The 264,954-nt window shown below is 40.7% G+C and overlaps 3 protein-coding genes and 2 non-coding genes across 9 annotated transcripts; 3 read left to right on the top strand and 2 right to left on the bottom strand.

Moving 5' to 3' along the window:
- Positions 1-70,404: 70,404 nt before the first annotated feature.
- FBXO34 (F-box protein 34) lies at positions 70,405-146,579 on the top strand. Of its 4 annotated transcripts, XM_055437384.1 has the most exons (4): positions 70,416-70,553; positions 116,090-116,174; positions 116,363-116,481; positions 143,577-146,579. In XM_055437384.1, the coding sequence occupies exon 4, from the start codon at positions 143,587-143,589 to the stop codon at positions 145,726-145,728; it is 2,142 nt and encodes a 713-aa protein (XP_055293359.1). In that variant the 5' UTR covers positions 70,416-70,553; positions 116,090-116,174; positions 116,363-116,481; positions 143,577-143,586; the 3' UTR covers positions 145,729-146,579. The 4 variants fall into 4 exon arrangements, with proteins under 4 accessions (XP_055293355.1, XP_055293359.1, XP_055293356.1 ...); XM_055437381.1 differs by lacking the exon at positions 116,363-116,481; XM_055437380.1 differs by lacking the exons at positions 116,090-116,174; positions 116,363-116,481 and having other exon boundaries at positions 70,405-70,553.
- Positions 146,580-146,954: 375 nt separating this feature from the next.
- ATG14 (autophagy related 14) lies at positions 146,955-191,146 on the bottom strand. Of its 2 annotated transcripts, XM_088839578.1 has the most exons (11): positions 190,872-191,104; positions 178,546-178,608; positions 177,163-177,205; positions 174,717-174,798; positions 169,803-170,040; positions 166,720-166,949; positions 164,976-165,093; positions 163,457-163,547; positions 163,289-163,374; positions 156,307-156,403; positions 146,955-147,465 (listed from the first exon to the last, which is right to left on the bottom strand). In XM_088839578.1, exons 1-11 carry the CDS (start codon positions 191,090-191,092, stop codon positions 147,439-147,441), a joined length of 1,296 nt encoding a protein of 431 aa, XP_088695704.1. In that variant the 5' UTR covers positions 191,093-191,104; the 3' UTR covers positions 146,955-147,438. The 2 variants fall into 2 exon arrangements, with proteins under 2 accessions (XP_088695704.1, XP_055293363.2); XM_055437388.2 differs by lacking the exon at positions 146,955-147,465 and having other exon boundaries at positions 153,842-156,403; positions 190,872-191,146.
- Positions 191,147-193,966: 2,820 nt separating this feature from the next.
- TBPL2 (TATA-box binding protein like 2) lies at positions 193,967-222,829 on the bottom strand. Its single transcript, XM_055436929.2, has 7 exons — positions 222,764-222,829; positions 219,287-219,744; positions 218,324-218,411; positions 215,949-216,040; positions 212,677-212,844; positions 204,642-204,736; positions 193,967-194,043 (listed from the first exon to the last, which is right to left on the bottom strand). Exons 1-7 carry the CDS (start codon positions 222,812-222,814, stop codon positions 193,967-193,969), a joined length of 1,029 nt encoding a protein of 342 aa, XP_055292904.2. The 5' UTR covers positions 222,815-222,829.
- TRNAS-GCU (transfer RNA serine (anticodon GCU)) lies at positions 221,076-221,157 on the top strand. The gene has a single exon. It is a non-coding gene; the product is annotated as a tRNA-Ser (tRNA).
- Positions 222,830-258,640: 35,811 nt separating the features above from the next.
- LOC129563622 (small nucleolar RNA SNORA62/SNORA6 family) lies at positions 258,641-258,789 on the top strand. The gene has a single exon (XR_008687366.2). It is a non-coding gene; the product is annotated as a small nucleolar RNA SNORA62/SNORA6 family (small nucleolar RNA).
- Positions 258,790-264,954: the final 6,165 nt, after the last annotated feature.

The raw sequence follows: 264,954 nt of genomic DNA, 5'->3' as shown, positions 1-264,954 counted from the left end.
AACTAAAGTCTGTTAACTGAAGTCCATATTTTATTCAGAATTCCTTAGTTTTTATCCACTGGGCTTTTTGTGTTCCAAGATACCGTATTACATTTGGTCATCATGTTGCATTAGACTTCTTAGACTGTAGTCTAAGAAGCTTCTCAGATTTTCTCCTTATTTTTGGTAACCTTGACAATCTTGAGGAGTACTGGTCACGTATTTTGTAGAAAGACCCTTAATAGGAATTTATCTGACTTTTTCCTATACTTAGACTGGGATTATGGCTTTGGGAAAAATACCATAGAGGTGAAGTACCTTTCACATCATATCACATCAAGTATGTAATATCTACCTGACTTATTACTGTTAATGTTAACCTTGATTATTTAGTTGAGGTAGTGCTTGTCAGATTTCTCCAATGTAAAATTACTCTCTTTCCCCCTTTCCCTATTATACTCCTTGGAAAGAAGTGTGAGCAGACCACACTTAAAGACCGGGAAGTTATACTTCTTGAGTACAAACTATGAACGTAAACTGTTTGAAACTATTCTACATGGGAAATTTGTCTCTTCTCCCTGATTATTTGTTTAGGTAGAACTTGTGGTCTTTTATGTTATACTTTGGGTTGTATGCTAATACTACCTTATTTTGTTGCTCACATCGTTATAATTTCAGCCATTGGCAGCCTTTTGAGTTTGTTCCTCCTTCACTTGGAACATGTCCCCGTCGTTGAGGGTTTTTGTCTGTTTGTCTGTTTTTGTTTGGTTTGGTATTGCTTTACTTTCTGACTCTACAAGATGCCCTATGCATGTGTACTCAGTCACTCAGTCATGTCTGACTGTGCAACTCTTGTGGACGGTAGCCCATCAGGTTCTTCTATCCATGGGATTTTCCAGGCAAGAATACTAGAGTGGGTTGCTATTTCCTTCTCCAGGGGATCTTCCTGACCCAGGGATTGAACCTGGGTCTCTTGCATTGGCAGGCAGATTCTTTACCACTGAGTCAACTGGGAAGCCCACAAGATGTTCCACGTACATCTTGTATTTTCCTTGCCCGCTGCTGGAATCAACCATTTCTCTAAGGAACACTGTTTCCTCTGACTGGAGCATTGTACTAGAAACCAAGATCTGGGCAATAGGTATACTCTTTGCTACTAGGGAGTTTCTCAGGTAATAGAATGAAGGAATATACCTGCCTAGACTAACATATGTATATACATATCTATAAGTATTTCTACATGTAAACATCTGTATATATTAAGCTAATCATGAGTTCATGCTGATGTCTCCAACTCTAATCCATTACCACATGGATCATTCTAGCCTCCTCCCCTTGCTTATCTGTACCCTCCCACCCTTACAGTAGAAAACCTGGCTCTGTTGGTTGCCTTTGCATTTTCTTAGCATCACTGGTGAGTAAAGGGTTTAAATTTGATGAAGTCTAATTTAAAGATTTTTTCTTTTATCTTTAACGCTTTGTTTCCTCTCTGAGAACTGTTTGCCTAACACAAAGTCATAAAGTTTTCTCCTATGTTTTCTTTTCGAAACTTTGTAGTTTTAGCTCTGATACTTAGATCTGTGATTCATCTTAAACTAATTTGTATGTGGCATCTCCAGTCTTTTCTCACTTTTTTAATACATTATCCTATATCACATATAAATAAAATTCGTATGTATGGCTGTTTGTGGAAAATTTCCCCAAAATTTTTCCCCAAAAAGCCTTGGGTCATATTTTGGAGTTAAGTAAAACTGAAACATTTTAGTACATTATGACATATAAAGCAAAACACTACCACCACCACCACTACGTATACTATGTCATGCAAAAACTAACCAGTAGAAAGCTGGTACATTGTTAAGAATGGAGAAGATCATGGTGGACTGATAAAAGATTCTGTTCACCAAACTAGAGCCGCGTTGAGACACGCATAAAAAAAGCGAAAGCGTTAGTCACTCAGTCTTGTCCAACTCTTTGTGAACCCATGGACTGTAGCCTCTGTCCATGAGATTCTCCAGGCAAGAATACTGGAGTGAGTTGCCATTGCTTTCTCCAGGGGAGCTTCCTGACCCAGGGGTCGAACCCAGGTCTCCTGCATTGGAGACGGATTCTTTACTGTCCAAAATCAACCAAGTTAAAACTTAATTTTTTTAAAAAATTAAAATAGATAAAACTCTAGCAAAACTAATTCAAAAAGAAAAATATTATCATGAATGAGGATACACATTATCTATTACTGTGTAACAAATTGTCCTTAAATATGTAGCATACAATGACAACCATATTACTTGTTCTTGATTCCATGGATTCGGAATTCCAGCAGATATCCATGGGAAAGTTCATCTTTGCTTCATGTCTGTGGTTACAGCTGTGATAGCTTGGTTAGGTGCTGGCAAGGATGGATAGAGTCTCTCTTTTCTTTCTCTCATACTCTCCTAATAGAGCAAGAGGCTTCAAGATGGTCTTGCCTACCTTTGTGGGGTCTTGGTGCTGACCATCAGCTGGAGCCACTCTTTCCACATTGTTATTCTCTTATTCTCCAGCACATTCTTCATCTGGTCTCTTTCTCCGGCAGACAGTTTTGGACTTCTGTACATGGCAGCTGAATTCCTTCTCAGCAAATGTAGAAGACCTATTAATATCTAGGTTTTGAAGTCCAAGAATGTCACTTCTACCTTATTCTACTGGTCAAAGCAAAGTCACAAGGCCAGCCCAGATTCAAGGAGGTTCAATCTTATGGGAAGGGTAGCAAAGTCACGTTCAAAGGAGAGTGGAAACAGGGAGGAACAATTCATTGGGAGCCAGTTTTAGCATTCTCCAGGAAACCATAATTACAGATAAAGTTCTAACAAGACAAGAAGAGAATACCATTAAGACCAATATGCCAATTTTCAGAACTTAGATCAATGAATAAATTCAATAGAAAGCTTAAATATTCCTATAATCAGTTAAAGAAGTGAAAACTGTGGTTACATATGTTCCCATAAAGAAAACAGCAGGCCAAAATGGTTTTACAGATAAGTTCCATCTAATAGATTCCTCCTCCAACTCAGTTCATGGTAAATTCAATAAAAGGAAGAAAGCTTGCATAAAAAATGCCATTTTCCTTACTAAAAATAAAATCAAGAACCTACAATTTTCCTACTGTAAGTGGTGGCAGTAACTAAATTTCTCTGAAATATACCAACTTTTTAGGATCTTTAGCCCACATGATCAGTCCATTGATTACTTGTAACTGAAATAAGTCTGGTTTATGATCAAACAGAACTTTATTTTAAATGCCAGGGTATTATGAAGGAAAATGCCTGTCATACTGTATTTCTTAAAACATTTTCTGTTGCATAGAACCAAGGGTAGCATAGAGTTCATAGTCTCCAGTGGTCTGAAGAAGCAGCCCAAAGTGGTCCATCTCATTCTAAAATTGTCAAATTCTCATATTTTTCCTTAAAAATCATCTTGATGCATTTCCCCCCTAATTTGTGAAGTCTATATGGAACAAAGGTCCGTCTAGTCAAGGCTATGGTTTTTCCAGTGGTCAGGTATGGATGTGAGAGTTGGACTGTGAAGAAAGCTGATCGCCGAAGAATTGATGCTTTTGAACTGTGGTGCTGGAGAAGACTCTTGAGAGTCCCTTGGACTACAAGGAGATCCAACCAGTCCGTTCTAAAGGAGATCAATCCTGGGTGTTCATTGGAAGGACTGATGCTAAAGCTGAAACTCCAATACTTTGGCCACCTCATGTGACGAGTTGACTCACTGGAAAAGACTCTGATACTGGGAGGGATTGGGGGCGGGGGGAGACGGGGACGACAGAGAATGAGATGGCTGGATGGCATCACCGACTCAATGGACTTGAGTTTGAGTGAACTCTGGGAGTTAGTGATGGACAGGGAGGCCTGGCATGCTGTGATTCATGGGGTCGCAAGGAGTCGGACACGACTGAGCGACTGAACTGAACTGATATGTAATTTATTTAGTATTTTATCCTCAAAATTCTTCAGCAAAGATAGATGCTCCAGGAAGAAGCCCCATAATTTTCTTGTGATTAGGTGTTTCCTAGTGTGCAAAGAACAGGAGGTAATCTGATTTGCTGCAGACATGGCAAACATTTGCAGCAGACCCAAGGGAATCCAGAAATAAAGGGATCTTGCATAATTTTTCCCTCTTTGCCTTCTTGTCTCCCTTTGTATCCGGGGCATATCTTTTAAGCCCACCACCCAGCGTGGCTGCTTCTATAGTTCTAGATAAGACTTGGGTACTTTTCTAGAGAAGGCCTGCACAGTTTTAGTTTCCTGGTAAAAGAGCCATTTCTTCCTGGGGTATGTAAGATGACTCATTCAGAAGGCCATCTAAATGGAGATGTGGCTTTACTCTTTCAACAGCAACAGGATAATCATATTTTCAGGCAACATAACAACCTCAATACTTAAGAAAAATGTACATATGTAATCAGGGAGAGGGGCTCAGGTGTGTAATATCATCTCATTTCATTATAGTAAAATGGAAAATTCCTGGCCAAGAGTAAAGCTGGATTTCAGTCTTAAACCATACCAGGATTTCATGCCTTTACTGCCAATGGCCTGGGTTCAATCCCTGGTTGGGGAACTAAGATTTCCACATGCAATGCGGCATGGCCAAAAAAAAAGCATAGGACAATGATTGCAAATCTTGGACATGTTCATGTTTATTTTGGGGAAATGGTGGCTAAAATCATTAGTTCTCCCACATGCAAACCACGGGAATAATATCTATCTACATACATACTTGACAGCGTTGTGTTAAGGATGAAATGAAAATAATCCATGTGAAAATGTTCCCAAAACTCTAAAGTCTGTATTCATAAAACCTAATGTCATTGTTAAAGTATTTTTAATTGCGAAAAGAAGGAAAGGATGTTTACAAGTGGCAGTCAATTTATGCTATTTTTTGAAAATTACTTATTAGGCTTTTCTGATAGAGGTCTTTGGAAAATATGTTTCCTAACAGTTATTGTCTGGGGGTAATTGTTCCTTTTAACAAGTTCAAAAATCATGCCGATAGTTTCAACAAATACAATAGGAATGGAAGAAGATAATGAACCTCTGGAACAAAAGAAATTATTGGACTTCTATGGAATTTTATTTATCCATGTAATATTTAGGCACTTCTAGGTTAAACTACATAATAGAATTAGCCAAGGCAGCAAGTTCTCTTAGCTGAGATTTTTGCCATCAGAAGGACACATTCTTCCCAGTTTCAGAAACACTTTTAAGTCAGTAAGTACAAGTCTGCAAAATTCTTGTCCTTTCTATAAACTTAAACTTTGCAACACTTATGATACATTCAACATAAAATAATGTTGACCTAAATTCAGAATGGTATCTTAGTGCTGAAAATTAATGAATAAGCAGTAATTGTAGAAACCCTAAAATAAAAAAACTGTGAAGAGGTTGTGGAAAAGAGTCACAGTCCCACTTAAAAATATATCAAAATTCTATTAGTATGTATTCTAGGGTAAATGAATATGTGTAGAAGAAGGAATGCTGCAAATAAATTGGTAGTTTTCTATGTGGCAGGGAAATTAGGCCAAGATCATATTTAAAACAATGAATTCAGGTGTGTGGATGGAGAATTATTTTTAACTGGTGACACTGTAAATTAATATAATTTGGGCAAAAAGCATTTTGGCAGTATGTACCAAGAGCCACAAAATCTTCAGAGCCTTTTTGACCCTAAAATGTCACATCTGATGGTTTACCACAAAATCATGCCTAAAAACATTCACCAGTTCTCTGAAAATGAAAAATCAGAAGCTATTTAAATGTCAACAATAGAGGAATGTGGTAGTTAAGAGTCAAATATACATGATGGCTTATTATGCAATCACTAAAAAATGTAACTGTGAAAGCCAAGCAACCACATAGAAAAATGCAGAGGGTAATTCCCTGGTGGTCCAATGGTTAAGATTTTGTGCTTTCACTGCCAAGGGCCTGGGTTCAATCCCTGGCTGGGGAACTAAGATCCCACGTGCAGTGGGGCAGGGCCAAAAAAAAGCATAGGACAATGATTTCAAACCTTAAGCATGTTCAATAATTATTTGGAGACCTGGGGATTATTAGATCTCAGTATGTTTATATAATTTGAAAAGTGGGGCATTTACTTTTCTATTCCAGTTTCATATAGCAGCTTTTAGTATACTTGAAGATGATAAAGCGTTGTGGGACAGTGGGATAGAACCCACAATTAACCAAATTGTAGTGTTAATTTGTATTTATTCACTTAACTATTTTTTAAATTAGTTATAGAACCTAACTTAGATAACTAGTTATCTAATATTTAATTCTTTCTGCGGAATTTGATTCAACATTCATCAAGCCCTAAGTACTATTTAAGCATAACAATAAACTAGATGAATAAGATACAGTTCTTATCCTCAAATAGTTTCTCTAATGGTGAATTTAAGCCCTCTTCCAAATGGTGAATTTGTAGACTAATACCTTGTATTAAACCCGGAGAAGCTTTGGTGACCCCATACAGTTTTAATCAACTTTTTAATCTAAACAATCACTTAATCAGCTAACCAGCACCTGCTTATTGAATGCCTTCTATTAATGACTAAAGTAAAATTACTGAAATTTTAATGAACACTAATAATTTCTGAATGTTGTACTATTTTCAGTTTTTTAAATGATATTAGTTTTTTTTGTTTTTTTTTTACTTTTAAATGAGTACAGTCTCAGTTGGATACTGATGAATTGTGCCCTCCATAAGAACCTCCATTCATCTAAGAAGAGGATTCTGCTTCTATCTGGAGCAATAATCTTATCAATGAGGCTTTAAAAAATACTCATATAAGGAAAAAAACTGAAATGGGAAAGTACTATCAAAGTAATATGTTTTGAAAGAAAGCAGAATACAAGTTATAATATTGTTTTAATCCAGTTTTAGAAAGTAAAAATATTTATATCTAATTATAATAATTGCTAATAGTTAATACGATCTTGCTTCCCTGGTAGCTCAGCTGGTAACAAATCTACCTGCAATGCAGGAAACCCCTGTTTGATTCCTGGATTGGGAAGATCTGCTGGAGAAGGGATAAGCTACCCACTCCAGTATTCTTGGGCTTCCCTGGTGGCTCTGGTAAAGAATCCACCTATAATGCGGAAGCACTGGGTTCAATCCCTGGGTTGGGAAGATCCCCTGGAGAAGGGAACAGTTACCCACTCCAATATTCTGGTCCGGAGAATTCCATGGACTATATGGTCCATTCACAAAGAGAAAGACACGACTGAGTAACTTTCACTTTCTTTCTTTTGTGCCAGACACTGTCCTGAAAGTGCTTTACCCATTTAATCCTCACAAAAACGTAATAAAGTAGTTAAGGTTAGGAAACTGAGATACAGAGAGTGTAAATAATTTGCCTTAAGCAACCTCCTCCAGATCACACATAGAAAGTAAGCAAAAAACATTTGAAGGAAATAGAAAAATTTTACTAATTCTTAGGTCTGCTGCTGCTGCTGCTGCTAAGTCACTTCAGTCGTGTCCGACTCTGTGTGACCCCATAGACAGAAGCCCACCAGGCTCCGCCATCCCTGGGATTCTCCAGGCAAGAACACTGGAGTGGGTTGCCATTTCCTTCTCCAATGTGTGAAAGTGAAAAGTGAAAGTGAAGTCACTCAGTCGTGTCCAGAATAGATAATTTTCATTTTCTTCTTCGGTTATGTATTTTCCTATTTTTTTATGCAACGAACCTAAATTGTTTTGTAATCATAAGTGTTTAAAAATAAAATCTTCAAGTTTTAGAATCCATACAATTGCTCAAAATATAGTAAGTGGAGTGCTAAAAGTCAATATATTTCAATGAGCATGCAAAGAGCATTAGCATTGACTACTTGATGACTTTTTCTCATAGCTTGAATGGGGAAATGAATTTACTCAGGAAGTGCATAGACAAAATCAGAATGTTTCTTTCAGTGAGTGTAAAAAACCTTAGGATTACAATTGGACCCTATTTCATGGATATACCCTAGTATACGCTATTTAAATTTTTCACAAAACTTCTCCAGAATGAATCTAATGTGTACATATCAATCCAATTCTGATCTAAAGAAAGACCATTGCAGAATCAGCAGGACTGCTGTATGGTAGCTGGTTTTTTACTTTAAGTCCCCACTATTAAGAACCACTGCTAGCCCATATCTAAAGGAATAGCACTTCTTTGTGTCTGTGTGTGTTTTATTTTTAATTGGAGGATAATTGCTTTACAATATTGTGTTGGTTTCTGCCATACATCAATATGAATAAGTCATATGCATACATATGTCCCCTCCCTCTTGAACTTCCCTCCCAACTCCCACTCCTCTAGGTTGTCACAGAGCACTGGGTTTGAGCTCCCAGCATCATACAGCAAATTCCCATTGGTTATTCTGTTTTATGTATGGTAAGGTATATGGTTTGGAGAAGGAAATGGCAACCCACTCCAGTATTGCCTAGAGAATCCCGCGGACAGAGGTGCCTGGAGGGCTGCTGTCCATCGGGTTGCACAGAGTCGGACACGACTGAAGCGGCTTAGCATGCATGCATGCTTTGGAGAAGGAAATGGCAACCCACTCCAGTGTTCTTGGCTGGAGAATCCCAGGGACCGGGGAGCCTGGTGGGCTGCCGTCTATGGGGCCACACGGAGTCGAACACGACTGAAGCGACTTAGCAGCAGCAGCAGCAAGGTACATGTTTCCGTGCTACTCTCCTAATTCACCCCACCCTCTCCTTCCCCCACTGTGTCCACAAGTCTGTTCTCTAAGTCTGTGTTTCCCCTGGGGATACGACTCCTTAATGTCTTGACTGTCTATATATTTGAATCCACATCTCTCTGACTTCAGTGTTTATGCTCTTTCTGGAATACCAGGCTGCCTCTCAAAATATCGTACCATACAGTTTCTCTTTGGCTTCTTCTTCTTTTTTTAATATTTAGCTTTATTTATTTATTTGGCTGCACTGGGTCTTAGGGTTTCCCTGGTGGCTCAGTGGTAAATAATCTGCCTGCAATGCAGAGCTGCAAGAGAGTAAGCTTGATACCTGGGTTGGGAAAATCCCCTGGAGGAGGGCATGGCAACCCACTCCAGTATTCTTGCCTGGAGAATCCCATGGACAGAGGAGCCTGGCAGGCTACAGTCCACAGCATCACAAAAGAGTCAGACATGACTTAGCGACTAAACAGCAACAAAATTTCAATGAAAATCTAAAATCAAAATTGAGATCTGGGAATACCAGACCACCTGACCTGTCTCTTGAGAAACCTGTATGCAGATCAGGAAGCAACAGTTAGAACTGGACATGGAACAACAGACTGGTTCCAAATAGGAAAAGGAGTATGTCAAGGCTGTATATTGTCACCCTGCTTATTTAACTTCTATGCAGAGTACATCATGAGGAACGCTGGGCTGGAAGAAGCACAAGCTGGAATCAAGATTGCTGGGAGAAATATCAATAACCTCAGATATGCAGATGATACTACCCTTATGGCAGAAAGTGAAGAGGAACTCAAAAGCCTCTTGATGAAAGTGAAAGAGGAGAGTGAAAAGGTTGGCTTGAAGCTCAACATTCAGAAAACAAAGATCATGGCATCTGGTCCCATCACTTCATGGGAAATAGATGGAAAAACAGTGGAAATAGTGTCAGACTTTATTTTTGGGGGCTCCAAAATCACTGCAGATGCTGATTGCAGCCATGAAATTTAAAGACGCTTACTCCTTGGAAGGAAAGTTATGACCAACCTTGATAGTATATTAAAAAGCAGAGACATTACTTTGCCAACAAAGGTCCGTCTAGTCAAGGCTATGGTTTTTCCCGTGGTCATGTATGGATGTGAGAGTTGGACTATGAAGAAAGCTGATCGCCGAAGAATTGATGCTTTTGGACTGTGGTGTTGGAGAAGACTCTTGAGAGTCCCTTGGACTGCAAGGAGATCAAACCAGTCCATTCTAAAGGAGATCAGTCCTGGGTGTTCATTGGAAGGACTGATGCTAAAGTTGAAACTCCAATACTTTGGCCACCTCATGCGATGAGTTGACTCACTGGAAAAGACTCTGATGCTAGGAAAGGTTGGGGGCGGGAGGAGAAGGGGACGACAGAGAATGAGACAGCTGGATGGCATCACCGACTCTGTGGACATGAGTTTGGGTGAACTCCGGGAGTTGGTGATGGACAGGGAGGCCTGGCGTGCTGTGATTCATGGGGTCGCGGAGAGTCGGACACGACTGAGCGACTGAACTGAACTGACTGATACTGGATTAAAAACAGAAAGTAAGGTGTCTAACATTTTTTATATTGATTCTGTTTTGAAATAATATTTGAGGTAAATTGTGGATCCATTGAGTTAAAATATATTACTAAACTTAATTTCACCTGTTTCTTTTTATTTATTATTTTCTTTCAGGGAAGAGCTTTATTGCTTCCAGGATGACTGCTTCAGCCTGGGTGAGGTCCTTGAGCCTCACTTTCTTGTGGTCCAGGCTAAAGGCAGAAACCAAGGACCTCGTAGTCTCATTGCTAAAACCAGAGCAGCTGCCAAATTGGTCACTCCACACCTGGGGCACAATCCTAGGGGTCAGCTGCAGGGGGGAAGGGGGTAGGGGGGGAATTCCCATCAGGCTGGTCCAGGCCTCTCTTCCCCAGCTCTGAAGTTTTTTCCGCTTAAGCCCAGGTGCATCTTGTTGGCATAAAGGCTGACTCCAGGTTTCGCTCTGGAACAGCCAGGGGCTGCTGAATGGGAGAATCCCATCTGCTCCTCAAGAAAGGCCAAACAGTGCCATGAGCTGGAGGAGGCTGGCCTGAGATCCTGCCCACCTCCCTGTAGCCCTGAAGCAGGACACTGGCTAGTCCTGGCACTCCCACTCTACAGGCAGCCCACTGGTACCATTGCCTGAGGGGCCCTTTAGTGGGTCTCCCTCTGAGGGCCAGTGGACCAAACTTAAGTCTCCAACCTTACTGAAAAATATTTAAAGTATCCCTTCCTTACCCCCATGGTCAGAGGAGCCTGACAGGCTACAGTCCATAGGGTTGCAAAAGTCCGACAAGACTATGCTCCTGAGCACGAGCCAGACCCTCTCCCACCTGAAATTCACAAAATAATAATACACTGAAGGCTGGAGAAATGATTCTGGCAGCAGCTATGCTGCCTAATGGCCACCTCCTGCATGCTGGGCCCTCTGGGCATGGCCCATGGCTTCATGGCCCTCTGGTTTCAAGGACCCAGGCTGAGAGGCCAACTGTTGGTCTGTGAGGCTGGCCACAGAGCGGGCACAGCTCTGCTTGTCCCATCAAGGCCTTGCCACTCACCGGTTTCTTTTTAATGTGGGTATTAGAAATATTTAAATGGTGTATGTGGCTCATATCACATTTCTATTGGAAAATGCTGTCATAGTTTATGAGAAACTTTGCCATTTTAAATATCAAAGAGAATGGAATGTCTCACTCCCTGTGAGTTACTTTGACACAGGGAAGCAACCTCAATTTCCAACCCAGAGCTTCAGAAAAGAGGTTTGTAAATGGCAGTTTCCAAAGAAACAGGTGATCAGACTAGAATATTCCTAACAGAATTTTGAAAAATGTGTCCAGCTGGAGGAGGCCAAGGCCATGTAGACAGTGTTTTTCCCCAGGCGATACAGCTCCTTTCCTTTGGAATGATCAACTGCTTTTTAACCAGCATCCAAAACAAAGACCACTTTTAATTATAATACTGAGAAATAAAATGCAAGACACGTTGCTATCAAAAATAAGTAGGACCGACAAAATTAGCATTCAGTTCAGTTCAGTTCAGTCGCTCAGTGGTGTCCGACTCTTAGCGACCCCATGAACCACAGCACGCCAGGCCTCCCTGTCCATCACCAACTCCCGGAGTTCACTCAAACTCATGTCCATCGATCGGTGATGCCATCCAGCCACCTCATTCTCTGTTTTCCCCTTCTCCTCCTACCCCCAATCCCTCCCAGCATCAGAGTCTTTTCCAGTGAGTCAACTCGTCGCATGAGGTGGCCAAAGTATTGGAGCTTCAGCTTTAGCATCAGTCCTTCCAATGAACACCCAGGATTGATCTCCTCTAGAATGGACTGGTTGGATCTCCTTGCAGTCCAAGGGACTCTCAAGAGTCTTCTCCAGCACCACAGTTCAAAAGCATCAATTCTTCGGCGATCAGCCTTCCTCACAGTCCAAATCTCACATCCATACATGACCATGGGAAAAACCATAGCCTTGACTAGACGGACCTTGGTTGGCAAGGTAATGTCCCTGCTCTTTAATATGCTATCTAGGCTGGTCATAACTTTCCTTCCAAGGAGTAAGCGTCTTTTAATTTCATGGCTGCAATCAGCATCTGCAGTGATTTTGGAGCCCAGAAAAATAAAGTCTGACACGGTTTCCACTGTTTCCCCATCTATTTCCCATGAAGTGATGGGACCAGATGCCATGATCTTTGTTTTCTGAATGTTGAGCTTCAAGCCAACCTTTTCACTCTCCTCTTTCACTTTCATCAAGAGGCTTTTGAGTTCCTCTTCACTTTCTGCCATAAGGGTGGTGTCATCTGCATATCTGAGGTTATTGATAATTCTCCCGGCAATCTTGATTCCAGTTTGTGCTTCTTCCAGCCCAGCGTTCCTCATGATGTACTCTGCATATAAATTAAATAAGCAGGGTGACAATACAACCTTGACGTACTCCTTTTCCTATTTGGAACCAGTCTGTTGTTCCATGTCCAGTTCTAACTGTTGCTTCCTGACCTGCATACAGGTTTCTCAAGAGGCCGGTCAGGTGGTCTGGTATTCCCATCTCTTTCAGAATTTTCCACAGTTTATTGTGATCCACACAGTCAAAGGCCTTGGCATAGTCAATGAAGCAGAAATAGATGTTTTTCTGGAACTCTCTTGCTTTCTCCATAATCCAGCGGATGTTGACAATTTGATCTCTGGTTCCTCTGTCTTTTCTAAAACCTGCTTGAACATCTGGAAGTTCATGATTCACATATTGCTGAAGCCTGGCTTGGAGAATTTTGAGCATGACTTTACTAGTGTGTGAAATGAGTGCAATTGTGCGGTAGTTTGAGCATTCTTTGGCATTGCCTTTCTTTGGGAGTTGGTCGCAACTATAAATTGGCAAAGTCTTTCTGGAAAACAAGCATAAGAGATGTTTCCCAATCAGTCTTACTTGTTTAAGTGTGGGTAATATGCTGTCGTGTGTGACTCTTTGCAGCCCCATGGACTGGGGCCTGGAAGGTTCTTCTGCCCATGGAATTTTCCAAGCAAGAATACTGGAGTGGGATGCCATTTCCTACTCCAGGGGATCTTCCCAACCCAGGGATCCAACTCACATCTCTTGTATCTCCTGCGTTGGCAGGTGGATTCTTTATACTGGCACCACTTGGGTAGCCTGTAAGGGTGGGTAAAATTTCACTTCATTCTTTACACTGTAAGTCATTGCTTTGGATCTGTGTTTTCTGCCAGATGCCATTTTGAAATAAAAAAAAAAAACCTCATTCAAACTTTTCTTATTCTAATTATTGCTGCTTTTTTTCCATGAATCATTAAAATTTATTGATAATTCTTTACTCAGAAACTGTCTGAGAAAACGTAACAGAAATGCACTTAATAGGTTGATTGAAAATTTTATATATAGATGCTTTATATGAAGTGACAAATATTTCATTTTTTATGGTGCTGTGAACTCATAAAATATGATTAAAAGCATTTTTAAAATAAGCTCTGTAGAATTTAAGCACACATCTCCATAATCATATCTGAAAATATGCAAATACAGAGCTGACAGATTGCAAAGATTTCAAATTTCATTGACAAAATCTGAAAGGAAATGCAAAATTGTGTGCACTTTTCTTGTATTTTTGTACAATAAATAATAGCTTTAAAATTCGTGCAAATAGCTGAATCTATGTCCCTGAGGATCTGATTAAATGTTCACGTTTTTAGTTATTTAAAATAACACATCCTTCTTAAAAAGAAAATGGTTTAATTAATTGCTGTGTAACTTATTATGTTTTATACACTACAAGTCATTCTATTCTTATTAGCTATTTAAGCTAGTTTGTTTCCTGTTGTAAATAATCCTTTAGTTAGCACCTTTTGGTCACATTTTTTCCATATCACAAAATTGTTTCTTTATTTCCTAGTTTTTATAATGTGAGAGGAGAGTGGTATAATTTTTAAAAGCCATTATTTTTTAAATGGAAAGAAGTAAAAATACCTGTAATAGTGCAAAATATATACATTGACCCCACCCCCACCCCCACCTGTCACTCCCAGCACTGCCATCTCCCTCTGCGTGTGACCCCTTTCAGTGTATTCAAATTCCTGGTCACTTCTTAGGAGAGCATCTCAGATAGGGAATTCCTGAGTAATAAAGGATCAGATAACATAGAAATGATAGAAACAGTAACAATGTCACATGTTGAATCTTAAAAAATCAAACTAGTGAATATGGCAAAAAAGAAGCAGACTCAGAGATACTGAGAACAAACTAGTGGTTACCTTTGTGGGGGAAGGGGAAACATAAGGGTGGGGGTGCGCAAGAGACAAACAATAGGGTGTAAGATAGATTCAAGCATAGAGCATGGGGAGTGTAGCCAGAATTTTGTAATAACTGTAAATGGAAAGTAATCCTTAAAATTGTCTAAAATTATTTTTAATTTTTAAAGAAATTCAAGAAACAGTAAAGGAAACTATTGGTGGCCAAACAGAAAATTCACATACTGCATATATACAACATATATTCATATATAATACATATATGCAGGGCTTCCCTGGTGGCTCAGTGGTAAAATATCTGCCTGCCAAGCAGGCGTCTTGAGTTCGATCCCTGGGTCGGGAAGATCCCCTGGAGAAGGAAATGACAATCCACTCCAGTATTCTTGTCTGGAAAATTCCATGGACAGAGGAGTCTGGTGGGCTATAGTCCATGGGATTGCAAAAGAGTAGGACACAACTTAGTGACTAAACAACAAGTTGTCCATGGAGTTTTCCAGACAAGAATACTGGAGTGGGTTGTCATTTCCTTCTCCAGGGGATCTTCCCGTCCCAGGGATCGAACTCAAGACGCCTGCTTAGCAGGCAGATATTTTACCACTGAGCCACCAGGGAAGCCCTGCAATGGGGAAATGCTTGCAATTAATATGTCAGATGAAAATCTGGTATCTAAGAGAACTGATAATACGTTCTTTGGACAATAGCATCCAGTAGATAAGTAAGAATTTTATAGAGAAGAAAAATGAGAGCTAGACATGAAGGAACATGCCCTGTGACATCTGTGCCGAGTCTATGTGCTTAACAACTATCATATCTTATACTTTCTTTTATTCAGGAATTATGTGTATTTGTTATATGAAGTTTAGATTTCATGACTAAATATATCATGTGATTTATATTGATAGAGAATGTATCTACGAGCTGCGATTTAACAGAGTGCTCTAACATCGTTTTACTGGATCAGAGGATGTAATCATTTTTGTGACTGCGATCATGAAAATGAGCGATCTGAATGATGTCCTCCTTTGAAAGACTGCATGTTCCTTCCCATTGCTTGGTAAATAGTAACTGTTGTTATTTTGTGTTAGTGTTTCCCTCTAATTGTTTTTCAAGTGTTTCTTTTGGGGTAAATTATTTGTTTATCTGTATAAAGCTAAGAAGATTTGTTTTGCAGTGTGGCTATTTTAGCATGTGTTCATAATATGGGAAGGAATTTAATCGTGAATTTTTAGAGTAAAGTCCTAGTACCCAAGTTATATTTTAGTGTGTGAGTTCTTTATTAAATTTATCTCATAAATATTAATCAGGTGGTATGTTTAACATAGTCTTATTTACTTATTATTAGTTAATCTAATTTTTTAGAGAAGAATTGCATTACATAAAATTAAAATTAAAAGCTTAAAATGAAAATAAAGAAGTCTCCCTCCTCTTTCCAACTATCACTTCTCCTCAGCCCCTAATCTGATTTTCAGAAATCACCTCTGTTAACAGTCTCTGCTTTATATTTCTTCAAATTTTACAGAATCTATTGATATTCTACTATGAAAGGTTAAGAATTTATCATGACCTAGCTACTTTTTTATCTCTGGATTTTATTGCTTATTTTTTTATATTTTTATTTTCAAATGGCTGTCTTATTTACTTTAAGTTACATATTTAAATATTTACATCTTGATTTATCAAATTTAGTATGGCTTGGGTACCCGCAATGAAAAATGAGGCTAATACCCTCCTTTCTACTTTTATCTACCTCTTAGTTTTTCTTAGTTGTATTCATATATGTCTGAATAATTCTATTTTCCCTTTCCCATTTCTCCATTCAAACAAGTAACAGGCTCTGAATTTTATCACTTCACAGGAGGTATAAGACAGAGAGAGAAGCAGAATTAGCCTGTAAAATTTGTCCTGGCTTTTGTTAATTCCACAGGCTTACGCTCACTGAAGAGTTTAGGATCTGAGGTGGGCAGCATGCTGACCTGGAGAAGCGGGAGATGGGAGAGGCTTCTCCCCCCTCCAAGAGGGGTGGGTGGTGGTGATAAGCTGTGTGAGACTCAAACCTGCTCCGTGGTGGAGTGTTGAGAAGTAGGAAGGCTCAGACGAGGTAGCAGTGTCAGGTATCTGGGGAAGGGAGGACACTAGTACAGGATCCCAACCTCCGCCAAGAATCCCATGCCACACATGGGACCTCAAAGGAGCAGAGACCTGCTGCATAGGAAACAATCACTTACTGAGGCTCTCAGTCACCTGGACGTACAGATGACTAATGACTGGAGGGTCCCCCTTCTCTCTGCTGCTTTGGTAGCTGTGTACTTTGATGGGACCCAGGAGGTCAGAGAAACCCTAAGAATATCTGTTTACCTTTCCCATCAATCAGAACTTATGGGGGAGGTGGGAAGAGAAAGGGAGTATTTTCAAGACGTAAAAATTATTAAAGTATAGAGAATAAAGTGATATTGCTTACATACTTGAATGTGTTGCCTGAGATTTATCCCCTGCCACATAATTTTTAAATTGTCATGATTTATGACATATATTTGTACCTCTGTGGTATAATCATTAACTCTTCCATGCTTTGGGCATTGTTTGATACCTCAAAGTGAAAACTAATAGATAGCACAAATGCTGATAAGCATTATTCATAGTGAGCCAAATATTGTGCCTGGGCTAATTTAGAAGGAAATTGAGTCTTGTGACATTAAAAGTGTGCTGCTTAAGTCTTCGCTTAAGTTTTTCTGTTTCTGCTTAGCTGCCACCATGTTGTACAGCCTGATCCCTTGGATTTCTATTTTTGTGCTGAAGTGCTTCTTCAAGTAATTTTTTTTCATGTATAGAATATGAATGGTAAATTTTGAATTCCCAGATATCTTTATTTTGCCCTCATGCTTATTTAATAAAGTTAAACTTAATAAAATCTTCCCTTAGATCTTGGAAGGCATTATTTACATTTTGTCCAGCCAGAGATTAAGGGAAGTGAGTTAGCTTCTCTATTTCTTGTGTGTTTCTGTTTCTCCTTGCATCATCTATGATTTTTGCTTTATGAATATTGATACTATGTTCTTTTGTGCATAGATTGTATATCTCCATTGTAAATTTCCCCTTCAATGCTTTTTTTGGCCCAAATTCTGAAGTTACTACAAATCTGGCTTTGACTTTTCTCTGAGGCCCCCAAAATCTCACCAGAAAGCATCTTTCATGAATTGCCCTGATGGTTGCTTCACAGACAGTTCCTTTCTTAGAATTTGCTGATGCTGAGTCTCTTAGAACCTTGCTTGCTTTTGGTGTCCTAAGATACAATTAATTCCCTTTTGATTTCTTTCACAAAATTCAAAACCATTTGCTTTCTATTTTCCAGGTTGTCCTCAAATTTTCTGGTACACTGATGATCCTCTAATCATTTTTTTACTGATATAGTTTTATGTTTTAAAAAATATCTGTCATGGAAAAAATATCTGTCTTGAGATTCCCATGGCAGGTGGATGGGTATGGGGTTAATCATGTGTCACAGTCTACACCTTGACCTGGAATCTTTCCTAGAGATTCTTGATAAGCACCACATTTGTAAGAATAAAACATTGTTCATTGTCTATCCACTTTCCTCTTCCCTCCTTTATTCTTCAACATGCATTACATATGTACACAAAATCATTTATCATCTGTATACTTTTCCTTAGTATTCATTAAAATTCTCATTGTTTGAGTTCTTTGATTTCCCCACAAATGTAAAGTATTAGAAAATGTGAAATACTGGAAAGAACTATTTTAATGAGGTACCACTAGTGAGCTTTCAAATTTTCAGCATGCATTTTAAGACATGTTGCTGTTATATAGCCATTATATAATGCATAATTCCAAGGGGAATTATAGAATCTATAGTCAGAATCAGTTCAGTTCAGTTCAGTTCAGTCGCTCAGTCGTGTCCAACTCTTTGCGACCTCATGAATCACAGCACGCCAGGCCTCCCTGTCCATCACCAACTCCCGGAGTTCATTCAAACTCATGTCCATCGAGTCGGTGATGCCATCCAGCCATCTCATTCTCTGTTGTCCCCGTCTCCTCCCGCCCCCAATCCCTCCCAGCATCAGAGTCTTTTCCAGTGAGTCAACTCGTCGCATCAGATGGCCAAAGTATTGGAGTTTCAGCTTTAGCATCAGTCCTTCCAATGAACACCCAGGATTGATCTCCTTTAGAATGGACCTTGCAGTCCAAGGGACTCTCAAGAGTCTTTTCCAGCACCACAGTTCAAAAGCATCGATTCTTCGGCGATCAGCCTTCTTCACAGTCCAACTCTCACATCCATACATGACCACTGGAAAAATCATAGCCTTGACTAGACAGACCTTTGTTGACAAAGTAATGTCTCTGCTTTTTAATATGCTATCTAGGTTGGTCATAACTTTCCTTCCAAGGAGTAAGCATCTTTTAATTTCATGGCTGCAATCAGCATCTGCAGTGATTTTGGAGCCCCCCAAAATAAAGTCTGACACTGTTTCCACTGTTTCCCCATCTATTTCCCATGAAGTGATGGGACCAGATGCCGTGATCTTAGTTTTCTGAATGTTGAGCTTCAAGCCAACCTTTACACTCTCCTCTTTCACTTTCATCAAGAGGCTTTTGAGTTCCTCTTCACTTTCTGCCATAAGGGTGGTGTCATCTGCATATCTGAGGTTATTGATATTTCTCCCAGCAATCTTGATTCCAGCTTGTGCTTCTTCCAGCCCAGCGTTCCTCATGATGTACTCTGCATAGAAGTTAAATAAGCAGGGTGACAATATACAACCTTGACGTACTCCTTTTCCTATTTGGAACCAGTCTGTTGTTCCATGTCCAGTTCTAACTGTTGCTTCCTGACCTGCATACAGGTTTCTCAAGAGACAGGTCAGGTGGTCTGGTATTCCTATCTCTTTCAGAATTTCCCACAGTTTATTGTGATCCACACAGTCAAAGGCTTTGGCATAGTCAATGAAGCAGAAATAGATGTTTTTCTGGAACTCTCTTGCTTTCTGCATGATCCAGCGGATGTTGGCAATTTGATCTCTGGTGCCTCTGCCTTTTCTAAAACCTGCTTGAACATCTGGAAGTTCACAGTTCACATATTGCTGAAGCCTGGCTTGGAGAATTTTGAGCATGACTTTACTAGCGTGTGAGATGAGTGCAATTGTGCGACAGTTTGAGCATTCTTTGGCATTGCCTATCTTTGGGATTAGAATGAAGACTGACCTTTTCCAGTCCTGTGGCCACTGTTGAGTTTTCCAAATTTGCTGGAATATTGAGTGCAGCACTTTGACAGCATCAAAATTGAAGAAAGTAGGGAAAACCACTAGACCACTCAGCCAGAATATAGTATAGTAATTTTTAAAAAAATGAATAAGTTCAAAGGTTTGAGTAAATTACTTGTATATAATTTTATTCTTATACTTTCTGTACATTATCAGTTCTAAGGAACTTAACAACTAGCAGCTGATAGTATTTGCAATAACTCATTTTTTCTTTATAGGCTAAATACACAAGGGTTTCCCAGGTGGTGCAGTGGTAAAGAATCTGCCTGCCAGTGCAGGAGATGGGTTTGATCCCTGGGTCAGGAAGATCCCCTGGAGTAGGAAATGGCAACCCACTCCAGTATTCTTGCCTGGAAAACTCCATGGACAGTAGAACCTGGCAAGCTACAGACCATGGGGTCACAAAGAGTCGGACACAAATACACAAGCAGAAAGTTATATATTCAATTTAATTATAAATATATGTGATGTCATTATCTACCTCATCTTAAATCCTCATTTTGGAAGGTAAATTCTTTTTCTTCTTTAATAGGAGCATTAGTTCACCTTCTTTGTTAGCTGCATCAGAATCTATATTATCATTTTTCATTTTGGAAATTAATAGTTGGAGTCCTTCTTCAAAGGATCAGTTGCACTACAGCAGACTTACCATGTGGTGGCACCCAAAAGCCCAGAAATCAGCATCACACAGACGTATCAGGCCTGAACCTAAAAATTGAGGCAGACAACTATCTTGTAGGTAGCAACAAGAAACAGAGCTGTGAAATAGTCATATTAAAAGATGTTAAAAATGTTCTGTAGCTTTATCAGAATTGTGGTTACACAAGTATGTACATATGTAAAAATTCATCAAGCTATATATCTAAGATTTGTGCATTTTACTATATGTATACTATACCTCTCTCCCCTCTCAGGTTTTGGCTCTGCCCTCCTTCCCTGGTGGCTTAGAGGTTAAAGTGTCTGCCTGGAATGCGGGAGACCCAGGTTCGATCTGTGGGTCGGGAAGATCCCCTGGAGAAGGAAATGGCAACCCACTCCAGTACTCTTGCCTGGAGAATCCCATGGAGGGAGGAGCCTGGTAGACTACAGTCCATGGGGTCACAAAGAGTCGGACACGACTGAGCGACTGCACTTTCTTTCTTTATACTATACCTTGGACTTCCTAGGTGGCACTAGTGATAAAGATCCTACCTGCCAATGCAGGAGACGTTACAGTCCTGGGTTCAATCCCTTGGTTGAGAAGATCCCCTGGAGGAGGGCATGGCAACCCACTCTAGTATTCTTGCCTGGAGAATCCCATAGACAGAGAAACCTGGCAGGCTACAGTCCATAGGGTTGCAAAAAGTTGGACACGACTGAAGCAATTTAGCATGCATGCATGCTACACCTTGATTAAAAGTTTTAAGTAATAATAAATGAAAAACATTTTATATAAACCACCTTAAAGTTTTCCCTATTACTGAACACAACAACAAAAAGTTTCAGAGGAAATGCTATGTAATAACAATTTCCCTAAACAGTATGAAACTAATAATACTTATATTTTGACTTATTGCAATAAATTTAAAACATTATGAAACTTACAACATTCAATTCAGTTCAGTAGCTCAGTCGTGTCCAACTCTTTGCGACCCCATGAACCGCAGTATGCCAGGCCTCCCTGTCCAACACCAACGCCCAGAGCCTACCCAAACTCATGTCCACTGAGTCGGTGATGCCATCTAACTATCTCATCCTCTGTCATTCTCTTCTCCTCCTGCCCTCAATCTTTCCCAGCATCAAGGTCTTTTCAAATGAGTCAGCTCTTCGCATCAGGTGGCCAAGGTATTGGAGTTTCAGCTTCAACATCAGTCCTTCCAATGAACACCCAGGACTGATCTCCGTTAGGATGGACTGGTTGGATCTCCTTGCAGTCCAAGGGACTCTCAAGAGTCTTCTCCAATACCACAGTTCAAAAGCATCAGTTCTTCAGTGCTCAGCTTTCTTTATAGTTCAACTATAAAGTTTATAGTCACATCCATACATGACCACGGGAAAAACCATAGCCTTGACTAGACAGACCTTTGCTGGCAAAGTAATGTCTCTGCTTTTCAATATGCTGTCTAGGTTGGTCATAACTTTCCTTCCAAGGAGTAAGTGTCTTTTAATTTGCTGGCTATAATCACCATCTGCAGTGATTTTGGAGCCCCCTAAAATAAAGTTTCTCACTGTTTCCCCATCTATTTGCCATGAAGTGATGGGACCAGATGCCATGATCTTAATTTTCTGAATGTGGAGCTTTAGCCAACTTTTCACTCTCCTCTTTCATTTTCATCAAGAAGCTCTTTAATTCTTCTTCACTTTCTGCCGTAAGGGTGGTGTCATCTGCATATCTGAGGTTATTGATATTTCTCCCGGCAATCTTGATTCCAGCTTGTGCTTCTTCCAACCCAGCGTTCCTCATGATGTACTCTGCATTGAAGTTAAATAAGCAGGGTGACAATATACAACCTTGACGTACTCCTTTTCCTATTTGGAACCAGTCTGTTGTTCCATGTCCAGTTCTAACTGTTGCTTCCTGACCTGCATACAGGTTTCTCAAGAGGCAGGTCAGGTGGTCTGGTATTCCCATCTCTTTCAGAATTTTCCATAGTTTATTGTGATCCACACAGTCAAAGGCTTTGGCATAGTCAATAAAGCAGAAATAGATGTTTTTCTGGAATTCTCTTGCTTTTTTGATAATCTAGCCTATGTTGGCAGTTTGATCTCTGGTTCCTCTGCCTTTTCTAAAACCAGCTGGAACATCTGGAAGTTCACGGTTCACATATTGCTGAAGCCTGGCTTGGAGAATTTTGAGCATTCCTTTACTAGTGTATGAGATGAGTGCAATTGTGCAATAGTTTGAGCATTCTTTGGCATTGCCTTTCTTTGGGATTGGAATGAAAACTGACCTTTTCCAGTCCTGGGGCCACTGCTGAGTTTTCCTAATTTGCTGGCATATTGAGTGCAGCACTTTCACAGCATCATCTTTTAGGATTTGAAATAGCTCAACTGGAATTCCATCACCTCCACTAGCTTTGTTTGTAGTGATGCTTCCTAAGGCCCACTTGACTTTGCATTCCAGCTTGTCTGGTTCTAGGTGAATGATCACACCACTGTGATTAACTGGGTCATGAAGATCTTTTTTGTACAGTTCTTCTGTGTATTCTTGCCACCTTTTCTTAATATCTTCTGCTTCTGTCAGGTCCATACCATTTCTGTTCTTTATTGAGCCCACCTTTGCATTAAAAACTGTCAATTGCACTTAAAACTGGATCATCCACAGCCTAGCAATACAGTGGATGGAAAAATCATGGATATACTCACATATTGGAACGCTATTCAGAAAGGCGAATTAGGGAAGCACAGCTAAATGCATCAACATGGAAAACTCACAACACAAAGTTAGGTGAACAAAACAAGTCACAAAGATCACTTAATATATAAACTTCTATATAAAGTTCAAAAATAGTCAAAATAAGCTATATTGTTTATGTATGCATGCATAGGTAGGTAAACCTAAAGAAGAACCAGCATGATTATAAAATTCAGGATAGTGGTTACTCCTTGAGGGGTGAGAGGAGGATGCCATCTGCAGAGAAGAACACAGACAACTTCAAAGATCTTGGCATCATTCTGCTATATTTCTTTACCTGGGTAGAGGTTCCACAGAGGTTTGCTTTACATTTTCTCTTAAAGTGTAAAAGAGATATAAAGTAAAAATCCCCAAACCAAGTATTTTATAGTTAAGAAAGCTCAGGGGTTTATCCTCTGGCAAACTGAAAGTATTCACAAACACTTGACATTATATGTAGGGTTGGCAGATTTAGCAAATAAAAATAAGAAACTATAGCAAATAGTTATAGGGACGCTGGCTGGTGGCTCAGTGGTAAAGAAGCTACCTGCTGATGCAGGAGTGCAGGAGACACAGGTTCGATCCCTGGGTCAGGAAAATCCCCTGGAGGAGGAAATGGCAACCCACTCCAGTATTCTTGCCTGGAGAATCCCATGGACAGAAGAGCCTGGTGGGCTACAGTCCATGGGGTCACAAAGAGTTGGACAGAGCTGGGTGACTGAGCATGCAGTATACGTAGTAAACAACAATCCGGAAGCTCAAGGTGAATTTCTAGCTGTTGTCTAATTGCTAAGTGGTGTCTGACTCTTGTGTGACCCAGTGGCCTGTACTCCACCATTCTCCTCTGTCCATGGGATTTCCCAGGCAAGAATACTGGAGTGGGTTGCCATTTTCATCTCCAGGCATCAAACCCTCATCCCCTGCATTGGCAGGCAGATTCTTTACCACTGAGCCACCTGGGAAGCTCTGAATTTTTAGTAAACATCGACTAATTTTTTACGATGAGTATATCCCCATGTAATATTTGATCCCACGCAGTATTTGAAACACACTCATGTTTAAAGGCAGAAGGCTAATGGCAGCCCACTACAGTACTCTTGCCTGGAAAATCCCATGGACGGAGGAGCCTGGTAGACTGCAGTCCATGGGATTGCAAAGAGTCAGACATGACTGAGCAACTTCACTTTCACTTTTTACTTTCATGCATTGGAGAAGGAAATGGCAACCCACTCCAGTATTCTTGCCTGGAGAATCCCAGGGATGGGGGAGCCTGGCGGGCTGCCACCTATGGGGTTGCACAGAGTCGGACACAACTAAAGCGACTTAGCAGCAGTAGCAGCATGTTTAAAAATAATTCATTGTTTATCTGAAATTCACATATTATTGAGCATCCTATACTTAATCTGGCAACACTAATTATGTGGTGGCAACACCAATTACATGGCAAGTTACATAGGCAGTTCTCAGTGGCTTACTGAGTGTACCCAGAGGAGGATCAAAGAAAAGGAAAGAGGAGGAAAAAAAGTCTTAAAATAAATTAGCCTGATTCTAAACCCCTATGTGGAAAACAGAGTGATGGATTTGCTGAGTTTAACCATTATTGGAATAGTTCAGAAATAATGAATTGACATAAGCTATTGAATGATTTCTACCAGCGAAAAGCAATACCAGCAGCTATTTAAAAGGGCCATCAGTATTTCTGCTAAAAATTGCCTATCTCTCACTGCATCATCCTCTCTTCTGATGATTTTGGTTAAAGATATCATGGAAGATAACCTCGTTGATGCTCCTTCTGTGACTAAAGTTTTTCTAACTCATAGACTATGACTAGTAAGAGTGTGAAATTGCAAGGGAAGTTGTTTTGTTTTTATTCTACAAATATTCTCTGACAGCTCATCATGTGCCAGGAACTCATCTGAGAGCCAAAGGACAGGATAATGAATGACACAGAAAGTGTCTTCCTGCAAAGCTCAGAGTCTAGGCCCTAAAGGACTGTAAGCTGATGATAGATAGACAGACAGAGAGATGGATGGATAGATAGATAATTATGTGCACTAGGGAAAACATTATCTAGCAATAGTAGATATCTGCTGTTTGCTGGCCAGCATTCCTCTTTCTTTTGGGAAATCACCAAACCCAATTCCATGTATTCGAATTGACTCCAAGCCCATGACCACATGCTTTCAAATTGTAGTGTTGGAGAAAACTCTTAAGAGTCCCATGGACTGCAAGATCAAACCAGTCAATCCTAAAAGAAATCACCCTTGAATTGGCAGGACTGATGCTGAAGCTCCAATACTTTGGTCAGGTGATGCAAGGAGTCAACTCATTGGAGAAGACCCTGATACTGAGAAAGATTGTGGGCAGGAGAAGTAGGGCACAGCAGAGGAAGAGATGGTTAGATAGCATCACTGACTGGATTCTGGGAGACAGCGGAGGACAGAAGAGCTTGGCGTGCTGCAGTCCAGGGGGTTGCAAAGAATTAGACGTGACTTAGTGAAAAAAACAACCACCATGACCACAATTGATGATGACTGATTCAAGGATGGGAAATAATCTAATCAGAATGAATGGACCCCTGAAACACATTAGTAGAGGCTTCTCAGAAAACTAAGATCACAGCTTTCGGTCCCATCACTTCATGGCAAATAGATGGGGAAACAGTGGAAACAGTGGCTGACTTTATTTTTCTGGGTTCCAAAATCACTGCAGATGGTGATTGCAGCCAGGAAATTAAAAGATGCTTACTCCTTGGAAGGAAAGTTATGACCAACCTAGATAGCATATTAAAAAGCAGAGACATTACTTTGTCAACAAAGGTCTGTCTAGTCAAGGCTATGGTTTTTCCTGTGGTCATGTATGGATGTGAGAGTTGGACTGTGAAGAAAGCTGAGCGCCAAAGAATTGATGCTTTTGAACTGTGGTGCTGGAGAAGACTCTCGAGAGTCCCTTGGACTGCAAGGAGGTCCAACCAGTCCATCCTAAAGGAGATCAGTCCTGGGTGTTCATTGGAAGGACTGATGTTGAAACTGAAACTCCAATACTTTGGCCACCTGATGCAAAGATCTGACTCATTGGAAAAGACCCTGATGCTGGGAAAGATTGAGGGCAGGAGGAGAAGGGGATGACAGAGGATGAGATGGTTGGATGGCATCACCGACTCGATGGATATGGGTTTGGGTAGACTCTGGGAGTTGGTGATGGACAAGGAGGCCTGGTGTGCTGCGGTTCATGGGGTTGCAAAAAGCTGGACATGACTGAGTGACTGAACTGAACTGAGAGGCTTCTGGGAAAAGTGAAGCATTCCCTCTTGCCTTTGGTTCCCGCCACTATGTTGCTAGTTTGAGGGAAGCCATCAGACCATCAAGACTGTCAGGTATACGCCCCACGAAGGCATCAATTACATATGCAAAAGATAAAGTCAACTCCCAGAAAATATCCAAGTGATACTGGAGCCGTGATTCAAAATGAACTGAAACTCCTCACAGACGTTTTAGTTAAATTGAGCCAATACATTTCTTTCTTTTTTCTTTTTCCGCCGCTCTATGCATCTGTGGGATCTTCGTTTCCTGAGTAGGAATAGAACCCAGGCCCACAGCATTGAAATCTTGAGGCTTAAGCACAAGACCACCAGGAATTCTCTCAATTCATTCATTTTTAAGGACAATTTGAGTTTTGGTTTTCTATCATTTGTAGCAATAGAGTCCTAACTGATACGATAAAAGTCTAAGAGGAAATAAAAGATTTCTCTCCTATTCCCCAACCTCATTTTATCCCCTGAAGATAATCACTGTTACATTTCTTTCAGACATTTGTTTACTTTTCATGTAAATAGGATTGTGTTCCACCATTTGCTTGTTTTAATCTTATGTTGTATTGGGGATATCTTCATTTGTTGATGCAGAATAATCTATAAATATATAATCATCAATTTAATGTCTTCCACTGATAGAAATTAATTTTTCCTCAGTTTTGCCTTGATAAGTAATACCTTTATACTTATGTCTTTGTGCATTTATGCAACTATAAAAAATTCTAGAAATGGAAATCTTCTTTCAAAGGGAGTGTACATTACAAAATTTGCCCTCCAGTATGATTACACCGATTCATAGTCTTCTCAAAAAGAGTTTCTACTCACCATTGCTAACACTGTGTTTTTTGAAACTTCAGTAAATTTACCAAGATGACAATGAAAATCAGTATTGTTTTCTTGATATACATTTATTTAATGCATGTATAAAACATACAACACACATGGAGAGACCCACGTATATACTTAAACTATTTTATAAATTCACCATTTTCCTATAAATTTCCCATTTGTGTCCTTTGCCAATTTTTCTCTTGGGTTTTGTGTCTTCCTCACTGATCTGTCTTTATAAATTAAGAAACTAGACCCTTTTCTCACACATGGTTTGAATATATTTTTCCAAGTTTATTTGTCCTTCAGCATTTCTTCCTTCCTTTCTTTCTTAAGTATAACATTTCAAACATACAGAAAACATGAGAGAATTATATAATGAGAACTTATATGCTCACCATTTAGCTTTAAAATGTTATCATTCTGCAGTTTTGCTTCACTTTTAAAAACAAAAAGAATAAAATGTCACAGATACATCAAAGCTGTATTCTCACTGATCCTGTTCCTCTCCACCCCTCCCCAGAGGTAATCATCACCTTGAAGGTGATATGCATGTATTTTTGAAGACGCTTTATATACTTGAAAACCCTCTCTTGTGCACCACAATTTTAAATATTTTCCTATGTCATTCAGAAAAAAAAAGAGGGCAGGGGGAAGGATAGCAATAACAAACTGTCAACAGTTGTTCTTAAGTTAGTCACGTCAGGGATCTTCAGTATATTTTCTAAGATTAATTTCACATTATTGCAACAGCAGGGTTTGCAAAGGGCTTCTCAGGTGGCTCAGTAGTAAAGAATCTGCCTGACAATGCAGGAGACAAGGGTTCTATCCCTGGATGGGGAAGATCCCCTGGAGGAGGAAATGGCAACCCACTCCGGTTTTCTTGCCTGGAGAAGTCGTTGGACAGAGGAGCCTTGTGGACTACAGGCCATGGGGTCACAAAGAGTTGGACATGACTGAGTGACTAAGCAGGCACGCAAGACTTGCAAAGTTCCCATGAGAAACCTTTTACAAATATGCCAGGCTTCTGGTTAATGTTGCTGATAAAGAACAGCAAAGAATCTACCCATCAAACTTGTCTCAAAATGAGGTTATGATTGGATATATTTATATAATTCTATTATTTATTTTGACCTCATGAGAGGTCATTTTTCAAATGGCCATAGTACTCTTCTTGACCACTTTGAAGCATATGTTAATTGGGGTAAAATCCTACTATATAAATGGTAATGGTTATGGAGGCTGGAGTGTTTAGACTCACTTGGATATTTGAAGACACTTCATAAATAGAGTAATGAAACCAATGTATTCATGTCTGAACATTTTTGCAGAAAGAATTAAAAGACAGTTTAAAAAAATCTTTGAATAATCTCTAGTCTTTCGAAAATATTCTGAAACTTCTATCTAATTGGTTATTTTTAAAACAACCCGTGGGGAGTTCCCTGGTGGTCCAGGGGTTAGGATGCTGCACTTCTACTGCCAGGACCAGTTTTGATTCCTGGTCTGGAAAATATGATCCCACAAGCACAGGCAAAAATAAACAAATAAATAAGCCCAAATTATGCTTAGCATAAACAAGGGAGACACCTGTGATTTTGACAAGCATCTTAAACATCATACTTCTATACTTTTAATTTTTCACAGATCTCTTTTAAATATATATATATAGTTTTATAAAATTGTAAAAAGTTCATATAAATTGCACATACTGTGCATATCCTTCTGCAGCTCATTGTGGTTTTCAGGATGACTTCAAAATTTGTCCATGTTGATACGTGTATTAATAGATTGAGTTGATTCATTTTATCTATTCAATAGTATTCTATTTGTGAGTTTTATTTTCTATCTTAAAATTAATAAACATTTAGATTCTTCTTTTTTCTTCTAGTAAAAACAGTGCTGTATTGAATATATCTTCTTGTGCACATGTCTGAGAATTTCTCTAGTTCATCTGACTTCAAGTGAAACTGCTGCTTTGTGAGTTCCACACCCCTGCAGAACTCCTCCTCCTCCTAAGTCACTTCAGTCATGTCCGACTCTTAGCGACCCCATGGACTGCAGCCTACCAGGCTCCTCCATCCATGGGATTCTCCAGGCAAGAGTACTAGAGTGGGCTGCCATTGCCTTCTCCGCCCTGCAGAACTAGACACTGTCAAACTCTTCTTCCGAATGGTTGTATCATACAACTTCTATTTTCCTTGGCAGTAAATGAAGATTCCTATTTACCCATATCCTTTCTGTCTCTGGTATTTTTATTTTGGAGTTGTATAATTTTAATAGAAGTGTATTTTATCAAGCTACTGTCTTGTGACTTATAGCTTCTGTGTCTATGTATGAGTTGTCATGTTTAGAGGGTAGTTTTTGTCTGCTGGTCTTCCCTGGTGGCTCAAATGGTAAAGAATTCACCTGCAATGCAGGACACCTGAGCTTGATCCCTGGGTCAGCAAGAACCCCTGGAGAAGGGAATGGGTAGGCTTTCTTTTTTAAATTAATTTATTTTTAATTGAAGGATAATTGCTTTACAATATTGTGTTGTTTTCCACCATATATCAACATGAATCAGGCATAGGCATACATATGTCCCCTCCCTCTTGAACTTCCTTCGCACTTCCCACCCCATCCCACCGCTCTAGGTTGTCACAGAGCACCTGATTTGAACTCCTTGCTTTATACAGCAAATTCACATTAGCTATCTATTTTACACATGGTAATACATATGTTCAAATGCTACTCTGTCTTTTCGTTTCACCCTCTCCTTCCCCCACTGTGTCCCCAAATCTGTTCTCAATGTCTGTATCTCCTTCGCTGTCCTGCAAATAGATTTATCCATACCATCTTTCTAAATTCCATAAGTATGTGTTAGTGTACCATATTTTTCTATTACTGACTTACTTCACTCTGTATAATAGGCTCTAGGTTCATCCATCTCATTAGAATTGATTCAAATGCATTCCTTTTTATGGCTGAGTAATATTCAGTTGTATACATGTACCACAACTTCTTTTTCTATTCATCTGTCGATGGCCATCCAGGTTGCTTCCATGTCCTAGCTATTGCAGATAGTGCTGCAGTGAACTTTGGGATACATGTGTCTTTTTCAATTGTGGTTTCCTTTGGGTATATGCCCAGTAATGGGATTACTGGGTCATTTGGTAGTTTTGTTTCTAGTTTTTTAGGGAATCTCCACACTGTTCTCCATAAAGGCTGAAGCAATTTACATCGCCATCAACAGTGCAAGAGGGTTCCCTTCTCTCCACACCTTCTCCAGAATGTATTATTTCTAGATTTTTTTGATGATGGCTGTTCTGTGTGAGTTGATACTTCACTGTAGGTGTGGTTTGCATTTCTCTAATAATGAGCAATGTTGAACATCTTTCCATATGCTTATTAGCCATGTTTGTCCTCTTTGGAGAAATATCTATTTAGGTCTTCTGCCCATTTTTTGATTAGGTTGTTCTTTTTTCTGGTACTGAGCTGGATGAGCTGCTTGAGTATTTTGGAGATTAATCTTTGTCAGTTGTTTCATTTGCTATTATTTTTTCCCATTCTAAGAGTTGTCTTTTCACCTTGTTTATTGTTTCCTTTTCTGTGCAAAAGTTTTTAAGTTTAATTAGGTCCCATTTGTTTATTTTTGTTCTTATTTCCATTACTCTAGGAGGTGGGTCATAGAGCATCTTGCTGTGATTTATGTCAAAGAATGTACTGCCTATGTCTTTCTCTAAGAGCTTATAGTTTCTGGCCTAACATTTAAGTCTTTAATGGAGACCCGGGTTCGATCCCTGGGTCAGGAAGATCCCCTGGAGAAGGAAATGGTAACCCACTCCAGTATACTTGCCTGGAGAATCCTATGGACGGAGAAGCCTGGTAGGCTACAGTCCACGGGGTCGCATAGAGTCGGACACGACTGAGCGACGGAACGGAACGGAACGGAATATATTTTGGGTTTAATTTTGTGTATGATGTTAGGTGGTATTCTAGTTTCATTCTTTTACATGTAGCTGTTCAGCTTTCCCAGCAACACTTATTGAAGAGGCAGACTTTTGTCTATTATATATTCTTGCCTTCTTTGTCAAAGATAAGGTGCTCATAGGTGCATGAGTTTATCTCTGGGCTTTCTATCTTGTTCCATTGGTCTATATTTCTGTTTTTGTGCCAGTACCATATGTCTTCTGTCTTTTTGTGGGTTTTTTAGTCATGTTTAGTTTTTGTAGCTATTGCAGCTAACTTTCAAATATACCTTTGCTGTTTTTCATTTTGGTTTATATGATGAAATTAAAAAAGAATAGTGCTAATGGTCCAGAAATTTGGTAACCCTGCATCATGATTCTTTCCAGACTGTACAATTCCTTGCCTGACAAATATTAAAGGGATAACAGTAAAATTAAATTAAATTCAGAGAACTGTGGTTTGAAAACTCTGCTAAACATGATACATAATAACTGGACATTTTTCACAGAAAGGTTTTTGCTCACTGCATAGAACCGGCTAATCTAATGCAGTATTAATAACTGTATCAGGTCCATGGTTAATAGCTAATCTGTAGGGTTCCATAACTGATGTTTCTTTCCCCATCTTCCTCATCCTAATTTTTCTGAGTAGTGTTCACTTTCTCTTCCTTTTCAGGTCAGTCATAAGGTTTCAGGAAAGTTCTAGATGTCACAAAGTTCAGTTTAAAATTTTTTGCAGTGTAAGCAGCAGCAAGCTCATTCAAGGCACTAAACTTTCTTATACCATCCCAGCTAAAAATAAACTGAGACTCCAAACCTGTGGGATAACCAGATGTGACAAGTGCTGAGCTGTCCTGTATAAATGAGCGACAAATCAAGAGTTAACAAGGACTATACAGCAGATGTCGTAAATCAGGAACAGCTTTTTGACACAAACTGATGACATTTTTACTTCCAGCGTTCAGTTCAGTTCAGTCGCTCTTCTCGCATAATCAGAGGCATTTTCTTATTTTACATGCTCAATCTTTTTTTATGAAACATTGTTTCATAACAATATAAAATCTAACAACACTTTATCACATTATCACTAGGGGCGGGGGACTGGTGAGGTTGCTTTCTTTCACTATTTGCTGCTGCTGTCTTGCCTGGAGAATCCCAGGGACGGGGGAGCCTGGTGGGCTTCCGTCTATGGGGTCACACAGGGTCAGACACGACTGAAGTGACTTAGCAGCTGCTAAGTCACTTCAGTCGTGTCCGACTCTTCGCGAACCCATGGACCGCAGCCTAATGTTCCTAAATGAAGGATTTTTGCCTCAAGATGTTCATTCCTCCAAATTATGCATGAAGTTTTCTTTGAAGAGGGTCTTAACTACTTTATAAAAGTTGAAATCTTGCACAAGGAAAATCATTTTGCTTTTTACTATTTCATGGTTTTTAGAAGGTGGCAAAGTCTTTAAGCCCATCTGTCCAGACATGGGTTTTTTTGTTTTTGCTTTTTTAGTGAGAGTTGAAAGAAAACAAATCTTCACTCAGAACACATGGAAAGACATCCCTCGTTTACAGTCTTCTCAGACCCTTTCAGTAAGACATTCAGAATCCTATCCCTTAGACAGCAGATTGGAGGGCACTCTTGGTTACAATTTGTATTGCAACTTCTCCTGCTTAAGTAGTATTTGTTGTGTCCGACTTTTTGCATCTCCATGGACTGCAGCATGTTGGTCTTCCCTGTCCTTTACTATCTCCCAGAGTTTGCTCAAACTCATGTCCATTGAGTCAGTAATGCCATCCAACCATCTTATCCTTTGTCACCCCCTTCTCCACCCATCCTCAATCTTTCCCAACATCAGGGTGTTTTCAATGAGTCGGCTCTTTGCATCAGGTGGCCAAAGTATTGGAGCATCAGTCCTTGCTATGTCAGGTCCCACATCAGGAATTATGTATTATCTTTTGAATATTTAAATCTTGGAACTCACTCTTCCGTAAATCTATGCTTGTCATTTCATTTTCCTTCTGTCTGATTCCTGACCTTCTGTCAACTTCAGCTCTCAGGTGAAAAGGGGAGACTCATATGTATTAATGTATTTAATGCCTTAAATTGCTTTTACTGTCATCTTCAATGATATATATAGAAAAAATTAATAGGTCCTATCTTTCACATTGGGAACTTATAAATTAATCCTGCTTGGTAGTATGCATCTCTCTGTGCTCACTAATAAACTCATAGCAGCTGATGGTTGGTATTAATCTCTTTCTAATTAGAGAAGCACATGCTCACATATCATTCTGAATGAGAGCAGTGGCGTTTAATTTGTTTCTCTGATCCTGCTCACTTTATCGTCCATTAATCAATACATGATGATTATATATCTTGTCATAGAGAGTATGGGGTGGTAGAATAACATGGGGTTTGGAGGAGATTGCTTGGAGTTGAGTGCAGGCCTCTGATTTAGCTGTGTGACCTCAGGCAATTTGTCTGATCTCTCTGAGCCTTAGATTCTTCATCAGTTAAGCAAAGTCATTTCAGTTATTTTATAAGACAGTCATGATGGTTAGAGGAGATAAAACAAGGGAATAACTCAAAAACCTTTAAAATTTTTTGATTATTGAAAATTTCTTGCATATTCTAAGACTGAGAGAAGAAGTTCATACCCTGATGTACCCATCACCCTGCTTCAGCACTCAGGCATTCATGCTCAGTGATGTTCATCTATGCTCCGTTCAGTGCCACCCTCTTTCCCCAATATTATACAACAAATTCCAGATATTGTATTTCCATCCTTACATATTTATCTTTTTTAAAAAAGGATAACTATAAAACCATTATCATATTTTTAAATTTAACAAATATCCAGTCATTGTGCATTTCCCCAATTATATCATTTCTCTACAATTATTTTGTTTGACTTAGGATCTAAATAAGGGCTCCATAGCATTTGGATGGCCTGTCTTTAATCTACAATTGTTCCACAATCATTCTTTAATCTACAACTGTTCAATGTGGTAGCCCCTAGCCATATGTGACTGTTTAAATTTGAACATAAATTAATTAAAATTAAATAAAATTAAAAATTCCATTCCTCTGTAGCAATCACCACATTTCATGTGCCAAATAGCTATATGGATGTATGTGTGTGTGTTAGTCAGTCAAGTCTGACTCTTTGAAATCCCATGGACTGTAGCCCACCAGTTTCCCTGTCCATGGAATTCTCCAGGCAAGAACACTGGAGTAGGTTGTCATTTCCATCTCCAGGGGATCTTCCCAACCCAGGGATGGAACCAGGTCTCCGAAATTGCAGGATGTTCTTTACCATCTGAGCCACCAGTGCAGATATAGAACTTCTCCATCATTGTATAAGTATTACGGGACAGAGTTGATCTATAAGTCTCTCTTTCCTCTCTATTCTATGACTGTAAGGAAATCAAACCAGTCCATCCTAAAGGAAATCAGTCCTGAATATTCATTGGAAGGACTGAGGCTGAAGCTGAAGTTCTAATACTTTGGCCACCTGATGCGAAGAACTGACTCATTGGAAAAGACCCTGATGGGGGTAAAGATTGAGGGCAGGAGGAGAAGGGGACGACAGAGGATGAGATGGTTGGATGGCATTACCAATTCAATGGACGTGAGTTTGAACAAGCTCTGGGAGATGTTGATGGATGGGGAAGCCTGGCATGCTGCAGTCCACAGGGATGCAAAGAGTCAGACATGACTGAGTGACTGAACTTAACTGAACTGAATATAATTGTTGGAAGAAAACAAATCATTAGTCTTATAGAATTTCCTATATTCTGGATTTTTCTGATTGAATTCCCTTGGTGTCCTTTAACATAGTCCTTTGTCCTTGGTTTATAATTGGTGATTAGAGGTAGAAAGGAAAATCTGTTCCCCTGTTTTGTAAGCTCATGTACCACCATGTAACCTTAAGCACACAACCTGACCTATGTAAATGTTAGTTTCCTCATTTATAAAATGAGAATAATAACAGTACCTATATCATGCGTGTGTGTGTGCTCAGTCACTTCAGTTGTGTCTGGCTCTTTGTGACCCTGTAGACTGTAGCCTGCCAGGCTCCTTTGTCCATGGGATTCTCCAGGCAAGAATACTGGAGTGGGTTGCCATACCCTCCTCCAGGGGATCTCCCTGACCTCGGGATGGAATCTGCGACTCCTGCATCTTCCCCACTGAGCCACCTGGGAAGCCTATTAATAGAAAGTACTCAACCTGGTACATGGCGCACAGTGTGGATTAAGTATATGTTAGTTATTACTTGCTTTATTATACTGATTATTAGGCAATGATTCTCAAATCCCAGTCTATATGGATTGGTTGCATTGAAATCCTCTACACAGGACTTTAAAGAAAAGTTTTCTAGAGATTCTCATTCAGTAGATTGGAACATGGTCCTCCCAAATCTGTATTTTGTAATAAGTTCTCGATGATACTGATGCAGTTATGGGTTTAGAAACTGATGACTCTATGATATGTCAGCTTGACTACTCGGAACTACAATCTCCAGAATTTCTTTTCTAGTATGCTTCCCATTAAGGTGGATGACAGATTTCTTGCAAGAGTCAGAGGAGGAAAGGGAAGAAGCAGCTATTTTGCAGCATAAATACACCTTCTCCCAGTTATTCAATCAAATGTAACTTAGGTGCTATTGTGAAAAGATTTTGCAATTGTAATTAAAATCCCTAGTTAGTTGACTATGAATTAATGCAGAATGAGATTATCCTGAGTAGCCCTGATTTAGTCAATTGGAATACTTTTAAAAGAGAGCTTAATCCAGGCCCAGTTAGTTTCACTGGTGAATTTTATGAAACATTTAAAGAAGAATTAATGCCAATGCTTTGCAAACACTTCTAAAATATAGAAGAGGAGGAAATACTTCCCAATTTACTCTATGAGGTCATTATTACCTTGTTAAAACCGAAAACATCGCAAGAGAACAAAATTAGAGAGCAATATCTCACAGGAATAGAGACATAAAAATCCCCAGCAAAATACTAGCAAACTGCATCCAGGAATATGTAAAAAGAAGTATATACCATAATCAAGAGATTTATCCCAGAAATGCAAAGTTGGTTTAATACCTGAAGTGAATTAATGTAATATACTTTACCAGTAGAATAAAGGACAAAACCATATAATTGTTTCACTAGATATAGAAAAAGCATTGGATAAAATTCAATGCCCCTTCCTGTTAAAAGCATTCAATAGGGTGGGGGTGGGAGAGAGGTTAAAGAGGGAGGGAACATATGTATACCTCTGGCTGGTTCATGTTGACCTATGACAGAAACCAACACGATATTGTAAAGCAATTATCCTTCAATTAAAAATAAATAATTTTTTCTTTAAAAAAAATCAACAAACCAGGAATAGAAAGGAACTTCCTCAACCTAGTAAAGAACATCTACAAAAAACTCTCTTGGGAGTCCACACCTTCTTTTGTTCTTCTATTCCAAAAACTTTACTCACACCTGATTTTATACAGAGGCCAGGGATAGTCTAATGTCTGGACCTGGGTGAGACTGTCTTATAAGAGAGACTGTGAGATTCAGTTTTAAGAAGTTTATTTGCCTATGGATAGATGCCATATTATCCACCCTAGTCTTTATTAATAATAAAAGTGACAGTTAAACTCATCCCAGCCACTAATGCCTTGGACTCTATATTATTCCTCAATTGGCTCAGAATTAAGACAGGGAAGAGGGGATGGTAGCCTTTGGTCATTTTAAAGACCCCAGCATGACACAGTAGAAGGGATAATTTACAGACAAGTTTTAGACATGCACAATAGTAATCCCCAAAGTAATGACTAGGATCTTAGACTGTCTTTTAGAAACTGGAAAGGATCCCAGAGATCATCTAGCAGCTAGATTCTAACCCTCAGGGGTTAAGTAATGTGTAAAGACTACCCGGCCATCTAGTGACATATCACAACTAGAATTCAAAATTTTCGTTCAGCCCACTATACTTTCCACCACACCCTGCTGCTTCCTTAGTATGCTGAGATAAAAAAATAGCACGTTAGCTATTTGTTATCATCTTATCTGCTTCCCTGAAGATCAGAATTTTGTCAAGAAGGAATAAATGCGCTTAACTTAAATAACTTTCCGTTAGTAATAGGGCTTATCAGAGGTAGCACTGGAAATGAAAAATAGTACTCTAATTTTAGTTCAAGGCTGTACTCATGAGATCATTTTTTTTTCTCTGTCAAAATGCCAAACTGAAATAAATAGGAGAGTAGACCAGCATGGAAATACAGCAACTGCAGCAGAGTCTGTGGCTGATACATTAATTCAACTGACGATCTTTGGTTCCTTTTCTAGTATGATGTCAGGGTATGTTGTGGTGCTAAAATTTCCTCCTGTAAGAATAGAAGGAAATAAGTAGAACGGGGTGTTACAGCTTAACTCCAAAGCCTGTGATCTTAATTAACTATGATATGTACTGCCTTCTCAGAGGCATAAGGTGCAATGGCAAATGTTTAGACAATAAAATGAAGGTTAAGGCGAATATCTAGAAACGTTAATTTAAATGTTATTCATAAGAGGACTTAGCACTTGGTTATGACAGATTTCTTTAAATAATCATCCCTGTGAATTTATTGGTGGAAGCAACAGTTATGTGAAAGAAGCACGTTAGATCACGGAGATGACACCAGATCTGTCCATCAGGCCAGAACTCTAGATTTTCTACAAAATCCACCAATAAATTTGATTTTCTACAAAATAGATCTTTAATCCTGTTTGCCATGTTGAAAAATTATTCACTCTTTCATATGTAGCTTTGAGCATCTATTGAGTGTCAGGCACTGTTTCAGGCACTGGGAAAAGAGTTATAAAGAGAACCAAGTCCCTGATCTCATTGAGAACAGGGTACTATGAAACAATAAATATAATAAAATTCTTTATTTGCTGTTATTAGAGATAGGCATTAATCTATTTAACAAAGTTGCAATATTTGTGTCCTTAGAGAAGAAAAGAAAATAAACTGTGGTAAAATAAGTTTGGGAAACAATGCAACTATAGTTTCTTCTTAATACTTCAAATTACACACTGGTTTATTAAAACCCCTAAGATATTAGACAATAAAGGAAACCCTTTAGCTCCATTTTTCCTGACTTATTTGACCATTTAAGCTTTTTTATTTGGGGAGAGGAAGGATAGCACTCATTAACCTTCTGTGAAATATACCTTCCAAGGAAACCAATTTTAGAAAGTACTGAACCATAAGAACTCTTTGTATAGTTTTTGTTTTTATATATGTTCTATGATTCTTTTTTAAAAATTATAGTTTATTTACAATAGTGTATCAGTTTCAGATGCAGAGTAAAATCATGCAGTTATATATATATTTTTTCCAGATTATTTTCCATTATAGGTTATTATAAGATGTTGAATGTAGTCCCCCGTGCTATACAGTAAATCCTTATTGCTTATCTATTTTATGTATAATATTAGTTTGTAGGTTTTCTGATTCTATATCAGTTTTAGTTTTATTTTATATGGTTAAGTTTTGGAAGACAAAAATGGACCTGCACTAGCTCATATGCATAGTAATAATCAATTATATTACAACAAAATCTATTGGACTTACTTTTTTTCTTACCTTTTCCAGGTTGGTTTAGCTCTATAAATCACTATAACTTTTAAAAAGTAGAGCTTAGTGACTAATTTTAAGATAAACACCTTTTAGCCACCATCCAGGTCAAGAAATAGAACTTCTCTGGTCATCTCAGAAATCCCTTCCTGTGCCACTTGCAATTCACAGTCCCTTCTCTTCCTCCAAAATAACCATTATTCTGACTTTCATAGTGATCTCTTTCTTGCATTTCCAAAAAATATTTATTTATTTGGCTGTGCTGGGTCTTAGTTGCAGCACTTAGGATCTTCGATCTTCACTGGGGCATGCATGATCTTTCATTGCCCCCTGCATTGGGAGTGTGGAGTCTTAGCCACTGGACCACCAGGGAAGTCCCTTTCTTGCATTCCTTTACACAATAGTCTAGTTTTTCTCATTTAAAAAGAAAAAAAACCCACCTTGTTATATCCTTTTAATCTCTTTTAATCTATGGGTTCTCCCTCTATCCTTTCTTTTCCTTAATATTTTGTCTGTTATAAACTCAGTCTGTTTGACATATAATGTATGCTCAATCACTAAGTCATGTCTGACTCTTTGTGACCCTGTGGACTGTAGCCCACCAGGCTCCTCTGTCTATGGGATTCTCTGGGCAAGAATACTGGAGCAGGTTGCCATTTCCTCCTTCAGGAGATCTTCCCGACCCAGGGACTGAACCAGCAGCTCCTATGTCTATTGCTTTGGCAGGCGAGTTCTTTACCACTAGCACCACCTGGGAAACCCCACTCAATGTTTAGAGTCATTAATTTGTTGAGAGTTGCAAAAAAAAAAATGATTTATTTTTAAAAATTTTATTTTTTAATTGGAATATATTTACAATGTTGTGTTAGTTTCTACTATATAACAAAGTGAATCAGTTATAGGTATATACATATCCCCTCCCTCCCCATCCCATCCCCATCCCACCCCTCTAGGTCATCACAGAACACTGAGCTGAGCTCCCTGTGCTATATAGCAGATTGTCTAAAGGCTTGTCTTTCTTTAGTGCTTGGAAATAATCTTCTAATATTTATTTCATTCCATCCATTCTTTATCTTTTTGGAATTCCATAAGATGAATGTTGAACTCCTTGTATTAATCCTCCGTGTAGTCAAAAGGATGATATTCTAGTTCTACAATTTTTCTTTCATGTATTAGATACATGATTGTATCATGAGATGCTTTCCTTCATCTATTGATACTATTTGGTTATCCAATGGAACAGTTTTTCCAGAAAAAGGTGGGATAAATGTTTGAGTTTTCCCTTTTACCTCCTCAGTTTTTGGTACAATGAATTGATTCTCTATTATGTTTTTAAATTTTCAATGAGATTTTTAAAATATTATAATGAACCTAAACATATTTACTGTGTGGATCACAATAAACTGTGGAAAATTCTGAAAGAGATGGGAATCCCAGACCACCTGACCTGCCTCTTGAGAAACCTGTATGCAGGCCAGGAAGCAACAGTTAGAACTGGACATGGAACAACAGACTGGTTCCAAATAGGAAAAGGAGTATGTCAAGGCTGTATATTGTCACCTTGCTTATTTAACTTGTATGCAGAGTACATCATGAGAAATGCTGGGCTGGAAGAAACACAAGCTGGAATCAAGATTGCTGGGAGAAATATCAATAACCTCAGATATGCAGATGACACCACCCTTATGGTAGAAAGTGAAGAGGAACTAAAAAGGCTCTTGATGAAAGTGAAAGAGGAGAGTGAAAAGGTTGGCTTGAAGCTCAACATTCAGAAAACTAAGATCATGGCATCTGGTCCCATCACTTCATGGGAAATAGGTGGGGAAACAGTGGAAACAGTGTCAGATTTTATTTTTTTGGGCTCCAAAATCACTGCAGATGATGATTGCAGCCATGAAATTAAAAGACGCTTACTCCTTGGAAGGAAAGTTATGACCAACCTAGATAGTATATTAAAGAGCAGAGACATTACTTTGCCAACCAAGGTCTATCTAGTCAAGACTATGGTTTTTCCTGTGGTTATGTATGGATGTGAAAGTTGGACTGTGAAGAAAGCTGAGCGCCGAAGAATTGATGCTTTTGAACTGTGGTGTTGGATAAGACTCTTGTGAGTCCCTTGGACAGCAAGGAGATCCAACCGGTCCATCCTAAAGGAAATCAGTGCTGAATATTCATTGGAAGGACTGATGTTGAAGCTGAAACTCCAAGACTTTGGCCACTTGATGAAAAGAACTTACTCACTGGAAAAGACCCTGATGTTGGGAAAGATTGAAGGCAGGAAGAGGAGGGGATGACAGAGGATGAGATGGTTGGATGGCAAAACCAACCCAATGGACATGAATTTGAGTAAACTCTGGGAGTTGGTGATGGAAAGGGAGGCCTGGTGTGCTGCAGTCCATGGGGTCACAGAGTCGGACACGACTGAGCAATTGAACTGAACTGAACATAATACCAGCAACAGTTCCAGAATAATAATACTAGTTGTCTCAGAATACCACTAGTAATACTGCTTTAATATTACTAATATTATCATCAATTACTAAAAAAAAAAATAGAATAGCTATTAATATCTAACCTGACAGTGGAGCTTCTTTCTGTGTTTATGTAATGTTTAAAAAACTTGACTGCTTTGTGGGATTTCCTGACCCTGTTCTGCTCAACCACCATTTTTTATCTGGATCTTTTTACTTCATCATCATTGTCACTATCCTGATCAATTTTTATTCCAAAGCCAGAGGTTTCTCCTCAGAGCTATGTCCTGGAAGGGAGGTTTTGTTGGTCAGCACTGAGAATTCATATGGGTGAGACTGTTGCCACCCTTTCAGGTCTTACCAGGACTTCATTCCACTCATCTGTTATTGGAATGGATAAAAGCAGTTTCAGTTGCTTTTCTCAGATTTCATTTTCCAGCAAAATATCTGTTTCTTTGGGATTGTCCAGTTCTATGGTCCATCAAATATCTGACCGATTCCCTTTATTCTCTTGTATAGACTCTAACATTGTGGTCTTGTGTTTTAGGTGATTTGGCCCCACCTGCTTATAATTTGTATTTTGTGGAAATACCTTATTATCTTGTTTTGTTGTAAACATTATCCATGGGTTTTTAATTTTGCTTTACAATTTCTCTGTTTATTTTAGGGTTTTAAGAAGATTCAAAAACTATGCTGTTACTTCCAAGAAGCCCAATATAACTTTCCATGAACTGAAATTTAAATATTTTTATATTACACATTTTGCTTTTTCAAAATAACTTCTCTAAAATCATTTCAACCTTACGGAAAATTGTTAAGACCAGAACAAAAAATTTTAGTTTGCCCTTTACCCAGATTCTCTAGTCAGCTGTTAATATTTTTCCAGTTTGTCTTATTCTCTTTTATTTCTCTCTCTCAATTATTTTGTGTGTATAGTAAATCCAGTAAAAATCAATCATTTAAAACTGATACAAAACTACCATCCACTCCATGGCCTGCATTCAAAAGTAGTAATGTACCTACAGGTCCCTCCTAATCCCAGATCCCTTCTAATACATGATCCTGTGTTGTACCCAGTTTTATATGCCTTTAGACTCCTTCTTCGGAGAAGGCAGTGGCAAGCCACTCCAGTACTCTTGCCTAGAAAATCGCATGAACAGAGGAGCCTGGTAGGTTGCAGTCCATGGGGTCGCGACTAGTTGGACACGACTGAGCAACTTCACTTTCACTTTTCACTTTCACACATTGGAGAAGGAAATGGCAACCCACTCCAGTGTTCTTGCCTGGAGAATCCCAGGGACGGCGGAGCCTGCTGGGCTGCCGTCTATGGGGTCACACAGAGTCGGACACGACTGAAGCGACTTAGCAGCAGCAGCAGCAGCAGCAGCAGACTCCTTCTTGGAGGATTTCCTCAGTTTTTCCATGTCTTTCATGACATCAACTTATTAAAAGAGAATAGGCCAGTTATTTTATAGAACATCTCTCAATTTGAATTTGCCTTTTACTTATGATTGGATTCAGATTATTCATCGTTTTAGAGAAGTACCACAGGCATGATGCTATGTTCTTCTCAATGCATTATCAGGAGGCAAATGAACACATGTTAATTTGTCCCATTTTTAATAGTGTTGGCTATTATCCTTTCATTAAGACAATGTCTGCCAAATTTTTCACTGTAATATTAACATCTTGTACTTGTTAATTAATATGTTATTAAGCAGTTTTTTATGGAGAGCTATTATGTAAATATCCTGGGTTTTAATGGTCATTGTTGGTTCTTCCCTAAACAAGTGATTACTATAATGACTGTCAAATGGTGATATTCTAATTCCACCATTCCTTCTATATTCATTATTTTGCACTGTTCTACTATAAAAATAAAGCTTCTATTCATTCCCATTTATTTATCTATATATATCGGGATAGACCCAGGGTTCCTATTTTATCCAATAAGTCATAATCTGTTTCTAGCATCATTCATTTTAATTTTAAATCATCCCAGATTTAGTTAATGGAAACTCTGCAGTTTGTCTCTTTTCTAACAACTCCTCATCATTTTTGAGTACTTCCTTATTTTTATGCTCCGCAAGATGTTCCAGGAACATATTGTACTTTTCCTGTCCCAGCCCCGAATTCAACCATTTCTTCAAGGAGTTTTGGATCATTTTAGTGGAGAATGATATTCAGAAGCTACACTTTGGCTACTAGACGTGCTCATTACTTCTAGAGGATCACTTCTTCCAGGCCTAGTTTTCTTCCTTTCCACACTGAGAAGTCTAGCTCCCACTAGTTCGGTCTACTAACCATCTTGTATGCCATCAATCTCCTGACCTAATAGCAGACTGACACATCACCCTCCACTGTGGCCACTGTGTAATAGAAATGAGCCTCTCCCAACAGGCCAGCCCCACGGCTCTTCCCACTATAACTTGTAAATTACATTAAACAAAGCAAATGAGATACTTTTTCTCAACTCATTCCTATTCTGTATGCAAAAGAGAGAATATGTGAAACTTGGGACTCTACTTATATCATTTATTATAATTTGAAAAACTCATTTTATTGTAGAAATTAATGTCATAAACACTGTGACTCAAATTTTCTTGTCTGAAGTTTCTCATTTTGTGCTTTTTATGGCATGGTGAGAATATTTGCTCAACTGCTTTCTAGGTATACATCAAACAAGCTGATAGATGAGACTTGACCAGCAGGAAACAAATACAGTGAAAATTTTTTAAAAATTCAGTTAGTCACGAAATTCACTTCTCGAATTGAAAAACTGATCTTAAAGAAGCTAACACAGGGACTTATGCAGCAGTTCAGTGGTTAAGACTCTGCAGGGGCCATATGTTCTATCTCTGGTCAGGGAAACAAGGATCCTGCATGCCCTGTTTCATGGCCAAAAGGAAAAAAAAAGCTAATGCAAATTTAATTAAATAAATGTATTCCTAAATAGAAACAATGCTATTGTAGGCTTTGTCATGTTGCTGCTGCTGCTGCGTCGCTTCAGTCGTGTCCGACTCTGTGTGGTCATAAGTAATAGTTATTGTTTGCAGACAAAAACTTTTATCTGCATGAGCATTATTGCTTCAGTTCAGTTCAGTTCAGTCGCTCAGTCGTGTCTGACTCTTTGTGACTCCATGAACCACAGCACGCCAGGCCTCCCTGTCCATCACCAACTCCTGGAGTCCACCCAAACCCATGTCCATTGAGTTGGTGATGCTATCCAACCATCTCATCCTCTGTCGTCCCCTTCTCCTCCTGCCAATCTTCCCAGCATCAGGGTCTTTTCAAATGAGTCAGCGTTGCATCAGGTGGCCAAAGTCTTGGAGTTTCAGTTTCAACATCAGTCCTTCCAATGAACACCCAGGACTGATCTCCTTTAGAATGGACTGGTTGGATCTCCTTGCAGTCCAAGGGACTCTCAAGAGTCTTCTCCAACATCACAGTTCAAAAGCATCAATTCTTCGGTGCTCAGCTTTCTTTATAGTCCAACTCTCACATCCATACATGACCACTGGAAAAACCATAGCCTTGACTAGACGGATCTTTGTGTTACAAAGCCCTTAAAAACTATTATCTCAATTTTTTCCTAGCTCTGTAGAGTAGATAATATTATCTCCATTTTACAGATATGATCACAGGCTTTTAGACGTTATACAACCTATTAAGGGTTGCCCAACTATTCTGTTCCGTTCAGTCGCTCAGTCGTGTCCGACTCTTTGTGACCCCGTGGACTGTAGCCTACCAGGCTTCTCCGTCCATGGGATTCTCCAGGCAAGAATACTGGAGTGGGTTACCATTTCCTTCTCCAGGGGATCTTCCTGACCCAGGGATCGAACCCGGGTCTCCCTCATTGGAGGCAGACGCTTTAACCTCTGAGCCACCAGGGAAGCCCTTTAGGTGGTAAAAATGGGATGTAAACTCGTTTTCACTATTTCATTCCTCTGACTTGGGAGGAATGACTGTTTCATTCCTCTGAATTGGGATTTTTCTCTCATCTCACTCCTGTCCTGTTTGCCAGATTACAAATAGATAACTAACTTTCCCAAGTAGTTTACTAATTAGCCTGAGATCATTGAGTCAACCCTAGCAGACCTCATTTTTTTGGAGGGGCAGAGGGTGTTTGTCCCCAGTATTAATTTACCCCTCATTCTACAGTAATAGAATGGTTAGCCAGGAAAATGGTTATCTAGAATAAAGGTCATTTCCTAGCCTAGTTGGCACATGGTAGTGGTCTGGAAAATTCCCTAAGTTTAGTCCCTAAGTTTAGTCCCTAAGTTGTGCCTGACTCTTGTGACCCCTTGGACTGTAGCCTGACAGGCTCCTCTGTCCTTGGGACCAGACAAGAATACTGGAGTGGATTGCCATTTTCTCCTTCAGGGGATCTTCCCCACCCATGTCTCCTGCACTGCAGGTGGATTCTTTACCACTGAGCCACCAAGGGAACCCAGCTGGCAGGTAGGTATAGTCATGTGATTAAGGTAGCCATGTGTGACAGCTTCTAGAAACCTTCCTTCAGATGTGCCCCTTTGCCCGTTTTTATTTGTTACTTCCTCTATGCTGCTGCCTGAGGCAGAGATCTTCCCTGGGATAATGAGGATAAAGCCTATACCCTAGGAATGTCATTAGGATGGTGAGCTAAAGGGAGACTTCTGGGTCCCAAGGACATTATGGAGCAGAGCTGCTGTACTAAGCTTGTGCTACAAAGTTCCAGACTTTTAGTTGGGAGAGAGAGAAATTCTACCTTGTTTAAGCCAATGATACTTGCCCAATCCTATCCAAATTTAGTATCCATCTGTGGACTCCTAGTTGTCTTCCTACCATTCATTTAAGCCTTCTGACATTAGGAACCTTCCCGGCAGTTGAGCAAGATTGACCATACACCTCATACCCAGAGAGATCATGACTGATTCCCTGTCAATCTGTGTTATTTCAATGTGCAGTGGTAAGTGTGATCGGTTCAGTGATGATCACCTAAGTCAATCAATTTATGCCTTTCCCCTAGCCCCAGTGGCTGGTTCAGGCATGACACAAATAGTGTGATTTTTGGCTGGTGGTGGTTTAGTTGCTAAGCTGTGTCTGACTTTTGTGACCCCTGGGCTGTAGCCTGCCAGGCTCCTCTGTCCATGGAATTTTCCAGACAAGAATACTGGAGTGGGTTGCCATTTCCTTTTCCAGAGGATCTTCCCAATCCAAGGATGGGACCCGCATCTCCTCCATTGCAGGCCAAAGTTTTTACTGCTGAGCTACCAGGGGAGAAGGATGTAATCTTAGATGTAAACACAGAAATAGGTAGATTTTGCTAAACCAGGGTGAGGATATAGCTGGCTTGTGGACGAAAGTAAACCACGAGAAATGAAGGAAAATGGTATTTTCCTTCAGTTTGCACCAACCTAAAGCCTGCCCTAAAGGAGATCAATCTGCCTAAAGGAGATTCTAAAGGAGATTAATCCTGGGTGTTCACTGGAAGGACTGATGCTAAAGCTGAAACTCCAATACTTTGGCCACCTCATGCATTGAGTTGACTCACTGGAAAAGAGTCTGATGCTAGGAAGAATTGGGGGTGGGAGGAGACGGGGACGACAGAGAATGAGATGGCTGGATGGCATCACCGACTCAATGGACATGAGTTTGACTGAACTCCGGGAGTTGGTGATGGACCGGGAGGCCTGGCGTGCTGTGATTCATGGGGTCGCAAAGAGTCGGACACGACTGAGCGACTGAAATGAACTGAACTGAAAGCCTGCCCAACTAGTGGTCTTTTGTGGAAAGTGAACCAACAAGCTTTCAGTTATATTATGTTAGTTAAGCCAATTTGAATTGGATTTCCTGTTATCTGCCTCCAAAGACATCTTAACTAATATACCTTCCAATGTCTTCGGATTATATCCTATCCAATTATGTAAATCAACACTTCCAGGGAAGTATTTTTGACTGAAAGTCCTAATTTAACAAAACTTGTTCATATTGTTGACCTTGTTGCTCTATTTTCAAAACCTGGAAGAAAAAAAAATCTTGAGGGATCCTTCTGCAAAGGCTGAGATGTCTATGTTACAATTCAAATGTATCCTTTCTGGAATCATTCCTTGATTTTGTTGTTGTTGTTGTTTTTGCTTTTGTGGGGTTTGCGTTTTGTTTGGCCACAACCTGCAGCACGCAGGATCTTAGTTTCCCGACCAGGGATGGAACCTGTGCCCCTGCAGTGGAAGAGTGGAGTCTTAACCATTGGACCACCTGGGAAGTTCCATCCATGTTTTTCTTATGCGATTTCATTTCTCCACCTTTTTCTCTGTCCATTTTTCATATTGTTTCGTACTGACTCCTTTAATTTATTTTCTGTTCTAACTCCCTAAAGATCAGCACGTCCTACTATTTAGCCCTGGGCCCCTAATTTAATATGAAGCCTTTCTCAGAGGTGCTGCTTACTTTTATGATTTCATTTCTTCAGTTGTATCTTTTTGTTTCATGCCTCTATTTCCACCTCTACTGGGAGTCATGGAGATACTTAAATGCAATATATCTAAAACTTGATTAAATTTTCATCTAAAACTAGCTCTAAGAGGGTTTTCTGTTTTTGCCTCCTTACCATCATACTGACTCTCAATTCCACAATTTGTCGTCTTTATGTTCTACTTTCCCCTTTCTACCTCCTGTACCCTCTAACCAGGTTTCCCTGGTAACTCAGTGGTAAAGAATCAATCTGCAATGCAGGAGATATAAGTTCGATCCCTGGGCTGGAAAGATCCCCTGGAGAAGGAAATGGCAACCCACTCCAGTGTTCTGGCCTGGGAAATCCCAAGGACAGAGGAGCCTGGAGGGTTATAGTCCATGGGGTCCCAAGAGTCGGACACAACTTATTGACTAAACTACCACTACCTCATAACCAAAGTGTAGTTTCTTCCTCTGTGATGTTTCAAGGATCACTACCTGGCACAGACCTTTATAACCTCACATCTGGATAACTATACTTATTTTCTAACTGGTCATCCTGTTTCTATACCTCCAATCTATTTTATATGTGACTTCTGAAATACTATCTCTTGCTAAGAAGCTTTAAAGACTCCTTAAAGCCTTTATCCTGGCATTTAAGGCCTCCCAAATTGGTACTTGCTTACATCAAACAACAATGTGTGGTGTACTAATTTCTTCCCAACCGCCACATTTATATCTTCTTTGCTCACATCCTTCTTTACTCTCTGAAATGCCTTTCTTATCAGTTGTTTAATGTTGTTTCTCCCTTAAAGGTAAGCTCAAGTTCTGCTTCCTCAAAGAAATAGTTTTTAGGGTGGTAGGATAGAGGTCCCTCTCCAGTTCTTCTCTTTCTCTCCCTGAGTTATATACATGTCAGGCTAGCCTTATAGAAGACATCCAGCCCTTTAGTAAACCTTCTAGCAAGTGCAGGAAACATCTACAGGATTTTTAACCATATCCATGGATGATCTGATTATTTGACAGATATCACAACCTGAGTGCAGTCCACTAAGTTCTCTTTTTTCTTTCTCCATCTTGAGCCTCCAGGGTTGGAAACCCCAAGGGACTTGACTAGGTCAAAAAACTGACATTTGGCACAGATGCAATGGGTTCCTGAAGTCAGGGAAAGGGAGCATGAAAAACAAAAACTTTGTAGCTTATAGGAGAGGAGGCTTCTCTGATAAGGAGGTCAGGGAGGGGAGAGGTTGAGGTCTGTGTCCCATAAAAGAATCTGGGGAGTAGAAACTGATATAAGAAAACAGAGGAGTCACTCCTTTATCTCCAGTGCTTTTATTAAAGGATATTTTGCACATTCTTTCTATCTGTGTGAACTTGACCTGTCTCCAAATGGTAAGACTACTTGGGAACAAGTACAGTACTATCTCCTCCTTTCTAGAATATGAATATAATGTCGCAGTCAGCATGCTGGCTGGAAAGAAATGGCACATTCAGCAGGTTAAGCCAAAGAGTTTAAGCAAGAACTGTTGTCAGAGGTGTGAGCAGATTTAAGGGACACAACAACGTACTGCTCCCAGGGATTAGCAACAGCTGAGAGCTGTTACCACCATAGGTCTGGAAAGGCAAGGGAAATGAGCAGTATTACTAGAGACCCAGGGAGCTGGAGCCACGGAGAGAGACCAGTTGCGGCCAGAAAGTAACATGACCTCTGCGAGAACCCCACAGTGTTGTGGACAGTATGCTCTCGTATCTTCTTCCCTCCCTCCCACTGTTAGGAGCAGTGCTTCTGTTGGCAATTCCCGGGGGAAAGCCACAGGCTAAGGGAGGACAGGGCAGGCAGTCCTTGGAGGTCATCCTTCCAAGGCACAGAAAGCAGGGCAGAGAAGAGCTGATAATGAATCTGTGGTGAGAGGACCAACCTAGAACACTGGAGTTGGAAGAGCGATTGCCTTCTATTCTGAATCCCAGAGCACTTATAGCTTACACCCTCAGTTCAATTTTCAATAAACATCTCCCGAGAACTTGCCATAAATAGCAGATGCTTTGGGATGAAATTAACCTGACATGGGTCCCTTAGGAGTTCAAATCTAATGGGCAACCACTGGGACACTTGGAATTTGCTCTACCTTGGAGGGGAGGGGTTCGGAAGACTGCACATTTCAGATTGCAGGAGCAGAGAGATGTGTTCAGAGATGTTTTCTCTTGGGATGTGATTATGTCAGGCTCCATTTAGAATTAGAACGTTAGCTCGGATATTGTGGCTAATCACGTAATACCACAATGGCTTCTGCAAAAATCACCTCTGATGCTGGTGGCGTGGCTCTCTGTTCCCTGCTCTTCTCTCGTTCTCATAACCTCACTTTTCTCTGTTTGCTAACTGCTCACCTCTTTGTATGTCTTACACAGATTCCCTGAGACAGGGTTATGTTGTATCATGGTGTACCTATTAGAGTCCTATAAACCACTTCAAAGAGCAAATATTTCCCTTATGTTTAGTCTTTAGATGAACCGTTATGTCCCGAATAGCCGGGTCACATGACCCAATATGACAACTGTAAGCAGCATCTGTAATTCATGGCTGCCCCAAACCTTCTGATCATTCTCTTTGCATAACCACAGTTCTTCACAGTAGAAATCCTGCCTTCTCAGTGTGGAGCCATTTTCCTTTCCCAGCTTTCCTCCCTGTTAGGGTGCAGACGTGGTATAAATTCTGCTAAGCAGACTCGAAGCTTTGTTTCAGAACGGAGTTCTATGGCAAAGAGGGAGAGTGCAGGGTACGCACTTTGCCGCTGCAGATCCTAGCAGTGGTGGTTCTGCAGCTGCTGAAGTGATCTGTAGAAACAAAGGGCGAGGTGGGCAACCACAGCTGCTCTCACTGAACATCCCAGTTCCAAACAGTTTCCCTGAGCATGAAGACTTGTGGAAAGAAAACACCATCAAAACAGTTGTTGCTATCTCACAGCCAGAGGAAACATCTTAAAATGCAAAGAGTCCTTCTGCCTTTGCCGTTGCCAAGGGAAGATGTGACTGGGCTTTTCTGCCATTCTAGGAGGAAGATGAGGAACAGTTAGAGTAGAGCCCAGTGCACGGCAGGGTCCAGTCTGCATCAGCTTATTCCCAGCTGACTTGGAGATACATTGAGCTAGTTTAGCCCAATGCACCCTCCCTCTGATGACCCCAAGGCACGTGAGCACATCTAGCCAAGGTCAGCAGCGCTGCCCAGGTCAGCACAGGTCAACTCATCCCCAGGTAACCTTGAGACATATATCGAGGTCAGCTGGGGTTATCAGACCTATTCATCCCTGCCCAGTTAAAATTGGCCGGTTCCCAGCTGACCCACAGATTCAACAAGACTGAACTACTCATTGAGCTGGACCATGCCTATGTCCCCCAGGACTCAAGGAGTAGGCTCTGCATTGAGGAGATGCTCATATGGCCCAATACTCCTGCCCCTGAGAGGAGCAACCATTCAGCTCCCTAAAGCCCCTGAAATGCTCACTGTGAACTAGTAGCACCTGAGTGCCTTCTGTGTTGAGAGTCATTTTACTGCTCTGTGCAGGAATAGTTTGAAAATCATGCTGTTTTTGATCCCAGTTGGACCACACAGTTTCAAAATGTGAACACTTTGAAAACACCTCTTGCTTCTTCCTTAGTTTTTTTTTTTTCTAAATATTTGTATATTTATTTGGCTGCGTCAGGTCTTAGTTGCTACATGCAGGATCTTTGTTCTTTGTTGATGGATCTTTAGTTACGGCTGGAGAACTCTTACTTACAGCATGTGGGATCTAGTTCTCTGACCAGGGATCAAACCCAGGCCCCTGCATTGGGAGCACAGAGTCTTAACCCCTGCATCACCAGGAAAGTCCCTCCCCTAGTTTTTAAAGATAAAGTTAGTGAAGTAAGTTGAAATTCTGCAACTGCTTCAGCACTTCTCCTTACTTGTATTCAAAGGCCAGTCAGACACAAGCCAAGGAAGGGATCTGAGAATAGGGTGAGCTTTGTGGGCAGGATAAGGCCTCCAGGACCTCAGAATGAAATATTTACTCAAAAAAGGGAGAGCCATTGGCCAGTGTTTTACTGATTCTTCTTCCCCACCTCCATCAAGATCTGTGCCTGTTTCTAGTCACTAGTTTGGCTTTGGACCAAGTGATCTGGCGCGTTCTCTGCCATTTGAGGTAGCCGGCAGGGTCCCGGGAACGTGATGCTCTGTGTCACACGGGTCCTGGAGACATTGTACCAGGTGATGACAGCACAGGTAGGGGAATACAGACCTGGCCCAGATTATCTTGGATTTCTGTGGGAAATGATGTACTTATATCTCTAGTCATAGTTTTAATTATCATATGCTACTCTATATGAGACAGAAAGAACTGGCCACTGGAGTCTATGCCCTTCTGGAGAAAGACATCTAGTTTTTGACAAGTTTAACTTCATTCAAAAAGAATTTAGAAAAGGCTACATGCTATATGAGTCCAACCACATGACATTCTAGAAAAGGCAAAAGTACAGACACAATAAAAAGATCAGTGGTTGCCAGGGGTTGTGAAGCTAAAAGGGATGAATAGGTAGGAACACAGAGGAATTTTAGGTCTGTGAAACTATTCTCTATGAGACTATAATGAGGGATACCATTTGTCAAAGCCAAAAGAATGTACAACACTAAGAGTGAAATGTAAACTATGGACTCTCGGTGATAATAATTTGTCTGAGTAGGTTCATCAGTTGTAAAAAATGGACCACTTCTGTGGGGGATGGTGATAAAGGAGGGGTATGTATACCCATGTGTGAAAGAGAACAGGGGTGTATGGTAACTTTCTGTACCTTCTGCTCAACATTGCTGTGAACCTACTCTAAAAAATAAAATTTATTAATTAAAAAAGTGATCTGAAATTTACAGGAAAGTTAAAAGTACAGTACAGATAACATTTTATCTTAAACCATTTGGGAGTATTGGAGTAGGAAACTCCAGTTTCTACTCCAGTATTCTTGCCTGAAAAATTCCATGGACAGAGGAGCCTGGTGGGCTACAGTCCATGGGGTTGCAAGAGTCGGACACAACTGAGTGACTTTCAATTTGGGAGTAAGTTGCCAACCTGATGCCCCATTACCCCCAAATAGTTCAGAGGTTTGAGTAGGACATTCTATTTCATGGTCTCAATACAATCATCAAAATCAGAAAATGAACCATTCTAAAGGAGATCAATCCTGGGTGTTCATTGGAAGGACTGATACTAAAGCTGAAACTCCAATACTTTGGCCACCTCATGCGACAAGTTGACTCACTGGAAAAGAGTCTGATGCTGGGAAGGACTGGGGGCAGGAGGAGACAGGGACGACAGAGAATGAGATGGCTGGATGGCATCACTGACTCGATGGACATGAGTTTGAGTGAACTCCAGGAGTTGGTGATGGACAGGGAGGCCTGGCATGCTGTGATTCATGGGGTCGCAAAGAGTTGGACACGACTGAGCGACTGAACTGAACTGAACTGAATACTAACTAATCCTGAGACCCCATTGAATTTTACCAAATGTCCCAGTAGTATCTTTTAATGCAAAATAAAGCATCCAATTCGGGGCGGGGGGAAGAATTTAGAAGCCTTGAATCAACTTTAATGGATGCCACACTTGAGGAAAAATGATCAGAAATATAAAAGCTGGAAGTCATTAATAAAGAGCCGGAAATTTTCAACACATTTTATGAGCTTAAAGAATTGAGAAAAGGACTGAAAGAGAGAAATGTAAACGCTTAAAAGAAGTTGAGCTGATGATTGACATTATAAGAGAGATTCAGTCTTTAGAATATGCATCAAAACATAAAGTTTAAAGTAACTGCAACCAAAACAACCTTCAATATACACAGCAAGAGTAAGAATCAATTTCAGAAGCGTTGAAAGATGCTTTGATGAAAGCATAGAATAGAAAGGAAGAATGACAGACTGATACAACAGAAGGAAAAAAAAGATGAGGAAATGCTAAAGTGCACATGGAGCTAGGCTCTGGCAAGCATGTGCTAATGATGAGCCACCGGGCTTCTGTTCTTAAAGACAACGTATGTTGTGGGCACTTGGAATTGGATATGAGGAATGCTTTAGAAAATGTTCAGCTCCTAGAAGATGAATAAAAGAAATTTTGAAGAAATGGATTGATGTGAGTTAAATGCTTATTTAAAGCTTTTTGAAGAAAAAAAAAACCAAATGTACACAAAATTAATGAAAGAAGGTAAGTTAATTGATGCACTTAAAGATCACATTAAAAGAGGACTTCCCTGGTGATCCAATGGTAAAGAATCCACCTGCCAATGCAGGGGACACAGGTTCAATCCCTGGTCCGGGAAGATTCCACATGCCTCAGGGCAGCTAAGCCCATGTGCCACAACTACTGAAGCTCGTGCCTAGAGCCTGTGCTCCGAATCAAGAGAAACCACCGCTGAGAAGGCCTCACAAGGCAACTAGAGAATGCCCTCATGCATCAGTGAAGACCCAGTGCAGCCATAAATAAATAAATACATTTTTAAAAGAGCACATTAAAAGTTGGTAAATGTATAACTGCCTTAAAGTTAGGAGGAAAAAAAAAGCAGGGAAAGGGTGAGGCTGATGGTCTGACTGAGACTCCAAGTTCTTCCTGAGTTGCATCAAGAAGAAGAAATGAATTTTCACCAAATAACCAATTTAAAGAGAATTTACCCTTTGAAGATAGAGAATCTTTCCAAAGCAGATGTGAAGATGAGCCAAGAATGTGAAGGGCTGAACACCTATGAAATAGAAGCCAAAGTTCTTTCAGAAAAATTCAAAAGAACTGCTGGCTATTATCAATGCTAGTTTATTTTCCACTTAAGAAAGGCTTGTATAATGGGTTGAGAGCTCTGTTGGCTGAGAGAAACTTTGATAATTTAAGAAGAGAAAATGCATGCTATAAGATGTTTGGGAAAAGATCTGTATGTTCCCAATCTTCCAAATAGGATATTTGGCAGAGACTCAAGTGGGTCCAGGTCCTTTATGGACCAAATACCACCCTCATGGGGTTGTTACCGAACACAAGTTCATGTGCCTGATGAACAGTGAAGCTAAACAGAAACACTGGAGTTTGCAACAGAGAAATGTTTATTGCGGGGCCAATCAAGGAAAACAAGTGGCTTGTGCTCAAAAACCCTGAACTCCTTCATGGTTGTCGAGGAATTTTTAATAGGTAAAATTTGGGGTGAGGGCTGCAGGGCGTGTAGAGGGCTGCACTCTCTTGTGACTGGTTCGTGGTGAGGTAACAACAGGGTGGTGTTCCAGAAATCGAGCGCTCAGCCTTAAGTTACCACCCTCCTCCTGGGTGGGGGCCTTAGTTCCCCAGAAGAACTCAGAGATATTGCTCTGTATTTTCCTTGTGGAGGAACCAGGACTCTGCCCCAAGGTTGCACTGTTTCCTGACTCCTCCTCCCTTGTTTCTGCGTTCCCTCCCTTTCCTGATTAGCAGCTGTTTGAATCTGCCCTTTGGAACTCAGGGAAAGTCCAGGAGGCTGAAGGAAGCCTATTTCCTACAAAAAAGAAACAAACAAGGAGAGAGAGGGGAGGGAAGTGAACACAGAAAGGATTTTTACTTGGGAGGGTCCCACAGGGTCGAGCTTCGTTTCAGGTTCAGGATCCCAGAAAAGGGATCCATCCATCAGGCCAAGTTCATCTTGAAATAGATCCTCTTCCAGAAGCAACACAGAGCTTTCCCTCTTTTCCTGGTGCTCCTTACAGTGACAGATGCTTAGGATTTTTTTGGTTTACCTTACCACTGAACTGTAAGACACTGACCCAGGCAGTTCCTCTCTCATCCTCCTGTCAGGAGTTAGATGTTGCAGAAGGGACAGAATGCAATTTCTGAAAATTAGGTCCCCCTTCCTCTTCATCCCTTGGGGCTTCCCTGGTAGCTCAGCTGGTAAAAAATCTGCCTGCAATGCAGGAGACCCTGGTTCAATTCCTGGGTTGGGAAGATCACCCGGAGAAGGGATAGGCTACCCACTCCAGTATTCTAGGGCTTCCTTGGTGGCCCAGGTGGTAAAGAACCTGACTGCAATGCGGGAGACCTGGGTTCAATTACTAGGTTGGGAAGATCCCCTGGAGGAGGGCAAGGCAACCCACTCCAGTATTCTTGCCTGGAGAATTCCCATGGAGAGAGGAGCCTGGTGGGCTACAGTCCATGGGTTCGCTGAGTCGGACATGACTGAGTGACTAAGCACACACACACAGGTCCTTCTTCCCTTACTCTGGAAAGTAAGGATGAAGCTCCCCAGGAATCCTTCCCACCTTCTCTGGGGAAGGTCCGACTCAGCACATTCTTCACTGGCAACAAGAAAGGACTGCACACCAAGGCTCAGTCTCTAACCACACAGCTGGAAAACAAAGTGTATCATTTTCCAAGGTGATCCCTTGTCAATGAGTCTACTTTTGAAGATCCAAGACCACAGGTAACTTTTGTTCTCTCTGCTAAGCTAAATTATATTTTTTCTTTTAGTTTTATTGCTACGAAGTGTTTATATCGGCTACCCTGGTGGCTCAGATGGTCTGGGTTTGATCCCTGGGTTGGGAAGATCCCCTGGAGGAGGGCATGGCAAGCCACTCCAGTATTCTTGCCTGGAGAATCCCATGGACGTAGGAGCCTTGTGGGCTGTGGTCCACAGGGTTGCACAGAGTCAGACACAACTGAGCGACTAAGCACACAAGTGATTATACAGTGGCTCAAATGGAAGCTTGATAATATTATAAATTCTTAGAATAGTGTTTTCCAGTGGTTTGTTGTTGTTCTTTGTTGTTCAGTCTCTCAGTCATGTCCGTCTCTTTGTGACCCCATGGACTGCAGCGTGCCAGGCTTCCCTGTCCTTCACCATCTTCTGGAGTTTGTTCAAATTCATGTCCATAATGTTTTACAATGATAGGTTTTTAAATTGCAAATCTTAAAAATTAATTGCTTTCATTTTATAATATTTGTGGGTAGAATAATTACAATATTTTTGTTTTTGTTAACAAGTTCATTAAAATAATTTGAAAACAAGTTTTTGTCTTTAACATAATTTTGTATTTTTTTTCTCTTCTTTTTCTTAGCTATGCTGGGTCTTTGTTGTGATATATGGGCATCTCATTGTGGTGACTTCTCTTGTTGCAGGGCACAGGCTCTAGGTGCTCGGGCTTCGATAGTTGCTGCAAGTGGGCTCCGTAGTCATGGCTCTCGGGCACTAAAGCACAGGTTCAATAGTTGTGGTGCACAAGTTATTTGCCCCATGGCATGTGTAATCTTCTTGAACCAGGGATCGAACCTGTGTCTCCTGCATTGGCAGGTGGATTTTTAACCACTGGACCACCAGGGAAGTCCTCTCTTGGTTTTACTATTTAACTGATTATACAATTACTGAAATAGAAAATTAATAGGACTATGATTCTTAGATTTTCTAAATCTATACTAAATGAATATGCATCTTATTAGTAAAATGTTTTCATTTTATTTGATTTCTAGATATTTCATCATATTTTTGTATTATTTAACAAACAACTTTTTTTTTTTTTTTGTATTTTTGGTCTCTCTTACAAAGGGGTTTTGACTTTTCTTGCATTTAGTTTCTCTGATATAGTTGTTATATATTTGCTCAGAAATGAGCTTGATAGGATATAATTCACAGGATAGTGTTTTTAAATGTAATTTACTTAAAAATGACTTTCATAAGTAAATGGTTTCCTTTTCGTCCATTTCTGGTTGGTATAAGGACAACATTTAACTTCTCTTTAACAAGTCTTCCTTCCATAACATGAATTGTTGTAGTAATCTCACATGAGATGTCTCATAACCAAAGGCACTTGAAATTCATAGTTTATGCCCATATACCAAAGACTAAATTTACTCTAGTTGTGAGACTGTCTGAATAATTATTGCAAAAATGACCTAATTTCAAATAATTATTAATAAAGTGGAAAAAGAATTCTCTTTATAAGACTGACATTTTAAAATAACTTTTGGTTTAGAAAAGAGTGGAATGAGAAAAAGCTCATGAAATGGTAGATGAGTCTTGGTTTAACATGTTAGTTTGTCCTCATAGTCTTCAAATTGAGGAAATAAACTCTGACTTGTCTCTGTGCTATCGTTTTCTCACCCTTGACTGTAACTTCATCATCAGAAGCCCCTCAAGGTCATTGCTAGAGCTAGCACTCAGGAGCATGTGAGGGCCGATTATGCCCACTGTTCCTAATTCCACATTGTATCTCCGAAACTATGTAACCCAGTTTAGGACTTGAACCCATGGTCTTTTAACTAAGATCACACACCTGGATTCAGGAATTAATTAAGCTCAGATTCTTGCTATCTCATCAGAGAAAGAATTCAGTGAGAAACAAAGTGATAGGTAAAATGTGGATGTATTTAGAAACACATTCCATAGATAGAATGTGGGCCATTTCAGAAGGTGAGAGGCCTGGAAATGTGGCATGATTAGTTTTTATGGGTTAGGTAATTTCATAGGCTGATGAGTGGGAGGATTATTCCAACTATTTTGGGGGAAGGGGCAGAGATTTCCAGGAACTGGGCCACTGCCCACCTTTTGATCTTTGATGGTGGGCCTTGGAACTGTTATGGCACTGCTGTGTGTATCACTTAGCTTGCTGATGTGTTAGAATGAGCATATACTGAGGCTCAAGGTCTGGTGGAAATCAACTTGTCCACCATCTTGGACCTATTTGGTTCTAACCAGTTTTCGTCATATTCTACGGCTATGTCATACCCACTTCCCTCCTGTTTCATCTTCACATTAGTAGCTTAAAACTGGTCAAGGTGGGAGTATTTAGGCTCACATTGTATGAATCAGGGCTCCCTGGAATAACCCTCCCCCACCCCCAAGAACCCGTTTACTAGCGAATCCCTGGCACCATGGGAGAAATTCTTAACCTTACTGTGCATCAGAATCACAAATGCCGCAGCTTCCCCTCCCAGAGATTCTGATTCAGTTGGTCTGGGTGGCGCCTTGGCATCCTACTCTTCAGAAACTCCCTGGGTGATTCTAATGAGTAGCCAAGGTTCAGAATAGCTGCCTATAAATACTTTCAACCAGCCTTTGATCTGTTTATTGTGCAAGAGACCTTTGGATGTTTCCTTAATACTTCTTTACGGAAAAATAAATCTACTTTATCAAGTTCTGAGTTCTCATCTCCTGGGACCTCTCTCCTGAGTCAAGTAGACGCAGTATGTGAGAAGATTGTAGAATGCCTTGCACAGAGTTACTGGCTTTTCTCAGCTGGAAATCCCTCCTGAGGATGTTTGGGTGTTACTAGCTCTCTTTCCCATCAGCTCTCTAACACCAGAGTGTGGTTAACTTTATGTAGCATGTTACTTTTGATGTAAGTCCCTGGAACTAAGTCATTTTCAATAAACAGGACCTTTGTCTTTTTTCATAAGAATTTTAAATCTTTCAGATTTAAAGTAAAAGGCTTTAATGATGAATCAGGTTTTTGTTGTTGTTGTTGTTTAGAGCTGAGGTCTCATTAGCCCTAACACTATGTTTGAAATTTATTTTGCGTGAAGAATAGAGGTCAAGGGTTTGGACACTTGGTGGGGTGACCATAGACAGTGCCTTTGCCACAGCTCCATAAAGACTCGTAACAGAATTCTGTGGGTGTCTCCTTATGTGTGTCTCAGGTCCCTCTGCCCTCCACGGTGTTTAGTCATTGAATGATGCTGCTTTGTCATAGTTTAGTCATGTATTTGTGTGCTTTGTGTACAGTTCTGGGGGTTATGGAACCAGCCAGAAAAGAAGCTGATAGGAGGATGATATAGGGATGAGAAGAGAACTTTGATACTGTCTCACTGTCAATTCTATGTGTGCTTTTTTTTTTCACTTAAAAGTTTTTTTAAATTGCAAGATAATTGCTTTACAATGTTATGTTGGTTTCTGCCATACGTCAACATGAATCAGCTACAGGTATGCATATGTCCCCTCCCTCCTGAACCTCCCCCCACCGCTGTGTTTTTCTTTTTCCATGTTTTTTGTTTTTAACAGCATTACGGAGGCATTTGCTCCTAGAGTTCAAATTCCAGGTGGCTTATAAATGCCTGAGTTTTGTCATTGTCTTCTCACTGGAAAAATTGAGCAGTAATGCCAGGGTAAGTAAAGACAGAAATCTTAACTTCACTTTCTCCACTTAACAAAGAAGTATCATTTTTATACGTTAAGACTTCTGCATGTTTCACAAACAGTGTCATAAATACATTGGTATAAGAGGAGAAAAGAAGAATGAACTGAAGCTTTTTTGCTTTCATCACTATTACCTATAGGCAGTAAGTTAAACGGTTTTTTTCTCAAGGATATTCTTCGCATCACAACCTCTTCTAAAATTTTCAAGTGAAAAGTTTCCATTTACTTGTTACATTTATGAAATACATCTAAGATGCCAAAAAAAATCTGAATAATTTTACAAATACTTCTGTAGTCACCATTTTTATTTATTTTCTTTTATTGGCTGCACTGAAGGGCATGTGAGATTTTAGTTCCCCTACCAGGGATGGAACCTAAGCCCCCCACACTGGAAATGCAGAGTGTTAACCATTGGACCAACAGAGAAGTCCCTCACCATTTGATTTTTAAAAAGATTAGCTATGAACCCGGAGAAGGCAATGGCAACCCACTCCAGTGTTCTTCCAATGGAGAATCCCAGGGACGGAGGAGCCTGGTGGGCTGCTGTCTATGGGGTTGCACAGAGTCGGACATGACTGAAGTGACTTAGCAGCAGCAGCAGCTGTGAACCACCCATATTTAGCTCAGGTATTTTTTCTTAAATAAATAGACTATTCTATTATGATTGAAATCCTTCTTTGTGTCTCTTTCTAACATTTTCTTCTCTCCTTCTCCTCAGAAATGATTATGATTCTGAAGTTGTTTTGGGCCCTTCTCATCTATATCTTTATACTTTTATTGCAGTTATAGCTGTCCACAAATAATAGTTAGCATTGTTGTGTGTGTTTCATTTGCATGTTTTTAAGATTTGTGTAAATGGTAATATATAATGTGTATCCATTTGCAACTTGCTTTTATCTCTGATATAGTCTATGGGGTCTCAAAGAGTCGGACATGACTGAACCAATTTCACACTTAAACTTTTTATCACTGAACCAAGTGTTTTCTGAGAATCACCACATTGATACACATAGATCTAAATTATTGAATTCTAACACTGTTTCTTATTCCATTATATGAAGATACTCCCATGTAGTAGTCATCTATCCCCTATTTATGATCCTTTTTTTTCATACCTATGAGTAGAGACAAATTATATATGCATAAAAATAGTTTACTTTTTCTTAAGTATTGGAAAACAGCTTTCTTTTTCTTCATCCTCCCATTCCTCCTCTTCCTTTTTCATTAGATACTAGGTAGTCCTGCTCTGGTTTTAAAGTTGACGGGCAGTTTTGTAAGAATGACAGGGGATAAAAGGGAAGGGAGAGCTTGACTGGAATAAGATTTAAAATTGGCAGGCTCAGTTACTGCCTAAATGAATATTAAATTGTGCTTGAAAACAATTAAGAAAACACTTATCACAAGCTCATTAAAATTTTTAATAATTTTATTATTTAATATGAATAAGTTAGAAGATGCAAATAATTCATCTTTGACAATAACGTACAAATTATAGTCCAATACAGAATAAAACTCAACATTAATTTAATGCATCAGGCTCTCTGAAGGGAGCATGTAAATCATTTTACCTTTGAGAAGACACTGGACACTGGGGGAAAATGTGAGCCTTTTCAAAAGACAACAAGCAGCACTCTGATCAAAAAGACAAGTTGACCACTTAGGAAAGGATCACAAAGCTATGACCATTGGAGAGGGTCATGCTGTTTAACTTTGGGGAGCTTCCCTGATGGCTCAGCGGTAAAAGAATAATCCTGCAGTGCAGGAGACATGAGTTTGATCCTCGGGTCGGGAAGATCCCCTGGAGAAGGAAATGGCAACCCGCTCAAGTATTCTTGCCTGGGAAATCCCATGGACAGAAGGGCCTGAGGGGCTCCAGTCCGTGGGGTCTACAGAGTCCAAAGTGACTCAGCATCTAAAAACAACAACAACATGCTCTTTAATTTATTTCCATTTATGTAAAATTGACAAGTTTGGCAGTTTACATATCATTGCATTTAATGGAAAGATATTTTTACCTCTGAATATTTTTTGAATATTTTGATATAGTCAATAAAATTCTCTTAGCTGTTTCATTCATTCACTGATTCAACAGATCAGTTTTTGTCTTTAAAGAGCTCACAGAGGAGAAGGGAAGCTCCAAACATAATAAAGCACATTGAAATGTTTTAAGTGGAGTAGCACAGTGGAACAAAGTACCATGAGATCATAGATCGGGAGAGTGACTAATTTTGTTTAGGGATTCAGGGAATGAGTCATAAGAGTCGTGATATTGTAGTAGGTGAATAACATGCTTGTATGAACCACAGTACTTGCATCTTCTCTGGGCACCTGGATTGTAAGAGCAATCTCAAAAAGGTAAAAAATGAACACCAATTTTATTCATTTTATGCCTCTTAAAGGAAGAGTGGCTTAACTGATTATTTTGGAGCTTGAAAAACAATTTTTTTTCCTGTAATGTTCCAACAGGGCTTTTATCATCAGAGCACAACTTCCTCCACAAAGCAGGAAAGTAAGAATCAGATGTGCCAACGTACAGAATAACACATATGTAGAAATATATTTCGGAGAAGGCAATGGCAAGCCACTCCAGTACTCTTGCCTGGAGAATCCCATGGATGGAGGAGCCTGGTAGGCTGCAGTCCATGGGGTCGCTAAGGGTCAGACACGACTGAGCAACTTCCCTTTCACTTTTCACTTTCACACATTGGAGAAGGAAATGGCAACCCACTCCAGTGTTCTTGCCTGGAGAATCCCAGGGACGGGGGAGCCTGGTGGGCTTCCATCTATGGGGTCACACAGAGTCGGACACGACTGAAGTGACTTAGCAGCAGCAGCAGCAGCAGCAGAAATATATTTAGGATATTTTGGAGAAGTAGTTAATGAACTTAAGAACAAGATTCTTACCACAACTATTAAGCACACATTGATTTATTCAGAGAGTAGAGCCCTTAGAGTTTTGCCAGTGCTGGAAATACAAGAAAGATAATGCATGCAGTCATGCACAAGTAGCCCCTGAGTAGCAGGGAATGAGGAAATCACAGGGAAAGAGAGAGGATTCAAACCTACACTCAGTATGTAGAGACTCGCATGGTATCAGGTAGGGACTAACGGAAGTCTTCTCAACTAGCGGTGATTATAAAAGTTGGGTCATTAGGTAAGAAAATCGGGAAATATAGGAGCTATAGTGGGGGCAGAGGCTGGAGAAGTGCAGCAGTAATCAGAGGAACAGATGGCAAAGCCACAGGAGCAATGAATGGAGCCTTAAGGAGCATATTATCTGAGTGTGAGAATAAAGGCTCTGAGATAAGAAAACCAGAGGGAGCAGTCAGGTGCCCCTACTCTTTCACACGGCCATTATGCTACTCTGAAGGCACGCTTTGGCTTTGTTGAGAGGAGGGGCATCTAAAGAACCTAGGGATTGAACCTGGGTCTCCTGCATCGCAGGCAGATTCTTTACCGTCTGAGCCACCAGGATAGCTCAAAGAAAGGACAAAACAAGCTCTAATACATATATGTGTTGTTGGCCACATGTGTCTTACTGAAGGTATGTAAAACATTACACATAGCCCAGCAGTTTTAAGAAGCAGCGAGGATGGAGGTGTGAAAAAATGATGGGATTCTCTGATAGAGTAACGGTAAATTCTAATACAGTAGAGGGATGGGTCCACACCTTCTGAATGGGTGTGTTCAGAAGAGGCCAACCACCATATACTTTTCCAAGGAAAATATCTAGTTCATTAATGTAATATTAGTATATTACTCATTGATCAAACTAATGATTGAGCAAGGAAATGCTGGTAACTGAGCTCTGTACTTTTTGCAAAGTATCTTTGGTATTTCAAAGTAAGACTTGGCACTAAGAGCACAGTTATGCCTGGTGGAAAATGTCAGCAAATCCTAAATTTGCAGAATATGTTGGTGGCATTTTTTTAAAAGAGCTCACTTTTTGAGCAAAATCAATGCCCTAGACCATTTTAGCAAGCTGATGTAACTAGGTTACTTTAGCCAGGCAGTCTTTCCTTTGCTACAGCAGGTGCCTGTGAATTTGGTGTGCTAAAGCTGAGGAAGAAAAAGGACAGGCTGGCTAGTTTTGTGCTAATGCCGCAGGCTCCCCCAAACTAAATGTCAGTGATTTGAAAATATCATTTTCTTAAAGATTTCAAAGTGTCACGAGTTCCTACTCATTTATTTAAAGAACACAAACATGCACTCACAGACAGATTCTTTTCCCACCGGTTTTATCAACTTCTAGTGTCATTAGTTTAGGATTGTTCCAGAAGCATAGCAAAACAAAATTATTTTATTATCATACTATAGTAGCGCTTGCCCCCAAAGAAGTAGGTTTGTGTCCCTCCCCCACCACCGGTTTATTTCCTATACAACAATCTCCCATCCACGAATATAAGTGTGTGTGTGTGTACATGCTAAGTTGCTTCAGTAATGTCCGACTCCTTGTGACACTATGGACTGTAGTCCACCAGGCTCCCCTGTGCATGGAATTCTCTGGGCAAAAATACTGGCGTGGGCTGCTATGCCCTCCTCCAGGGGCTCTTCCCAACCCAGGGATCAAACCCAGGTCACTGGCATTGCAGGAGGATTCTTTACCATCTGAGCAACCAGGGAAGCTCCCCTGTGTTTGTGTGTGTGTGTATGTATATATACATGTACACACACATATTTAGTATGGCACAGCATACACATATATGTACTAGGATGTTTTTAGCTATTTTCAAAATTTTTAGTCCTATAGTGTCTTAAATAGTAATACAATTTATTACTTTATATAAAAAGAAGCCTCAAGGATTATTTTAATCAGAAGTTCAATGATGGCATCAAGGATGCAAGAGCCTTCCATCTTTCTGCCTTGCCCTTCTCTCATGTTGCCTGCAGCTAACATCTCTCATGATTCCACAGTGGCAGTCGCACTGCCAGGCACCACACACAGGCACAGTATCTAGCAGCAGAGGACAAACTTTGTCTTCTGATGTTTTTTTCTCTCTCTTTTCTTGTTCTTAAGTACAATTTTATTTACGAAAGTAATGCATTTCAGCAGAAAATAATGTCCTTTTACTAAAGGTAAGAAAAACCTTTTCTGGATATATCTCGGGCTTCCCAGGTGCGTTAGTGGTAAAGAACCCAACTGCCGATGCAGGAGACATAGAGACTTGGGTTCCATTCCTGGGTCGGGAAGATCCCCTGGAGAAAGGCATGGCAACCCACTCCAGGATTCTTGCCTGGAGAATCCCAGGGGCAGATGGAGCCTGGTGGGAAAAGCCTTTTTCAGATATATCTCAGTAAACTTCCCTTTGCGTTTTATTAGGTAGATTTGCATCACATACCCATGCCTCAACCAATCCCCGACAAAGAGTTTGGGACCACTAATGTGATGACTGCTGCAGTGTTTCTCACCTTTGGCTTTGGGGAGGGATAATTCTTTGCATTGGCAGTGCTGAACTGTTGTAAGCTGTTGAGTAGCATCCCTGGACTCTCCTGTTAGATGCCAAAAGCAATTCTCTCCAAGCTGTGGCAATCAGAAATATCTTCAGACATTGTTGAATGTCCCCTGGGGGACAAAATCAATCCCCCCACTGAGAACCATTGGCTTAGGTCAGTCATTGTTCATCCCATGGGTCTGGGCCCATCTCCCCTGAAACACACAGAGAGTGCCTAAGCCCAGGATTCTGTTAGCAAGGAAGAAAAGGGAAATTGCTATTTCATAGACAGCCAATGGACAGTGACTCCTCCCTTCCCCTATCATTTTTTTTTCTTGCTATTTTTCAACAGACAGATCAGAGCCTTATCAAAAATATGAAAGATATAAGAATGAGTTACCTGGTATTACCCGATGAATGCTAGTTCCTGTCTAAATGCCAGGTGGGTAGTATTAATATAAATATCCTTATGTTTATATTATTATAAAGCAATATATAATTAATATATTAATTAATAATATATTATATATATGATATACTTATTTATCTGATATATTTATCTGATTGATAAATCAGAAAATTTGGTCAAAGGTAATTGGTATGGAAGCACGAAAAACATGACTGGTTGGTTGGGTTTTACAAGATGTTCCTACTTTTGGTCATTTTCTGGTACTAAGACCTAAGTTTTGATTTTATTCAGGTTCTACTTCTACTGTACTAGACCTACTCTTATTACTTTGGCCACCTCATATGAAGAGTTGACTCACTGGAAAAGACTCTGATGCTGGGAGGGATTGGGGGCAGGAGGAGAAGGGGACGACAGAGAATGAGATGGCTGGATGGCACCGACTTGATGGACATGAGTTTGAATGAACTGCAGGAGTTGGTGATGGACAGGGAGGCCTGGCGTGCTGTGATTCATGGGGTCGCAAAGAGCTGGACTTGACTGAGCGACTGAACTGAACTGAACTGAACTGATACATTGATGATGAACTTATGCATCCTGGATTAACTTGTTTGGTGTGAGTAGATATGAATATTTTAAATAATTTGACAGATATGTATTGGGTACCCATTATTGTCAGGCATGGATTCTGTGAAGGAAAGTGGCAAGGCTGAAACACTGCACAGAGAGAGAAAGCTCTGAGGAGGTAACATTTCAGCCAAGACAGGGTCAGAATGGAGAGAAATGGAGGAAGGGGAAATGCTATGGGTCTTTGTGTTATTGTAGAAGCTGTCATCTGAATGTTGCTGAAAGGTCAAAGGGCACTTAACAATGGGCTTGTTTAAGGACAATAACTTGGAGGGAGGGAGACCTGAGACCTTGATTCGATTTTGCCTTGGCATTTCCCTAGAAGAGGTTGTTGTCTTTTACTTCCCTTTTTAAGTGTGCAGGTTACCATAAAGCAAGTTGATCTAAGGGATTTTTTTTGGAGAAGTTAAATTTATTTTCAAAATTATAAGACTCTGATGCTGGGAAAGATTGAAAGCAGGAGGAGAAGGGGACAACAGAGGACGAGATGGTTGGACAGCATCACTGACTTAATGGACATGAGTTTGAGCAAGTTCCAGGAGATGGTCAAGGACAGGGAAGCCTGGCGTGCTGCAGTTCATGGGGTTGCAAAGAATTGAACATGACTTAGCAACAGAACAACAAGAATAAATTACAAGATATACTCGTCTTTCTTGGCAGTTTGCTGCCCTGGTCCTTCTGCTTCCCTTTAGTTGCTCTTCTGTTTATCATGAATGAGGTTCTTTCTACCGGCTGAGTGGCCTCTGCTGTCTCCCATCACCATCACCATGCTTCATCTGTGCACACCCTGGGCAGAAGCTCAGTGCTTCACACATGCTCCAATGACTTCATTCAACGAGAGGTTAACTGCATGCCTTAACCTGTGTAAACTTTAAATTTTGGAAAGCACTTTCACTTTTCTCACTTGTTTGAGCTTCATGGTAATACAGTGAACTAGGAAAGGAAAATCATAATCACACCTAGGAAGCTAGTTTTACAGTAAAGAGGGGCCTAGAGACAAGGTCCAGTGGAGCCTGCCTTTTGGTTTCCTCTGTCCTAAATGGAAGTAGTAGTTTGGGTTAAGAGTTTGGGGTTGTGGAGGACATCAGAACGTGTTTTTCTTTTGAAGTAGGAGTGAGCTATTGAGGAGCCGTGATAGGTTCTTAGTTTTTAATCTGAGTGGAGAGTCTGAGTCTATACAAACAAATCCATTGAACTGGGTCTTAATGTGACGTTTGCTTGCTGGTTTGAGATGACTAAGTTCTAATCATTGATGAAATAAGCGAAGTAATATATCAATACTTTATAATATTTAGACCATCTCAGCTGCTGTGCCCCTGAAGTCCCTTAATCTGTTCTTCTGTCAGCACTGCTTCAATCCCACAACCCCACTGTGTCACACTGGTACCCAAGCAGGCCAGGGAACTCCCTCCCAGGTGTCAGGCATTGCACTGGCTCTACTGGCTTTTTTCAAAGTTTATTCCTGTTGTACAGATGGAGAAACAGAATCAAAGAACTACTTGTCTCAAGTGGTTTCACTGCCTGCTACTCTGACTGTTTTCTTAGAATGCTGCTGCTGCTGCTAAGTCACTTCAGTCGTGTCCGACTCTGTGTGACCCCATAGACGGAAGCCCACCAGGCTCCCCCGTCCCTGGGATTCTCCAGGCAAGAACACTGGAGTGGGTTGCCATTTCCTTCTCCAATGTGTGAAAGTGAAAAGTGAAAGTGAAGTCGCTCAGTCGTGTCCGACCCTCAGCGACCCCATGGATAGTGCTGATTCAAAGTGTGTTCCACTAGGCAGCTTTAGAGTCAGTCTCTGACAAGAGCAGAAATGAGAGGAAGAGTTTCAGAAACTTTACTAGCAATTTGACAGAGTAACTTTATGTGTGCTGAGTTTAATAATCAAGAATTTGGGCTGTTTTAAACAACAATTTCACATTTCTAGAAGTTTTAGTCAGTTATACTATATTTTACAAAATAGTTCACAATCCATTAAATATTAAAAAAATCCCTGCACGACTGGTTCTCAATCAGAGACAGTTTGAAAACCACTGCATTAGACCAGACAGTCTTTAATCAGACTCTTACAGTGAAGATGTACTGGCCACATGGAAACCAGTGTCATTTAATTTTGATATTTGCATTTTTTGCAGTTTCAGTGTCTTTAACCCATCTGCAATTTCCAGTGAGTGATATGGTAAGAGTTCTGGGGTCCTTGCTCAGTTTGACTCTAATAATGAGGCAGGAGATAGATGGGCCCCAGGCTGAACAGTCTCTCCTCTGAGGACAGAAACTCCAAAACAGTAGGAACTCCATAAAAGCAGGATAATGGAGGAGTCCAGGGCCTTTCCAGATAGAAGACGTGTGCATGCTAGGTTGCTTCAGTCGTGTCTGACTCTGTGCATCCCTGTGGACTGTAGCCTGCCAGGCTCCTCTGACCATGGGATTCTCCAGGAAAGAACACTGGAGTGGGTTGCCATGCGCTGCTCCAGGGGATCTTCCCAAGCCAGGGATCGAACCTGCTGTCTTACACCTGCATTGGCAGGGGGGGTTCTTTACCACTAGTGACACCGGTAAGAGACCACATATTCCTCATTTTCAGAGTTAAGGAAAACTCCCTGCCTATATCCATGCTCAGAAAAGGCTCCTTGGAGGTCAAAAGAGAGGGGGCATCACCTCATAGTTAGTGATGTCAGCTGCCCATAAATCTCTTGGCTAGAATTCATCACGGCTAAAAGATACACGCACAGATGGGAGGACCCTGAGAAATATCAACTACAGACTCAGAAACAGGGAAAGCAAGATGATTGGTCAAAGGAAACCTGGAAGTAATGACCCATAAAAGTGACTGCAAACTACCATGAGGGTGCGACTTTTAAAAGTGGCAATACTCTTTCACCTAGAAATTCCATTTCTGGGTATTTATCTTAAAAAATTTACATTCATGAAAATGTCCTATGGTTTCCTTATAATGTCATAAAGAAAATAAGTCTGAGAATGAAGGATTTGGTAAATTTTGTATGTTCACTTAATATAATTTTACACAGCTTCTGAAGTGTTTATGAAGCTTATGTAGAACTAGGAAAAAATAAACGCAAAAACAAAAACAAAAAAGCACCCCAAACCAACAAGGATCCAAAATTGTGTGTACACTATGAGTACAACATTGTAAAATATGCATGAGAAAATGTCTAAAGGAAAATAAGCCGAATGCTGAGTGCCTATGTTAGGGTGAAGGAGTTTTTTTCTTTTATTGTCCTCATGCTTTATGATGTGGTCAAAATTATTTTTACAGTGAACACAATTATCAGTTTAAAGGCTGAGTATAAAATAGTCTTCACTGGCACTCTGATTTGAAAATATTAAATAAAGTACCCAAAACCTCTTTTGTAGTCATCATTTACAATCCCTTCCTCTTCTAAAGATCACATTTTGAGACTGTCAACCTCATTGCTGGGAGGTCTTACTGCCATTGAGGAGGGCATGACAACCCACTCCAGTATTCTTTCCTGGGATTCCCATGGACAGAGGAGCTTTGCAGGCTACAGTCCATGGGGTCACAAGAGTCAGACACGACTGAAGCGACTTAGCATGCACGCACGCATTCCTGCCTTTGTCTAGAAAGAAACATAACGGACATTCCCAATCCCTTCATTTTACAAATAAGAACTCTGAAGCCCAGCTTCCCCAGATAGAAGCAGAACCAAAATCTGAACCCAAGTCTACTAGGTTATCTACCAGTAATTTAACACTATTTACATAGTTTCACCCATATCCACCCACGAGTGTTAGTAGACTTGCCGTTGCTACTGACTGTTGAACCCTGGCTTATTACCATTCTGGCTAGCTTGAGGGGTTGAGTCCTTTCTCTACAGGTCGTGCTCGAGCTTTCACTCTTCACCACGTGGGGGCCAGAAGAAGCCTCACCAGGTTACCTCCCTGTTTTAAGTCCCCGACTCTGAATCCCCAGCGCCCGAAGTGCCGCAGAACCCCGGCAGGGGGCGCTGTGACCCTGACTCCGCGGCCCCTCCCCTGGCCAACCGTCGATTGGGCCGGCGCGTGACGTCACGCCGTTTTAGCCAAACAAATGGGTTTCGGGGCGAGCGTTGGGCTCCGCCGCGCCGCGCTGGGCGCTCGGTCTGTCTCAGCGGTGGGGAGTGAGCCAGGCCTCCCGCCGCCGCCGCCGTATAGGGGTGTGCAGCCCCTGGCCAGGCCGCGGCCGGGGCAGGCGCGCAGGTGGGTCCGGGCCGGGGTGGGGCGTGGCGCGAGAGCAGCGCGGTCGGGGTCCGGCGGCGGCCACCGTGGCCGCTCCCCGCCCCCCGCGCCGCCCGCCTGCGCTCTCGGGGCGCCGGGCGGGTGGGGGCGGGGGTGCCGCCCGCCGGTCCGAGGCTCGGTCCGGGGCAGGGGCGCGGTGGCCTGCAGCGTGTCCGGGGACGGCCTCCGCCTGCACACGGGCCGGGCGCTGAGCGCCCCCGCGGGGCTCGGAGGGTCAGGCGGGCAGGCGGGCGGGAACGGCGTCCCGGGTCTGGGGTGAAGCCGAGGAGATCCGGGATAGGCCCTGAGGAGTTTCGGGATCGTCTCTCCCACCCCCGGGACTGGCGGCCGGTGAGGAAGTCGGGCCCTGGCTGGGGGTTGTTTTGCCCGGTCGCGCCCGCCAGGGCTCGGCCGCTCCGTCCTTCCCTGCCCCAGCGCAGGTGAGCTGGCTGGCGCCTGTCCTTAACCTTCTGTGGGGACCGGGCGGGACGGCGGCTCGGAGGCGCCTCTGGGCTGGTGCAGGTCGACTGCGGTGCCGCCCCGGTCCGCGATGAAGTCACAGTGTTTGGGTCCGCGTGTCTGTGACGTCAGGGGTTACGGGGCGATGATCTATAATGTCACTGCAGGCCCCGGTGGGAACCCTGGCGCGCCGAAGGGCCGGGAGGACCGGGAGGGGAAGGAAAAGAAGTTCAAGCTTCTGTCAACGCCCGGGGTCCCAGAGAATCTGAATCGAAAGTTGTTCGATATCAGCATTTTACAGTTTTAATGTAGTAGTTGGCAAGTTCTTTAACTTCATTTCGAACAAGCATTGTTACACAGTTCAATATAAGACCCATTTGATTGAGGAAAATCTCAATCAGGAGGATTTTTTTTTTTTTTGGTGGGGGTGGATGCTGGGTGTTTGATGTAAATGCTTTTCAGAGAGCTTAACTCGTAGTTTGATGGCTTGTGATCGGAATTGCTGAAAAAGAACCAATTTGAGTGCTGATGATTTCCTTACTCTTTCTTGATAGACGATTTTGAAATAATTTATCTGCGCATTTGCTTTTTTGTGGTTAAGAGAGTGGCTTTTAAGTCAACCTTTTCTTTTGTAAAAAGGAAAAGAGGAGGTCTGAATTAATCCAATATTATTGTTAAATAATAATTAACTGGGGATTTAATTTATCCGGGTTGTCCCTACCCATGGATAATTGAGGGTTTCCTGCGGTTATAGCTCACCAAAAAGGCTTTTTTCTTGTTTTCCTACTAAGACTGGCTGTAACAGTAAAATAATATATACCAGGAACTGCTTGCCTGGACAAGTAACTAAAATTTTGTCTGTAGTGCTTGCAAATATGAAACTACAGAATTTTTAAAAATGCCTTGTCTGTAAATACTGCTTTTCTTCTGAAGCTTTCCAAAGAGATCAGGCTAGAAGAGGAGCTAGACCTGACGTTACTAGCTTCAAGTATTGCAGCATTTCAGTACTTTTGCTCATCATTTCTTCCTCTCTATAAAACCATTTAAATAGGATCTAGTTTGAGAGGTAGATGGCTAAAACTGAAGCATAATTGCAATTTAGTGTCTTCAGCTGGAAGCTCCCATGGGAGTCCTCAGTCCCTCCCCATTGACCTTGACTTATTAGGGGTTTTCTGTTGTTGATACTTCCTTATTTGCTCTTTAAAGGTGATTGAAAAGGTATTGTGTCTCTAGATTTTCATCAACATGCTGGTGAAAGTTATGCTGTGTTTCTTTGTTTACACAGAAAATGAAAGCAGAAATTTAACCTTGTTAATTACTATTAGATTGGACTGGAAGTTTACAAAACAAGACGTTCTTGTAAATCTCATTTTAATACTCACCATACTTTGGGCATTCTACAGCATTGTGTGTCCTATTTTAAAATTACGATATACATATTTTAAAACAGTAGGAATTGTGTGGTGACAGTGTTAAGGGTCTGAAGACATAATTTGATTTTTTGGATCCTCAAGACTGATAAGTACCAAATTAACAATGAAATTGCTAATTTCGAGGGTGTTAATCAGGCTACTCTTTAAAATGAAAGGATCATGACAACATATTTTGTAATGGAGTTGAAGGAGGTACAAAAAGAACACTTTAAAGTATCTTTTCCAATGAGCCTTTCTAGGGGAGGCCACGTGGATGTGTGTAAATTAAATGTACTAGTGTGCATGGGAAGGGGTGAAAGTCAAACTGTGTGTAAGTTGAAAGGCACATAAATGATGATAATAAAATAGCTTCTCCTTGGCAGTGCATTCCCTCCCCACCCATTGTGTTTAGCAGTTTAATGATTTTTTTAAAATGGAAAATGAGTTGATAGGTGGTGAATAAAGGTCTGTATGTATTCTGATATGACTGAGAGACAATGAAAAGTATAAAAAAAACAGCTTTGAATAGTTGTATAACTAAACCAGCCATAACACATAAACATAGTTTGTTTCTACTTTGGGCAAGTTATTTTTCACCCAGGCCTTGCAGTTTTGGGACTAGGAAGCAGCTTTTACTTCTTATAAATGGAAATTTATTTGCGATCAGTATTATTTTGTTATTTTATCCAGTTGCTGTATTTAGGGGACTAAGTTAGCCAATCATTAGTGATACAGCATCTTTCTGACCGATAAAAGCAAATATAAACAATAAAAGTACTAGAAATTCTTTAGGATATGTTTATTGGATCAATTATTCTATTAACACATAGAATTAAAATTCTTATACATATTTTTTACTTTTTTTCTAATTTATGCTTAGCCAGTTTAATTTGTGCAGTTTTGATACTCTAGTAACCCTTAATCTTATTTTCATATCTGTTGGGGAGAGAACATACTAATGGTTAGAGACATCATTCAGTGTTATCTTCCAAAATTTGCAGCTGTTTAGAACCAGACACTTGAGAGAAGCTACTATGGTAGAATGAATGCCTTCCTTGTTAGGTCATGTGTGACAAAGGCAAAATTCAGCAAGTGCATAATCTGCAGTCCTTTGGAAGCAACAATAACAAAAAAAGAGCAAATGAACTCCAAATGCATTTAGGTCATTGGAAATGGAATTCCTGTCAGTTCTTACCCATGCATAATTTATCTTCCCCCACTTTAGTTCATGTTTGTGGTACTTTGAAGCTGGTGAACGGACTGTATTATCTGGGGAAAGCATTAATGATTTAAACGTAGGTGTTTCTTAAAGTCAGTTGAAGGAGTTTGTCACCCTTTCGTTTCTAGGTCCATCTTCTAGTTCGCTTTCCACAGAAGAGGCTCCAGATCTTCCCTTTTGAAATGTTCAGCTCTGGAAACTTAGCACAAACATTTTTCAACCCTCAACACAATGTAGATTTAAATGTGACGAGTTGACTCACTGGAAAAGACTCTGATGCTTGGAAGGTTTGGGGGCGGGAGGAGAAGGGGACGACAGAGAATGAGATGGCTGGATGGCTTCACTGACTCGATGGACATGAGTTTGAGTGAACTCCGGGAGTTTGTGATGGACAGGGAGGCCTGGCCTGGGGGTCACAAAGAGTCGGACACGACTGAGCAACTGAACTGAAGCTCTATTTATGTATCATGTTGTTATCAAGCATGGGTTTTACTCATACAGCAAGCATTTTTGGGTACTCTCTGCCAGGTCCTCAGCCAGGGGCTGGGTGACCTTTGTTTTAACATTCTGTTGGTGTGGAGGGCCATGAGTCTGAAGGGCAAGAATTGGACCAAGAGGATGAACCATTTATGTTACGCAGATTGGTCACACGTTTAGTCTAAAGGTGAGTCAAGGAGGTATTAGAAACTCAGGTAAAAAGAATGAAAAAATTATTTTTTCCCAAGACAGACAAAGGGGTTAGGCTCCACAGACTTGGATTGTTCTAGAATGAAGGGAGCTTAGTGAGTGTACATTTTCTTTCAGGCAACAAGTATTCAAGACCAGAACTAGCCTGTGTAGTCAGTCTAAGACTAGAGAAAGAGCCAGAGAGAAGAGGAATAATCCAGACATCCCTCTAGAGGAATGCATATACCTTCTTTTTCTTCTTAAGATCAGTCCTACTTCTGAAATAATGTGAGCCTCTCACAACCTCATTTCCACTCTGCTTTTTTCCCCCTATCATTTTATATCGAAAATTTCAATCACAGAAAAGTTTCAAGAATTGTTTATACATTGAATACCTAAATACCCACAACCTAGATTTTGTAATTCTTATTTTGCTATATTTACTTTATCTGTCTATCCATTCTGACTTCTCTGTCAGTGTATTTTATCAACCCATCTTATGTTTGGTTGTATTTCAGAGTAAGTATACTTTACCCTTTACTTGAGCATTCCTATCATGAACTGTCTATTTTATAAATAAACAAGTAGTTTAACTTGTCCCTTAGTTTGAACACGTTCATACATCTCTTTAATCCATAACCCTGTGAAGATATAGAACATCACCATCCTTACAGAAAGTTTCTTTGTGCACCTTCCAAGTCAATTTAGTTAAAATTTTAATCTCCTGCAATCTTAACTCCAACCTTCTGAAACTACCTGTTGAAAGGGCCTATTTGTTAGAAGTGAATGTGGCATTATGCTGGGGGTTCAGAATATAAAGAAATGAAGAACACATCCCCTGCTTTATTTAAGCTTATAATTTAGTTTGGATTTTAGTTTGGTGCCTGATAAATAAATGTTCCATGAATTCAGAGGAGGCAACTACGACTGCTGTGAAAGCTCTTTAGGTGTGGGTCTTGGATTGGACTTTTATTTTAGGACCTAAAAAAGATTTTTTTTTTTTCTGAAAGAAGACTGAATAAAAGTTGTGATGTTAAAAAAAAAGAAAGACTTCCTTGGTGGTCCAGTGGTTAAGAATCTGCCTACTAATGCTTTTAAACTGTGGTGCTGGAGAAGACTCTTGAGAGTCCCTTATACTGCAAGGAGATCCAACCAGTCCATTCTAGAGGAGATCAATCCTGGATGTTCATTGGAGGGACTGATGCTAAAGCTGAAACTGCAATACTTTGGCCACCTCATGCGACGAGTTGACTCACTGGAAAAGACTCTGATGCTGGGAAAGGTTGGGGGCGGGAGGAGAAGGGGACGACAGAGAATGAGATGGCTGGATGGCATCACTGACTCTGTGGACATGAGGTTGAGTGTACTCCGGGAGTTGGTGATGGATAGGGAGGCCTGGCGTGCTGTGATTCATGGGGTCGCGGAGAGTCGGACACGACTGAGCGACTGAACTGAACTGAACTAATGCATGGGTTCAGTTGCTGGTCCAAGAAGATTGCATATGCGCAGCAACTAAGCCCCAACTACTGAAGCCTGTGCACCTAGAACCTGTGCTCTGTAACAAGAGACGCCACTGCAATGAGAAGCCACATGCAGCAGTGAAGATCCAGGACAGCCATAAATAAAGAAAACAAAGAAAAATATATGGTATAAAAGAACTGTAGCAGACAAGGGTCCCAATTTTGGAGAGAGTTTGAGCATTATTTTTTTATACAGGATAATCTTTGAGAAAGGAAGTAATATGAAGAATGGATCTTAACCCAGTTGTCATCTTTGGTGTTTAGTTGAACAGAAGGCATCTTCACATTTTTTGAATTCTCTCCTCTTTTGGTTCTTGTCTTTTATTTCTCCTAATTTATCAGCTTTGCTGGCAATTCTTTCTCTTCCAGATCCAAACTATCTAAACCTCTTTTTTAAAAAATTGAAGTATAGTTGCTGTACAATATTATGTAATTTATAATGTGTACAGTTATATGCAGTAGTGTACAATATAATGATTGAATCACAGTTTTTTTTGGGTGGGGGCCATGCTGCACAACATGTGGGGTCTTAGTTCCCTGGCCAGGGAGTGAACGCTCTCCTCTTGGATTAGGAGTGTGGTGTCTTAACCACTGGACTGCCAGGGAAGTCCTACAATTTTTAAAGGTTATACACCACTTATAGTTATTTTAAAATATTGACTATACTTGCTGTGTTATATAATATATCCTTGTAGCTTGTTTTTTACCTAATAGTTTGTACCTCATACTTCTCTACCCCTGTGTATCCTCCTCACCCTCCGCAACTGCAGACCACTAGTTTGTTCTCTAGATCTGTGAGTCTGTCTGAAGCTCTGTTGTTAACTCTTTATTGTGTTCCTTGTAATCTGGCCAGTAGCCTTTTAGGCTTTTCAATTATAATGCTTTCTAGGTCAAGCCTATATCTTTATCCATAAGCTGTTAACTCTTGATAGGTTTCTAACTGCTAATAGGATGGTGCTTTTTTTTTTTGTCTGTGTTGGATCTTAGTTGTACATGCAGGATCTTTGTTGTGGCACATGGGCTTAGTTGTTCCATGGCATGCAGGATCTTAGTTCCCTGACCAGGACTCAAACCCATATCCCTTGCATTGCAAGGTGAATTTTTAACCACTGGACCACCAGGAAAGTCCCAAGATGGTGCTTTTTTTTTTTTTTTTAAATATCCCTGTTTACTTGGTACTTATTTTACAAGAATCCGTAGCAAGAGTATCTGCTGTAAGTAGTTGTAGCAAATGGGATTTATTAAGAAAGAGGTAAACATTGAGTAGGGTAGTGAACAGATTAGACTGAGTTTCTTCCCCACAAGGACATTATAGAACTTGCCTGAGAAGGGGCTACTGCCATTATGGGCTGTGTTGTTGAATCAGAAAGCTGATTCATACATGGCAGAAGTTTTAACTTCTTTGGGCAAGAATATCATTACATGTTACTTTTCACTCTCTGTATCTTAAGTGATCTGCTTTGCCACACTTTGGTCTTAGGTGAAACCTTTGCTTCAAGGGCATCTGAAAAATGTAGTTTTTAGCTGTCCAGCCTCTGTAAAACAGGACGACCATGTGAGAATAGATCAAAGTGAGTATCGAGTGAGTCTACATCAGGAAGCTTCCACAAGCCTCTTATCCTCATCCATCAGAGGGCAGACAGAATGAAAACCACAATCACAGAAAACTAACCAAACTGATCACATGAATCACAGGCTTGTCTAGCTCAATGAAACTATGACCCATGCCATGTAGGGCCACCCAGGAAATACAGGTCATGGTGGAGAGTTCTGACAAAACGTGGTCCACTGGAGAAGGGAATGGCAAACTACTTCAGTATTCTTTCCTTGAGAACCCCATGAACAGTATGAAAAGGCAAAAAGATATGACACCAAGATGAACTCTCCAGGTTGGTAGGTGCCCAGTATGCTGCAGGAAAAGCATAGAGAAATAACTCCAGAAAGAATGAAGAGATGGAGCCAAAGCGAAAACAGTTGTGGATGTGACTGGTGATAGAAGTAAAGTCCAATGCAGTAAAGAACAATATTGCATAGGAAACTGTAATGTTAGGTCCATGAATCAAGGTAAATCAGAAGTGGTCAAACAGGAGATGACAAGAATGAACATCAACATTTTAGGAATCAGTGAACTAAAATGGAGCGGAATGGATAAATTCACATGACCATTATATCTACTACTGCGGGCAACAATCCCTTAGAAGAAATGGAGTAGCCCTCATAGTCAGCAGAGTCCAAAATGCAGTACTTGGGTGCAGGCTCAAAAACGACAGAATGATTTCTGTTTCCAAGGCAAACCATTCAATATCACAGTAATCCAAGTCTCTGCCCCAACCACTAATGCTGAAGAACCTGAAGTTGAATGGTCTGTGATGACCTATAAGACCTTCTAGAACTAACACCAAAAAAGGATGTCCTTTTCATCATAGGGAGCTGAAATGTAAAAGTAGGAAGTCAAGAGATACCTGGAGTAACCTAGGCAAATTTGGCCTTCAAGTACACAATGAAGCAAGGCAAAGGCTAATAGAGTTTTGCCAAGAGAACGCACTGGTCATAGCAAACACCCTCTTCCAACAACGCAAGAGAAGACTCTACATATGGACACCACCAGATGGTCAACACCAAAATCAGATTGATTATATTCATTGCAGTCAAAGATGGAGAAGCTGTATATAGTCAGCAAAAACAAGACTGGGAGCTGACTGTGGCTCAGATCATGAACTTCTTATTGCCAAATACAGACTTAAGTTGAATAAAGTAGGGAAAACCACTAGACCGTTCAGATATGACCTAAGTCAAATCCCTTATGATTATACGGTGAAAGTGAGAAATAGATTTAAGGGACTAGATCTGATAGAGTGCTTGATGAACTATGGATGGAGGTTCGTGACATTGTACAGGAGGCAGTGATCAAGACCATCCCCAAGAAAAGGAAATGCAAAAAAAGCAAAATGGCTGTCTGAGGAGGCCTTACAAATAGCTGTGAAAAGAAGAGAAGCGAAAAGCAAAGGAGAAAAGGAAAGATATACCCTTTTGAATGCAGAGTTCCAAAGAATAGCCTTCCTCAGTGATCAATGCAAAGAAATAGAGGAAAACAACAGAATGGGAAAGACTGGAGATCTCGTCAAGAAAATTAGAGATACCAAGGGAACATTTCATGCAAAGATGGGCTCAATAAAGGACAGAAATGGTATGGACCTAACAGAAGCAGAAGATATTAAGAAGAGGTGGCAAGAATACACAGAAGAACTGTACAAAAAAGATTATCACTACCCAGATAGTCATGATGGTGTGATCACTCACCTAGAGCCAGACATCCTGGAATGTGAAGTCAAGTGGGCCTTAGGAAGCATCACTACAAACAAAGCTAGTGGAGGTGATGGAATTTCAGTTGAGCTATTTCAAATCCTAAAAGATGATGCTGTGAAAGTACTGCACTGAATATGGCAGCAAATTTGGAAAACTCAGCAGTGGCCACAGGACTGGAAAAGGTCAGTTTTCATTCCAATTCCAAAGAAAGGCAATGCCAAAGAAAGCTCAAACTACCGCACAATTGCACTCATCTCACATGCTAGTAAAGTCATGCTCAAAATTCTCCAAGCCAGGCTTCAGCAATATGTGAACCGTGAACTTGCAGATGTTCAAACTGGTTTTAGAAAAGGCAGAGGAACCAGAGATCAAATTGCCAACATCCACTGGATCATCAAAAAAAATAATGTATATTAAATAATTAATAACATAAAAATTGCCTATCTGAAGCTCTGAAATCACTCTTGGAACTACTGTAGGAAATTGATTAGCTGGAGTTTCTGAAGATGATTTTGAGTTTCGTGAGGAAGTCTCAAAGGACACATTTGCTCTATTGTCCAGGAATCAGGAGAGACAAACCTGTTTCCTAAGTAGGGCAAGAGATTTTTATTTCAAGTTCAGTCATCAGAATTATTCTCTGGAGGTTCTTGGTACTTTCTACGTACCACGTCAGCCCTTGGGGATACGTTTCTGTGGTTCAGGCTGCCTTCTAGTAGAAGATCTATACTTTAATCACGGTAGTCTAGCTTATTTGGGATGCTATAAAGACTTGAAAATGGATCCTGAAAATAAATGCGTAGAAAATCTATTGATTTATACTTTAGGAATCATATCTTTCATTTGACATTTTCTTTGCCTATGTTTTATGAAACGGTCCATGGTTATTGTGATAAAATAGTTAAATACCACCATTTTTAACTTGTGGGATTTCAAGTCCTATGTATTTGTTCATTTACTTTAAAAAAGGGAGCATGTTTTATATGCCAGGCATCATGTACAGAGCATTAGTTAACTTCTGTCACATTTTCTCTCAGCATAATTTACAGACCTATATATTCTTTGGCAAGTATCAGTCTTAAATTTAAGAATTTATCCTTTTGTCTTTTGTGTTTTTTTAAATATCTTTTTATTTATTTGGCCGTACCAGGTCTTAGTTGCAGCATGAGGGATCTTTGATCTTCATTGCAGAATGTGGGATCTTTAGTTGCAGCATGTGAACTCTTCATTGGGGCATGTAGGATCTAGTTCTGTGACCAGGGATCAAACCGGGGCCCCCTGCATTGGGAGCATGGAGTCTTAACCACTGGACTACCAGGGAAGTCCCTATCCTTATGTCTTTTTATTGTTTATCTTAACATCTTGTGGATTTTCCCCTTTATGGCAAATATCATTAATAAAATTGATTATTAAAAGTCCCAAGTAAATACTAACTTTTCTGGGAAATTCACATTTTTGTATAAGTAGGAGGGTGTGTGTGTGTGTGTGCTCGGTTGTGTCCGACTCTTTGCGACCCCGTGGACTGTAGCCCGCTAGGCTCCTTTGTCCATGGAATTTTCCAGGCAAGAATACTGTTAGTTCAGTTCAGTCGTGTCCGACTCTTTGCGACCCCATGAATCACAGCACGCCAGGCCTCCCTGTCCATCACCTACTCCCGGAGTTCACTCAAACTCATGTCCATCAAGTCGGTGATGCCATCCAGTCATCTCATTTTCTGTCGTCCCCTTCTCCTCCTGCCCCCAGTCCCTTGCAGCATCAGAGTCTTTTCCAGTGAGTCAGCTCTTCACATGAGGTGGCCAAAGTATTGGAGTTTCAGCTTTAGTTTCAGTCCTTCCAATGAATACCCAGGACTGATCTCCTTTAGAATGGACTGGTTGGATTTCCTTGCAGTCCAAGGGACTCTCAAGAGTCTTCTCCAACACCACAGTTCACAAGCATCAGTTCTTCGGTGCTCAGCTTTCTTCACAGTCCAACTCTCACATCCATACATGACCACGGGAAAAACCATAGCCTTGACTAGATGGACCTTTGTTGGCAAAGTAATGTCTCTGCTTTTTCATATGCTGTCTAGGTTGGTCATAACTTTCCTTCCAAGGAGTAAGCGTCTTTTAATTTCATGGCTGCAATCAACTTCCACAGTGATTTTGGAGCCCCCCAAAATAAAGTCTGACACTGTTTCCACATCTGTTTCCCATGTAAATTGCTATTTCTTACTCCAGGGGATCTTCCTGACCCAGGGATTGAACCCACATCTCTTGCATTGGCAGGCAGATTCTTTACCCCTGAGCCACCAGGGAATCCCATTTATTTATTTATTTTTGGCTGCACTGGGTCTTCATTGCTGTGTTCTGGCCTTTTCTAACTGTGGTGTGTGGGAGCCACTCTTCCATGTGGTTCGCAGGCTTCTCATTTTGGTGGCTTCTGTTGTTGCAAAGCACAGGCTCTAGGCTCTTGGGCTTCGGTAGTTACAGCACTTGGGCTCAGTAGTTGTGGTATACCAGCTTAGTTCCTCTGTTGCATGGGAAATCTTCCTGAACCAGGACCAGGGATCCAGCTCTTGTTTCCTGCATTGGCAAGCAGATTCTAATCCACTGCACCACCAGGAAAGTCCAGGATTTGCACTTTTATTTTAAAAAAGTAGGGCATAAGGTTAAAGTGTACTACTTTTTTTTTTCTTGGTCTTCTGTTTTTTCTTGCGTACATTCCTTAATATGTAGAAGCATATTTCAACTAATCTTAGAATGTCCTTTAATGTAATTGGGGAAAATAATCAATAAATACATTTCTTTTGGTTCCTTTTACATATTTCCTGTGGGTCTCTTAACTTTCTAACCTTTTACTCTCCAGTTGTTAAGTGGGCTTAGATAAATTATATAAAGTATGTTCTGAAAAAAAAAAATTCTCCTGAAGTAATTTTTTGTAGAGTGTTTGTAAAATGTGTTTTCAACTCTATAAATACAAGCTTTTGGTTGTGGCTTGAGGGAAATAAAATTCGTAGTATTTTCCTTTTCAACCAAATGGTATTATGTGTTGTACTTACTTTTGAAGTAGTAAATCCAGTAGCATAAAAGATACTTAATGCATGTTTTCCCATACCACTTGATGAGGTCTTAGAGGTCAGAGACCTCTTAGCTAGTGCATGGCATATAGCACGTTGTACTTGGTAGATCACGTTTTTTCTGTAATCGGAGTGGATCTTGAGAAAGTGTTAGAAAAATTATTAGACTCCCAGTAGCAATATTTTGGCCTGCTGCAGTCAGGGAGAGATTATAATATCATTGTTCTTACTTTTGAAATTTTTCACTCTACAGGTGAAGAAACTTAAGGGGCCAATATTTGTGCTTTAAAGAATAGAGACTGAGATACTTTTCATTGTAGGTAGTATCATCCCACTTTATCTGGAGGATAAATATTTATAGATCTCTGCTTTCTTTCTTTCTTCCCCTTCCTTCTTTCCTTTCTGAAAGAAGTGAAGACCCAATAGACTAAATAATAGAGGAAAAAAGTATATCTTAACACTTAAAGCGAAAAGCAAAGGAGAAAAAAGAAAGATATAAACATCTGAATGCAGAGTTCCAAAGAATAGCAAGGAGAGAGAAGAAAGCCTTCCTCAGTGATCAATGCAAAGAAATAGAGGAAAACAACAGAATAGGAAAACCAAGAGATCTCTTCAAGAAAATTAGAGATTCCAAGGGAACATTTCATGCAAAGATGGACTCAATAAAGGACAGAAATGGTATGGACCTAACAGAAGCAGAAGATATTAAGAAGAGGTGGCAAGAATACACAGAAGAACTGTACAAAAAAGATCTTCACGACCAAGATAGTCACGATAACGTGATCACTGACCTAGAGCCAGACATCTTGGAATGTGAAGTCAAGTGGGCCTTAGAGAGCATCACTACGAACAAAGCTAGTGGAGGTGATGGAATTCCAGTTGAGCTATTTCAAATCTTGAAAGATGATGCTGTGAAGTGCTGCACTCAATATGCCAGCAAATTGGGAAAACTCAGCAGTGGCCCCAGGACTGGAAAAGGTCAGTCTTCATTCCGATCCCAAAGAAAGGGAATGCCAAAGAATGCTCAAACTACCGCACAATTGCACTCATCTCCCACGCTAGTAAAGTCATGCTCAAAATTCTCCAAGCCAGGCTTCAGCAATATGTGAACTGTGAACTCCCAGATGTTCAAGCAGGTTTTAGAAAAGGCAGAGGCACCAGAGATCAAATTGCCAACATCCGCTGGATCATGGAGAAAGCAAGAGAGTTCCAGAAAAACATCTATTTCTGCTTCATTGACTATGCCAAAGCCTTTGACTGTGTGGATCACAGTAAACTGTGGAACATTCTGAAAGCGATGGGAATCCCAGACCACCTGACCTGCCTCTTGAGAAACCTGTATGCAGGTCAGGAAGCAACAGTCAGAACTGGACATGGAACAACAGACTGGTTCCAAATAGGAAAAGGAGTGCGTCAAGGCTGTATATTGTCACCTTGCTTATTTAACTTATATGCAGAGTACATCATGAGGAACGCTGGGCTGGAAGAAGCACAGGCTGGAATCAAGATTGCTGGGAGAAATATCAATAACCTCAGATATGCAGATGACACCACCCTTATGGCAGAGAGTGAAGAGGAACTAAAAAGCCTCTTGATGAAAGTGAAAGAGGAGAGTGAAAAGGTTGGCTTGAAGCTCAACATTCAGAAAACGAAGATCATGGCATCTGGCCCCATCGCTTCATGGGAAATAGATGGAAAAACAGTGGAAACTGTGTCAGACTTTATTTTTTGGTGCTCCAAAATCACTGCAGATGCTGATTGCAGCCATGAAATTAAAAGACGCTTGCTCCTTGGAAGGAAAGTTATGACCAACCTTGATAATATATTAAAAAGCAGAGACATTACTTTGCCAACAAAGGTCTGTCTAGTCAAGGCTATGGTTTTTCCCGTGGTCATGTATGGATGTGAGAGTTGGACTGTGAAGAAAGCTGATTGCCAAAGAATTGATGCTTTTGAACTGTGGTGCTGGAGAAGACTCTTGAGAGTCCCTTGGACTGCAAGGAGATCCAACCAGTCCATTCTAAGGGAGATCGATCCTGGGTGTTCATTGGAAGGACTGATGCTAAAGCTGAAACTGCAATACTTTGGCCACCTCATGCGACGAGTTGACTCACTGGAAAAGACTCTGATGCTGGGAAGGGTTGGGAGCGGGAGGAGAAGGGGACGACCGAGAATGAGATGGCTGGATGGCATCACCGACTCTGTGGACATGAGTTTGAGTGAACTCCGGGAGTTGGTGATGGACAGGGAGGCCTGGTGTGCTGTGATTCATGGGGTCGCGGAGAGTCGGACACGACTGAGCGACTGAACTGAACTGAACTAACACTTTAAAGATGTTTGTAGTGAACCTTCGGCCCCTTGCTGAGGCCTTCATAGTTTAGGATAGAAAGTGGTGCATGTCATGTTCTTTCCTGTGTCCTTAGCTAAACATTTGTTGAATGAATTTATATATGCTTAGTTGCTCAATCGTGTCTGACTCTTTGTGACCCTTTGAACTGTAGCCTGCCAGACTTGTCTGTTCAGGGGATTTTCCTGGCAAGAATACTGGAATAGGTTGCCTTTTGCGCCTCCAGGGGGTCGTCTGTTCCAGGGATCGAACCCACATCTCTTGAGTTTCCTGCATTGCAGGCGGATTCTTTACCACTGAGTCATATATATATTTTGCTGGCACAGATTTTTTTTTTTTGGAGAACATGATAAGAGACATTTTTGCTTATTTGTTAGGTAATGGTGGTGCAGGCAAGTGCTTGTCTTAGCCTGTCCCATGTGCCTAGATAAATTTTCATTTCTTATTCCCTCACCTCTTTCAAATCTCTTCTTAAACAGCACCTTCTCAAGGAAGCCTACTCTGATCACCCTGTCTAAAATGGCAATTGCCACTTTCTTCCTGCACTTCCAAGTTGCCTTACACTAGTCAGTTTTCTCTCATAATTATTACCTCCTTGAAACATATATTGTGAACACTACTTATTGTGATTATTGTTTTTCTTACTACCAAAGTGTAAATTCCTTGAGGGCTTTGATAATTTGTTCACTTTATTCTCAGAGCTTCAAAGATGCTTATTTAACAAATGCTTGTTGAATGAATGAAGGTTGGAAAGAATGTACCATGGTAAAATTAGCTATAAAATAATTTACATTAAAATTTATATTTAAAAGTACCTCCATTGTTTAAGAAGTTTTGTTTTTGTTGATCTTTGTGTTCTATAATGTGTGCGTGTGTGCTCGGTCATATCTGACTCTTTACAACCCCGTGGACTGTAGCCCGCCAGATTCCTGTGTCTGTGGAATTTTCCAGGCAAGAATGCTGGAGTGGGCAGCCATTTCTGTCTCCAAGGGATCTTCTCGACCCAGGGATTGAACCTGTGTCTCCTGTGTTGGCAGGCAGATACTGTAGACTAGCGCCACCTGGGAAGCCCAAGGCAAACAAATGTGCAAAATTTAAGGATTCTTCTCTTCGTGGAAAAGGGACTGAGTTTGGCTTGCTGAAATGCGTTGCCTCCTTCATGCCTGTAGCATCTTTTTGGTGAAGTTGCTTTTCATAACCTTCACTGGTGGTTTAATTAATAGGAAAGAATCTCAGAGTGTGTTTCACTGTGTGCAGATGGAGCATCTCTTTCCTACTGGACATGGCTTTCCATGAAATAAGGCATGACAATATTAATAACTGTCTTCTTTTTTCCTTCTTTTTCTTTTGACTTGGTCTTATGCTAAAGCTTTTATGTGTATTTAAAAAAAATCTTTGTAACAATTCTATGAAGAAAGTATTCCTGTCTCTTTTTTGCAGAAAACTGAGTCTTAGAGGTTTAACAACTTGTCTCAGTAGAATGTAGGAGCTGGATTTCAAACCCATGCAGTCTGACTTTAGAGGAACTTCACTACACAGTAAGCCACCTTAGTGAAGAGCAGCTAGATATGAAAAAGAAATCAGCAATGCTGCAGTGAAACTAACTTCACATAGCTCCTTCATTTGCCCCAGCTTCTCAAAAGTTAAGTAGTTTGGATGAAACCAGTGTGATTGAAGCACTTGTATGTTGTTGTTGCAGAGTCAGACTCGACGTAGTGACTAAACAACAATTTAAAGTGCGTTTTAAATGAAACCAGAGCTGGCTCCTAATCAGATCCTCTATTACTTAGACTTATAGTTTAGCCCAAGAACAATTTAGCTCATCTCGCGAGCAGAATTTGTATATGCCCTTTCTTCATCGTCCCTAAAAATTAGGTTCAGCGGAGCTGTATAAGAAGTATAATTTGGTGGAGAAGTAGACAGAGAGTAGGCTTTGCTATTCTGGATTTTTAAGAAAAAAGTTATACTAAATGGAACTAGTCATCCCCTACCAACTATACAAAATAATTCCAAATTATTTTTAATTGTTTTAATTTCAGTTTTTGGTTAGAAAATTCTGATTCTTTAATGTGAATTACTTTTTGACCATTAATTAGCTGTTTCTCTATTTTCTTCCTTGTAAGATGACATATTTTATTCTCTTCACCATAAAAGTATTAATTTAAATTTCACTTTTAAAACACTGGTGATTTAAGGGGTAACCTAGAATCTTATTATTGCAGGAAATCATGTTTAAGGATACATTTATATGCTGAAGCTAGTAATATGCTTTCCTAGAAGTTGTAAGACACTGTTGTGTACGTCACTAGTAGACTCAAAAACAAAAAAATTCTCCAAAGCAAGACCTGACATACTTATTTTTGGAGATACATTGAGACTGTTTTCTGGCTTGAGATGATCATTGGTGAGAGACTTTCCCTTTTAGATTTCTACAACTGTGAGGAGAAAGTCATGCTTAATTAGTACTTTTCTTGATGCTCCCATCCAATTTTAGTGGAATGAATACTAAAAAGAGGTTTTTCCTTTAATTAATTTTTACCAAAATATAAATTGCTTTACAATTAATATAATAAATATAAATTGCTTTACAGTGTTGTATTAGTTCCTGATGTGCAGCAAAGTGAATAAGCTGTACGTATCCCTGCGTCCTCTCTTCTAGATTTCCTTCCCATTTAGGTGACCACGGATCACTGAGTAGAGTTCCCTGTGCTGTACAGTAGGTTCTTATTAGTTATCTGTTTTATACATACTTGTGTATATATGTGAACCCCAGTCTCTCAGTTCATCCCATCCTCTTGAAGGGAGTTTTTTCTTGTACACTTCTTTTTTTCCCCCTTTAAAGGAGCCCAGAAAGGCTTCTTTTTTGAATGCATGTTCATGGTGGGTGGAAAATGTAATAGTTCAAACAGTTTATTATGAAAGCAGTAAAATCCCCTAGTCCTCTGCCTTCCCAATCCCCTCCCACCCCCCAGGGAACCACTTCAGTTCCTTCTTTATTTGATTCTTCTAGTGATAATCCCCATATTAATGTGCTTATGCTTCCATTTCTAGATTTGTCAATTTTAAGCATTGTCTACAGTGATGGTCAAGATTTAGCTCTCATTTATGACCTGTCCAGAATTACCAAGGATCTGAGGGTTTACTCTACTTGAAGCTAACAAATTAGCCTGTCACAGTTTTGTGGATGCTGGTGGAAATATAGACTGTTATGGCTGGAGGCAGAGTCAGAGATGAAGTACAGTTTATCACTTGTAGCCTTAGCAGCAGCTAGGGTATCAACATTCATTTGTGCCTGTATCCCGAGCTGCACTTCGCACAGGACACTGCAGAGAGGGCCAATGCTGTTCACATAATGGATTTTGTTACTGGAGAAAACTCTGATTTTAAGGATTTCAAATATTTTGTAATGGGCAGTAAGCATGCTTGCTCTTTGCTCCAGAGGGAGACAGTAGTATACTGAAGACAGAGCTTCTGTCTTCCAAGCTTGTTCACTATATGAACATCCTTGAGGATATATATAGTCCAGAACAAAGAGCAGACAGTGCCTCGCTTGCAAGACACAGAAAACCATGAAGAATTATTTTCCGACACCACTACCCTGTTCCCCACCTTCTTTTTAATTATATATCATTAGTTTTAGTTTTCTGCTCACCTTAGTAAATACTGTATATTTTTATTTTGCTAACAGTAGTTGGTGTCTTTTGACTTCCTGCTTTGAAAGAGGAGTATTTTGGTTAGAGATCCCTATTAGTGTTAGAAAACTAGTTCAGTTAGAGCCTAAGTAAGAAAGGAAGTAGAGAGTTCAGGGAGATCGAATAGGATTGGGTCCAGGTGCTTGAATGTTACTTAGAAGAATTAGTCTCTCCCTGTATCCCTTTGCTTTCCTCCTTTGGCTTTATTTTTGGTGCTCTCCTTTACCTCTCTCTCTCACCAGTACTGATTCTCGGCTCTGTGTTTATTTCTGAACAAGTTGCTATGGCAAGGTGGGGAGACTAGATTAGAGTAGCTTGAGCCTGGTCCCATGCCCAGATGGAGATGTATGTTGGGGGTGGAGAGAAGGTAGTTCTGCAGAGATAAAATGGATGCCGTAACCTCTCCATATCAGAGTTCTCAGTTGTACTTTTTTTTTTTTTTTGACAAGGGTTTTGTTAATTTTTATAACTGACCTTAATATTTTTCATTTTCTTAAAGATAGAATGAATTTCTGGTATCTCCCTTTTTCATAGTATCCATCTCTTGATGTCCTGTATCCTTCTGCTCCAGATTTATATAGTCCTCTTTCTTGGTGTATTGCCTTGTTTTGCTGGGATGCATACTAAGGTAAGATGTGTGGGAGGTAAATTTTGAGTACTTCCTTCTCTGAAAATGTTTTTATTTTATTCTTAACATGGAATGTTAGTGTGGCAGAGAGTAGAATTGTAGGTTGAACATAGTTTTCTGTCAGTGCTTCAAAGGCATTGATTCATTCTTTGCTAGTATTCTTCATTATTGAAAAGAAGTCTTAGGACAGTTTTATTATTATTATTTTTTAATTGAAGTGTGGTTGATTTACAATGTTGGGTTAATTTCTGCTGTACAGCAAAGTGATTCACTTATCCTATGTGTACATTCTTTTTCATATTTGTTTCCACTGTAGTTTGTCACAGAATATTAAATATAGTTCCCAGTGCTGTACAGTAGGACCTTGTTGTTTGACCATTCTATAAATAATAGTTTGCATCTGCTAATCCCAGACTCCCAACCTGTCCCCCCTCCCCTGCCCTTGGCAGCCACAAGTCTGTTCTCTGTATCTGTGAGTTGGTGTTTGTTTCATAGATAAGTTCATTTGTTTCATATTTTATATCCATATATAGTGATATCATATGGCATTTGTCTTTTTTTAATTTAATTTTAATTTTTTATTGGAATATAGTTGATTTACAGTGTTGTATTAGTTCAGGTGTACAACAAAGTGATTAGTTACACATATACACATATGCATTCTTTTTCAGATTCTTTTCCTATATAGGTTATTACAGAATATTTAGTAAAGTTCCCTGTTATATAAAGTAAGTCCTTGTTGGTTATCTGTCTTATATATAGTAGTGTGTGTATGTTAATCCCAAACTCCTAATTTATCTCTCTTCTAGCCTTTCCTCTTTGGTAACCGTAAGTAGTTGTGTTTTTTTTTTTTTAACGTCTGTGAGTCTGTCCCTATTGTGTAAGTAAGTTCATTTGTATTTTTTTATGTTCCACATATCAGTGATATTAGATGGTATTTATCTATTTCTGACTGACTTCACTTCCTGTGATAATCTCAGGTCCATCCATGTTGCTGTAAATGACATTATGTCATTCTTTTTAGTGGCTGAGTAGTCTTTCACTGTATCACCACGTCTTCTTTACCCATTCCTCTGTCAGTGGACATTTAGCTTGTTTCCATGTCTTGGCTATTAGTGCTGCTAACGTTGGGGTTCATGTATCTTTTTGAATTATAGTTTTGTCTAGGTATGCCCAGGAGTGGAATTGCTGGATCATATGGCACTTCTATTTTTAGTTTTTTCAAGGAACCTCCATACTATTTTTCATAGTGGCTGGACCAGTTTACATTATCACCAACAGTGTAAGGGGGTTTCCTTTTCTCCACACCTTCTCCAGCATGTTACTTGTAGACTTTTTATTTTTTTTTTTTTAATTTTTATTTTTATTGGAGGCTAATTATTTTACAATATTATATTGGTTGGTTTTGTCATACATTGACATGAATCCGCCCCGGGTGTACATGAGTTCCCTCTCCTGAACCCCCCTCCCACCTCCCTCCTCCCCTTATCCTCCCTCTGGGTCATCCCCGCATACCAGCCCCGAGCATCCTGTAACATGCATCGACCCTGAACTGGCGATTCGTTTCACACATGATAATATATATGTTTCAATGTCATTCTCCCAAACCATCCCACCCTCACCCTCTCCCACAGAGTCCCAAAGACTGTTCTATACATCTGTGTCTCTTTTGCTGTCTCGTATACAGGGTTATCATTTCCATCTTTCTAAATTCCATATATATGCGTTAGTATATTGTATTCGTATTTTTCTTTATGGCTTACTTCACTCTGTATAATAGGCTCTAGTTTCATCCACCTCATTAGAACTGGTTCAAATGTATTCTTTTTAATAGCTGAGTAATACTCCATTGTGTATATGTACCAAAGCTTTCTTATCCATTCGTCTGCAGATGGACATCTAGGTTGCTTCCATGTCCTGGCTATTATAAACAGTGCTGCAATGAACATTGGACTACATGTGTCTCTTTCAATTCTGGTTTCCTCGGTGTGTATGCCCAGGAGTGCGATTGCTGGATCATATGGCAGTTTTGCTGGAAGATTTCTGATTACAGCCTCTAGTTCCGTGCTTGTGATGGGTCTGTTCAGATTTTCTGTTTCTTCCTGGTTCAGTTTTGGAAAGGTGTACTTTTCTAGGAATTTGTCCATTTCTTCCAGGTTATTCATTTTATTGCCATATAATTGCTGCTGCTGCTGCTAAGTCACTTCAATCCTGTCTGACTCTGTGTGACCCATCATCCCTGGGATTCTCCAGGCAAGAACACTGGAGTGGGTTGCCATTTCCTTCTCCATAGACTTTTTAATGATGGCCGTTCTAACCCATGTGAGGTGGTGCCTCATTGTAATTTTGATTTGCATTTCTCTAGTAATTAGTTGTGATGAGCATCTTTTCATGTGCTTGTTGGCCATCTGTAAGTTTTCTTTGGAGAAATGTCTGTTTAGGTCTTCTGTCCTTTTTTTTTTTTTTTGATTGGGTGGTTTGTTTTTTTGTTATTGAATTGTGTATATTTTGGAAGTTAAGCCTTTGTCAGTTGCATTATTTGCAGATATTTTCTCTGCAAATATGGTAGGTTGTCTTTTTGTTTTATTTATGGTTTCCTTTGCTGTAAAAAAGCTTGTAAGTTTCACTGGGTCCCATTTGTTTAATTTTGGTTTTATTTGTATTGCTGTGGGAGGCCAGTTTGATTCTTGTTCCTTTGCATATGAGCTACCTTTTCTCTGAAAACGTTTATTGTCTTTTTTTGTCTTTGTTGCCTGAAATTTCCTAAAGATTTTGATGGCGTGGGTCTTTATTCATTTGAGCACTGAGTGGGCCTTATTAATTGGAAGACTTTATAAATCTTTTAGTTAATTAAATCTTTTAGTTGTAGAACATTTATATTTCTCTGAAAATGTCCTCTCTTCAATTTTTTTTTTTTCCTTTTCATTCTGTAATTTCTGTTCCTTAAATGCTGACCTCCTGGACTGATGCTGGGTATCCTTTGGTTATTTCTTGTCTGTTTCCTGTTTCTGTCTACTTTCTAGGTTTTGCCTCCACAGTATAAAACCTTATATTACCTTTTTTAAAAAATGTGTTTTCAAGAGTCTTTTCTTGTCCTTTTTTGCCTTTTCACAGCTTCCTTTCTTGATTTATGATTGCACCGTCTTTCTGAGGATCTCAGAGAGCTTTTAACAAGTTCTGTTTTATGAATTGGTTATTTCTTTGTCACATTTCTTTAACTTTTTGTTTCCTTATCTCTTTCATGTTACAGATGTTTGATTCTGATTTAACCAATCAAATGAAAGAATGAAACGATATAAAACTGATTGGCATCCCTTTACCTCGACGGGATCTGTTGACTAGTGAGCTTTGCAGTAGAGTGCGCGGATGAGGGGCCTTATTACCTTTGGTCAGTGGTGCTAGTGCCTATAATAGCTGCTGTTAATTCTTTCCACACTGTTTAACGAAAGGTCTGCCCGGATGTTTTAGTTTTGTTATTTTATTTTATTTTGTTTTTTAAAATGTAAAATCTCAAAGGTAACTGGAATTGTGAAGAGAGTCAATGATCTAGGGTCTGGAAATGTTCATGTAGTCATCTTTCTTGTGTTTCAGAGTGAGAAGTTTTAGGGTATGAATTCTATAGCAGAGAGTAGCCCAGATACTGGAGCCAGACTGGATTCAAGCCTCGTCCTGCCATTTACTTAACAAGTTACTTAACCTTTCAGTGCCCCACTTTCCTCATCTGTAATTTTTGGACATTGATAGCACCTACCTAATAAGGTTGTACTTAGAGGACTTAGTTAAAAATGCGTATTAAATAGTGGCATTCAGTAAAATATCAAAGTATTCATTTTCCTTTTCTCCCTACCCATAATAACAATTACGTGATTTAAATATGGTGGTGATTGCCTGCAGCAGAAGTTTTGGTGGAATTAGGTAATTTTTGAATTTTCTCTTTAGAACCTTGAAGAACAGTTGGTATCATTACTTCAAGGATTGGAATGTGTATGTGCAAATGTTTACATAAAAGTCTTTCAAAGTTCCTCCTGTTTCCCCTAAAAAAGGATCTCACTCAAGATAACTTGATAAAAGTAGTTTTGGAGCAGAGCCAGAGAACTCAGAATGAAAGAATACCATTTTCACGCCCAGAAACGCTGTGTCCTGTCAGAATTGTATGTGCTCAGGGTATTAGGGAAGCTTTGCTTCTATACAAAACACTCACTGACAATCCTAAATCTTGAACTTGAGAAATTTTTGAAAGTTCTTTATAAATGGATTTCTAGGGCAAAAACTGGCAGGAGAAAATCATTCTTGAAATAATTTTTTTTTTTTTTTTTGCTTTGGCTGTTGCCTCCAATATGGTAGAACACTGTGACTTTCTTTACCATAATCTGCTGTGTATAAAATTCAGGTGAGTTGAGTGAGTAAAACCCTTGTGTAGTGGTTCTTGCTCCCTCCCCCCAAATCTTGACCCTTATCTGAATTAGGGTTTTAGTTTGGATTATTTATCTTGTTTTTTCCCCTTCTCTCACATAGTGGAGGAAGTTCTTAGAATCTATTATTTTTACTGTTGATATTATTATAATGTTATTTACATCTTAAGATGGAAATACACGCTACCATATAGTCCATAAGCCCCTATATATGTACCGGTTAGTTTCAACATTTTGTCATGCTTGTTTATTCTTGTCCTTGACCCAATTAAAAAAAAATTTAAAGCAAATTCTAGACATATCATTTTTTTAGCTGTAAAGACATCAATATTTTGTCTTTTAAAAAGGCAATTTCCCCATAACCACAATACCATTATATAATCTAACAAAATTAATAGATTGGTCTGACCCCTAGCTTCTGAGTTTTAATCTCCATCTTAGTATCATCAGATTCCTTTATGGCATCTAAAACCCACATATATTCAAGTTATATGTGGTATCATTTTTAAATGATTTGGTTTTCTTCATTTCTTTATTTATATCTTGCAAATATTTGACTTTCTAACTTGTTAAGGACGGAGAAGGCAATGGCAAGCCACTCCAGTACTCTTGCCTAGAAAATCCCATGGACAGAGGAGCCTGGTCGGCTGCAGTCCACGGGGTCGCTACGAGTCAGACATGACTGAGCGACTTCACTTTCACTTTTCATTTTCACATATTGGAGAAGGAAATGGCAACCCACTCCAGTGTTCTTGCCTGGAGACTCCCAGGGACGGGGGAGCCTGGTGGGCTGCCGTCTATGGGGTCACACAGAGTCGGACATGACTGAAGTGACTTAGCAGCAGCAACTTGTTATGGAAGATTTTAATCACATAAAAGTAGATGCAGTGCATTAATAAACTCCCATGTACCTGTCACAGCTTTGTATTCGTGCTCAGTCACTAAGTTGTGTCTGACTCTTTGTGATCCCATGAACTGTATAGCGCACCGGGCTCCTCTCTGTCCATGGCATTTCTCAGGCAGGAATACTGGAGTGGGTTGCCATTTTCTACTCTGGGGATCTTCTTGACCCAGAGATGGAATTCAAGACTCCTGTGTCTCCTGGACTGGCAGGTGGATTCTTTACCACTGTGTCAAATCATTCCCAGTTTTGTTTCATTTATTACCCTCTTTCTTCATCCTCCTGGATTATTTTTAAGTAAATCCCAAGTATCAGTTGGAGTCTAGGGTATCTTTAAAAGATAAGGACTCAAAAAACGTGTATATATATATATATATATCACCCCCTTAAATTGCTTAATATCATCAAATGTCCATGTTCAAAGGACTATGACACCTATCTCAGATGTCATAGTTTGAATCAGTATCCATATAAAGTTCCTAATTTGCAATTGGTTGGTAATGACCTTTCCCTTTTAATCTACTGCTCTCATTTTATCTCTGCCTTGTGAATCTGTTTATTAAAGAAATCAGATTTATTTTATGGCTTTTAGAGTTTCTTGGTCTGGATTTTAATGACTATATCCCTGTGGCTTAGTTTAATTAACATGTTATGTCCTCTGTATCTCCTGTAAATTGGCGATTGAATCTGGAGGCCTACTTATACAATATGTAATACATACACATAGTAAACATTTTAAATGATACAAAAGGGTATATATTGGAAAGTCAGTCATTTTTTCACACTGTCCCTTTCAGTGTCTTCCTCAGAAGCAGTCATTGTGTTTAGAATGAAATGTTTTTATTAAGCTCTTGTATATCGCCAGTAAACATTCTCAATATCCTAGTAATTCTGAAGATACAAAGATTACTAATTTGTACGTTTTAGAATTTTATTAAAATATAAAGGTGGCATGGAAATACAAGAATTATTCTTAATTTTTTAAAACTTTGAACAGAGTTACAGATTTTGCCATTTGTTATAAACTGGTTTATGTAATTTAACCAGAACCATGACAAAGTTGGTATTGTGTGAATTCTGAGGCACTTTCGACATGTTGTAGGAGTGATGTGGACTTTCTTGAGTTTTACACATTCACAAGTGAATGGTCTGTGTCTCATGCCTTTGTTGGTTTTCTGTGAGCTGTAGTTTCTGGGAAGTGAGCAGCTCTCATTCCTGTAACTCTTGTAACCCAGTCATTCGTGTGCCTCCTTCATGAGGATCCAGTGCGGCTGTGGTGCTGTTATCCCTCTGATAGGAACTCTAACTCAGTGTAAAGCCCCAAACATCTGTTACTTACTTTTATTTTATATTGTATTGTATTATATTTTATTTATAGTGTTGTGTTTGTTTCAGGGTATAGCAAAGTGATACAGTCATACATATATATATATACATATATATGAATTAACAAAAGCAGTTCCCATCTTTTGATGGGGAGCTCGTGGTTTATAATATAAATGGCATTATTTTGAGAGAGGGATAACTTAGGTAAGGCATTGGGTTTTTTTTTTCTTTTTGCAGCTTGAGAATTTTAAAAATAAAAAAATAAAAATTTTTTATTGTAGTTGATTTACAGTGTTGTATTTCTGGTTTACAGCATAGTGATTCAGTTATATATTTGTATTTCTTTTTCATATTCTTTCCAATATAGGTTATTACAAGGTATTGAATATAGATTATTGTGTTATACAGTAGTAACTGATTGTTTCTCTGTTTTATATATAGTGGTTTGTATCTGCTAATTCCTAACTCCTAATTTATCCTTCTCTCCTCCTTTGTCTCTTTGGTAACCATAAGTTTGTTTTCTATGTCTGAATCTGTTTCTGTTTTGGAAGTAGTTTCTTTTGTCTTTCTCTGTCTGACTTACTTCATTTAGTATGGTAATCTTGGGTCTATCCATGTTGCTACAAATGGCATTGTTTCATTTTTCATGGCTGAGTCGTAGTCCATTTGTGATTGGGTACCACATCTTTATCCACCTGTTACTTCCATGTCTTGGCTATTGTATATAGTGCTGCTTTGAACATTGGGGTGTGTTTATCCTTTTGAATTATAATTTTCTCCAGAAACATGTCAAGCAGTAGCATTGGTAACTTTTTTTTTAAGAAACCTTCATACTGTTCTCCATATTGGCTATATAAATTTACATTCCCACAAACAGTGTCGAAGGGTTCCCTTTTCTCCACACCCTCACCAACATTTATTGTTTGTGGACTTTTTACTTTTGGCTATTCTGATTGGTGTGAGGTGATACTTCTTTGTAGTTTTGATTTGCATTTCTCTAGTAATTAGTGATGTTGAACATCTTTTCATGTGCTTGTTGGCCATCTGCAGATCTTTGGAGAAATGTCTGTTTGGGTCTTTGCCCCTTTTTTTTAAAACTACCTTTTTTGTTTGTTTTTTTTAAAAATGTGCTTATTTCTGGCTGCACTGGGTCTTTGTTATTGTGCAAAGTCTTTCTCTAGTTGCAGCAAGCAGAGGCTACTCTCTAGTTGCAGCGTCTGGACTTCTCATTTTGGTGACTTCTTTTGTTTTGGAGCCCGGGCTCTAATGTGCAAGGGCTCAGTAGTTGTGGTGCGTGGGCCTATTTGCTCCGTGCCTTGTGGAATCCTCCTGGACCGCGGATGGAACCTGTGTCCCCTACATTGGCAGGCAGATTAATAACCACTGGACCACAAGGGAAGTCCTCTGCCCATATTTTGATTGGGTTTTTTTTTTTTTAACTGAGTGGTATGGAGAGTCGGACACGACTGAGCGACTGAACTGAACTGAACTGATGAGCTGTTTATATATTTTGGAAACTAAGCTCTTTTTGGTCACATCATTTTCAGATATTTTCTCCAGATCTTTAAGTTACCTTTTTCTTTTGTTTATGGTTTTTTTTTTGATGTGCAAAAGCTTGTAAGTTGTTTTTTTTCTTAAGGATTTTTTTTGTGTGTGTATACTGTGGTGGTATTTGCATGCACATTTTATTTTTTAAATATATAGCTTTATTCTGATGCATTTGTAACACAAATGTACTACTCATTTGTTCAGCTAAAGCAAACAACAATTAAAAATAACCTGTACTCTTCAGTTCAGTTCAGTCGTTCAGTCGTGTCCGACTCTTTGCGACCCCATGAATCACAGCACGCCAGGCCTCCCTGTCCATCACCAACTCCCGGAGTTCACTCAAACTCATGTCCACAGAGTCGGTGATGCCATCCAGCCATCTCTTTCTCTGTCGTTCCCTTCTCCTCCAGCCCCCAGTCCCTCCCAGCATCAGAGTCTTTTCCAGTGCGTCAACTCTTTGCATGAGGTGGCCAAAGTATTGGAGTTTCAGCTTTAGCATCAGTCCTTCCAATGAACACCTAGGATTGATCTCCTTTAGAATGGACTGGTTGCATCTCCTTGCAGTCCAAGGGACTCTCAAGAGTCTTCTCCAGCACCACAGTTCAAAAGCATCAATTCTTTGGCAATCAACTTTCTTCATAGTCCAACTCTCACATCCATACATGACCACGGGAAAAACCATAGCCTTGACTAGACGGACCTTTGTTGGCAAAGTAATGTCTCTGCTTTTTAATATACTATCTAGGTTGGTCATAACTTTCCTTCCAAGGAGTAAGCGTCTTTTAATTTCATGGCTGCAATCCATATCCGCAGTGATTTTGGAGCCCCAAAAAATAAAGTCTGACACTGTTTCCACTATTTCCCCATCTATTTCCCATGAAGTGATGGGACCAGATGCCATGATCTTTGTTTTCTGAATGTTGAGCTTCAAGCCAACCTTTTCACACTCCTCTTTCACTTTCATCAAGAGACTTTTGAGTTCCTCTTCACTCTCTGCCATAAGGGTGGTGTCATCTGCATATCTGAGGTTATTGATATTTCTCCTGGCAATCTTGATTCCAGCTTGTGCTTCTTCCAGCCCAACGTTCCTCGTGATGTACTCTGCATATAAGTTAAATAAGCAGGGTGACAATATACAACCTTGACGTACTCCTTTTCCTATTTGGAACCAGTCTGTTGTTCCATGTCCAGTTCTAAGTGTTGCTTCCTGACCTGCATACAGGTTTCTCAAGAGGCAGGTCAGGTGGTCTGGTATTCCCATCTCTTTCAGAATGTTCCACAGTTTATTGTGATCCACACAGTCAAAGGTTTTGGCATAGTCTTAGTGAAGCAGAAATAGATGTTTTTCTGGAACTCTATTGCTTTCTGCATGATCCAGCGGATGTTGGCAATTTGATCTCTGGTTCCTCTGCCTTTTCTAAAACCTGCTTGAACATCTGGGAGTTCACGGTTCACATATTGCTGAAGCCTGGCTTGGAGAATTTTGAGCATGACTTTACTAGCATGTGAGATGAGTGCAATTGTGTTAGGTTGGGGCAAAAGTAATTTCAGTTTTCCCTTGTTGAACTTTGCCATTTATATTGTAATACATTTTAAATAAATGTGGTTATGTTATACATCTTTTAATGTACATTTCTTGCTTTATGTTTTTTGCAAATGAATTATTACTTGCTGTTTATTTTACATGTATTTTAGACTATGGAAATGATGTTTGGCAAAAAGCAAATTTGAGTGGTTTCTTCTTTGAGTTTCAAAATGGGTCATAAAGTTGTGGAGACAGTTTGGAACATTAACAACACGTTTGGCCCAGGAACTGCTAATGAATGTACAGTGCAGTAGTCATTTAAGAAGTTTTGCAAAGGAGACAAGAGCCTTAAAGATGAGGAAAGCAGTGGCCGGCCATTGGAAGTTGACAGTGACCAACTGAGAGCATCATGGAAGCTGATCCACTTATCATGGAAGCTGATCCACTTATAACTATACAAGAAGTTGCCCAAGAATTCAGTGTTGATCATTCTATGGTCATTTGGCACTTGAAGCAAATTGGAAAGGTGAAAAAGTTTGAAAAGTGGGTGCCTCCTGAGCTGACTGCAAATCAAAAAAATATCATTTTGGAGTGTTGTCTTCTCTTACTCCGCCCAACAGCAGTGAACCATTTCTTGACCGGATTGTGATCTGCAACAAAAAGTGGATTTTATATTACAACCAGCAATGATCAGCTCAGTGGTCTTGAACCTAAAAAAGGTCACGGTCACTGTTTGGTGGTCTGCTGTTGGTCTGATCCACTTCAACTTTCTGAATCCCGGCAAAACCATTACATCTGAGAAGTATGCTCAGCAAATCAGTGAGATGCACCGAAAACTTCATGCCTGCAGCTGGCATTGGTCAACAGAAAGGGCCCAATTCTTCTCTGTGACAGTGTCTGTACATTGCACAACCAATGCTTCAAAAGTTGAATGGATTGGTTTACGAAGTTTTTCCTCCCACCAACTGACTACCACTTCTTTAAGCATCTTGACAACTTTTTGCAGGGAAAATGTTTCCACAACCATCTGGATGCAGAAAATGCTTTCCAAGAGTTCACTGAATTTTGAAGCATGGATTTTTTTTTTTGCTATGGGAATAAACAAACATTTCTCATTGGCAAAAATGTGTTGATTGTAATGGTTCCTATTTTGATTAATAAGGATGTGTTTGAGCCTAGTTATAATGAATTAAAATTCAAGATCTGAAATTGCTATTACTTTTGCATCAACCTGATATCATGGCTTTGAGCTACCATACTGTACGCCTAAACTTCCAAGTTTACCTCCTTGGTCCAGTTCTTCTGAGGACCAGGTCCACATATCGAGCTATTATTTGTTTTGACTTTGATGTCTCATAGACATAGGGACTATCATCCATGCAGATATTCAAGTTAGAAACCCAGTCCTGATCTACTTTCTTACACAAATACTAAAATAAAACATTTCTTTACAAGTTCTAACCACATTCTACTTACTGGTTTATACACATAAATGATATGGTGATAATGATATAATGAGTAAATACCTCCTCAGTTGTGTGAAACAGATATCTTTCAGGAAGTCTTAATTCTCAGAGCCACTAATAATCAATAAACCTGTCTTGCTGAGTGTGATTCCAGAGTTTAAAAAGTGTTAGACAAAACAAGGTCTCTAAACCCAAGTTAAGTACTTCACCTAGTGCTCAACCAAAGAAACTTGTGTATAAATGTATAATGTATCTGCTTACTGTACATGATTGAATATACAAAACTGTGTTGTAATTAACTGATAGGCAGTTTCCAGGAAAGAGTGGGTAGTGAAGTGTTAGAGTATGGGGGACTTTGGGGCCAGAATGCTTTTGTTCACTTCATAATAGCACCACTAGCTGTGACCTTGGGCAGATTACTTTCCTTCACCATGTCTCAGTTTCCTCATCTGTAAAATGATGATAATAACTGCCCATACCTCAAAGGGTTATTAGGATTAAATATAATAATTAAGGGTTTGGGGACTTCCCTGGTGATCCAGTGGCTAAGACTCCACACTCCCAAAGCAGGGGGCTCAGGTTTGATCCTTGGTCAGGGAACTGGATCCCATGTACTGCAACTAAAACCCAGTAGTATCCAGGTCTTCACTAAACTCTCCTGATTCTCCAGATTAGATGAAGGTTCCTTTTATATGTTTCTTAATACCCATTTTTAAAAAAGTAACAGCTTCATTGAAACATAATTCACATACCATGCAGTTACCCTGTATAAAGTGTACAGTTCAGAGCTATTCACAGTTATGTGATCACAATTAAAATAAGTTTTAGAACACTTGATTCAGGTCATGAGAATACTACCTACTGTCATAAAGATACCAGAAAGAATCCCTATACTCATTAACAGTCACATACATTTCCCCCATCCCTCCAGTGACTATTAATAACAACCACTAAATCTACCTTCTGTCTTCCTAGATTTGCTTATTCTGTATATTTCATATAAATGGAATCGTACTTTATGTGATCTTTTATGTCTGACTTCTTTCACTTAGCATAATGTTTTCAAGGTTTATCCATGTAACACATATCAGCACTTCATTCCTTTTTATGGCTGAATAGTATTTCAGCATATGGATATACACTGTTCATCAATTGATGGACATTTAGGTTGTTTTCATTTTTTGGCTGTTATGAATAATGCTGTTGGGAACATCCATGTACAAGTTTTGTGTAGAGTATGTATTCATTTCTCTAGAGACCAAAAGTAGGAGTGGAATTGCTGAATCATATGGTAACTCTTTAGTCTTTTGAAGAATTGCCAAACTGTTCTCCATAGCTACCACATATTTTACATTTCCAACACCAGTGTATGACAGTTCCAGCTTAGCCATATTCTTTCCAACAAGAATTGCCTCTTTTAGATTTTAACCATCCTGAGTGTGTGTGAAATCGATCTCATTGTGGGTTTGATTTGAGGTTTTCTGGTAGCTAATGGTGTTGAGCATCTTTTCATGTCTTTATTGCCATTAGTATATCTTCTTTGGGGAATTTTATATTAATATCCTTTTTTAGAAAAAATATTTATTTATTTGGCTGTGCTGGGTCTTAATTGTGGCATGGAGAATCTTTAGGGGCAGTAGGTGGGATCTAGTTCTTGATCAGGGATCAAACCTGGGCCCCTTGCGTTGGGAGTGCATTCTTAGCCACTGGAGCTCTAGGCAAATCTCCCTTCCATATTTTTAATCTCTTTGTATTGTTTGTATTACTTTGTATTATTATTGAGTTACAAGAGTTCACTATATTCTATATACAAATCCTTTATCAGAAATATTAATTGCGCATATTTTATCCCATTCTGGGAGGCTGTATTTTTCACTTTCTTGGTAGTTAAAAAGTTTTAAATTTTGCTGGAGTCTCTCTTTTCTTCTGTTGTTTGTACCTTTGGTGTCATACCTAAGAAACTATTCCTTAATCCCAGGTCATGAAGATTTAAGAGTTTTATAGTTTTAGTTCTTGTATGTTTGTTTTATAACTGTTTTCCTGCCTTCCATGTTAGAATTTCAGCACCATAGGAGGGCTTAGATGATACTTATCCAATTAATTTGTTGTTTGGGCTTCATTTAAGTCTTGGAAAATACTAAGTGTTCAATAATGGTTTTTAGTTATTTTGGAAAGACTTAAGTATGCAGGTCAGGAAGCAACAGTCAGAACTGTACATGGAACAACAGACTGGTTCCAAATAGGGAAAGGAGTACATCAAGGCTGTATATTGTCACCTTGCTTATTTAACTTCTATGCAGAGTACATCATGAGGAATGCTGGGCTGGAAGAAGCATAAGCTGGAATCAAGATTGCTGGGAGAAATATCAATAACCTCAGATATGCAGATGACACCGCCCTTATGGCAGAAAGTGAAGAGGAACTCAAAAGCCTCTTGATGAAAGTGAAAGAGGAGAGTGAAAAGGTTGGCTTGAAGCTCAACATTCAGAAAACAAAGATCATGGCATCTGGTCCCATCACTTCATGGGAAATAGATGGAAAAACAGTGGAAACAGTGTCAGACTTTATTTTTTTGGGCTCCAAAATCACTGCAGATGCTGATTGCAGCCATGAAATTAAAAGACACTTACTTCTTGGAAGGAAAGTTATGACCAACATAGATAGCATATTAAAAAGCAGAGACGTTACTTTGCCAACAAAGGTCCGTCTAGTCAAGGCTATGGTTTTTCCTGTGGTCATGTATGGATGTGAGAGTTGGACTGTGAAGAAAGCTGATCGCCGAAGAATTGATGCTTTTGAACTGTGGTGCTGGAGAAGACTCTTGAGAGTCCCTTGGACTGCAAGGAGATCCAACCAGTCCATTCTAAAGGAGATCAATCCTGGGTGTTCATTGGAAGGACTGATGCTAAAGCTGAAACTCCAATACTTTGGCCACCTCATGTGACGAGTTGACTCACTGGAAAAGACTCTGATGCTGGGAAGGGTTGGGGGTGGGAGGAGAAGGGGACGACCGAGAATGAGATGGCTGGATGGCATCACCGACTCTGTGGATGTGAGCTTGAGTGAACTCTGGGAGTTGGTGATGGACAGGGAGGCCTGGCGTGCTGTGATTCATGGGGTCGCGGAGAGTCAGACACAACTGAGCGACTGAACTGAACTGTGTTCTGTTCAGTTAGGCTGTTTTTTCTTTTGACCTTTAATAGGTTTCAAATACTGGGTCAACCAAAAAGTTCATTTGGATTTTTCTATAAGATGTTACAGAAGAACCCAAATGAAATTATTGGCCAACCCAGTACATAAAACAGATTGAAATTTTTATTTCCTTATTTTGCTTTAAAAATAATTTATTACTTATAATAAGTAATTTAGAAAAGATTTACTGCATTATACTTGCTTTAGACAGTTTTTTGGAATTCCCACAGATGTGAAATGTATCTTTGTTTTGCCTTTTGCAGTACTTTGGGTAAGTGCTAAACTTTTGCATCATTCTCATCAAGTTTACCAGATAAATTTAAAAGTATGGCCTCAGTCTTAATATGCCAGCAAATTTGGAAAACTCAGCAGTGGCCACAGGACTGAAAAAGGTCAGTTTTTATTCCAATCCCAAAGAAAGGTAATGCCAAAGAATGTTTGGCACTACTGAACAGTTGTGCTCATTTCACATGCAAGCAAGGTAATGCTCAAAATCCTTCAAACTTAGCTTAATGGTACGTGAACTGAGAACTTCCAGATGTACCAGGTGGATTTAGAAAAGGCAGAGGAACCAGAGATCAAATTGCCAATCCTTGTTGACTCAGAAAAAGCAAGGAAATTCCAGAAAAACATCTACTTCTGCTTTATTGACTACTGAAGCCTTTGTGTGGATCATAACGAACTGTGGAAAATTCTTAAAGAGATGGGAATACCAGACCACCTGACCTGTCTTCTGTATGCAGGACAAGAAGCAACAGTTAGAACTGGACATGGAACAACGAGACCAGTCCAGGACTAGAAAAGGAGTACGTCAAGGCTGTATATTGTCACCCTCCTTTTCTAACTTATATGCGGAGTGCATCATGTGAAATGCCAGGCTGGATGACTCACAGGCTGGAATCAAGATTGCATGGAGAAATATCAACAACCTCAGATACTCAGATGACACCACTCTTTTGGCAGAAAGTGAAGAAGAACTAAAGAGCCTGTTGATGAAAGGGAAAGAGGAGAGTGAAAAAGTTGACTTAAAACTCAGCATTCAAAAAACTAAGATCATGGCAACCAGTACCATCACTTCATGGCAAATAGATGGGGAAAGAGTTAGAAACTTTATTTTCTTGGGCTCCGAAATCACTGCAGATGGTGACCGCAACCATGAAATTAAAAGATGCTTGCTCCTTGGAAGAAAAACTATGACCAACCTAGACAGCATATTGAAAAGCAGACATTACTTTGCTGACAAAGGTCCGTCTAGTCAAAGCTATGGTTTTTCCAGCAGTCATGCATGGATGTTGAGAGTTGGACTGTGAAGAAAGCTGAGCGCCAAAGAATTGATGCTTTTGAACTGTGGTGTTGGAGAAGACTCTTGAGAGTCCGTTGGACTGCAGGAGATCAAACCAGTCAATCCTAAAGGACATCAGTTCTGAATATTCATTGGAAGGACTTATGGTGAAGCTGAAACTCCAATACTTTGGCCACTTGATGGTAAGAACTGACTCTTTGGAAAATACCCTGATGGTGGGAAAGATTTAAGGCGGGAGGAGAAGGGGATGACAGAGAATGAGATTGTTGGATGGCATCACCAACTGGATGAACATGAGTTGGAGCAAGCTCCAGGAGTTGGTGATGGACAGGGAATCCTGGTGTACTACAGTCCATGGGGTTGCAAAGAGTCATACGTAACTGAGTGATTGAACTGAACTGAATGGCAGAAGAGCAACTAAAGAGCCTCTTGATGAGGGTGAAAGAGGAGAGTGAAAAAGTTGGCTTAAAACTCAACATTCAAAAAACTAAGATCGTGTCATCCTGTTCCATCACTTCGTGGCAAATATATGGAGAAACAATGGAAACAATGACGGATTTTATTTTCTTGGGCTCCAAAATCACTGCAGATGGTGACTGCAGCCATGAAATGAAAAGACGCTTGCTTCTTGGAAGAAAAGCTATGACAAACCTAGACAGCGTATTACAAAGTAGAAACATCACTTTGCTGACAAAGATCTGTCTAGTCAAAGCTATGGTTTTTACAGTAGTCATGTGTGGATGTTAGAGTTTGATCATAAAGAAGGATGAGCACCGAAGAATTGATGCTTTTGAACTATGGTGTTGGAGAAGACTCTTGAGAGTCCCTTGGACTGCAGGGAGATCCATCCAGTCCATCCTAAAGGAAATCAGTCCTGAATATTCATTAGAAGGACTGATGCTGAAGCTGAAGCTCCAGTACTTTGAGCACCTGATGTGAAGAGCTAACTCAATGGAAAAATCCCTGATGCTGGGAAAGATTGAGGGCAGGAAGAGAAGCGGGCAACAGAGGATGAGATGGTTGAATTTCATCACCAACTCAATGGACATCAGTTTGAGCAAAGCCTGGGAGATGGTGAAGGACAGGGAAGGCTGGTGTGCTGCAGTCCATGGGGTCGCAAAGAATTGGCCACGACTTAACGACTCAGTAACAGCAGTCTTAATGATAAATGATTTTGCCCAAAGTCACTGTAAATAGCCTATAATTTATGTGGTCAACCTATTTTTTATTTTAATTTTCATTTATTTTCTTTTTTGACCATGCAGTGTGGCATGTGGAATCTTAGTTTCCAGACCTGAACCACTGGAAGTCTCCAACATATTTTTAATTTATTTATTTTTGTCTGTGCTGGATCTTCTTTCCTGCGTGAAATTTCCTCTGGTTGCAGCGAGCAGGGGCTACTGGCTAGTTGCGGTGCGCAGTCATTGAGGTGCCTTCCCTTGTTGTGGAGCACAGGCTCTAGAGCACAGGGCTTCAGTAGTTGCGGTTCCTGGCCTCTAGCAGGCTCAATAGTTGTGGTGCACGGGCTCAGTTGCTTTGCAGCGTGTGGGATCCTCCCCGATCAGAGGTTGAATTTGTGTCTCCAGCATTGACAGATGGATTCCCCACCACTGAGCTGCCAGGGAAGCCCCCCAGCCTATTTTTATTTTAATAATTTTTCTAGGTTTGGAGCTCTGTGTAAACCTGGTTTTCAAAATGCATATTTTAAAAAGATTTATTAAAATTTTGAATTTTTATCTACCTTGCAAGTTTCGGCAGAAATTTTCATAAATGGTTCCTTTTCTTAGAGCAAAATAGGGCAGTAGATACCATACCTACGGAGAAGCTGCCCAGGAAGAGCTTAAACTCTTGAGGGATTCTTTTAAAAATAGCGTATCTGAGAAGACACTCCTCTTTCAGTTTGGTTTGAGCAATAGATTTCTCTTGTACTAGCTGTTGACCTAATGTTTAAGTTCTAATTAATGCATTAAAATTATATCTAAAAACATCTTTTGTAAATATGAGTATTAAATGAAAGCTATTAAAATTGTTGTATAAAAGTTTTCACTGAATCAGTTTGGTAGTGAAATTTCTCCTGAGACTTGAATTTTGTCCTTCGTTTTTCTGTTTTAGTACTAATAGTACTATGTCTCTGTATAAGGCTGTGTTCATGTAATTATAGTCCTATAATTGTTTAAGCTCTTACTTTGTCCCTTTTCTGATTTTTGCCTTGAAACCAGTTAACAGAGCATTAACTAATGTAATTAATTTAGACTGAATACAATTGATTAAAATATTGACATGCCACAGTGACGAATAAAGTGCATTTTAAACCTGTGTAATCCCAGGGACGGGGGAGCCTGGTGGGCTTCCGTCTGTGGGGTCACACAGAGTTGGACACGACTGAAGTGACTTAGCAGCAGCAGTCTAGTAATAAAGAATAACTAGTTGTTTTATCAAATAAACTTTACATTCTTGCTGAAAGGCCTACTTAAATATGTGTTCATGTATATAAGACATAGTTCTCCTCTTCCTAGTTGTTTAAAAAGCAATTCTTTTATTCTCTGAAAGTGAACCATACAATTATGCGATTACTAAACTTTCAGAAACAATTGCTTAGGGATTTCCCTGGTGGTCCAGTGGTTAAGAACCTGCCTGCCAATGCAGGGGACTAGGGTTCGATCCCTGGTCAGGGAACTAAGTTCCCACATGCCATGGGACACCCAAGTCCATCTGTAGAAACTACTGAGCCTGTGTGCCACAACTAGAGAAACTAGTTGCTTAATGTTTTAAACTTCATTATAATTAGGAAACCAGAGCCAGGAAACCCAGTGGGAGAATAATTTGTTTCCTGAGGAATAGAGCAGTAGAATAACTGCAACAAACAAAGCATTAGGTTTTATTGTTACTTCTTGTCTTCGTTCAGTTTTCACTTTCATTAAATGTTTATAAAACACCTGATTTTCTTTAGAGTTATTAGTGTCTATATTTAAAGGTTTCCACGTGTGTGTGTTATATATATATATATATATGTATGTATGTATATAAAGTTTTTGGCTGTTCTGGGTCTTTATTGGTACGCAGGCTTTTTCTCTAGTTGGAATGAGTGGGGGCTACTCTCTAGTTGCGGTGTGTGGGCTGCTCAGTGTGGTGGCTTCTCTTGTTGCAGAGCACAGGTTCTAGTCACACTGGCTTCATTAGTTGGGGCAAGTGGACTCAGTAGTTGCAATCCCGGGACTCTAGAGCACAGGTTCAGTAATTGTGGTGCATGGGCTTAGTTGCTTCATGGCATGTGGAATCTTCCCAGATCAGGGTTCAAACCCATTATCTCCTGCATTGACAGGCAGATTCTTTACCACTGAGCCACCAGGGAAGAAACACCTGTGCTTATATTTTAAGTTTATATATTATACAAGGAAATAATAAGCATCTTTGTGCTTAAAAACAGGCTGTGTTTAGGTCTCAGTAAATGAAATCTTTCTTGACTAGTGTTTTTCAAATATTGTAATAAATTTTTTGTGTGTAAAGGAGGAAGGGAATTTAGCATTGGCATTAGGATCATTTTTTCCCATATCCTATTAGCTAATTCCAAGATTGTTTAATATAGTATCCACCCATTTCATTTGGCTGCAACCTTTGCTTTTATGAAAGTAAGACTGATTGTTCTGAATTGCTCTGTGTATGTGCTTTGGCACAGCATGAAGGTACCCTTAATAACATTGCCATTGTCTTGAAAACGGCTTGCAGTTATGACTACAAATAAGAGGGTGTGACAGGAGGGCATGACAGATAATGATTCTTTTTTCCATCCTTAGTTTAACATATCTGCTTTAGATTATGATCCTTTTGTGTCCCCAGGACTACCTACTGTATTTTCTGTATATTGTTCCTAGTCAACTAAAATGTTTGCAAATAACTTTGATTTGTCTACAGTCAGCCACTGAATTCTTTTTGTGGAGGCAGGCAAGACAGAATATGCGGGAAGAACTTGAGCAGCCTTGCCTTTATTGGCATTTTTACCCCCACTTGCATACTTAAATATGTGCTTAAATTATTTTGTGTGACTATTGTCTTCCAAATGTTTGTTTGCTTTTTTCTGGTTTAGAAGTTTGGGGATGGCCTTTAGTTTTAATTCCCTTCCTTTTTCAATGCACAGTAATACTGTGTTTAATATGTAATTAATTTTTTTTGACAAGGAGTTTTGATGGGAAAAAAATTGCTGGCTATTTGATTGGCTTTGTTTTAGATTACTGAGATTCTGCACTGAAGTAAGGATATTACTTGTACTATACTTTATCGTATTTTAAATAATCTTACCAAGTAATATGGAAGAGAAAGTGAATATCCATAATGCAGAAATCAGAAAAGTTTCCTTACTGTGTTATGAGGTTATCTTTGCATCTTATATTCTTCATGGACTGACATTTAATTATGGTTGTCTTGTATGTATGGTTGTTAGCATTTATTCTTACTACTAATTGAGAAATGGAGGATCAGATAAAACCAAGCATTTCTCATAGAATTACAGGCACATAGCTTGTAATAGTCTGACTCCAAAGCCAGTACTTTTTGTTCTAAACACATTTTCTGCTTGAAGTGTCTTAGTTTTAGGGTCAGTTTGTCCTTTGGGAGATCCATTTGATAACATATTTAATGTAGTAAATAAATTAGAATTTGAGGATATTCGACGAATTGACTCACTGGAAAAGACTCTGATGCTGGGAAAGGTTGGGGGTGGGAGGAAAAGGGGGCGACAGAGAATGAGATGGCTGGATGGCATCACCGACTCTGTGGACATAAGTTTGAGTGAACTCCGGGAGTTGGTGATGGACAGGGAGGCCTGGGGTGCTGTGATTCATGGGGTCGCGGAGAGTCGGACACGACTGAGCGACTGAACTGAACTGAAGGTATACTAAGGAATAAGAATAATTTGCCTTTGAATTCTCATGGAATTAGTTGATAATTAGCCTTCCCTTTAAAGGTACTGCTGTAGTATTTTAACATGGATTATTAAATTTGGTTTTCACATTAAAGTTCTTCCAAAGTTGGATTATTATCTTTATTTTACAGATGATGTAACTGAGATGCAAGTTTGAAGCAAGTTCTGAGTAGGCCTAGATGTGAGATTCAGGTCTTCAGAAGAAAACAGTGGTTTACTTTTAAATATAACTCAGTGATTTGGAATGAATGTACTTCAGGCAATCAGTGTCATCAGTTCTTTCTTAATTCCCTTACCTTTAAAATGAAGAGGTTGAACCAAGTGATCTCTAAGTACCTCTTGAAATGCTCCAGATGAGTACACTTTAAAAGCCTTAAGGATCCGTGAGTTTGAATGAGAAAAATGTTAGTTACTTGTTTTCACTAATCTCTGACTGAAATGTACCTACAAACCACAGCAAGTTAGCAATCCCTGTGACTGTCATCAATTGACATCATATTTTTATATCACATTGTAGTTGTTATAGATACCTTGAAAGTATCATTTATGTTGGTTATAATTTGGAAATTATGGTAGTTAATAGACTTGTTAGTGCTTGTTATATGTTTAAAAAGAAATATATTGAATATTATATGAATTTTAAATATTTTGATAACTATATAATAGGTTTTCTCAGTATATGTATTTTTGCTTTAAAAAATATTCCAGTTTATAGTCTTTGCATACTGCCAAAGGAGTTGATAGCACAAAAAAGTTACATACCCCTGAGTTATGTGTTCTCTGCCTTCACTGCAAAATGGCCCATGTTGATTTTGGTTGATGTGAAAGAGCTTTTGGACATTGCTTTTTTAGGGGTTTGTGTATGGATGGGGGAATCATCTCTGCATTGCTCTTTCACGTTTCCAGAATGATGAACTATGCTTATGTAACTTTCCACAAATACTAAGTAAGCTAGATAGCAGCAAAATGATGATGATGGAAGTAAATTCATGATCATCTTTAGTTTGTATATCTTTTTTTGCAAGAATTAGGTTTCTAAGTAGTTGTTCCATTTGAAGGATATAGGAAAAGACCTCTTACTTTAGGTTATCTGCTGTTGATTTTCCAAGCCAGAAGCGCTAGCTTGCCAAGAACAAAAGTTACCCACACAACACATGTACTGCACAAAATATTTTTGAAATAGGAGATCAGTTGGAAGGCAGTATTACCTTAAAAACATAAGGGCATTTGCTGCTGAGTTTTGTGTTGAGTGTGGGTTGTGATTTTTTCCCCCCTTTTTTCTTTTGTGCTTGCTTGACTCTTAGTAATTTACATATTAATTGGTTATTAAGAACGTAATGGTAAATTCTTCATATTAGTAAGAACTAGGATTACACAAAACTCAATAGCTTAAATGGAACACAGAGACTGCTTGAGTTCTGTCCTGTGGTGAGTCTGTTATTCCATTTGTAATACATTTATCTTTAGATTGGGTAGGGTGGGATTTGCATTCCCGAAGTTACACTAGTTTCCAGATTCTTATCAGTCCGTATTAGGAGTGACTGTTTTTAATAGTGATAATGAGGCAGCTATTCCCAGGAGGAGATTTAGTCACTGGCAGAATTGTCAGAACCCTGAAATATTTTGGGAAAACCTATTGTGGAAAAAGCAAGCTGTTTCAAAAACAAAACATGACAGAAAAAGCTGCTTTGGAGGGGAGGGTTAGATGGGGATGGATGAAGGTGGCAAGAAACCAAATGAACTTTACTAAGGCTGTAAGCTACCTAGAAGCCGGAAGAGATTAGTATTATTTACCTAAAGCACTCTAGTGTGAACATGAAGTTTTGAGTGTTCTAAGATTAAGTTGGTTAACAGCCACTCATCTGAAGGTATGTTCTTTGTGTGTACTGGCAGAGTTTAATTTGACTTTGACAAAGAGATTCTTCTGGCAGCAGCTTGATTTTGATGACAGTTTGAGAAAAATTTGTTTGTTTTTTTAATGTCAAAGACATATTTTACTGGCTTTAGAGGTATGTGTGTAAGGAGTGTTCATAATCCTACAGGCCGCATTACCATGCTAGGGTTTACTAATTAATAATGAGGACAAAATAGTCTTTGCCATGATTAGGCAAAATAGAGATGAGAAATGTAAATAAACTATGACTTCAGGTATGTCTGTCCCACCTCAATTTTAAGTGCAAAAGGAGTCTTTTGCGATTAGGATTTCTTCACAGCCGCCTGCCTACCACTGTTTTGTTGTTGTTCAGTCGCTCAATTGTGTCCAACTCTGTGACCCCATGAACTACAGAATGCTAGGTTTCCCTGTCCTTCGCCACCTCCCAGAGCTTGCTCAAACTCATGTGCATTGAGTCAGTGATGCCATCCAACCATCTTGTCCTCTGTCGTCCTCTTCTCCTGCTAACATAACATAACAAGCTGTAAAACCTTGTTTCGTTTTCCTTAAATCCAGAAATGATTCTATACCAAGTCCAGACAAATCTGATCACTCTTAAAGGAATAAGTGAAAACATGTGTAGCTGCTTTGACTGGACTACTTCTGTCTACAGATTTGCTCAGTTCTCTGTGGTAAGCAGATTCCTCCTTAAATATCCTGTGCTGACCATGGCTGCCATCATCGGGAGGTGCACACAGGATGTGACAGCATCTACTTATCTGAACTGTGTTTTGTAAACTGACTGTATAATAACTTTACTGGTTAGTTAAGGTCAACCTGACAGCTATATAAAGAAAGATTAAAAATAAATATTAAATGCTATCAGTTGTATTTAAATAATATGTTGTATATTGTAATTTCTATGTACGGAAATCTTTTAGTGTCTTGGGTAATAAAGATATGAAAAAAATTGAATTTGTTGCCGCTTAAAGGCACATTCTAGAGTTTGTTGTGTTTTTTATTTGAATTTCTCACAGGGTTAAGTGGAAAGTCTTTTTGTAGTGTTTTGACAGAATTGTAGGCTTGCAGAGGGAAACCCTTTGTGAGATAGTGAGTCATTTGGTATAAATTGCTGTGGTAACTCTGTGAAGGATAACTGCCACCTTTTCCTGAGTTGGGCCAGGTTGGGTACCATCTCATATAGGAATATCCCTAAATAACAATTGGAGTTGCAGATGACTTGGAATATCAGACAGTAGTTAAGATGATTCAGTTCAGTTGCTCAGTCGTGTCCGACTCTCCGCGACCCCATGAATCACAGCACGCCAGGCCTCCCTGTCCATCACCAACTCCCGGAGTTCACTCAAACTCATGTCCACAGAGTCGGTGATGCCATCCAGCCATCTCATTCTCTGTCGTCCCCTTCTCCTCCCGCCCCCAACCTTTCCTAGCATCAGAGTCTTATTACTGTTTATTATATGAGTAATCAGTTGTAGAAAAACGGAAAATACAACAAATGCAAGGAGAGCAGTTTCTTACTGGGAAAGCTTGTAATCGGAAAAAAGAGTCATGGACTTAATCAAGCTGAACTTGGTGCTAGTTTTTCTCATGTTTCTGTTTTGTACTTTTTCTATCAGTGTGTTAAATGTGCATAGTTTAATGATTCAAAAGCTCTATAAGACTTGTTTTCAAAAGCAGCAGTCCTCCCACTTGATCCCCCACTTCTCCTTCCCTAGAGGCAAATGCTTTAATTTCTTATAGCTGATTCTTACCTCTGTGTTCTTGGAGGAGAGTAAAAATTCTTTTTCTTACTATCCTCCTAGGTTCTATAGCTAGGATCCTGTTAATGGACTGATGAGACATACTAACAAAGGAAAAGCATACAAATTTATTTATTGATAATATAGATTTTGTGTGATGAGTCTTCATAAGGAAATGAAAACCTGAAGAAGTGGTTAGGCCTGAGCTTTTTTTTTTTTTTTTTAATGTGTGTATGTAGTTATTTGTGGACTTCCCTGGTAGTTCAGACAATAAAGAACCTGCCTGCAATGCGGGAGACCCAGGTTTGAGCCCTAGGTCAGTCATATTCCCTGGAGAAAGAAATGATAACTCACTCCAGTATTCTTGTTTGGAAAATTCCATGAATAAAGTCATGCGAGTTCTAGAGCACAGGCTTAGTAGTTGTGGCACAGGGGCCTTGTTGCTCCTTGGCATGTGGGATCTTCCCAGAACAGGGATCAACCCTTGTCCCCCACATTGGCAAGTGGGTTCTTAAGCACTGGACTACCAGGGAAATCCAGGCCTGAGCATTTTGATACTGAGTTTGAAAGAGTAGAAAGTCATGGAAGAATGTAATAGGGCAAAATAATATGAGCTAAGGTGAGAGTCCCTTGGACTGCAAGGAGAGCTAACCAGTCCGTTCTAAAGGAGATCAGTCCTGGGTGTTCACTGGAAGGACTGATGCTAAAGCTGAAACTCCAGTACTTTGGCCACCTCATGCGAAGAGTTGACTCACTGGAAAAGACTCTGATGCTGGGAGGGATTGGGGGCAGGAGGAGAAGGGAACAACAGAGAATGAGATGGCTGGATGGCATCACCGACTCGATGGACATGAGTTTTTGAGTGAACTCCGGGACTTGGTGATGGACAGGGAGGCCTGGCGTGCTGTGATTCATGGGGTCGCAAAGAGTCGGACATGACTGAGCGACTGCACTGAACTGAAGGTTAATAAACGGGAAGCTTAACAAGGCCAGTTACTTTGAATTTCTCTTTGTCTATTCATCTTCAGAAATAAGGATCCTCCCTTCCTCCAGGTATAGGGAAGGCCTTTCTCACATGAGGGTCTTAGGACCTGCTTCAGAGTCCAGAGAGGTCAGATAGTCCTTCTTGCACCTGTCATTTCTCAAATTTCTTCAGCTTAAAATACTTACTATGCCAAGGCACTGTATTTTGGTGTAGCATGTTCTGAACCTTGTCATTCTTAATAGCATTCTTATATTCTGATTTCTTGATTTCTCAATTTCAGGTATTATCTTTATTTCCCATTATGGCAGATGAAGATTTAGTTCTTTTTCCACATCTCCAGGTACCTTTTTTCTTTTCCCATCTTGGTATAGGTGTTCATAACTGCTTAGATCAGTGTTCAGTGTTTACACAGTTAAGAGTGAATGCGCTATTCACAGTTAAGCCATTTAACAAGCTGTGAACACTTTTACTTTTCTATACAGTTTTGATTTTCTGTGGAATTTCTGTTTTTCTTTGTTGTTGCTTACTTTTATATTAATGCCTTTTATAGTTCAGATTGCAACTTGCCCAGATTTCCTTTAGGAAATTCCAACACTTAAGGTGTTCTATTAGCTTCTCATATTCCTGAAGATATGGTCCCATATTGACTGGTTGCCCATTGTTTTTATGTGTACCTCTTATCCTGGGTCTTCCCTTCACCAGCATCTTAGGGTTACTCTTTTCCTCTTTGTGTTGAGTTCTAGTTTTCTAGATCTCATATCTTCTTGTGTCTTACTTTGTCAGAATGTATTCTCCAATAGCTGCCTGAGAACGGGAGGGTTTGATTTTTAATCAGCTTGGAGACTTTGAATGACTGAACTCATCTTACTCTGTCCATACTTTCAATTGATTGTTTGGCTGGGTATAGAATTCTAGCTTGCAAATTTTCAAGGCATGACTTCATTGTTTTATAGTTTCCTCCAAGTTTACTGCATTGTTCTTGAAGCCAAAGTCATTAAGTTCCTAATTATTTATGTGATCAGTTCTTTTGTTTCTCAGTGTTTAAAATTGCACAATAATATACCTTAGTGTGGGTTTGGTTCCATTCATTCTGCTGAGCATTTGATGAATCCTTTCATTCATGGAACTGTTTTGTTGATGTGTGTTAGTTGCTCAGTTGTGTCCGACTCCTTGTGACTCCCATGGACTGAAGCCTGCCAGGTGCCTGTCTGTGAAATTCTCTAGGCACGAATACTGGAGTAGGTTGCTGTTCCCTTCTCCAGGAGATCTTCCTGACCCAGGGATTGAACCCAGGTCTCGAACCCAGGTCTCCTGCATCACAGGCACATTCTTGATGACTTCTCCCTTTTTCCTTTTTATCTCCTTTTGAACTCTTATTATTCAGATATTGGACCTGCTGGACTCATCTTCCAGAATTCTCATGCTATTCTATTGAGTTTTTCATTTCAGCTCTTAGATTTTAAATTAGCAAGGAAGTATGCTTGTGATCACTTTCTGATTCTCTTTTTTGTTCTTTTATTTTTTTAAAATACTGTTCTTGCTTCATGTTTATATTATTTTGTGCTGTATTTCTGAAAATATTAATGGTGTCTCTCTCTCTCCAGAATTTTCTTCTGCCTGTAGAGTCTCTGTCAGTACTAGCTACATAATTTCCAGGGCTGAGTACAGAGTTAAAATATGGGGCCCCTTGTTTAACATTATTAAAGAATTCTAAGACAGCAACAGCAGAGCATCAAATCTAACATGGAGTTCTTCAAAGTACAGAGTGCTGTATGACTGCCCAGGTCTCTCAGCTTGCTTTTTCTATTTCCATTTCTATTTTTTATACTAGAATGTCTAATGACTCTTGGCTGTTTCCTGATATTTAAGAGTTGGCTCCTAAGAAGCTGACTGGAAGCTCTGAACATGCAAGTAGGACTTATCAATTGTGAGCTTTGAAGTAGGATGATCTGGCTGGTCAAATATGTTTGGGAACTTGTCAATATTTTTATATTTTTCCTTGTAGACTAATTGCTGGGCAAATTCCCCAGAGACGTCTCTTCTAATCACTGCCTGGAAGTGAAGACCTGGCTGTCAGTCTTTTGAGAAAGGTATTGACAAAGGGGTCTGGGGTTAGTAGGCAGTACTAGCACGTCAGAGACAGTTGTTTTTAGGAACTTTGTGAGTGAGTTGCTACATACAACAATTATTAAAGATTATACAGACTTATTAAATGTTCTATTAAAATTAATAAATACTAAAAGCTCACTACTCTGTGTTTATTGTATTACATTTTTAGTCATGGATGCTCTTGAGTGTATGTCCATCTGTCTACAGAGTGGGAACACCATGTTGTCATAGGCATCTCTTCTGAATTCTGCACTCGGTGACACTGTTTGGTTGCTTGAAGCAGCTATGGTAAGCAGCAGATACTACAAATAACTACCCTTGTTCCCCACACTTCCTCTGCTCGCCAGACCCCAGCCAGTTGTTAGACATTTGTTTGTCAACACACTGGGGACTGGAATCTAGTACATATGTTAGCTTAAACTGTCTTTACCTTACCTAGTGATCTCCAGTCCATGTAAACCTCTGTTTATTTATAAACCTCCTTAGATTACCTTCAGTGTTGCATGGGTGAAGGAAAGGCATTTATCTGCCTGCCTGAGAGAGTGGAAGGGTATCTGAGAATTGCATTTCAGAAAGATTTTCTGTCAATTCTTCCCATTTATCCCCACTGGCCCTTTTGGAGGCCTATTCCTTGATGCTTACCTTAGGATTCAGTTTTCTTGGGTCTTTGGGTCCTTTACCTCTTAACCATTTATTTTCCAGTTTTCAAAAATTTGTGGCTGTAATCTTCAGTCCTCTTCATCTCTGTAGGGTTTTATATTTGAAAAAAAGAAAAGGAATCCTTTGGTGTTCTGGGAAGGATCAGTGAATAGCTATGTGTTTAGTCCATCATCCTTACCCAGAAGTCTGGCATCTAATTCTTGGGGGAAAAAAAAAGATTAGGTAAGTAGACTCAACAATTTAAGGGCGTTCTCAGTAGGTTTAGTCAGCCTCCTGATTTGCAGGTCATGCATAAATGCAGTCAGGAAAAGATTCTACTGATTCTGGAATGTTTTTCATTTCCAAAAAGAAGTAACCATCTGGAAGTAGATGTTAGCTTTTCATATGGATGTGTGGGGACATACAGAAATACAGGGCAGTTTTAGGTCATATAGTTTGTTATTACAGAGAATTGGAACCATAGTACCTAATTGTCCTAGATTCTGTAGCCATTCCAGTTGCCCATCAAGTGGCTGGATCTGGCGACCTGGTCACCTTATCTACTCTGTGGCAAACGTTTATTGCTCCCTCATGTAGTGAGTCTTCCAATTTTATGACTTTGTCTCCATCCTTAACTTCTGCTCAAATTCAGTGTCCTCCTCTCCCCATTAGATTTGATGTGTTTGGGTTGGTTAGACTCTCATTACTATTAATTTTACATCAGGCCACCTCGGTCCACTAAGTTCTCCTTTGTCTGTTTATTGATGGTTACCTTTTGGATAAGGCAAGAGTTGAAAGATGTTCGGATACCACTGTAGCAGCTAAAGTGAAAGAAATTGTTTGTAATCTCTCAGAAGGGAGTTGTGGGCCTCTCAGACACTTCCTCTTGGATTCAAGGAATGCAGCTACTTACATATATTAAAAAACTTTTTGTGGCTCAGGGCAGTGACAGTTGTGGCTAAAAGGAACAGATATCTGACGGGATGTAAAAGGAATAAATATTTGACGCTCTGCATGTGAAATTAGATGTCTAGGCGAGCCTTTTTCAAAGCTGTGAAGAAGGTTATAGCAATATCCAGTTGTTAAATACTTCTACTAAAAGGGCTCTGGTAAGTGCTGCTTATTGCCCCCTTTTTCAGTCTTCAGTTTTTTCTCCTTCCCTCGTTGTCTTTTGTGTTTTTAATTAGAGGATTTCCCTCCTCTTTTTATGGATAGAGGTCAGTCACTTTGTATGTGCTGTTGACTGGGGTTTTTTTTTTGTCGTTGTTATTTGTTGTTGTTCAGTCACCAGGTCTGACTCTGCGACCGCATGAGCTGCAGCACACCAGGCTTTCCTGTCCTTCACTGTCTCCCTGAATTTGTTCAGACTCGTGTCCATTGAGTCAGTGATGCCATCCAACCATCTCATCCTCTGTTGTCCCCTTCTCCTCTTGGCAAAGGAGTTTTTGTTTTTTAAAATCCATTGTAATTTCTGGTGATCTGTCTGGGAAGAAATGCTGCTCTTTCTCAGGATGGCTTGGGGATTAGGCCAGGTTCTTTTCATATGATTGTATGTTCTTTACAGAGAGTCTGAGGCTTCTCTGATGGCTCAGCGTTAAAGACTCTGCCTATGCAGAAGACCGGGTTCGATCCCTGGATTGGAAAGATGGGGAGAAGGAAATGGCAACCCAGTCCGGTATTCTTGCCTGAAAAATCCCATGGACAGAGGAGCCTCGCAGGCTACAGTCCAAAGGGTTGGAAAGAGTTGGACATGACTGAGTATGCACCACCAAGAGTCTGAAAAGATTTTTTTCTGGGGTTTGAACTTTATTCTTATTAAAAAGTCTTTCACAAGTGTAACGTAAATCATCTTGAGGGACTTGCCTTGTCCAGTGGTTAAGAATCCACCTTCTAATGCAGGGGGTGCAGGTTCAATTCCTGGTTGGAAACTAAGATTCCACATGTAGCAGAGCAATTAAGACCACGTGACGCAGTTAGAAAAGCCCGAGCAATGCAGTGAAGACCAAGCGTGGCCAAAATAAAACAATAAATATAAAGTTAAGGTAAAAACCATCTTGACTATCATATTTCAACAGGCATCTTCTGTGAAAACAATAAAATACTGTGAAATTGGAACTGCCTTGGAGTATCTAGGTCTTAACTGTCATGCTTGCCATAATCACTTCCTCAGAAACTGACATGCATTTTGCTTGGCATTGCCCACAGCATGCATTTGAAATAGGAATTATAAAAATGGGGGACCTTGTTGGCATGGTTTGGGGAGAACTGTGGTAGCATTATGGTACCTTTAAGAAAAGCTCGTTCAGGCAGTTGACTTTGTCAAGGTGATGGTGATTGCCTGCTTAACCAGCAGCCTCGGAGGAGTTTGTTTCCTCGGCCCCAAATGATTAAGCAGTTAGCTCTCAGGTAGTGGTATAACTTGGAGCTGCTGCCACACCTCTCGTGTTTTTCACATACCCTAAGCTAAATGGTGGGACTTTTCCAATGGCTCAGCGATAAAGAAACTGCCAGTGCAGGAGATGCGTTTCCATCCCTGAGTTGGGAAGATCCCCTGGAGGAGGAAATGGCTATCCACTCCAATATTCTCACGTGAAAAATCCCATGGACAGAGGAGCCTGGCGGGCTACAGTCCAAAGGGTCACAGAGCGACTGAGCATGCAAGATGAGTGGTAGGATTAATTGTTTGTCAGTTATCAGCAGGGTTTTTTGTTTTTTTTTGTGCTTCCCTTCATTTGATGGACACTTTTTAAAAATGTATTTTAAGATGAGAAAGTTTAAAACAGTTTTTATGTATAGTCATGGTCTTTTGTTAAAACTGGCTTGCTGTTGCAATAGCAGATGGGTGTGATAAAATGGGAACATGTCAACTGTAAAAGAAACCAATGCAGATTAAATCACAATTAAAAATATCTCTAATATGAGTCACTAAAATGTTTTTCCTTTGGGTTAACTCTTAATATTGTGTCCTCTTTTTTCCAAGGAATGAAAAAAAAAGATGCGGAGAAAATGACCAGGGGTGGCTTTGAAATTTCTTTATTCAAAGATTTTTAGAACATGGACTTTATCAAGTCAGAGAATCTTGGAAACAAGACAGTTACTTGTAAGAACAGGCTGATATGGGCTTTTTGCTTTTTCGAGTTGTCAAAAATGGATTATATTATCAGGAATATCTGGTCCTCTTGTAATATAAGGAGTATCAGAAGAATATTATCCACAGATGCCTTTCAAATGGTGCCTTACATCCCTTACACCAGTGCCCAAAGTATAATATACCTAGCATACTTGATCTTTTGCTGAGACAACTTGCAACATTTCTAACTGGTCCCAATGCTTAGCTCAGTACCGAGCCCCAATAGGTGTTTAGCATTTGTTGAATAGAGAAATGAATCATTACGTGTCATATTTCCAAACTGGTGCTTTTCATAGCCATTCTTTGTAAAGCTGCTCCAGGGATTTGTCAGAAAAACTAATCCAACCATGCTATGCTGCTGCTGCTGCTAAGTCGCCTCAGTCGTGTCCGACTCTGTGCGACCCCAGAGACGGCAGCCCACCAGGCTCCCCTGTCCCTGGGATTCTCCAGGCATACTTCCCTTTAAAAAAAATCCTTTGGTGACCCTCATCTACTTGAAGTTTTGCCTTTCAGACTTTCCTTCTAAAATTATTTTGACATTATAAAATTAGCATTCTGTGGTCAGAAATTCAAATAACATTGAAAATAGATGTGAAAAAATACATGTCCCTAACTCACCTTCCAAAACATCCAGTTTGCTGGGCATTATATACCTTTCTATATGTTTTGCAGACTGTAGTCTTTTCATTTTTGTTTTACACCATCATGCTAAAATAGTGACACTTCGTCCCTCCCCCACTGGCCAGGGTGAACTGTGTAATGTCATGGAAATTAACTTTTTGTGTGTATATACTCCCACTCTTTTGCTTATCTTTAGGTGTCTTTGCCCCAACTAGATACTTAAAATTTGTATTTTGTCAGGTATTTCAGTGTTTCGTGTCTTTTGCTTAGGTAAGGAATTATTTCCCACTAAGACTTTAAAATCATTTCTCATAGCTTACAGTATTAAATTTTGCGGTTTATTCAGTCTGGCACTTTTATGTTTTTATGGTGTAGTAGGCATCTACCTTTTTACTCAGATATTTGGTTTTCTCAGTTTATTCAGACATTCTGCTTTTCCACTCACTTTGCGTCTTTAATCATTTAGATTGCTGTTTTCTTGAACTCCTTACGTGTTTCTGCTCTGCTTCCATACTGTTTTGGTTACTGTAGTCTTAGCATAATTTTTTTAAAAGAGTTTTATGTTTTTCCCACCTCAGATCTTACTGCTATTCTTTTTCATCTACTTTTTAAATGTAGATAAGAATCACATACCATGAGATTCACCTTTTTAAAAGAATAATTTTCATTTTGGCTGTACCGTGTGGCATGCAGGATCTTAGCTCTCCAACCAGGAATGGAACCTGCAGTTTCTTGAGTGGAAGCAGAGATTATTAACCGCTGGACCACTAAGGAAGTCCCAGACTTTTCTTTAGTTGCAGTGCGTGGGGGCTACTCTCTAGTTATGGTGCACTGGTTTCTCATTGCAGTGGCTTCTCTTGTTATGGAGCACAGGCTCTAGGATGTGTGGGTTTCAGTAGCTGCGGCACAGGCTCTGCAATTGCTGCATGTGGGCTCAGTAGTTGTAGCTTCCAGGCTCTGGGCACAGGCTCAACAGTTGTGGTGCACAGGCTTAGTTGGGGCTCCCCTGGTGGCTCAGATGGTAAAGAATCTGCCTGCAATGCGGGAGACCTGGGTTTGACCCTTGAATCAGGAAGATCCCCTGGAGGAGGGCCTAGAGAATCCCATGGACAGAGGAACCTGGTAGGCTATAAGTTCATAGGGTCGCAAAGAGTCAAGACATGGCTGAAGCGATTTGGCACTCCCACACACACAGGCTCTGCGGCTTGTGGGATCTTCCCAGATCAGGGATTGAACCCGTGTCAATTATTAAATAATAATCCATTATTTCTTTATATTATGATTTATCTGTTCATCCACTGGTGGAAATCTGGGTTGTTTTCCCCTTTGGCTATTCAAGTGTAGTGCTGCTAAAAACTTGTGCACAGTATTTTTCTAAGTACTTCTTTTGGGCACATGCTTAGGAGTTGAATCGCTGGGTCATGTAGTAATTTAAAAAAAAATTTTTTTGTTGTTTTTAATTTTGATCTTTTATATAGTAAGTTTTGGTACTATTAAACCAAATAGTTTTTGATTGTTTAATTTGAAAGCGCCGTAACATGTAGTGTGCAAATAATGACAGATTTTTGTCTTTTCCTTCAATGTTTCAATCTTTTTTTTTTTTGGTAATATGATGGCTGGCATCGTAATTCTTGATTCTGAGAGGGAATATTTTTAATGTTTTGCTAGTGTGTATGCTATTTTCTGTAAATTTCTGGTAGATTCCTTTTATTAAGATAAACTCTTACTCTATCCCTAGTTTGCTAAGAACTTTTTTTAGAATCAGGAATAGGTGCTGGAATATTATTTTCTTTTAAGAATTTATTAAGATGTGGCATTTCTCCTTTAAACTGTTAATGTTTTGGAAGATTGGGCTTGGTACTATACTACTGGTGCTTTGGTTGATTCTTGGTTACTTCAGTGGGTTTTTCTTCCCATTCAGACCAGTCTGAAAACCAATCTGAGAACCTCTGTTCTGGATATTTCTGTAGTGCCAAGTTCAGTGATGGTGTAGAGCTATACATGTTAACATACACTCTAGCATGCTGGGAAGGATTGAAGGCAAGAGGCAAAGGGGGCAACAGAGGAAAAGATGGTTGGATGGCATCATCAACCCAACAGACATGAGTTTGAGCAAACTCCAGGAGATAGGGAAGGACAGGGAAGCCTGTCATGCTGCAGTCTGTGGGGTCGCAAAGAGTCGGACACAACTTAGCGACTGAACAACAGCAGATGTTTATTTTCTTCAGTCCTCTTATTCCCTTCATTTTTTCCTGTAAATTAAACAATTTAAAATCTTGTTATTCAGAGTTAAGAAGCATACTCCTTTACGTGTTTATAAATATACTCCATAATTGCCTCTGCTGCTCCTCCTACCTCATTCTTGATTAAAAAAACAAAGCTTCAGAATACTTTGAATTTTCATTTGGAAATTATATCTGTTTCTAGGGCTCTCATTACCCTAGTAACAAGGAGCCAACTCCATTACTTTTCAAAAGGACCTAAAAACAATCCAAATACCTTTTCATAGATGAGACTGCAGGCCTGCTCACGGTGTGTCTAAACATTCTCAGCATGCACAAAATACAACTGAGGTAGTTTGCAAAGGAGAAGAAGTAAAATCTAAAATCTGGAGTTGAGAGTCTCTATCACATTATGAAGACTTCCAAACAAATCCTGGTGGGCTCAACTTGCTGCCTGAGGATGATCAAGTAGCTTCCTATTAATAAGGCTCATTAATATGATTACCACACTCCACCCTGTAGTCCACATTGAAGATGACTTGTAGAGAAGGTCTAGGGTACTAGAAAATCAAAGGAGGTGAAGGTTAGAAGTGATATTTACTTATTTACTTGATGCACCACGTAGTATGCAGGATCTTAGTTCCTTGACTAGAGATCAAATTTGCTACCCCTTTAGTGGGAGCTGAGTCTTAACCACTCGGCCACCAGGGTTAATCACAAAAAAGTGATTTTTAAATTTGGGCCAAATTGTGTAGGTGGGGGCCACAGGTAATCTTTGGTATAAACATGTTGTGGTTAGATTTTGAAGTGCCTTGTCTTAGATCTTTCTGTGAGACAACGTTGTTTGGGGCCTATGTCTTTAGAGATTTTCTTTAACAGTTGGTTTAAAGCTAAGATCTGAGGAGAAGGTTGGTGGGAAGAAAAAAATAGATCATGAATTGAGATTTGTCACCTGAAACATCTACCCTGATTTTATCTAATCTTTTAGCTTATGAGTAGAATTACAGAGCTTAGGAAAATCAAAGTATAATTCATTTTAGACTAGCCAAATAATTTTCTGTATGGATAATGATGACCCCTCAAAAGCATAAGTTTAATTGTTATATCAGGATAAAAGGAAAGTTTGAGATGCTTTTTAGATATCCAAGTAGAGATTTCAAATAGTCAGTTTACAAATCTGGAGTCCTGCAGAAAGGTTGGGGGCTAGCCACTTTGTGCAGTGTGTTGGTTAATTTATTAACCGTTACCCCTGGGGGGTGTGGGGAGTCTAGACTGTTAGTTCCCAAACTGTTTGCGGAGCCCTGAGGCATCATAGCTAACTTGGGCAGAACATTTCAAATTTCCAGGAAAACAGTACAGATGGTGCATGTGTTTTTTAGAAGCTTTAAAAAAGATGTTTGAGTTCTGTGCGTGTGTGTGCCCTATGCTGCTGGCATCAACCGAGAGCAGTTTTTGTATGTGCACCTATTGTTTTCTTGCAGAAGGAAATGGCATCCCACTCCAGTGTTCTTGCTTAGAGAATCCTGTGGACAGAGGGGGAGCCTGGTGGGCTGCCGTCTATGTGGTCACGCAGAGTCGGACAGGACTGAAGCGACTTACCGTACATGCATGCATTGGAGAAGGAAATGGCAACCCACTCCAGTATTCTTGCCTGGAGAATCCCAGAGATGGAGGAGCCTCTGTGGGGTTGCACAGAGTCGGACATGACTGAAGTGACTTAGCAGCAGCAGCAGCTGTTGTTTCTTACAGAAGAAATCCTACATAAGCAAACATGAAATTTACGTCTTCCTCAAATCGTTCCCCAGTGTATCAGTATACCGTACAGCAGAACTGATTGTACTTAGAAGTTCCTGGAGAATGGGGTAGAGCATCTACCCTGAAAGACAGAGAACCACTGCCTGGAAGACCAGGAGAGGACTGGTGGAGAATTGCATAAAATGTCTTTAAAAAGCAATTTATTTTAAAAAGTCTTGCATATTTTGCATTCTTTCTCCAATTATATTATCCCATTCTTAAACCTTAAAAATTATTCAAATTAATTCCATGGAATAATAACATTTGTGGCAAGAATGAATGGTTAAGTACGCTCTTCTCTTTCAAGTGAGTATATTCTCCAGCTTTGAGGTATAATGATTCAGAAAGTTAGGGAGAGTTGAAAACTCTTGGATGCCATCTGACATCTTTAGAAGAACCATGATTTAGCAAAAGAGCAGTTAGATTTAGAACCGTCAGTGGAATTAGTTGAAACTCAGAAGAGTAGGAACACCTAGTAAGTTAAAATCAATTTAGGTAATCAAGTGAAGAAAGTATGTAATAAGTGGAAGTTGATTAGGCCTTAAGGAGGAGATTAAAAACAAAATTTTAAGCTATGTTTATTCTGCCTTTAGGAGAGAGAAGGGTGAGAGATGAGGCCGAATCTTCCTATATTGAATGAGTTCTTGAGAGGGTGGTAATACTGATTATCACTTAATCAGCTTAAACTGAATTCTTCCTTAGATTCTTCTTCTTTCTTCACTCTTTCATACATAACCCAAACCTCCTGGTTTAATACTAGAAAGGGGACAGTATGAATGGAGGACTTAGGTATTCCAGTTTCTGAAATCTTATGCCTGAATAGGGCTTCCCTGGTGGCTCAGAGGTTAAAGCGTCTGCCTGAAATGGGAGACCCGGGTTCGATCCCTGGGTTGGGAAGATCCCCTGGAGGAGGAAATGGCAACCCACTCCAGTATCCTTGCCTGGAGAATCGCATGGAGGGAGGAGCCTGGTAGGCTACAGTCCATGGGGTCGCAAAGAGTAGGACACGACTGAGCGACTTCACTTTTTTTATGCCTGATATATCATTAGTGCAAGATGCATATACCTCTCGCTTCCATTTCCCTCCATGTTTACCTTTATGAATCATATGTGTTTTATTCATGTCTCCCACCTTGAACACAGGTTTGATGAGAATGAGGATTTTTGTACTTGCCCAGTGTTATACCCGCAACTTCTGAAAGATTTCCTGGTACATTCTCAATACATGATCAATAATAGTGAATTATTGAAAGATCTGTTCTATAACTTAGCTTTCAAACTGTAAGATTTGAATAGAAGGAGAAATAATTACCCTTTGAAAAATAATTGTATTTATTTTTGGCTGTGCTGGGTCTTTGTTGTTTTGCATGGGCTTTCTCTAATTGCAGCAAGCGGGGGCTTCTCTTCCTTGAGGTGCGTGGGATTCTTATGGTGGTGGCTTCTTTTGGTGCAGAGCAAAGGCTGTAGGGTGCTCCAGCTTCAGTAATTTCAGCTCCCAGAGCGAGGCTTTGTAGTTGTGGCACATGGGCTTAGTTGCTTCTTGGCATGGGAATCTTCCTGCATCAGGGATCAAACCTGTGTCCCCTGCATTGGTAGGTGGATTCTTATCCACTGGGCTGCCAGGGAAGCCCAGAATAATTACTTGAACATTCAAATTAGAGACTAGAAATGGTTCTATACTTGTGAAATGGAAGAAAATTCACCAAAGGTGAAATTTTTAGGTTTAGGATTGGTGAAAATCCTCAAAGTTAAGGGGCCCTCTCTCTTTATGCCCCTCTAGAAAGTAACAGTTTGAGTGCATCACCATTGTTGCCCATCTGGATGAGGATGGGCCAGCCTTTTTTGTAGTTTTAATCAAATCACTGTGGTATATACTTACAAATATATTCATAGTTTTTTCTGTGCTCCTGTCATCCTCTTTTTCACTGTATAACTTCTGGTCTTGGGAGCAGTATCTTGTAATTTTGAAGAACGTCCGAATACCATCCAAAGGAAGAAATTTATTGAGGGCCCTTCAGTATGAGTAGAATTGAAATTTTTTTTACATTATAATGTAATTAAATATATATGAACAAAACTAGTAAACTTTGTATGCTTCTCAATTTATACAACTATCAAGAGAAGATAGGTGCATGATGTATACAATACTTCAGTATTTTTTTTTCTATATTTAATAAATGGTACAAAGCACAATGCTGTAAACATTAACAGTTAAAATATCACCAAATGAAAAAAATACTATAGAATACACAGTTGCAAAAAGCTGCATTAAGTTATTTTACAACTGCCTCAAGCTGCAAAAAGAAAAAAAAATACTTCAGTATTGTTTTGATGTTACTTTGAATAAAATTTGGAAACTGACATATGCAATACAAATGCTGACATTCAGTCTGCAGATTCTTTTGTGTTTGTCAGGTTCTAAAGATACCGTGGTACTTTTTCTCCATTTGAACTGCTGCTGAAACCTCTGTTAACATTATTTGGCTTTCGTTTTGAATAAGAGTTTCAAACATATTGGAGCATATCTGTAGGTATTAAATAATTATTTTCCAAGCGAATTCAGGAGCTGAAGAATATTCTATTTAATCATGCATTAGTGTTTTAGTATTTTTCTCACATAAACATTCCGCTCAGTCAAAGTAAGAATTAGAGTGAATGTTACTCTCCATGAGGACATTCAGTGTTGTGTGCAACACTGAATAGAGGGTTGTTTTTTTTTTTTAAGAAAAAGTGTTGACTTTTTATTTATTACCTCTGTGCCAGGTGTTCGTTGCTGCATGCAGGCTTTCTCTAGTGGCTGCTCTTCGTTGTGGTGCGAGGGCTTCTCATTGCGGTGGCTTCTCTTGCTGCAGAGCACGGGCTCTCGGTGTGTAGGCTTAGTTGGCTCTCAGCACGTGGAATCTTCCCACACCAGCAATCAAACCCATGTCCTCTGCATTGGCAGGCCGATTACTAAGTGCTGGACCACCAGGGAGGTCCTGAATAGACAGATTTTAAAGTGTCTACTCTCTTCCCTTGTAGCTGAGTTGGTAAAGAGTCTGGCTGCAATGCAGGAGACCCAGGTTCGATCCCTGGGTCAAGAAGATCCCCTAGAGAAGGAAATGGCAACCCACTCCAGTATTCTTGCCTGGAGAATCCCGTGGACAGAGGAGCTTGGCAGGCTGCAATCCATGGGGTTGCAAGAGTTGCACACAATTTAGCCACTAAACCACCACCACCAAAGTTTCTACTTATATTCGAACCTGGGCTTAGCACTATCACCTCTCCCAGGAGATGCATGTTAGCTTTTGGTTTGCCCCTGGGAAATTTTTAGTTCTTTGCTAATCATTGTAGATGTTTTGGATACAGAGCTTTTTTAGGTTGTCTTGAAACTGGGAGGAAAGTGTTTAATACAAGATGGGACTGAATGTCAGTTCCTGAAGTAAAACATATTGAAGGATGTTTTCATAAAGACAACTTGGTTGGCCTCTTTATTTATTTAAATCTTTTATAACTTAAGATACGATATTTAAAATTTTTATCGTTTCAGAAGATGTTGACCTCTGAAGTAATGCCTGCATCACTACTGTGATCTTGAGCAGGTTCAGTTTCTGGGCTTCTATCTCCTTTTCGGCACAGTGGTTGCAGGCTGTGAACTACAAAGACACGTAGGAATATGGAGTTTGTGGTGACATGAGGACCTCAAGGGGATGGGTGGGCATGCGGAGATTGGGGAGAAAGAAGGAGCAGCACAAAGGCCCCAACATGCAAATAAGCTGAGGAACAGAAGGAGGGCTAAGTGAGATGTTTATGAAAGTGCTTTGTAGACACAAAACGCTCCTTGCAGCTCAGGTGCTGTTATGTTTAGGAAAGATGTTTGTTTTCTTTTTCCAGTGGACTGGTTTGTTAGCTATAGGGCCATCTTACCTAGCGAGTAGGATCCTGCTTTGAGGATGGAAAGCAAGAATTATACCCATGAATCACAAATTCTAGCAGTTTGTGAATTAGGATTACTGTTATGTTATTGTACTAATAATCTTGTATATAAGATTGGGCAGTTGGACAGAGGAATAAGCTTGTTAATAAAAATTTAGGGGAGAGAGTTTTGTTTAGCTTTGCTGTTTGGTGTCTATAGTTTTGCATCTATTTAACCCAGCACTGAAATCTGATCAGGTTTTCCTTTGTGGTTTCCTTTGTTAATAATTGAAATACCTCAAGGTTCTGGGTGTGAACTCTGCATACTTTATATAACTAATTTAGAACCAGGGAAGTTAGGGCTTTCTATTGAAGTAATTAAAGCGTTATGGTGTTTTTTAGTGTAAGTTATATATATTTCTGTGTAAGTTATGTATATATATTATATACATAATATATATATTTATATATATACTGTATACATAATGTATATTACATATATTACATAATATATGTAATATACATATATAATATAAACATAATATATATAATATTGTATATATTTTATATACATAATATATATTATATACATAACTTACACAGAAATAACCAAAACATTATAATAGGACATGGTTTATGCTTTTATATACCTTAAAGATGGAAATTTTAAAAATTTCTTTGTGTCCTCTTTCTAGTTTGGATGTGCAGGAGCCTGTTTATCATCAGTTTTGTTAACACTGATGTTTGTTTGTTTTATCTATATGTAAACATGACCTTAGACAGCTGTGTTTAATATCCTAAAGAATCATGTGGAGACTTCACAGTGTTTCTTATTGAAACTTAGAATCTATATATTTTAGTATTTAAAGGATGTGGTTGGGGCTTTGAAAATGAGAAGGAGGTTGCCTAACTCATAGCCGAATGCCTGCATATCTAGATTGTTATGTTCTGGAGGTTCTTAGTAACACAGAAGTTTTTATTGTAGCTAAAGTGAGGGTACGTGGAAATGTGTGTTTGTGCATGGCTGGTGAGCAGGATTTTCTTCAAAAGCTGATACTGCATACGAATGTTTTAGGTAACTAGAGTGCTGGAAAAGTGCTGCCGCTCAAGCCCAACTACTTTTTTGTTTTGCAGAAAACTGACCATGGGCTGGAGAGCCTCTGAGTCTCCACCTCACACACCTCCCATCTCTGAGAGAGCAGGGTGCTAGATCAGGAAATGATGGGTGGAGCTGCTTAGTTGCATCAACTTCCCGGGCTGCCCAAGCATTGATTAGTCAGACACTCCTAATGTTCTAGTTAAGAGGTTATGCTGATTGGCTGGCTTCTTTTAAGTCCTCAGACTTGACATTCATGCTTGTGAAAATGCTTGCCATATGCAGGGCACTTTGCTGCATGCTCTATAAGAGATACAGAAAGGAGTAAGATTATTCTTACCTTTCAGGAGCTTACAGTGTAGCAGCGGAGCTGAAGACAAGGTAGACATGCTAAGTGTCCCAAGAGAGTATTCTGAGAATTCAAACAAGGCTTATAGTAACCATTGATGGGCAGGGGTGGAGCTGTGGATGAGACCGAGGCAGGGAGGGACCCCCGATTTCAGTAGTTCCTATGGATAAAAAGTGATAAAGATATTGACAAGTGGGGAAGAACAGTCAGATGGCTACTGTGAAGGTGAAGGCAAAAGGAGGAGGAGGAACCAAAGCAGCAGCTATTTAATCATAAGCCCTGAGATTTCCCCAAAATTCTGTCCAAAATTGTTTTTGTGGGTATTCTGGCATTTTTCTGGGGCAAAGAACTCAGACCTTTTCTCAGATTCTGAAAAGGTTCCAAGAAATTTGAGAACCACTGTGCTAAGTTTTCAACCGTAGATGACTGAGATGTTGAGGCTTTGTAGAGAAACAAGATCATGTGGCACAACTTTTCTTGTGGGAGGTAAGGTGGAATTTGGGGCTTATTTCTGAGATTACGAAATAGTCCCCTGAGTGGGGAGGTTGCATGTCAAACTGGGTGTCCCACCTAGCAAGTTAGATGCATCCATTAATGATCTTGTACAACCCCGAAGGGCAGGTGTTTTCATTCAAAGGAGTTCCGTAACGTTATTTCCTCCTGTATTTGGAGTCCAGATTGATGACGATGTGGGAGACGAGGATGCTATTGTAGAATAATTCTGGTGTTTTTCTTGGAATTCCTTTGTGTAAAGTGATCTGTACTTGACCCACTGAGGGATTTATAAAATTTCAGACAGGGGTATACTCTTAAGGAGTTGATGGCTTTTTGTTCAGCTTGGATCTGTGTATGTTCAGTTATCTTTGGGTCTTTGATTGTTTCCTGGGCAAGAGAAACATTTCTATTAAAATGAACCTAAAGTGACTGTGGTCTGTGACAGTTGTAAACATACTGTACTTGTAATTAGGAACCTCTGTACAGACCATTTAGTGACTTGTAGACAAATCATTTGATTGTTTTACTAGTTGTTATATAAATATATGTGTATATACACATACATGGCCTCATATAAAATATTATGAAGCACATTTTAAAAATGACCCAGCAGGAATTCCCTGGCAGTCTAGTGGTTAGGGCTTCTGTAGAGGGCACAGGTTTGATCCCTGGTCAGAGAACTGAGATCCTCATGTGCCACGTGGCAAAGCCCCCCAAAAAATGACCTTGCACTTAGTATTTGTTACATTTAGTTGGTCAGCTTCCACATTTGTGAAGTGGGAATAATAAATAATAATAGTAATTTTATGTATCCCATAAAATTGTCCTGAAGATGAAATTAATACATATACATACATAATCAAACTCCATAGTGTACAGCTTAAGTACTCAGTAAATATCAATGGTTACATTATTAATAATATTAATATTTTAATATTAATACTATAATTTTTCCTTTCCCCATGAGTGAATGTGGGGGGGTGACTGTTGTTAGAAAAGAATTTCAATAAGATATCTTTAAATAGCAAAATTTCATATGTATTTATTTAAATATTTATGTATATGTATTTATTTACATGTTTTTTTAAAGTTGAGAAAGTTAGGAGCATTTTTTGCAAGGCAGATTCAGGTATTCAGCTGCACATTTAGGTTACAGAATGAGGGACTGAAAGCCATATTTGAGAAATGAGTTGATTGGTCTTGACCACTGTTGTGTTTCAGTTCTTTTTTATTTGACCGCCTGTGTGTTTGTCTCCCTTTTCTTATCTTTTTTTGTGCCTTCTGGTTTATTTCCTGTTCAGTTTTCAGTAAAGGGTGTGAAGAACTTCTGTTGGTTGGTGCCCTGCGTCTGAACCAGGAAGGAGTACTGCATCAAACAGGCTGGGGCTTATCCAGGACAGACTTAACAATAATCCCTGCAGAGCTCCCTAACCAGGGAACCTGTCTCCCTCTAAATCAGAGGGTTTGCAATTCAAACTGTGTGTGCATAATGGACATTTCTGGACTCATCCATCCATCGTTTTCAGATGCTTCCATTTATTTATTTCTCCTTTTAAAAAACCAGTAATTCTGAGAAAATTTAGTTAGGTAACAAATACAGAGATGGTTGGATGGCATCACCGACTCAATGGACATGAATTTGAGTAAGCTCCGGGAGATAGTGATGGACAGGGAAGCCTGGCGTGCTGCAGTCTACGGGGTTGCAAAGAGTCAGACATGACTGAGTGACTGAACTGAACAAATACAGAAATAATAGAATGATAAACCCCACTTTGCTATTGCTCAGCTTCAATAATTTGTCATCTAATTGCCAATCTTGCTTGAGCTGTACTCTGAACCACTTCTCCACCTATTTTTTTTGATGTGGACCATTTTAAAAGTCTTTATTGAATTTATTATAATATTGCTTCTGTGTTTGTGTTTTTTTTTTTTTTTTGGCTCTGCACCTCCTGCATTGGAAGTCAAAGACTTAACCAGCAGACCACCAGGGAATTCCTTCTCCCATGTTGTTTTGAAAACGTACCATTTAAGGTTAAAAGATTTTGGGATGTATATCTAAGGGATGAGACTTAAAATTACATACATGCACACATATATATTAATTTTTTCTGTCTCCTGTATTTCCTCTGAGACTAGCGCTAAAGAATTGGCCAGAATAGAACTGAATTTTTTTTAAGTGTTTTTTTTTCCCCCATCAGGAGTATGTAATGTCCAGTTGTGTTTCGGTTTCGTGATGTTAGCACCTACTGATGATCAGTGCCTCGATCAATAACATTTGGAAAATGGTGATATCTATCATTCCTTCTGTTTATTTTGAATCAAAACCTGTCAGGAAATAAAATTTTACTTAACGCATTTAACAAATTAAGTATTTTATTTTGAATTAATATTCTCTTTCTCTGACTTTGTAGCAGTGATTAAAATATAGTACATGATATGGTGTTGAGATGTTCTATATGCTGTGTAGGGTAGCTGATTACTTCAGGATGATTTCAGACCCACCTAGTTCATCCAGTTATGAAATTGTCTTAGCTTGCTTACTGGTGGTTATTTCCTAGCAAGAAATAATTACTGGGGATAAATATGCCTTGTAATTAGTGTGTACTTGCCTACTTGTATATTATTAATTGCTGTTTTAAAGTCTTATTTGCTTATGTAAGTCATTTCTTTTAATGATCTTATGCAATTAATTAAAAAATATCTAGGCAAAAAATATGATTGGTTAAAAATCATTTCTGGGTCAAAAATATGTCTGCTTATTGTAGTTAACTGTGGGATTACTTACTGAAGACCTTGGTTTCAAAATTGTGCATTTTTTTGGGTAAAATTGTAGAAGGAAGGCTTGGAAGGTGATCTGAGTTTGTTGAGTTATGTAGTTTACAGTAAGTCCTATTTCTTAACCTGCATTTTTACATTTGAGTATTATTCACTGGGTTGTGGGGCCCACTTTATACCTTCCAGATATTCCTATTAATATGTATTATATGAGTATTTTTATTTGTTTATGGAAATAATTTGTTTAGAAAAACCCAATCACGTCTTTCGTATTTCATTTAAAGCAAGAAGCTGAAACTGGTGAACTGGAGAGTGATTGATCTAAGGCCTAGTGGTCTGAGCAGCTCACAAAGAAGTTCATGAAAGTATCTGTGGTGGGGTTAATAGGAGAGATTTTCTTCAGTGAGTCTAAAAGTGACCTGATAACTAATACATTAGATAACTAATGCATTTCCTCTAATACATTCTTACTGACTTTCTTCTTTACTCTCTTCACATCTTGTCAAGCTCAGTACTCCTCAGGTGAGCCGAATTCCCTTTCTAATCATAGCTGATAAGTGTGATTGAATTTATTCTTCATATATATCTGCAGTGGGAAAAAAATCTGATTTTTTCAATAGTATTCCAGATGGATCTTTAGTAAGTTAATTTTTAGGTAACTCTTTAGAAAATAAAGTATAATAAATCGTTTTAACAAATAGCAGTTGTTTTCTGAGACACTTGCCACACATTCTTCTTGCCACTCGTACCTTGTTGAATCCAACAGGCTATAGCCATCCAGTTGAGGTGCTTGTGCAGTAGGGATGGATGTTACATTCTCACTCTGGTTTCCAGATTCAGGCTGTATAATGTAGAATACATCATTCAAATTCAACGAACATTTTTTGAGTAAAATTGTAGGGCAATAGTGGTATACCAGGTAGACAAGGGTCCCTGTCCTTGGGAGCTTACATCTTAGTGAAATTATATCCAGAGAGTTCCCTAGGTTGAATTCTATATAAACTTATCCTTTGCCCAGTTGTCTGAATAGGTCCAAAGCTGCTTTCTGAGGAAGGTCAAAGAAAGTACCTTTGCACAGAGAGTAGCCAGGTTTAAAAATTTCACAGCACAATGTTATTTTTGCTGGCTGACTTTGGTATATAGAAAATAATGGAGCTTCTTTCACTAAACAAGACCTGCTAGTGATTTCTGCCTATCGCTGTTTTCTCTTTTTAAGATTTTCTGCTGAATTGCAGTAGGTTTTCTTGGTTTTGTGTGTGCTCAGTCGCTTCAGTCATATCCAACTCTTTGTGACCCTGTGGACTGTAGCCCATCAGGCTTCTCTGTCCATGGGATTCTCCAGGCAAGAATACTGGAGTGGGTTCGCATGCCCTTCTCCAGGGAATCTTCCCAACCCAGGGATCGAAACAGTGGCTCCTGCATTGCAGGTGGATTCTTTACTGCTGAGCCACTGGGGTAAGATTTTGTGCTGGACTGCCATAGGTGTTTTCTTAGTTTGCTGCCGCTGCTGCTAAGTCACTTCAGTCTGTGCGACCCCATAGATGGCAGCCCACCAGGCTCCTCCGTCCCTGGGTTTCTCCAGGCAGGAACACTGGAGTGGGTTACTATTTCCTTCTCCAGTGCATGAAAGTGAAAAGTGAAAGTGAAGTCGCTCAGTCATGTCCGACTCTTCGCAACTCCATGGACTGCGGCCTACCAGGCTCCTCCATCCATGGGATTTTCCAGGCAAGAGTACTGGAGTTTCTTAGTTTAGATTTTCTGTAATAATATTTTTTTCTCTTCTCCCCTCTGCCCACCTTTAGTGTTGGCTAGTAGGATTAAAAGTTACTCTGATACTGTTTGGTTGATCATTAGCTACTTCCAGGCCTTTGGAAGGTACCTAAATGTAAACATGATTACTTTGTGTACTCAAAGAAAAGTTTTATATGAGATGTATTATACAACTACATAAAACCCAGTATGTGATTTTTGTTGTAACATAACAATTTGGTCTCCTCAGTGCCTAACGATTGGCTTTCTGTAGTGTAGATTTCTGACGTTTCCCCTTGGAAAAATACTCATTTTTCACTTCAGTATTTAAACCAGCTATGCTAAGCTCCAATAACAGCCCCAAAGCAACTTTCTCTGTTTTCATTGATCATAAACTTCATTTCTTTACACGTGGTAATTCTTAAACATTGACCACCCAGTGAAGACTGCTACTGCAGTCTTGATTCAACAAATTATACAGGGATGTGGTAGAAGAATTACTGAACAGCTGGGCAGGACTGAGATTTAGGCTTCTTTCTTTGATAAACACTGTAGGTCAAGTAGTCCCCTCTCTGCTTCCACCTCCACCCAGGATTGCTGACAAGAATCTTACATTTGTCTTCATTGATAATGGAAGCAAACTATTTTGCTTCATGCTTTAGTATTTGTTATCCTGAATTTTTACCTTTTCCCTCCTTCCTGAGGGATAAATCATTTTTAAATTTAGTGGTTTAGTGTATAGAAATAGATAACTAATAAGGACCTACTATATAACACAGGAATCTCTTCTTAATACTCTGTAATGACCTTTATGGGAAAAGAACCTAAAAAAAAAAAGAGGTATACTTTGCTGTACAGTAGAACTGAAGCAACATTGTAGACCAGCTGTACTTTAATAAAAATTAAAAATTAAATTTACTTGTTTATAACAGTGTTAATGGGCCAACTTGTGCCCAGTGGGCTGTTAGGTTGCTTGGCTCAAGATTGAGGCTCAAGATGGAGTGGTATGAGTACACTGGCAGACAAGCACAGTGTGGGTGCTGCATTTACACTTGAGAATTAGTTGTTGTTCTGATTTATTTTCCTATGAAATGTTATTTGGCACCTACTGGGTTTTTAGACTGTTCATGACTGGCCTTAGACTCTCTTATTCCCTAAAGAAGATGACATCCTTATGTCCAAGTTACATTTTAATCAAATAGGACATATTAAAGCTCTGATTATTTCTTTGAATATACTGCATATGCAAATGATGTAAAAATTGCTATTGCCTTAAAATTATAAATTAACATAAAATATGTATGGAAGAATTATTGGTTTCAAAGTTTTAAAAAAGCACCAGCACATTCAAAGAAGTAACAATTTTCTGTGTAAAAGAATAGAAGTCTTTGTTTTCTGTGAGAAATATTGGAAATAGGAAAAATAAGTATAATATTAAAAGATAATAAAGGATTTTTCCATTAAATTATACACTAGTAACCATCCAGTCCTTCCAAGAGAAGTTCAAAGTTCCCATGAAATGACTTCAGACAGTATTACTTTTAAAAAAGGAGTGAACACTCTCCTGAAGAAAAGCCAGTCCCAAATATTTGGGAGCTCAATTTGAGAAATATGGCCTTTCTGGCTTAGAGTTTGTTCTGTTTTGTTGTTAAGATACACTGAGAGTTGGATGCATTCTGTCAATGCTTAGAGGTTAATGGGAGTCTTTTTTTATGTCTCTGCCTGTATTCACACCCTCCTGGTCTTGGCATTTTTTTCTGCTTTAATAGCCATAGAAGCAGTTCTACATACTTGTAGATTAGTGTGGCTTCTTATGACACATCTGCTTAAATCATCACAATTCTGAGTAGAAGTTTTATGTGGCACTTAAGAAAAACTGATCCCAATTTGAAAGATAGAAGCTTTTTGAATAGATGCTGTCAGATTATTTAATTTTGTGTCATAATTGAACCTAGGATTTAAATTTTTTACTTTTGTAGCAAATAAAATATAGATCCAAGAGACTTATCTAATTCTGATCTTAATTCTACTACTATCTATCTGTGGGGCTTCAAAAGTCATTTTAGTACTTTGCTGAAGCTGCTGATCCTTTCTGTAATGGTCCAGTGAAGAAGGCCATCATAAGATGTTCTCTGGAAGCATTTACATTTTTAAAGAAACAGTGATTTATTTACTCTACTTTTTTTTCATCCTCTAAAGGAAAACATACTTTTTTATTCCTCTAGTCTTTTGTAAATAAAGAGTAGCTCCTATTATACTGATAAATGACTCCTCTTTGGAATTAGCATTCCTGAAACTTTAATAAGTAGAAAGAAACAGGAAACGCCTTATCTTCCAACCTGTTTAGGTAGGCAAGCCCACAGACTAAGAGCAACTAGTTAGAAAACAGGCCTTTGATGTCAGGCTTCCTTTTAACACTAAGCCTGTTAGCACTAAGGGAGATCTTGTTCTTTTCCTCACTTTACTCCCTTATTGCCATTTGATTTCCTCATTGATCAAGTTCGCTTCTCTGTAGACTAGAGTTAGTGTGATTCTTCAGACTCTAACATTTGTCTACGCGTCCCCCGCCCCGCCCCGCCCAAGCGAAGTTAAATTCTCTTCCATGGCTTCATTTTCAGATTGTACAGTATGTTTGGGTTAGAGTTTTTTCCAGCTTTTTGGAGCTGAAATCAGAAATAGAATTGATAAAGAATGCTGGAATTACTTGAAAGCAAGATTTTGGCCTTTACTGGAGGAGGAAAGTTGTTCAAGTTTTAATTGATTCATTGTTATATCTCACTTTATTCCTGGAAAGGACTTAAGGTAACAGTTGTGTACAAAGATCATTTACAGCCAGACTTCATGAGAGAGTTGCAGACATGCACTTTTTCACCTGCCATTCACTCCATGAATTTCTGACTCTCCTCTGTTCATCTGCTGCAGTTCCTCACAGCAAAGCACCAGGGGATCTCCATCACTAACTGGACTCTTTTTTTTTTTCCCTGCTGCACAGCTTGGCTTGTTGGATCTTAGTTTCTTGACCAGGGATTGAACCCCAGCCCTCAGAAGTGAGAACACAGAGTCGTAGCCACTGGACAGCCAGGGAAGTCCCCTGGAAAGAATTCTTTACATGGCCTTACTGTAGGGTGTGTGATTGCTCTTTACTTTTATGTGCATTTTTTCTGATTATAATAGTAAGATATGCAGTATATACTCGTGTAAATTCTGCAAAAAGACATCATAATCTCTGTCCAGAAAACTTTATCCTCGTTGAATTTCTGTCGCAACTGTCTTGTTCCTTTCCTCTTGTTTCTCTCGGCCAGACCTGGATGCAGCATTTCTTAAAACTGAACTTACCTCTTCCCCTGCTCCATACCACCAGCTCACCTGCTTTTGTCGCTGTCTCACTGAAAGGTGCCACTCTATCAGGTTGCTATGGCATCTGGTCCCATCACTTCATGGGAAATAGATGGAAAAACAGTGGAAACAGTGTCAGACTTTATTTTTTTGGGCTCCAAAATCACTGCAGATGCTGATTGCAGCCATGAAATTAAAAGATGCTTGCTCCTTGGAAGGAAAGTTATGACCAACCTTGATAGTATATTAAAAAGCAGAGACATTACTTTGCCAACCAAGGTCCGTCTAGTCAAGGCAATGGTTTTTCCCGTGGTCATGTATGGATGTGAGAGTTGGACTGTGAAGAAAGCTGATCACCGAAGAATCGATGCTTTTGAACTGTGGTGTTGGAGAAGACTCTTGAGAGTCCCTTGGACTGCAAGGAGATCCAACCAGTCCATTCTAAAGGAGATTGATCCTGGGTGTTCATTGGAAGGACTGATGCTAAAGCTGAAACTCCAATACTTTGGCCACCTCATGCGACGAGTTGACTCACTGGAAGAGACTCTGATGCTGGGAAAGGTTGGGGGCGGGAGGAGAAGGGGACGACGGAGAATGAGATGGCTGGATGGCATCACCGATTCTGTGGACATGAGTTTGAGTGAACTCCGGGAGTTGGTGATGGACAGGGAGGCCTGGCGTGCTGTGATTCATGGGGTCGCGGAGAGTCGGACACGACTGAGTGACTGAACTGAACTGAACTGATAGCCATGAGGAGCCATCCTTGATTCCCTCCCTCAACCCCCATTTATAATCAGTCGCTAAATCGTGCCTATTTTTTGTTTCTAATCCATTTACTTCTGTCTCTTCACCTTAACTGGGATGCTGATTATTTCTCACCTGCCTCAGTTTCCCTAAAAGCATCATCTAACTTTTGTACTCCTAGGACTTTATCTTCCTTCACGGCTTTTCTGACCCGTTTCTACCCTCGAGACTAAACTTGGTGCTGATGGTCCCTCCTTTCACACACTCCTTCCTTCTCTGTCTTCTCCGTCCACCTTCTTCCCTCACGGACTCTCACAGCACCTGCACTATCCCTTATAACACATACCGCACTCTATATTGTAATTACCTATTTGATTTTACTGTTTCCTTAAACCCGGGTTCGATCGTTCGATCCCTGGGTCAGGAAGATCCCCTGGAGAAGGAAATGGCAACCCACTCCAGTATTCTTGCCTGGAGAATCCCATGGACAGAGGAGCCCGGCAGGCCCCAGTCAGTGGGGTTGCAAGAGTTAGACATGACTTGGTGACTAAACCAACCAAGGGTAGTAACTGTGTCTTATTCATAATTGCACCACTAAATTCCAGCCCAGAGTGTTTATTAATAAATTTTTGATAATAAATGGATAGAAAGAAATGGGTGGCAGTTAGTATGAAAAAAGTTTGAAGCTGTTTCATTAGTTTTATGGCTCTGCTTACCTTAAAATTTGTATCTTAGGTGATAAGTTTGGCTTTAATCTACGTGGTCCTGTGTTAATGGTCTGTGAACAAGCTTCCAAAGTTTGAATTATGAAAGGGTAAGGCAGGAGTGGGCTCCATGACCTTGCATCTCACTGATGCAAGGGGTTAGGCTTTTAGCTAACAGCATTATAGAGAGAAAATATGGCAGATGAAACTAGGACAGTTGCACAAGGGATGAACAAGAAGAGGAAGCCATTTTTAGTGACTTGGCAATTGGACGGGGGGAGGAATTGAAGTGATTTCAACTTTTCTGGCGTGGTTGACTAGGTACTTGGTGCCGTCATTAAGCAGTCATTTTGATTTTTGAGATTCTTTTTGACATCCAGGTGAGTATGTCTGTTAGGTGTGTCATAGCATATGAAGCTTGGGAGAGCATACCACTGGAGCGTCATGAGTCTGTGGTCATTAAAACTGTGAGGTCACTTAAATATATAGCTAAGAGTAATAATGGTCTAGAGAAAGAACTCTTGAGGAATCCATCAGTGTTTAAAGGCTGGAGAAGAAAAGCAGAGAGCTGGGAAAGCAGTGCAGAGAAACTGAGGAGTTGCACTTGGACAGAAATTTGGCAAGAAAACTGCCATTGACTTTTGTGTGTGTGTGTTCAAGAGAATAAAAAGTAAGAAGATGGGTCTGTCTTGAAGAGAAGATGGTTCAGTGTGGACTGAGTGGTGTTGGGCAGTTCTACCTCATGCCTGTCAGTAGCCCAGCCCCCCAGCCCAAACCAGAACCCCACTGACACTCTTAGATCTAACACATGACTGACCTTTAAATTATCTTTCAAATTAAATACAAGGTTAAAAACAGATTCTTGGCCCAGTCCCAGAAATTCTGATTCAACGGGCACAGGGATCTTCATTTTTTTCAAGGACATTTCTGAGCATCTAACAAGCACTCATGTGTGGGTAGGTGCTATAGGCCACATTTTATTTAATTGCAAGGCATCAGGAGTTTATTGTGGTGGACTTTTAAAATACAGTTGTGTGACCATGGAAATCTGACTGGAGCTTTCTGCAGTGCCTGTCTGTATTTAAGAGAGTGAGATGGGGTTGGGGGTGGGCAAAGTGCCACTGTCTGATGTAATCTCTTAGAGATGTAAAATTTTTATTTTACTGATTTTTGCAGTAGATGCCCTCTATCATCCTTGTGCTTCAAAACTGATTTCAACCCAAACTCTCAATTTTTGCAAGTTTCTGTGAGTCTTGCTAGCATTTTACTGTCTCAGGGCCTTCAAGCCCAGCAAAGGAAGGGCAAGCGGTTAATACCTCAGCCATCCTTCAACCAGTGGAGGACTCCAGCCTGTGCCTAAAGGTTCTGGTTCCTTCAGGGGTCCCACAGAATCCATTTACTCTCCAGCAGTCACCCTGTTTGCATCGAATGACCTTACTGGCTTTTTTCCTTCACTGTTGGACCTTTCCTCACTCCTGTTCGGTGGGATCATCTCCTACTTTAATCCTACTAAAACCTTGTCTATTAGTAATGTGTTAGTTGAGCTGACTTTGCAGGTTAATATACACAAACAAAAGCCTTCTGTAATCACATTAGTTTCTTCCAAATGTCGCTATCAATAATAGCACCTAAAATACTGTGTGGGGGAGGAAGGCGAAGAGAACATAAGGTGCAGTCAGTGCAGAATGGCACACACATTGCTGAAGTTTAAATTTATTCACAGGCATTCTGTAATGAGATCATTATGTGTGAATTAATTGGGTTTTTCAACACCTCAGTTTCTTACATTTTACATGGAAGGTATTGAAGAGATATGAAAAACCAGAAAATTGTTAACACAGAGAGAGGGCACTAGGAATATAAGAGAGGCCTCTTATATTCATTTATTTTATTCATATATATCTTTATCTTCTTCTTGAGGAATTCTGGGTAACTCCTTGTAAAACTTATTTATAGAATATAATGATTCTGTATTCTATAAAATATAAAGCTGTTAAAAATGCTTCAGTGCACACAAGGAGGTGATCTCAACAGATGTAGGCTGTAATTGCCAAAATTCAGAAACAAATCAATCTGATCTATTTCAGGGGTATCTTTACTTTGTGTGCCTTAAAAGTAAGGTTTTTCTTTACCTAGCTGGAAGATATTCATATCCATATTTCTTCTTTTAGCTGAGTCTGGACTCTAGGAATTAAATTTGAAATGAAAGGTAAATTTGTTCTGGATAATCACTTTCATTCTTGATGGATAAAACTGCTATCTGAAAGCAATCACTGTGAAGGCTGCCACAGTGCAGGCCCTGCGTAACTGTTAAGGAGCAAATGAGAAAGGGATGTGATGGACTGCCCCAAGTGTATGTCTTAGACTGTATCCCTAGGAACAAGAGTGGGTTCAGAGCCCACATGCTTAGACCTGTGAAAGCCCTTGCCTCACTCCTACCAATCTGACTGCAGGTGTTCATTTTGGGCTGTAGGTTTATTTTATGGGAGACCAGACATCCCAACAAGACTTGTTTTTCTCAGCCCAAGGTGTTCTGTGTAGCAGTGGGATATCTTGACATACAAACTAACAAAAATTATTAAATAATCTAGTATACCAGTTCAGTTCAGTTGCTCAGTTGTGTCCGACTCTTTGCGACTCCATGGACTGCAGCACCCCAGGCTTCCCTGTCCATCACCAGTTCCCGGAGCTTACTCAAACTCATGTCCATTGAATCGGTGATGCCATCCAACCATGTCATCCCCTTCTCCTCCCGCCTTTAATCTTTCCCAGCATCAGGGTCTTTTCAAATGAGTTATTTCTTCGCATCAGGTGGCCAAAGTATTGGAGTTTCAGCCTCAGCATCAGTCCTTCCAATGAATATTCAGGACTGATTTCCTTTAGGATGGAGTGGTTGGATCTCCTTGAAGTTGAAGGGACTCTCAAGAGTCTTCTCCAACAGCACAGTTCAAAAGCATCAATTCTTTGGCACTCAACTTTCTTTAGAGTCCAGTTCTCACATCCATACGTGACTACTGGAAAACCCATAGCTTTGACTAGACTAGTATCCCAATCCCCCAGTTAACATTTCAACTCAGACCTGGAGAGGAAGTGACTTACCCAAGGTAAAATCACCCTGTCTAGCTAATTAGTGATATGACAAGGACTAGAACATGTATCTCTGAATGTAATCATCTTTGTAATTTATAAAATGGTTCCCATCTCCACCCCTGGCCAGGGAACAAAACAGGAACTTTTTTCCTGAACCAGTGAATTAATGAAGATTGTGGACTTTGTATTTTATTTGCAGAGAATTTGACAGTTAAGAGCTTATACAGATAGATTGTTAGTTATAGATGTCTAAAATATTCAACAGGTAAGAATAGATTAGAAAGCAATATAACAATTCTGATAGACTATTTTGCAATCAATAAAATGCTAGTTATGGTGACTTGGAAAAGCATTACTATACCAGGGATTTTGGATGGATTTCTTTTATACTATTTTTTCTTCTATACTGTGTCTTATACTGGTACTTAAGTATCTTTAGTAAGTTCAAATTTCTTACTAATTTTATGTATAGAATGTTAATTAATGCCGGTCTGAAATTCCTTTAGTCACTCAGTCTGAAATTTATTTTCCAGCATGTAAACCATGGAAAGTAGTTGTTTTTGCTTTTGTTATTCTTGATTTGTATATGAAAAACTAGTGGAAATGAGAATTGGAAGAGATTTAGTGAACTGAAAGATAATGTTTCTATTACTTGCTAGAACCATGTGAGTATAAGTTTTTTTTTAAAAAGCTTTTCTAAAAATAAAATCAGACTCTTAATCAAATGTGTATTTCCTTCTTGTAGAACCTCTGTTATGCACCTTAAGCCATACTGGAAACTCCAGAAGAAAGGGCAACCTCTGGAAATCGACACAGAAACTCAGAGAACTCCTATGAGCCACCAGTGGGCTATCAGCGATGAAAAATGCAAAGGTAGCTATATGAAATCAAGTGTCTTTCCTTCAGCCTCTCTTGGTAAAGCATCATCTCGAAAGCCTTTTGGAATCCTTTCTCCAAATGTTCTGTGCAGTATGAGTGGGAAGAGTCCTGAAGAGAGCAGCTTGAATGTTAAAACCAAGAAGAATGCACCGTTGGCAACGATCCACCAGGGTGAAGAAGGGGAAGGGCCGCTCGATATCTGGGCTGTTGTGAAGCCGGGAAACACCAAGGAAAAGATAGCATTCTTTGCAGCCCACCAGTGCAGTAATAGAATAGGATCTATGAAAATAAAGAGCTCCTGGGATATTGATGGGAGAGCTACGAAAAGAAGGAAAAAATCAGGGGATCTTAAAAAAGCCAAGATACAGTTAGAAAGGATGAAGGAGGTCAACAGTAGATGCTACCAGCCTGAGCCTTTTGCATGTGGCATCGAGCATTGTTCTGTGCATTACGTGAGTGATGGCGGGGATGGCATGTATGCCGGGAGGCCTCTTTCGGTCATACAGATGGTTGCCTTCCTTGAGCAAAGAGCCAGCGCTCTGCTAGCCAATTGTGCAAAAAACTGCACTAACTCACCTGCTGTGGTGCGGTTTTCTGGGCAATCCAGAGGTGCACCCCCCGCCCCTGAGCCTTTGCCCGCCCCAGGAGCATGTGAAGAACCTGCAGAAAGGCGAAATCCTGAGGTTGGTGAACCACAGAGCGAGCCCGTCCGTGTCCTCGACATGGTAGCCAGGCTGGAGTCCGAGTGCCTGAAGCGGCAGAGCCAGCGGGAGCCTGGGAGCCTCTCGAGGAATAACAGCTTTCGCCGCAATGTGGGCCGCGTGCTGCTTGTGAATGGCACCCAGGCTGAGGAAAGCAAAGCAGACAAAGGCACCTTGGAGGTTCCTGACACTCAGGTGAAAACTGTGGGGTCAGTATCTGTGGGCTGCAGCCCCTTAAGAGCTGACCGTTGTTCTCCTCAGGGGGACCAGGCCTGGGACGGCGCGCCTCGAGGCTGTCCCTCGTTGCCGGCAGGCATGAGTCTGCACACAGACAGTGCAGAATTAGAGCCAGATCAGCAGACTGCTATGAAAAGCAGCAACAGGCACGATGTGGAGATGACAGAGGAACTTGTTGGGCCACCTTTTCCTCCTCTCACCTGTCCCCAAGCCATTGAATTGTCCACAGATGCTGTTGATGGCATTCGTGAAGAGCTTGTGCCACTTGCTAACCAAAATCCTGATCAGCGCAAAAAAGAATCTTTGTGCATTAGTATCACTGTGTCCAAGATAGAGAAAGACCAGCCTTCCAGTTCAGAGTCCTATGAAGACCCACTTCCAGGGATGTTGTTTTTTTTGCCGTCTGGTCAGCACCAGTCAGGCCATTCCCAGTCAAATGAAAGCACAACAGAAGAGTCTTCCGAGGCCAGTCAGCTTGAAGAGGCTGCTGAAGGTGACAGTTCATCTGAGGAAAAAAGTGTCTCGGTTGATTCATTTGTCCCACTGGCCTCTCCGGTGGAAAGTACATTACCAATGCTTGAGGCATCCAGCTGGAAGAAGCAGGTGTCACATGACTTTCTGGAGACCAGGTTTAAAATCCAACAGCTTTTGGAGCCTCAGCAGTATATGGCTTTTCTGCCCCACCACATCATGGTGAAAATCTTCAGGTTACTTCCTACTAAGAGTTTAGTGGCTCTTAAATGTACCTGCTGCTATTTCAAGTTTATCATTGAATATTACAATATCAGGCCAGCAGATTCTCGCTGGGTTCGGGATCCACGCTACAGAGAGGATCCGTGCAAGCAGTGCAAGAAAAAATACGTGAAAGGGGATGTGTCCCTGTGCCGGTGGCACCCCAAGCCCTATTGCCAGGCACTGCCCTACGGGCCGGGATACTGGATGTGTTGCCACCGGTCTCAGAAGGGCTTCCCTGGCTGTAAGCTGGGGCTCCATGACAATCACTGGGTCCCCGCGTGCCATAGCTTTAACCGGGCAATCCATAAGAAAGCAAAGGGGACGGAAACTGAAGAGGAGTACTGAAGTGTATGTGCGAGGCAACAGGCCGATTTAAAAACCGCAAACCGCCACCTAGATGCACCATTTCAGCAAGTATCCCTCTCAGAGCCGCCACGCCAGGAGAGTCTCTGCTACTCCATCAGGACCGCCACTGCTCAGGCAGCTTCAGTCTCTGAATTTAGGATCTGTATAAGAAAACTGGTCTTGTCATTTTACAGTGGTGCCTCACGTTTGATTCAGGGTTGTATCCCACGGTTTGACTCACCTGGCTGTGAATAACTATGCCTGTTTTCCCAAATCAAATCCTTGTGGACGAAGAGTTGCCACCATCAAGAACGTTCAGCAGAGTTCATCACAGACTATGCAGGCAATCCCCGAAAAGGGGTTCTGGGAATGTTTGGAGCACTGGCTGGCCCCGTATTTGAAATAAGTGAATAGTGTCCTATGAAAAGAAAAGCAGTACTCTTGGATGAAAAGTATGCTTATAAAGGAAAAGTCAGGCACCTTACTTAGACCTTGTATGCTTGATCTGTGAGGTTGATGTTGTGATTGGAGATGGATTTCATGCCCTGTGGTGTTTACAGTGTATATAATGGTTGTGTTTTCCTAGGGCTATGAAAGTGCACATTAAACCCGAGCGCCTTTACTTTAGATGAGTGCTTTTGGCCCCTCTGTAAATAACAACATTAAAATCCAGTTGTAAATAGTGGACGCAGACTGAACATAATCACCACAATGCAGCTAGGATAGTGTTGCAGCTACAATCGTGTGGGTTGTTTTGGGTTTTTTTGGGTTGGGGGGTCTCATCTCAAATTTGTACATCCTGTATAAAATATGAATGTTTCCCAAATAAACTATGAATGTTTTCTGTATAATATATGAATGTTTCTGAGAAGAAACTCTAAATAGTTAAAGAGGTTAACCTGTTGAAAGGATACCAAATAATGGTTTAACTGGACAACCCTAAAAGTTAGCATAGAGAACAATCCTTTGTTATATTTTAGTGATTCACCAAGAATGAGAGAATATATAGTCAGATTATAACATTTTTGTCTATTTGATTCTTTCTGTCTGGTTACAAATTTTTTTTTAACTTCAATAAAAACATGCATCTTAAGTGGAACCTGAGTTTTGCAGATTTGTTTTCTTTTTTGAGGTAACATTAGAGATACTGTAAACTGAGTCCTAAGAATTTTTTTTAAAAATTGAGTTGTTGGGAGAGGGAGAGAGATTCTCTTCTACCACTGGAAAGAGGCCATTTTCACTTAACAGTATGAGCTGACATTTTTACAAACCTTTAACACTTATTTTGCATTTGTCTGCCCAGGACTGTCTTTATTTCCTATTGGATGAGGCATTATTATCTATGCATGATGAATTAATTGTTTAGAAGTCAGTGAAGATATTTTCAGACCTGTGTTCATGTAATGCTTGGTGGGGCTGGAAAGTATCTGGCCCCAGAAAGCTGCTGTGGAGGACCTGCAAGCTAGGTTGGCTTGAATTGAGTAGTCACCAACAATCAGCTCCCGGCTGTCAGCAAGCACTGGTGAGTGTTCCGGGGGCGGGGCCGATGGCAATGATGAACGGAGACTGCGCGGGTCCCACAGAAGGATGTGAAGGTGGAGTAAAGCTTTGGCCAGGACTGCCAAGCAGAGTGGGGCGAGGCTGGAGTCGAGGGAGCCAGGTTCACCTGTGGTGGAGGTGGTGTGGCCACTGAGCGGCTTCTTTCTGCCCTTACCCTGAGGCAGTAGCTGCTCCTCCCTGAAAAGGGGAAACTAAAACTAGGAAGTGTGTCTGGGTGCTGAACAAGCAGGCACATCATGATACCCTCGGGTGGACCAGACGAGGCTGTGGAGGCTGACTCCCGCCCTCAGGCTGCTCGTGTCCTTCCTGGTGACTCTCCCCAGCCGACGTAAGGGCGAACGCTTTCCATCCCCAAGGCTGAAGTTTCCAGTACTTGTGTCCTCCCCTGTGGTTTGCTCTAAAGCAGCCGTCTCAGCGTACCTCCCTGATGTGATAGGTTTGTTTTACTCCTGATTCAGGAGTAAAGGAGATGTGTACTCGCAGGACCTCATACAGCTTGGTGTGCGGAAAGTGCCTAGTGTGTGTCAGCTTTCACTGTTATTGGCACTTGGTTCTGCATGTGCCCAGGGTGCTTCTCCCAGGTCAGCCATCCTGGATCTGGTTTTCATGTGGGACACAAAGCTGTGTGAGGGCCTGGACTGACAAAGGCGGTCCAACCCCATCTTGGCATGCAATTCTTCGGGTCCTCAGAAATCACTGATGACCCCTTTTGAACCCGATGCAAGACCCACTTCCCAGGGGTGTCTGTGTGAATGAAAAGAGAACTCTGGTAGGTGGTGTCAGAGGGTGCCTCCTCCCTGGTCTTCGTTTCTGGACAAGTGTAGCTTTTCCCCTTAGGAGAAAGATGCTGTGCTTCAGGGCCCCCTAGTGCCAAGCTGGGGAAACCAGTTCACTTCCAACTTCTGCAGCACTGCCTGCCTGACTGTAGAATCCTAGACTCACAGAAAGGAAATAATGTGGGCACGAGGACCCTAGGCTCACGCCAACTCCGCCCCCGTGTGGACCCAAATAAAACTTACCCCTTCAGGTTTTGCTCAGAGGGTCTGAAATACTTGGCCTAAGAGTGAAGTAAGCCAGAAAGAAGAACATCAATACCGTATATTAACGCATATATATGGAATTTAGAAAAATGGTAACCTGAACCCTGTATAAGAGACTGCAAAAGAGACATAGGCATTTAGAACAGTCTTTGGGACTCTGTGGGAGAGGGTGAAGGTGGAATGATTGGGGAGAATCGAATTGTAGCATGTATATTATCATAAGTTTCCAGTCCAGGTTCCAGGCATAAATTTTCCTCTGTTCAAAAAAAAAAAAAAAAAGAATTTAATAACTGCATTAAAAAAAAAAAAATGAAATACTTGGCCTAGCAGCTCTCTCCCAGCCCTCACCTCACCGTTTGAAAGAAAATCCAGAAAGCAAAGGGCAAAAGGGCCAAGGTTAAACATTTTTTTCAGGCCTTGTCAAAATGACTCTGGCATTAATATGGCCACGTAGAAGGCTCATCCACAATTGAGCATGTTCCCTGCCCTAACACTGACAACTCTGTGCACCAGGAGGCATCTCCTTGGCAGACCCCACCCTGTCCTGCCCAGCTGGTTTGCCTGGTAGTAAGTACCTCTCTACTGCCTCTTGTGTGTCTGAACCTTGCTCTGCCACTCCACTCGGGGCTCATGGAGGGCAGCTTGGCCATGCCGTCCCTCGGTGCCTCACACCCAGTACATACACATGCCATAAAAACGTTTATACCTCTACCTCTTCAGTCGTCATGTTGATGTGAGGGTGCTGCCCGGTTCTGACTGTGCTGTACTGTAACTCTAACTAGTATGAGAAACATGAAGAGGGATGAAGGGATCTGGGAGGATCTTTTCCTCTGGCCACAGCTGGTCCCAGGGAACTTTCCTGGTTAGGGTCGCTTCCGTAGCAGCCCTTGCAGTCTTGCTGGGTGACTGTCAGCTGTGTTTGGTATGATCTGGGCTTTGCTATGTTTTCCCTGGCAGCAGGTTCCTTTGGGCTTCCCGACTGCAGAAAGCTGCGAGTTGATAGTTAAGCTTGATCTCGGAGTTCCCTTCCTGGACTCTGTCCAACCACCCTTCTAACTCGGACTTGTTAGGGCCTCCCTGCCAACCTTTATGAACTGGCCTCAGATTTTTTTATTATGTGGGTCTTCGTGCACATTTTTCTTTTTTCCCTGAGCTTTAATAGCCTCTATTCCTTCTTTACTCAGCAGACTGGCTATTCTTCCTCTCCTACCTCCCATAGCCTACTTCAAAAAGACTAAAGCCTGTCTGTGCCAAAACCCTGCTGTACCATAGACTGCACCAATAACCAGAGCTGGCATTACCTAGCCCTTACTGTCAGGTACTGTGCTGTGTTTACATAAAGGTGTTCTCTGCCATGCACAGCAACTGGCACTCAGGGAATCTGACAGTTTCTGTCTCAGGTGTTGCTTTGGTTTTAGACAAGCTAGTGCTGCAGTCTCTGTGACTGGCGAAAGGACCTTCATGGGAAATGTGCAGTCCCTTCTATGACATGCATCTAAGTGTGTGGCCATAGCTGGTGTCTGCATAACCTCATGGGAAGAGCAAACATCACTGTGGTTATGAACCCTTGGGGGACTTCCAGTGTATATACATCTAACTGGTTTAAGCAAAACCCAGTTAGGCAGCAACACCTAAGCTAGGTGGTTTGCTTGATCTGGTATTATTCAGTGTCTCAGATAGTAAAGAATCTGCCTGCAATGTAGGAGACCTGGGTTTGATCCCTGGGGTGGGAAGATCCCCTGGAGAAGGGAATGGCAACCCACTCCAGTCTTGCCTACAGAATTCCACGGACAGAAAAGCCTGGCAGGCTATAGTCCCTGGGGTCGCAAAAAGTCACACATGGCTGAGTGACTTAACACATACATAATTTTAAAGGAGCAGAGCCACTAAAATTGGCAGTTGGGAAGGGAGTGGGAGCAGAGAGATGCGCATCTCCTCTGCTACAACAACCCTGGTGAGACATGGTGCTCCTCTGACTGAAACGCAAAGTGAAACCTTCCCCTCTCAAAGGCCCCTCATCTCCTCTTCACTTAGTAGAGAACAGACCTCAGAACAAACTAGTTTTGGGACCCGTTGTCTCAAATTCTTTTTGGATTAAGATTCTTTTGAGGCTATAAAAGTTTAAAATTAGAAACTTCTACTTAAATGTTTTGCTTTTCTCTTTGGAATGACAAAACCCAGCAGGGATTAGGTTCAGAAGTCAGCATTTATGGAGAAAATGGCATACAGCTGAAATGAAGTCCTGCACGTCCATCTCCCACCAGTGGAGAAGGATACATACCAGGCACAGTGGTGGGAAATGTGCAAGTCCTGTAAGAGGACTTGTGCTTGCTGAGTGATGAGCAGATCACGTCTCCTAATTAATTCGGGCAGAATCACTTGTGCTATTTTAATTATTTCCCTCCTTTACATCCACCGTCCCTACCACCCCCATCAGAGAATAAAACTGCTTTACTAACTGGTATTTTTAGATGTCTATTAAGTAGTATGAAGAGGTTGATGGAAGATTCAAAACCAGATTCAAAATCGATTATTTGCCAGTCAGTAAAATGCAGAGCACAGCTGTATCTGTTAGCGCCCTACCCATTAGAAGGGGAAACGGCCCATCTGTGTGTAACTGCATGCGTGCAGCCCAGTGGGAAGGCAGGGATGGGACAGGACTCTCTTCTGGGACAGAGCCATTGACGACCTCTGCTCTTCCTCACCAAGCCTCCTGTATGGGTAGCCAGGCACGATTCTGCTGCAGGGTGTGTGGCCTGTCATGAACAATTTTCCTTCCACCCCAGCCTGGATTGATTCTTCTAAGCAGAGACAGTGCTCTGGCTGCCCTGGCATCTAAGCTGGGATCTCTCACACCATCTTTTCCCAGGTCAGTAGTCTCCCTTCAGGCTTCCAATGTGTGCTCCACTGAGGCTCTTTATTGCATACCTTCTCAACAGGACTGTGGACACACCCCAGAAAAGAGTGAATTCAGGGAGGCTTTAAGTGTAGACAAAGGGGTAAGCCCTCCCCAGTTTTTGTGGCCCAGGGCAAGAATACTAATGAACCCTCCTACAGCCTCCCACCCACCGCTGTTTAATATTTTTCATGCTAATTAGATGAAATAGTTATTTGGGGGTATCCTGAATTAAACTATATTATACATTTTACCTATTTCTTCTTACCTTTTTAATGAGACTGCCGGAAAGTTTAGAATCACATATGTGGGCTACAATAAATATTACACTGGACAGCACTGCTATAGGTGAGTGTTTCTAAAACATTAATGCACATATGTTTTGGGCACTAAAGGTCTTGGTCAAAAGCTTTCCAGGCCTCAGCAGACTTCCTCTCCAAGGCCATCAGTGCAGCAGAACTTCCAACCTAAGCCAGTGCCAGTATCCCTAAGCCAGGAAACATGTGCACCATTAGGGTGCAAGTCCAGGGTGCTAGACATGGTCCTTCCTACTCTGACGGCAACTATTGCTGAATACATTACTGATGCAGAAGATACGCCGTTTCTATCATTATTAATCACGCTCTGGTTGGGAGATGTGTCTCTCCCATCTACTGCCTTCCAAGCCACTTGCCCGTTACTAAAATCAAGAGCCATCTACCTGCTTATGCTCTACAAATGTCTTCCTGATAATGTTCTAAATTTAGGGAAATAAGTTGCTGGGAAGGGCGGGAGAGCCCTTTCCTCAAAATCCAGGTGTCTTCTGAAGTCATAAAGTAAATGCTAAAAAGCCATGCCCAAGTTGGGGGAGATGGTGAACAAGCTGATATGGACCTGGAGGTAATAATGTGCCCTCATGACTGAGCTGCTTCCACTCTACTGACTCCCACACACTTTTCAGCTTACCTAGTGCTGTCAGATACCTCCTGCCTATTTCTCACTTTTTAAAGGGACCATTTGAATTCTCCATCAGGTTTTCTCCCCACCAGACTATTACCTTATTCCATTCTACAAAAACACAATAAAAAAGTCACTGATGCGGCTTTTGCTGTTTTACCATCCCTTTTCTTCTAGAAAAGATGGTCCCACTGGTCCTTTTTGGTTAAAAAAAAACAAAACACTTCATCTTTGGAACTCTAAGCAGACGGTGAACCCTTTTCCTGGGGGTACTTTCTCACCAGATCCTTGGAATGGGGTGCCACTGGTGGCCTTCTCTTGAGTATTTCATAGCTGGGGTTCAGATAACTGGCCCAAAAGTTGGTTTCAAATTTCCTAGTGCATGCTGTTGAAGCAATTTTCAAATGACCTCCCAACCACGAGGGACAAATTTATCCTTAGTTCTTTCCATCTGCTTCTACCCGATTCCTGCATCAATCATGATCTAACCCTGAGGGCTGGGAATCTGTGTGTACCCATTAGATGGGAGCATGTTTTTAACTTATCCAGGGAGGTGGAAGGACTGACATGGAAGCATATGCCCTATTCAGGACTCCTTCCATTTCCCTGCCTGTTCTGCTGCTGCTGGCCGGCCTCTTCCTGCAGGTAAAAAGAGTAGGATGACCACGGCAACAGTGCTTCAGCATTTGCCTGAGCTGCTCTTGCTGTTTCACAGTCATCACTCTGGCATCCCCATCCACCTTGCACATGGCCCCTCCCCACAGTAATCTAACCTTAAAGGCACAGATGACCCACCTGGAGAGACAACATAGTTATTAAAGCAGAACAAAACAGAGGGCAAGGATTCTTCTGCTCTCGTGACAGATCGCCTCTAACACTTCCCTTTCTCCTATTCTGAAGAAATCTTAGGCAGATTCCATATGGGCAACCCAGAGGCCCCATCCATCCCTCCCTCCCTCCTTAAAGGGCTGTTGCAAAATACCAAAAGTCACTGTTGGTGATCCGCATCAAATGATAGCTACCAAACAAAAATGCATCTTCAGATCAAGTATGCAACCAATTTTCAAGATGGGCCATTACTGTAATACCACTAATACTTTTTTAAAAAGTATTAACAGGCATTTTTCATCACGTGGCAAAAAATTCTTAAAAAAAAAAAAAACAACCCTATAGTTTGTATAAAATACTCCAGAGTTAGATCTTATTTTTGCTACCCTCAATTTATTATCAGTAGGAATGAGTAATCAGAGCTTGAAGAAGACATACATATTTGCAAAGTACTGTTAAAAGATTTATTGCAATAATACAATAAAAGTTTAGAAAACATTTATTTGTATGACTCAAACTGGTTTGGAAGTCGCAGAGCAGTGGGGAATCCCTGCAATGTGACGCCTCGAGGAGATTCTTTTAACAGCATGCCACCAGACGTTCTTCCCCATATTATCAATGCACAACTCCTTACATGAATTCTGTCCACTTCACAATGTTGACATTGTTCTCCCCCTGAACTTACAGATGTGCAAAACTTTTCTTCCTTACACCCCATTACAAAAACAGTCTTTAACAGACCATTTAAAGCAGCCTATGTGGTGCCTGTAAGTTTTTCTAGTATTACCTTGTTTCAACAAATCATTTTACTATGGAAAACATGACCAAGTTCTATGGCTTTTTTTGTTTGGAAAAAAAAAAAAAATACCAGCTTCAATTTTTTAAAAAGCTGTTTACAAATGGTTCTGGCACCTCCATGAGAGATTTTAATGAGCAGCAAAGAGAGTAGAAAAAACAAACAGTGGTTGAAATGTATATTTAAGAATATATACAGGGTGGATCCAGTGCAAAATAATGAAAACCAAAATATCTCAGCAGTGTTAAGTCAGTATGTTGGTGTTCAAAACCATTAAAGGTTTGATCATTTAACCCTAAGTAAAGTGCCTCTATTTGATATTAACAACAACAAAACATACCCTATCAATCCCTACATTTCCCATATCCATGTAAGTTTTGTTGAATTACTCTAGTTTGTGATATCTTCTTCATAAGATTACTTGAGAAGAACCGTGACTGCTGTGCATTTTTTCAGCTAAAGTTGTTTTCTACCCCCAAGCCCCAAATCCCAGTGTTCTAAGACTAAGCTCTTTGAGGGTCTGAATGCCTAGACAACTCTCATCTCCTGGGATTTTAAGTTCATCTGGTATTTGTTCAAGTCTACCGCAGCCACCCTCTTATGAATTACTCTACAGACATAGATGGGGCGATGCAACCCAGCAATCACGAAGGCCAGCACTTAAAACCCATGTTGGCTGTAATAAGAACCCACAAGGGGAAAAGCCTGTTTCCTCCCTCAGTGGAAAATTCATAAAGTCAGGGAACTCAGGATTCCTGGGTAAGAATAAACATTCTTTGCAATTCTACCCCAAACTCTACCAAACACTAAGTATACCAAATAGCAAGAGCTATATATAGCACCTCAGATTTGGAGGCAAAGTATCAACTATAATAATTACAACGAGAAAAGAAGCTAGGGCGGGACAAACCTCCGAGTGATTTATGAAGTACCATCATGCCAGTCACACTAACAAGATATGGTGATAATGCCTGCTAGGAATTTTTCATAGGATTTCATTTGTAGTTGTTACATAGGATTTTCTTTTGTAGTTATTAAAAATAAAAAACTACTTACATATTTGTACATAATGCCTCTCCACGGTTTTCTTATGAGATTGTCACTAAGAGAAGGACAAGACACATTAGCTGAAAATGATCTCTTGGTGAGAGAAAATTCTTTCCATCAGAGCTTTCCCAGGATAGAGAAGAGCAGTATTAGCTATAATGAAGTGCTCTGCATTTCAGAGCAAAGGTAGTGTCCTTAGAGCAACAAAGACCTAGGAAACAAACAAGCAGGGTGTTTTCCCTGGAGAAACCTGCTACTTACTAAAGCCCTTAGAAAGAAACCAGACAGCAGAAGAATGACCAGAGGCCACTTCAGTGGCTTTTAACCTGTGCCCAGGCAGGCATTTGGCTTCCATAAGGAAACAACCTTAATGACTTACTTTTTACCCACAGAAAATAGTTCAATTTCAAAATGCACACGGTGTGGGTGGTAGGAATTCAGTCTAGGTAAGAATGAACTTAATTTCCCTCAAAACACAAGAAAACAGTTCTTAAATCTCTAGGACAGTATTGCAGCCAGCATTTCTTCTCTTCATGGATATAGGTCCTGAAGAAAAAAAGACCTTGGTTTCTTTGGTGTGTGGGAGAAAGAAAACAGGAATGTCTAACGGGCCACAATGGAGCAGCACAAGTGAAATCACTTTCAAACTACCTCTCTCCCTCCAAAAACTAAAACAAGACTTTAAAAACCCACCCTTTTAAAACGAAACAAAACTTCTTGACCTAAAAACCGAACATGACCAAATTATAAAGAAACCACGTGTTTCAAATTGCCTGCTGATTCTCTGTACAAAAAATTAATGGCATAAAAACGAACTCATATTAAACAGTTTTCAAGTCCTAATCATGAAGAATCACTTCCCTGTGACTCAATCTCTGAAACAAAGTGTTTAGCAACAGTCTTAGCATCACAAGGGACCAATATGTCAGCCATGTCTGTGGGGTCCATGGCCCGTCCTCAGTGGGAGCTCCCTGCATTTCTGCCTCAACAGAAGTGACCAAACAGGGCCTTCCTCCACAGCACTGGTCTGGGAGAAGGACCTGTGACCCCTCTGTTCTGTTAATTATCATAAGCATGTCAGTCACCACCTCTGCCCAGTTGACCAAGAGAAATGCTAGACTCCTGCTTTAAAAAAAAAAAAAACAACAACCCCAACAGCTTAACTTCTTTTTGTTCCAGGCACTATCTTAGCTAAACACATGTTTACTAGAGAGTGGAAGAAGCGCTTTCTCCAGGCTGTAGTGGCGCCTCTTGGTCACTGCCCGTTAACGGTGTCCAGTGTAAGCTTTAAACCAGGAGGTGACTGAGGCCGCAGCCGACGAGATCATCCCACCAGCACTGCTGCTCGCGATGGGCGGGGACGCCTGGCTGCTCTGGCTCTGGGAGACTTCCACCGGCTGGGAAGGGATGTCGCAGAACCGGGGGCTTGGCAGGTTCTCCCAGTCCGTGCCCAGGTCAGTTTCCTCATCACTTACGTGCTCATCTCCACTCTCATCTGATTCTCCAGCAACTCCAGGATCCACAAATTCCATGGACTCCTCCAGGTCTGCTCGCACTTCAAAGGGTCCTGATCTGTGGGCAGACAATGAGACAAGCGCCACTCTCACGACTGAAGACCTGATGGGACACAGGGGACCAGAGCCATCGCTGCACCCTCTGCTGGCCTAGAACTGAGTGCTTCTTTACCTAAATAAGGGGCTTCCCAGGTGGCTCAGTGGTAAGCACTGTGTCTGCAGACTTGGGTTCAATTCCTGGGTCAGGAAGATCCCCTGGAGTAGGAAATGGCAACCCACTCCAGTATTCTTGCTTGGAAAATTCCATGGACAGAGGAGTCCAGCAGGCTGCAGTCGCAAAAAGTTGGACATGACTGAGCATGCATCCAGTTACCTAAATAATGATGGCCATCCAAGTAATGAATAAAACCACCACATGACACCTTCCCTCAACTCGACCTACTTGTGAAGACCCTGAATGGAAAAAGCCCATCCACTGAGACCAGGCAAGCTTGTTCAACATGTGATTCCCTATTTCAGACAACTGCTGTATCTACGCATTCCAATGAGAGAATATCAGCTGAGGTATACGCTGGTAGATTTGTGGAACAACAGAATGTACAGGTGTTCTCTGCCTTATGTAAGACCCCAGTTACTAAACTCCTAACACTCACAGGGGCTAAATGACAGAGTTACATGCATGTTAACAACACTTCCTTGGATTTATGTCAACAGCAAGCTCTTGCACACATTTTAAGATTATCATTACATAATTTTCTAGGGACACATTTATAGCATTGAACGAGATACAACTATTCATAATATATTCATCTGGAATAGTACGTATTTCTGTACTGTGTTTCAAGAGAAAGCTATTTTTATTTCCCAAAGGTCCCCAATGACATCATCACCTCCAAACCAGGCCTCATCGCCTGTGATGGTTCCTCAGTGCCACTGTGGAACCCGTGTCAACAGGTTCCACAAAGCCCCTGCTCCTTCTCCTTGCCCTCTTCCCAGCTCCTGCCTCGGGGGAGCCAGGCTGCGTTTCCTTCAGGTGGACAGTCACCCTGCCTACTGCCCTTCTGGGGGATTTCCCTGCAGCCAGCTACAGGATTGGACCAGTCACCCAGCAGCCCTTTTCTATCCCCTGTGGTCCCCAAGATAAGGACCAAGGCCTTGTTCACTGAAAAATTTCACTGATAGTGATTTAGGGGAAAATGACAGACATTAGCAAAAGTAATGGAGACATAAGAAAAAAGAATTGTAGAGCCCGTCATTTTACTTCATGGTCCAAAACTCTCTGCACCCTTTTGAATGCTAACACTAACCTCGAGGGTACCTCAACAGACCTGTACCTTCTGACTCACTTTTTTCAGGGTCAGGCAACCTTCATTCTTTCAAGACAACCGTGGATCCCAGCTAGAACACGCAACAGTAATAGCTAACATTTCTGTTCAGGTCTGGGGGCCTTACAAGTATGAATTAAATTGGAAGAGGCACTGCAGGGCTCCCCCTCGGTCTGCAGTGAAATTTACTTTTCAAAGAGCCACTCAGACCAGGGGTGCCCACGGTGACCAGGCCTCCGTCCTGCCCAGTAGCCCTCACCGTGCAAGAGGTAAAGGGAGGACCGGGGCCTCTCCCCAGCATCTCTCAACCTCTGAGCCGCCACGCCAGCGCCTGCGCTCAGTCTCTTTCCGCTTCCTGGAAAGGCTCTCCTTACAGCTGTCTCGTCCCCCTTCTCTCTTTTTTTGGAGAGGTCTACCCCAAAGATGTTTTTGCAGATTCTTCTCCTCCCAGCTCCACTCACAAATACCCTCCAGCCTGCCAGAGCTCTCCAACTGAGGTCTGCTAAACTCTCACGCTCGTCTTCTCTGATGTCTGAGCCCACTAGGCTCAAAATACAAGCCAGCAGGGACTCTCCCCCTCCTGCCTCATGCTCCTGCCTGCTATAAGCAAATAAGCCCCCCTTTCCACCCTCACTGGTCCCCCCAGCTCCGGTCCTCTCTGCACCCCACCCCACCTCCTGGTCAGGGTCCCGTCTCCGCTCAACCTCCCTTCACCCTCCTCGCTTACTGAAGGAGGAGCTACTAGCCCGCTCCTCTTCCCATGGCAGCTGCCCACCAAGAACACAATTTAAGTGCCTCTGCCACTAAGAGGGATTGAGCCTTAGTCCCTGTTTTCCTGAACACAAAAGTCTTGGATTCTGTTCTGTCCAGGAACCTCATCATCTACTGCGCCCCCAGGCCCCTTATCATCTCCCAACGCCCCCAGGACCCTTCACAGACCCTGGCCAGCTCCCCACAGCAGTCACTTCCTTCCAGCCAGCCCAAGAGGCACAACCTGTTTTCTATTCCTTTCTGATGCTGCCAGATCTACCCTTGGGGTCCTTCTTGGCATGAGACTGCCATCATCCACGGACCTCCTCTTTAAGGAAAAGAGGCAGGAGCGACGCAAGGTGAGGAAAATGACACTTCCTCCAGGGAGAGCTCCCTGCTGGAAGCCACCTGGACTCCAGTTTTCTGCTCGGAATTCCACAAAGCAGAGTCCAGCTGGCCTGAAGAAGGTGCCGAATTAAGTACTTCTAATGAAAAATAAGCCATTAAGATGATTCCCAAAGTGACAAGTCAGAACAATTTTAGTTCCGACGAGTAACCTACATCTCCGAGAACCTGCAAAAGCAGAAGACATTTCTCCACTCAACTGCTCTCCCATCACTTCTAGCTTAGAGATGATCTGCCCAGCACACCCCAAGCCACACACACATCAACACAGAATTAAGTCTTTTCACTTAATGTCTTTGGGAATAAAGATTATAAAATCATTCCTTTAATTTTCAGTTTAGCTGAATAACTGACATCCTTTTATTCAAGACTCTGAAGTTAAGAGTACTCATTTTTCATGATCCTGAAGGCAGTTAACTCTTTATCGACTAAGGGAACAATTTTTTGGCTTTTAGGAAGTCTCTTGCAAAATATTTCAAAATTATTATCTGATAGAATATACGACCTCAAGAGTGAACCCTAAAGTAAGCTATAAACTTTGGATAAAAATGATGTGTTAAATATGGTAAAGGCTGGATCAGATAGGAAAAAAAACCAACCAAACAACAAAATCCAGGGGGAAATTCTGATGAGGATAACTGCATGGTCTCAAAATGTCTCCTAAATGTCTGCTTATTAGTTGTAAGGAAGGAAAAAAATAGAGGAAGTGTAAAGAGGAGAAGCTGGAGAGCATCTTGACTAGGTGATCAAATTAACATCACCAGTGAGGGACAGATGGCCACAGTGGGCCTTGGATGTGACAGCCAGAAGATATTCACCTAGGTGGCATTCCAGCCTGCAATGTACACCTGATCCACATTTCAAGGAAACAGCAAACTCAGAATAAAAGATCTATTTAAAAACAAACAGACGGTAATGTCGTGAAAACAAAGTAGACTGTGGTAACCATTCCAGATTTAAAGGGTAAAGAGATAACAGCAACTGAACACAACATCCAACTCAAGACTGGATCCTGTACTCAGGGGCGGTGCTATCGAGGACATTACCTGGTCCAGACAAAACGTGCATCTGGGCACTAGAGAACCGGATCTATTAGATCTGTTGATGTTGATAACTGTATTGTGGTTAAAAGCAAGAAAATGGCCCTATTTTTAAGAAATACATATTGAAGTACTTAAGGGGTAACAGCCATGATGCATGTAACTTATCCTCATAGAGGTCAGGAAAGAAAAGTTTTTGTGCATGTATGTACGTATTTACGAAGATAAGAGACACAAACTGCACAGATGAGAAAGCAAACATGGTAAAATACAGACAAAGGCGAATCTGGGTAAAGGGTCTAAGTGTTTTTGTCCTATTTTTATTTTATTGCTATTTTTCTGTAAATTTATTTCAAAGAAGAAGTTTATTTGGGGCTCAGGATGGGATCCTCAGTTCAGCTAGTCTTAATGGAAGCTGGCAGAACCCAGGTTCTTGCACCAACCTCTCTGAAGTCTTAATTCCAACTGAGGCAGGTGTGAAGGGGGACCTGACTCGTGAAGCTCACTTCCCACCCTTCTGGTTCACAGACACGAATTCAACAGCCTGGCTGTGCGTGTGTACTCCTGTCAGACCGAGCCCTCAAAATGGAGGGCAGCCCAAAGAAAACTTCATGCCCACCAAGGCAATCTGCCCTAAAAGAAAGGTGTTTCTTCTCCAGCAACACTGGGTATCATCAAGCCTTTCCATTTTTGTCAAACTTATGGCTGAAAACTACTGACAGAAAGCTATTTAGAATAGTGATGCTTTATTGATTGAGGCTGAAGATTTTTTCATTTGAACACTACTTGTACTTCTGTGTGAAATTCCCGCCTAAATCCTTTGTTTATTTTTCCATCAGGTTTGTCTGTCTTTTACTGATTTGAAAGATTTAAGTCTAGATTTTAATCTGCTGCCTATTACAAAGGTCACAAAACACACCAGCTGCTCGTCTTTAACTTTGTTTATGGTGTCTTTTACCAGAGATCTAGTTTTGACACAGTCAAATGTGTAACCCCTTTCCTTTATGGTTTCTGGGTTTTGTACGTTGCATGCAAATTCCCTCCCCACAGTGTCTTTCCTCCTAGTTCCTTTATAGGTTTTGTTTTTTTTTTAATAAAGTAGTAAGGTCTTTTATATCATCTGGAATTTATTTTTACATGTGGAATGCAGTATGATTTCAACTTTTCCCCCACAGAAATACCCAACTGGCCCACCACCACTGAGCTGCTATTGTTATCCGATTCAACATGCCACCCTATCGTTTACGATGTTCCTACACATGCACACACGCGCACCTGTTTCTGGACTCTGTTCTCTTCCTCTAAGTGCTCCACCTATCTGCATGCTGAGAGCAGGGAATAAAGGTTTTAATTACCTTCATACTACGTTTTAAAGGTGCCAAGCCCATCCCTTGTTCTTCTTTCAAAATTTCCTTTCAGACTGTGTTTCTAGCTGAACTTTGGAAATCAACTTAAGTTCCATGAAATATCTGTTGAAATTTCTGATCAGATTTCCTTTTGGGCAGAAATGGCATTCTTACCATACTGAGCCTTCCCATCCCAGAAAACACTAAGGGCCTTCACAGCCTTGGGCTTACTTATTCAGTTCAATACCTCATACAGTGCCTGGCAGACATTCCGGAAATACATGCTGAATCATTTTTTAAGTGTCATATTTTCTTTATATAGGTTAGCAAGTATTTGGTAAGGATTATTCTTAGATAATTTATATTTTTTGTTGCCACAATAGAAAGGACCTTTTATCGGTTACATTTTCTAACTAGTTGCTGTTGGCATATAAGAAAGCAATTGCTCTTTGTATGGTGAACTTGTATCTAGCCACCACTGAATAATCAATTCCAGTGGTTTCTTAGTTCTCCTGGATAACCAGTTTGATAATCATACCATCTACATTGTCACCTTCTTCCCAATATAAACACACCTTCTTTGTAAAAATGTTTTGCCTTGAGGAGTAACATAGCAGTGATAGTAGGCATTCTTGGACTTTTCTGACTATAAGGGAAAGACTCTATTAAATATTACCTAAGTAACATGTCAGTAAATACACTAGTTTTTGATGTAGGTTTGTAGTAAATATCCTTTATTAATAACCTATTTTTAAATTTTTAATAATTTTCCTTTAATTATTAATGAGAACTGAATTTTATTCAGTGCCTTTTTATCATCTATCACGTCAATCTTACACAGGTCAAGCAGTTGGCCCACTGTCCATATATGTTGGCTCAATAAATATTAGCTGTTATTATCAGAGATAAATTTCCTCATGTGGAATCCTTTACAAATAATGTACAGAGAAGACAGCAGCAAACTCACAAAAATAGGCATCAACCACTAAAAACGGGATGGCTACCTTAACAGGTTCCTGTGGCCTGTGAATTAATGCATGTGATTTGGGGTGAGGCAAATAACCTCCCTATAAAATGATGTCGAATTCTAGGTGTAGGTGCAATTCCCTGGAGAGATTTCATAGCTTTCTCCAGAAGGCGCTATGTTCCAGAAAAGTGAAGCCCTGTTTTAGGTGGGGGGAGAGGTGAGAAGACACACAAGACAAGGTTAAGAGCAGATGACCAAGATTAGGCTCACTGGTCAGTGGAGGGGGTCTCCCCTAGAGCCGTGGTTCTAGTATTGAAGAAAATGAATGATGGGGGAGGGAGTCCTCAAAGAACTTTCCCACCTTTTATTTTCCTTTGTTCTCTTTCAAAAATTCAAATACGTTAACCAAGTCATATCTGCAGAAATATACAGACCAACTTCTCAGAGCAAGGGAAAAAGATAAGCATCCAGAAAACGGGTGCTGGATGGTCCCAAAGATAAGTCTCATCTATGTTGTGCTTCTGTGGGCTTAGAGACTAGAAAGATCCCACAGACCAGCCTGATTGGTCATTTTGGTGAACTGATTCCTCTTCTTAGGATAATGGGGTTTCAAACTAGTTCATTTCATAAACTTTCTAATACCCTTTATCTCCAACAAATGGCGGCCAGATGGACTCAGTGACAAAAAGAAAACAGGGAAGGATTATTATGATGCGAAAGAATGAACAGGCACAAAAGAAAATGTGTAAGAATCGGGGGAGACACTAGGCCGAGCTAAGGAAGAAACAGATGTGGATTCAAAGAAACAGCCTCTGGTCTTCAGAGACAGAACAAGAAGTCCCCACTCCAGGAACATATGGCTTCTATTCTGCTGTAGGTGTTAAAAATGGTTGCCATTTATTTCCTCTTAGAAAAGCTTATGTAAGGACCACAAGGGATCAAACACAACTAACCCTTGTTTCCTTCTGGACAGGACTGTGTTATCTTTGTCCCATCTAGAGTTTGGGGCTGGGGATCAGGCCCCTGCACCCTGCTCACAGGTACAGCAACTTTACTTGCAAGTCATCACAGTAACACCACTTAGAAAAAAGCAACAAACACCCTTCTTACCTGCCTAAGTGTTCAGAGTTCGGACTGACCAGGTACATTAGATTCCTGAGTGTATGCAGTGGCTGTAACTGATCTAAATTTACATGCTAGAAAAAGTGGAAAAAAAAAAGATTAATATTTTCAACCATGTAACAAATTAAAATTGAGCTCACAGCATATTTTCCATACCTGGGAAAAGCACAGGTAAAGAATATTTGCATTCAGTTTCTTCACTGCTCGAGTAAATTTCTGTCTGCTGAGATTTTCTCCACAAAATTCACTGCAAAACAAATGGACAATGTGTAAAGTCGTGATTCCTGAAGAAATTCTGGTAAAATATTCATTTTAAAAAGTATGCTTTTCACTACAGTTAGCACAAGACACACCCCAAGTCCTTTGCCTCATAATAAACTGCACTTATCAGAAACTTTCTAGGAATGAGCTACTGCTCTCCCGGAGAGCAACTTCACTGCATCCAGAAATTACACATGCATGTACCCTGTGACCAAGCAGCCCTACTTCTGAAAACATACTCTGCACAAGTATCTGCACACTAATGGACTAACGAATGGACAGGATTATTCTCTGAGGTATGAACAGGGGACACAGCAGATGGGTAAGATTTTGGCACATTTGTACAAAGGAAAACTCTGCAACTATCCACATTAGGCGGAGGGACGGCTAAAGCCAACAGTGGCTGTACAAGGTCCCCACGGGATCCGCAGACTTGGGTCCCCACTGCCTCATTCTCTCCCTCTCCCCGGGCTCTACACCTGCCCTTCTCCTTGCCCAGGGATCCCCGTGGCCTGCTCCCAGCCTCTGCCAGGTTCCCACAGGACCCACACCCACCCTCTCAGATGTGGTAAACCCTTCCTTGCCCCGCATTCCCGCTTTCTCCTGCTCTAATGTCCTCTCCAACCCTCATCACCATCTGACACCACGTTCATTTACTATGTGTCTCTCTGTTAAAATTAAGTACCAAATGGGCAGAGGTTATATTTTCATCACCAGCATACCCCTCCAGCACCTAGAACAGTGCCGAGCACATAGCACGTGCTCAAAAAATCTTCATAAATAAAAACAAATTTAAAAAGCAAGGCATAAAACACCTTAGTTTAGCGCAATACCTTTTGTGCTTAAAGGGCGGTGGTGGGGATGGGGGTAATAACATACATTACATTTACTTGAAATGCAAGGATAACCGGTGGGAGGTAGGAAGGTCTTAGGAACTGGGTGGACTATAAACCTTTACAATTAAATTAAAAAGTGTTACAATTTACTCAGTTCTTACACATAAGCATGCCCTCTGCATATCCTGGTTTTCCCTTAAATTTAATCTTTTCGAATGAGAGAATTCTGTGGTCTTTTCAAACACGTCACATGCAATTGTAAGATAATGACACAAATTTGCACATTGGGCTTATCTAGTATTTCATGGTCAGATCTTTTCTCTCTAGAAAATCCTTAGATTCTTTTTTTTTTCTTTCCTGGCCATACATGAGACATACGGGATCTGACCAGGAATCTAATCCATGCCCCCTGCAGTGGAAGTGCAGTCTTAACCACTGGACCACCTGGAAAGTCCCAATAATACTTACATTCTTTTCCTTCCCCAACTCCCCTCCCATTGTTTTAATTAGAATAAAGAACACAATAGGAACATGAGAGAGCCATGATAAACATGACATCACTGCTTTCAATTACTTGCCTGTTGCACAGCTTTTTGGGAAGATTTATGTCGAGTATATGAGACAAAATGTTGACCAGCTGAGTCGCGTAGCACAATGCAGCGCTGATCGTGTAAGCAGGGTTATTATGCTCCATGTCTATAAAGTAGATAAACAATAGCCATACACAAAAAAACTTCAATTTCAACAAAAACATTAATGAATCTAAATTTCTGGGATGTGTGGTTTTATCAATACATTACTGACGGCTAAGCTTTACTCTTTACTAATAAAAGGTCCATGGCCAGACATTAATATTTCATTATTTATAATTTTTGATGAGTGGAATATAACCTAAGCAAATGGGCCTAACCAGACCCCACATAAATGAAGTCTGAACTGCTTGGATAATGCATTATTTATGCAATTAATGGCCAACTTAAAAGTCACCTCCTCAGAGAGGCCTCCCCTGACTGGAGCCTGGTAGGCTGCAGTCCATGGGGTTGCTACTAGTCGGACACGACTGAGCAACTTCACTTTCACTTTTCACTTTGACGCATTGGAGAAGGAAATGGCAACCCACTCCAGTGTTCTTGCCTGGAGAATCCCAGGGATGGCGGAGCCTGGTGGGCTGCCGTCTATGGGGTCGCACAGAGTCGGACACGACTGAAGCGACTTAGCAGCAGCAGGAGCTGTAGCCCCACCCCATGAAGGTGCTGGTTCTGCCCACAGCCAACACTCAGTGTGTGATGCCTTTGACCATTAGTTGCTTACTTTCCTCTGCACAGAGAAGCAAAGGGCTACACCTGCCTTGGTGATATCACTTTGTATCACCAGCAGCGTGCATGACAGAAAGCACTCATTAAATACTTTCTGGATAACTAAATGCATCATCTTTCTCCACCAAAGAGAACCTAGTGGCATTTTAAAGGGTTTTTCTACTGACGTATTTCAATCTCCACTTCAGTTCAGTTCAGTCGCTCAGTCGTGTCCGACTCTCCGCGACCCCATGAATCACAGCACGCCAGGCCTCCCTGTCCATCACCAACTCCCGGAGTTCACTCAAACTTATGTCCACAGAGTTGGTGATGCCATCCAGCCATCTCATTCTCTGTCGTCCCCTTCTCCTCCCGCCCCCAACCTTTCCTAGCATCAGAGTCTTATTACTAATCTCCACTTAGGATTGGTAAAAAAAAAAAAAAAAAAAAAGTTATTTACAAAGTTAGTAGCTATAAAAATGGGACCCAACAGGTTAAATACACTTTTTTAAATAGTGAGATCTTTTTATATAAGTAACATTTGACCCCAGAAGGTGAAATATCTAAAAAAAGATTAACACGTTTTCAGTCCATTCATCGATTCAGAAAATGTGGCATAGCTACACAAATGAATATTATTCAGTCATAAAAGGAATGAAATGTATATGCCACAATGTGGATGAACTTTGAAAACCACACACTAAGTGAAAAAAGCCTGCCACAAAAGGCCACATGCTGTAAGATCCCATTTCTGTGAAACAAACAGAAAGCATCCACAGAGGCAGAAGGCAGGACAGTGGGTGCCAAGAGCTGGGAAGTGGAGGGGATGGGAGTGACCGATTCGAGCCCCAAGTTTTTGTCTGGGATGAGAAAAGTGCTTTTGATCTTGACAAAGGTGATGGCTGCACAACACTGTGAATGTACTAAGTCCTGCTTGCTGACTCTATAACTGTTCATTTTGTACAGAAATTTTACCTCAATTAAAAAAAATTTTATAAAAGTTTTTGAACACTATCTTGCTTCTCACCAGGCCCCTGCGTGGTTTTCTTCTCTTCCACCCAGTTGTAGTAGGCCGAGTAGTCCCCGTTGTTGGGAAGGCTAATCCAAGGCCCCGTGATGCTAATGCTGGTGTCCCCGTTGTGGTCATCACAGACCCATCGCCCAGAGAGGTAAGTCGTCCTCCGCGCTTCAGCGAGCTTGCTCACAGTGCTGGAGGTCATGGCGCTGTCACTCTCTGAAGACACGTCTGCGGGATCTCTACAAACCAAAGATCATGCGGAGGTAAAGGTGCTGGATTTTAAACAGTGTGCAGTTACTTGGCAGGTACATGGAACACGGGGATGATGCATGAAAGGACAGGGATTTAATTGGAAAATACAGAGATAAGCAAGACCTTCCAGAGGTGAAGGACAAAGCAGCTGTGGCAGAGAAGCGCATAGTATGTGGGCATGATGGCACCATGAACAAGGGCATCAAGTGTTAGGTTCTCAAATTATGTGATCTCAAGACCCCCTCATGTGCTTAAAACATTCTGAGGGCTCCAAAGAGCTTTTGTGTATGTGTGTTAGATCTATTAATATTTACTGTATTAAAATCTGAGAAATTTTTAAATTATTAACTCACTCAAAAATAATAAACCCCTTTACATAAATTTTTTAAAAAATAAATAAATAAAATATTCCATTAAAAAAAAAACCCTTTACACCTAAGTAGCATGTTTTTATGAATGAAAAACTATATTTTTCAAAACAGGAAAATTAGCAAAGAGTGACATTATTTTCTGACTAGCTGAGCTGCAAAGCACAGCACAGCACTGATCATGACTTTTGAAAATCTCTTTAAAACCCAAGTCTTTCTGCTGTTCTTTCAAGGGGAGAAAGTGTCCCACAGGAAAAAAAAAAACTAGTTTCACCAGCAACTCACTCAAGGCCCTTTCCTTCAGCCCCTGGTAGCTTTCAGCATGCAGCAAACATGCTTTCTACAGACTTCCCACCACACTGCACAGCAGTCTAAGGATGGGCATGCAGCGGTCAAGACTTAATTTAAATAAAATGAATAATTTCTACTGCTTCATCAATAGCGTTCTTGACGTGTAACTGCCTGGCTTTTTGCACTGCAAAGCAATCCAACGACTATTACCACTGTTTGGTGTCACTGCCTTGAAACCTGTCAAGGCAACAGAGGTTTTCCAACCACGGCATTTTGAGACACCAGTACAAATGTCAACAGAGTGCAAAGGGAAAATAAAGTGACAGTATTATTATGAAAACGGTTTTGACTCCACAGATGCTCTGAAAAGGCCTCAGTGACCCAGAGAGGTTCAGACCACACTTGGAATGCTGCGGGCCTACAGTGTGGAAGTGGAATGAGAAGGCCCGGCAGGCACCGTGCAGGTGGCGAGAGAGCGCAGGGTGTCCGGGGAGCAGAGAGGCCAGCATGGGTGTGTGCGGGAGGCACAAGCGAAGTGCCGGAAAAGGGTGCTGAAAGCAGAGGCGGGAGATGCCCAGACAAGCCAGGGCCCGCTGTGCGGCTCTGGGTTTAGAATCCGCGCCCTGGGCCTCTGGCTCTCACTTCCTCTGCCTCACGTAAACCCACTCCTCCTGGCGGCCCTGCACAGGACAGGGCAGCACAGGACACTGTGGCCAGTTCTACGCTGTCCCTCTACTTGCTCCTTCCTCCACTCAAGGCAGGCTGAGAAGAAATGTGAAGGAACAAGGTATCTTATCATAGGGATAACTTCAACACTGCTAGCTTAAAAAAAAAAAAAGAATGACAAATAGCAATTTACACTAACATAAAAGATTTAAACAGCACAAGTATGGAAGAGAAAGCTTTTCTCTGTGAGTCTTAGTATCCTAAAATCTGGAACGGCATCCTAGTCTTTTTGACCATGTGTTCTAACACGGGTATTTTGGCTCATACGTAATTACAAAAATCTAGAATGTAATTTGGCATAACGCTTCTGTTTGTCAGCTTTCCCCCCCCTCAAAGGCCTGGCCACCTGTCTTTACACCAATTTTTGGAAAAATCTGACTTTTCCCCACTGATTCAAAATACCACCTCAGGGTCTATTTCTGAGCCCTGAATTCTTCTTTATTTTGAATCTGCTTTTTTATCTCTGTATTTGCTAACCATCACTAGTGACAAATGACTTGTTAAGTGTCAGAGAGTAGGCTGTCAAGTCAGAAGCACAATCAGACCTTCAGGCTTTGAGGAAGCTCACTCTGGCAACAGGTAAAAGGACAGACTGAAGTGGAGGCGGTGAATTCTAAGTCCTAAGGAGCAAGAGTAAACTGACTGTCCAGCGCTAGGAAAAGGTGCCAGAAAGTGAAGACAACTGGAAGAGAAGGAAAACCCTCAAGGGCAAGAGCCTGATGGTTAATCAGAAAACAAATGAAACTCCTCAGTGGAAGTTTCCAAATCTGTGTGATCACCAGCATCACCTGGGGAAGGTTAATAAATAAAGCATTCCAAGATGGACAGGGAGGCTGGAGCTCAGTCCTCTGGGACCTGTTTTCTCCTGAAGTTCCTGAGTGATTCTGATGGTCAGCCAGCTGAGAATCCCCATCCTGTTCATCCCACTGGCTCCTGAGGGCGTCTAAGCACTATGGCCTGAGACTCAACCTAGCTGATCCTGAGCTAGACGGGAGGGTTACCAGGAAAAGCTGGAGCCAGCATGTCTCGCCCACCAAGTAAGAGACCCAGGGCTTTTTCTTCCATCTTAGTTCATGATTTCTCTGTGAAGTAGGCGTTTATTATCCCATCTCACGAACAAGGAAATAAGGCTTGAAGGCGCAAGAACTTGCCTAACAGCATGTGACTAATGAGCAGCCTGACTGGCCCTGCAGCCACATCAGATGGTTCCGGATGAAGCGTGTGAGCCCAGCCCTCCTCTGAAAGCTCGAAAAATCCATAAGCCTGGGCTTCACCTCTCCCAGGGCCACCACCCCAACTCTGTGCAGTGTTTACTGTTTGCTAAAGCAGATAAGACTTAAGTTTCATCACCAGTAAAACCCAGAATGAGGCCCAATAAATGTGCTGACGTGCTTGAAAGACACTTGATCTTTGGAAATTGGGTTTCCCTAGAAGTGGAAGACTCGCTTACTGTACCTCGCACCAGTCTTTACTTCCTCGATGGGAAAAATGACAGACGTGAGCTCTAATATGTGAGACCGCCGAAGATCTGCCAGACGCTCATAATGACTTCTTAAGTCCGTGTTTTTTTTCTCTACCAGGTCACCAAGTTTGCGATTATGCCTCTGGATCTTCTCCTTCTTTTCCTGGTGCCGTTGTGCTCGAGTATAAAGTTTCTGATTCTTTTCCTTGGTTTTGAGGAGGCCTTCAGCATCTAAAATAAACAAGCCACACCTAACAATCAGCTCTGGAAACAGTTCCTGGGTACTGCATACTACCACTCCCTCATCATGGCTTCAAAGCATTAAGTGTCTTCCTGAATTATGTCTAAATCGAAAGCAAAACCTCAATGACATTAATGAGATGATGTTCACCAAGTATGGAGACCAAGAGTTTAGTTCAAGGAGGTATTACACACAGAGCAAAGGGGACCACCACTAAAATGACTCTGAGTCTCCATTTGTAATCAACATTAGTAAGCATCACTCAAGACTATCACGTTCAAGTTAGGGAAGCTGGACTGTGTTTGAAGTTTAGCATACAAAGCACCTGACTTTCTTAAAGTCAACACTGAGGAATAGGCATGTTGGGCAGAAAAAATATCTAAGTTTGAAAAACTCACTGGAAACCTGATTTTCCTTAGGAAACTACTGAGTGTGCATTGGGCTCCATTCAGAGAATCCAAGGACACCCTCACGGCCGGCGGTCATGCAAGAAAGACACAGACCACCACTCTGAAAAGTCACAGTGGGGAGCAGCACCCCCAGCAGGGTGGTAGTACCCACCATACACTAGCATTTTAACCACTGCAAGGGCCACCAGAGCCTGGCCACACAACCGAGAAATCAGACACTCATCCTGCCCAATATGTGTCCTTTTCATGAAGGTCCTAGGGCTTCCCAGGTGACACAGTGGTAAAAGTATCCCTGCCAATGCAGGAGATGTAAGAGATGTGGGTTCGATCCCAAGGTTGGGAAGATCCCCTGGAGGGGGAAATGTCAACCCACTACAGTATCCTTGTCTGGAGAATCCCATGGACAGAGGAGCTGGCAGGCTACAGTCCATGGGGTCGCAAAGAGTCAGACAAGACTGAGGACGCATGAAACTGAACCTATGTTATTTCACTGCAGGCATAAAGCTTCTTTTATATACACACACACGCACAAATACACATATATTTCTTTTCTTCTCTGATTCATCTCTTCACCATTCCTGATCAATATAAATGTCCCAAAGGTTAAGTGTCCTTTCACACACTTTCTAGTAAGTTCAATCATTTTCATGATCTCTACTGAGTTCTTTCAGTTCAGTTCAGTTGCTCAATCGTGTCCGATTCTTTGTGACCCCATGAATCACAGCACGCCAGGCCTCCCTGTCCATCACCAACTCCCGGAGTTCACTCAAACTCATGTCCTTCGAGTTGGTGATGCCATCCAGCCATCTCTTTCTCTGTCGTCCCCTTCTCCTCTCTATCAATATCGAGCCATGGCCTGAGCCATATGGTAGTTAGATTTTTTAAACGACATTTTCCAATGTAATACCAGGACCCTTTGAAGGTGACAGGATTCACAGACACCCAACCGGCACTAGTGCACTCAGGTTAAGTCACTCTTCTCTCCGTGTCATATTCCCTGTCTGTAATCTACTCTTGCTATTTTGGCAAATAACAGATCAACTCAACTCTGAAATTTCAAATACAATTCAATTTCCCTATCTATGCCATATTATCATGCAATCAAAACATGTTAAATCAAAAGATTCTGGAGAAATATTCATCAGGAGCTACAGTTTATAATTGGTATTTTAACAATAAGATTCTGTGAGCAAACTCTTAATCTAATCTATAAACTTGAGCTTCTGGAATCCATTAACTGCCTTGAAATTGTTTGCAAAATTTTCTGAGTCTAGTGTAGATGGTGGCAAATAGCTTATGAACCTGGCAGGTCATCAGAGTAGAACCATGGATCCGGCCCAAACCTTTACCAAACAAAACAAGTACAGAGATAGAGAGCCAATTTAGAAAAAAACATATTTTGACGTGGCTATGTGATATTACCTTGGCATCCAAGTGTGCAATCACTTTTTCAGTAACTAACTTAATTGTATTTTACAGAAGTACTGATGTTGGTTTATGACACATTGGAAATGAAAGAGAAAAAAATGGTCTTTTACTACAGACAGGTTATGAACCATTGACCCCAGTCCCCATAAATGAGATTTTCATTTTCTAAGTTCAAGGCAGGGCCCAGATTCTCTCTAGATTTTAAAAATGGTTTTCAGGTGACACCACTCATCTGCTAGGGATGGAAATCACAGCTGTAGAGTCCACTGGTGGAGAACCATGTCTCTTGTTAATATTTTCCATGGTTGTTGCTTTTCAGTGTTTTCATTTTCTAAGTTCAAGGTAGGGCCCAGATTCTCTCTCGATTTTAAAGATGGTTTCCAGGTGACACCACTCATCTGCTAGGGATGGAAATCACAGCTGTAGAGTCCACTGGTGGAGAACCATGTCTCTTGTTAATGTTTTCCATGGCTGTTGCTTTTCAGTATTTTGGGGCTTTGTTGCTGTTGTTCAGTCACTAAGTTGTGTCCAACTCTTCTCCACCCTATGACCTGCAGCATGCCAGGCTCCTCGGTCCTCCACTATCTCCCGGAGTCTGTTCAAATTCATGTCCATCAAATCAGTGATGCTACCTAATCATCTCATCCTCCACCGCCCCCTTCGCCTTTTTCCTTCAATCTTTCCCAGCATTAGGGTCTTTTCCAATGAGCCAGCTCTTTGCATCGGGTGGTCAAAGTACTGGAGTTTCAGCTTCAGCATCAGTCCTTCTAATGAATATTCAGGGTTGACTTCCTTTAGGATTAACTGGTTTGATCTTGCAGTCCAAGAGACTCTCAAGAGTCTTCTCTGGCACCACAATTTGAAAGCATCAATTCTTTGGCGCTCAGCTTTATGACCCAACTTTCACATCTGTATATTACTACTGGGAAAACCATAGCTTTGACTAGATGGACCTTTAGCAACAAAGTGATGTCTCCGCTTTTTAATATGCTGTCTAGGTTTGGCATAGCCCTTCTTCCAAGAAACAAGCATCTTTTAATTTCATGGCTGCAGACACCACCTGCAGTGATTCTGGAGCCGAAAAAAATTAAGTCTGACACTGTTCTACTTTTTCCCTGTCTATTTGCCATGAAGTTATGGGACCAGATGCCATGATGTTAGTTTTCTGAATGTTGAGTCTTAAGACAGCTTTTTCACTTTCCTCTTTCATTCTCATCAAGAGGCTCTTTAGTTTCTCTTCACTTTCTGCCATAAGGGTGGCATCATCTGCATATCTGAGACTGTTGGTATTTTTCCTGGCAATCTTGATTCCAGCTTGTGATTCATCTAGCCTGGCATTTCGCATGGTATACTCTGCATAGAAGTTAAATAAGCAGAGAGACAGTGTACAGCCTTGTCATATTCATTCCACAAGTTTGAATCAGTCAGTTGTACCATGTCCAGTTCTAACTGTTGCTTCTTGACCCGCATACAAGTTTCTCAGGAGACAAAATGGTCTGGTATTCCCATCTCTTTAAGAATTTCCAACAGTTTGTTGTGACCCACACAGTCAAAGGCTTTAGCATAGTCAATGAAGGAGAAGTAGATGTTTTTCCATAGACAGAGGAGCCTGGCAGGCTACAGTCCACAGGGTTACAAAGAGACACAACTTAGTGACTAAACTAAAAGGATAATTGGGATAGGAGCCTATTAACAGGAGCTGATCAAAGTTTTAAACTTATTCATCAGAGACACGCACAAACTCAGTCAATTCAGCAGTTTCAGGAGGTTCACAGGTGCCTGGTGGCAAATGCCTACTGTGAACATCCAGGGAGGGGAAAGTGGGTCAGCCCATGGTAAGTAATGAGTCCCTATACTGCTGCTGACCCAGAGCCTTTGGAAAGTACAAGCCAAACTCGGCACAGGAGGGGCTGGCTGTAGTTCTGAGACCTCTTCACCAGGCTGCCCTGTTTCTCCAGGTTATTAATCCTGTGAAACTCCATGCAAGCACTTTATTAGGACAAGTTTTTCAAAGGCAGCTTTTATACCATTACCTACCACTATAAAATACTTGCTTCTGAAAGCAATAAGTAGACAAGAAAGGGACTTACAAGGTATGATAGCAATCCATTTTAAACTTTAAACAATGATCCTCAAAAATACATGAACTACTTCTTTTTCTTTTTTTCTAAAATTTATCTTTGGCCTTGCCACATGACATGTGGGATCTTAGTTCCCTGACCAGGGACTGAACCCCCACCCTCTACACTGGAACCTCAGTGTCTTAACCACTGGACCACCAGGGACGTCCCAGCACGCACTATGTCTAAGGACACAGGATTTCTAAGAGGAGTCTCTTCAAATCTGGCAACTACCTGTGATAAAATATGAAGTGACACAAATGTAATGCAAAATTAATACAAATTAAAATATGTATAAGGCTCACTGATGAAGAAAAAGTCAGTATTTGCTTCTGGTGTGAACTAATAATTATACCTGATTACCAAGACTGACTCTGAGTTTCCTATCAGCTAAGGGAAATGGGACACATACAGTACTGAACTTTTGAAGCTGAGATAAGTAGTTTGTAAAGGTCATTACATCTGCACGTGTGTTTATGTATATACGCACACATTTGTCATATATATAACATAGATACATGTTTTATATACATGTATTTGAAATATATATCTATAAATTCCTTATACAAATGTTTTACAAAGAGTCAAAGGCAACCAGTTAACTGTTCCAGGCTGCTATTGCCCCTTTTCTTTCCCTAGTTGATCAATCCCGTGAAATTACACATGGGTCCTTTATCAGGGCTGGAGAGAGGTGGGAAAATTACTTACTTTTCTTCATCTCTTCATTTCCTTTACATATAGTTTGTTTCAGCTGTTCAATCCTCATCTTGCAGGACATTATTTTCCATCTCTTAAAAAAGGTATGAAACAAATATCACAAATATTGGTCTCTTACAATTAATATGATTATCTACCAAGGACACTACTTATCCTGAGGTGTATCTTACAAAATGCAATGAAGAAAAGTCCAGTATAATTATATTTATTACAACTTTTGTAACTAATGGATTACAAAAAAGAAAAAAATTTTCTGGTTCAGTAGAGAAGCTGCTAGGAAATTAGGAGAGAAATGAGAAATTCACATAGTTCTTTTCTGTGTTATTAAGTACAGAGAAAAATGTTGACGCATATTATCTTAACCTGTCCCATCCAATACAGAGCTACTGGTCCTATGTGGCTATCTGAAAGTCAATGCTGCTACTGCTAAGTCACTTCAGTTGTGTCCGACTCTTGTGTGACCCCATAGACGGAAGCCCACCAGGCTCCCCCATCCCTGGGATTCTCCAGGCAAGAACACTGGAGTGGGTTGCCATTTCCTTCTCCAATGAGAAAGTCAATGAGATTATGTAAAATTTAAAAAGAAAATCTGGTTTTTACTCCCACTCCCCACATGTCAGGTGGTACGTGTCAACACCGCCTATGGCTAATGCCTACCATATCGGGCAGTGTAGACAGAACATTGGTATCATCAGAGAGTTCCATGGACGCACTGCTCTAAAGTCTCAGTGCTGGTTACTGAGGAGACTACCAGCTGCACCATCTCACTAATACAATAAGCAAATATTACTTCCAGAGTAATAAAAAACTGCAACAGAGCAGAATTCATTTTTTTTTTTAAGTGTATAACTCATGTAAGATTTCTGGAAAAGCCCTGAAAAAAATGTATGAAACATGAAACTGCCTTTTTCCATTACCAAGATTTAGGTACAGCTTCCCCAAAGAGAATAAAGGATAAGTAAAAATCTGACATACTAGTTGGCTTTTAGAAAGTATGATTTATCTATTCCATGATGTCTCCATAAATGGGGACATCCGAAAGCTTACAACATTCAAATGTTTATAATGTTTAACACTTGTCTAAGTAGTGTGATGGTACAAGATACAGAATACATTACAGGACTGTTCAGTGGGGAAAATGCTCCCCTCTCCAAAGCAGTGTGAGAGACATCTGAGCAGATTCACAGGAACTGTGATCAATTTAGGAATAAACTGGCAATGAGATGTTTTCACTTTTAAAAGATATTAGTCTTTAAGAACCAATATTTAAGTTTTTGATAGAAAAACTAGAAAACTTAGAAACTTACAAAAACTGGGATGAGATTCTTTATAAATAGTCTAAGTTTTTCCATACAACATAATTTGTTTATAGAACATTCAGACCATAAGCAGAATTCACTTATATCACATCTCTAAGTATTAAAAAATGATGAATGATGCTTATTATAAAAAAAGCGAGCATCACAGAAGAGAAGAACGAGATTGTTAGCCTGACTCCTTCCCACTATTCAGGGGTAACTGTGTATCTTTTCAGACTTTCAAGAGCATATATATTTAAAACACATACACAAATGGAATCATACTTTACCTGAGCCTACTATTTGAGTTTTTTCATTAAAAAAATAAACCCTGGATATCATTCCATACCAGTGCATACAGACTGACCACATACTTTTTAACAGCTACGCAGTATCATCTGTTTGATGAATATTTAATTATATATTAATTTTACTAAGAACAATGCAATCAGAATCTTTACCTGTAAATCTCCATATTCATGTGCACTTTCTTAGGAGGAAAATTGCTGGATGTATATATACCACATATGCATTACAAAAGCAACAAACTACCTCCAAGCTGTCCCTCAAACAAATATGCCAATATGCACTTCCACCAACAGTGAATAGAAGTGTAATCAATCAAACTCCTTATTTTCATATGGTGTAATCATTTTGTCCCAGTTTATATTCATTTTGCCAGGGTCTTCAACAGATGTAATTTTTAAACGTTTATGTAGTGTATCAAATGTTTCACTTTATGGCTTATAAAGGTCTGCTCACCTTCAGATTATATAAACACTCTCCCATATTTTCTTTTAATATTTTAGCTTATTTTTCAATTAATCCATCTAGAAAGAGTATGTTCATGATGAGTAATTTTTTTAAAAAAAAGAGCATCTAACTGTTCTTGTATATTTCTGTCAGCATCAGACCTCATAATTATTCATTATGGTAGCTCCATAATGAACTGCCAATACCTTGTTTTTGGTAGCTAAATGAAATATGTGAAAAGCATGCACTAGAAATATATTCACAGAGAACTGCCAAAAAATGATCACAAATAAATTTAAGTTCAAAATCATTTCTTAAGTTCTGCCAATTTAAAAACATGTAACTTCAAGTGTAAAGAATATTATTTAAATACTTCTTGTTCTTACCAATTGATCTGTCATCCATTTTCCTTCCATAGCTTTTAATACTCTGTATGGAGATGAGATAAAGGAAATAAGCTCTTAAAATAATAAAATTGATAAAGCTCAAAAATGCAAAATCAACAACTTTTTAAAATAAGGTCTTAGAAAACTCTGAATATACCAAAGTGGGGTATAAGTGTTTAAAAATGTTTTCCAAATCCTCTACTTTCTGCAATTTTTCCCTCACCTGCTTCCTTTTGCACTTTTAGTATGGCTCAGAGCCTTTCTGTAAATACAGTAAACTTCCATAACAGCCACCGCCTTTGCTCTCCATCATAATCAATAATTTCCATCAGTTGTAAGTAATAACGAGACCCTGATGTTGGAAAAGATTGAAGGCAAGAGGAGAAGGGGGTGACAGAGGATGAAATGGTCGGATGGCATCACCGGCTCAACGGACATGAGTTTGAGCAAACTCTGGGAGATAATTAGGGCAGAGAAGCCTGGTGAGCTGTAGTCTATGGGGTCACAAACAGCTGAACACAACTTAGCGATCCAACAACAACATAAGATAATTCATGATCCAAAATGCTATTGTCAGTTCCTCTACTTTAAAATGGCACAAGTCAGTGTAGGCTAAAATTTGTTCTATAGAATGAAGTGTTCTATAGGGAAAAAGTTAAGTTTCTATGATGGAGTAAGTCAGAGAAATGACTGAGTAAAATAAATCCAAACAGGTTTCTCTAATGCACGGTATCTCTGAAGAGTTAATCCGCTCATAAATGTGTTAAACTTGTCTGGGGTATGGATAGAGAACACTGACTGGACCAATTTGGGACAAAAGGTTCTACAGGACAATTTCCAAATCCAGAGGATAAGAGATTTGTCAGGGGTGCTTGTTAATACTCAGATTCCTGGGCCTCCCCTCAGACCTACAGAATCAGAATATCTGATGATTGATTCCAAGAATTTACATTTGTAACCAGAGCACCACGTTAATTTAATCTTATGTACATGATCTGCAGACCACACTTCGCAAAACCTTCATACAGAAGAATAAAGACAAAGAGAAGCAATAATGTCCTACATGAGCCACCACCACTAGTATAATACGCTTTCTGGACCCATTTACCAGGGTCAGCTCTCCATTCAGTGGTCATGGTCAGATTCACCCATTCAGCCACTGTGCCTGCTATTAACCAGGCACCATGTTTGATCCCACTGTTTTCGAGAAACCCGACAATCTCTTATTTTGGTTTCTCCCAGATACAGTGCTCTTCACAGGTTGAGATCTGTATCCTAAATTCACTAAATCAGCAACCCACATAGCTGCGGACCAGAGCACTGAAATAAACCATGTGGTGACCAGATAACCCCCACAAATTAGACAGCAAAGTGAAAACTCACTCTTTTTGAAATTCTTCTTGCTTGCTCTTTAGCTGGCTTAACCTTTCCTTCTTGTCTATAAACCTGTAAGAAAAAAATGCAGCGTTTTACTTAAATGTTCATTTTTTTTTTTTGGTCAAATGAGATTATGCAAATTCCTGAGAGCCAATCATTTCTGCAGACTCATCCGGAAATGTCATTGTCCGAACATATCTTCTCGATGGGATACACGCGGCTGCCTACCATTTTACTTAAAACTAGGTTCATATTCTCAGTTTTAAAACTCTTTCATGGATTTATAAACTGTGTCTATAGGTTTCTTCATGCCTAGGTTAAATTATCTTCTGAAAGAGGCAAATCAGAGCACTACAGTGAGTCTGAATCCAAGGAAACTGAGGCTACTGAACCCTGCTCTCATCTATAGATTGGTGCTTCAGTTCAGTCGCTCAGTCGTGTCTGACTCTGTGACCCCATGGACTGCAGCACGCCAGGCCTCCCTGTCTGTCACTAACTCTCGGAGTTTACTCAAACTCATGTCCACTTAGTCTGTGATGCCATCCAACCATCTTATCCTCTGTCATCCCCTTCTCCTCCCACCTTTAATCCTTCCCAGCATCAGGGTCTTTTCAAATGAGTCAGTTCTTCACATCAGGTGGCCAGACTGTTGGAGTTTCAGCTTCAGCATCAGTCCTTCCAACGAATATTCAGGACTGATTTCCTTTAGGATTGACTGGTTGGATCTCCTTGCTGTCCAAGGGACTCTCAAGAATCTTCTCCAACACCACAGTTCAAAAGCATCAATTGTTTGGTGCTCAGCTTTCTTTATAGTCCAACTCTCACATTCATACATGACTACTGGAAAAACCATAGCTTTGACTAGACAGACCTTTGTTGGCAAAGTAATGTCCAATTTTTTCTCATTAAATTTATTGCTAGTCATTAGTGGCTAGGCAAGTCACTATCATTAATAAAGTTACCAAAAGGAAAGAATATCACATCACAGATCATTTTTTATATTTGTCAGTATTCTACCCTTATTCTTATTTTCTTCCTGCTACCTTATTAGGGATTTAGTTTGCTTTTTTTTATTTTTTGGAGTGTAAGGTAGAAACTTCAATCATCAAATTTAAGCCTCTCCTTAAGAGGCTTACAAATCTCCACCAAAGTATTGCTTAAGCTAAACCCTTAACATTTTTGAAAAGCTGTATTTTATCATTCAGTTTGAAATTTCTAATTTTCCATAAAATACCCTCTGATCAAGAATTTATCTACAAGTGTATCACTCAATTTCCAGATATACCAGCTTTTTAGGTAACTTACTGTTATTTTTCTACTTTAACTCTGACATGGTCCCAGAATACATGAGATTTCACTCTTATGATTCGAGACTGTCTTATGGCCTTGCATAAGATGCACTTCGCCTCAGTGAAAGTTCCATGTGCACTTGAAAGAAAGTATATTTTATAGTTCCTGGGTACAGAGTTCTATAAGCATCAACCAGCTGAAGGTGGCAAGCAGTGATATTCACGTTTTCAAGATCTGTGCTGTTCAACACGGCAGCCATCAGGCATATGTGGCTACTGAGTACCTAAAATGTGACCATAATGGCCCTAAAATTCTCTTCCTTAAAATAGTAAAATAATCTCTTCCTTAAAGTAAGAAAATTTAAAAATGCATGAGTAATATCATGCAACAGAGTGGCTCAAATTAGGAAAGGAGTACGTCAAAGTTGTACAGTCACCCTGCTTATTTAACTTATATGCAAAGTACACCATGCGAAATGCCCAACTGGATGAAGCACAAGCTAGAATCAAGATTGCTGGGAGAAATATCAATAACCTCAGATATGCAGATGACACCACCCTTACGGCAGAAAATGAAAAAGAATTAAAGATGAAAGTGAAAGAGGAGACTGAAAAAGTTGGCTTAAAACTCAGCATTCAAAAAACTAAGATCATGGCATCTGGTCCCATCATTTCATGGCAAATAGATGGGGCAACAATGGAAACACTGACAGACTTCATTTTGCGGGGCTCCAAAATCACTGCAGATGGTGACTGCAGTCATGAAATTAAAAGATGCTTGCTCCCTGGAAGAAAAGCTATTACCAACCTGGACAGCATATTAAAAAGCAGAGACATTACTATGCCGACAAAGGTCCATCTAATCAAAGCTATGGTTTCTCCAGTAGTCATGTGTGGATGTAAGAGCTGGACCATAAAGAAAGCTGCTGCTGCTGCTGCTAAGTCACTTCAGTCGTGTCCGACTCTGTGTGACCCCATAGACGGAAGCCCACCGGGCTCCCCCGTCCCTGGGATTCTCCAGGCAAGAACAATGGAGTGGGTTGCCATTTCCCTCTTCAATGTGTGAAAGTGAAAAGTGAAAGTGAAGTCACTCAGTCGTGTCCGACCCTTAGTGACCCCACAGACGGCAGCCTACCAGGCTACTCCATCCATGGGATTTTCTAGGCAAGAGTACTGGAGTGGCTTGCCATTGCCTTCTCCGAAAGCTGAGTGCCAAAGAATTGATGTTTTTGACCTGTGGTGTTGGAGAAGACTCTTGAGAGTCCCTTGGGCTGCACGGAGACCAAACCAGTCAATTCTAAAGGAATCAGTCCTGAATATTTATTGGAAGGACTGATTCTGAAGCTGAAGCTCCAATACTTTGGCCACCTGATACGAAGAACTGACTCATTCGAAAAGACCCTGACGTTGAGAAAGACTGAAGGTAGGAGGAGAAGGGGACAACAGAGGATGAGATGGCTGGATGGCATTACCGACTTAATGGACATCAGTTTGAGCAAGCTACAGGAGTTGGTGAAGGACAAGGAAGCCTGGCGTGCTGCAGTCCACGGGTTCACAAAGAGTCGGACATGACCGAGCGACTGAAATGAACTGAATATCATGCAATGATTTTGAATTGAGCTAACAGTGGCTTATTGACTACTTTCAAAGAAATAAAGGTAATGTTACTCGCCATGGTAACATGGTATGGAGCCCCGAATTAGGCTTTTGGCTATCTCCTGATTTCCCAGTCTAAATGAAAACAAGTCAACAGAACCGTAACATAAAACCAGAACCATAACAGCCCTAAAAATCTCTTCCTTAAACTAATCCAGACACAGAAGTCTAACACACAATTTTTATAATCCCACATCTGAAATATCCCCAGATATCTACTTCTAAATGGAAGGGATAAAATGCCCTAATTTTGACTCTGCCACTTCATAGTCACTGAAGATGTACCACATATATTAAACAAGAAAGCAAATCAGACAATATTATATGTGACGGAATTATATACTTAAGTGGCTAAATTAAAATTAAATTAAAAATTCACTGTCTCAGTGACACTCTCACATTTCAACAGCTACACATGGCTGGAGGCCACTTTACTGGATGCACAGATGTGGAGCATCTTGCACAGAGTTCTACTGGGTAGTACCTGCAATGGCCAGTGAGATGGTAACTACAGGAACCAGTAGAAAACTCAGAAACCAATGTAGAATGTGGACAAATTCATGGGTTCACCAAATAATTTATCAGGCTTTTACTATGTGCCTGCAACTTACTACAGAGCATTTTACAGAATGTTAAGAAATCTAATTATTCATTTTTTGTATCTGGCTGTGTACTAGACATGGTACTTGTTATATGCTTCCATTTCCTTATAATGAATATGACAAAACAAATGTGGTATTTACTTCTCCCTTACTGAGGTAACGTGCGATTCATGCTCTTGATAATCTGAAAGGAGATGACTAACTCACAAGATTCATCAACCGGTGTAAACAAAGAACTGACATGAAGGAGAAAATCCTGCTTTCAAAGGCTATAAAAGTGCTCCTTTCAGATCTGTTGTAAAGATGCCACTTTGCACTAAAACAAATTGGGATGATGACACTGTCCAGCTTTATATCAGGCTGGTCAGTTCTCCTGGGTTGTTAGAAACAAACCCAAACTTAAAACATAAAAATACAGATGACAGCAGGAATAACAAACAGGAGATGGCAATTCCCCCTGTACCAAACACTTCATGAGTAATGTCATTCTCCATGAAGGAAATGAAAAAATAGGTAGTGTGAACAGAGCATAAGAGCAGATGGTATCAAGGAATGTGCCTGGTCAGCAAGCCAACTGCTCACCAGCACCTCATCCAATCTCTGCATTTTCCAATCCAGGACTCATGGAGACAGATTAGGGAAGGAAAAAAAACAAAGAAAAAAGGAAAAGGGGGAAAGGCATATTTTTATTTTATACAGTTTTTCAAGTTGGGTTTATTACATAAAATGTTTTGTATCTTTTTCCACGTCAGAACATAAAGACGTGTCTCATTATAGAATTGCACTGAATGGACATCATATAACTTTATTCACAGAAACTCCTACTGATGAACACTGCCCTTGCTTCCAAATTTTCACTACTATCAATAATGTTAGAAATGAATATCCTGGTGCACAAATCTTTTACACTTTTAGGTTTCGCTACAAGAAATTCTTACAAATAAACTGCCAGGTCAAATATTTACATGCAAACTTCTGGCAGTTATCTTTAAATTTCTTCTGAAATAATTTCATATGATATTTACAACCCTACCACCCCATTCTCATTCTCTCTCAGCACTGCACATTTTATTCTTTACTAACCTGACTGGCTTCCCACTCCCTTCCTTCAAAGATACTTTGTGAAAGTGAAAGTCGCTCAGTCGTATCCGACTCTTTGCAACCCCATGGACTATACAGTCCGTGGAATTCTCCAGGCCAGAATACTGGAGGGGGCAGCCTTTCCCTTCTCCAGGCTTTACAATTCATTTATTTGCCTTTCTTCATTATGTCTCGTTGGCTACTTTTCACTTGTTATTCTATGTCCTTTGTTCACTTTTCTATAGTTTTTTTTAAAGGGTTATTGGAAAATTAGCTATTTTCCTTTCATACATCTTGAAATTCTTTCTCAACTTGCTTAGTGACTACTTATGGTTCTGCTCTACAAAATTTCCAAAATTTTGTGCAGATACATTTATTCATTTTTTTGTTGCTGCTGAATAGCTCTATAGTTTTGTATTGTTTTCTGAAAGGAATCTGCCAGTGAACCTGTACCATGCATCAGGGCTTTTAAACACTTTTTTAATATATTTTCTTTCCCAATTTAAAAATGTCTTTTGTGTTATTTACCAAATTTTTCAGACTTGTATTTGCTTTTCTCCCCCCAAAATAGGATTCCCTTCAGTTCTGTTCAGTTCAGTCGCTCAGTCGTGTCCGACTCTCCGCGACCCCATGAATCACAGCACGCCAGGCCTCCCTTCGACTTTAAACTGTGCCCCTGTGATAGAGACTGGTGAGAACCAGGAGCAGGTGGTCACACACAGTCTGGTGCTATCAATCCAAGAGACAATACACAACCCAACTCAGGTTCTGGAGTCACGTCTGCCTGAGCTGCCACTTGAGGACGGGTTAGAGGTGGCCCTGCTAAGGGAAGGAAGGCATTACAGGCAGAGGAGATTCTGTTTCACAAGGTAAGAGGTTAATCTGTCCTTCCCCAGAGAACTTCGCCACACCAGTGGGACAGCAGGGTGACGAGGATCAGCTACAAATGTGACCCACATCACTCCACACCACGCCATGGCCACAGATCGTGCTGGGTGAGTGAGCGGATCTGGCCACAAGCAGGACCGGTCACCTAAGTCTGTCTCATGGGACCAGAAAAGCAGCACCCAGACATGCACTCTATCAGGAATCCTATTAATTCTGTGCTAGATGATCAATAACACCGACTACACCCTACTGAGCACTTACTTAGTGCCTTTCATAAAATAACTCTCAACCTTCCATCTGCCTGCCCAGCCCTTTCCCTCATCCAAAGTGGTTTACATTCACTTTGTGCCTAGGGTTACGGCGACAGAAAAGTAAAAGAAACACTACTCCTATATTTTAAGAAAGGCAAACAGAACAATCCCACAAAACTTTCAAATATGCAATTGAGGACCTTAAGAATTAGTCAACGCTTATATTCCTTGGGTTTCTTAAATCTGAAAGGAGAAAATAAGCACTGACAGCTTTCAAATTAGTGGGGGGGCGGATTTCCCCTAGCTCCAATTTGGACACAGGTTTGGTGAAGAGTTGATGATTCTGGCTCTAGAAATAAGGCAGCGAGACTTATCGGGTAAGAAAGAACACAGATTTCTTGGAGAAGAGCACAGCAATCTCTATTATACAACCAGAAATGGTAAAAGAACTCAGTACTTCTTGAACTAGGATACTATTAATAACACAGCAAAAATTACTGCCTTCACATTTTTCATCCCTTAAGTTCTTTTAGGCATTCAAGGGTATGACGTTTATGGACAAACGCAATATGAAAAAACATATTCCTTATCAGAATAGTTCTTCTACCTTATGTTAGAGTATTTAAAGTATGAGAAAATACGTAACTTCAACAAAGCGGGTTTCATCAATTGTAAATACTACAGTACCACACGGTCTGAAGTTGATTCAATCTGTGGATGCAGAGCAACCGCAGATAAAAAGAGGGCTGACTATAAATTATAGGCGAATTAACCCCTGTTGTTCAAGGGTTCCATTCTGTTCCGTTCCGTCGCTCAGTCATGTCCGACTCTTTGCGACCCCGTGGACTGTAAAACATACTCCACTGGCAGGAATGAAGGTTAAGTCATTAATAGAAAGTACAAACAGAGCATTGTTTAGTTTCCTCACTTGTAAAATGAAAATAATGATTATCCTACTCGATTATAGGGATTAAATAAGATAAATGTGAAAGCATCAGGTACAGGCACTTAACACGCAATACAGGCTAGTTTCCCTTTTCTTCATCACAATGAGTGATTTAGAACTTAATCCTACTAATGTATTAAGTTGAATACATACATATGTATGTATGTATGTATTTCAGATCTGGAGGTCAATGTAAGAATTAGCATAGCCCAGCAGTAAGTAAGGTACAACTACTCTGAGCTCCTCATCTTAAAAACAGGTTAATAACTCGTGGTTTTGTTAGCAGGGAACAAATGAGATAATACTTGTGAAATCCTTCTACAAATTCTGAAAGGTACACATAATGGTTAAGAGTAGCCAGTGATACTGATTGAAACAAGAATCATACTTTCTTAGGAGATCCACATGTATTGTTGTAAATACAATTAATTAGCTGCAAGGGATGGGGGCTGTGACCCTTCCTGAAAGAGATAACCAAAGATGAGCAGGTTGATAAACTCTTGTCTCAAGATGGGGAGTCCAGGTACCTATGGAGCTTTTATTCTGCTAAGTGGGGCACACAGATGTGGGTCCAGAACCAAATCCTCATGAAAACAAACTTTTATAAGCTAAGGACTGACAACCAAAAAGATACTGGAGGGGAACAGAAATGTCTCAAGAGTAGTTTTTAGGATCCATCTTCCTCTCAAAATCTTCAGTAACGTCTAAATTTTCTTGCTTGTCCTCTATCCCACTTCTTAATTTGTCCGGTGCCCATATTTCTGTTTCGTGGTAAAAATGTAGTCTTACATGCCCAAAACTCATCAGTGAAAGGAGTGCTGTATCATTCCTGATGCTGTGTACATATGAAAGCAATATCCATCTGCTCATAAAATGCCTTTCTTTTTGATCCACACTTTAAAATAACTGGTTTCTAAACCGGCATGTAGATGTTCCTGGGTATCCTCAGATTATCCCCCCTGTCTCATTCTTGCACCCTAGCATAAACTCGTAAGCAATTTTTTCCAGGTTTGAGTGGAAAGAGTATTTCAAATTGTCAGTTATCTACTGGGTAACAGTGTTATTTCTAGTATCAGATATTTAATCCAGAAAACTACGTTCCTGTTAAAAGACCTGCAATTTTAAAATGTTCTCTGGTACAAAGAGAGATGGTTTTGAGAGTACTGCTTAAAATCATTCCTCTTCATCTCTTAAGGAAGCAAACAAGTCAAAGACAGACACAAAAGCAGAGATGTGGGTACTGTCTCAGGACTGGGCCAAGGTGGGAGATGAGGAAAGGATAGTGCTGATGAGGGTACCAAGGCTATAAGGAAGTGTCCCACTGAACAAGAACCAAAAATAAAAACCAAAAGCAGCAAGTTCAAGTATTTTTCAATCAATCTAACTGCCAAACTCATACTGTCCACAAAACTACATAAAGATGCATGTTCCCTTCTTAGAAGTCAAAAGAATTATTAGGAGACACATTTATTCTTTAATATTGAATTTTCCTTGAACTGCTAAACCATTAGAACCTGTATATTCAGCTAGTCTATTAATGAAACCTGAAAAAAATCTACATTTATAGGAACTTTGATATGTACATCACATTCAAGACCCATGCAGGCACAGCTAACCTGTTTGACTTACTGAAAAGAACCAGGGGTTAAACAAGGGTATTTAAATCATGCTGAAGCTTCCATAATTTATTTCCAAGTGGTTTCCCACAGTCAGTGAGGAGTTTTCTCATAAAGTAAGAGGGGGAACAGGGTCTGAAAGTAAAGCACAGAATACAAATTTTTTCACAAGTACTGAAGACCAGAGAATATCTCACAATCAACCTTTGGCCCAAGATATTTAAGGCTTATTAGTCAGTGTAAATCCTCGAGAGTAGAAACCTGCCTTTCTCTTATCTGCTGGAATATTTCACGCCAATAACTGTACCCAATGAGCTCAGTAAAACTGATCTGGCCATCAGGACAGGGTCCTGGGTCTCAAGAGATTCTTGCACCCTACTACATGCTGGACACTGGTCAGGGAATGAAGGAAAACAAACAAGCAAGCTCCTCTTCTTTAGAGATACACACTTTAGAAAAGGGGATGAATGAAAGTGAAGTGAAGCTGTCTGTTATCCTTAAACCTTAACTTTCTTTTTCATTTCTAAATTCTGAACAATCCTGGTATTTTTCATTTTTCTGCTTCGTCATAAAAAGAAATCCACTGTAATACATCCCTCTCCTGAAAATTCGTACTTCAGTTTCTAAAATGGTCTTTTCCTTCAACAATCTGCTTATTACGTTCCTCCCCAGTGCTGCACTAACCACCAGGATGGGACTGAACAAGAGCAGAATTCACTCCTGTGTGGAACTACTGATACATTCTGGATGCAGTTACCTTCTGCAGACAAGTGACACCACTTATCATGCTCAACACCATGAAAGAATTGAGTACTGTGACAGAAATGGAGGGTGAGGTGGAAGTGGGGACCTACCTTAGTGAAGGTCAGGCAAAGTCTCGCTGAGGAGGGTCATTTAAGTTGAGACATGAAAGGCAAAATGCCAATCAGGAGAACAGTGTTCCAGGCAGAGGGAATAGTAAGGAAAAAGGCCCATGGGTGGAAGAGTTCCATGTGTTTGAGGATGTGAGAGAAAGCCCAATTACTGAGCTGTGAACATGAGGGAATGTGGTGAGCGTTTACTTTTTGAGTGCTTAATACATGTTAGACATCATGTTAAGTAATTCAGTGCACGCTCTTATGTAATTACTACCAGAAACCTATGAAACTTCAAAATCACATAGCAAGTGGTGGAGCTTGGATTCAATTCAATGCAGCTTGAATCCAAAGATCACATTTTAAACTCAACCTTACAGCCAAAATTAGAAGGTAGGCAGTAGCCAGATCACATAGGGCTTAATAAGCACAGTAAAAAGTTTGAATTTTATTTTCTATAAAGTGAAAGATATAAAGATATAAAGAGATTATCTGATTTACATTTCTACTGTGGCTGTTGTGTGAAGGGCAGAGGATGGCTAGGGAGGAGCTGCACATGTAAAAGAAGAAAACAAACTATTGGCCAGGAAAGAAATGATAGCGGTCTGGACTAGAAGTAGACAGATTCAAGATCTACTCTGAAGCAGATCAAATTATACCTATCAATGATTTGGATATGTGGAATAAGAAAAAAAGGAAAAAGCTAGGACAACTTCCAGGTTTCTGGTTTAAGTAACAAACGGGTCATGATGTATAATAATGAACTGGTTCAGGATCAGACTAAGTTTGGGAAGGAAGGGTAGATTGATCCACTCATTCAACGAATTTTTATTAAGCTTCTACTATGAGGATATAGCAGAGTACAAAACTGTCTTGTTTTCACAGAGCTAACATCACTCGAGTGAGAGGCAGTTACAAATTAATATGTAAACTATAACATGGTGATAGGTACTATAGAAAACAAGAAATCAGGTTGAGTGGGGAAGAAAGTCACTATTTTAATTGAATGAATGGTCAGAGTTTCTCTGTAAGGAACAGAGGCCTACGGATTCAAAGAAAGTAGTCTGGAAGCCTAGAAGAAAGGAGTTCCTGGCAGTTTGAGTAAGACTGAGGCAGGAGTGTTCTCAGTATGTCTGAGTACTGGCAAGGAGGCCATGATGTTTTGCAGAGTAGCTAAGAGAAAAATAATAGAACTGGGGAACAAACAATATAGGACTTCGGATAAAAACTTTGGCTTTTTTTTTTTTAAACTTTGGGTAAAACAGGACACCCCTGGAAGATGTGAACAGAGGAATGGAAGGATGGTATTAATCTGCCTGTAATATGAGAAATTACACTATGAAGGAGAAAAGGCAGAAGCAGAGACTCAACAGGCAATAATCCTCCCGTGGACCAGACCAGGAGGTAGTGAAAGGGCTGGGATTAGGATAGGTTTTGAATGGCAGATGGGATTTGTTGATGGGATAAGATACGGGAGCATTAAGAGAGGAGTCAAGGAAGACTGGAAGACTTTTTTTGCCTGTTCCAAAGAATTAGGTCATCATTTACTGGGTTGGGATGTGCATGAGAAGAATAGATTTATTATGGGTAATCATGAATTCAGTTTGCCATATGAAGATGGAGATTCTCACTACAAATTTAAATACAAACAGAGCAGGCAGCTGTTTTCTCAATTTAACAAAGGCCTAGGTTAGAGAAACAAGTCTGGCAGTCTTCAACCTATAGATGATATTTAAATTATAGGAATGGATCTAGGAAAAAGTATATAGAGAAGAGGATCCATAACTGAACACTTGAAAGACATTTCCATCTCATACGTAGTATTTTTATAATAAAACAACTGCTTTAATTCTTAAAGCTATTATTACATCAGCAGTTTCTGAATTCAACTACCATAAACAATGATGAACTAAAAGATTATATCATACAAATCTTCTCAAAAGAAAAAGTAATGAACTCCATTCATGATCAGAAGACTATCAGAAACTCAAAAACACTTTCAAATACAGATGTTACATAATCCAGTGGTTAAGTGCAAGGCATATGGGTTCAGGCTGCCTGAAATTTAATTCTGGTCCCTACCCTTATTATTTGTGTGACCCAGGGCAAGAAACTGTGCAGTAAATTAGGGATAATAACTTATTGGGTTGTTGTTAAGGCATTAATATCTGAACTTTTGCACTAAAAAAAATTAGCTGGCTTACTGTCACTAAGTTATTGAAACAAAAGTTGGGACTGAGAAAACTTGCAGCTAACCACACTAATTTTACAATTATTTAACCAAGGACTTGCTAAGTCGGTCAGACTCTTTTGTGACCCCATGGACTGTACCCCGCCAGGCTCCTCTGTCCATGGATTATCCAGGGAAGAATACTGGATTGAGTTGCCATTTCCTTCTCCAGGGCATCTTCCCCACCCAGGGGCTGAACTCGGGATCCTGCATTGGCAGGTGTATTCTTTACCACTGAGCTACCTGGAAAGCCCAGGACTTGTAGGCCTCTGTTTACATTTCAAAACAAGGCCAAAACATGTTCTTAAATTCAATTCTCTTAACTAAGGGCTTGCAACTCCCACTTTGCATTTTTAAAACAGAGGAAACACATCCTCAAACTCCTTAACATTCAAACAATCTTTGCAAAGGGGAGAAACCAGCTAGACTAGTTCACACGTTAGAGTAAGTATGTCTGATAACAAGATCAATCTGTGACACAAACTACCAGGGCCTGAATCCCTCTTAACCAGTTATTTGATTATCTTCTGGCCCCTTCTCTAGAAAATGAATGTTCTTTTGAAAATAAGGATTAAACCAAGCTTTTGCTTGAGAGAGTAACAAAGTACCGAGAATCCAACTCTATGGCAATAACAGGAAAAGACCTCTCCACAGGCACCACCTATTCCTTTTCCCTAGTACCAGAAGCACCGTGAGGTCAGATTCCTCTAGATGGGTTAGGAGGAAACTGCGACCTCTCCTCTTCGGGCCTCCATTCCCGTCCCCGTCCCCTGGGAGCAAAGCACCGGCGCAAAGGAGCTACCCTCGCTACCTCCTCCTCTTTTCGTTGGGCTCCACGGCCCAGACTCGGCTCCAGGCTCCAGCCTCCGAGCCTGTGGAGATACCCAGAGAAGACAATAGCGCAGTGGCGGCTGCCGTACCTTTCGCGGTCGCGGCCGTCGAAGTAGACGAAATCGCCGCTCTGGACGCACTTGGCGCAGGTCAGCCGCCGGCGGGTGGTGTTGCAGAGCGGGCAGCGCTCGACCGCCACGTACAGCCCCTCCGCGTCGTCCACAGAGTCTACCAGGTCCCGGGCGAGCGGTTGGGGCCCGCAGCCAGGAGCCTCCTGCGCCTGGGCTCCCTTCCCACTGGGAGACGCCATGATAGCCTGAGAGCAGAGCCAGTCACGTGGGATTTTGTTTTCAACCAGGTGCATCTTGGGTGAGGAGGCGGGGCCTGGGAGGGGCCTAGGGAGGCTCCAGGAGCTCGGCGGGAATTCCGTGAGCACCTCGCCGGACCTCGCCTACCCCTCAGCTGCGGCTGGGCAGGAATTAGGTTAGAGGCGGGTGAGGCAGCGCAACAGAACGTCATCAGCGGCTCCTTCACGTCCACGCTACAAATTAACGCCACAAACTTGTGCAAGAGATAGTAATTCCCTCAGGATCTGGGGAAGACAGATGGCGAACGCATAAGTAGGAAAAGGAGTACGTCTAAGTTGTATATTGTCACCCTGCTTATTTAACTTATATGCAGAGTACATCATGAGGAACGCTGGGCTGGAAGAAGCACAGGCTGGAATCAAGATTGCCGGGAGAAATATCAATAACCTCAGATATGCACATGACACCACCCTTATGGCAGAAAGTGAAGAGGAACTCAGAGGCCTCTTGATGAAAGTGAAAAAGGAGAGTGAAAAGGTTGGCTTGAAGCTCAACATTCAGAAAACGAAGATCATGGCATCTGGTCCCATCACTTCATGGGAAATAGATGGGGAAACAGTGGAAACCGTGTCAGACTTTATTTTTGGGGGCTCCAAAATCACTGCGGATGCTGATTGCAGCCAGGAAATTAAAAGACACTTACTCCTTGGAAGGAAAGTTATGAGCAACCTAGATAGCGTATTAAAAAGCAGAGACATTACTTTGCCAACCAAGGTCCGTCTAGTCAAGGCTATGGTTTTTCCCATGGTCATGTATGGATGTGAGAGTTGGACTGTGAAGAAAGCTGATCGCCGAAGAATTGATGCTTTTGAACTGTGGTGTTGGAGAAGACTCTTGAGAGTCCCTTGGACTGCAAGGAGATCCAACCAGTCCATTCTAAAGGAGATCAGTCCTGGGTGTTCATTGGAAGGACTGATGCTAAAGCTGAAACTGCAATACTTTGGCCACCTCATGTGACGAGTTGACTCACTGGAAAAGAGTCTGATGCTAGGAGGGATTGGGGGCGGGAGGAGACGGGGACGACAGAGAATGAGATGGCTGGATGGCATCACCGACTCTGTGGACATGAGTTTGAGTGAACTCTGGGAGTTGGTGATGGACAGGGAGGCCTGGCGTGCTGTGATTCATGGGGTCGCAAAGAGTCGAACACGACTGAGCGACTGAACTGAACTGAAGGGGATTTCTGTCATTAGCTGTGGATACTTACTAAATTTAGAGCTAAAACTACCGCAGAGTTGGATAAGGGAAGTGGGTCTTGGAGCCAGGTGGAATTTTGGCTCATGTGATTCTGGGGCAGATTCCTCACCTCTACTGTGTTCACGTGGAGAAAATTTCAGTGCCCACCCAACGTCGTGAGGATTAACAAGCCAGTCCCTTTCATAGTAGTCTGATAGTACTTTGCCAATAAAAACTAACCGGTGGAAACGACTGTACTGAACGTGTAAATCACAGCTGGATCTTTATGAAAAATAAGCTTTAATGTCCAGCGTTCCGCCTCTATTCTGGGCCATATTCTAAGAATTTCAGCTAGGTAGTATTTTAACATGGCTTGATTCCTCCAGATTTCTTTCTGTGAGGATAAACAGGGTGGGCTGGAGGATGATTTCAGAGTAACTGGTGTTTGAATATGCCTGTAAACTACAGAAGAAAAAAACTGGGCTCATAGGTCAAATGATCCAGACCAGTGACTCAAAAGGATTATTTTGGCAGGCTATACATTAATGACTGCCTTAATTTCTCTCTTCAACTAAGGCTTCTCTCCCAAGTTCCATACCCCCAAATTCATAGCTGCCTGCAGTAGGCTTAATGTGCAGTGACCAGTTCACTGTACAGAATGGGTCTGAAGCGATTCCGAAACAAAACCGAACTCTCCCTCCCCACAAACGCTTCCTCCTTTTGTCGTTCAGTCGCCCAGTCGTGTCCGAGTCTTTGCGACGCCATGGACTGCAGGCCAGTCCTCCCTGTCCTCCTTTTAGTGAAAGACAATCCCCGCCCACATGGGAACAAGGTCCAAGATTCCTATTAGCCCATCCCCCTCCCTGTTAATCTCCACTTCTCCATCAAATGCGCAGGATTCCCACAAGCTAATTGGGTTTTGAAGCTGAGCTCTTTGCTCCAACCTCTTAAGTCTTACTTGATCTATTTTAATACAATTACACAGGGTTATGAAGGTACAAAAAAAGCACAAAATCCCTAAACTGCTTTCAAAATAGACTTTATCCTAAACCTGACTGGTTCCTGAAAGTTTAAGATTTATTTTTAGGGAGAGAAATACTTTTCTCTGATCATTTCAAACAAAGGATATGTAATTATTTAATTTTTCTTAAAGTTTTCAGACTTTAATGTTTCATTTGTATTCTGACAGGATCCAGCACGGGCCTGTACCTACTGGCCAGGATCATCTACTCAATATTTAAAAAGGTAAAAAAAAAAAGACAATAGACAATTTCTATCCTGTTTTATACAGATATTTTAAATTTCTATATATTGTTATACATTTTTAGAGAACACATGTTCATGTACTACATATTTAACAAGAACAAAGCATTAAATTTTAATGACGTTAGAATATCATTCTAGCAAGGCCTTAATTCTTCAAATTCTGAAATCAGGTTACTTTTTCCATTTTAAAAATAACATACAATAGTCATTTTGAAAAAAAGTGTCTTCATTTCTTAGGCATGGTTACTCATACAGAATCACACTTTAATAATTAAAGTCAAAATGTGCATGGAACATCTACAGTCTAGCTGTTTCTGTTGCTGGGCTTATGCGTATATTCAAACCAATATACTGTGAGATGTTGAATGATATATTCAGGCTTTTTTAAAACCCTTTAGAATAGGATAGATGTTTTCAAATGCTTCATAGATGTCAGAACGTTTTTTGGCACCTATAAAGAAATCCAAGTTTACATAATCTTTAATATAAAAGCAATGCTAAAATTTTCTGAAGACTAAAATTTCATTGTCACTTCCAATTACTTTTAATACTTTAGGTGTACCTGAGAAGTACCTTATTCATGGTAAAGACAAAACAATTTGGTGACTACAGTCATATTCCCACAAAAACATACCCTAGAGCAGAGTTTTCTAGTATTTCTGTAATGTGGGCACATCAGTATGTCTTTAGCCTCTTAGGGCACAGTATGAAATATGGAATGTTATCTCTCAATGTGCCATGGACATGACCACAGAACATGACCTTCAGCAGCAGCTGTGGGCACTTAGTTACCAGCAAAAGGGATTTCCTTTGATCTACTCAGCTTTAGTTAACATCCTCATTCCCTAATATTGACTAACAGAGTGAGACAAACTGGAACTGTTCTAAAGTTTGAAATTTCAATTTGGAAAGGGATTATTAGAGGGAAAGACTCTACCATTGTTACCCTTAGAGTTAAGTTTCACGAGGTCTTTAATTACAACTGCTCTAGGAGTTAAAATGGAGAAAAATATGAATTAGACACAGCGCCCACCCTTGGGCGAGATTATCGGTCAGCCCTACTAACTACCTTCCGCTTTCAAAGCTACTCAGGCATGTTATATTAAGGGTTAAGGACAGGTAGGACTTATGTGGAGCTGTCAGTCCATCAGGGAACTATTATCTGATACTAGGCAGAAAGCAAGGAGATTAATGAAAAGAATATTAAAGACTGTCAGCATGAAGAAAAATGGAAAATAGTTTTTAAATTGATAAAGACTTGTTCTTGGGAGCTATAAACTTAGCTAGGAGAAAGGCTAAGTAAGACAGCAGAAATAACTTGTGAGAAGTAGTTATCTGGTTTAAGGATGGGACTAATGAGAGGGAATTCCCAAAAGGAGAATCAAGAGATTTGAGAAGTAGGTAGAAATCAGGATTCAGAATCTAGGATGAATTAGAATAATTCAAAAAGTGGAAAATGGCAAGCGCTGGCAAAGAGAATGAGAAATTGGAACCCTCATAAGTTGCTGGTAGAAACATAAAATGGTTCAGCTACTGTGGAAAATAGTTTAGCAGTTCCTCAAAGGTGCTAAAAGAAGAATTACCACATGACACAGCAATTTCACTCCTGGGTACCTGGGAATACACTCCCCAGATTGAAAATAAGTACTCAGACAAGTAATATGCATGTAGCTGCATATTCACTGCTGACAATGGAGTATTATTCCACCACACAAAGGAATAAAGTGCTGATACATAGTATAATGAGGATGAACCTCAAAAACATTATGTTAAAAGAAGTCGGACATGAAAGGTCATATATTATATGATTCCATTTATATGAAATCTCCAGAATAAGTAAATTCAGAGACTAGAGACTGGCGGTTGCCAGGGGTTAGGGTAGGAAGGAAAGGGGGGGAAACTGCCGATGACATACGACTTTATTTTGGAATAGTGGAGATCTTTTGGCACTAGAGTTGGTGGTTGCCCTACATTTTGAAATGAACTAATTGTCCCTCAGTTTTTCATTTAAATGGTTATATTTGTGCTATTTGCATTTCATTTCAATAAATTAAAAAAAATTTAAGAATAAAAAATGAAGTACTTATTAGCTTAAAATGGGGTGGGGGGCAGTATGCATGGGCAAAAGTTACTCATTCACTGCCAAAGAGTTTACTTTCTGAGCCTCTACCTTCAAAGATGTCTGGTAGAGAGGCAGTAGAGTGAAATCATTGGATGGTTAAGAGAAACTCGGTATGTCTGAGGTAGGAAAAGTCCCTTAAGTCTCAGCAAATTTTAATTATAGTACTAAAATTTTAGTTTTTAAAGAGACTGGATTTGTAGAAGCCAAACTGTTAGTTTGGGGAAAAGTAAGACATCACTATAAAAAGACTCTCTGCTTCTGGACTTTTTCAGGTTCTGGATACATTGAATAGAACAACCTTAATTGGGAGACAGTGAAGTAGGAAGATCTCCTGAAGGAGGGCATGGCAACCCACTCCAGTAATCTTGCCGGGAGAATCCCCATGGACAGAAGAGCCTGGCAGGCTACAGTCTGTGGGGTCACAAAAAGTGGGGCATGACTGAGTGACTAAACACAGCACACCACAGCAGTACAGTAGGTATAGCAAACACAGATACACATTCACCTAATGCCCCCCTAACCAAAACTAAAGTTCTTTTCCTCTTGTAACTAAGTTTCTTTTATATCTGAGTAACAGATATCCAGGTCCAGCATTTTGGGTAACCATGTACTTCAGTTTTTCCTAACACTTAAAAATCATACCTAGGGACTGCCCTGCTGGCCCAGCGATTAAGACTCCAAGCTCCCAATGAATGGAGCACAGGTTCAATCCCTGGTGAGGGAACTAGGGTCCCATATGCTTCATGGGGCAGCCAAAAATTTTTTTCAGAAATACCAAGAGCTTTACATTCAAGCCCCAAATAGTATAGCGTTCTGGTGTCCCCTAGAGAGTAGAAAATGTCCCCAAGAGGGAACAGACATTAGAGTGATCATTTTTTTATAGCATAGAAAAACAATGTTAGACACTTTTGGCTTCAGGAAAACTGTCTAGTGCAATTTTTAAAATTTGCTGTGTGGGAAAGCAAAGCCCAAGAAGTTGAAGATCCCTGAATCATGAGTATCAGCTTTGAGAGAAGACTTCATGTATCTGTGTTCCTTCCTTTAGATGGAAGGTGAGCAAACAAACATCGCAAGGAACTGTAAATCCAAATGACAGAATCTGGCCAATTTAGTGAAATATTTCCTCTCTGAAATATTGGCATAAAAATTTTGAGGAAACCTAAATTGGCCCCACGGTCCTATTAATAATCAATCGATAATCAAACATCTCAATTTGAAACACCAGACTCTGATTATATGACCCTTCTCTTTTAAGCAAAATCTACCAGATCTTTCCTTTAAGTTATGATGATAACCAATTTCCCTGGTAGCTCAACTAGTAAATAATCTGCCTGCAATGCAGGAGTTCAGTTCAGTTCAGTCGCTCAGTCATGTCTGACTCTTTGCGACTGCAGCATGCCAGGCTTCCCTGTCCATCACCGACTCCTGGAGCTTGCTCAAACTCATGTCCATTGAGTCAGTGATGCCTTCCAACCATCTCATCGTCTGTCGTCCCCTTCTCCTCCTGCCTTCAATCTTTCCCAGCATCAGGGTCTTTTCCAATGAGTCAGTTTTTCACATCAGGTGGCCAAAGTATTGGAGCTTTAGCTTCAGCATCGGTCCTTCCAATGAATATTCAGGACTGATTTCCTTTAGGATGGACTAGTTTGATCTCCTTGCAGTCCAAGCGACTCTCAGGAGTCTTCTCCAACACAACAGTTTAAAAGGATCAATTCTTCAGTGCTCAGCTTTCTTTATGGGTGTCTCCAACACTCACATCCATACATGACTACTGGAAAAACCATAGCTTTGACTAGACAGAACTTTGTTGGCAAAGTAATGTCTCTGCTTTTTAATATGCTGTCTAAGTTGGTCATAACTTTTCTTCCAAGGAGCAAGTGCCATTTAATATCATGATTGCAGTCACCGTCTGCAGTGATTTTGGAGACCCCCCCAAAATAGTCTTCACTGTTTCCATTGTTTCCCCATCTATTTGCCATGAAGTGATGGGACCAGATGCCATGATCTTAGTTTCCTGAAAGCTGAATTTTAAGCCAACTTTTCACTCTCCTCTTTTACTTTCATCTTCAATTCTTCTTCGTTTTCTGTCATAAGGGTGGTGTCACCTGCATATCTGAGGTTATTGATATTTCTCCCGGAAGTCTTGATTCCAGCTTGTGCTTCATCCAGCCCGGCATTTTGCATGGTGTACTCTGCATATAAGTTAAATAAGCAGGGTGACAAGATACAACCTTGATGTGCTCCTTTCCCAATTTGGAACCAGTCTGCTGTTCCGTGCCCAGTTCTGTTTCTTCTTGACCAAATACAGATTTCTCAGGAGGCAGGCAAGGTGGTCTGGTATTCCCATTTCTTGAAGAATTTTCCACAGTTTGTTGTGATCCACACAGTCAGAGGCTTTGGTGTAGTCAAAAGCAGATGTTTTTCTCGAACTCTCTTGCTTTCTTGATGATCCAGCGGATGTTGGCGATTTGATCTCTCGTTCCTTTGCCTTTTCTAAATCAAGCTTGAACATCTTGAAGTTCATGGTTCACATACTACTGAAGCCTGGCTTGGAGAATTTTGAGCATTACTTTGCTATTGTGTGAGATGAGTGCAATTGTGTGGTAGTTTGAACATTTTTGGCACTGCTGTTCTTTGGGATTGGAATTAAAACTGACCTTTTCCAGTCCCGTGGCCACTGCTGAGTTTTCCAAATTTGCTGACATATTGAGTGCAGCACTTTCACAGCATCTTTTAGGGTTTGAAATAGCTCAACTGGAATTCCATCACCTCCACTAGCTTTGTTTATAGTGATGCTTCCTAAGGCCCACTGGACTTCACATTCCAGGATGTGTGGTTCTGGGTGGGTAATTCCACCATTGTGGTTATCTGGGTCATGAAGATCTTTATTGTATAGTTCTTCTGTGTATTCTTGCCCCCTCTTCTTAATATCTTCTGTTTCTGTTAGGTCCATACCATTTCAGTCCTTTATCGTGCCCATATTTGCATGAAATGTTCCCTTGGTATCTCTAATTTTCTTGAAGAGATCTCTAGTCTTTCCCATTCTATTGTTTTCCTCTATTTCTTTGCACTGATCACTGAGGAAGGCTTTCTCATTTCTCCTTGCTATTCTTTGGAACTCTGCATTCAAATGGGTATATCTTTCCTTTTCTCCTTGCCTTTCGCTTCTCTTCTTTTTTCAGCTATTTGTAAGGCCTTATCAGACAATGATTTTGCCTTTTTGCATTTCTTTTTCTTGGGGATGGTCTTGATCATTGCCTCCTGTACAATGACACGAACCTCCGTCCATAGTTCTTTAGGGACTTTATCAAATCTAATCCCTTGAATCTATTTGTCACTTCCATTGTATAATCATAAGGGATTTCATTTAGGTCATACCTGAATGGTCTAGTGGTTTTCCCTACTTACTTCAATTTAAGTCTGAATTTGGCGATAAGGAGTTCATGATCTGAGCCACAGTCAGCTCCTGGTCTTATTTTTGCTGACTTATTTCTCCATCTTTGGCTGCAAAGAATATAATCAATCTGATTTCAGTGTTGGCCATCTGGTGATGTCCATGTGTAGAGTCTTCTCTTGTGTTGCTGGAAGATGGTATTTGCTATGACCAGTGCATTCTCTTGGCAAAACTCTGTTAGCCTTTGCCCTGCTTCATTTTGTACTCCAAGGCCAAACTTGCCTGTTACTGCAGGTATCTCTTGACTTCCTACTTTCGCATTCCAGTCCCCTATGATGAAAAGGACATCTCTTTTGGGTGTTAGTTCTAGAAGGTCTTGTAGGTCTTCATAGAACCATTCAACTTCAGCTTCTTCAGCATTATAGGTCTGGGCATAGACTTGGATTACTATGATATTGAATGGTTTGCCTTGGAAATAAACAGAGGTCATTCTGTCGTTTTCGAGCTTGCACCCAAGAATAGCATTTCAGACTCTTTTGTTGACTATGAGGGCTACTTCATTTCTTCTAAGGGATTCTTGCCCACAGTAATAGATATAGTGGTCATTGAATTAAATTTTCCCATTCCAGTCCATTTTAGTTCACTGATTCCTAAAATGTCGATGTTCATTCTTGCCATCTTCTGTCTGACCACTTCCAATTTACCTTGATTCATGGACCTAACTTTCCAGGTTCCTATGCAATATTGTTTTTTACAGCATCAGACTTTACTTCCATCTCCTGCAATGAAGGAGACCCTGCTTTTATTCCTGGGTAGGGAAGATCCCCTGGAGAAGGAACAGCTACCTACTCCAGTATTCTTGGACTTCCCTGGTGGCTCAGACAGTAAAGAATTCACCTGCAATGTGGGATACCTGGGTTTGATCCCTGGGTTGGGAAGATCCCCTAGAGAAGGGAACAGCTACCTACTCCAGTATTCTTGCCTAGAGAATTCTATGGACAGAGGATTCTGGCAGGCTATCGTCCATGGGGTTGGAAAGAGTCAGACATGACTGAGCAACTTTCACTTTCGCCAGATCTTTCCTTCAAGTTATGATGACACCAATTTGGGGGATAAACACCTTTGCTAACTGTGGTAAATGAGGTAGAAATTCTGTGGCTAGTGCGCTGAAGAAAGCACTGGCTACTGGCTTGAGATCAAACCACATGGGCTCAAATGCAAGCGCTCCCACTAAGTTTGAAATCACAGGCAGATTGTTTGACTTCTGAGCTTCTATTTCCTCACCTATAAACAAGGACAACAGTCTTCTCATAGTGTAACTATGAGGATTGCATGAACAAGTTTTTACAAAAAATCCTTTTCAAATGGTAACATTTAACAAGAGCTCAGCAATTTTTTACTGTCCTAAAAGAATGTACTTCAGGATTAGGGATGCTGGGATGGGTGGTTCACGCACTCATGGCTTATCATTTGGTTCTGTGAGAATCAGTATCATGTAATTTGTCTGTCTCCTTCACCAGGCTGGATTTTTGCTGGATAAGGAGTGCGTTGTACTTGCTTTCGCATCCTGAGCACCTAAACCAGTATATGCACCTTGTAGGCATCCAAAGTTTATTAAATATCTGTCATCTAATGATAGAGTTTGCAAGCGCATCCATACCCCTTGCATGCATGCATGTGTGCTAATTCGCTTCAGTCATGTCCAACTCTTTGTGACCCTATGAATTATAGCCCACCCGGCTCCTCTGTCCAAGAAATTTCCAAGCAAGAACAGTGGAGTGGGTTGTCATGTCCTCCACCAGGGGAATCTTTCCCACCCAGGGATGGAACCCATGTCTTTTATATTTCCTGCATTGGCAGGTGGGTTCTTTACCACTAGCACCACCTGGGAAGCCCTCCTGACCTCTTAGCCAGCCCCAGTATCTCTTCCCAGGACTACCTGGATTTTCTAACTTTATTCTTACACCAAGTCACAAGTACACATCTTATTTTCCCAAGGGATACTACATGTGTATACACATAAATGAAAGTCTTACAAATTGGGGAAAAAATAAACAGACTTTAAACTCTCAAGGTATACATTTTGTAGTATATACTGAGTCGCTCTTAGTGGTAAATTACCAGCAATGATCAACAGGGATATCCTGTTCTCTGTCTGGCTCACTCACTATTAAGTCTTGCCATTTTTATGGTGTCCTCTGACCCACTCATTTCCAAGAACCACTGACACCCAGCTGATTGAGAGTGACCCTCCATAACAAAGACCCACCTTCTGCATCCTTTATGCCAGAAGGAAATAAGCATAAAAAGCATTTTACTAAAGCCTCTTTAAACTTCATATTCCTATCATCTGGGCAAGGCATGAGAGCAACAATTCATCTTTTTCAGTACTAGGGAAAACACAAGAAGAGTGGGCTTTCACAGAGGTAATAACAGCTAACATTTATACTGTGTTTACCATATGTCATGTCTTGTTTTTAAGCCTCATAACACTTAGCAGGTAGTTTCTATGAGCACCTGCCTTTTACATATGTAGAAATCAAGGTGGAGCACAAACTCACCCAAGGTCAATGTAGCCAATAGATGGTAAAGCTTGGATTAAAACCAGATGACTGGCTTCCAGAGCTTAGCCTCTTAGCCACCACACCTGCTGCCTCTCACCACTAAGACTATTTACCTTTCCTTAGGTGACGAGGCGTTATTAGGAGGAAGGTATCCAAAAGACCACACGGGTGTTTTCAGAGACATCTAAAGAGCTGGGGGATAGTGTCCGTACATGCAGATGGTAAGTTCTGAAGCCAGGCACGTGCAGCATGAACAGCTGTTTGACACTGTTAATGTTACTTAAGCTCTCCATTGTCCTCATTTTACAGGTGAGGAGACTGAGATGTTAAGCATAACCTCACAGAATTAACTGTGGTTGTCTGGTCACTAAATCGTGCCTGACTCTTTTGCAGCCGCATGGACTGTAGCCCACCAGGCACCTCTGTTCATGGGACTTCCCAGACAAGAATACTGGAGGGGGTTGCCATTTCCTTCTCCTGGGTATCTTCCCAACCCTGGGATTGAACCTACATCCCCTGCATTGCAGGCAAATTCTTTACCTCTGAGCCTCCAGGGAAGCCCATAGAGTTAACTAGAACCCACATAAAAGCCCTTACTTATCATAACGCCTGGTATATGAGTACCTAACATGTCTTTATTATGTCTCATCTTGGAAGTGTGAAAATTGACATATATGCTGTCACTGTATATTGCTCCAGCAGATCCTAGCCAGACTATTCATTTTACCATGGTCTGAGAAAAAAAGCATGGGTCCTAAATATCATATAGCCATAGAAAAGCAGCACAGTCCTGAAAAAGTTGTGTTAAGGCCTCTTAGCTGTTTGCTCTCAGGACCATGATGAAGGACAAAGTAGGAAAGTAGGTCCTGTTTGTTCTCAGCTCATTTAACCATTCATTCATTCAATTGTAGCTTTGGACATGCTGATTGCAGCTTTGGCACCTCAACGGAGTAAGACAGTTTTACAATTAGCTGTGCTATTCTTTGAGCTGAACACATTGACAAATTTTAAGGGAAGGGTATTATATGGTCTTCAGTGCCCTGTGTTGACATTACTTTACTTTTGTAATTTGAAACTTCTAGCAAATGCGCACATAAAAGTATATATTTTTCCTTTTTATTTGGGATAACTAAGAAAGTTGGTCTGAATTATGGATATTTAAAGAAACTTGTTCTTGTATACCTATAGTAGGAACTTAGCCTGTACTTCGCAATTTGTACTTGTATATGAGACGGATTCATAATGATACATAACACATAGATGAAAGCATCCATCCAAAGGTCTTGAAATTTTTTTTCCCTGGAGGAGGGCATATATTTGCTGCAATATCTACACTATTCAATGTACTTGGCAGGCTTTTGCCCCTTTCTTCAGGACATATATTACTAGGAGGTCTTAATTATTATAGACACTAAACTGGTTGCATCTGAGCAATTGTTGCATTGTATTCAAAAGGTATTTGGGGGTGGGGAATAGTCTGTTTGGCTCGTGCCATATAAACCAGGTATTCATCCTGGTCCCAGAGAATAAAATGTGTAAAAAGTCAAACAAAATAAGGCAAAACCAGCAAACTTCAGTAGAATGGTGTAGAAAAGAGCCTCAACCATTTAACTCAAGAATTTATAAAACCTTTATGTAAAAATAAGTCAAACTGGAAAAAATAACAAATAAAATGAAGGGTAATTATTTTCAGTACTACGGTGAACTCACACAAACCCTTAGAGGGGGGAAAATAGACAAAAAGCAGTAAGTTACATACATACTATTTTTAAAAGATGAAATGCTGTTTACTATGCTGAAAAGCAATCAATTTCTATTTCTGATTACCAGTGAGATCCTTTTCACTTACACAGTTAGAGTTTTCTTCTGTAATTATTCTTTTAAATGTTGCTGAGAGTTTGTAAAAGATACTCATATACATTGCTGGCAGCAATGTATGCTATAGAAAAACTGATTGTATAACCCTTTTCAAAACAATTTCATAAAATAATTTGTACTAAGAAGCTTTAAAATGGTCTGTCTTTAGACAGATATTCCCTTCTGAGCATTTACACTAATAAAATGACTCTCTACACACAAAAATAGCCAAACCTTTGTCCCATTGATAAGTGGCAAACAAAGAGAAAGCATAACCTGACAATAGGAGAATCAGTCTGATGAAGTAACACGTTAGAACAGAGGTTGGGAAACTTAGGTCTGCTGGTCAAACATAGTCTGCTACCTGATTCTGTATAGCCTGTGAGCTAAGAGTGATTTTTATACCGAAATGGTTGGGGGAAAAAAGAAGAAATTCCTTGATATTGTAAATTAAAAGAACTACATTAAATTCACACTTCAGAGCCTTTTTCTTTATGTGGTGTTCACAGCTACTTTCACAATAAAACAAGGCTCAGTTGTGACAGAGACTCTACTGCCCACAAAACCTAAAACATTTAGTATTTTGCTCTTTGCAGAAAAAGATTTGTTGACCCCTTTGTAGGAACATTGTTCAGACATTGAAAGCCTTCATTAAGAATTTGTAACAGTGAGTTAAGCTACATATGTTATAATGGTTATTAAAAAGATAGGATGTAAAGATGAGTATCCCTGGAGTAGGAAATAACTATAAACTTCAGTAATTTTTCCTGGAAAATTCCATGGACAGAGAAACCTGGTAGGCTACAGTTCATGGGGTCACAAAGAGTTGGACACGGCTGAGCTACTGAACAGACACATAAACACATAACATATTCCTTATATATATATATATCAAAATGACATAAAAACATGGAAAAAGTTATATTGTTTAACTATAGGGACCAACGTATGATGTTATCTTTCATTTTGCTTTTCATTTTTTCCTAGGTATTCTATAATACCAAGAATTGCTGTATGACAGTGAACAAAGTTATTTAAAAGGCAAAACAAAGTATAAGCAAAGCATACGCAAAGATGTTGAATTTTATCAAAGTCAGAATCTTAGAACTTACCTGTCAACACAACTTTTCCAGATACAAAGATAAGCAACACAATTCGTGGTTTCACCATTCTATAAATAAGGCCAGGAAACAGTTCAGGTTCATAACTGTTAAGATATAAAAGAAAGAAGTTAAAAAATAGCACTATTCAACTACTTTCAATGATATTTGAGACTCAGTACACAAAAGCAGTTTTCAAAAGCCATTTTTACCAAAAACCTTTTGGCCATCTTGACAAAAGTAGTCTTGAGCGTCCTAGGTAATTTCTGTGGCAGTCAGTGACAGAATTCATTTTTAGTCATAATATTTTTCCAAGTGCAGACATCCTAAGCTTTTAGAAATTAAGGAAATTTAGAGCATCAGATTTAATATATTAAGATCTTCTTAGTTAAGTGTTCTCTATCTTTCAAGAAAAGTCTATCAATAGCAATACATAAACACATTTTCAAAAATTTCCAAGTTCCACAATAATGAGCACATTGTGGATATATTTATAACCTGCTAAAGTTAACATTTTTAGCAGATAGAACCTAGAAACATTACTAGAATACTTAGTCTTTGGACAGATACTGTATACTAAATCATACCAAGTTTTACAAATTCAGAGTTTGCTCCTATAAATAGTAACTCTCTCCTTCCTAGAAAGGCTTGCAGCTACTGCTGCTGCTGCTAAGTCACTTCCGTCGTGTCCGACTCTGTGCGACCCCATAGACGGCAGCCCACCAGGCTCCCCCGTCCCTGGGATTCTCCAGGCAAGAACACTGGAGTGGGTTGCCAGTTCCTTCTCCAATGGGTGAAAGTGAAAAGTGAAAGTGAAGTCACTCAGTCGTGTCCGACTCGTAGCGACCCCATGGACTGCAGCCCACCAGGCTCCTCTGTCCTTGTGATTTTCTAGGCAAGGGTACTGGAGTGGCATGCCATTGCCTTCTCCGAGAAAGGCTTGAGGAGCCTGCAAAAAAGATATCAGTAGTTAGGAGGATCGGAGAAGGCAATGGCACCCCACTCTAGTACTCTTGCTTGGAAAATCCCATGGGCGGAGGAGCCTGGTGGGCTGCAGTCCATGGGGTCGCTAATGGTCGGACACGACTGAGCGACTTCACTTTCACTTTTCACTTTCACACATTGGAGAAGGAACTGGCAACCCACTCCAGTGGTCTTGCCTGGAGAATCCCAGGGATGGGGGAGCCTGGTGGGCTGCCGTCTATGGGATCGCACAGAGTCAGACACGACGGAAGTGACTTAGCAGCAGCAGCAGTTAAGAGGATGTTGATGAAATAAAACTAGTCTCAAAACAATGGCTAATGGGGATAGAAAAGAAAGAAAAAAATCTAGGAAACTGAACACTATAATATACATTGGGAATTCCCTGGTGGTCCAGTGGTTAGGACTCTGCACTTTCACTACTGAGGACACAGGTTCAATTCCTGGTTGGGGAAATAAGATCCCTCAAGCCTTGTGATGCAGGAAAAAAAAAAAAAGTTTTTGCTCTTAACGAGTGGATCCAAATCACACAGAAAAACTCCATTCCATCCTGCAATGGCTATGACCTCTTACTGGCACCAGAAAGATGCATGACGGTGGTGAAGGTACCCATCTGAAGTATATGGAGGTTGTTATGTGTAGACATGTTTTCCTGGGACATCACTCTATTTTCCTGCAGAAAGCCTGTGAGGACTTCTGCCCACAAGCCACTTCCGGACACTGGGGAGACAATGATACTAGCTGGAGCTCGAAAAAAACTTCTGTGGGAACTATGAAGTTTGAGCCAAGAAAGTGAAGACTAAGGGCCAAGAAGAAATGTTTTCATTTGATTTTCCAAACAAATCTGAAGACACTAAAAGGGACAAGAGCAAATAAAAGTCTTTGGTATGTAAATACCTGGAAATGTCCCTAACCTGGGAAAGGAAACACATCCAGGTCCAGGAAGCACAGAGAGTTCCAAACAGCATCCACCCAAAGAGGACCACACCAGGACACATTGTAATTAAGATGGAAAAAATTAAAGATAAAGACAGACTATCAAAGGCAGCAAGGGAAAATCAACAAGTTACATACAAGGGAACTATCGTAAGGCTAGCACAGCTGACTTTTCAGCAGAAACCCTGAAGTCCAGAAAGGATTTGCACAATGTATTTAAAATGATGAAAGGGAAAAACCTACAACACAGAATCCCAAGCAAGGCTGTCATTCAGATTTGATGGACAGAGCAAAAATTTTACAGACAAGCAAAAGCTGAGAAATCAGCACCACCAAACCAATGTTAAAAAAGAAAAATGTTAAAGGAACCCCTCTAAGTGAAAAAGAAAAAGCCACAACTAGAAATGTGAAAATTAGAGAAGGAAAAAGCTCAGGTAAAGGTCAATAATGCACAGGAAAGGTAGTAAATAACAAAGCTAGCAGGAAAGTTAAAAGACAAAAGTAGTAAAAGCATCTAAATCTACAATAAGCAATTCAGTTCAGTTCAGTTCAGTCGCTCAGTCGTGTCTGACACTTTGCAACCCCATGAAACACAGCACGCCAGGCCTCCCTGTCCAAGAAAAAGAATGATATCAAAAACAGTAATCATGGGGTTTTTTTTAAATATTCAGGGTTCTTAAAATGCCTTTGAACTTAAGAGATCAACAACTTAATTATGTGTGTATACACACACACAGACAGATTGCTATATATAAACTTCATTTATGGTAACCACAGACCAACAATCTAATAATACATACACAGAAAGGACTTTCCTGGTGGTCCAGTGGCTGGGAATCTGCCTACTAATGAAAGGAACACGGGTTTGATCCCTGGTCTCGGAAGTTCCCTCATGCCTCGAGCAACTAAGCCCGTGTACCACGACTACTGAACTCGTGCCCTAGAACCCCTGCTCTGCAACAACAGAAGCCACGGCAATGAGAAGCATGCACACTGCAACTAGAGAATAGCTTCTAGATCACCACAACTACATAAAGCCTGCACATAGTAATGAAGACCCAGTTCAGTTCAGTTGCTCAGTCGTGTCTGACTCTGCGACCCCATGAATCACAGCACGCCAGGCCTCCTTGTCCAACACCAACTCCTGGAGCTCACTCAAACTCATGTCCACTGAGTTGGTGATGCCATCCAGCCAGAAGACCCAGCACAGCTAAAAATAAAATTTTAAAAAAAGAGAGAAAGAAATCCAAACATAACATTAAGGATAGTCATCAAATCAGAAGGGAAGAGAACAAAAGGAAGAAGGGAACAGAAAAGACCTACAAAAATAACCCCCAAGCAATGAACAAAATGGCAGGAAGGACATGAAAGTGAAGTGAAGTCGCTCAGTTGTGTCCGACTCTTTGTGACCCCATGGACTATAACCTATCAGGCTCCTCCAACCACGGGATTTTCCAGGCAAGAGTACTGGAGTGGGTTGCCATTTCCTTCTCCAGGGGATTTCCCTAACCCAGGGATCGAACCCGGGTCTCCTGCATTGCAGGCAGACGCTTTACCATCTGAGCCACCAGGGAAGCCCCAGTAAGAACATACATATCAATAATTACCTTAAATCATAAATTGACTAGGGACTTTCCTGGTGGTTCGTGGTTAAATATCTGCCTTACAATGCAGGGGAAGAGGGTTCGATCTCCAGTCAGGGAACTAAGATCCTATATGCTGCAGAGCAATTAAACCAGTGAGCAGCAACTACTGAAGCCAAGTGGTACAACTAGACAGTCCATGGGCTGCATGAAAGATCCCAAGTGATGCAGAGAAGAGCCTGTGTGCCACAACTGAGACCCAATGCAGTCAAATAAACAAATACATTCTAAATTACAGAGACATTACTTTGCCAACAAAGGTCCGTCTAGTCGAGGCTATGGTTTTTCCAGTGGTCATGTATGGATGTGAGAGTTGGACTGTGAAGAAAGCTGATCGCTGAAGAATTGATGCTTTTGAACTGTGGTGCTGGAGAAGACTCTTGAGAGTCCCTTGGACTGCAAGGAGATCCAACCAGTCCATTCTAAAGGAGATCAATCCTGGGTGTTCATTGGAAGGACTGATGCTAAAGCTGAAACTGCAATACTTTGGCCACCTCATGTGACGAGTTGACTCACTAGAAAAGAGTCTGATGCTGGGAAAGGTTGGGGGCAGGAGGAGACGGGGACGACAGAGAATGAGATGGCTGGATGGCATCACCGACTCGATGGACATGAGTTTGAGTGAACTCCGGGAGTTGGTGATAGACAGGGAGGCCTGGCGTGCTGTGATTCATGGGGTCGCAAAGAGTCAGACACGACTGAGTGACTGAACTGAACATTCTAAAAAATTAAAAATAAAACTACCATATGATTCAGCAGTTCTACTCCCGGGTATATATCCAAAGAAAATAAAAACATTCAGAAACATACATACACCCCAAAGTTCATAGCAGCGTAATTTACAATAGGCAAGATATGTCAACAACGTTAAGTGTCCATCAACAGATGAATGGCTAAAGATGATGTGATAACTATACACAGTGGAATACTACCCAGCCACAAAAAGAATAAAATTTTGCCATTTGCAATAACATGTATGGACTTGGAGGGTATTATGCTAAGTGAAATAAATCAAAGACAAATACTGTATGATGTCATTTATAAGTGGAATCTAAAAAAGACAACAAAGTAGTGAATGTAACAAAAAAGAAACAGAATCACAGATACAGAGAAGGAACTATTGGTTACCAGTGGGGAGAGAGAGAAGGGAGAAGAAGTAAGAAGGGATTGAGAGGCGCAGATCGCTGTGATAAGCTACACGGATATATTACACAGTACAGGGAATACAGCCAGCATTTTATAATAATATTAAATGTATAATCTATACAAATTTGAATCACTATGTTGTGCATCTGAAACTAATATTGTAGATCAACTGCACCTCAATAAAAAACAGATACACACATATATACACAAAAGAAGTCTTTGGTATGTAAATCACGGTGAACTGTTTTTGGCTTCAGAACCATAATTTTAAGGTACTAGCATGGAGAATCCCAGGGACGGGGGAGCCTGGTGGGCTGCCGTCTATGGGGTCGCACAGAGTCAGACACGACTGAAGTGACTGAGCAGCGCAGAGCAGCAGCATGATGAACTCCCAACTAGAGATTTACTTCATTTTATTTACTCTCTACTTCATTTCAAAAGAAGGCTGAGACAGAAAGAGAAGAGGTTTTGGGTAGAGACGGGGAACATTTCATGAAGATTGAAAACAACAAATAGCTGCCGATCTCTTGGACCAAACCAGCTCATTCAAATCTCAGTTTAAATGTCACTTCCCTTAAGAAGTCTTCCTTATCTTCAGCCCTTCCCCAATTAAGTATCCTAATTGATGGTACCAAAACACGCCAAGAGGTGTTCACCTGCACAGTTACACCTTCATAGTTACATTTCATTATTGTCTTTGGTTTCTCTGTTTCCCCTTTTAAATTGTGGTTCCATAACGGCAAGGGCCCATGGCTGCATTGATTGCCACTATCACCATAGCATCTACTACACAGTAGCCACCTCGATTCTACTCATTTAAGAAATATTTAAGATAACTTTGATTGATTGGATTGGCCAAAAATTTCATTTGGATTTTTCCATGAGATGAAACAAACTTTTGGGCCAACCCAATAAAAACTGAATGGAAGGGAAAACAGAAAACAAATATGGCATAGAAAGACTGATGGAGAAGGTACCCAGTAACAAGTGAGATACATATTATCAGATGCTGATATACATATTTGTAGAATCAGGGGAATTAAATGAACTTGAGGTTTTAGCATAAAGCAAACTTGACAACTATAAGTGATATGTTGCCATGGTTCCCCCATAGGGCTACAGGCAATTAAAGAAAGTCTTCATTTTAAAGACACAAATCTGCTGAGAAAGAGGTATTTTAATGCCCCGATGTCACAAATACACACACTGGAGTTGTAATCCATAAGATAGGATGGAGGACATTTTGGGGGAGGCAAAAATGAGACTAGAAAGAGGTATCTGTGAGACTATCTGGCCAAATTTTTTAAAAAATGAATGAGATCATAAAACTGGCTTACGAGGAGGGGAAAACAGTGATGGACCCACTTCAAGTGACTAAAAGCAGTGCATCAGATGAATTCTCATCTTGCCCTTCTGCAATTTCGTTTTTCAGAGGTAGAAGTACTGACAAGAGGGCACTCCCACTCCAGATTTAAATCTGACCTACAAAGAAGACAATCTTGGTGAAAAAGAAATGAAATTTGGGAAGAACTGTACACATCATTTCAGAGCCCTAAATGGCCAGAAAGGGGAATGCCAAGACTAATACAGACATGTACCTCAAAATTGGGCAGACATCTTTCACATGTTCATTAAAAACTGACTCAGGGAAAGATAGACAGGAGGTCCAAGGTTGAGGATCTGGAAGATAAGATAGAGTATGTGTTCAGAGACTCTTAAAAATGAAGATTTTACTATGAATCTATGAGTCATTCCAAGATGCTTCTCAGTGAACTCAAAGGATACCTCATAGGTACTTAATAAACATATGCTGAAAAAAACTGAGGCAGAGGAAAAAATGAAAATACAATCAAGAGCAAGATATTGCTTAAAGAGTATCATAAAAGCTAAATCTCAGAATGAACAAAAATTTTTTGAAAGTTAGGGGAAAACAAGGCAGTTTTTAACTTCTGTTTAGGTCATATATCAATGGAGAGTTAACATTAAAGAAAACACAGCTCTATGATCCCTCTCTATTATTAAACAGAATGATTGCTTAAAGGCAAAGGGAAGGAAAAGCAGAGTGAAAGGACTTCAGTTCAAGTTAGATCACAAGAATTTAAGAGCATCTGTGATTCTAAGCCAGTTCAAGTGCCCTGGCCTAAGGGGTGGTGGGATTTAGTGTTGATCAGTCACCCTCCATCACCACTCTCTGAGGGCCTGAGCAGGCTGTGAGAAGCACAGAAGCAGCTGGAAGACGAGCATTTGCTGTTGAGATGGGATGTTTCGTTTGAAGAAGCCAAGCAGACTAGAGATACTCCCCAAGAAATATGAATCCATGAAAGAAGCTGTGGTGGGGGCTACAACTTCACCCAGGAAAATAAAACCCTCAAACTCCACAGGACAAAAACTAGATAGGATTGCCTTCATAAAATATGCTATGGCCATTCTTTATTATTATAATATTATTAAAAAATGTTTTCTCCAGCCCGTTCTCCCCTCACTGGCTGTCAGCCCTTCCTACTTACCTAGTCCACATCATACCCTTTCTCTTCCTGCCATTGCCACTGCCCCCAGCCAGGTGTGACTTTTTCTTTTAGAAATCTATACATTAGGGATGTGAGAGTTGGACTGTGAAGAAAGCTGATCACCGAAGAATTGATGCTTTTGAACTGTGGTGTTGGAGAAGACTCTTGAGAGTCCCTTGGACTGCAAGGAGATCCAACCTGTCCATTCTAAAGGAGATCAATCCTGGGTGTTCATTGGAAGGAATGATGCTAAAGCTGAAACTCCAATACTTTGGCCACCTCATGTGACGAGTTGACTCACTGGAAAAGACTGATGCTGGGAGGGATTGGGGGCGGGAGGAGAAGGGGACGACAGAGAATGAGATGGCTGGATGGCATCACCAACTCGATGGACATGAGTTTGAGTGAACTCCGGGAGTTGGTGATGGACAGGGAGGCCTGGCGTGCTATGATTCATGGGGTCGCAAAGAGTCGGACACGACTGAGCGACTGAACTGAACTGATACATTAGTGAGTCTCAATGTGTGGGCCTCTGGCCAGCTGCAATGGCATCACCTGTGAGCTTGTTAGAAATGCAGAGTCAAGCAGAATCTCTGGGGACTGCAGCCCAGGCAGGAATGTGTGTTGATAAGCCGTCAATTTAATTTTGAGAACCACCGTTTCAGAAAATTAGACACATATGGTAACCAATGAGGACTTAGGTATAGCAACTTAACCCTTTCACTTATTGTGGCTTAAAAAAAACTACACTTTCTCTGAAAGATGTATCATATAAGCAACCCAAATAGGATTTTAATATTTTGGTAAACTCAAAGTGAAGTTATATAATCATACCTACTGAACTGCTGATGGGTTAGCACCAAACCTTCCAGACTGATAGGAAATCTCACATCACAACTTGCAACCATGTTCTGAATTGTAAAATCGAGGAATCTGGCAGGAAAGCCCAGCTTCTGCACCACACGAGCGTATTTTCTTGCTGCAAGTCGAGACTGCTCTTCGCTGGGGAGGGGCAAGACATTAAAGATGTCTTAATCACTGCGACTGCTGACAAGTTGGGCTATATTCAGTCACTTCTCTGATTTTATTTTTAGCATTTGTACCATGTTTATCATTCACTGTATACAAGGAAGCTGCAGACTTTGAAGAGAAGGACCCACCTCCCCTACTACTGTCCTTAGCACCCAGAAAAGGGTTTGGTACAATGGACAATTGTTGAACTGAATCGTAAATAGATTTGTGTCTTCCTAGCCATCTTTTACGTATAGTTTTTTTTCTTTTACTTGTTTTAAGTGCTATTAGATAAAATTAACAATTTCCACCAGTTCTCGAAAGGTGTCTTCGGGTCGGCAGCAGTATGATTGCCCAAGAATGTGATAGAAATGCCAAGTCCTGGGTCCTGCCTCAGCTGTGCAGACACTCTGGGTGGGGCCCAGCAATCTACGTTGTAACAAGCCTGCCAGTAACTGTGGTGCTCACTCAGGTTTTAGAACCATCCTTGTGGTCTAAAAGTGTGTGCCATTTAGTTGAGAACAGCAGCAAAAATAAGGACACGTGCCTACAAAAAACATCAACATGAAAAAAGTAAGATATGAGCCATCTGAGTGGTATAGATAGGATGTCAGGACTTGGATCTTTATGGGGCAAGTTATATACTTATAAAAAGAGTCATAAAAATACCTCAAAATCTATCCAGTTTTGCTTAGGCTTTCTTACACAACTGTCATTCAACTCATGCTCAAAATGAGAAAGAAAGAAATTCATCCAACTGTGTGGCTATGTCCTTCTAAATATTTGTCCAGCTCTGTCCTTAAATCTATGGCGGAGAATGTGAAATCCTGAGATTTGGGGCTTTTTCACTAGATACTTTTCAGTGGTCACTATGGTCACTACCAAAATAAAAACAATGAGTAGCAGGGGTTGCCAAACAGGGACAACACCTGGTGAGTAAAACCTACGAATTCTACCCTCTGTTATGGCTTATCCCTATCTTTAAGTTGAAAATCAGAAAGCACATTAAAGAAAAGCCGGATTGAATTTACTTGCCTGGACCAAAGGGACTGGTAGTTTCCTTCTATTCTAGCTCTCTCACACCATAGTCCTATTCACGTGACCTCACTTCATGTTGATTCTCCTCATCCATTTCCAACTCCTGAAATGTCCTTAGCAGGGCCATGTCCCCATAGCAGAAGTGAAATAAGTGGTTCCCATTTAAAAAAAACATATTTCACCTAACTGACCCATTACATTTCCTACAGTGCTAATATTTATAAGGTCAAATTTCAAGAATTTTCATAGCCCTATAGTTTCTTGTATCACACAGAAATTCCCATTCAAACAACTAACAGTTACAATTTACATATATGTTCTTGTACAAACATGCGAAACTAGATTAAGAACCTTGAAATTTCAACGCCAGTGGTGATTACCACTGATAAATTTAGCCCCTCTGCACTTTTCTGTGCAAACACAGGTATCCCTCACTCTGCAAACTCTGGTTATTACAACTAAAGAAACTACACTGGCATACATTTTTGGAGATAATTCTGATATCCCTTATACTAACCAAACTTTCACAACTCTCAATCCAAAACTTAACAACCTTAATATGTGGCTACTAATACTATATGTGGCTAAATGATTTCATTTTTTGATTGAATCAAAACTATCTTCCTAGATATTTGTTCCCTCTGCTCCCATTTTAAACAATGCTGAAATGAACATCTTTGCAGAGATGTCCAAAAATGACTTCAAAATGGAGATTTCTAGATCAGAGGATACACAGATCAACAGAAGAAAAAGTCCAGAAACTTACTTGGATACAGGTAAAGAACATGCAAAAACAGGTGGGGGAGAAATAGATAAAATGGATTCTTTGATAAATGTATTGGGACACTGACTGGCCATTTGAAAATATTGAAATGAAATTCTAGACTTGCTGTGCCCAATATGGTGGCCACCAGTTACATGTGGCTATTTAAATTTGTATTAATTTTAAAACAAAGTAAGAAGTTCAATTTCTCTGTGGTATCAGCCATATTTCAAGTTCTCAGGAGCCACGTGTGACAAGAGGCTACCACACCGGACAGCATAGATACAGAACATTTCCTTCATCCAGAGAAGGCTCTAGATGAATCAAAACGTTAATTTCCTCTCTTCAATGCAAAGCAAGACTAGGAAGAAACAAGAAAAACATATGGAGGTCAATACTTACATGTGGGGAATGCCTTCCTGAGCGTGAAGCCAAACACTGAAGCGTAAAGAGAAAGGTTGGATAGACTAACCATACACACACAAAATTAAATTGTGTGTAAAAAAACCACCAAAAATATCACTAACATTAATATGGGAGAAATGCTTATAGTACAAAATGGCAAAAATACTTAAATACCAAAAGATAAATATCTCCATAGAACATTGGGGAAAAGATACAGTAGACAGTTTATATCCTTATGAAAAGTTAGTCTCACTAGTAAATAAAAATGTAATTAAAACAATGTAACTTTTGCCAATAAATTTGGCAAATATAAAGAAGAATATTAACACTCAGTGTTCATTGAAGAAAATTGGTACACCCTTTCAGGAGGACAATTTACTACTCATCTACTAACACCAGAGGGAAGAGCAGCTCTCCTATCAGTTTTACGGCCAACAGATCTCCATCAGCACAGGGCTACCTCAGCATGAGATCCAGGAAAGAGAAGCCTTTTAAGAGATCCCTCCTGAGTGAATGCTCAAGCTAATAGTCAAGAAATGTCTAATTTCCCTCCTTTGAAAAGTTCTATCCATGTATCTGCCTGCAATGTGGAAAATACACAACGACTTCCCCAGATTTATAGCAGGCTTTACTACTACTATAGCTTTTATTTTTTTTCATTTTAAATATACCTTAGAAACAAGCCCCCTTCACTATGGGAGACTGTAAAGTGGGATATGTCAGTATGATGAGGCTGAATGTTTTCAACCCCTAACTTCACATTTCATGAATTTAACTCTTCAGCAAAGTATTTTGCATCTACTATGTGTTTTAGAATATTAATACCATCCTTCCTTGTTTCACATACTGAATTGTTTGTCTGGCTTTGGAAGAGGGTGGCTCCTCTTACCTTTTCGCTCCTGTGCAGACCATTTTCCCAGAGCTAAATATGAGGGCTGTAGTCCTGGGCTCTCGGATCCTCATTATGACAGCGGCAAACCTCTAAAGACAGAAGCCAAAAGAACAATTAACCTCCACTAGGGCAAGCCACTCCAGTACTCTTGCCTAGAAAATCACATGGACAGAGGAGCCTGGTGGGCTGCAGTCCATGGGGTCGCTACGAGTCGGACACGACTGAGCGACTTCACTTTCACTTTTCACTTTCACACATTGGAGAAGGAAATGGCAACCCACTCCAGTGGTCTTGCCTGGAGAATCCCAGGGATGGCGGAGCCTGGTCGGCTGCCGTCTATGGGGTCACACGGAGTCGGACACAACTGAAGCGACTTAGCAGCAGCAGCAGGGGTTAACACCTGCTGAAGCTGAAACTCCAATACTTTGGCCATCTGATGCGAAGAACTGACTCATTGGAAAAAACTCTGATGCTGGGAAAGATTGGAGAGAGGAGAAGGGGATGACAGAGGAGGAGATGGTTGGAAGGCATCACCAACTTGATGGACATGAGTTTGAATAAGCTCCAGGAGTTGGTGATGGACAGGGAAGCCTGGCATGCTGCAGTCATGGGGTCACAAAGAGTTGGACATGGCTGAGCAACTGAACTGAACTGAAGGTCAGCACTATTCCAGTTGCAAGGGTGAGCTGGACATGAAACATATTGAATAAATTGAAATTTAGTGGGAAAACTAAAAAATGTCTGGGTCTATTCTCCTACCTTAAGGTAACAAAATGATCATGATTCTAAAATGTACATGATTCTAAAAGGTAAGAATAATAATAGTAAAGCTAAAATTTGAGTACCTGTTATGTTTCAGACCCTATGCTAAAAGCTTTACAGGTCTTATTGCATTTGAAGTGCTGACAGTAAAAAGAACCCTGAGTCAGCGCTACACACAACTGATCAAGGCCTATTAATGTTTTCCAGGTGTTTACTAAAAAGGTGACACTCTCACCTGATAGCCATTTTGTTAAATTCTTAAGACATCTGAAATGCCTAACGAGAATTTTTCCAGCTGTCAAGTCTAAGTATGGACAAGTCCTATGCACCAAATTGAGAGGAGAGCTGAGGACAGTAGAGAATAAAATAGGCTCAAAATGCTGATTGCTCAGTTGTGTAGTCAATCATAGCTACATCCTTAAAAATCCTAGCCCATTACTGGGTTTCTGTCCTCATCATAGCCAGCAACACAAAAGATAAACAGGAAAGCTTTGTTGCACTAGGTAATATTCAGGTAACATTTAAATTCAGATGTCAATAGCGCCACTACACAACAGGAAACACAAAGATTTTATCCATAAATAGTTGATGTTGGCAAGATCCTCTGGGTTCTGACTAATACAGCCTTTTTCATCTAACTCCTTAAATCCCCACTACCCAAGACAGTGAACTTTTCCCCAGTAGGCACCAGGCCTTACTCATCTTTGTACTAAGTAATTTAACTAATCATTAAATGTTGATTGAATTAACAAATCCTAGGTAAACAGACCACTGAAAATGGGATGCCTGGCCTTGGAAAGACACAAAAAAGAATAGATTTTATTAAACTTTGATTTTGATACATAAGATAGAATGTAATAAAATAGATTTTATTAAAGCCGGAATCATACACTTCAACTTTGCACTTTATACAGTTGAGATTTCCTAGGTAAGAGAAACTATAAGTGAAAAAAATGCATGTGTCAGCTAAATGGGACAACAATTAGAAAAAATTATTTCCATGAATATGATGACATTGTAAGAAAGTTAGCATTTCCATAGTCAGGCTGAAAACAGTCATACTGAAAGGTTTTTCTGAATAACAAGGGAAAGATCTTAATGTCTGCTGCTACTGCTGCTAAGTCACTTCAGTCGTGTCCGACTCTGTGTGACCCGATAGACGGCAGCCCACCAGGCTCCCCCGTCCCTGGGATTCTCCAGGCAAGACCACTGGAGTGGGTTGCCATTTCCTTCTCCAATGTGTGAAAGTGAAAAGTGAAAGTGAAGTTGCTCAGTCGTGTCCGACCCTTAGCGACCCCACGGACTGCAGCCTACCAGGCTCCTCCGTCCATGTGATTTTCTAGGCAAGAGTACTGGAGTGGCTTGCCATTGCCTTCTCTTTTAATGTCTACAATGGCTTAATAAGTATTCAACAGAGAAAATGAGATTATTTTTGTAAGTTCAAAACAGAGAATGAGGCAATTAAACTTTCAAATTGCCAAAAGTCTTCCACCAAACATTTTTTCTTTTCTAAAAATATTAACAAAGGAGTGAGTCAATATCATGATCCTATGAGGGAAAGAACATCTAAATAGAACCTAATTATTGAAAAAATTACTGAGAAATCTTACCTTTGGGTTATATTCTGCATTTTTTGCATGCAAAGCTATTTTCTTCAGATCCAATTTACAGGCCAGGTTTACAGTGGAAACTATGTTCCTAAAGAAATAAGTCAACCTAAGTTATACCAGATTTAAAAAGTAAAAAATAATTAAAACATATTAACTTCCTCATTTTATAGGTTTAGGTGACTTCCTCGTGGGAGAATTATTCTAAATGTGAAATATATAGTAACACAGTCCTTAGTATATTGTAAAAATCCTAAAGGACTAAAATAACTTTTTCTAAAATTTCATGACTGACTAAAATTAAGTTTTAGATCTTTTTCAAAACGCCTCAAAATAGAAAGCACAACATCAAATCAACTTGCAAATCAAATTCAGTTTTACCTTTTTTTATCCTTTGTGTTATTCCAACTCCAACCACAATTTACAACAATTAAAGTGCTTTAGTGTAAACAATCAGGGAAGGCAATGGCAACCCACCCACTCCGGCACTGTTGCCTGGAAAATCCCATGGACAGAGGAGCCTGGTAGGCTGCAGTCCATGAGGTCGCAAGAAGTCAGACACGACTGAGTGACTTCACTTTCACCTTTCACTTTCATGCATTGGAGAAGGAAATAGCAACCCACTCCAGTGTTCTTGCCTGGAGAATCCCAGGGATGGCAGAGCCTGGTGGCTGCCGTCTATGGGGTCGCACAGAGTTGGACACGACTGAAGCAACTTAGCAGTAGCAGCAGTATAAACAATATAATCCTTCAGGAATATGTAGACTAACCCTCAACTCCTGCTTAGGAGATCAAGAGTTGGTGCTTCATCTTCCAGGTAAATAGTCTAAAACCAAGTCTACTAAGAGCTTATAATACAAAGGATACTGAGACCTGAAATTCTCTTCCCTACACTATTTTGACCCCATTCAAGAATACAAAATCTATACTCAGAAGCATTACTCATTTAAAACAGTAGCAACTTACTGTAGTTGAGGCACAATTCCAGAACATTCTGAAATAGGGGCCATTGGTGTCATAGGAGTTATGGACGCCAGAGGCAAGGAGTGTGGTTTCTCAGGAGAGGACTGGGCTGAGTTACCATCAGCAGGGTGCAGACGTGAATGGGAACTTGACCCACTGCTGCTGTTTAAGGCCAGGCCAGTGTCCATCCGGCTGGATAAGGGCAACCTAGTTTGCCAACTTTGATTTTTACAGTTTTCTTCAATTTCATTCTTGCTCCTAATGACAGTCTGGTCTTTATTTTCTTGGGAGAGCTCATCTGGTAAGAGGCTAAGATCCACAGCTGAGAAACTGCCATATGTTTCTGTGACTTCTTCAAGCTGGGGATTAAATGCAGTCTCTGGATTGGATGAAGTAAGCATGTCCACATCATAAGGCACAGCTGGGCTCAGCAGGGGTGATCTGGATGGGGTAAGGGCATCCTAGGCCGGTCCCAAAACAGACAAAACACAACAGACAGAACATCATGTCACACCCAAAGGATGCCACCGTGGCTGGCAGGCAGTGTGTTCAGGAGGAGGCCATTCACAAAGCTTATATTCACACCCTGCTCTTTCCACAGTCTCCTTAAAGTTCTGCTTTAGGGTTACAACACACTTCATGAAAATAGGAAAATGTATCTTAAAATACAGAAAAAGCATGTTTCATAAAACGTTTTTCTTTGGTTAGATTTGTAGTAAGTTGCTACTCTAAATCCAGTTCTGTAATTCAGGTAAGTTGGCAATCACGCTTTAAATCTGTACTTTGAAAAGTACAGATTTTTCTGTATTCCCTAAGTTTATTATAAACTTTAGTTGAGTTAAAGGTTTGTTTTGAGTTTTAAAATCATATTTTAAAGAGAAGAGCAGTAAGTGAAGGAAGCTGAGGATACAGCCTGAGTGCTAATCAAGCCTCCACAAAGGACTCATCTTTATTCCTTCTAGTCAAAGGAGAGATAAGAAATCATTCCATTTATGTGCATAGGGGGAAAGTTATTGTTGAAATTTAAACGGAAAGACTAGTTTAAATCAGTGTATTGTATTTCCAGCCCAGGGAAGGCTAATCAACTTCCATTATCATCAACCGAGGGAATGAAGTGTGCAACTGAGGGAAACAGCTAATATAAAACTCGTGGCCTTTGTTATGGAGAAAAATTGTTGGTACTATTACCACCCACATCACCCAAGTTGCATGCCTGGATTCTATATTTTGACCACTAGCTGGCAGGATAACCTCACCTGTCAGAAGATCCGACTTCTAACAATTGAACAGTCACAAACGCCTTGTGCTATGTCTTCTCCATGACAAAGTTATCTCAGCTAATATGTCTGGCTAAAAATGTGTGCTCAGTCGTCTCCGACTCTTTGCAACCCTGTGGACTGTAGCCTGCCAGGCTCTTCTGTCCATAGCATTTTCCAGGCAAGAGTACTGGAGTGGGTTGCCATTTCCTACTCCAGGGGATCTTCCTGACCCGGAGATGGAACTCATATTCTTTACCACTGCGCCACATGGGAAGTATATATATGTCTGTGTGTGCTGTGTACTAAGTCACTTTAGTCGTGTTCGACTCTGTGAGACCCCATAGACTGTAGCCCACCAGGTTCCTCTGTCCATGGGATTCTCCAGGCAAGGATACTGAAGTGGATTGCCATGCCCTCCTCCAGAGTATCTTCTCAACCCAGTGATAGAACCTGGGTCTCCTGTATTACAGTCAGATTCTTTACCATCTGAGCCACCAGGGAAGCCCATAACAAGTCTGGCTAGATCCTGTTGGGACGAGGTGGCCGAGTGGTTAAGGTGATGGACTGCTAATCCATTGTGCTCTGCACATGTGGGTTCGAATCCCATCCTTGTCGGCCTGTGGCTTCTGTGGCCCTCTTTGCATTTTATGGGGCTTCCCTGATAGCTCAGTTGTAAAGAATCCGCCTGCAAAGCAGGAAACCCTGGTTCAATTCCTGGGTGAAAATCCGCCAGAAGAGATAGGCTACCCACTCCAGTATTCTTGGGCTTCCCTGGTGGCTCAGCTGGTAAAGAATCTGCCTGCAATGCAGGAGACCCTGGTGCGATTCCTGGGTCAGGAAGGTCCGTTGGAGAAGGGATAGGCTACTCACTCCAGTATTCTTGGGCTTTCCTTGTGGCTCAGCTGGTAAAGAATCCACCTGCAATGTGGGAGACCTGGGTTCGATCCCTGGGCTGGGAAGGTCCCCTGGAGAAGGGAAAGGCTACCGACTCAAGTATCCTGGCCTAGAGAATTCCATGGACTGTATAGGCCATGGGGTCGCAAAGAGTCAGCAGGACTGAGAGACTTTCACTTTTACTCTTTAACTTTCAAATCCAATTGATGGTGCTGTTACCACAAGTCCAGCAGATGGCAGCGGTGACTAAATGTTAGACACAAACACTTAGAAGAATGCAGTTACTCTCTTAAAATAAGAGTTGACCTTATTTCATTTTGGATTATGTTATTAGCCCCTATTTCCCTCCACCTCCACCCCCACCTCACAGATGGACCCTAGCAAAAGTGAGGTGGGGACAGCGGCCCAAATTCCTCTCCATTGTTTCCGGGGCCTCTTCTGTTCTAGCCAATTCACACTAAAGCGCTAATGTCTGCAACATCGGTGACTCCCCTCCTTTTTCCCATTTTGGCATTTTAGCAGAAGGCAAAACTCCCACCCAAAGAACTGAACTTCAACAAGGAATTTGAGGCAATGGCAACAAGATATTGAAGAGAGACGTTTTATGTCAGTGGAACCCTGAAAGCCTCCTGAGTTTACTCATAGGAACACACCTTAGAGAATAAGCTTACAGAGTATTCCCTAAGTATACAGAGTACAGTCTTATACCTGAAGAAACTTTTTGTTAAACTGTCTTTACAGAGCCGTTAACTCATCTTTCACGTAATCTTCCCAACTTGGGTTCTCCTTTGCAATGTTAAATGCTGTGGTACTTCACTATTTCTACTTCACTGCTAATCACGGGTCTATTTAAGCAACCCCACCCCCACCCCCTCCATAATTGCTCTCTTGCTTTTTCACTTGTTTTTGGCTCCGCCGCATGCATGATCTTAATTTCCTTAGCAGTGATGGAAACCCAGGCCCCTAAAATGGAAACTCAGAGTCTTAACCACTGAACCAACAGGGAAGTCCCTTGTTTTTCTTTCTGAGGATTCCTGCCTCTGTATTCTACAGTTCCTAGATTAAAAAGCAAAACCTCTAAATGTAAGAATCAACCAACTGAAAGAAGCCTCGGGTGTCTCCAATTTGTATTCACAGTGGACCAGCAACCTTTAGTAAGTTAATTCATCCCTTGAACCTTCTAGTTTTTCAACTGAAAGATGGGGATAATGAAGCCCACCTCCTAGGGTTGCTAGGAATTTTACTAGAGATAAATTGAAGGCAGACTCCTGGGTGCGCAGGAAGTGGGCCCTGACTCTGGGACAGTGGCGGTGGCTTCTAGGCTCACCTGGGTGGAGCACTGGTCCAAGTAGAGCTCCAGGTACGTCTCCTCCTCCATGGGTGGAGGGCTCACTGTTGGGAGTTGAGAGGTTGGGAATGGGGGGAAGAGCCAGCGTGAATGGAGCTGTGGCTGAGTTGGCCAGGCGTGTGGGGCGCAGAAGCCATTTATTGGCCTGCGGCCGCTCATGGCAAGGCGGGGCCTGGGCCAGGGCTGGGAGCAGGGGACCAGGGGCCGGGCAGGGGGCCTCGCCTGGTCCCCCCAGTCCACGCTCCTGCAGATGGCTGGAGGGAACGGATGATGAACCAGGGAGGGGGTTGCAGAACTCAGCACCCAGCCCATGAGTCCCTTACCTTGCTGGGGAAGGAGGGATGTGGCAGGAACACTGTTCTCGCCTGAGTGCAATCACTGCACTTGGTCCACAGCTGAGAGGCAATGCGGCCTGCCAATCTGGAGAGTTGCTTCCACCTGCAAATGCTGCCTTTGCCTTTTGCAGGAGAAAAAGGTCTCAGTGTTGTTGTTCAGTCACTAAGTCATGTCCGACTCTTTGGGAGTCCATGGACTACAGCACGCCAGGCTTCTCTGTCCTTCACAATCTCCCAGAGTTTACTAAAATGCATGTCCACTGAGTCGGTGATGCTATCCAACCATCTCATCCTCTGTTTCCCCCACTTCTCCTACCCTCAATCTTTCCCAGCATCAGGGTCTTTTCCAATGAGTCAGTTCTTTGCATCAGGTGGCCAAAGTATTGGAGCTTCAGCATCAGTCTTTCCATTGAATATTCAGAGTTGAATTTCTTTAGGATTGACTGCTTTGATCTTCTTGCAGTCCAAGGAACTCTCAAAATATCTCCTCCAGCACCACGATTCGAAAGCATCAATTCTTTGGCGCTCAGCCTTCTTCATGGTCCAACTCTCACATCTGTACGTGACTACTGGAAAAACTATAGGACTATACGGACCTTTGTCAGCAAAGTGATGTCTCTGCTTTTTAATACGCTGTCTAGGTTTGTCATAGCTTTCTTCCAAGGAGCAAGTGTCTCTTAATTTCATGGCTGCAGTCACCATCTGCAGTGATTTTTGGAGTTCAGTGTTAGCAACATGAAATGGGTTGGGCAGTGAGAAAAAATTTTTTTAATAGAATCTTTTTTTCTTTAGTAAAGTGAGTGGAATTTTAGGCACTTTACCCAGTCAGGTGTTGGACTTTTATGTTATAATCACTTCTCACTTTCAAATCCCAGCTGGCTTTTTTCCAATTTCAGAGAATTCAGTCTAAAGCCACATATAAAAGAATGTGTTAGGGTTGTGCTGTGCTGTCTCTGCAGTCATTTCTGACTCTTTGCAACCCCATGGATGGTAGCCCACCAGGCTCCTCTGTCCATGGAATTCTCCAGGCAAGAATACTGGAGTGGGTTGCCGTTTCCTTCTCCAGGGGATCTTCCCCACCCAGGGATTGAACTCATGTCTCTTATATCTCCTGCATTGGCAGGCTGGTTCTTTACCATTAGCGCTACCTGGGAAGCCCACAGTTAGGGTTGATGCAATTCAGGAAGGTAATGTAAAACCAAATAACCAGATTTTCCTCTTTCTTAAAATTTAATTTTTAGTGCCTCAGCTTTCATAAGAACTTACATGTGCAGAATGGTTCTATAAATACAATTGATACTCTTAATATGAGATATTTCAAAATGGAGACATGCATGTCCCCATTCTAGCCTATGCTCTCTGAGAGGAGGATTGTTAATTACTCATTTTTGTGCCTTTGAACCAAGCTAATAGACAATCAGTAAAATTTGATCAGTGAATGAAAAACTGTCCTCAGAATGGATCATAGTAGAGACAGAGAACTCTAAGAATCAGGTCTAAAAATTAGATACAATTTCTTTTTTTAATTTTTTTTTATTTATAAAATTTAATAAATGGTACAAAGCACAATGCCATAAACATTAACAGTTAAAATATCACCAAATGAAAAAAATACTATAAAATACACAGTTGCAAAAAGCTACATTAAGTTATTTTACAACTGCCTCAAGCTGCAAAAAGAAAAAAAAACCCAATGCTTTACCTAAGTTATCCCTCTCTCAAAATAATGCCATTTATATTATAAACCACGAGCTCCCCATCAAAAGACGGGAACTGCTTTTGTTAATTCATATATATATATATATATATATATGACTGTATCACTTTGCTATACCCCTGAAACAAACACAACACTATAAATAAAATATAGTACAATATAAAATAAAAATAAGTAACAGATCTTTGGGGCTTTACACTGAGTTAGAGTTCCTATCAGAGGGATAACAGCACCACAGCCGCACTGGATCCTCATGAAGGAGGCACACGAATGACTGGATTACAAGAGTTACAGGAATGAGAGCTGCTCATTTCCCAGAAACTACAGCTCACAGAAAACCAACAAAGGCACAAGATACAGACCATTCACTTATGAATGTGTAAAACTCAAAAAAGTCCACATCACTCCAGATAGATACAATTTCTAATCAAGGATATAGGATATATTTTGACAAAGCTGGGATTTTATATAATAGTTATACTAATGCATTATTTAATCTAATGATTTATATTTAATAAGATAGCTCATCAAAAATGCTTAGCATAATACCTGTTTAGTAGCTCAAATAGCTCAAATATTCAGACTTAAATTGAAGAAAGTAGGGAAAACCATTAGACCATTCAGATATGACCTAAATCAAATCCCTTATGATTATACAGTGGAAGTAAGAAATAGATTTAAGGGTCTAGATCTGATAGATAGAGTGCCTGATGAACTCTGGACAGAGGTTTGTGACATTGTACAGGAGACAGGGACCAAGACCATCCCCATGGAAAAGAAATGCAAAAAAGCAAAATGGCTGTCTGAGGAGGCCTTACAAATAGCTGTGAAAAGAAGAGAAGCGAAAAGCAAAGGAGGAAAGGAAAGATATAAGCATCTGAATGTAGAGTTCCAAAGAATAGCAAGGAGAGATAAGAAAGCCTTCCTCAGCGATCAGTGCAAAGAATTAGAGGAAAACAACAGAATAGGAAAAACAAGATATCTTTTCAAGAAAATTAAAGATATCAAGGGAAAATTTCATGCAAAGATGGACTCGATAAAGGACAGAAATGGTATGGACCTAACAGAAGCAGAAGATATTAAGAAGAGGTGGCAAGAATACACAGAAGAACTGTACAAAAAAGATCTTCACGATGAAGATAATCATGATGGCGTGATCACTCACCTGGAACCAGACATCTTGGAATGTGAAGTCAAGTGGGCCTTAGAGAGCATCACTACGAACAAAGCTAGTGGAGGCGATGGAATTCCAATTGAGCTATTTCAAATCCTGAAAGATGATGCTATGAAAGTGCTGTATTCAATATGCCAGCAAATTTGGAAAACTCAGCAATGGCCTCAGGACTGGAAAAGGTCAGTCTTCATTCCAATCCCAAAGAAAGGGAATGCCAAAGAATGCTCAAACTACCGCACAATTGCATTCATCTCCCATGCTAGTAAAGTCATGCTCAAAATTCTCCAAGCCAGGATTCAGCAATATGTGAATCGTGAGCTTCCAGATGTTCAAGCAGGTTTTAGAAAAGGCAGAGGCACCAGAGATCAAATTGCCAACATCCGCTGGATCATGGAGAAAGTAAGAGAGTTCCAGAAAAACATCTATTTCTGCTTCATTGACTATGCCAAAGCCTTTGACTGTGTGGATCACAAGAAACTGTGGAACATTCTGAAAGAGATGGGAATACCAGACCACCTGACCTGCCTCTTGAGAAACCTGTATGCAGGTCAGGAAGCTACAGTTAGAACTGGACAGGGAACAACAGACTGGTTCCAAATAGGAAAAGGAGTATGTCAAGGTTGTATATTGTCACCCTGCTTATTTAACTTATATGCAGAGTACATCATGAGGAATGCTGGGCTGGAAGAAGCACAAGCTGGAATCAAGATTGCCGGGAGAAATATCAATAACCTCAGATATGCACATGACACCACCCTTATGGCAGAAAGTGAAGAGGAACTCAAAGGCCTGTTGATGAAAATGAAAGAGGAGAGTGAAAAGGTTGGCTTGAAGCTCAACATTCAGAAAACGAAGATCATGGCATCTGGTCCCATCACTTCATGGGAAATAGATGGAAAAACAGGGGAAACAGTGTCAGACTTTATTTTTGGGGCTCCAAGATCACTTCGGATGCTGATTGCAGCCATGAAATTAAAAGACGCTTACTCCTTGGAAGGAAAGTTATGACCAGCCTAGATAGCATATTAAAAAGCAGAGACATTACTTTGCCAACCAAGGTCCGTCTAGTCCAGGCTATGGTTTTTCCCGTGGTCATGTATGGATGTGAGAGTTGGACTGTGAAGAAAGCTGATTGCCGAAGAATTGATGCTTTTGAACTGTGGTGCTGGAGAAGACTCTTGAGAGTCCCTTGTACTGCAAGGAAATCCAACCAGTCTATTCTAAAGGAGATCAATCCTGGGTGTTCATTGGAAGGACTGATGCTGAAGCTGAAACTCCAATACTTTGGCCACCTCATGGAAAAGAGTTGACTCACTGGAAAAGAGTCTGATGCTGGGAGGGATTGGGGGTAGGAGGAGACGGGGACAACAGAGAATGAGATGGCTGGATGGCATCACCGACTCGATGGACATGAGTTTGAGTGAACTCTGGGAGTTGGTGATGGACAGGGAGGCCTGGCGTGCTGTGGTTCATGGGGTCACAAAGAGTCGGACACGACTAAGCAACTGAAGTGAACTGAACTTTGTTATTAGACAGATAAGGACCAAATTGTGTCTTGCCCCTCCCCCCCAATTCATATGCTAGAAACCTAATCTGTGTAACTTTTGTCCTTATAAGAAGAAAGAGAGAGATATCCGACTTTGTGAGGACACAGTCAGAAGGTGGCCATCTTCAAGCCAAGGAGAAGGGCCTTGGGAGAAACCAGACCTTCTGACTCCTTGATCTGGGACTTTCAGCCTCCAGAACTGTAAAAAAATAAATTTTTGTTGTTTAAACCATTCTGTCTGTGATATTTTGCTGTGACAGCCCTAGCAGGCTAAAATATACGCTTATAAAGTATCTTATCACATGTGGTAGGTGGAATCCTGAGATGGTCCCCCAGATTTCCACCTTCTCCCAGTTATTCAAACAATAATCTAGGTGCTGCTATAAAGGGATTTTGCAGGTTTAATTAAGGTCCCAAACCAGTTAACTTTAAGAAAGAGAGATATTATCCTGAGTGAGTCTGACCTAATCAACTCATCAGGCGAGGCCTTACAAGGAACTGGGCCCTTTCTTGGGAGAAAGATTCAAAACTTGAGAAAGAATTGCCATGAGGGAGATTCTCCATTGCTGCTTTGGAGATGGATGGGGTCATGTTGCAGAGAGGGTGGGTGACTTGGAAGGACTGAGAGTGGCCCACACTTGACACCAGCAAAGAAATGGAGACCTCAGTCCTACAGCTGCAAGGATCTAAATTTGGCTGGCAACAGAGAAAGGAGTCCCTGAAAGAAACTCAGCCTAGCTATGACCTTCATTTCAGTCACATAAGCTCTGAGCAGAGTCCAGTCATGCTGTGCTCAGACTTCTGACCTGTACAGCTGTGAACTTATAAAAAGGTGTGGTTTTGAACCACCAAACTTGTGGTGATTTGTTACGCAGAAATGGAAAACATATATATCATAAGTAATGAATAAGAAGTAGGGACACAGATTTGCAGTGATCTGCTGGGCAAATGATAAGCTGAATGAATAAAATGTTAATAATTCTGAGTTTGAAGTTATTTTCAAATGAAGAGTTTCAAAATAAAAGATGAATGTTTTTGAAGATGTTTTCAGCTTTGGTAAGAGTTAATTTATTCAAAATCTTTAAATTGTTTTATTTCTGAGAATCAAAGATTGGTATGGTTTTGCTAAAGAATAACTGATTGCTGTCATTTGTTCACCTCTTATGATGGGCCAAGCTATATTCTAAGTATTTCCTATCTATGAACTCACTTAAACATCACAATAACTCTGTAAGGTAAAGTGAACGTGTTTGCTCAGTCATGTCAGCCTGTGACTCCATGGACTGTAGCCCGCCAGGCTCCTCTGTCCATGGAGTTCTCCAGGGAAGAATGCTGCAGTGGGTAGCCATTCCCTTCTCCAGGGGATCTTCCTGACCTAGGGAATGAACCCAGGTCTCCTGCATTGCAGGTGATTCTTTACTCTTTTATCACTCTTTTAAAAGAGTGTTTCAATACTCTTTTATCATTTTACAGTTGAGAATACTGAGGCACAGAGAGGTTTAGTAACTTGTCCCAGGTCACTCAGCTCCTAATCAGAATATCTAACTCTGAAGCCACATGCTATGTATTGTTCCCCCATCAAAGTCTACATATGCTATTTCAGATTAGTAGTTTGCTTTCATTTGCACTGCGCTCGTTAATCTGTTTTGATTCTGAAGATTTTTTGTCTGTTTTGTAGTTCAGAATTTTTAATATTTTGTACTTTGACAAAAGAAAAATGGGGGGTACAAAAAACCCACTGTATCCAAGCATTTTAATTCATTATTTCATAACTTACTATTGTAAAGATGAAATGAGTTGAATGGGAGTATGTGTAAACATTTACCAAGCACTTTGCATGAAGTATTGTTTTTAATGTCTTTAAGAGAGCAATGCCAAACCTGAAACATTGTAAGTCAACTATACTTCGATAAAATATTTATATTAAGGAAAAAAAAGGAGAGTAACACCAAGACTTAGATGGACCATGCCAATGATCATGAAGACTCTTTCAGAGAGGTCAGCTCTGAAAAATAGGCTTTTAACTCTTACTTTAAGAGGTTGTCCCTCATCATAGAAAATATTAAAAAGAACCCACATCTCACATTAAATGTAATTTATATGTAACTATTTAATAGCTGAGTTGCTGTGACTAGTTGCTATGTCACATTTTGTAAACATTTAATCTAATGTACTAGTTTCAATTCGGAATTTAAAAGACTTTGGAGCCAATGAATTTTTCTCAGCTTTCAAACAATTTTATTGGCCCTTGAAAAGCTTGTAGGGCGTAGGTGCTGGGCCTTAGCTGCTAAAAGGCAATCACACTGCTTGCTGCAGAATGGAGATGGAATTTCGCTATTGATGAAACTTAGGAAACACTGTTTCTAGGTGTTTCCTTGAGGGTGCTCTTTCCTCTCCAGAAAGGAATTCCTCTTTTAGGGAGCAAACAGCTTTTGGAGACAGAATACAAAGGAGTCCTCGCACCCCTAGATGTTAAAATAAAAAGTGAATATTACTCTGTGCTCAGAAGACCAGAGGGTACTTCCAAAAATACTGATAACTAGAATTAGGGAATTCCCTGGCCATCCAGTGGTTAGGACTTCAAGTTTTCACTGCCAGCGGCAAGGGTGCAGGTTCAGTCCCCGGTCAGGGAACTAAGATCCTACAAACTGCGGGGTCGGGCCAAAAAAGAAGAATTAGGATTTGTCACTGTACCAATCAGTGCAAATATATTTTTACATAATTATTCAAGGGGATTCAATTTTTTCAGTGGCTAAAGCTGAAAGTGCTTTAGAGTAATCTACGTTCATACCATCTTGATAGGTGCATAAGTGAGGGGCAATTTTGCTGCCTAGGAATAAGCTGAGAAATGAGAGTTTGTGAAGTCATTAGGTTTCTTGAGGCCATGTTAGGCGAGAACGTTTTTTAATCTGGTGCCAGTTTTGCTAGGTGCAGCCTTCTCTTTCTTTTGGGAGCCCTGGACATTCATTGTGATGAATCTCCACATTGAACTGTCAGTCCTCTTGACAGGGATTTTATGCACAAGAATAGGTAGGTGGATTTGAGCACTGCTTGAAGGTCTTGTATAGATCAAAATTTGATGAATTCTCTTCCTTTCAGTAATTATTTGAAATAAAAATATCCTGCAATAACTCATCCTTTCCCTTTTCAGTGGATTTGGAGCATAAAAGTCAGCGTCTGGGAAGGAGCCTGGGTTAGGACTTAATCGAGGAGGCTCTGAAGCACAGTCACAAATGACCTTCTTCGTAACCACAGCCTTGGCTCACCACTCTCAGTCCAGGGCAAATTTTGCATGGTAACCGCTCCACAGTGCCTCCCTGATAATGCCACTGCTTTCCTTCTCAGGTGGCACTGTGCTCTGCGTGAAAAGAAGGCGTATTGTGTTTTAATTTTCGCAGAAAAATGGCTCAATTTCTTGTAAAATGAAAAAAGTTAAAATTTCACAGGTTCTCTTCTCTTTTTGATTCATCCTCGTTATTTTCTTTCTATATGTACCATTAGAAAGTTTCTACGATAAAGAATACATTACTTTCTAAAGCCTATAGATAGCAAGTGTTATGTATGAGCATAGTTTTGGCAGTTGTTACATGAAAACAGAACTGTATCAATCAGCACTGATTCTGGGCAGGACGGAGTTGCTTTATCATTTCCCAAACTGAATACATCCAGGGAAACCTGATCCCAGAAGTCTGCTCTACCTGCCCTACCAGGCACAGCAGATCAGGTTTTCTGGCATCTGCTTGGGAAAATATGTATAAGGGTTTCCGCTTCTGTCTTCTCTTTCAACTATGCTTTGTATACACCTTGCTAAAATATGAATCTTTGCACATGCCCGTGCTTGCATACTGTATAATTAGAGGCAAGTTGGGAATGACTCTCCAACACTATCTTTCCTGCCTCCAGAATTAACATTTAAAATTTTAATTCCAATATGCATTCTCAGGAAACTTAAAATGTGTTTATATTTCTTATGCGAAATCAGGTAAACTTCTGAGATTGCAGCTGTTTACCCATCTGTGAAGGGTCTGCCTCAGTATTTCTAACCTGGGAATTGCAAGAAGAAGATTGTTTTTGTTCTCTGCTTGGAAGAGAGAAATATGTGGATGCATATTAGGAGGTGGTAGTGTTCGGTGGTTAAGAGTCTGAACTTGGCAGTTGGATCCAGTTGGAATCTTAGTTTCATCATGCACAAGGCTTGTGATTATAGGTGTTATTTACTATCTATAAGCCTGAAGTTTCTCCCCTGTGAAATGAAACTAATCACAGGTTTCTCTTAGATTTGTGGTAAGGATTACAAGCAATAATCAGTGCTTACTGGGCGCTTATTAAGTGCCCAGTCAATGATGGTAGGGTTACCATGAATATTATCTGCAGCCAAGTGGCAGTGACTACCAGCCCTCACATCTAATGGTGAACATCTTTTAGAAAACTTTAGAGTATTCTAAAACAAAAGAAAAGAACCATTTCTCAAGAGCCTTGACCCTTTAGAAATAGCCCCTGGGATCATGTTGGGGAGAGAGAATTAGCAGGGCAGTGAAGGTTTCCACATTCCTGAGAGGCCCTTGAGGGGAGCAGCCTTTGAGGGGTGAGTCAGCACACCTACCCAATTCTGAAGAGGCTGCTTAGGGCTACTGAGTCACTTTTCCCTTAAACCAGGAGCCAGCCCCTTCCCTCCCCCTTTTTTCCCTTCTATTTCAGAGTCACATCAATGCTAAGAGGTACAATGAGAATGATAAAATATAATTACCATGATGACAAATCCACAGATGATGTTCTTTATGAAAATGAATTCTCCTTGGATATGCTGTGCTTACTCAGAAGGGCCATTGAGTGACAAATCTCCCAGTTGTGCTTCTTGTAAGTCAAAGGGAGTAGCTGTTGGCAGAAAGGTCCTGGGAGTGGCCAAGAAGAGACTCCCCACCTTTGGGGAAGACTTGAGCACTTCACTGCTGATGGGGGGCTGGATAGAGAACTCACCCCTTCATAAAATTTCCAAATATGTCTCTGTGATGACTTTTTTATTTCAAGGCAAACTATCTGTCATTTCCCCCCAATATTCTTTAGTCTGTGCATGGAGGATACAGAGATGTCTATCTTTAAGGAACGTACAATGTTAGGGAAAATGATAAAATCCACCATAATAAAGATAATAATAATAATAATAACACTTACTGATATTTTACTGTTTCCAGGCTCTGCTTTAAGGCCCCTTTGGTGTCTTTTTATTTGGACTTCCCTGGTGGTCCAGTGGTTAAGACTCCACGCTCTCACTGCAAGGGACGTGGGTTCCATTCTTGGTGGGGAACTAAATTCCTGCATGCCATGTGACTAAAAAAATTTTGTTTTTTTAAAATCAAAACAGTGCTATAAGAAAATGTAATTATCATCTCAGTTTCAAAGATAAGGAAACTGAGGTCTGTGAAAGTAAGGGGCTTCCTTGGTGTCTAAGATGATAAAGAATCTGCCTGTAATGCAGGACACCTGGATTTGATCCATGAGATGGGAACATCACCTGGAGAAGAGAATGGCAATCATCTACAGCATTCTTGGACTTCCCTGGTGGCTCAGACGGTAAAGAATCTGCCTGCAACTTAACTAAATCCTCCTTGGTGTTAACTGCACGCTTGTATTGCAGGACTCATCTTAGTGTGAGTTACTTGGAAGTTACTTTTTGTGAAGTAACTCATACAAAGATGAATCCTGCATACAAGCATGCAATAACACCAAGGAGGATTTAGTTAAGTGTCCTGATAGTTTGTAACAGGGAAGGATTACTTCCTGGGTATTGCCATCAGGGTGTTCTTCACAGAGGAAGCAGCGTTAAAGTGAAGTATTGAAGAACATAGTGGGATTGAATGGACTTCCAGGTGGCGCTAGTGGTAAAGAACCCACCTGCCAATGCAGGAGATGTAAGAGATGCTGGTTCGATCCCTGGGTTGGAAAGCTCCCCTGGAGGAGGGCGTGGCAACCCATTCTAGTACTCTTGCCTGGAGAATCCCCATGGACAGAGGACCTTGGTGGGCTGCAGTCCATAAGGTCACGGAATTGGACACGACCGAAGTAACTTAGCCCACAGGGGGTTGACTTGTGGATCCCCAAAAGACACATCCTCTTCCAAACTGGGAATGTGACTATTTGGAAAAAGAGTTGCTATAGGTGTAATCCAGATATGGAGCTCGAGATGAGATCATCCTGGATTTTGGGGGGCCCTAAAGAGTCCCTTGGACTGCAAGGAGATCCAACCAGTCCATTCTAGAGGAGATCAATCCTGGGCGTTCATTGGAAGGACTGATGCTAAAGCTGAAACTCCAATACTTTGGCCACCTCATGCGACGAGTTGACTCACTGGAAAAGAGTCTGATGCTGGAAGGGATTGGGGGCGGGAGGAGACAGGGACGACAGAGAACGAGATGGATGGATGGCATCTCCAACTCGATGGACATGAGTTTGAGTGAACTCTGGGAGTTGGTGATGGACAGGGAGGCCTGGCGTGCTGTGATTCATGGGGTCGCAAAGAGTCGGACGTGACTGAGCGACTGAACTGAACTGAACTGAAATCCTGTGACACGTGCCCTTTTAAGAGAAAGGTGGGGGAGATTGGAGACACTGACACACAGAGAGGAGGCCATGAGGAGATGACGACAGAGATTGGCAGCCCTAATTCAGGGGTGCTGGCCGCCACCAAGCACTAGGAGACAGGACGAAACAGATTGTCCCTGAGAGAACCAATCCTGCCAGCCCCTTGATTTTGGACTCATGGCTTCCAGGATTGTGAGAGAATAAATTTCTCTTGTTTAAAGCCAACCAGTTTGTGATAATTTATTGTGGCAGCCCTGGGAAATGAATACAAAGGGTATGTGAGAATCGCTGGGAAACAACAGCTCAAGCTAAGACACTAAAGCGGAAAAATACAGAGATGTGAGTGTGCGTCTCTTTCAGTTTTGTTGAAGCATAAAGATCCTGAAAAGGAACAGGGTGTTGAAGATGGAGGTCATATCATGTGATGGAGGGTGGTGAATTTCAGGTTAGGAAATCTAGATTTTATTTGCTGAGCAATGAGGAAAATTAATTAGAAAATTAAGGTATCCCTGAACAGGCAAGAGGTGATGTGTGTGTGTGTCCTCAGTCGTGTCTGACTCTTTGTGACCCATGCAGGGTGGCCCTCCAGGCTTCTGTGTCCATGGAATTTTCCAGGCAAGAATACTGGAGTGGGTTGCCATTTCCTTTTCCAGGGGATCTTCCCAACTCAGGGATCAAACCCACATCTCTTTGCATCTTCTCATTGGTAGGCGAACTCTTTATCACTACCACCTAAAAGCAAGAGATAAGAGGTATGTGTTCAGCTGCTTCAGTCATGTCCAACTCTCTGCAATACCAGGCTCCTCTGTCCATGAAAATTTCCAGGTAAGAATACTGGAGTGAATTGCCATAGCCTCCTGCAAGGGATCTTCCTGACCCAGGGATCGAATTGGCAGGTAGGTTCTTAACTGCTGAACCACTGGGGAAGCCCAAGAGGTAATAGGGGCCTGAAATAAGGCAAAGGGATTGGAAGGAAGAAAAGGGACAGAGGAAGGTATCTTGTAGGAATCCAAGAGAGTTGGCAATGGGTAGATCTCAGTCTGACTTGCTAAGTAGCTTAATTCCTATTTTACCTGCTATTGTTTATGCGCTTTTGTCTTCCGACATGCATCACACCCACACGTTAAATGAGCTACCTCAAGTCTTTTGGCTGCCTGTCAAGTCAGATTATTAACTCATTCTGATTTTCTGGCAGTCAAGCTGCATTCTAGTTTGGGGACTTTTTCTGAATCTTAGGACTGTTTCTTTGACTAGATCTACCCCTGCTCCTTCTACATGAGCTGGACCTCTGGAAGCTTCGGAAGCTGTTTCAACACCCTCAGTCACCTCTTCTTGGCTCCCACTCTGCCTGAACTGGGAGCAGGGCCTTACTCCTGCTATGCTGACCTTATTCCAGCATTCTATAATAGATCCTGTCTTAACATTTGATGCAGAGTGTGATGGAGAGACAGCATTGATCAAGTCATGACATCTGGAATAGATGCAAATCCCAGAGCCTTTTCAGAAGTTGGACATTGGCCATGCCTCAGAGACCTTTAATGTGGTCTGAGTCTTCAAGCCTTATTAGCATCATATTCCTTTGGTTAGTTTTCCCCAATCATGCTGACCCTCTTGATCTGGTTTTTTATAAATAGTGTGAGACCAATGGGAGGAAAAGAAGGGGAACCAGAGTTTACCCAGGGCTGACTCAGTGCCAGTTATCCTGTGAGGTGCTTTGTGTATGTTATCTCATTTCATCTTTGTGTCAGAAGTACGAGGCAGGTGCTATTATCATTTTACAGATGAGGAAATAGGAGCTCAAAGCACTTAGGTCATATGGTGAGCGGTGCTGCCAGGATTCAACCTTGGGACTTGCCCAGAGACCACACTGCCTCCTACATAAGAGATCATTTGTGGTCGATGCTACTAAAGTGGTAGAATTCAGTTTTGGGCATATGTGCAGGATTTTCCTGGTATGTGCTGTTTTTTTAAATTTTGTGCCATGATTTTGTATGAACATTTCTCCCATGGTACCTCCTAGCGTTTCCTGGACAGCAGCTTCCAGAAGGTTTGAGGACTTTCTAGGCTGATGAGTTTGTGCTGTTTCACAAAAGAACAAAAGTGTTTTAGCATAGGGTTGCGGTTTTCAGTTTTCTGGTTGCATTGCTAGGTTTGGTTGTATTGATATCTTGGAGAGAGTTCTTTTATGTAGCCTGCATCTCTGCACTGGTTTGGGGAAAGGAATGGTTTTGGTAGTGTCACAGCAGTACTGCTTGCCAAACCTGTGATGCTAGGGCCCCTGTTCATGGTTTCCAAACCCAAGCAAATATCCCCAAGTCCACTTCACTAACAGCCTTTGTATAAGTCGTTTTGTCCCACCTTCCTTTTACTCAATCCCAGAAAGTGCTTCTCCCTTCTTTCCGCAGTTCCAATCCTACACTTTGTTCTTGGCTCAGTCCCAGCTCACTCCCTCCATTAAGCACTATCTGATCAGCTTTACCTTTCTGGATTCCTGCAGCCAGTTTGCTTCCATGGTGCTCCTCCCCAGCTCTCTTTCTAACTCTGGATCTGTGCATTATCTCTTCAATTAATTGTAGCCTCTGAGAGTAAGGAGTGTGGTCTTCCTAGAAGAATGAGGGGCATACAACCAGGGCATTCGTTATTGATTGAGTCCATAAGTTGCACATACATTTCTAGAACACAGACTACCTTGCACAATCTGCATTGCTTTCTCCACCATGTAGAGAATACAGTGCAAATTCCTGAGCATGGAATTTTTGTTTTAGGGAAAAACAAAAAACTATACTTCTAGTCTCCAAAAAAGCATAATCACCACTCCTATGATTCTCTCAGCCAAGAATACCATTTCTGGATTGTCTGTCCCTGGAAATTTTTCCTAGACTTCGGCTGTCGCCTTCTGTGTGGAGCTCTTCTTGATCTCCCAGGACACAGCTAAGACAGTTTTTCTTCAGAGCACCTGTACCATGTCGCTTTAGCTCCATCTGGCCTGTATTTCATTTGATCCTGTCCTCTATTTCATTGTTTACACTGACTCTGGATTGCACACTGCTTAAGGAGCAGAAGGGTGTTGATTCAATTCTACACCCAGTTAATGCCCAACGTAGGATAAGCAGCCTTTCATTAAGCCTGCCTCTGGTTGGCGTAGTTCCTACTTGGTAGGAAACAGCAGTAGCTCTAAGTCTTTGACTGCAGCTTGCTTGCAGAGGAGCTGAAAGGGGAGGGCTAGGAGGAAATGTATCTGACCTTTCCTTCTTTCCACTGTCTTCCCTGGTGGCAGAGACAGGGTTCTTGGGTCTCGTTTCTGGATGCATACCTGGCTGTCCTTAGTAACCTCTGTTTCTTGGAGAGGAAATAGAAATCAGTGTGGATTCAGGTACACACATCGCATCAGAGGCAGGCCAGGGCCTCTGTGTCTTATGAGTCAGCAGGCATTAGACCGAGCTCATCTCTTCCCTTACCTCTAAAAGCCACAAAGCAGCAAACTCATTAGCTCTGCACAGGGAATCAGGAGCATTAGGCCAAGGTCAGAGCAACCTGGATTGTTGCAAGGATTGCTTTTTTTTTTTTCAGGGTTGGCGCGGTGAGCTGGTTTCCTTCAATTGCTCACTGCCAGTGAACCAGAGACTTCCTCTTGACATCATTAGTTGGGTGAGCCAGATGTCAGCCACTAGCTGTTTCTAACTTCCCCAGATTGCTGAGCTCATTTGGTCATTTATGATTTAGTAAAAAATGTCTCAAATCTTCATCCGTATGCAGTAAGTAGCTCAGATACATTCCCAGTAGCTCTGAAAATTCTTTCCAGCAACAGAAACAGAAGGAGCCTGTGTTCCCTCTCCCCCTTCTCTGTTTCCTCTGCTTTCTTGGTCTCCACTCTGCTTTCTGCCTTCTGTATGCCCTGATCCTTTTGTATATACCACCTACTTACTGGACTCCTTACAAACCCTCAGTGCCCAGAGTGCCACTGTTCCTGGCTGTGGGTGCTGCAGACTTTACCAAAGATTTGGGCAATGGAGTGCATGCCTGTGTATGCGTGTGTATGTGTTTCCTAGGGCTGTTGTTACAATGTAATATAAACTGAGTGGCTTAAACAACAAAAATTTATTGTCCCACAGCTCCAAAAGCTAAAACTCTGAAATCCAGATGCCAGTGGGACTATGTGTTGGCTCAGAAGACACTGCTGCTGCCGCTAAGTCGCTTCAGTCGTGTCCGACTCTGTGCAGCTCCATAGACGGCGGCCCACCAGGCCCCGCCATCCCTGGGATACAAGCGAAGGACAGTTGCGGACCTCTTTCCTAGTTTCTGATGCTTCCTTAGGTTGTAGCAGTGTAACTCCAGTCTTGACGTGGTGTTTTCCCTGTATCTGGATTTTCTCTTTCTATAAAGACACTAGTCCCACTGGATCAGGGGCCCACCCTTCTCCAGTATGACCTCATCTTAATTACATCTGCAAGTCCTATTTCCAAACAAGGTCACTTTCTGAGGTACTGGGTGTGGGGGAGTTAGGATGCCAACATTTACATTTTGGGAGGATATAATTCAACCCATAACAGAGAGGAGTGTGTGTGTGTGTGTGTGTATGTTTGTACGCGTGCGTATTATGTATATTAGGGTTAGGACTATTACCTTACAGAATATAATGGCAAAACACTTGCAAATGAATACTTAACCTCCTTAGTTTTTTAAAGTCCCTAAGCCATTGTGTACTTTGGGGAGATCACTGTGGTCCTCTCTTTCCCTTGGCCTCCTGCCATGTTCCTGGACCCCATCTTACCCTCTTCTTGGACTTCTCTTTGCTTCAACAACAACTCCAAAAATGTGTGTCTCTGATGTAAAACAGTTTAACTATTTTCCTCTCTCTGCAAACCATATAGATGTGGTCAAGAGGGCCATCCTAATAACCAAAAAATCCATTTTAAGATGTTTTTAACAAAGACAGTTCTCTGCCTAAGGAGAAATTCTGTGATCAACTCTGACAGAAACCTTTTTTTCCCCTTCCATCAGTACATAAAATAAAATTATTTGCTGTTCTAAGTATTTTAGCAAATTACCTTTTTAAAATTTATTTTATTTTTGGGTGCATTGAAAAAATAATGCCTCTTGCACAAAAAGAGAAGGAAAAAAACAGAAACAAAAACCCAGAAGTGATAGTGAGAATAGGTTGTGTATCTTAGGCCGGGGAGGTCAGCTCACTACCCCTTCTTCTACTGAAAGACATACTGATAAACATGGCACTCTTTTCTGCTGAGCAAGGACATGGCTTCGGAGTCCTCTACAAAGTTGACTCAGGCTGCCATTATTAAGTCCATTAGAGTAGTTGGGGGCGATGAAACCAGTTTGCCACCACTGGGAGGCGATATGAAGGGAGTTGTGTTTCCTGGTGGATTACTGCTCTTTCTGTTCACTAACAGTTGCTGGTTTGGGGAAATGAGCAGAGTGTGGAGAATGTGATTTTTATAAAAGTCAGTATAAACTGTGGTAATAAATGACCCCCCAAACTTGGTATTTCTTGCTCACGTGACTCATTTTTTCAGAATTAATTGAGCATCTGCTCTGTGTTACCTTTATCCAGGAAATCAGGCTGACAAAGCAGCCTCTATCTGGAACGTTGCTAGTCTTGTGGAGTAGAAAACAGACCATTGACTCATTCACTGACTCTTAAAATTTCTGCTTATGAGTAACTCATGTCACCTCTGTTCACACTTCATTGGCCAAGCCTAATGTCAGCAAAGTGGGCAAGTGTAACCCTCCCTTAGGGCTGGGCAGCAAACACTTTAACTCAGTTTACATCAGATACTTATATTTTATTGTTCTTAAATAAATGTAGTGAAAGAAAAGAGACTTTTCTGTTTATCAATTTCAATGGCTGTTCCTTATTTTTCTTTCTGTATATAGTAGAAATCTTATTTTGAGGTTTAAAGACTGGAAATACACATTTGATGTGATTAACCTCAGGACTTTTATTATTCAGTGTCTTTTCTTCAGCTGGGATATAATTAGTTTTAACAGAAAGCTGTTTAATGGTCAAAATGAGGTATAGTATTAATGCAGACTAAGATAATCTTAGTGATTAAATTTGACTCTAATTATCTGACAGAATAGTGCTGTCTTTTAATCACCTTCATAGCAGAATAAAGGTAAACTGAACAGTATTAACCTCATGAACCATACCCTGTTCAACTTTCTGAAAATGTACTGTACTCTTATACATACTTTTACTAGGAAAATCATCTTTTCATACTGAAATACATTAAGACAGATAAAAATATGGTCATATGCTGTGATAATATTCACTTCATCCCATTTAATGTAAAAGTTTCAGCATGTGACATACAAAGCAGAATTGCTAACACGTTTGGAAGAACACTGGTTTAGAAAGTGTTAGTAGATGTTACATTCAAAGAGGTTTAGTGATTCAAGGGTTCAGGAGTGCTTGGTTAAACACAGTAAATCTGTTATGCAAGATGTCTGAGAATCTTAATGATGCATTATTAGTGCATGAGCCACTTACATGGTAATATTCTTCAGAACACACTTTAGAAAATGCTGACTCACAGCTTTCAACCAGTCCATTACAACTGTTTTTCAACCTCGCTGGAAAGTCAGTCCTTCAACCCTTCTGTTTGTTTCTAATTAATCAGCCCTCTGCTTTCTTTTGCTTCCCTGTTTATCCATCTTAGACTAAATGATTCATCATTTTAGTAACATGCTTGGCCAATTATCTAAGCCCCCTTGTTTCTTGTTTGTACCAATCTGGCAAAACCCCACTGTGGATGGAGCCAACTTTCTGCTTCCATTGAGCCCTGCTGGAGAAAGCCAGATGATCATTTAGTGTCAATTAGGCCCTTAGTACGAAGAAGGCAATGGCAACCCACTCCAGTACTCTTGCCTGGAAAATCCCACGGGTGAAGGAGCCTGGTAGGCTGCAGTCCATGGGGTCGCTAAGAGTCGTACATGACTGAAGCGACTCAGCAGCAGCAGCAGTAGCAGGTATCTGACAATCCTATTAGGCTTCCCGTTCAGCTTACATCCTACTCTCCCACTCCATGTAACACTATTCAAATCCTTTCTACTTTCTGGACTCTACAACTACCTCTCTCTTCTCCCCAACTGCATATCCTACCCACCTAGCTCCTTTACACAGCACAGTTGTGCTTGGTGTCCCTCATCCTACAAAATTCCTGTCACTGCCCGCATTCCCTATTGAAACAGTAGAAATGTTCCTCCTCCATCTAAGGACAATCCCTCTACTTGTACTTGGATTTGCATACCCTCCCAACTTTCCCCAGATCTTACACTGTGGATTATACTTTCTTTTTCTTGTACAGAGTCAATTTCAATTTTTAACTGGTGTTTCTCTTCAGCCATCCGCTTTTACATATGTGTAAGTCTTTCCCATTACACAGAGGAAGGGAAGAAGAAAGGAAAGAAAAAAGGAGGGAGAGGAAAATTCTCCCTTGACAGTGCAATCTGTTTTAGCTAGCGCTTCTCTGTGGCCCCCAGTCTCTTTCCATTTCCTCTTCTCTACTGTTTACTCAGTTTGCTACCACTGAATGTTTTAGATTGAGACTTAGGATACACATGGTCATGTGCCCCAATCCTAAATGGACAGCTCAGTGAAGTTTTACATGTTTATGCACCCCGCTGTAGCTACCACCCAGAACATTACCAGGTAATAGCACATTATCAGGAAAAAACAGTAGCAATATCCTCAATGTTTACTAACTTTCTTCACTTAACAATACATCCTAATGATTACTCCACAGCAGTGTACGGAGAACTTCTTAATTTTTTCTCTCAACTGAGTAGCGCTTCACTACTCAGCTGTGCCAACACTTATCAGTACTCTACAGATGGACCTTTAGATCGATTCCAGTCTTTTGCTATTACCAATAGTGCTTCAACGAAGAGTTACGTACAGACATCCTTCTGTATTTCTGCCAACATTGGAGAAGGAAATGGCAACCCACTCCAGTGTTCTTGCCTGGAGAATCCCAGGGACGGGGGAACCTGGTGGGCTTCCGTCATGGGGTCACACAGAGTCGGACACGACTGAAGTGACTTAGCAGCAGCAGCAGCAGCAAGAAGTGACTTACTGGGCCAAAGGTTAAGTACATTTGTAATTTGCCTGCTGCTGCTGCTGCTGCTAAGTCACTTCAGTCGTGTCCGACTCTGTGTGACCCCATAGACGGAAGCCCATCAGGCTCCCCCGTCCCTGGGATTCTCCAGGCAAGAACACTGGAGTGGGTTGCCATTTCCTTCTCCAATGTGTGAAAGTGAAAAGTGAAAGTGAAGTTGCTCAGTCGTATCCGACCCTTAGCGACCCCACGGACTGCAGCCCACCAGGTTCCTCCATCCATGGGATTTTCCAGGCAAGAGTACTGGAGTGGCTTGCCATTGCCTTCTCCGATAATTTGCCTAGATATTGTCAAGTCCTCTGTGTAGAGGTTGTACCATTTTCATTTCCAACTGCAATGTGTTAGGGTATGCAAAAATACCCTGTTTCTCCACAGACTTCCAAATAATATAAGTTAACAAACATTTGAAGTTTATATGAATATATTTTTCCCTCTTCTTGTTTTCTTGTAGCTTACTTGAGATATAATTGATATACAGTATACTACACACAATTTGATGAGTTTTCTCATATGGATGCTATGAATCATACTACAATCAAAATAATGGATACAGCCAGCTCCTTCCAAAGTGTCTTCAGGTTCCTTGGTAATCTCTTTTCCTCTCTAGTCCAATCTCCTAATATTTTACTTCTCATACACTCTTTCTCAAGGTGTCAAGAAGTGTGTCCTCCAACATGAGGGAGTAAATTAAGAGAGGGAGAAAGGATCATCCTTTCTCAGCATAAGGGTAAAGAAGTCCAAGTCTATGGGTTACTGCAATGCAGGCTGATGGCGCCAGCATGGAGGGCAACCATTGTGGATGTGGTGCAGGCCTTAAGACTCTAGACTAGATGAAGATGAAACCAATGCAAGTTTTTTTGGAGTAGAGATGTAGAGATCTAAATAGAATGTTTTGTGACTGAAAAACCAAGCAAAAAAATAATTGATAAGAAAAAAAAAAAAAGGAAAAGTCATCCAGATATGCCAAATGGCTCAACTATGGATGGTATTTGCACTGTAACTTTAATGTAAATATTGAAGTTAATCTAACCAGAATTCTGATATGAGTCCTGCAGGGGAGTGGCAGAATGGGAGAGGCAGTGCCTGTGGTAGGGGTGAAAGAAGGCTGACTCCTTATCTTCCCACAGGCAAACTGAAGGAGCATTCTTACAACGGAAAGATCAAGAAGGAGCAAAAGAAGTACGTTCTCAGCTCCTTCCTGCATCGCCTTACATCTTGGCTTGAGTGACATGTCCAGGTGCCATTTTTCCTGACTGCCCTTGGTGGCTCTCTTTCAGGCAATCTTGTGCATACCTTTATTAAGGCACCAGCATAACTTTTAATTTACTTTTCTGCATACCCATGAGATTGTGAGCTCCTTGGGAGGAAGGACAGTATTTTATATCCTCTTGGTCTGACAGACAGAAAGTGTGAGTTAATAAACAATACTACTGCTGCTGCTGCTGCTAAGTCACTTCAGTCGTGTCCAACTCTGTGTGACCCCATAGATGGCAGCCCACCAGGCTCTGCTATCCCTGGGGTTCTCCAGGCAAGAGTACTGGAGTGGGTTGCCATTTCCTTCTCCAATGCATGAAAGTGGAAAGTGAAAGTGAAGTCGCTCAGTCGTGTCCGACTCTTCGCGACCCCATGGACTGCAGCCCACCAGGCTCCTCTGTCCATGGGATTTTCCAGGCAAGAGTACTGGAGTGGGTTGCCATTGCCTTCTCCACAATACTACAGAACACTGCAAAAGCAAAACTATAAAGTCTTGGTAAAATTAAGAGAAATTTAAGGCATCTATTAAGAACCACAGCATACTGAAATTAAAATAAAATCATAAAGATTTAAAAATATTTACTTATCTGATTCCTAAATCTTAGAAACATTCTACCTTCTGTGGTGATGAGCAGTAGTCATGCACAAAATCTCCCCTTAACTCTTTAGGCTATTGAGCAGTTTTCTTAATGAAACTAAGTGCTTAGTACCCTTTCATAGGGGCATTTATTTAACTTTCTCATTCACTAACAAAAAGGTTTTATATTCATTTTTCCATTACCTCCTGCTGGGGTAATTTCATAAGCCCTAGGTGCCTTGTTAGGAACAAGAAACCAGTATTGCCAGGAAACATTATGGGATATTAAATTGTAGTTAACAGTACAGGTGTGTATTACTTTTGAAACTCAATGTCAAACATGTTAATTGATAAAATATTTTAATTTGCTGGAGATTGAGCGCAAGTGGGAAAAGTGAGTTAGGGGATGAAAGAGTGACTATTTGATTAATAAAAATAATTTTGCTGAACTATTTCCTTTACACTGTGAGTTCCTCAAATGCATTTAAATTCAATTCAGTTTGCCACAATTTGACTTACATTTAGATTTTTTTTAGAAGCCCATTTTTAACATAACAAGGTCAATCTGTTTTCCTAAAACTACAATATTTTCAGCTCTATGCTGCAAATGACAGAGGAGGTGGAGGAGGCACCTCAGAGCATTCCACTCAGTGACCTAGCTGCAAAATTTTCGTTGTCCATCTTCAAAGTTCTGTGCTTTGTCATGCTCAGGGGGAGGAATGCTTCCACAAGCAGATGCAATTATGGTTCTAATGGATCAGAAGTAAGGTTTCCACATGCCATTGGCTGAACAGACATAAAAAGAGAGGTTCATGATGTTGATGGGGTGATTGTGCCTGGCTCCTAAGAAGAAATGAAGTTGCTGCCTGTGAAAATCAGAGATAAGCCCGGTAGACCCCTTTGAAGGAAGGATTTTTGGCCCAGCGGAACTCAAAAGCCTCTTGATGAAAGTGAAAGAGGAGAGTGAAAAGGTTGGCTTGAAGCTCAACATTCAGAAAACAAAGATCATGGCATCTGGTCCCATCCCTTCATGGGAAATAGATGGAAAAACAGTGGAAACAGTGTCAGACTTTATTTTTTTGGGCTCCAAAATCACTGCAGATGCTGATTGCAGCCATGAAATTAAAAGACGCTTGCTCCTTGGAAGGAAAGTTATGACCAACCTAGATAGTATATTAAAAAGCAGAGACATTACTTTGCCAACCAAGGTCCGTCTAGTCAAGGCAATGGTTTTTCCCGTGGTCATGTATGGATGTGAGAGTTGGACTGTGAAGAAAGCTGATCGCCGAAGAATCGATGCTTTTGAACTGTGGTGTTGGAGAAGACTCTTGAGAGTCCCTTATACTGCAAGGAGATCCAACCAGTCCATTCTAAAGGAGATCAATCCTGGATGTTCATTGGAGGGACTGATGCTAAAGCTGAAACTGCAATACTTTGGCCACCTCATGCGACGAGTTGACTCACTGGAAAAGACTCTGATGCTGGGAAAGGTTGGGGGCGGGAGGAGAAGGGGACGACGGAGAATGAGATGGCTGGATGGCATCACCGACTCTGTGGACATGAGTTTGAGTGTACTCCGGGAGTTGGTGATGGACAGGGAGGCCTGGCGTGCTGTGATTCATGGGGTCACGGAGAGTCGGACACGACTGAGCGACTGAACTGAACTGAACTGAACTGAATTAACTTATTTAATGTTGCTGTTCACTGGAAAAGACTCTGATGCTGGGAAGGATTGGGGGCGGGAGGAGAAGGGGACGACAGAGAATGAGATGGCTGGATGGCATCACCGACTCGATGGACATGAGTTTGAGTGAACTTCGGGAGTTGGTGATGGACAGGGAGGCCTGGCGTGCTGTTAATTTATGGGGTCGCAAAAAGTTGGTCATGACTGAGTGGCTGAACTGAACTGAACTGAATGTTGCTGTTCAGTAGCTAAGTCATTTAATCTTTAGGACAGCACTGTGAGAATGGTACTATTATTATCTCCATTTACAGATTAAATGAAGGCTCCTACAGTTTAATTAACTTGGCCACAGTTACAGAGCATTTGCCCCTAGGCATTCTGTGTATAGAACTCATGCCCTATGTGGACTTAGTTTACTGCAGAGGAGATAGGTCATTCATTAAGGTTGCCCAGCATCTGAGTCCTGTGTTACGCTTGGGAAATTCTCTTTCACATGAATCTGGGTAGCAGACAGAACCCACCTGGGCCTACAAAGCTGAAAGTACTGCTACTCACTTCCCAGTTTCCCTTGCACCTTGGATATGGCATGTGATCAAGACTCACCCATCGTGTGCACTCTCTGGTGGCCACTGCTGCTGCTGCTAAGTCGTGTCAGTTGTGTACAACTCTGTGCGACCCCATAGACGGCAGCCCAACAGGCTCCTCTGTCTTTGGGATCCTCCAGGCAAGAATACTGGAGTGGGTTGCCATTTCCTTCTCCAATGCATGAAAGTGAAAAGTGAAAGGGAAGTCGCTCAGTCTCGTCTGACTCCCAGCAACCCCATGGACTGCAGCACACCAGGCTCCTCCGTCCATGGGATTCTCCAGGCAAGAGTACTGGAGTGGGTTGCCATTTCAGCAAGATCAAATTTCAGGAGCTCCAGGGGCGGCACTACTAGTGATAGACTCCAGTGTCCAGTGGTTCCAGGGGTGTTGGGGTCACAAACTGCCCCTTCCAGTTCTTGGCAGCTTGGTAGTGGCAATAGGCCTGTCCTCACTAGACCAGTCCTTTTTTTTTTTTGGCCACATTCTTTGGCTTGTAGGATTTTATATCCCTGACCAGGAATCAAACACAGGCCCTTGGCAGTGAGAACACTGAGTCCTAAACACTGGACAGCCAGGGAATTCCCTAGATCCACCTTAAAACATTATTTTGGAAGTTCTTAGCTATGAAGTTTGCTCTGCAGCCTTCTTGGTGATTCTGTGAGGTTCCTCGTATTCTGATTTGTAGTAACAGCCGTCATAGCTGTTGAGCCTTATTTTCTGAGATGAAATACTATCTTCACATATACAGCTCACAGCATTTTCTTTACTAGGCCGTGTTCTAATTTCATTTCGTATATAAGCCAAATGAAGTCTTAGAAAATCTTAAGACTTCAGTTCATCTCTTGTCTACGTTTTACAGTGAGGAGACTTAGGTACAGCGAGCTTAAATGACTTGTTCAAGGTCACAGAGAGATTTGATTCCAGCCCGGGTGGTCTGTCACCATAGTCAATACTCACCAGGGCTCTTTTCTTTTCTAAAATCTTTTGTTTTGATTCTACCCATTCTTGCATGGCTGCATTTTGTTATCAGAGAATTTTGCATTGTCTTCTTTTTCAATAAGAACTCATCGTTATTTCATTTGAGCTCTTTCATGCTGGAGAATATTTGTCCTCTGCTTTATTTTATGAAGAGCAAATTTGTGAATATAAATTCTTTTTTAATATAAATTTTTAGGTCACCCTTTCTTGTAGAACTCTCCAAACATTGTTCTGCTGTCCTCCAGAACAGAAAATATCAGTAAAGATAGATAAATTTTGAATAACACAATTAACAAACTTGGTCTAATGAACATATATAGGATCCCATAAAACAACTAGAGAATGTACATTTTTTAATGCCATACAGAATGTTATGAAAATTGACTAATAGTCCAGAGTTTGTATCAATACATTTTGAAAAATTGGAACCACAATTTCTGACTACAATGCAGTTAAAATTCAAATGAGTTTGTAAAAAATGACCATGAAAATCTTTTATGCCAGCAAATCTTAAAATAAACTGCTAAATTATTCACAGGTAAAAAAGGAACTCATAATAGAAAATTCAAAATACACAGAACTGAAAAATAAAAACAAATGTAACAAATAAAAAATATGAAGATTTAGCTATAGCAATGCATATAGGGAAACATAATCTTAAATGGATAATTTAGAAAAGCCAAAGACTGAAAATTAATGAACTAGGTGGCTAATTTAAAAGTTATTAAAGTAACAATAAACCCAAGGAGTAGTAGAAGTATGGAACTAATAAAGTAGGAATTAATGAATGGAAAAAAAGGTAAAAAAGAATCAAAAAGCAAAAAATTGATTCTTTGAAATGAGTAATAACATTAACGTATCTCTGGAGACTTAGTTTAAAAAAGAGAAAGGGCACAAAAGCACTCTTCTGGGAATAACGGACGTAACACAAGGGATAGCAGAGATTAGGAAGAAATTATGAGAAAAACTCATTTTTAAGTAAATATAAATGAGCAAATACCTAGTTTTAAAAAAGTAATTAATCAAGATTAACTTAAAAAATTCAAACCCAACCCTGAGTTCTCCTTTAAACACATGGAATTGGTAATTTCAAGGGGGATTCTCCTCAAGAAAACAACTGCTCCAGATAGTTTTGAGGACAAGTTCTAATAAATAGTTGATGCAAACCTTCTAGAGAATTGAATAAACAAGAACATTTATTCATCCTATGGGATTTATTAAATTGTTAATTTCAGAAGGTTGCAATAACTAGTAGAAAAATCAGCAAAGTATTTTGTTAACTCTTCTGTTAATTATTTCAGCAGTTCAGAGTAACTCGGGTTAATTGTAACCTCTATCTGATTCAGTTTACATAATTGAACTTACCTCAGTTAGAGTCCAATAGAATCCTGTTTTAAGTTTTCTTATTCATCTATGTTAATAGAGGGGCTTTCTAGGTGGTTCAGTGGTAAAGAATCCACCTGCCAATGCAGGAGACACAGGTTCAGTCCCTGGGTTGGGAAGATCTCCTGGAGACGGAAAGGGCAACCCACTTTAGTATTCTCACCTGGGAAATCCCATGGACAGAGGAGCCTGGCGGGCTACAGTCCATGGGGTTGCAAAGAGTTGGGCATGACTGAGCAACTAAACAACATATTAATAAAAGTGATCATCCTTGTGAGAGGTGGGAACTTGCCAGAAATCTCTGAGAGCATAATGTTGCAATATCTATAGGCAGAGAGTTGTCTTGTCTATTTTCTCCATTCCCTGGGCTTATCTTTTATTTCTAGTGGACGCATGAGTTCCAGCCTCTTCTAGAAGCTCTTGATTTCCAGCAGTCCATAGAATCTTTCCTGTTCAGCATTATGCTAAAGGTATGGGTTTGGAGTAAGACACATTCTATTTGGACCTATAAAACTAACAAGTCCAAGGGCAATTTATTCAATATTTCTTCTGCTCAGTTTTCTCATCTGTTAACTGGGAACAGTCCTACCTTGCAGGACTGAATGTTTGTGTCCCCCTAAGAGCCATATGTTAAAACGCTACCCCTACCCTTATACCCCAGCATGATAGTATTGGGAGGTAGTCAGGATTACATGAGATCATGAGGATGGAGTCCCCATGAATAGGATTAGTGTGCTTCCACGAATCATGAGAGAGGTTGCATCTTCTCTCTGCAGTTAGGGATGTAACTAGAGGTCCACCACCAGACAGGACTTTCACCAAAACTCAGCATGCTGCTGCTGCTGCGTCACTTCAGTCGTGTCCGACTGTGTGTGACCCCATAGACAGAAGCCCACCAGGGTCCCCTGTCCCTGGGATTCTCCAGGCAAGAACACTGGAGTGGGTTGCCATTTCCTTCTCCAATGTGTGAAAGTGAAGTCGCTCAGTCGTGTCCGACCCTTAGCGACCCCATGGACTGCAGCCTACCTGGCTCCTCCATCCACGGGATTTTCTAGGCAAGAGTACTGGAGTGGCTTGCCATTGCCTTCTCCGAAAACTCAGCATACTGGCCCCCTTATCCCAGACTTCCAGCCTTCAGAACTATGAGAACTAAATTTTCGTTGTTTATAAGCGACCCATTCTATGTTTGTTTTTTTTGTTTGTTTAAGCAGCACAAACAGACTAAGTCTGAAATAGTAATAATAAGGTTAGAATGAAAGTAAGTGCTTAGCGTAAAGCTTAGAACTCAGTAAACACTCACTGCATGCTGCTTATCATTGTTATCATCATCTCCATTCCCAAAGCCAATTTTCTATGTGTTATATGGGTAAAGAGATCTTCAACCTGTTTATTCTAATATCCATTGATTATCTATTGACGTTATTCATTTGGGGGAAGGGCAAGTTTTTATTTTTATCTTTATTTTTATTTTATTTTTGGCCACATCATATGGCATACAGGATTTTTGCCATGCAGACCAGGGATCAAACCTGTGTGCCCTTCAGTGGAAGTGTGATTCTTCTTCTTTTTGTTTTTTTGATGTGGACCATTTTTAAAGTCTTTATTGAACCTGTTACAATATTGCCTCTGTTTTATGCTTTGGTCTTTTGTCCACCAGGCATGTGGGATCTTAGCTCTCCAACCAGGGATTGAACCTGTACTCCCTGCATTGGAAGATGAAGTCTTAACCACTGGACCGCCAGAAAAGTCATGAAAGTATGGATTTTTAACCACTGGACTGCCAGGGAAGTCCCAAGAGCATGTTTTTAGATTTTAATATTTAAATACCCTGTGAGATCTGATTTCTGGAAGCATCAACTGGGAACATGATGGCTATAATAGCTTGTATCTCTAATTGCCTTTAATGTACTTGTAGCCTTCCTGGGAGCCATTGTCAAGGCCTTATGAAATATCTTAGCTATTAGTATGGCAATGTCTCTTGCTTTCAGGACACTCAACAGTGAGTTAATATTTAAATCTTATAACTCAGAAGGGCAGATGATACAAGTTTCTGTGTGATTTTTTCACAGATATGAAGAAGGTACTTTTTCTCATACTTTCAGCTTCATTGGGCTTACTTAGTGGCTCACATAGTAAAGAATTTGCCTGCAAGGTGGGAGATCTGGATTTGATCCAGGGTTGGGAAGGTCCCCTGGAGGAGGGAATGGCTCCAGTATTCTGGCTAGGAGAATTCCATGGACAGAGGAGCCTGGTGGGCTACAATCCATGGAGATGCAAAGAGTTGGACACGACTGAGCGACTTTCACATTCAGCCTCATTGGACCCCTTATCAGTGTTTGGCATACTTGTGAACTGAAATTTTAGTGAAAATTTTAAAAGATTGCTCACTAGTAAAAAGTGATATTCAAAATTTATGATGATCATTTCAGATTTTTAAAGATTGTATGCAATTTTTGTCAAGCCAATGTCATAATGGGTAACTTGATTCATCCTTGGGACTTGCCCAGAGGCTGTGCTGTTGCAGTTTTTGAATGTGATTTAAAATAAGCTGAATAATACATCATTGATTTATCTCCTAGATGTCTGAAGAATCATCTGGAGTTAGGGAAAATTTAAGGTGTTAGTGATTGCGTCAGTTGTACACAATGCAGTTTTCTGAAGATATCCTGATGTTTTACCTTCAACATTAAAAGTCCAGATAATAGGTGCTTGAAGTCAACTTCGGGTCAACTTCAGATACAGTTTATGCTCCTTAGATTTCTTTGGATTCCACGTTCTGAACCTGTAGCTACTTATTCTATCCTGCTGCTGCTGCTGCTAAGTTGCTTCAGTCTTGTCCGACTCTGTGCGACCCCATAGACAGCAGCCCACCAGGCTCCCCCGTCCCTGGGATTCTCCAGGCAAGAACACTGGAGTGGGTTGCCATTTCCTTCTCTAATGCATGAAAGTGAAAAGTGAAAATGAAGTCGCTCAGTCAAAGCCACCCAGCTTCCTTCGGGCCCACGTGGCTCTGCTCCCTGGGTCTGATCAGCCTCTCACTGGGAGGGCTGGGTTGTTCCCCTTGCTGTGATCCTGCATCCAGGCCAACCACTCTATACCTGGGTGTTCTGGCACCTCAGGTCACTTCTGGACCTGGACAAATACCATATGCTGGGTATGGGAGTTTACTTTCCCAGAAATCAGAAAGGTGCTTGTGTTAATCAACGTTTTCCAGAGAAACAGAACCAACAGGGTGTTTGTATAACTGCCTACTATTCTTTTTTATTTTGTCAGTTGTTTATTTTTTATTTTAAAAAATATTTATTTGGCTGTGTCAGCTCTTAGCTGTGGCACGCAGGATCTTCATTGAAGCATGCAGGATCCTTCATTGTGACCCACGGGCTTCTCTGTAGTTGTTTGTGGCAAGCAGGCAGGCTTAATTGCCCCAAGGCATGTGAAATCTTAGCTCCCCTAGGGATGGAAACCAGGTTACCCGTACTGGAAGGTAGAGTTTTTTTCATTCAAATGTTATTTATTAATTTAAAAATTAATGTGTTTATTAATTATAATAAATTAGCAATAGCAAAATACATTAATTTAAATTTTATATTAATTATATAGTAAATAATTTGATTTATTAGATTTTATAATGTTTATTTTAATATTTTAATTTATTATATTAGTTATATAATAAATGAATCAATTTATTGATTTTATTTATAATAATATAAATTAATTTAATTTATTAATTAAAAATTAATGAAAATTAATTTTCATTTCAATAATGAAAATCATGATCTTCAAGATCTTGGAAGGTCATGGACACACTGCTACATTTAACATGGATAACCAACAAAGTCCTATTGTATAGCACATGAAACTGTGTTCAATTTTATGTGCCAGCCTGCAAGAGAGAGAGATCTGGGGGAGTATGGATACATTTATATGTGTGGCTGAGTCCCTATGTTGTTCACCTGAAACTACCACAACGTTGTTAATTGGCTATCAACCAATATAAAATGTTTTTGGTGTTATAAAAAAAGTTAAGTAAGAATATGAAAATTACAGGTTTGAGTATGCACATTAAGTTGTTATGATTTGTAACAATAAAAAATTCCACTAGCATAAGACCCGGCTTCGAACCTTGGGTCAGGGAGATCCCCTGGAGTATGAAATGGCAACCCACTCCAGTATTCTCGCCTGGAAAATTCCATGGACAGAGGAGCCCAGCGGGCTACAGTTCATGGGGTTGCATAGAGTTGAACACAGCTGAGCGACTAACACTTCAGGGATAAGGAGAACAAAAAACTCATCTAGAACTTCTCACCCACATATTATATCATGATGTGCCAAGGTCTGATTTCTACCCTGATTCTCATCAGTGATGAGAATCACTAGTACGCACAAAGGATAGTAACTACTCCGCTACCACGTGTGCCTTTGTTATTAGCTTCTACAATAGGGTCATTCATTAAGGAATTTGCCAATAGCTTTTTCTGTCTTCTCTCTGAATATGATTCTTATCATTTGCTTTGCAACTATTGTTCAGCGATGCCATGACATGCACTTTACTTGCAAAGTAGTATTACTTTTAATAAGGTTCATAAGAATGAATGATAGGCATTGTTTTGATCCAGCAGCAAATTTTACTGTTTTCATATTGGAGAATATTATTTATTTTCTGTTTGTTTTGAAATAGAACAGATGATTGGGTTCATCTGAGTGGTCATGATGCTTTGTTAGAATATTACACAAAGGGTTCATGGTACTATTTGGCAACATTTTGAAGCAGACAACATTGCTGAGAACTAGAGAATAAATTAATAACTATCATTCAACTTCAAAGATTAATCATATTTCTTGTCTGTATTTTTCATCTTTTGTTACTTATAGGAAATCAGTATACATTGTATATTTGTTCTAGATTTCTAGTCACTTTTTATGTGGTTTTTCTCAATTACAGTGTTTACATTATTATTTTCATTACTATATTTATACTTCGATGAACTATTTTATTTATTTATTTGACTGCACTGAGTGGTTTGCAGGATCTTAGTTCCCCAAACAGGGACTGAACCAGGGCCACAGCAGTGAAAGCACAGTCCTAGCCGCTAGGCCACCAAGGTACTACCTCAATGACCCATATTTAAATTATTGCTGCATTGGACATAAAATATAACAAAGGGTAATTTCAAAAGTGAAAATTCAACAAATATAAACTTTACTAAATGATATTCGAATATGTTCTCTAAGATAAATTCAGTTCAAATCAGTTCAGTCGCTCAGTCATGTCCGACTCTCTGTGACCCCATGAATCACAGCACGCCAGGCCTCCCTGTCCATCACCAACTCCCAGAGTTCACTCAAACTCACGTCCATAGAGTCGGTGATGCCATCCAGCCACCTCATTCTCTGTCGTCCCCTTCTCCTCCTGCCCCCAACCTTTCCCAGCATCAGAGTCTTTTCCAGTGAGTCAACTCGTCGCATGAGGTGGCCAAAGTATTGGAGTTTCAGCTTTAGCATCAGTCCCTCCAATGAACACCCAGGACTGATCTCCTTTAATAATGGACTGGTTGGATCTCCTTGCAGTCCAAGGGACTCTCAAGAGTCTTCTCCAGCACCACAGTTCAAAAGCATCAATTCTTCGGCGATCAGCTTTCTTCACAGTCCAACTCTCACATCCATACATGACCACTGGAAAAACCACAGCCTTGACTAGACAGACCTTGGTTGGCAAAGTAATGTCTCTGCTTTTTAATATACTATCTAGGTTGGTCATAACTTTCCTTCCAAGGAGTAAGCGTCTTTTAATTTCCTGGCTGCAATCAGCATCCACAGTGATTTTGGAGCCCCCAAAAATAAAGTCTGACACTGTTTCCACTGTTTTTCCATCTATTTCCCATGAAGTGATGGGACCAGATGCCATGATCTTCGTTTTCTGAATGTTGAGCTTCAAGCCAACCTTTTCACTCTCCTCTTTCACTTTCATCAAGAGGCTTTTGAGTTCCTCTTCACTTTCTGCCATAAGGGTGGTGTCATCTCCATATCTGAGGTTATTGATATTTCTCCCAGCAATCTTGATTCCAGCTTGTGCTTCTTCCAGCCCAGCGTTCCTCATGATGTACACCTCATATAAGTTAAATAAGCAGGGTGACAATATACAACCTTGATGTACTCCTTTTCCTATTTGGAACCAGTTTGTTGTTCCATGTACAGTTCTGACTGTTGTTTCCTGACCTGCATACAGGTTTCTCAAGAGGCAGGTCAGGTGGTCTGGTATTCCCATCTCTTTCAGAATTTTCCACAGTTTATTGTGATCCACACAATCAAAGGCTTTGGCATAGTCAATGAAGCAGAAATAGATGTTTTTCTGGAACTCTCTTGCTTTCTCCATGATCCAGCGGATGTTGGCAATTTGATCTCTGGTGCCTCTGCCCTTTCTAAAACCTGCTTGAACATCTGGGAGTTCACGGTTCACATATTGCTGAAGCCTGGCTTGGAAAATTTTGAGCATGACTTTACTAGCGTGTGAGATGAGTGCAATTGTGCGGTAGTTTGAACATTCTTTGGAATTGCCTTTCTTTGGGATTGGAATGAAGACTGACCTTTTCCAGTCCTGTGGCCACTGCTGAGTTTTCCCAGTTTGCTGGCATATTGAGTGCAGCACTTTCACAGCATCATCTTTCAAGACTTGAAATAGCTCAACTGGAATTCCATCACCTCCTCTAGCTTTGTTCATAGTGATGCTTTCTAAGGCCCACTTGACTTCATATTCCAAGATGTCTGGCTCTAGGTCAGTGATCACGTTATCGTGACTATCTTGGTCGTGAAGATCTTTTTTGTATAGTTCTTCTGTGTATTCTTTCCACCTCTTCTTAATATCTTCTGCTTCTGTTAGGTCAATGAATGTAAGCTGAAGCAAAGTGATTGAAGTAGTCATTGTAAGATTTTTACAACTTTAAGAATGTAATGATTACTATACATGAGATGAAATTCATGGGAAAATCCTATTTAGTTATATTAAGGCATCTCACATTTTTAAATGTATGTGGAACAGTTTATTAGGCTTTGTTTGAGGCTTTAAGGTATGGTATTTCAGATACCAAAATTCCAGAACACCATGCAAAGACTTTAAAGTAGATGTTCAAAAATCAAAGAATTAATAGAACCTTCTACAATGATGGAAATGTTCTGTATCTGTGTTTCCTGTGTGGTAACCTCTAACCACATGTGGCTATTGAGCCCTTGACTTATAAGTACCATGACTGAATTTTTAATTTTTTGTAATTTTGATTAATTTATTTCTTTTTTTTTTTTTTAATTTATTTCTTAATTTTTACTTTTTTGGCTGTGCCACTTAGTTTGTGAGATATTAGTTCTCTGACCAGAGATCAAACCCACGCCCTTTGCAGTGAAACCATGGAGTCCTAACCACTGGACCATCAGGGAATTCCCAATTTTGATTCATTTAAATAATAGAAAAGTTGGCTTAAAACTCAACATTCAAAAAATGAAAATCACAGCATCTGGTCCCATCACTTCATGGCAAATAGATGAGGAAATAATAGAAACAGTGACAGACTTTATTTCTTGGGCTCCAAAATCACTGCAGATGGTGACTGCAGCCATGAAATTAAAAGACGCTTGCTCCTTGGAAGAAAAGCTATGACCAACCTAGACAGCATATTAAAAAGCAGAGACATTATTTTGTGGACAAAGGTCCATCTAGTCAAGGCTATGGTTTTTCCAGTGGTCATGTATGGATGTGAGAGTTGAACCATAAAGAAAGCTGAGTGCCGAAGAATTGATGCTTTTGAACTGTGGTGTTAGAGAAAACTCTTAAGAGTCCCTTGGACTGCAAGGAGATCAAACCAGTCAATTCTAAAGGAGATCAGTCCTGAATATTCAATGGAAGGACTGATGCTGAAGCTAAAGCTCCAATAGTTTGGCCCCCTGATGCAAAGAACTGACTCCTTGGAAAAGACCCTGTTGCTGGGAAAGATTGAGGGCAGGAGGAGAAGGGGATGACAGAGGATGGATGGCATCACCAACTGGATGAAAACGAATTTGCGCAAGCTCTGGGAGTTGGTGATGGACGGGGAGGCCTGGCGTGCTGCAGTCCATGGCATCGCAAAGAGCCGGACACAACTGAGCAACTGAACTGAACTGAACTGCATAGAGTTAAGTGCAAGTGAAAGTCACTCAGTGTTAATTGGCTCTTAAATCCTTCACCCACACCGAGAGCATAGATGGGGTGAGGGAGAAAGGATTGGCGAGAGCTGTGATATGGATTCCCCAACTGCCATCAAAGAATAGAGCTGGTGGGTGGATGCTCCTCACTCAAGCCTAGTGAAACAGGCTCGGTTCCAGGAACTTAAAGGATGGGAGTGGGCTGACTAGCTGCTGACAAGCAAATAAAATTGAATGGGGCCAAGACTTCCTAAATGTTCCCTAAGACCCAGATTTGAGAGACTGGTGAGGATACCTACCCATATATACAGTCTGATAGGGTTTCCTGAAGGGTGATGATGGCCTAACAGAAACTCTGAAGAAATTATTATGGGCCATAGAAGGAGTAAGACAGACAGCCCAGACAGATTTAAGATATGATTGCTTAGGTCAAGGAAGCTATAAATAAAAGATTTCTGATTGGGATGTTTCTGAAGCAACCATGGAGTGCTGCTGCTAAGTCACTTCAGTCGTGTCCGACTCTGTGTGACCCCATAGACAGAAGTCCACCAGGCACCCCCGTCCCTGGGATTCTCCAGGCAAGAACACTGGAGTGGGTTGCCATTTCCTTCTCCAATGTGTGAAAGTGAAAGTGAAGTTGCTCAGTCGCGTCGGACCCTTAGCAACCCCACGGACTGCAGCCTACCAGGCTCCTCCATCCATGGGATTTTCTAGGCAAGAGTACTGGAGTGGCTTGCCATTGCCTTCTCCGGAAGCAACCATGGAAGTTACCCACAAAAGGAAACAGCCAAGCTGTAAACATTTGCCAGGGCAAAGACTTCAAGGCCATTTCAAGTCAGCCATTTCCTGTCTTCCTCACCTCTTCCTTTTGCTCACTCCTCTCGCTGCCTAAGGGGTCAGGAACCATGGTTAGCAAGCAGGATAAGAGGTGGGCATAGGAGCCTAGACATTCTACTTCAGCTAAAGTCGGTTTGCTTATGTCAAGTCATGGTAAGGATTTTTGTTTCCTAAAAGGGATCAGAAAAGTCATGAGACTGCTTGAGTTCATTTAGAGGTAAAGGATGAACCATTTCCATCTAATAAATTTGAAGGGATAGTGAAAGACAAAATTCAGTTGCTTTATGATTATAGCTCAAGTCCAGCCTATTCTGTATACTATGTATTTATGTGAACAAAACTGTTCTTTCACTTTTTCCTCTGAAATACATAACCATAAAACTACTCGATGGAAGGGAATATTTTAGACATTGATGGAGCCACACCCAAATCCCTTTACTAGGTTGTCCAATCCATCCCTCAGCTGCTGAGCATGTTGGTGGCAAACCATTCATAGCTGCACCTTTCCCCAGAGAATTGCTCTAGTCCAGAGAGAACCAGCTCATCAAGAGTTGGCTGGGAGGTTGTTAGCCACTTCCCCTCAGCCAACCAGTAACTTACAGATGTGTGGAACACAGCTCCTTGTTTTCTTGAGGAGGCAGTAACTCTGTGATGCAAGACACATTCCAAGGCTCCCCATGGGATCAATGTGAAACTAGACTCCAGCTGAAACTATGGCTTTGCTTAGCTTTTACTCCTGTTCTATCTTATTACCCTTCTCTCCTGCAGGTTTCTCCAGAGAGAACTGTTCAATAAATAACGCAGTCTAAGTGAGTCAAGCCTAAGTCATTAAAAGTTATTAATTATGTTCATTCTCTTCATTGATCTGCCTGCAAGTTCCCAGCTTTTTAAATTTCATGATCCACTGCACATTGTTAGAGTCTGGAGTTGAGGCCGCCGGCCATGAACTCACAAGTGTAGGTAGTGTGCGACACGAGCAGCAAGTTTTTCGCTAACACCACAAGGGTCTCTGGCCCAATGAGTAGGGTTGGATAGTAATACTTGCTACAAAAGTATGGTTTTAAGGAATGAGAGCTTATTTAAGGAGAGGTGAAAACATTTAAAAAATGGCCTTTTTTTCCTCTCTCTTTAGTATTCCTAACTCTTCAGGCAGTACTTGACTTTTCTGTTTTCTCAGTTCATGTATCCTGCTCTGAGATCCTAAAAGGGGAGCACACTCGGTGGGTCTGATGTGGATGCTCGCCCGGGAAGTTCTGCGCATGCGTGGCGCCATCTCCCGAGAATACCCGTGGGAGGTCATGCCGGACCTCTACTTCTACAGAGATCCTGAAGAGATTGAAAAGGAAGAGCAGGCAACAGCTGAGAAGGCTGTGACCAGGGAGGAATTTCAGGGTGAATGGACCGCTCCAGCTCCAGAGTTCGCTGCTGCTCAGCCTGAGGTGGCAGACTGGTCCGAAGGTGTGCAGGTGCCTTCCGTGCCCATTCAGCAGTTCCCACTGAAGACTGGCGTGCTCAGCCTTCCACTGAAGACTGGTCTGCAGCTCCCGCCGCTCAGGCCACAGAATGGGTAGGAACCCCCGCTGAGTGGTTGTAAGCTGTTCTTCCACACACTTGTAGGACCTCTACAAGCTTCCAAATGGAAATTTGGTTGATGGAAAATAAACTGTTTCTAAAAAAAAAAACAAAATTCATGATCCAGTAAAGTTTTTGTTTTTCATCAGGGGACCCAATAGGGGGTCACCAACTTTTAGTTTTGCAAATACAATTAAGGGAGAAAAGTCCTCTCTGTGAAAGACACCATTGGTAGCATATTAAAATCTCATGCTCTTCCTTGTTTTTAGAATCCCAATTTTGTTCATGTATGTAGTAGCCAGGAAATTCAGGATGATTGAACTCCTCTTCAAGTAGTGAATCTTGATTAGGATAAGCCAATCAGGCAGTCCCATCCCTTTGCCAATGATTTGTTTAGGAGTGAGCCTTGACTTAGTTTTAGTCAATGAGATATATATAATGCAGGAGTTCTGGGGAAAGTTTTTCTTATTCTTAAAAAGAGAGATACATGAAGAAAAAGTGCTCTTCAGGGTAAGATCCAGGTTATGGAGCTTGAACCTTGTACAGTTTGGGGGCCCTTTTTAAGAAAAAAGGTATAAAATTATCTTGCTTTTTCAGTTTACAAAAATACATGACCAGGTGAATGATTGCTAGGGTCCTTTTCAGGACCTTGCAAGAAGCCTGTAAAAGTGAAGGGTTCTAAAGCTTAAGCTTCCGTAGTGTCATGGTAAATCACCACTGGCAGCCTTGCTTTTTTGGACATTGCTGTCTTTATGGGACAACCGGAGCCACTGCAGCCATCTTGGGACCATGAAGAAAGCCAGCTTAAGGGGGACAAGCCAACATGCACCAGATGGCACAGTGCAAGGATGAAAGAAATCTTGCTGGAATCACAGCACTTGACTTTCCTTGGAATTCCTTTCAGTACAGGATTCTTGTATGAAAAATGATAAGTGTCTTTATTGTTTCAGCCACTGTTCAATAATCTGTAGGCAAAAGCATCCAAACAAAGACAGCTACCATCAACTCTCTCCATTGTTTCACACACACACACACACACACACATACCCCTAAATATGTAGAAAGATAATCTCAGAATATAGAATGGTCCTTCATATCAAATTAAATTGATGGTCCTTTATATCAGATTAAATTAGCTTTATGGAAAACTCAATTCATTATCCTTTTTTTCTTATTGGCTGTGTACCCAGTGAAAACTTCACCATGGTATTTGGGAAGCACTGGCCTAGACCAGTGCCACTCAAATTGTGGTTCATGGGCAAGCACCAGTCCATGAGCTATTTATTATCAGCTTATAATGAGATAAGTTCTGAAACCAAGACTAGGAATTTAGAAACCTTCTATAGCATTTAGAGGTTTCAGAGTAATTTTTGTTATAATTAATGAACCAACATTGAGGCATTATTATTATTATTAAAGTCTATACTTTATTCAGATTTCCTTAGTTTTTTCTTAGTGTCCTTTTCTATTCTAGAATCTTACCCAGAACACTGCATTACATTTAGTTGTCACGATACCTTAGGCTCCTCTTGGCTTCTTTCTGATGGCCTTGACAATTTTGAGGAGAAATGGTCAGTTATATTGTAGAATGCCCCTTAATTAAGATTTGTCTAATGTTTCTCTCATGATTAGCATGTCTTTTTTAAAAAATTCATTTTCCTAGTACAGTCATTCATTTTTACTGTGTTTTACAAAAGCATTGGTCCAGGGAAATTCCCTGGTGCTCTATTGGTTAGGATTACTGTGCTTTTGCTGCTATGACCTGGGTTGAATCCTTGGGCGAGGTGCTGAGATCCTACAAGCTACTCACGGCATGGCCAAACAAAACAAAACAACCCAAAAAATCGGTCTGCAGTAGATTGGGAAAAAACCTGGTCCTTCATCACAGGTAGTTTGAGCAGCACTGGTCTAAAGAGCTACTATTCTAGTCTTAGCATTTAAAATTCTCAAACAAATTCTCCTAATGAAACTACTGGTTTACCTTTGGATACCATTATGTTTTCTGAATCAAAGTGTTATGAGTGGGGCTTTTCAGTTTAAATTTTAAGAAAAGTTAAATCACCTTTTTAAAAGATTGTCTTTTGGGCTATCTATAGTGTGTCAGCAAATGCTTGATAGCTCACAGAACATTTGAAAGAATGTTCATAAACTCTCAACTATGATGAAAATATCATGTGTCTGAATCAAGACTGCAGTAGGGAAGAACAAATCTGACTCCATTTTTGATCTATTTCTTTTTCTTTAACCTTTGTATCCTATTGCTTTTGCTACAAGTTAAGAATGTTGCCTATAGCCTGAAGTATTCAGGATAGCCCATTCTCAAGGCTCTGACCTTTAAAGATGTAACACTTTTCCATTCAGCTGCAGATCAGAGAATAACATTTGTCTTGTCCTGGGTTTACAAGAAGATCATGATCTGACCTATGTGGACAGCAGAGAGAACAAAGGATTCTGACCCCAAGCAGTTTGCAAACCCAACCACATTCTCTCCCTTTTTAGTATAAAAGCTAGAATTCTAACCCAGGAAAGATGGTTCTTTGGGACACTAGTCCATCATCTTCTCAGTCTGCTGGCTTTACAAATAAAGTTGCTGTTCTTTGCCGCAACAGCTCATCTCGATTTATTGGCCTATCATGTGGTGAACAGTTCTGGACGATGCAGCGAGGTTGGCCTCAGTAAAAAGATCTTTATTCAAGAGGTTTTGTACAATTTAAGCTGGAAGCCCTAGAGGTAGCATACAAACCAGAATATAGTCATGTGTTCATCTGCATTCTGCTTTGTTTAGTCTTGCCATTAGGTGTTTTGTTTTTCTTTCTTTTCTCTCTCAATTTCACTATAACAAATACTTTGAGCATTGACAGCCAAATTTTCTCCATTATGTCACATTCCTCAGTGGGTTATCGCTGTCATGTTCATCTTTTTTCTCATGTTTCCTCTGATATATTCATGTTGATGATATAAAGAGTTCCCTAAACCTTGCTTCTTTGTGGATTCTTTCTTTGATCCTTGTGTCTAGAGACATTATTCTAATGAGCCTTCTTTGGGCTTTGATGATAAAAACTTCACTTGGTATGTGTTTCCTCTCTGGAACTTGATTTTTTTAGTTGCAAGATGTGTGTTAAACAATGTGTATAAACCATTGTATGCCACTTCCTTTATTTATTTTTGTAATTCACGTAAGTATAGCCAAGTATTTTTTCTGTGTTTAATGTAACAGCTTTTAATTTTTAATTTTTGGTTTCGATCTCCTTTTTGCTTTTGAAGCTTTTGACTTCATTTTGAAAATCTGGTTCTTGTTTCTTGCCTCACTTATTGCGATGGATACAACCATCAGCTCAAGTTCATTTTTGTTGGCTGTCTGATAAGTCAATTGAGTAGCTATGGTGGTTTTTCAAGAACAGTTTGCAGTAAGGCTTTTGACTCTGATTTTATTTTATTTTTTTCTTTTATTTTATTTAATAAATGGTACAAAGCACAATGCCAAAAACATTAACAGTTAAGATTTCACCAAATGAAAAAATACTATAGAATACACAGTTGTAAAAAGCTACATTAAGTTATTTTACAACTGCCTCAAGCTGCAAAAAGAAAAAAAACCCAATGCCATACCTAAGTTATCCCTCTCTCAAAATAATGCCATTTATGTTATAAACCATGAGCACCCTATCAAAAGACGGGAAATGCTTTTGTTAATTCATATATATATATATGACTGTATCACTTTGCTATACACCTGAAACAAACACAATACTGTAAATAAAATATAGTACAATATAAAATAAAAATAAGTAACAGACCTCTGGGGCTTTACACCAAGTTAGAGTTCCTATCAGAGGGATAACAGCACCACAGCCTCACTGAATCCTCATGAAGGAGGCACACGAATGACTGGATTACAAGAGTTACAGGAATGAGAGCTGCTCACTTCCCAGAAACTACAGCTCACAGAAAACCAACAAAGGCACGAGATACAGACCATTCACTTATGAATGTGTAAAACTCAAGAAAGTGCACATTATTCCTACAACATGTTGAAAGTGCTTCAGAATTTACACAATACTAATTTTCTTTTGGTTCTGGTTAAATTATATATACCAGTTTATAACAAATGGTAAAATCTGTAACTCTGTTCAAAGTTTTAAAAGATTACTTAAGAATCAGTTCAGTTCAGTTCAGTCGCTCAGTTGTGTTCGACTCTCCGTGACCCCATGAATCACAGCACGCCAGGCCTCCCTGTCCATCACCAACTCCTGGAGTACACTCAAACTCATGTCCACAGAGTCGGTGATGCCATCCAGCCATCTCATTCTCCGTCGTCCCCTTCTCCTCCCGCCCCCAACCTTTCCCAGCATCAGAATCTTTTCCAGTGAGTCAACTCGTCGCATGAGGTGGCCAAAGTATTGCAGTTTCAGCTTTAGCATCAGTCCCTCCAATGAACATCCAGGATTGATCTCCTTTAGAATGGACTGGTTGGATCTCCTTGCAGTATAAGGGACTCTCAAGAGTCTTCTCCAACACCACAGTTCAAAAGCATTGATTCTTCGGCGATCAGCTTTCTTCACAGTCCAACTCTCACATCCATACATGACCACGGGAAAAACCACAGCCTTGACTAGACGGACCTTGGTTGGCAAAGTAATGTCTCTGCTTTTTAATATACTATCAAGGTTGGTCATAACTTTCCTTCCAAGGAGCAAGCGTCTTTTAATTTCATGGCTGCAATCAGCATCTGCAGTGATTTTGGAGCCCAAAAAAATAAAGTCTGACACTGTTTCCACTGTTTTTCCATCTATTTCCCATGAAGTGATGGGACCAGATGCCATGATCTTTGTTTTCTGAATGTTGAGCTTCAAGCCAACCTTTTCACTCTCCTCTTTCACTTTCATCAAGAGGCTTTTGAGTTCCTCTTCACTTTCTGCCATAAGGGTAGTGTCATCTGCATATCTGAGGTTATTGATATTTCTCCCAGCAATCTTGATTCCAGCTTGTGCTTCTTCCAGCCCAGCGTTCCTCATGATGTACTCTGCATAGAAGTTAAATAAGCAAGGTGACAATATACAACCTTGACGTACCCCTTTTCCTATTTGGAACCAGTCTGTTGTTCCATGTACGGTTCTAACTGTTGCTTCCTGACCTGCATACAGGTTTCTCAAGAGCCGAGAGGAGCTACCCCACGTCCAACAGGCGGTGGCTGCACGGGCGCAGGAGGGCCGAGAGGAGCTACTCCGCGTTCAAGGTCAGGAGGGGCGGCCTTGAGGAGCTCCCCCTTGTCCAAGGTAAGGTACAGCGGCTGCACTTTGCTGGAGTGGCTGTGAAGAGATTTTCCACGACCAAGGTAAGAGAAACCCAAATAAGACGGTAGGTATTGCGAGGGGGCATCAGAGGGCAGACACACTGAAATCATAATCACAGGAAACTAGTCGATCTGATCACATGGACCACAGCCGAATGTGGTCCACTGGAGAAGGGAATGGCAAACCACTTCAGTATACTTGCCTTGAGAACCACATGAACAGTATCAAAGGGCAAAATGATAGGATACTGAATGAGGAATTCCCCAGGTCGGTAGGTGCCCAGTATGCTACTGGAGCTCAGTGGAGAATTAACTCTAGAAGGAATGAAGGGATGGAGCAAAAGCAAAACCA

This window comes from Moschus berezovskii, chromosome 9, assembly GCF_049115385.1.
Source record: "Moschus berezovskii isolate FMDL1 chromosome 9, NW_MosBer_1.0, whole genome shotgun sequence".
NCBI classification, from domain to species: Eukaryota; Metazoa; Chordata; class Mammalia; order Artiodactyla; family Moschidae; genus Moschus; species Moschus berezovskii.
The sequence above is the reverse complement of the archived record's forward strand: the minus strand, read 5'-3'. Positions and strand labels throughout refer to the sequence as shown.

Bases quoted from the DNA above. Each gene is read 5' to 3' on its own strand.
- FBXO34 (XM_055437380.1), top strand. From the start codon at position 70,405: ATGGGTTTCGGGGCGAGCGTTGGGCTCCGCCGCGCCGCGCTGGGCGCT. The intron at 70,554-143,576 runs GTGGGTCCGGGC...TCCTTCTTGTAG, and splicing joins CGGCCGGGGCAGGCGCGCAG to AACCTCTGTTATGCACCTTA.
- ATG14 (XM_055437388.2), bottom strand. From the start codon at position 191,146: ATGCACCTGGTTGAAAACAAAATCCCACGTGACTGGCTCTGCTCTCAG. The intron at 174,799-177,162 runs GTAAGAACAAGA...ACCTTTTTTAAG, and splicing joins AATGGATGACAGATCAATTG to AGATGGAAAATAATGTCCTG. The intron at 165,094-166,719 runs GTGAGAAGCAAG...TCTACTTTATAG, and splicing joins GAAAACCACGCAGGGGCCTG to ACATGGAGCATAATAACCCT.
- TBPL2 (XM_055436929.2), bottom strand. From the start codon at position 222,814: ATGGAGGAGGAGACGTACCTGGAGCTCTACTTGGACCAGTGCTCCACC. The intron at 219,745-222,763 runs GTGAGCCTAGAA...GGACCGGCCTAG, and splicing joins TGGACCAGTGCTCCACCCAG to GATGCCCTTACCCCATCCAG. The intron at 216,041-218,323 runs GTAAGATTTCTC...TTCTGTCTTTAG, and splicing joins ATGCAGAATATAACCCAAAG to AGGTTTGCCGCTGTCATAAT.